This window comes from Rhinoderma darwinii, chromosome 1 (genome assembly GCF_050947455.1).
Source record: "Rhinoderma darwinii isolate aRhiDar2 chromosome 1, aRhiDar2.hap1, whole genome shotgun sequence".
NCBI lineage: Eukaryota > Metazoa > Chordata > Amphibia > Anura > Rhinodermatidae > Rhinoderma > Rhinoderma darwinii.
Genome location: NC_134687.1, coordinates 461,991,124 through 462,279,481, shown reverse-complemented (window position 1 = coordinate 462,279,481; position 288,358 = coordinate 461,991,124). Strand labels below are relative to the sequence as shown.

The window sequence follows — 288,358 nt, the reverse complement described above, 5'->3', positions numbered from 1 at the left end:
GTGGCAAAGAAACACGTGGGTCAATACTGCCAAGAGGTGTAGACTGAGGATCCACATTGCCAGGAGGTGTAGTAGGAGGAACGGCAGCTTGTGCCTCCTGCCGACGTGCAAGAATGTTCAACGCCTGGAGGAGTTGGTCCTGTTGGGACCGGAGGTCCAGCATATCTGCTCGCATCTCCTGTGTCGTCGTCATAGTTTTGAACCGACCAGCGGGGTCCATGGCCTGAGCGTACTGTCACGAAGGGTCTGTGGACCCACTGGGCCGTACCGCCTTGGCGGTAAGGCATCTGGCCAACAGGGCGCAGGTCTGAGTCTATAGGATATAGGGTACCTGTGGCAGCACGGACAGTAGCTTGTCAGGAACTAGGAAGCAGGTGGACGTCAGGCGTGGAGAAGCAGACAAGCGTGGTATCCAGCACAGCACGACTATAGCAAGCACGGCACTAGATCGGGATACAGGTACAGGAACAGGAAACACTGGTAGCAGGAAACACTAAGGGACCATTTGCATAGACAGACTAAGGAAACCCAACAACGCTCAGGTGTAGAACTACCCCTCTTATAGTCCAGGGTACTCACGGGTCAAAGTTCGTCCATGAGATCCGGTGCGCACGCTGCCCCTTTAAGAGCGGGCACGAGCGTGCGCACGCACCCTACGGGATCCGGCAGAGGTGAGTGGACGCGAGCGCTGGCGTCTCCTGTGGAGGAAGCTGGGGCCAGGGCTTGCCGACTCGTGGTTGCGGCTGTCAGGGGGAGGTTGGAGCTGACAGCCCGCAGCCACGGACATTACACAGTGTCAAACACTTCTCTTTACAATGCCCAGTTGGTAAAAAGGTAAAAAACGCCCAGTAGTCTATTAAGAAACGAATTAGCATAAATCTAAAATTGTTCATAACTTGCTCAAAAATTATAGTTTTTCAAAATAAAAACCACTATATTACAGCGCCGATCAGATTATGTAGGAGATAGGGCACTTATAATCTGGTGACAGAGCTTCTTTAAACTCAATTACCCTTGAGATAGAGGATTTTGTTCTCCCATCTGGGATAATGGGATTGGATTCCGGAATAAGGAACAATGGAAACCATTCCCAAGAGAAATGTTTGGCAATGTTAATTTTATGTGAGGGTTGAACATTAAACACTATAAGGGCGGATTTACACGAGCAAGTGCGTTTTTGCGCACGCAAAATACTCTGCGTTTTGCGTGCGCAAAAGGCACTTAACAGCTCCGTGTGGCATCCCATAGGATGTGCGGCTGCGTGATTTTCGCCATCATTATGACACTCCGTTTGGATGTTTGTAAACAGAAAAGCACGTGGTGCTTTTCTGTTTGCAAACATACTTTTGACTGCTGTTGCGCGAATAACGCACGTCCCACGGAAGTGCTTCCGCGTGGTGCGCGTGATTTTCACGCACCCATTGAGTTCAATGGGTGCGTGATACGCGAAAAACGTAGAAACATAGGACCTGTCGTGAGTTTTACGCAGCGCACTCACGCTCTGCAAAAATCACGGACAGTCATCACGGCAAGCCCCATAGACTTGCATAGGTCCGTGCGACACGCGTGAAAAACACGCGGGTGGCACGGACATATATCGCGTTCGTGTAAATCCGCCCTAAAGCAAATAGGAATGAATGTGTCTCTTTCCAAGCACACATCTTCCTGGTATAATGCATTAAACTAGCAATAAAAGTTTTATGGTTATGATGTTCCAGGGTCAAACAATAGCAGTCAGACAGTTTCATTATTCACTGTCATTTAAAAGAAAAGGAACTTTAACTAATAGCTGTCAGCACATTCAGTTTTCAGTTATTCTAATCAGGAAGATATAGTAGTTATTTAAAATAGCCTGATCTCCACATTAGAATAGAAATATTAAAAACCCAGATAATAGACACTAAACTGAAAAAATTTATGTGTCTTTAATCGCTTGACATTTTAATTGAAATATATTCCCCTACGCCAGCCATTATTAGAATAGCCATCACTACAGCTTGTGATGAGGACAGTCCCATCACATCAATATCCGACCATGCCCCGACCCTTTTATTGTTAAAAGAACACTGGTTCCTGGAGGAGGGGCGTAGCTATAGGGAATGTAGAGGTTGCACTCGGGTCCTGGCATCTGAAGGAGTCTAAAAAAGGTTCTTCTGTGCTATATGAGGAAAACAGTTCTATAAATAAAGCATGGTAGTTGGGAGGCCCTAATAGATTTTACATGGGGGCCCATGAACTTCAACTTATTCTTTTATGGACAAGTAGTTAAGTTTAAACCAACATTGTCAGGGGGGAAAATATGGAGCGGGCTCAGGAGCTAAGCCTGCTCAATACGCAGCGGGTATCAACTGTATTTGAATGCTGACACCCATCTCTAATGGCGATAACTCAGATCCTGGCCATTTAACCACTTAGATGCGATCTAGAGGACCCTTCTGTCACTAGATCTCCTCTGCGACATGATTGTGGGGTGTTGATGAGTTGCCATATCAGCCTGGGAGGCTCAAATGTGAGGGCCGATACCTTGTCCAGGTCTTTTGATACAGAAGACACCATGGAAATTCCACAGAACATTATTGATCCGTTTTGCATTGTCTCTGTCAACCCCCTGCAAGTTGGGGACACTCCTCCAGGGAGGACTTTTGTGCGTCCGGCTGACAAAGGGAGAATCCTCTGCTGGGGACACTCCTCTAGACTGGCAGGTCACGCGGGGACCCGTAAGACCTGGGATCTGATTGCTCGTCATTTCTATTGGCCCACGCTGCCCAAGGACATATGGACTTTGTTTCATCCTGCTCAGTGTGTGCAGCTAACAAGGTCGCTCACTCCAGACCTGCTGGCCTGCTCCAGCCATTGACTGTGCCTGATGCTCCCTGGCAGCATATAGCTATGGACATTGACACTGACCTGCCTCTCTCTGCTTGATGCAGTACTGTCTGGGTGGTGGTGGATCGATTTTCGAAGATAGCCCACTTCATTCCTCTGACCAGTCTTCCTTCTGCTCCTCAACTGGCCAAACTGTTCATCCAACATATCTTCCGCCTGCTCGGCTTGCCGCAGCATATTGTGTCTGATGGGGGGGGTTCAGTTCACCTCAAAGTTCTGGAGAGCCCTCTGCGGACTCCTAGGTGTAAAGTTTGACTATTCCTCGGCCTACCATCCTCAGTCCAATGGTTAGGTCGAGAGGATCAATCAGATCTTGGAGAACTGCTTACGCCACTTCATCTCCAAGCAGCACGATGATTGCCTGCAGTTGCTCCCATGGGTTCTCTTACAATAATCACACCAGCGAGTCCACACAGAAGACACTGTTCTTTATTGTCTATGGCCAGCACCCACGAGTTCCTCTCCCGGTGCTGGATACGTCCGAGGTACCAGCTGCTGACACGGCTTTTAGGGATTTTCTGCAGATCTGGCAGCAGACTCGATCCTCCATCCTGCTGGTGGTCGACTGCATAAAACGGAAGGTGGACACAAGGAGAAGAGAACCTCCTCAGTTTCTTCCCTGCACGAAGGTCTGGCTGTCCTCCAGGAATATTCTACTGAGGGTGCCGTCGTACAAATTTGCTCCCTAGTTCCTCGGACCCTTCGGGATCCTGCAGCGGATCAACCCTGTTGCCTACAAGCTTCGGCTGCCTCCTACCCTCAGGATCCTCAACTCCTTCCATGTCTCTCTCTTGAAACCAGTGGTGCTGAACTGCTTTACCAAGACTCCTAGACCTACGGTTGCCTCCAGCGGCCCTTCAGACACCTTCGAGGTTAAGGAGATCTTGGACACCAAGAGAGTGAGAGGAAATACTTTTTATTTGGTGGATTGGAGGGGGTTTGGTCCTGAAGAGAGGTCCTGGGAGTCAGAGGATAACCTCAATGCTCCTACCCTTCTGAAGAAGTTTCTCTCTCGCTCTGGCCCCAAGAAGAGGGTGCGTAAGAGGGGGGATACTGTCATGTCAGTGGCTGTGGGCCATCAGCTTCACTCACCTCCTGACGGCCACAGCCATGGGTCTGCAAGCGCTGGCCCCAGTATCCTCCTCAGGCCAGTGCTCATGTCCACTCACCTCGGCCGGGTCCCGTAGGGTGCGTGCGCACGCTCGTGCCCGCTCTTAAAGGTGCAGTGCGCGCACCTGACTGTCATATGTAATCAGCCCATGAGTGCCCTGGATTATAAGAAGGACCCAGCCCCTTGCTTCGTTGCCTGAGCGTTGTTGTCATATCCTAGTTTGTTTTGAATATGGTCCCCTATTGTTTCCTGCTCCCAGTGTTCCCTGTTCCTGTATCCTGTAACCCATATCCTGTGCTATGCTGATCTAGTGTCGTGCTGAGCTGTAGTCGTGCTGGGCTGTATACCACGCCTGTCCTGCTACTCCACGCCTGTCGTCTACCTGCTGCCTAGTCCCAGCCGAGCCTGCCTTGCTACTGTCCGAGCTGCCACAGGTACCCTATATGAACTATAGACTCTGACCTGCGCCCTGTTGGCCAGCTGCCATACCGCCAAGGCGGTACGGCCCAGTGGGTCCACGAACCCTACGTGATAACAGCCCCCACTTCTATTTCTAAGGCATTAACCTCAACAATAAAGGGGCTAGAAAGGTCAGGTTGAAGAAGTACAGGCGCTTCCATAAAACACTTTTAAGGTTTAATAGGCGGAGGCCGCACTAGGTTTCCAATTTACAAGATCAGAACCCACTTTTGTAAGATCCGTCAAAGGTTTGGCAATGGAGGAAAAATAAATATCGGTAATAATTAGCAAAACCCAAGAACCTCTGCAGAGCTTGTAGTGAAGTGGGTTGAAGCAAATCAAGAATTGCCTGAACCTTAGCGGAGTCCATATGAAAATCATGAGGAGACAGCACATATCCCAAGAAGTTAACTTCCTGAACTCCGAAAATAAATTTTTCAAATTTTGCGTAAAGACAATTTTCCCTCAGTACTTGTAGGACAGACCTTAAATGTTGAACATGAGAGGACCAATCGGAAGAAAACACAAGAATATCGCCCAGATACACCACCATAAAGCGTCCAATAACATTTCTGAAAATATCATTAACAAGGTTTTGAGAAACCGCTGGAGCATTACTTAAACCAAAAGGCATGACCAAATACTCATAATAACCATCTGGAATATTAAATGCTTTCTTCCACTCGTCCCCTTTGCGGATACAAACCAAATTGTAGGCCCCGCATAAATCTAGTTTAGGGAGCCACTTGGCTCCTGAGATCTGATTAAACAGGTCCGAGTTGAGTGGAAGAGGATATTGATTCTTAACGGTAATCTTATTCACGATAGTCGATACAGGGTCTTAATCCGCCATCTTTTTTTTTAAAAAAAAGAAAAAACCTGCACCTACCGGAGAAGTAGATTGACAAATATGACCGTTACGGAGACTGTCTTTAATATAATCTTTCATGGCCTGTCTCTCCGGAGTAGAAAGATTATAAATCCGTCCCTTAGGCAGCTTAGCATTAGGGAGAAGTATAATGGGACATTCGTACGACCTATGAGGAGGGAGAGATTCACAACCGATTTCAGAAAAGACATCCTCAAAATCTTAATGATGGTGCATTGCAAGATACATTAGTAGTAGACAAAGATATGCAAGAATCATAACATTTAGAATTCCACTTAGTCAAATCTGCTTTTACCCAATCAATAACTGGATTATGTGTTTGCAACCATGGAAACCCAATATTACTTCAGAGGGCAAATTTTCCAGAATAAAGTAAGTGATTTGTTCAGTATACAAAGTACCCACTTCCAAAGTAACAGGCGGAGTAGAGAACTTGACCGACCCCTGAGCGAGAGGAGTATTATCATTAGCAGAGACTTTGACTGGGGTACTCAACTGAACTAGGGGGATAGCCAATCTTTTTGCAACCTGAAAATCCAAGAAATTGGCCGCAGAACCACAATCTACAAAAGGTTCACCAGAAATACAAACATTATTAAACCGTGCATTAACAGGCAAAAGGATTTTTTTAGAAAATGTGGGAAAAACCTGACTGCCCAGATGGCATTCCCGGAGACCATTTAGGCTCTGACGTTTTCCGTAGCTGGGCGTTCTGGACGCTTGGAACAGTTCTTGAGTGTATGACCAGCGTCCCTGCAATAGAAACACAGTCCCTTGCATTGTCGAAAAAGTCTCCGTCCCTGAGAAGACATAGTTGAGCCCAAATGCATGAGCTCTTGTTCATCAGATGAAGGTCTCTCAGCGCAGGGAAGGGGTGATCTTTCATTTCTGCGCTCACATAGATCCAAACGCACAACAAGGGTTATGGTATTCGCTAGAGTCAAGGGCGAAGGGTAATTTTTAAAAGATCTTACGAAGTCTCAGAAAGGCTACTGCAGTGATATCTGGTTCTCCGTAAATTAAACCTAGTGCCGCAAAGAAGGTCTCCACAGAAAAAAGTTCAGGGGCAACAGGTCCCAATGAAAAGGCCCAGGTTTGAGGATCACCCTGCAAAAGTGAAATACAGTTGCTCAGTACTCGAGGAGATAGGTCTTAGTCGAAAATATAATTTACAACTCTCCCGAAAATTAATAAATGACTTACGATCACCAGAGAAACGATCAGGTAAGTTCACCTTAGGTTCCACCGGAGTTGTGACTGGAACGACTACTTGGTCACGATCACTGCGTTGGTCATGATTGCTGCAGTTTCATGCTGTTGGACCCTCACGGCCACACCTTGTACAAGTCAGATTGTCCATCTGTTCCAACAGGGCTTGCATAGGTTCCATCGTTAAAGGATATTGTAAAGGATCTGCCAGACACAACTTCTGTGTCGACGCCCATAGTTAATCAGTCTGCACCTGCTTCTATGTCTGTGAGACTGACTCCATCTTCCACCACCCAGGATGGCAGGCTTAGGAGTGGGAGAGCCTATCACAGCCTGGCCAGACGGAGCTAGCTCCCGCCCTCTGTCTATTTATACCTGCCTTTGCTGTTTCTCCTTTGCTTGTGATTCTTCTCTGCTGGTTTCCTGGCCCTGCTGCAGCTTCTTGAACTACTAATCCTCTGCTTGTGATTGACCTTGGCTTTACTGACCACTCTTCTGCTCTGCGTTTTTGTACCTCGCTCATCTCCTGGTTTGACTCGGCTCGTTCACTTGTTGCTTGTTGCTCACGGTGTCTCCGTGGGCAGCTTCCCCATTTCCCTGCTTCTTTGTACCCTTGTCTGTTTGTCTGTCGTGCACCTATTGAGTGTAGGGACCGTCGCCCAGTTGTACCCCGTCGCCTAGGGCAGGTCGTTGCAAGTAGGCAGGGACTGAGTGGCGGGTAGATTAGGGCTCACCTGTCTGTCTCCCTACCCTGACATTACAGATATCATATAAATCGGCCTGTTATTCTGTTATGGAATTGCAAGTTGGGCAATTCCCCAAAGGCTGCTGGCGACTGCCGGAAGAAAGCGTGCAAATAAATCCGCAACCTCAAATCATCACAACTCTGATCGACAGAGTCTGAGGCTTTTCTACTGTTTTCGCCAGAGCCGACCGCAAAGCTAGATGGTTTTTGCTGCTTAGAACCCAGGTTGTCTTAGCAGAGTTCAGTGTTTTATAAGGGGTGCAATTCAGGCAAACCTGAACAGGAACCAGACAGCCAGAGAGTAAACAGAATGTCCAAAACACTAAGCAAGTGGATATCAGAAAAAGTAGAGGTCAGAACAAGCCGGGAGCAGATAATCAAAAGCGGTAAACAAAGGTTTATCCAAATACACGCCGAGGTCAAATTTCAAGAAGTCCAGAAGTCAGAGGTAATGGGTGTAGGTAAGTAGCTTGATCAAAACACATGTAGACAGGAAAATCACAACCAAAGAACAGGTGGAGGAAGCCAGGTATTATTACTAACCCTACACCTGATAGGAAGAAGGACAGAGTAAAGAGATAGGCTCAAAGTAAAACCAGAATCGCCCAGAAGCTAGAACAGTAGTCATGTTGATCTTAAGGGAACAGGCCTTTTCCTAACAAATAGTCTTTCACAATAGTGTAAAGTCCAGCTTCAAGGTGTAATTCAATATAACAACACCTTTGGTATGGTCAATCTGATATGGAAAAGAACATTGAAATGTGAAACAGGCAGACCCCTTGTATTTGCCCAAAAATTGTACAGGGAGAAGACAAAGAACCATATGTTTATTAGCACTTTAGTAAATATACAATTTGTGAGGTTAGCGTCTGTATGGGGTCACTATTGGAATGAAAATTTCTTGAGGTTATGAGATAGATATACTTTGAACTATGGACATCTGTAAGATATCCTTTAGCAATTAAAACAAGTCCATTCACTATATAAGGTATTGGACTACAGTTTGGTGAGTAGTACAGAGCTGTAGTTTGGCATTTCTTCACCCATTGGAAAAATTCAGTGTGATACTTCCCACCCACATACCCAAACACAATTTTAATTTGTCCCTGCCCCTGTAAAATGTAACATAACATTCATAGCACTTTATCGCACACATACATGGTACCTCTATACCACACACAGTCATACCTCTATACCGCACATAAAACATAATACAGCTAAACTGCAGAAATATATAGCAATGCTCTATGATACACACATACATGCATTGCTTACACACACATGCATACACACATTACGTACATATACAGTATATACGTACACATATTACACATACATTACAAAACATATGTACACAATACACACATATATACGCATTACACACACATATAGGGCCAGGTTTACTTATACTGTTTTTAGACAGTGTAATCTTAGACAAGCCAGTCAGAAAATGGCCCAAATTTATCAAAATGGTGCACACGGTGTGATAAATTTGGCGCATCTAGCTGGACATGTTAGACACTTTTCCTAATTCCACTTCTTGGATGACTAAGTTTATGACAGTTTTTGCACCAAAATGATGGCACAATTTTGGCGCACGGTGTAGCAAACTTTCTGTTAGACCACGCCCACTTTCTTGCAAGCTAGTCTAGCGTGTTAAAAAAAAGTGTCAGTAAGCAGAGTAGCCAGGTGGGCTGGGTGCACGTGCATATATGTACTTTATTTCACTGACATTCCTGTGTATTTAACTCCTTAGTTCCTTAGTGTCTGCCGACACCGTACTCTGCTTAGCACTTGCAAATGTTTGTGGGGACATATACATTTATATTTTAATGTATTGCTATTAACTATTCCTGCACTGGTGTGTAATAGTGTCACCCTTCTATGGATTCTTTTATAGATTGCCTAATTTGGCGTCTTTCCTTTTTACCCAACAATTTTAAAAGATTTGTGATTTTTGTATACAATGAAGTTGTGGCATTTTGTATATTGTAGCCTTGTGTGCTCATGATTCTTGTAGGTTATGTATTTCATTGCCTAGCTTGACTGTTGTTATTATTATACTTGTCAGGAGTTTTTACAGTTAGTTTCTTTAGCTGCATATTTTTTCCCCATTTAGGACAGAAGGTTGCCTTATTGGTATCTCAATTTAGGAATCTTTTCTATGGCGTAAAAGGAGAGCACCATATATTATCACTACATTTTGTCTGCTGATCATGTTTTTTATAGACACAACATGCAAGCTCCCATCCTCTTTACTTGTTACTACATTTTAAGGCTCTTACGAGATCACTAGCTTAACATTGAGATTCTTCCACACAGAAATTGACAAATTTTTCACTCCAAACTTAGCACAACATAAGTGCTGTGTATAATTATTGCAGATGTATCTTATTGTGCAAAGAGGCGGAGGGCAGTGAAGGACTAAGGGCAATGTGACAAAACAAAGACAGTCCTGTGTTGTTACCATTGCACACAAAACACACAATGACACATTTCTACAGTAGAACTACAGCACAAAGCAGAAGATAATGAAGGGTCATACTTTTCTGAGAATACAATAAAAGAAAGCGACACTCAGATAGTTTTACAGGAAATAAAGTAATCAACTCTCTATTGTAATGTTGATTTTGCTCACTATGTTAGGGTAAGGCCGCACGGAGCGGCACGGACCCGGCCGCGATGCGACCAAACACTGCACTGACACCATTTTGGCGCGGATGTCAAATAGCCTGTTAATTGCCGTGCATTGCTGCAGGTAAAATGTCCCTTTACCTGCAAAATAGTGCGGCCATAAAGGGTGTATTAATTAATAAGAAATTTTGGGAAGAGTCCTCCAGCTCACTGTTCGTAGATTTCACTCACAGGCTGCGCCAGGATCACCGCGACGGCACACGGCAGTGAAGCAGGAAACAGGGTAGAAGACCAGTGATCCAGCGCAAAGGTAATTAAAATGAAAACGTGTTTCAATTTTATTGAAGAATCTTAAAAGTACATATAGGTAGCTTCCAGATGCAAAGGATAAACACTGGCTGTTGCCTACGTGTTTCAGATGTGTACCACGTCCTTCCTCATGGCTTGTTAGTAGAGGCATAATGTTTGCTACAGGCTTATATCCGGTGAACATAGGTGAACCAAATTGCGGTCCAGCTGAATTCTGCTGGAACGCAAGAGGTAAATACAATTGATGCCAGACCTTGGCGAAACAAATACGATGATCATTGATGATATTAAGTAAGTAAATTCGTTAGTTTTTGGAAGCAAGGTAACTGGTGATCTATATTGGCTATACAAAATGATGTAAAACCTCAAAAATATGCAATTGTTGGGTAAACGGATATAAACCTCTATGTAGGTGCATACTCAAGTGTTGATGATATAAATAAACGTCTGTGTGTTGTGAAGTTTTTACGTGTGCATTACAATTGTATGCAACGTTTAAAATGTCAAAGTTAAAAACAATTCGATGGTTGGAATAATCTAAATTCTATGAAGAAATGACTTGACACAGGTACAAATAGAGGTATATTTCGACATGGCAGATGTATAATATCGCTCTTGTCTAAGTAATAAAAACTGGAACAGATATGTGTAGCCTAGTATAGGCTATAGGGTATAGGTTACATTTTGTAATAAGCCTCGGAAACTTCGGTTTTTGCGTATATTTTGAGCAAAAAACCATTATCCTTTCCAAGAATTGTCTAGTTTCATGTAATATATAGGCCAGTATGGAACTTGGATTAATAGTGGAACATAAATTCCTTTCTAAGATTAAGGCCCTTGGGAAATCGGGTTTTTAATGTAAAGATCCAAAAGGCTTCTCTTGCTAGAATTTTATGTTTGATGTCACCTCCACATATTGGGGTGGTAACTGCCTCTATTGCATAACATTTAAACGAAGAGACTGACCTGTCGTGTTGTGTTATAAAGTGTCTGGCAGCATTAGAGATATTAGTAAGATGTTGGTTTCTAATGTAACCAAGATGCTCTAAAATTCTAGTTTTGAATTTCCTACTGCTGCATCCTATATATCGTAGATTGCAGATGGTACATTCGATTATGTAAATCACTGCAACACTATTACAATTGATGTACGATCGTATTGAAAATGTTTTAGTGTCATCTGAGTCTCGGTAAACTTTGGTAGGTTTGTCATACAGGCAAATCTTGCATGGGTTGGAACCACATCTATAGAAGCCCCTGTGGTGAAGCCATGTTAATTTTGTTTCTTTGGAAGAAAATAAAGAAGGAGACAATGAGTCGCCCAATGATGTTGCTTTACGTGGAACCACTAGACAACCATTCCTAAGAATATGTTCAAGTGCATCATCCTCCATTAGGATGGGCAAATATTTTAGGATGATCTTCTTGATCTTATAAAACTGATTACTGTATTGTAAAGTCAGAACTGGTTTTTGTTGTAAGGCTTGACTAATTGGGGGTTTGGTTTTGAAGAGAAGGGAATCACAAGGTTTTTTCGAGACTATTGTAGTCGCTCTTTTTAGAGACCAATCGGGATAGCCCCTCTTGCGGAGCCTATTACAAATGAGCTTTTGCTCTGCTTGATAACTCTCCTCAGTGCTACAGTTTCTTCTGGCCCTATGCATTTCACCAACCGGAATAGAGGAAATTGTTTGCCTAGAATGGCTGCTTGTGGCGTGTAAAATCGTATTGCCCGAGATAGGTTTACGGTACGTTTTGGAGCAAATGCATTTGCCCTCTGTACCCGTAAATTCCAAATCCAGGAACCGAATAGAGTTTTTGTCATAAGACTGAGTAAATCTGAGATTCAATGTGTTGTTGTCGATATAATCAATGAACTGCGGAATGGTAGACACATCTCCCTCCCAGATAAATAGGAGATCATCATTGTATTTATAATACCCATAGTGTCAGGAATAGGATCTCTTATGGAGAGGTTATCAGAATGGCTTGATTCCCTTCTGCAGCCTCTTGTATTAAGAACTCCCGGCCATCTGAGTGACACCAAAGATGTTCTATGTTCCTTCCATGATAAGATTTGGCATGCAGGCAAATATTCTTGGTTAAGTTGTGATGTCGTTTCTCTTTATACGTGCATCCCCATGATGTTGCAATACAAGCTCTGCAATACCATCTATTGACATACAGTATATATAGTCCACAACTGCAATTATACAACCTGGAAGTTCTAACATTCCTTATGTCACACAATTACTTCCAATTTGATAGCCAATTCTATCTGCAAGTCAAAGGTGTCTCAATGGGTGCTAAATTCTCACCCTCATTAGCTAACCTGGTGATGTCATGGTGGGAGGAGTTCACAATTTTTTCAATGGACAATATATTTGGCACTTCAATCAACTGGTATGGCAGATACATTGATGATCTCCTATTTATCTGGGAGGGAGATGTGTCTACCATTCCGCAGTTCATTGATTACATCAACAACAACACATTGAATCTCAGATTTACTCATTCTTATGACAAAAACACTATTCGGTTCCTGGATTTGGAACTTATGCGTAGGCAACAGCCAGTGTTAATCCTTTGCATCTGGAAGCTACCTATATGTTCTTTTAAGATACTTCAATAAAATTGAAACAAGTTTTCATTTTAATTACCTTTGCGCTCCCTGTTTCCTGTATTAATTAATAACCACATGATTTTGCAGGTAAAGGATTGTTTTACCCGCAAAAACGCGCAGCCCTTAACAAGCTATTTAAAAGCTGCGCCGAACATGGTGATGACGGGGTTATTGGCCGCACGGCGGCCGGTTCAGTGCCGCACAGTGTTGCTTTTCTGTTAGGCCTCTTCGGTAGAGTACAGGAGGCTATAGGATGGTACACAGAGTCCAGGGTTGCCAACTGTCCGTAAATTTATGGACAGTCCTCAAAAACAGGTGCTTTCTTCTGCTGTCTGTAGTGTCCAGCAGAAAAAAGCAACGTCCGGGATTTAGCCTTATTCGACCAGGATATTGCACTGTGCATGTGCCAAAAAAAGGCATGCGCAATGCAAAGGGAAGAATAGGCCGCAGGCATATTTTCAATCTGAAAATATGCAGGTCACGGCCAAGTGCGTAAGCGGTCTGAGTGAGGTCGGTGCCGGAAGTGGACCATTCAAGTCACCTGACCTGAGTCAACTGTCTCAGGTCAGGCGATTGGACTTGTCCACTCCGTGGCTGGCACGGACCTCACTCAGACCGCCGCAGCGTGACCTGTTCCTAAATGTGAGTCACGCCAGGCAGAGCAGAGAGCGGTAGCGATCCTGGCATCATCAGAAGAGAAGGCCCCCTCGCGTCTCCGTCATAGCGAGGGGGTAGCGGCAGGAAGCTTAGGGAATCGGCACTGGTACAGACAGGAGGTGTAGCAGGAGGAACAGTAGGAATAGGTGCGGTGATGACTGTGGCTTGAGCAACCAGCCGATGTGCAATGGCGTTCACCAACAGGAGGAGTTGGTCTTGCCATGACTGAAGGTCTTGCATCTCGGCCAACATGGCTTGTGTCGTCAAAGTCTCAGGTTGACCAGCGGGGTCCATGGCCTGAGCGTACTGTTACGGTCTGTGGGTATGTGGACCCACTAGGCCGCACCGCTGCAGCGGGGAGGCAACTGGCCAAACAACAGAGCATCCAAGTAATGCAAAGTCCCGCACTAGGGTACCTGAATAGTCCAGACAGTGGCGAGGCTTAGCATGGATGGAGGTGGGTGCAGCAGGTTACGCCAGACGTAGCGGATGACAGCAGGTGCAGCAGGTTGCACCAGACGTGGCGGATAACACTGGGCGTGGCAGAAAACACTGGACGTGGCAGAAGACACTGGACGTGGAAGAAGACACTGGACGTGGCAGAAGACGCTGGACGTGGCAGATGACAGCAGGTACAGTAGGACACGACTCCAACACTAACAAGCTCAGAAACAACACAGCACGGGATACAGGATACAGGTAAGGGTATGTTCACACGGCGGGGGTCCGTAACGGCTGAAATTACGGGGATGTTTCAGCCTGAAAACATCCCCGTAATTTCAGCCGTACCGGCATGTGCAGGCGCTTGAACGCCGCGTCAATTACGGCCGTAATTAGCGCTGCTATTCATTGGAGTCAATGAATAGCGGCTCCAATTACGGCCAAAGAAGTGACAGGTCACTTCTTCTACGCGGGCGTCTATTTATGCGCCGTCATTTGACAGCGGCGCGTAAATATACGCCTCGTGTGAACAGACAAACGTCTGCCCATTGCTTTCAATGGGCAGATGTTTGTCAGCGCTATTGAGGCGCTATTTTCGGGCGTAATTCGGGGCAAAAACGCCCGAATTACGTCCGTAAATAGGCAGTGTAAACATACCCTAACAGGGCATGGGTATCAACAGGAACAGGATGACACTAAGGGATCATTTGCAAGACTGACATGGGAATACTAACAATGCTCAGGCAATGAGCAAAGGGGCAGGGCCCTTCTTATAGTCCAGGGAAATCATGGACTAATTGATGATGATGATTCCCATGTGCACCCTACGGAACACAAAGGACCTGAGCGGAAGTGAACGTTGGCGTCCCCTGGGAAGGAGATGCGAGCCAGCGCTCACAGATCCATGCCTGCGGCCACCGGGGGTAAGTAATTCTGACGCTGCGTGGCCATGGATGCTACACAGGTAATATTTAATCTGGTATAGTGGTATCATATAATAACAGTATATGTGTGTAGATCTTTTTTTGTGAGATGGGGCATATGCTTTGGGGCTTACAACACTCCTGTATGCACTATAAATCAGAAATGCAGTTCTCTGCACACCTCCTGAATATATACAAAAATTCAGCATTTAGGGCCCCGCTTTTAACTTTGCCCAGGGCCACAGTTTGTCTAAAACAGGCTCTGGCAGTAGCGGTGGTGGGGGTGAGGGGGTGGAATGAGTAGTGAGTGTATCGGACTCACCAATCACAGCCCCAATTGCAGCTTTCCTACGCTAAGTTAGCGTGGGAAAGCTACAAGTGGAGCTGTGATTGGTGTGTAAATCCTAGCACACTGCACAGTGCAAAGTCAACGATTTGGTAATGTGTCCGTAAAAATTTTGGTCTGTCCGTGATTTTTAGCTCAGTTGTCGAGAAATCACTGAAGTGGAGGTTGACAACCCTGACAGAGTCCCCTGAGGCCCTGTAGCAGGAAACCAAAGGGACTCTGTGTTCTGTTGTATGGTGCTCCATTCGTCACCCTATTACACTGGGTTATTCTCCCCTAGAAACAATCCAATGACCACTCTATCTGATGGACCATGCCACATTTATTTATTCTTTTGGCCAAATAACATGGCTTTGACAGAAAATAAGACCTCTACATGCTCCATATAAAATTTGAGGCATACGCAGGTACTGTAAAGAGGGGCTATATAAAAGTCTATGGGTGCCCTATTATCACTCCATACAACTCGGACGTTAAACAGAGCCTTAATACGGCCTTGTGCAGGAGCCGCGTGTCATATTCAGTAGCAAAATTTGAAATTCGTCTATTGATATTTCTCTAGGTACATATATTTGGAATAAATAACAATAGAGCTTTCCCAATACAAGCTTTCATAGAATGTTAATTATACAGCGGAGGTCTGACTACTGGGATTCACGCTGATCCAAATAGCAAGGGGGCATTTTCTTATGATTGTAAACATTAGTTGCATGTATCACATATGAGCTTTTGAGCAAAATTAAGTCAACTAGCAGAGTAATTTTTCCAGCCTCTTAGTGTATAATGAAAACAAATGTGTTGTCAAATTCTTCTACACCAAAGTAATAGTCATTATGTGAGTGGTTTAAAATATTGTTCAGTCTACTAATTCACTTATAAAAATCATTCACTACAAACAGTTTATGCCAATAGATTAAAAAAGACCATCTGACAAATTAATACTTAGACATAATTTATTTCTTGCTACGGAAAATGATCAATGTTAATGCTTAAAGGTGTTCTACAGGATTAGGAAATATCTGTTATTTGTTTAAGCATTGGAAATGTTGAATCTTTTTCATTTACAAGCAGCTAAAATGCAGTTCATGAGTTAAGTTCTCAAGTACCTGAGCCACATTGCAGTGTGGATTTGTTCACACACGCAGGTCCATGCATTCTGTGGCTGCACTGTCTACATTAAAGTCTATCTACAAAAAAAATTAAAATCACAGCTCATCCTGCTTTATACTCTACATTTGGGTGTTATTATTTACAGAGTGACATTTAAAAAAAAAATAGAGAAAAAAGTGGCCATGCTGTTAAAATTGTCTACATATCAGCAAAGTATGTTCATGGCAGAGGCGTATCTAGGTTCCCCAGCACCCGGGGAAAAGATTCAGTTTGGCGCCCCCCCACCTCTTTTCCGACATCTCCTTCCCCCTCGCCATGTTTGTTATCTCTACCAATCAATGACGTGTTATTTCTTTTCCACATTTCTTTTTATGTAACTCGAGCATAAAAACATTTGTACATTTTACAAGCAATATAGTTCTATACACAACACCAGAACCAAGCTCAGTACATATATACAGCACCAGAACAAAGCTCAGTTGTAATGGCAGGAAGGAGGTGAAGGGAAAGTGAGCCCTAATCTACCCACCGCCCTGTCCCTGCCTACTTGCAACGACCCGCCCTAGGCGACGGGGTACAACTGGGCGGCGGTCCCTACGCTGTCTAAGTGCACGGGAGAACAAACAGGGAACACGCAAGGGAAGGGGCAGTAGCCCACGGAACGCCGTGAGGAAACGGAGCGGTGAATGAGTAGTCCGGACCAGGATGAAGTCGAGTATACCCAAGTGAGCACGGAGGAGGAAGCAAGCCAGAGGCAAAGCAAAGCAGGTTAAGCGGAACTGCAGCAAGGCAGAAGCACGGCAGAAGCAGGCTGGAGCAAGCAGCAGCGGGGCCAGGAATCCAGAAGAATTACAAGCACTGAGGAGGAGAACACGGCAGGTAATAAAGGACAGGGGGCGGAGCTAACTCCGACTGACCAGGCCGCGATAGGCTCTCCCACTCCTGAGCCTGCCACCCTGGTTGGTGGGAGATGGTGTCAGTCGAACAGGTCTGGCCTCAGGTGTGGATTGATTAATCCTAGGAGTATACCTAGACGTAGTACCTGGCAGATCCCTAACAGTACTCCCCCTTTTATGAGGGGCCACCGGACCCTTACTAAGAGGACCCGGTTTAGTAGGGAAGAGAAGGTGGAACCTCCTGATCAATACCCCAGCGTGAACATCACGGGCAGGTACCCAAGTCCTCTCCTCCGGCCCGTATCCTCTCCAATGGACGAGGTACTGGAGGGAGCCCTGGACCATCCTACTGTCCATAATCTTGGCCACCTCGAATTCCACCCCCTCAGGGGTGAGAACGGGAACAGGAGGTTTCCTCGAGGGGGACCAGGACGGGGAGCAGCGTTTAAGGAGGGAGGCATGGAAGAAGTCATGTATGCGAAAGGATGGGGGCAGCTCCAGACGGAAGGATACAGGGTTGAGGACTTCAATGATCTTATAAGGTCCAATAAATCGGGGAGCAAACTTCCTGGACGGGACCTTAAGGCGCAAGTTCCTGGACGACAACCAGACCAAATCCCAGACGACAAACCGGGGGTTAGCAGAACGTCTACTATCCGCCTGAATCTTTTGTGCGCTCTGGGACGCCTCTAGGTTCTTATGAACCTGGGCCCAGGCAGTGCACAGTTCCCGATGAACATCCTCTACCTCAGGATTATTGGAACAACCAGGGGAAACGGAGGAGGAAGCAAGCCAGAGGCAAAGCAAAGCAGGTTAAGCGGAACTGCAGCAAGGCAGAAGCACGGCAGAAGCAGGCTGGAGCAAGCAGCAGTGGGGCCAGGAATCCAGAAGAATTACAAGCACTGAGGAGGAGAACAAGGCAGGTAATAAAGGACAGGGGGCGGAGCTAACTCCGACTGACCAGGCCGCGATAGGCTCTCCCACTCCTGAGCCTGCCACCCTGGTTGGTGGGAGATGGTGTCAGTCGAACAGGTCTGGCCTCAGGTGTGGATTGATTAATCCCAGGAGTATACCTAGACGTAGTACCTGGCAGATCCCTAACATCAGTACATAAATACAACACCAGCACAAATACAGCTCAATTTAGTGCAACCCCTGCTGTATAGGTTTGCACTAATTTGTTTCCAGCTCCCAGCATGGCCCGAACAATAGTAAGGATATGCTGGGAGATGCTGTTTCACAAAAAATAAATCATATCATAATCATACCACCCATCATCTCGCTGCAGATCATACAGTGACTACATTACTGATTAAAGGCAGAATAAACATTTACATTAAGTGACTCACTGGTAACGTCTCAGATGCTAGTTCTTTTTCTCCATCCGGTCCAGACCTCTATGATGACTTCTCCCGGTCACAGCCCATTTCTGCAGTTTGCTGCTCAGATGTCTTCAGCTTCTGACTTTTCCAACATTTCTACACCTATAAACAAAGATAAAGTTCTCATTATACCACACACTACGCCCCTAAATATAATAGCGTACCATACACCATACACTGTGTCCCACACACACACACACCCACACCCACACACACACCATGCCCCCTGTAGATAGTGCCTGCCATAGAGCCCCCTGTAGATAGTGCCCCCCCATAGAGCCCCCTGTAGATAGTGCCCCCATATAGCCCACCCCTGTATATAGTGTCCCACAAATAGCTCCCCCTATAGTGTTCCACTGATAGCCCACCCTTGTATATAGCCCCCCTGTAGATATAGCCCACCCCTGTATATAGTGCTCCACATATAGTCCACCCCTGCCTACAGTGCTCCACAGATAGCCCACCCCTGTATATAGCCCCCCTGTAGATATAGCCCACCCCTGTATATAGTGCTCCACAGATAGCCCACCTCTGTATATAGCCCCCCTGTAGGTATAGCCCACTCCTGTATATAGTGCTCCACAGATAGCCCACCCCAGTATATAGCCCCCCTGTAGATAGAGCCCCCCATAGATAAAGCCCCTCCTGTAAATAAAGCCCCCCCGGTAGAGAAAGCCCCCCCATAGATAAAGCCCCCCTGTAGATAAAGCCACCCCCATAGATAAAGCCACACACTTTTTTTATTACAATAAAATAACAAACTATTCAAACTCATCTTAATCCCGTTCCCACGCCGTCCGGCAGCAATGGAGACCTGCTCTCTTCTGCGCAGGTCTCCTGGGGTTGAACGAAGCGTCTATGAAAGGCGCTGATGCCAGGGCAGAGTGACTTTCCCTGTCATTCAGCGCCTTTCAATGACGCAAGCGTACACGGAACATACCCGGCCATTCATTGCTTCTAATTGTACCTGTGTCCTATAGACAGAGGTACAATTATAGTGCAGGAGGGGGTGGTTCTGGCGCCCAGCTGTAAATTGCGCCCGGGGCACATACCCTGCCTGCCCCCCCCCCTAGCTACGCCCCTGTTCATGGTAATTCCAAGCAAAAATATTTCATTATTTTAGTAAGCATTATGGGGTCATTTATGTATCTGTTCAGGGCCGTATTTAGTGTTGATGCTGCCTTAGGCACTTTTAGTGCTGACAGCCCCCATAACTACCAAAGTTATGGAAACAGCGTAGCTCGCTGACATTGCAGCTCCAGCGATGGACCCAGGAAAGGTAAGTATGATAATTACTTTGCTTTTTTATGTGTTAATGTTTTTTTTTGTGTTGGTTTGTGTTTGTTACAGGTTCAGTTCTTGGACTACTTCGGATTCGAGGACTACTTAGATTACGGCGTCTTTTATTTTCAATAAAATGGTAACGTGGGTTGTGTCTTTTTTTATTTCAGTAAAATATTTTTTATGGGTTTCTTTTGGCCACACACTGACAGCGTCCATTACTCTGTACCCACTGCCACCAGGGGTATTGGGAAGAGCTGGGTACAATCCAGTACCTGACCATCTGGAGTGACGGTCTGGTACTCGGGCGGCCGCAGGCTGGTATTACCAGACTGGGAAAGCCCAAAAAATGTGTCCCTTTCACCCTGATAATGCTAGGCTGCTGCTATGGTCTATCTGAGTGGCTATAAAAAATGGGGGGACCCCATGTTTTAAAAAAAAAAAAATATTTAAACAATGTTCGATCGCCCCTCCCCCTGCCTTTATCATAACCGGCCAGATAAAACATAGCAGCTGCAGCCAAGCATATCAGACAGTGGCAGTAGTAATATTTTTTTTAAAAAAAAGCACCAACACATAAAAATAGTTTATTTAAATAAAACCCCCACACAACCGTCGTTAACCATTTTATTGAAAATAAAAACACTGTCATCTAAGTAGTCTTCGAATCTGAAGTAGTACAACAACCGAACCTGTAAAAAAAAAACAGCAAAACAATTATCATACGTACTTACCTTCCTGTGTCCGTGAAAGTTAAAGGGGTTATCCGGGGGACCAAAAATAGTTTTGGGTTTATATTTTATTGTGAAAAGAAATCACTTACTAATGTACTTTCATTTTTATTTCCGTACAGAATCGTTCAGTTCAAACCCGGTGAATTGGTGCCGAAATTCCTGTAGTTTTCCTAATATTGATGACGCGCTGACATGGGCCTAAGGGCTTGCTTCTTGTGCTGTTCGTGTCGGCGTGTTATCAAACCATGACCGAAAGGGGCTGTCACATTACATTGCCTATCGCTGTAGTCCCCGAGCAGAGCATCAGCCGACGTCACTGTCCAAATATGGACAGTGACAGTGACGTTGAGAGCAGTGCTGAAGTCCCTGGGCAGAGTAAGGGTATGTTCACACGCTAGCTGTCATTTACGGCTGAAATGACAGCCTGTTTTCAGAAGAAAACAGCTGCGTCGTTTCAGCCGTAAATGCTCCTCCTCGTAATATACGAGGCGTCTGTGACGCTCGTATATCTTGAGCTGCTCTTCATTGAGTTCAATGAAGAACGGCTCAAATTACGTGGCAAAGAAGTGTCCTGCACTTCTTTGCCGAGGCAGTCAATTTACGCGTCGTCGTTTGACAGCTGTCAAACGACGACGCGTAAATGACAGGTCGTCGGCACAGTACGTCGGCAAACCCATTCATATGAATGGGCAGATGTTTGCCGACGTATTGGAGCCCTATTTTTTAGATGTAAAACGAGACATAATACGCCTCGTTTACGTCTGAAAATAGGTCGTGTGAACCCAGCCTAACAGCTGATGCTCTGCTCGGGGACTCCAGTGATATGTAACTCCTGGTCTCACTGTCCATATATGAACAGTGACGTCAGGAGCAGTGCGGGAGTCCCAGGCAGAATGCTAGCCGATGGTCTGCTCGGGGACTCCTGCGATAGGCAATGTGCCAGCCCCTTGCGGTCATGCGCTTGATAACATGCCAACACAAACAGCACAGGAAGCAAGCCCTCAATCACATGGGGCCGTGTCAGCACGTCATCAATATTAGCAAAACGGCAGGACTTCCAGCACCAATTACCGGGTTTGAACTGAACGATTCAGTACAGAATTAAAAATGAAAGTACATTAGTAAGTGACTTCTTTTCACAATAAAATATAAATCCAAAGCAATTTTTGATCCTCGGATAACCCCTTTAACTAAGCAGTTATTGGTTAGTTTACATCAGGTTATCCCCGGGTCATTGGCCTACTATTAAAAGTAGGCCAATGAACTTAGGTAACTGGCCATCACGGGATGTAAACTAACCAATGACAGCTTAGAGCTGTCACTTCTTAGTTTACTGAGCCTTGTAAGTGGCGCAGGATCACCCGTGATGCACCAGAATCTAAGGTGCGTGTGCCACTATAAAACTAGTGCTGGACTCCTTCAGATGCAAAGGAATCCCCGCACTAGGAGTTACTAGTGTCGGCTCAGGATCACCATTTACGTTTGCTGCTGATGTAGGCCTGGTCTTTTCTGATCATGCCTGCTCCTGTGGAACGATGACAGATGGCGTGATCACGCATCGCGCCGCCCGAGCCACAAAAAAAGTGCCTATTGGCGAGGAATGGAACCGATGGTTTCCTTGTCTGCGCTTTCAATTGTATTCGCGTACTAAGGACGCGGATACAATTGAAGCGACCCTTTGGTCCCGGGGACTGTAACATACAACATTGTAAAATAATACATACCTTACCTGGTGCCCTCCAGTTGTGCTGTGGATCCGCCATTCCCCTCAGCTCTGTCCAGAAACGACTACTTAAACTATGGAGTCTGAGTTGGATGGCGCCCTGTGCGGGACTCTATTGCTACCCTCCACAAACCAAAAACGAACCACATACATACTGTACATATATACAGGCACAGAGACACATGTATACATACAGACCAATATATACCCACACAGGCACACATATGCACAGTACAGATAATGTAGTAGATGTTACCTGCAGTCCTATGTAACATCACAGATAGTTTTGGTAGGGGGGTTGATCAAGGGAATAATGAAGTATATGTTTGCCTGCATCCAAACTGAATGAACAAACTAAAAACGAAAAAAGATGCAAAATGCAATAGTAAAGTATCAAATATAAAATATATCCATTTTATTGAAGAATATTAAAATGTAACATATAAAAAGGTCCACAGACACACTAAAGAAAGGACGCACATCAAAAAAGTCCTGCACATAGAGTAATGAACAATGTCTGCAAGGGTAAAAAAAAAATAGGATGTAACATACAAATGCAGACAAAAATGATACATAACAATATATGAGTACATATTCAATATAGATCTACATTAGAAGATAATGCAAGAGGAAAAGTAACCATACTGACCCATGAGGTGCTGGAGTAATTGATAAGCGTCCACCCCAATACGCGTTTCGGCGCACTTGCCTTCACACTTGCAAAAATTTGCATTTTTATAAATTTAAATGTATCTGCTTTTAAGGCTAGATTTACATGAATGTGTCCACTTTGCATCCGCAAAAAATGCACCGTTTTTACGGTGATGCAGCTCCGTGTGCCATCAGTGTTTGTTCCGTGTGGCATCAGTTTTTAATGTCGTGTTGATGCACATGTTTTTATTTATTTTTCTCTGCATTTCTTTAGCAACTGGTGCATGAATCACGGACAGCACACAGAAGACGTCCGTGTGCCGTCCATTATTTTCATGCACCCATATAGGACATGCAGTGAGTGTCACGCAACAGACACATGCTGCATGAAAAACAACGCATGTCTGGATAGCCCCATTGAATTTCATAGGTCTGTGTGGTGTCCGTGAAAAAAACGGATAGCACACAGACGTGAAATCCGCTCGTCTGAATCAGGCCTAAGACAGATCGTAATACCACACAAAGTAGTTGCTAATTAACATTTCCCATATGTCTACTTTAGATTAGCATCGTGTTTTGAACATCCTTTTATTTTTCTAGGACGTTACAAGGCTTATAAGTTTAGCAGCAATTCCTCATATTTTCAAGAAAATTTCAAAAGCCTATTTTTTCATGAACCAGTTCAATTCTGAACTGGCTTTGAGTGGCCCATATTTTTCAAACCCCCATAAATCACCCCATTTTAAAAACTGCACACCTCAAAGTATTCAAAACAGCATTTAGAATGTTTCTTAACCCTTTGGGCGAATCACAGGAATTAATGCAAATTAGAGATGAAATTTACATATTTCATTTTTTTGCAGAAATTCATTTTTTATCCATTTTTTTTCTGTAACACAGACGGTTTTACTAGAGAAATACAACTAAAAATGTATTACCCAGATTATGCAGTTTTTAGAAATATCCCACATGTGGCCCTAGTGTGGTAATGGAGTTAAGCGCAGGCCTTAGAAGCAAAGGATCACCTAGTGGATTTTAGGGCCTTCTTTTTATTACATTATATTTTAAGCACGATGTTAGGTTTGAAGAGGTCTTGTGGTACTAAAACAAAGGAAACACCACAAAAAATACCCCTTTTTGGAAACTACATCCCATAAGGAATTTACCTAGTTGTGTAGTGGGAATTTTGACCCCAAAGGTGTTTCATAGATTTTATTAGAATTGGGCTGTGAAAATGAAACAGAATTTTTTTTCCAATAACACGAAGAATTTTTTCATTTCCACAAGGACTAAATGAGAAAAAGCACCCCTATATTTGTAAAACAATTTCTCTTGAGTACAGCAATACCCCATATGTGGTCATAAACTGCTGTTTGGACACAGGGCAGGGCTCTGAATGGAAGGAGCGCTTGGCTTTTGGAGCTCAAATTTTGCTGGAATGGTTTGTGGAGGCCATGTCACATTTGCAAAGCCCCTGAGGGGACAAAACAGTGGAAACACTTCACAAGTGACCCCATTTAAGAACCTACACCCCTCAACAAAATTATCTAGGGGTATAGTGACCGTTTTTAACCCACAAGTTTTTTTCAGAAATTATTGTAATTAGGCTGTGAAAATGAAAATCTAATTTTTTTCCAATAAAATGTAGGTTTAACTAACTTTTTTTTCCTTTCCACAAAAACTAAAGGAGAAAAATGCACCACAACATTTGTAAAGCAATTTCTCCCGAGTACGGGAATACCCCATATGCAGTTATAAACTGCTGTTTGGACACACGGTAGGGCTCAGAATGGAAGGAGTGCCAATTGTGCTTTTGCAATGGTTTATGGGCGCCGTGTCGCATTTACTGAGCCCCTGTAGTACTAGTACACTGGTAACACAGTAAAAGTGACTCCATTTGGGACACTACACCCCTTAAGGAATCATCTAGGGGTATAGTGGGAACTTTGACCCCAAAAGGGTTTTTGCTGAATTAATTAGAATTAAGCCGTGAAAAATGAAATGTATTTTTCCAATAAGATGTATAAGATGTAGTTTTAGATCAATATTTTTCTTTTTTGCAAGGAATAAAGAAAAAAAAAAGCCCCCCCCCAACATCTGTAAAGCAATGTCTCCCAAGTATGGTATTACCCCATATGTGGTTATAAACTGCTGTTTGGACATATGGCAGAGTTCAGAAGAAAAGGAGTAGTATTTGAGCGTAGATTTTGCTGGAATAGTTTGCTTAAGCCATGTCGTATTTGCAAAGCCCCTGATGTACCAAAAAAAAGAAAAGTGACCCCATTTTAGAACTACACCCCTAAATGCATTTATCAAGGGGTGTAGTGAGAATTTAGACCCTACAGGTGTTTTTTAGAAATTAGTATGCAATGGATGATGCAAAGTGAAAATTGCTCATTTTTCCACTGATATGCCGTTTCACCGCAAAATATCTTGTGCCCAGCTTGTGCCACTGGAGAAACTTACACCATAAATTGTTAATTGTTCTCCTGGGTATGGCAATGCCTTACATGTGGATGTAAACTGCTGTTTGGGCACACTGTAGGGCTTAGAAGGGAAGGAGCGCTAATTGGAGAGTGGCTTTTGCTTGGTAGTCGATTTGTTTTACTGCTATTTTAGTTTATAATGTGTGGGCATATGTAATCTGTGCGGAATACATCAAGGCATAATAAGAGGGTATAATAATGGGGTAAATAATACAATTATCCATAGAAGTGGGGTACGCTGTAAAGAAATCCGTTATGCACAGGCCAGTGTCGCACTGATAAACAGTATTCTTTCTTATGCCTCTTCTGCACCTTTTAGGGACGTTTCCTCCTTTGTAGTTTAGGAGTGTTGCGCTGGTATAATACGGGTTCACTCGCTTCCAGCAGATGATGTGCTATGTCCCTTCCTAGTTCCTAAATACTAGGGCCCTGAAACTGAAGGAATGTTCCCCTCCGTTCTGCACGTGCGATGTTTTTTCAATATCGCATTACTAGTGCCATAACTTTTTTATTTGTCAGTTGATGGAGCTGTGTCAAGGCTTGGAATTTGCAAGACAAGCTGTAGATTTTATTGGGACACATATGACTTTGTCATCACTTTTTATTTTATTTTTTGGAAGAGGCAATTACCAAAAACAAGCAATTCTGGAATTGGTTTTTATTGGGGGTTTTTTCGGCATTCAGCTTGCGCCATAAATTACATGTTAACTTTATTCTGCAGGTCAATACGATTACGTCAATACCAAATTTATATAGTTTTTTTCATATATTGCAGAATTAAATCACTTTTAAAAAAAAATTATTTGTTTTCTGTGTCGCCATATTCTAAGACCCATAATATTTTTATTTTTGCGTGGACAAAGCTGTATCAGGGGTTTGTTTTTTGTGGGATGGTCTGTAGGTTTTATTGGTACTATTTTGAGGTAAATGTATCTTTTTGAACACTTTTTGTTCCATTATTTTGGAGGAATGTGACCTAAAAACAGCGTTTCTGGCGCTGGTTTTTCATTTTTTTACAGCGTTCACCGTACTGGATACATTACATAATACTTTTATAGTTTGGGTCAATACGGATGCGGCGATATCAATTATGTTTTTTTGTTTTTTTTAAATTTCCAATAATAAAAGACTTATTATGGGAAAAATAAGGAATTATACTTACGCTATTCTTCTTTCCTGTAGTCCAAGCAGCAGCACAGAAACAAATGGGTTAACTTCCCACTGCTGGTAGGACAAGTGACAAGAAACAATAAAATTCTTAATTAGGCAGACTATATCCTGGAACCTAAATCCCACCTCCTTGTGTCCTTTAAAAGAATACTAGAACATAAGTAAACCAAAAGAATTTAATGGGAGGGCACAAAAAAGCTGTGCTGCTTGGACTACAGGAAAGAAGAATAGCCTAAGTATAATTCCTACTTTCCTGGTCGTCCTACGCAGCAGCACAGAAACAAATGGGATATAGCAAGATCATACAGGTGGGTAAGATAAAGTCAAAACTCTGCGCCCAAAGGCTGCTTCCTCTGAAGCCCAATGTCCAGTCTATAATGCTTCATGAAGGTGTTCAGTTGAGACCACGAGGCTGCTGAACAGATCCTCTCTAAAGGAAATCTTCCTCTCTCCACCCATGAAGCTGCCATAGCCTGAGTTGAATGAGCACTAATTCTGTCTAGCTGTGTCGTCTATAGCAAAGGCTTTAGGTCTTTTCTGAGTTTCCTGCTCCTCTCAGGGTATCTCCGGTTTATCTGCCCTGACTGCCCGAATAAGTCTGTTTATCTTTTCTAGAAGGAACAGAGCCTCCATCGGATCTTCCTCTCTTTCTGAGGCTGACGTGTACACCTCATCCAATACCTGTAGGTCCCCATAGGATAACACAGACTCGTCTTCTCTAGGAGTTCTACGGTTGAACATCCGATTAGATGACGATTGAGATTGTGAGGCTCCCAGCTCTCTCAAAGACTCGGCCACACATTCTTTTATGAAAGCTTTCATCTCTCGCGACATCGCAGTTGTAGTCCAGCCTTCCCTCTGTAGTCAGTTTCTACATAATTTCTCCGGGCATCCATCAGGTAATGGAGTATTACAGTCGCTGCAGATTAAGTTCCTTCTCTTAGAAGATGATTTTCCTTTTCTTTGCTTATATCTCCTTGAGTCTTCCGAACCTCGACTGGACATCTGATAAAAAAGAATTTAATGTAATACTAGACTACAACACAGATAATGGGACCACTCCTCCTTGGCAAACTTACTTTAGAAGGGCAAGCAGACAACCCTGCAGCCTATGAGGAAAAAAGCTCTTCACAGGAAGCAAAAGACCTCAAACTGAAGCCATAAATACTCCAGGGGAAAAAAACCCTCCCAGTGGGAAGATCCCCCTGGAAGGTAACTCCTCTCTCCAGAAACCGATCACAATAAGGAAAATGTAATCCTATTCCAAGGAATAGAGGAGCTACCAACCTCCTCTAATATCTGGGAGAATAGAAAACTTTTAAATTATAGTCTATTTCTATAGTCTATAGAACATATACTGTCCATAGCTCTGCCCCCTTGCTGACAGGAATGGAGCAGCAGCAAATCCGGGCACCGACACCAAAAAGATGGCGGTGCCGAAGACGCTACCGAATGAAGTCAGAGGCGGGACGCCCGATGTCACACACGGCTCTGCCCCTTGGACAGAGCTGAACAATCACGCGGCAGCTAGCGGAACTGGAAGATTAGCCTGGGCTGAGAGCGCGGCTGCAAATCTCTCACAAATCTCTTTCTCTCTCTCGCTACAATCGTGCTACAAAAAAACAGAAGCTGGGGCCCAGAAGTGTCAGAAAGCTAGAGGGAAAAACAACCCAGACGTTGTTGCTGACAGGAAGCCAGCAATACATATAAACCTTACTTATTCAGAGAAAAAGGGACCTGGGAAGGAAAAAAATACCTTCAAAAAAGTAAAAGACAACATCACCTGCCAGTACCAACGGTAGAAGAAAAAAAAAGACACAAGGAGTTGGAATTTAGGTTCCAGGATATAGTCTGCCTAATTAAGAATGTTATTGTTTCTTGTCACCTGTCCTACCAGCAGTGGGGAGTTAACCCATTTGTTTCTGGGATGCTGCGTAGGACGACCAGGAAAAAGCCATTTTGAACTTGAAACTTTTATTTTTTACAACATTTTTATTTACTTTTTTTTTATCCCACTAGGGGACTTGAAGGCCTGCACCTCTGATCGCTATTCTAATACACTGCACTATATGTATAGTGCAGTGTATTAGAGCTGTCAGTCATACACTGACAGCAAGCCTATGACGACCCGCCTGAGCGCTATTGAGCGGAAAATCTGAGGGGTTAATCTGCTGAATTGAAGACTAGCTCCGGTCCTGGCCATTACAGCAGGGTGTCAACTTTAATATACATCTGACACCCAGCGGTGATGATGCGGACTCAGCGGATGGTGCTGAGCCGCGAGGGGAGAGTGCCGCCGACGGGGAAAGTGTTGTGATCATTGTGACAGGTTGTCACAATGATCACATGCCTAAAGACCACGCTGATTTGTCTTTGGGCAGAGCTCTGTGATGTCAGCTGTCTAGAGACAGCTTTGTCACTAACCTAAATTCCGCTACAGAGCGCCAAAGAGTCTAAATCTGCAGGACGTTCTGGAACGTCCCTGCAGAATTAAATGTGGACCGCCAGGACCTTTGTAGTCTATGGGTGGTCCGCAACTGGTTAAATACTTAGCAAAAAAACTGAATTAAAAAGAAAAAAAATATCTGTCAACAGAAGCTAACATGCATGGATGCTCAAGGTTTCCTGGCACAAAAGACAACAAAACAGGGGCATAACTAGAGTCAAGTTCCAAACCCAGACACCCCCCCCCCTCCTGCTTGTTGCTCGGATGCGTGGATCCCCATGGAGTTGCTAGTCTCAAAGACCGAAGGAAAATGTGGGCAGCAAAGTAGAACAAAAAACCTCCAGGCATCCGACTTGTAAATCCCCAAATGTAGACAAAAAAAGGAAAGAGAGGCAGCACTCCACACCCATCAGTGAAAAAGGTACAATGTTTCAGCTGCTCGATGCAGCCTTTGTCAGGCAATATAAAACAGACAATTCAGTGTTTTTATACAGCTCACAATGGGAGGAGCCATAATCAAATTTAAACATCTTAATAAAAGATTTAAAGTTATATAGGTGCATAATCAATCGATCATACAAAATCCATTGTGTTGGTGTCATAACATTTGTAAAAATACATATATGTCAACATATAAACAACAATGTTCTACTTAGAAAAAGTGACATAATAAGAGCAACCTCGCAATTCCCTAAATTGTAACCAAAAATTCGACAGCTGTAAAGTTTCAAGTGTATGGAAGTAATACATGTGGCTATATATAGGTATATAAACGCTGGCACTATTGGATGCTTTCATCTCTTCCGTTAAAAAAGATATTTGTACATTAAAGACAAACGTGTTGTGTCATGGTGAACCTTTGATTTGCCCTAACCTAACGCGTGAGCAGATTGTGGCATTGCAAGAGTTGGTCCATAACGACGATCTCATGATTAAACCCGCTGATAAAGGCGGTGGGATCGTCGTTATGGACCGCCAGCTTTATGTTGATGAATTGGAGAAACAACTGTATGATCCTAATGTTTATAGGAAAGTTAATGGAGACCCCAAATTTTAGTTTATGAGGAAACTTAAATATTTGGTCGATAATGCGTATGCACTTGATCTGGTAGATAAAGAGTTGCATGAGTTCTTATTGCCTAAACATCCATTCACTCCCCTTATAAATTGTCTCCCGAAAATTCATAAGGATTTACCTAATCCACCAGGGCGTCCGATTGTATCAGGGAGAAATTCTATATTCAGACCTTCAGCTATCTTCTTGGATAAACTATTAATGAATTCAGCCACATCAGCTAGGTCCTATGTCAGGGACACAACTGACTTTCTATCTAAGATTCATGACATATAACAAAGGGGGCCATTTTGGTCTCATTTGATGTGGTTTCATTATATACTATATTATATTATATATATTATATATTAGTCATGAGAGGGGGCTGTTTAGTGTTAAAAAAGCCTTGGATACTACAGATTATTCTCCCGATTGTAAGGAGTTTGCCTTGGGCTTATTAGAGATGTGCAAGGGAGATTCCTTTACACATCCAATGACCGGTAAGACCTATAGAATTAGACGCTATTTGACCTGTAGATCGAATTATGTTATCTATATCCTTATGTGCCCATGTAAACTTCTGTACGTGGGGAAGATGACTACTGACTGTAGAATTAGGCTCAATACACATAAATCTATCATCAATACAAATAAGACTGAATTACCTATTCACAGACATTTCTGCGAAGCCCAGCAAAGGGTTAATCAGCTTCGCTTCTGGATCATTGATCATATACCCTCTGTTAGAAGAGGTGGCGATAGGGAAAAACTACTCAAGAGAAAAGAGGTAGAGTAGATTAGTAAACTCGGTACGTTACAACCAAATGGACTCAATTTTGAGTATAATTTAAAAGCGTTTTCATAGGATCTCTTGTTCTGGATGATAGGGGATGTGGTTATTCTCCCATATTACCATTCAATGATATTATCCCCTTATGTAGTAAGATGTATTATTATTTTTTATTAGGTTTATATATATTTATTTTCACTTTTTATATGGTATTCTCACAAAATCGCATATCCCTTTTTGATTCATTCATTATTATTTATTTTTATATTTAATTTTGTTATTATTATTTATATTTATCTTTATTTTTCTATTTCTTTTTCAGGTTTGTTTGTAACATACTGGATATGAATTACTTCGCTGGATGCTGGCCCAAGCCGAGGGATACATTTGTGCTGAGGGTTTTTATTTTTGTGGACCTAGATATTGATCAGTATTTATTAGATCTAGTTATTACAGATTTGGCCTCTTGATATTGTTACATCTGATGAAATATGTCTATTTTTCCCTTTTGGATCACCAGAACCCTATATTATATTAGCATTATGGTGTCTCTCATAGCCACATCTTGCTGGGACACGAGACTTTATTACCTGTTGTGGGTGAAATAAGTTAGGTCAATGAAATCCACTGCATATCATAGACTTACATTGCGGTCTTTTTTAGGTGCTTTTCTTGTTCTTTTTTCTTTTTCCCCTCCGGGGAACGCAGCATGTTACACTTTGGTTGCTAGACGCAAACACAGGGCTGCTTGACAGCCATTCACGTGACTTGTTAGTCACTTGTGAGTGTTAGGCATGCGCTGTTGTGTTTCATGGACGCCGCGGATGGAATAGTGTGATGCATTATACCCGTTGCTATGTTCCTTCGTTTTGGGTGATTGCCAGCGTTTATATACCTATATATACCCACATGTATTACTTCCATACACCTGAATCTTTATAGTTGTTGAATTTTTTATTCCAATTTAGGGAATTGCAAAGTTGCTCTTACTTTGTCACTTTTTCTAAGTAGAACATTGTTGTTTATATGTTGACATATATGTATTTTTACAAATGTTATGACACTGACACGATGGATTTCGTGTGATTGATTGATTATGCACCTATAAAACTTTAAATCTTTAATTAAGATGTTTAAATTTGATTATGGCTCCTCCTATTGTGGGTTGTATAAAAGCACTGAATTGTCTGTTTTATATTGCTTGACAAAGGTTGCAGGATGAGGCTAATTCTCGATCGCAGAGTGTTTTTCTGGGGCCATCAGAAGACCCTGATCAGAAACTATGTACCCCAGGAAAGGCAGAGAAGACTTTTCAAATATATACTTCTCACTCTAGGTATAACGATTATTCTCCCGTAGCTGAGACAGGGCATGGCGCACGTGTCTTCGATGGGTAGTCAAATCCGGTGAATGTATGAAGATGTCATCAAGATACAAAACAGCACAGACATAGAGCAGGTTCCGAAAGATTTAATTGATAAATTCCTGGAAGACTGCGGGAGCGTTTCAGAGTCTGATGGGCATTGCAAGGTACTCATAGTCACTGTCCCAGGTGTAGAATACAGTCTTCCATTTGTCACCCTCCCGGATTCGGGATCAGATTATAGTATCCATGTAGGTCCAATTTCGTAAAGACCTTGGATCCATGGATCCTATCGAATAGTTTTGAATTCAGAGGCAGAGGATACTTATTTTTTACAGTTATCCTATTAAGTCCCCAGTAATCTATACATGGATGGATGGAACCATCCTTTCTCTGTATGAATAAGAAGCCTGTACCCGCTGGTGAGGAAGACTTCTGGATGAACCCCCTCTCAAGGTTTTCCTTGATGTAGTCTGACATTGCTTGTGTCTCCGGCAGAGACAATGAATAAACATCCATGAGGAGGGAAAGTCCCAGAAATCAACAATGGGGCAGTTGTAAGGCCAATTGGGTGGTAAGGTCTCAGCTTGCTACAGAAAACATCTGCAAAGGAGGCATATGGTGGCAAGAAACTGGTTTTACTCTGAGGAACTGAGGAGCGAGTCCTAGGGAGAAACTTGTAGAGACAGTTTAAACGTCAGGTCCTCATCATAGAGCTTGTACGGAATCCCATTCTAAAACCAAAGCATGTACTCATAACCAGGGCAGGCCCAGCAGTATTGGATTCACTTAGTCTAGTAGAACGTAAAATTAGATTCCTTTAGAGTGCAGGGCCCCCAAACAGTTTCAGGGGTTCCATGACAAACAAGAACGGTTCTGGGAGTGGTTGTTGTTGACTGAAGCCACTTGCAAAGGCCTTTCCAGACAGATAGTTAGTAGTTGAAGTTGAGTAACCAGAGCCTGGTAGTTGAAATTAGCCTCTGAACCGCAATCTCCATATGCTGACACAGGTATATTGCATTTACCTCAGAAAAGAGACACTGAAATCGAGAGTTTTGGAGAGTAGTATAAATAGGGTAGTCTCTCCTATTAACTGTAATGGTACGGTGAGGAGACGACAGGTGAGCCCTAATCTACTCAGTCTCTGCATACTTGCACGGCCCGTCCTAAGTGACGGCGTACAACTGGGCGACGGTCCCTACGCTCAGTAAGTGCAAAGACAGACAACGCAAGACAAGGGCACGCAGAAGCAAAGGGGAGTAAGGGCAGTTGCCCACAGAAAACCGTGAGCAACAGGCAGTGGTGAACGAGCCAAATCAAACCAGGAGAGTACGTAGTACCAAAACAGAGCAGGAGAATAGTCAGGCAAGCCAGGGTCAAAAAGTTACAGCGGTCAATCAGGTAAATAGTAGGAATAGCAGAGCCAGGAAACAAGAGAATCACAGGTAAGGAACATGCTGCAAGTGAGGGTATACATAGACCAAGGGCGGGAGCTAGAATCGTCAGGCCAGGCTGTGATTGGTTCTCCCTCTCCTCAGCCTGCAAGCCTGAGTGGTAACAGATCGTGTCACTCTAGCAGACCTTGGAGCTGATGAAGGCTGATTAACCCCGGGCGTCGACACAGAACCTGTGTCAGGCAAACCCTTTACACTAACCCTGGGAATTGAAGTTTTCTGGATTCAGAGGACAGTTTCGTACAAAATGAGTCTTGCCCCCACAATACAAACACAGGTTGTTTGCATGTCCGCGCTCTTGCTCCTGGTCAGATAGTCTGACCCGTTCAATCTGCATTGGCTCTTCTGTAGTAGTGGTTGCTGGAGTGAGCAGCAGTCGTTGAAATGTAGAAAAACACCTGGGTGTCATTCTTTCACGAGCAACCTTCTGTGAGCGTTCCCAGAACCATAAATCAATTCGAGTAACAATGGAGATGAGGGCATCCAAGGAAGATTACAACCCACTAGTTCAGAATTTATCCAACTGGCCAAGTCCTACCAGAAAGTAACTACGAAGGCTTTATTACTCCAGGTCAGTTCTGTGGCAAGGGTATGGAACTGAATGGTACATGGTCCCACAGTGAAGTTGTCCTGGTGGGGACTCAGAAGAGCAGTAGCAGATGAGGTATGACCTGGTTCCATGAAGACTGTGTGAAAAGTTTCCAGGAAGATTTACATGTGTGTAGTCTCCAGACCACCACGTTCCCAGAGGGGATTTGCCCAGGACAATGCTTTAATGGACAGCAAAGAAACCCTAAAGGCAATATTGGTCTGATCTGAATGAAAGTAATGAGTGCGCTGAGAGCTGCAGAAATTTCTGCCTGTGGCGCGACTGATGTCGCCAAAGAAAGAGGAGAAATGGCATGCAGACAAGCATTAATTGAATACATAAATTGCAGCATCTGATCTTGGCGGTCACGCTGCTATTCCAACTCCCTGTAGAAATCCTGGACTAAGCTTAGGGTTGCCAGCGGGATTCATGGACTGATCAAACTGTAACATGCAACGGGGTGTGGATCCACTGTGCCACTTAACGGGTTTGGCTTTGGTACACTCCTATGTGCGTTGTCTAAGTGATCTCCCCGATTTTCACCCTTTAACGCCCATACTGGGATCTGGAATTTGCTGCAGGGAGACCCGCAGGTCGCTACCTCTCTGAATGGTGCCAGTGTAGGTGACGGCTGGCCAGGGGTCAAAAGACACCATGCAAAGCAACAGCGGGCAGGCAGACAGAGTGGTCAGGTATGGGCAAAGGTTGGTGCTGGCAGAGTTTATGCGAGTTCGTGATATGGGCAAAGATCGAGGCAGGAAGAATACGTGTAGTCAAGAAAACAAGCAAAGATTACGATCCAGGAAATACAGATAGACAGGAGCAGCAAACACCTTTTTTCGGAACTTGACAAGCTAGGAAACTAGAGCACAGTGCCCATGGCTTAGGAGAATAGTGCGGCGTACAGAGAGGGGACATTGGCGGCCGTAGGTAGGTGGCGCTTGTAGTCACCTGTTGTGCCGCGCTACAACCATACTTTTGCTGATTAATATCGACAGACCATGACCACATATTACTGCCACATAGTATCTAATTCATACCACCATACTATTGCTGAATAAAATCACTATACTAAGACTGATATTACCACCATAAAGTCACCATATAGTGGTAGATACCAGTTTTATACAGGTGCTCTGCAGACCGTATAAGTGAATACCATACAGTCAATCCAGTGACTCACAGGTGACGTCTTCTCTGTTTGTAGTTGTTCACTTTTCCTTTTCTTCTTCATCTAGCCCAGACAGCCTTGAATATGTCTTCCAGACATAACATTTCTCTGCAGAATTCCACACACAATCTTTGACTGTTTGATTTTCCAGAACACTCCTCACCTTTTCAAAACCCTTATCACAAACTCCACATCCTTAGTTCCCCAGACGGTAATAATGCCACCTTTAGGCCACTAACAGAAAAAGTACCCCTCATTTGTACTCCACACAGTAATAGTGCCCCACAAACAGTGATAGTGCTCCCTTTAAGCCATAAACAGTAAGTTCCCAAGGGGACAATGGTAGTTTCCACTCGCCGTAGGCGCAGGCGAGACAGTGACATCATTGAGCTGTTTGCGCAGTCACGTCATGATGACGCCCTCAGCATCTAGCCAAGCTCTAGTAGACCACAGGCCCAAATCAGCCTGTGGCTTACCAGAGTAAGTGGTGGGGTAGAGAATCATTGGCTCTATGCCGTGCCACAGTAAGTAGTCGTGGTGTTGTGTGCCGTAAAGAAATGGCCACCCTGAGAATGCGAGCCCTGTGGTAGCTGCTAAAGCAGTAGTTCTACCACTAACAACAAACACAAGTGAAAATAGCAAAAATATAAGAAGATATGCTATCAATTATAGCAGATATTATATATTGACTGCAATATAGCTAATGCTACATAATGAAGACATGTAATTTTATTGGCTTACTAGCTTAACATTTGTTCTCCATAACAACAAACCATCAAATTGGGTACACTATTATTAGACATGTTGGTTTCTGCACTCAAAGGATGATTGCAGACTGAATATTTCAGACTGTACTGTATGTGTAATCCTCTTCAAACAGGCTTAGAAGTAGCCTGCTGCTTGTGTAAGTGCTTGTGTTTTTGTGGGTCGAGTCGTGCCATTTTTCGCTACATATACATTAGCGTTTCATTTATAGAAATTTTTATTTTGTCAAAAATGCTGAAAAAGGCAGTTCTGCTGCAGATTCTATTTATTTATTTTTTTACAGCATATACAGTTCATCAAAAATTACGCAACAAATTTATTGTGAATGTTGTTATGTTCGTGACGATACCAAATATGTAAGTATTATTTTGTTTTAGGATTGACTTTTATTTAATTTAGTTTATTTAATGTAAATATAAATGTGCATTTTTTTTTTTTACAGTTTTTTTTTTCTTATTTAACTTAATTTTTATTAACTTAACTTTTTTTTCTCCCATAGGGGGATTTTTAATTTCGATATAGGCCTCTATTGGTAGGGATTCAAAGGTTTAACTGCGGAGATCAAAGGTTTCTATGATGTCCGTCGTTAGAGCGGAGCTTTGGCTGTGTAATACAGCCATTGCCCAGCTCCTGATTGCACAGGCACTCTTGCTGTGCCCATGTTATCAGCAGGACTAGTATGCTCGTCCTGATGCGGCATCGTCCTATCACTCATGATGAGCAGACTCGTCTTTTGTCGCCAGCCAGTTAAAATTAATGTAGAGTGCTATCGGGAGCAGAATGCCTCCAAACATCTGCTTCTGTTCCGATGAGCTATTTTTTTACGTGCCCATTTTGAAAAACGGCCGAGAAAAAGAAGCACGTGGCACTTCTTGAGACGTTTTTGGCCGTAAAAAACGCAGCGAAAAAAGCAGCGAAAATCGCGAATGGCTTAAAAAAGTCTGAAAATCAGGAGCTGTTTTCCCTTGAAAACAGCTCCATATTTTCAGACGTTTTTGAGTTTGTGTGTGAACATACCCTCAGGGAACACAATCTGTTAGGGTCAGTTCACACAGAGTTTTTTGACACGGAAACCGCATAGGAAAACGCGCCAAAAAACTACCGAAAATGCCTCCCATTGATTTCAATGGGAGGCGGAGGCGTTTTTTCTCATGAACGGAAAAAACGGCTCGCGGGAAAAAGAAGGGACATGCCCTATCTTCGGCCGTTTACGCCTCTGACCTCCCATTGACATCAATGGGAGGCAGAGAAAGCGTATTTGACTGCGTCTTTTGCCTGCTGCGCTCAATGGCGGTGGGCCAAAAACGCAGCGAAAAACTGCATTTTCCAAACGGAATTTTGATGCAGATTTTCCGCCTGCAAAAAACTCGGTGTGAACCCAGTCTTACTCCACTTTAGATCCACTTTAACCTCATCCCGTTGTATCACATACATTTATGTGTGTCTGTTGGGGGAGATTGCCCATACCCACATACATGTATGTGATAGTGCCACTCTCCTGCGGGAATAACCAGGATTGAAGATATCTCTGATCCTGGCCAGTTAACCCTCTCAGCACCATGATTTCTGCAATGCATTCCAATCGTACACTTTCAAATGGGTGCCCCCAAATCTGTCCTGCTTGCTAGAGCATACCTAGATATACTCTAGCAGATTGCCTGTCTATTGTATATGGACAGGTAGTAATGTAATGTAATGTAATGTCATACAATAGTCTTTTCACATCATTTAAGGTGAACTACATAATAAAAAATCATATATATGAAACTAATCTATAAAAAGGCCTATAAAATCTACACCTCATCCCACAAAAAAAAAAGAAAGAAACAGCGACATAGTCCTAAAAATAAATATTTCCTAGATGGATCTCTTTATGAGTAGGATGGAGTATAAGTAAGGTGGTATAGAGGAAAGCAGAAGGAAGGAAAATACATTTCCTGGGGCTATACATTAGTAACTGTATTCTGCTCATAGCATCAGGTGGACTTTACTTGTGCTACTTTCCTCTATTACCCAAACTGCTCCTTCTTGTAAAATTTGCATATAGAAATATATCATAACATATAATACAATATAACATAATACACTATAATATTAATATGTGGCTACAAACATAGAGCATCACTTTAATACAGTCTTATTTAGTCAATGCTTGCACTAATTATAACTTATAAATGACTGAAAAGTAATTGCTCTGGGAGTATGGGGCATTTTGGGAATGCCAGATAAAAATTTAAAGGAACTACAAAATAGCCCAATAAAGCAATTTCGGATTTTGTATGTAAGTGTTAATTTACTAACATTAATATGTACATTCTGTGTGCTGTATACAGTCCCATAGTTTATTCGCTGTCATGCCAATGTATTTCACTTTATATGTGTATATAAACCTATCTAAATGAACTGCTATAACAGGCTAATCACATAAACAGCTACTCAAGAACAATCAGTCATTGACAGCGATGGTTCGTAAAAGTCATTTGATGGATGGATTGGATTAAATTAATCTGACTGACTGATCCAGGGTCTTAAAATAGAAGAAATAAAACAGGTAATTGCTAAGTAACTATTAGAATCCTAACCGGCAGCGAATCACAACCCAATTTACAAATAGGAAAACCACTTATCAGGCTAAATAATTTGCTCATTTCTACTTAAAACAGATAGAAAAAACATTTATTCGCCTTCCATCTCTTACTGCAGCACAATGATGGGAAATTCTCCGCTGTGCAGGCTGATAGGGAAAGTTTAGTCATATAATTCTATAACAGGGGCCCCTGAACTCCCCCGTTGTGTTTTTTTTCTGTCCTCCTGTTGATAGGACTGCTGGCATCAACGGACTATCTCTCTTTTATTTTGTTGGCTAGATTCTGTTATCCTGATGTTTCTCCAGGATTAAGGAAGTATCCCTAACCTTTAGGCTGGGTTCACACGACCTATTTTCAGATGTATTGGAGGCGTTTTTCGCCTCGAATTACGTCTGAAAAAACGCCTCCAATACGTCGGCAAACATCTGCCCATTACTTTCAATGGGTCTTACCATGTACTGTGCCGACGACCTGTAATTTTACGCGTCGCTGTCAAAATACGGCGCTTAAATTAACAGCCTCGTCAAAGAAGTGCAGGACACTTCTTGGGACGTAATTGGAGCCGTTTTTCATTGACTTCAATGAAGAACAACTCCAAATTACGTCCGTAAAAGACGCGTCGAAAAACGCCAGTACATGCATTTACGTTTGAAATTCAGGAGCTGTTTTCTCCTGAAAACAGCTCCGTAATTTCAGACGTAATTGCAGTTATCGTGTGCACATACCCTTAGATTACTGTTTTCTGTGTCTTTTGTGCCCATCTTTTGCTTTTGGAGCTTGGTGTCTTCCTAGTGCTTCTGCACATGTGCTTCCATATTGCATATGGGCAGTGGAGTGATGAAGTTGAGGGCACCATTTTTGTTATGGGAGGCTGTCTTTTTTTTTTTTAGCCGCCTACAGCTCTATCCTACAACTCATCCAGATGAATGTTGTGGTAGAGGTCCCTCCTCAATAAAAGAGGGTTAGGAATTTATTCAAATATGCTCCTTATTCCCAAACCATCAGGAGATTGGAGTATGATCATAGATCTGAGGTATCTAAACACATTTCTTGCAAGAAAGCACTTTAGAATGGAGACCATTTTTTCCGTAGTTCTCTTTTACAGGTGAGAGTTATAATGGTATCCTTCAACCTCAAGGAAACCTACCTTCATGTGCCCATTGCTCCCCATCTCCAGGTACCGCTGTGTGTTTGTTTTTGTCGAAGAGCCAATAAGACACTTCCAGTTTACCACCCATCTCTTTAGCACCTCATCAGCCCCATTTGTATTTACAAAGATCATAGCATCGGTGCTAGCAGCCCTAATGTTAAGAGGGATCCCTGTAGTCCTTTATCTAGACAAATGGCTGCCTTTCCTAGCCAGGTCAGAAGAAATCCTCCAAAGTGATATACATAAGGCACCTGAGGGATTTAGGGTGAATAATAAATTGGGAGAAATCCATAATAATTCCATCTACGCCCATTCAGTACCTGGGCTTTACAATAAATTCCAAGGAGTCTAATACTTCTCATTACCTCTCTCCGAAGCAGAGGATCCAGCAGGGGATTACCTTTCTCCAGACGACCAAGAAGGTTTTTGTAAGATCAATATGCAGGATGCTGGGGTTGATGAGTTCCTCTAGAGAGGCAATTCCATGGTTTCGTTATGACATGAGACTAAACAGGACTTGTCGCTAGAGTTGAGCAATCAAAATGGCTGTCCGATTTAAATCGGTCTGAATAAATTTTTCTGCGAATGGCAAGTGCCTTGATTGGCATGAGAAATTTGTGCCTGAATTTCTGATGTCTTCTAGGACTATATCCAACCCCTTTCAAGTTTTCTAATGCTAAGCCAGCATTTGTAATGTCAACCACCTATACCCCTTATGAGCAACTGTGCTAGAAGTTGGGATAACTCATGTGCATTTTGGGAAGGCTTCCTGCAAGGTATTATGCCTGAGGTCATGTGATCCTTTTTCTAATCTGTAAAATGGCAGCCTCCACAGTACACGCAGTAACAACATATGTCTCCCAGCTAGGCTTGAGAGCCTATCTGAACAACCTAACAGTACAAGCTTCCCTGGTCTTCCCTGGAGAGCTCAGGGCCCTACAATCTCAGGGAGCTCTGGGCAGTCTGGCAGACTCTTGAAAAAGACTACCACCACTGCATCTGATATAAACAGACAAGGGGTACAAGATCTTCTCTAATGTAGGAGGCCAGACTAATTATTTGTCTGGCAGAGTCTCATCTGAGTAACCTGAGTATCTGCAGTCCACATACCAGGAAACGTGAACATTTTTTTCTGACAGATTAAGCAGAGATTTAACAGTACCATGTAAATGGTCTCTGAATACTGAAATCTTTCATGAGATCAAGGAAAAGCGGGGAATACCTCATGGCAGCATGGAATCTCATGGCAACTAGAAGTAATGTCAAGCTTCCATTCTTTTGCTCCCTCTATAGAGAAGACAATCCTCTAGCAGTGGATTCTATGTGAATTCCACAGGATTTTCCTCTAGCTAATGTCTTTCCTCTGAAAGCAATGATTCAGAAGGTGCTGTCCAAAGCACAGATCAGACATCTGTCATTGCAATAATTCCTTTTTAGCCCAAGAGAGTTTAGTTCTCTCAGCTCGTGCGCAAGAGTCAGGGTCAATTTTGGGTATTCCCCCTAGGCTCGACCTGGTGTCACAGGGCAGCCAGAAGTGTCACAACCTCCTCAGTATGAAGCGGACAGCATGGAGGTTTATAGCCCCCTTTTGAGATCCCAGGGATCTGTTATTAGTAGCAGACCCTACTATTTATAGGATCTGCTACCAATGAGATCTACTACAGGATTAGATCTATCTTCATATATTGGTGTAGAGCTCGGGATCTATTCACCACCTCTCCATCTGCCAGTATACTTCTGGAATTCATTTATCAGGGCTTTGAAATTGGTCTTGGTTCATCTAACCTCAAAGTCCAGAATGCAGCATTGTCCACCTCCTTTGGCATCTGTTATGCCCAGGATCTTAAAAGAAGGTCTATTAGAGCAGTCTCCAGACTTAGAAACAAAGTTCTACAGCCAGTCTCTTATTGGGATCTTGGTCTATACCACTTTTTGAGACTTAGGAGAAGTGTTCTCTGACTTATCTCTCTTTGAAGATAACTTTCCTTTTAGCAGTCACAACTGCAAATGAAGTGAGTGAACTTCAGGCCCTTGACTCTTCAGAACCTTACATTGTGTTCCACCCTGATAAAAGTTATATTTAGGTTCCTTCCATCTTTTAGGCCCAAAGTACCATCCTTTGCTAATATTAACCAGGTGATATCTTGCAGATATTGGAACAGATTCATTGGGACTCCCTGTCCTTGGCCCATTGTCTTCTCATAAATCTGGGTAAGACAGCTGTGTTTTAGAAAAAACAAAATCTTTTCGTTTTATTTTCATGTCCCAACAAGGGGTATAAGGCCTTCAAGAACTCGATCTTTCACTGGACCAAGTAATCAATCTTTATTTCTTACTTAGCATCAGGATTGGATTCTTCTTCATACTTAAGAGCTCATTCTACTAGGGCTCTCTCAACCTCAATAGATGAAGTCTCCAAAGTATCTGTGGAGCAGATTTGTAGTGTAGTTTCGTGGTCCACTCCAAACACTTTTATAGCGCACTGTAAACTTTTTTGAGAGAATTTCAGAGGAGACTTCTTTTGGCAGCTCAACTTTAAGATCAGTGCAGGTGGTCCCCATTATACTTGCTACATTCCCTTTATTGTTCTGCTGTAAGGGACGGAAGGGAAGTTTTCATTTTGGAATGTGAATCTATTTTCCCTTAGTCCCATCAGCAGCACAAGGCTCTCTTTCTATCTTTTGACAGTCTGTTGAAAATATACATAGGGAAGGGGGTGGAATTTAGGGGTCCTTTTTATAGCAGACTGTCAATAAATATTCCATCTATTCTATCAGTAAACAGATTTACATTCCAAATGTAAAACTTTTAAGTGATTATCAGATACCAGTTATTCTTACAGTTTCTCTTTTGAGATGGATGTTACAAATGAACCCGAAAATTTCTTCAAGTTATGAAGTATACATATAAAGATATCCATTACTCCTGAATTTGCAAGTAATGGGAAGCAATGATCTAACAAAAAAAAAACGATGAAAGTGAGCTTCAGGGCCTATAACCAGTGTGGAAGTTTCTGTAAATGGAATAGTCTCTGTAGCACATACTACGCAGTACTGACATTCTGGACATTGATGTCAGGGGCTTCCCTTGAACCGGAATCCCCGTGCTGATAATTAACCGGTGCTCTTTCCAGGGACTTCGACCCTGAGGTATACTTTTTACGTATACCTTTGACAAATTCCATACAGTGGCATCCATCACACATAGGCTCCCATGTTTAAAAACGTATACTGCGCGGACACCCTCAGGATGCAATAGCATACTCTACTACATTATTTCATCCTCAAAAAAAAGATATACCGACATATACAAGCTCGACGGAGGCCAAATGGACACTCTATTGCCATATGTCAGGCTAATGGAGCCCTATGGACATTTTTAGCGTGAACATCGGGACCTTCCTGTTGTAGATGCTAAATGTAGGGCTAAAATGTCAGGTATGTCTGACTCTTTCAGCCTGCAATGGTAAGACATTTGATGCATATCTTACAAAGTCAGTTAAAAACCCTTCAATATACAGATGGTTAGAGCTTCACTAGATGGCTGACAGTTTTCCGTTCTACAAAATGTAATACACAGTTTATGCAAGAGGCACAAGAATGCAGCTGTTTTACACCACACCTACAATAAAAAAAAACATATTTGCTATATGTGATAACTTTTACATATATATGTCATATGTGCATGTGAATTTTTTCTAACACATACAGTATCTATGCCATAAAATTGAGACATAAAAACTACCAAAGTTTCCAGTTAAAGGGGTTGCTTCAGAAAGCACAAGCGATTAGCTTTTATCGCCAGGTTAAACATTTCTCCTGCAGTGGCTGCTGCAAGAGATATATCGTTTTACATGCCAGCCATTCAAATGAATGGCCAACCATATAATACAGGAATGGGCTGGGTCTATAAAAACAAGTGCTCCTAGTTAGATGCTCATAGAATTTAACAGGATCCCGACCGCTGGCTGTGTTTTTACGGTCAGCGGTCAGGGTTTCTGAAGTCCGCCGTATAGACTAATTACGGCGGCACTTCAGAGAGTGTGCACCCGAGATTACGTGCATACAGCCTTGTGCCCTGGCTATTGCTAACAGCCCTGGGCACTGGGTAGAGTATCAATTTGTTGGTCCCTGAACATGTGCTTGCTGTGAAAACCCATCACAGCGATCACATTTGTTTTTATTTTGATATTTCTGGCAGCAAATCTCCTGCCTCTTTTCTTCTCTTTTTGCTGCCAGAAGAATTGTTACAAAAAAAATACACAGTGTTACACACCAATACATTCTCTGTATAGATAGATTTCTATCTATCTATACAATCTATCCATCTATCTACCTCTATATCTAAACTACAATATTAGAATAGGCAGGTAGGGAATATATATATATCTCCACATATTTATATAACATATATATCAATAGCGCTTTATTTTTTTTGTTAGCGGAAGTGTAGATAGTCTGTTCGATCATATATAATTATATAAATAAATATATATTATATATATATCAGTTAGTTTGTGCATATGGATATAGATACATCTATCTATCTATATATATATCTATATATATAGATATATATATATATAATCTGTTCTAAAAAATTATTGTTGGTTTAGTTAGTGTTAGTTACATTATAGCAGGAAAGTTGTTTATCACTGAGGAGTCATACGCCATGCTGTGGTCTGAGTCTGAGACCGCATCAGATATGGTGTCAGAAATGGAACCTGTTTTAGGCAGTGACAATGTTAGCGTCATTTCAGGTTCCACTTCAGGGGACGTTAACCCTGATGCAGTTGAAACTGCAGTACATGGAAGCGCAGGGCCTAATAACGCTGTAGCAAAGTACAGCCCGGTCCCTCCAGTTCAAGCTCTCATATGGGCACCTGCTCCATATTTTGGGCCTAGAATTCACGGATTTACTGCAACTCTTGGCATAACTGTGGACAATGCAAATTTTGTCCAAATTGATTACTTCAGTTTATTTATTACTGAAGACCTACTAAATATGATCGTCCACGATACCAATTTATATGTCACTCAGTATATAAGGCAGAAACCTTCATCCCCCCATGCCAGAGATTGGAAGTCCACCTATTTGCCAGAATTAAAAAAATTCTGGGGCTTACCCTCAATATGGGTATTGTAAAAAAGCCCTCCATTAAGTCTTACTGGTCAACAAGACCCGCCCAAGTCACCCCAGTGTATTTTGCAGTAATGCCCAGGTCTTGTTATGAAACAATAATGAGGTTCCTCCACTTCAATGACAACGCACAGGCCCCCCCAAGTACCGATGCAAACCGTGATCGGTTGTTCAAAATAAGACCGCTAATAAATTTCCTCTTTCATTTATTTCTGCAACTTTACACCACTGTGCAGAATGTAAGCGTGGACAAATCCCTCCTCAACTTCCATGGAAGACTTAGCTTTCGCCAATATCTACCTTCCAAAAGGGCAAGATATGGCATTAAGCTTTATAAATTGTGTGAAAGCGGGTCAGGATATACCACCACCTTCAGAATTTATGAAGGGCGGGACCGCTCAATAAATGTTCCTGGATACCCCCCTGATCTTTCCACCAGCAGTAAGATCGAGAGGGAGATAATGCAGCCTCTGATTCCCAATATTTCTGTCCCTCATGTCCCTCACAACCAGGCCTGTGCATTCACCCATGTTTTAAAAAATACCACACTGTTCTGAATTATTAGATTTTAGTTAATTAGTTGAAAATATTTTTGCCCTATATTACATTTTTAGTTTCCCCCGGATTTTACTCCAAGCGTGAGGGAGGGAATGGGTGGGGGGGGGGTGGATGTCATGTTTGCATATTTTCTAAAGTTCATCTGCTGGAGAGCTCCATTTGCATAAACCTGCAATTTCTTATTTTAGGAAACAAAAATAAATAAATTCCCATTATAACCCTAGATGAATATTTGGGGATCTCTGCTTCAAGAGCAGATATTTTGGAAGTGTTATAGAAACTCTGTTGAGTTTTGTAAAACCAGCTTTGAAAAAAGGCGATTTGTGAAATAAGCTTCTTCTATCGTAAGCCCTCCTACATCTCTATGTGATAAATAAGGCACACATATTTGGTATCCCCATGCACGGCAGAAGTGGCAGGACGTAAAAGGAGATACATTTTGTCCGTGGTCTATACCGTGTGTGAAAAATGCTCATGTAAACGAATGCATTTGCCACAAAAATACTAATTTTATTTTGTTCCATCTTATTCAAGAAACTTTCAGAAGAAAACTGGACTGTCTAAAAATATGATAAACCCCTTGAAGAAAACCTTGTGGGGTCTACTTGTGTGAATGAAGTAATTTATTGGGTGTTTCTAATATTTCAGCAGCACTAGGCCCCCCCAGAAAACAGTATGCTGCTATAAAACCAAGTGCAGAATTCCTGGACCGAAAAGGCCTAAAATGCCACCCTTTATGCCAAGCCCTGGCATATGCCTACACAGTGAATAAAGCACACATATTTGGTATCCCCATGCACGGGAGAAGTGTCAGAACACTAAAGGAGATTCATTTTGTCTGTGGTCTATACTGTGTATGAAAAATGCTGGCATAAACTGACGCATTTGCTAAATTCTTGCATTTCTTTCCAATTTTGCCCACTTTAGAAAAAAAAAAAACAACTGATGTATACTGACAAATGCCATTAAAACAAAGCCCTACCTGTCCTTTAATAAGAGTGTAGAATTCAAAGATGAACTTTATTCGCCTGCAGAGTTATAATCATCTAAAGAAGCGCATAGCAAAATTGTGACATTTTCTCTGGTCATTTAGCTGTAAAACAGCCTGGTCCTTAACCGGTTAAGGAAGATTTTCATCCAAAAATTGTGTATATTAGTAAATCATAAGCCAAAGTTTGGTAATTATGGTTTATTACTTACATAATTACAGAGATATTGTAATTTTTATTGTGGCGGCCAAGAAATGCAGCCATAGTTGTTGTTGTCACCTGAATTAATTTCTCAGAAATTTGCAAGCAACATTTTGTCAGCATATTGAATCTTTTTTGACAGTTTTTACATCATTGCTGAAAAGCTCATTCAAAAGTAACAACCAATAATTCTGTACTTCCTGTCATTTTCGTGAAAACACAAAAATGTTTAATTCTCTGTAAATTAAAACCATAGTTACTAAACTTTGGCTATCACAACAACTTCTGATTTACTAATAAATGCATTTGTATTGGAAATGATCTTTAAAAGAACACTGAGCAAAACTGATATTCTGTTTTATTGCCTACTGCAGGCATGAAGGGGCAGTGCATGACATAGGGAAAGAACATCTAAGAGAGAACTCCTATGTTATGAATTACCCCCCTCAGACCCTGCACTGGACATTACAAAATGAATCAGTTTTGCCTCCTAACATGATATAAAAGAAAGCACACAGCAATACTAAGATATATATTCTTACATTTTATAATATGAAATGATATAAATGCATATAAATTAAGTGATATTTGACATAAATTTTTTTAATAAAGTGTGTGATTTGTATATTATTTCCACTGGACCAAATGCCACATGCCACACTATTTGTCATATTAAAAGGAGAATAAAAACTGATTCTCTGGGCAAGTGTTTTATTTTGAAAGGATGTCTTAATCCTAGCCTTCCCTGAACGAAAAAAAATATTTTAAAGAGAAACACTCATCTAAGTATGAAAATTGTTCCTTTAATCTACTAGGGTTTTCTTGGAAACATAAAAAGTCGGCTATTGAACTGGGAGTTAAAGCAACAAAGGGAATAATTATATAAAGAAATGTTCAGGTTAATTGAACTCGTAGATATTAATTTATTATGTATTATGGTGAAGCCATAAAAGAGTTCAAAGCTTTATGTGACTGTCAATTGTGATATATAGGAGGGCTGCACATAGATATATAACACTTATTTCAAATGCAGTCCATTTTGTTCCTAATGTATGGACTCCTATAATGAAAATAAAATTAGACGCCTCATCTTATTAACAAATGTGACCTGTTATCTGCAAAAATACATTTTAAAGAGAAATTTCTGTATAGACAAATTTAGGGGCAATTATTATTATACAGTATTCATTCTATAAAACTAAGAAAAGAAACATAATAAGTGTACAGAAGGAAGAATTTATCATGCAGTTAAGCAAGCTCAAGGGTAGCAAAATATATAATACAAACAATGCTGAAATGTAGCCATTAATTTTTGCATTTGTACCTAACATTTAAGGGTAGATCTGTGTAACTAAACACATATACAGAGACAACATCTAAGGCGGGATTCACACGACCGGGTCGTTCCCGAGCCCGAGTGTCGGCCGGTAAAATCGGCCATTTTGCCCGGCCGGTTTGCATTAAGTTTTGCATCCGTGCCGGGCCGGGCAGATCTGGACAGTGACATCAGCGGCAACTCCTGAAGGGAGTTTCCCCTGATGTCACTGCCCAGATATGGACAGAGACATCAAGCGCTCTTTCCAGGAGCGGAATCCCCGAAAACACGGGGATTCCGCTCCTTCAAGGAGCTAAAGTGCGGCTAGCATATAGCAGAGCGGGGAGATACCTCCATGCTCTGCTATAGTGGCGTCGCTGCAATAGTAGCAGCCGCAGCAGCAGCAGCTGCTAGCGGCGCCATCGAAGGTGTCGCCGGGCTAGGACGCTTTTAAAACAAGCAGGGGAAGGGAGGCAGCGCAGCGCTCCCTTCCACCTGCTGTACACCCCGGCCCTGCCACACAGTGTACAGCAATGCCATTCGTCCGAATGGCATCAACTCCTCCTCCTCACATGCACTCTGCGCTGTGAGGAGGAGGAGATAGAGCGCAAGCGCCGGAAAACCCGGCCATCACTCGAGACACATCCCGGTGATGGCCGTGTATTACCCGGCCCCATAGACTTCTATGGGAGCCGGGCGGCCGGGCACCCGGCCGAAGATAGAGCATGCCCTATTTTTTGACCGCCGGTTTCCGTGTGAATAGCCCCATTAGGGGTCTATTATTCCTAATGCAGCCGGGTGCCGGCCGATTTATGAACGGCCAGCACCCGGCCGGGAAAACCTGCCGTGTGAATGAGGCCTAATTAAAGAGGATCTGTCACTAGTTTAGTAATGCCCTATCTCCCAGCTAATCTAATGGGCGCTGTTACATTGATAATGCTAGTGAAAATTGTGTCCCAAAACGTTTAAAAGTTTCAAATATGTAAATGAGCCTTTATTTAACAAGTGGGTGTCAGCACCAACGACTCTCCTGAGGTGAAGCTATCCCACAGCCTCTGACGCTGTCCTATCAGCATGAAGCTGCTTCACACAGTGTGAAAGACTGAGGCTGGAAGGAAGGGGGATCACTTCAAATAGCCATATCTTGGGCTGTGGACGACCTAGAACAGCGGTTCCGATCTAATCTTTCATATGACACCAGGATCGCAGTTCTAGCTGTGACACAACCGAAGATATCGCCAGTTGAATACACAGTCGGGAATGGAAGCTGTATACTATATGATCGCACTGTGTTACTGGGCAGGGAAGGGGGAGAAGCTGTATGCTGATTGGATAGCGTGATACAAAAAACATTACACAGCCCAGAGTGAAAAGAAAGAGTCACCTCCTATTTGGCTGTTATAGCCACATTAGCATATTTAGGAAAATGAACATAACTTTGCAAATAATAAACATTTTCGAAAAACAACTCACACTGTAGTTATCAGCAGCAAAGCGCCTATAAGATTAGTTAGGAGATAGGGAATTAATAAACTGGTGACAGATCCTCTTCAAGATGTTTGCAATCCTAATACCACGAGTGTAACTGCCAGTGTAGTCATCATTGCAACTGCTGCGTGGCCCAGGGGGGCACCACCTTCACTCAGAGATGAAGTGGAAAGGGAGAGTGGAGAATTGAATTCAGTTCACTGTAAGACAAAGTAAAGATGGGAACAATGCAGCAGACAAAATAAAAATAATCATAAGCCTTTTGTGTACTTTTTCACTGACTGATGATGGTCAAGCTGGATTGGGGCCCTTTTACTTCAGATTGATAAAAAAGGAGGTTGTTCTTAAGAAAAAAAAAAAAAAAAAAGGATGGGTCAAAAAAATGCTATAGGGAAAAACACACTGACCCTGTTAAATCCTACCAGGTCACGCTGCCTAAACAGAGCAACTCTACCCTTTTTTTTTTTTTTAAAGGACTACCTCCTTTTTTTATCAATACTGTTAGGCTGGGTTCACACGAGCACATTAACGTCCGTAATGGACGGACGTATTTCGGCCGGAAGTCCCGGACCGAACTAGTTATGTACGACGCTAGGAGTCCCTGCCTCTCCGTGGAACTACTGTCCCGTACTGAAAACATGATTACAGTACGGGACAGTTGTCCTGCAGAGAGGCAGGGACTCCTAGCATCGTACATAACTATGATGCTAGGAGCCCAGCTCCCTGCACTGAGTTCGGTCCGGGACTTCCGGCCGAAATACGTCCGTCCATTACGGACGTTAATGTGCTCGTGTGAACCCAGCCTAGAGGATCTGCCAGACACAACTTCTGTGTCGACGCCCATTGGTAATCAGTCTGCACCTGCTTCTATGACTGTGAGACTGACTCCATCTTCCACCACCCAGGATGGCAGGCTTAGGAGTGGGAGAGCCTATCACAGCCTGGCCAGACGGAGCTAGCTCCCGCCCTCTGTCTATTTATACCTGCCTTTCCTGTTACTACTTTGCTTGTGATTCTTCTCTGCTGGTTTCCTGGCCCTGCTGCAGCTTCTTGAACTACTGATCCTCTGCTTGTGATTGACCTTGGCTTTACTGACCACTCTTCTGCTCTGCGCTTTTGTACCTCGCTCATCTCCTGGTTTGACTCGGCTCGTTCACTTCGCTTGTTGCTCACGGTGTCCCCGTCGGCAACTTCCACATTTCCCTGGCTTCTTTTTACCCTTGTCTGTCGTGCACCTATTGAGTGTAGGGACCGTCGCCCAGTTGTACCCCGTCGCCTAGGGCGGGTCGTTGCAAGTAGGCAGGGACTGAGTGGCGGGTAGATTAGGGCTCACTTGTCTGTTTCCCTACCCCGACATTACAAATATGAAGTAAAGTTACATTTAATATGTAGTTTTTTTTTAACAGTCGTTTTTTTCTGTGACTTTACATTTTTTTTTTATATAACCGCTGGCTATTATCTAGCCTACTACTGTTACATTTGTTTGGCTCTGTGAAAACTTTTTGACTCCATTGCTTGAAGAGAAGCCTCGTGCTATTCTACAATATTCTTTTAGGGCCTCTGTTTGTTGATTATGGCAAGCTTTTTAACTACAACTATTGATGTAGAAAAATGGTCGGAGGAGGCAAGGGACGTTTTTTCTGACAAAGAATTCATGCAGGTGAACAAAGACATCCCCTCCCTTACACAGAAACTGAAAAAAAAAGTACAAAGACAATATAAAATCATGGTGGGAAACTAAGTCCCTTAAAAATTATATTAACAACAATATACTGTAGTTCCAAAAGGCTTGAGGATTGGGATTTCGCCTGCAAATATGTCCAGAACCCCACAACTTATGCAAAAGTGGGAACAGGATGCGACATCTAGCTCCATTTGCTTTATGTGCATTTTACTGGAGTAGGAACAAAAAACTCTAGAATCTTCCACCAAAAACCTACAGGGGACCATTGATGTCGCCCCAAAAATTAAAAAGCAAGGCTGAGTTTGGTATAAAAAAAAGAACTAGAATTGCAAAGTAATATGGAGAAATTCAAGTATAATTTGAAGGACAGGAAACATAAACAATTTGTTAGTAAAAGTTACATTTTATTGTGTAGTTTTTTTGATCAGTTCTTTTTTTGACGTGACTTTACGTTTTTCTTTAGGTTTTAGTAAAATAGACATATCCAGAGTAGTTGTAGTGTGTACTGTTACCAGTGACATATGTAAAGAGGAAATCTAAAGAACTATAATATCCAGTCAATAATGTGCTGCATACAAGATAACAATTACATAACAGACTAATTCAAAAGATAAAAGTGGATCTTTGTTATAATGTACACGAGGAGAGAGGATGTGATTATAAGGATATAATAAACTAACATATAAAATCAGGGTTAATTGAATGCTTACTTTGTGCTAGGTGCATGTGAAGAATTATACTCCATCCTCCAGGGCTGAATGAATTACTCGCTCTATTATTGAAATGTGTGCATTTGCTTTTATGCGTGTGAGTGGAGATGTGTGTGTGATATGTGATACATGACTGCACTTAGTGCACATGCTGATGACGATCTGACGACTGGATAATGGTGATGGAAATATTCTAAATGACAGAACTTCCACTACTTAAACATCTGGACTGAGAAAGAATTTACATTCAATAATTTGCCATCTGTCTGAACGTTCTTTGTTATGTTTGTTTTGTTTTTTTCTTGATGTTGTTGTATAGACTTTTTTTTCCATCTTTTATATTTTTTTTCCATCTTACGGGTTTGATTTGCACGTATTTTAATGTATAGACCTCAAGATGTTCTGTCACAGTGAGATTTAACACTATGTGTGATTCCTATGCATTGTGAGCTGACCATTTCAAACAAGTTTGTATCGGAAACCAACATTACAGAGAACGATTTACACAATCCAACATATTGATTTTTTACTTGATTTTTCAGATCACAACTTTGTAAAGGGTATTTTTGTGGCTCTTAATGGGTACCCACAAAATAGTCACCCACTTTGCCTCAGTCAGGAACACCACATATGATAAAAAGACAAACTAGAAAAAATATATTTTTTTATGTTAAAAGCAACACTGTAGGCAAGTTTAGAGTGGAAATCCAGTGACTAAGAAAAAAATCAGGATACGTGCCAAAAGGTATATAGTAAAAATAAATATGTTTGCTTGTTTGGATGTTTAAAATTATACATAAAACCTGTGTTTTTGTAACAGCATCTGAATAAATCTGCTTAAAGGCTGTGTAAACATTTGAACCACTATTTTTTTTTACATAAACCAATGTTTTTTTGTGATTTAATGCAACTTTTAAATCAACTTTAATTAAAATGTAAATTTATTTTAACTTTTTAAGATACAGCTTCTATGTATCCTGTATACATAAAAGCTGTATCATTTCTTCAAAGTTGATTTCGCCAGTTCACATGAACTGACGGTTTGGCTGAAAGCTGGTCCTGCGTTTCTCTGACATGCAGGATCCAGCTAATAATGATCAGCTGTATCTTAAAAAGTTTTAAAAAAAACAATTTAAAAATTGCTTGAAATCACTAAAAACATTGACTTATTAAAAAAAATGGTTCAAAGGTGTACATAGCCTTTAAGGCAGTGATTTATTTGTTTCTGAAGATATTGTTAAAAGAGGATCTTCACTACAGCCCTTCCAGGGCCTTTCACAGTATTGTCACAGTTTACTGTTCATTGGTCCTAGCAGGAAGAAGAGTGGAGGGTGGATGGGGAAGAATAGCAAGGTCCAGAACAGGGCACCAGGGAACCAAGCAGCCCCTTCATTAAGATCTTCTAAATTTATCTGTACAGCAAACTACACATTTTATGCACATGAGGATTTATAAGCACTGAAAATAATTACATTTTTGCTTTAAGAAAGTAAACGTTTGCTAATGACATGGTTTTCTGACATGGTTTATGGCTCCAGAAGTGGCCTTAGGTAGGATGGTGTACTCTGCAGTACCTTCAATGACCCCCACACACACTTAAGGCACAAAGTATGAGATCAGGGCTGCAAGCTCCGGGTACCCAGACCATTAGGGCCAGTGGAGCCCCATTCAGTGATGACAGGCTTTGTGACCTTTGTAACCACACAGCTTTTCTATTATCATTGAAAGAGTTTAGATTTATCCAGATTCGAAATTTCTGCACACTGCACAGGATAATGGCGCACCTTTTGCTTTCTGTGCCAAAATTTATAAATATCCCCATTGTGTTTTAGTCTTATTTGTAAGAACAGATAGAGTCAGTTTTAGCCTTTGAGGGTATTCTGGTGTCACTTAATCAGATTGAGCCTTACTTCTAACCACTCTCTTACTGAAGACACTCTATTACTATGAGTTTACAGAAAATCAATTCAGACAATAAACACTGGAGCTTTGTGTCTTTGCTTATGCATCTTGTGAGATGCCAACTGGGTGTCAAATAGTAAGTGAACCTTCTTCATTCCAGGAAGTAATATATGTGACAGTTAATTCAAGCTACGTATAGGTAGAATGATCTCTTACCTGATAGCTGGAAGGTATATGAACATTCTCTACCGAGCCTCGTTGCTTTTTTCCAAATGTGCTAAGTATATAAATTCTGGACTCAAACTTTTTTTTTAACTCTCTCAAGACTTTCACTTATTAGCACTGTATAATAAATTGTAATTCACATGCATTGTACTATTCAATTAAGTTACTTCTACTGGCCTTAGTAGCTCTAATACTATACACAGTGATGAGGGGATGTATCCAACAGCCTCTTGGGATGCAGTTGAATTTACTGTACTTGAGGGAGGGCATCACTCGGCTCCACCGAAATCAGACCTGGCAGGAGTGCTTATACAAGGTTGTGCATTCCTGTGGATCATAGGGAACAAAGATGCTGTCATCTGAAAGCCGCTCAGAAGACTTATTCTGTCAAAGACCGGGGAATTGAACCTTAACATGATCAGCCTGTGACTGACTGATTGCATTTAGGTTTTTTTAATAGTACAGGAGGTAATAGTAGAAAATCCACAAGTCAATAAAAATGACCCTGGACTGAGAAGAGAATATGACACTAAATCCAGTCTTTGCCACTAAATTAAAGACTAATAAAGAAATTTACAACTGGGTCACTAGGTAGTGGTCTCAGTATACTCAATTGAAACAATAGCTTATACAATGTACAGTCCAATAGAATAGATACCTTATACAGTATAATACAGTAATGTATATTAGTACTAATTATCAAATGTAAAGACTATGAAGAGGCTTAAATGTATACATAAATTTTAATGTTTTGAACACTTGCTGGGGAGGGTGCACTTTGTCTTTTGCACCCAAATGACTTGTACTACCACTGAGTACTGAAGTTCAAATTTGGAATTTGGATCTCATTTAAGAAGATAGCACTTCTTAAAGCATCCACCAATGAGATAATGTTGTTGGAGATGGCAAGATGTTACAACTATGAGACTGACTGTATAACCTTTCTGAAAGACTTCACATACAGCAAGGACGACTTCCACCGAGCACGGTTACAAGTAGAATTTATTCGCTAGAAGAATTTAGCTCTTATTATAAATATTATATCTGTACATTATAAGGTTGGAAAACATAAAATCCAGTTGAAAAAAACAATCCGGCTTACAAATCCAATCTAAAGAAGGACCCCCAGTTTGCAAATGTAGTGGAATACATTGTAGTCATGTGTATCGGCCCAGTGGGTCCACATACCCACAGATCGTGACACCACCTCTATGACACAGAATGTAGAACCACTCTGGCGGACCTGGCATGAACTGCATGGCAAGAGCGCTTTCCCAGCTGATAATAGCTGATCGCTGGGGGTCAAAGAGGCCAGACCTGCATTACTCAACTAATATCTCTGCTGAATTTTATTTAACAAGGTGTTGTATCCCTTCATTTTCTGTACATTAAATACTTATGGGATTACTGGTCCTTTTTCACAGCTGTTAAAAACCTTTACTCGTTCTCAACGGCTACAATTAAAGTTCCCTACACCTCCACTCGGCCTATCCCCCCCCCCCCCAAAAAGGCACTAGAAAGGGATGCCCCCTGGTTCCCCCCTTTATTTATTCTATTATTGTATAGAACAGTTAACAGCTGCTATTCGTTCTAACCCGGGGTGATGGTTAGAGATAAGGACTTTAAATGTTTATTATTTACTAATGATGTTTTATTCACACTCCCTCATCTACATATCTTCCTTCCTAATCTGCATGCCCTTCTATGGGAATTTGGCATGCTTTCTTGCTATATGGTGAATACGATTGAGACAGAAGCGCTTCCATTGAATTTTCCGCCTGACTACCGAGAGAGCCTTAAATACTTCTCGTATCGATGGCAGACCCCTTCCCTCTGGTATTTAGGAGTCAACCTGAATTCTACGTTCACGTCCTTATAATCATGTTTTTTTTCTCTATATAGAGAAATGGAAAACCCTTCCTCTTTCTCTCCTTGGTCACATCTCAGTGATTAAAAGGACTGTCCTCCCCAAACTACTTCAGCTTTTTGAGACATTACCTGTTCTGATACCCCTAAAAGTAGACAATCGAAGAAGACGGACCAGTTTAAATTAACGTGGAACTTGTGGCAGATTTACTGGATTATCATCATCCGTAAACCTTTGCTTTGATCAAGCTTTCTGTAACTCCAGTCAGAATCAAACCTTTCCTCCTGTTACCCTGTCCGTTAGGGCCCATTTACACGAACGTGAATAACGTCCGTCTGCTGCGCATGGAAATCACGCGCAGCACACGGACCCATTGGTTTCAATGGGGCCGTTCACAAATGCGTGAGTTTTCACACAGAGAGAGTTCGCTGCATGAAACTCACTGCATGTCCTATATTGGTGCATTTTCACGCAGCTACGCGCCCATTGGAGTAAATTGGTGCGTGAAAACCACACACCGCACACGGATGCATATCCGTTTGCGGTGCGTGATTTGCGCATCAATTCTATTGAAAATAATTGAAAAACAAAATAGATGTGCTTTGCGAGTGCGTGAATAACGCATGCCACTTGCAAAGCACACGGATGCATAACGCCACACACACGGACCAGGTTCACATGCGTTTTTCACACGCGTGAATCTGATACACTCGTGTGAATGTAGCCTTAGTCTCTTGCATAATCTTGTTGTGTTTCTTTGATTGATTTGTCCTTCAAATTTTGTAAAATAATGTTCTATTTAGGCAACTTTGCGAGCTTGTATAAATGATAATATTCTGGTAATGTACTGTATTATTACCAACATTTTATGGCTATTCTCTGATTGTTCTTTCTATTTCCCTGGAATCCTGAAATACTGACAAAGGCATGTCTCTTTTGTTAATATCTGCTCTTATTGTCCTATCACTGAGGAATAGGTACTCAAAATAGTAATCTTTAATAGTTACAAATAAACAATAATAATTATATATTACGCAAATCCTAAAAGCACTATAAATGCTCAACAGAATGGAGGTCTATATAATGGAATTTTATACGGGTGATTTTGTTAGAAAAAAAAACAACCTATGTATAGTTCTAGGTGCCAACTACCGATATGAACCAGCCCTGGAAAGGGAAACAGCAAAGTACCGGTATATTTAGATTATATTATGTATACCAGCCCTAAAAATGGCAATAGTTTTCAATAACCTTTTCTAACCTGGCTGACCCTGCCACATTTCAAATTGCTACCCAAGTATACCAGTCCTCAAAAGGGCCTATGATTGCGATCACCCTCTTGATACATAATCCTACCTATGGTGTCAGGCCCTGAACAGTAGCTAGTGATTTGTCCCTACGGTTTTATCACGAAATTAGCCTGTAGCAGCAAGGATTTATCAAGGGAGAATTAGATTAATTTAGAGATTTCTGCAAATGGCGGGATCACAGCTTGGTGTGATGTGATCATAGCCCACAGAGCTGGGCCTTCAGGACTGAGCAATTTGTTTTAGCATTCCAAGAGTCATAACTTTTTATTTTCCCATCACCATCTTATCGATGTATCAACGTTTTTCCTAATTCCATTTTGAGGTACATATAATTTATTGATTAGCTTTTAGGGTGCCTACATACACAGTGCTTTTAGGAAACATGCCACAATTGTTGTGCCATTTTTCTTTGTGTTTTTTGCAGCGTTTTGTTAGCAAAATATGCTGCGGCCAGATGTTAGCTGGCAGTCAATAGGGAAATATTGAACACACTACAGTGTGTTTATTTTGTGCAATGTTTTCTCTTTTGTCTTTTTTGCCTTTTTTTGGGGCTAAGTGGCATTTTTTTTTTTTTTAAATTGCAGCAAGGGGTTGGTTTGGCATTTCTTTCAGGTGCTTTTCCATAGGCTTCCCTATAGAAAAAAATATTCCTTGAGACGTATGTCAAAAATGTGTGACTATAAAAAACACCACCCAAAATAAGGTCGTAAAAAACATATGAAAGTCATGGCGTTTTTAAAAGCCCCCCCAAAAATGACACAAAAACAGTGTGCGTGAAGGAAGCCTCAAACATTTTTTTTAGAGGGGTAGGATGATCTTTTGTGTTTTGTTTTACACTGTTTATTCTACAGAATAAATATTGTGATAACTTTATTGTACGGGTTGTTACGATTGTCACTACAAAATTCAACGTTATATAAGGGCTTGTTTTTTGCGTGATGAGTTGTAGTTTTTATTGGCACCATTTTGGGGTACTTTTTTATTAATTGATAGAGCGCCCAACAGATATGTAAATAATATCTTTATTATATATATATCATCAAATAACAATAGTATCAAAAGTACATTTAAAAATGTATAAGAGGGACTAGATGGGAACAGTTTGCCCAAAGGCACAGAAAAGTAGTACACCTCAACATCCATATTGTGCATATTATTCTTAGGAATATTTTTTGTCAAACTACTTGTGTCCAGATATGTTATAACTGGTATTATCTGGTATGTACGCATATGCCCTAGGACATGATTCTGGTTATGGATGTTGAGGTGTTCTACTTTTCTGTGTCTTTGGACAATCTGTTTCCATCTTGACCCTTTTGCTCTCTCATACATTTTTAACTGTGCTTTTGATAGTATTGTTATCTGATAATATATAAAATAAAGATATTATTTATATATCTGTTAGGCGCTCTATCCTTCTTTTGAGTACATATGTAAGTTTTGCTGTCTGTTCATGAAGGGCCCTTTATTGTTTAGTTGGAGGTAATTTGTATGTTGTGCATGCCTCATACCTATGGCAAATCTTTGTTAGGCCCCTGAGCTGCAGTGACACCCTGGGATTGCATCAAAGAGTGATGGTGCGCTGACAGAGGGAGCCCTATTCCTTCAAACTCCTTAGAGCCCGCAGTCACTATTGACATGAGGATCTGAGATTTCTCTCATCCCTGCCATTACAGGGGAAGCGTGACTGTCAATGACAGCCAAGCTACCACGGTGAGTGCGGGCACAGTTTCTGCGCCAGCATAATCACCAGGATATAAAATAACATCCTAAAGAGGTTAGATGAGCGCATATGGATGTAATAGCATGTTCTTTTGTGGTAAGGGGTTAATCAGGGCCGGCCCTAGGATAGATGGCGCCCTGTGCGAAATGATCTTTCGGCGCCCCACCGCATCATTAAAAAAAAATGCCCCATAAAAAAATTATAATGCCCCTTTAGTGCCCCCATACAGTATAATAATAATATTTAATAATATAATATATTACAACCCCTTCAAGGACACATTATTTTGTCCTCTAATTGTTCCCACAGTATTATGCCATCTGTAGTACCCCTACACAGTATAATGTCCGCTTAGTGGCCCCCACACAGTATAGTGCCCCCTGTAGATTTTGCCATACAGCCTCCCTGTAGACAGTGCCATAATCCCCCACCTCCTTTTTGTAGATCGTGCCATACAGCCCCCCACTCCTCCCCTTTGTAGACAGTGCCATACACTCCCCCACCTCCCCCTTGTAGACAGTGCCATACAGTCCCCCACCTCCCCCTTGTAGATCGTGCCATACAGTCCCCGCACCTCCCCCTTGTAGACAGTGCCCCCAAACAAAAACAAAAATTGTACTCACCTAGGCCCCGTTCCCACGACGAACTGAGCTGCTCCATGATGGGACCCTGTAGCCTAGTACAGAGTTTCCTAACCTTTTCGGACTCGAGGCAGCACTGGAAAAACAAAATTTCCTCAGGGCCCCCCTACCAATTTTTTTTGGAGAAAGACAGAAAACGGCTAAGAACAAGCACTCCACTCATAGGGCATGTTCACACACGTTTTGTAAGGCAAAAAAAATCTGCTTCAAAATTCCTTCAGCAGCTGACAGCGTTGTGTGACCTTTTTTTGTGTTTTTTCTTAAGCTGTTGAAGCGAATGCAAAAGACGCAGGAAAAAAAGCTCCAAACGAGCGCTGCAGGTATTTTCTGCCTCCTATTAATTTCAATTGGAGGTCAGAGGTGGAAACCACTTGAAGACCATCAGCCCCCCACTTACAGTAAAATGACAATCTGCCCCCCACTCACAGTAAAATTACCATCTGCCCCCCACTCACAGTAAAATGACCATCAGCCCACCGCTCACAGTAAAATGACCATCAGCCCCACACTCACAGATTCCCCCTGTAGGTAGCACCGCACAGCCCCTTGTAGGTAGCGCCACACAGCCCCTTGTAGGTAGCGCCACACAGTCCCTTGTGGGTAGCACCACACAGCCCCTTGTAGGTAGCGCCAGACAGCCCCCTTGTAGGTAGCGCCATACAGCCCCTTGTAGGTAGCGCCGCACAGCGCCACACAGCCCCCTTGTGGGTAGCACCACACAGCCCCTTGTAGGTAGAACCACACAGCCCCCTTGTGGGTAGCGCCTGGCAGCCCCCTTGTAGGTAGCGCCAGACAGCCCCCTTGTAGGTAGCGCCACACAGCCCCCTTGTAGATAGCGCCACACAGCCCCTTGTAGATAGCGCCACAAAGCCCCCTTGTAGATAGCGCCACACAGCCCCCTGTAGAGTGCGCCACACAGCCCCCTGTAGGGAGTGCCACAAAGCCCCCTGTAGGGAGTGCCGCACAGCTCCATGTAGGGAGTCCCGCACAGCCCCCTATAGGGAGTGCTGCACAGCCGCCTGTAGGGAGTGCCGCACAGCCCCCTGGTAGGAAGTGTCGCAAAGACCCCTGGTAGGGAGTGCCACACAGCCCACAGCCCCCTGGTAATGAGTGGCACACAGCCCCCTGGTTGGTAGTGCCCAACAGCCCCCTGGTTGGTAGTGCCACACAGCTCACTGGTTGGTAGTGCCCCACAGCCCCCTGGTTGGTAGTGCCCAAAAGCCCCCTGGTTGGTAGTGCCACACAGCCCCCTGGTTGGTAGTGCCACACAGCCCCCTGGTTGGTAGTGCCACACAGCCAGAGCCCCCTGGTTGGTAGAGCCACACAGCTCACAGCCACCTGGTAGGTAGTGCCACACAGCCCCCTGGTTGGTAGTGCCACAAAGCCCACAGCCCCCTGGTTGGTAGTGCCACACAGCCCACAGCCCCCTGGTTGGTAGTGCCACACAGCCCACAGCCCCCTGGTTGGTAGTGAAACACAGCCACAGCCCCCTGTTTGGTAGAGCCACACAGCCCACAGCCCCCTGGTAGGTAGTGCCACACAGCCCCCTGGTTGGTAGGGCCACAAAGCCCACAGTCCCCTGGTTGGTAGTGCCACACAGCCCACAGCCCCATGGTTAGTAGTGCCACACAGCCCACAGCCCCCTGGTTGGTAGTGCCACACAGCCCCCTGGTAGGTAGTGCCACACTGCCCACAGCCCCCTTGTAGGTAGTGCAAGGACTACGAAATGACCCTGATAGCTGGCGGGCAATAGACATTCAAAAAAGGACAACTTTACAGGAGCACACAAAATACCCAGCATTCCCAGCTATCAAATAAATGTGTGGAAATAAACTAAGATATAACTTTTATTTAGTCTGAGTAAAGGATTAATCCTTTTAGCTAGATTAAATAAAAGTTATATCTTAGTTTATTTCCACACTTTTTTTTATACCCGGGAAAGCTGGGTATTTTGTGTGCTTCTGCACAGTTGTCCTTTTTTGTAGGTAGTGCCACACAGCCTACAGCCCCCCTGTAGATAGCACCCCCCCCCCCTTCCAGTATAGATAGCACCACTGTAGCTCCCTGAAGGAGCGGAATCCCCGTGTGGCCGGGGATTCCGCTCCTGGAGCGCTGCTTGATGTCTCTGTCCATATATGGACAGTGACATCAGGGGAAACTCCTGAAGCGGAATCTCCGGTCACAGTGTTGCAGACGCTATGACCGTCGCTTCCACTCCAGGAGAAGCTCCTGTAGTCTGTGTCCATGACGTCATTGGCTTGTCCTGGAGTGGAATCCCCGGTCATAGAGTCTGCAACACTGTGACCGGGGATTCCGCTTCAGGAGTTTCCCCTGATGTCACTGTCCATATATGGACAGAAACATCAAGCAGCACTCCAGGAGCGGAATCCTCGGCCACACGGGGATTCCGCTCCTTCAGGGAGCTACAGTAGCGCTAGTAGACAGCAGAGCAATGCCGTCGCTACCGCTATAGCAGCCGCAGCCGCTATAGCAGCCACAGCCGCTGCTAGCGGCGCCACCGCCCTCATGTCTGGTGTCACGCTATGGCTGCTACAGTGGTAGCAATGGCCACTAAGTTAAGAAGCGCCCGGTTGGAAAGGCGACTGCAGTTAGTGTGTGTATTCCCGCTGGTAGTTTCAACGGCGCGGGGATACACACACTCGCTGGCGCCCCTCTTGCAGTGTGGCGGCTGGCGCCCTGTGCGACCGCACTGGTCGAACATATCTAAGGCCGGCCATGGGGTTAATGTATGTCTTATATCAGAAAGGCAGAAACAGAAGTGACAGGGAGACAGTAATGCCTTCACATACATCATTTTATAAAAGGATATACTGCTCCACCTACCAAGGTGACTATCACATTACATTGAAACCTAAGCACAGAGATGATGGTTATTCTGTTTTCTATGGGACTCAACCTGATGGAAAAGTGCATCCTGATCAGTTTTTTACAGGGTCTATTATGGTCATCTATTCTTTATCATTGAGGGCAATGGGTGATGGATTGAAAAAAAATCAGTTTCCAAGATTTTTCTACATCAGATCACAGTCTAATGGCATATAAAGACACTCAAACAGCAACCTCTATATAGACACTGTTCAAGCAGGGGGTGGTGACACATAAGAGCTATAAGCCTCACATATTGTGGATGTAGCATGAGAATGTGATATACGGAAAATCATAACTTGTTATGACCAGTACATGATATTTCCAGAGGGAGATTGGAACCTACTGTACATCTCAGCCTTTTCCTTTATATTCTCTGGTGGATGCTTTTTGCACTGTGTTTAGTTGTGATTTCCTTCTATTTGTCTGTTTGTGTATTTAGCCCTAGCTAAAGATCAGTACCAGCATCCTCCTTGAATGATGCTGGAGCAATACACAGATTTGTTGTTGCATGATAGCGGCAATAGTGACTTTTATGAATCTGTATCAGTGAAAAGGAATACATTACATGTACATGCAACTTTCATGTGATTTTCATGGGAATTACAGTACAAGCAATGAAAAATCAATATAAGAGATGGAGAGAAAATGAGGTCGTACGAATCCAATTCAAGAAAAATCTGTATGTGTAGACTGAGCATAAGGTATGTCCCATTAACCAACCCTGTTTTGTAACTGTGATCTCTTTTAATTCCGTTCACTACTCTCTTTCTGGTATCTTGGTTCAAGTGGCATCCAAGTTCAATTCTCGGAAACCTATTTGTTTATTTTTTGCTACTGACCCACTGTGACCTATGTCTTATGCTGCTTATATCCCTGGCTCTCTTTTGCTAACCTTTGTCCTGGACTTGACATTCTGTTTGGTTTCTCATTGCCCCGCTGCATCAAATTATAAGTAACTTCTAGGCCTAAGGCATGGCTTACCACAGTCTCCAATGCACGGCTCTGCAGCTGTTGATAAACTACCATTCCCAGGGCATGCTAGGAGCTGTAGGTTCTCAACAGTTGAAAGGCCACAGCTTAAATGCTACTTCATTAGAATATAATGTGGCTGGTTCCAAACCGTGTATCCCTAAATTCAGACCCCTTAACCTTTCCAGTCCTTGTTTCTGGAATCCTGTGCCAAGTGTCATCCCTGTTCTGTTCCTGCGCTGTATACACAGTATACAACAAGCACAGCAGGAAGCTAGTGACAAGAGTGGATCTCCTTCCTCAAATAACGAATAATGTCTACACTTTCCAGTCAACAGATTTGCTGGTGGAGTGTAATGGCGATGCCACAAGCACTTGCAATACCCTGTATCTTAGAGGGCAGATGGTCACATGCCAAAAGCTCTAAAAAGTGGAATAACAACTATAAAAAAAAATGTTTTTAATGTATTGCACAGGTGAGTATGCAGGGGTTTGAAAGGATGCATTTTTTCTCACACTAGATTGTTTTATTATTTATTTAGATATATATGCACAGCATTTTAGAAATCTATAGTTATTACGTTTGTCAAGAATAGCACCATTATCTTGGTGCTAAAATAGAATTACATTGTCCCACAGCAGCCAGGCGTTGATTTATCCTCAGCTGTCATGGCTAGAAAGACTGTCAGGCTGTGCACATGCAGTGATACCTAGGCGCTGTCAATCAATCTTGTCTTTATTGGGCATAAGGAAATTGTACATTGGTACATTTATGATGACCTTTTTTTGCAATGTGAATGTGTGGGTTTTTTCTGTACCTCTGTTCTTCCCCATTTATTCATGTCCTTTTGCCTCCAACTTGTTCTATATCCCTGCAATGTCACTGCTATAGTTTACTTGCCTTGCTGATTGTATCCTGAGCCATTTTAATTTGACTTATTTTATAGTATAACAAGCGTGGACCCTTGGCTGCCTTCTGATTCTAAATCTGTGACCCAGCCACTACTACAGCTATATTGCCAACTAATTCAAATTGATTCTGACCTCAATATTGCTGACCTGGATAGCTGAACCTGCTAAACTGTCTACAGTATGCACAAGGCCGTTGACTGTTTCCACTAGACACCAAATCTGAGCTATAACAAAGGCTGTAACACCTTTTTGTGACAACACAAAGTTGCAGTTTTTTTTTTAATAAGACAGTGCATCAGTGGGTTTAGTGCAGCTTTCTAATTACTTTTTATTAAAAATTATTTTAATTTTTTGAATAACCGCTGCTTTGTACCCTGTATACAGAGCAGCAGTATCTAGCGTTGAAACATGTATCCTTCAGGTCAGCGGCACTGACGGGTTCAGTGTCAGCGGGTCCTACGTGTATCTGACATGCAGGAGCCACCTGTTTTCGATCATATCTAAGTTCACAACTTAGATAACTTAGATGTGATCGATTACAGGTGGATCCACGCAGGACCTGCTGACTCTGAACCCGTCAGTCCCGCTGACATGACTGATACAGATTTTTAATGCTAGATACAGCTGCTCTCTATACAGGATGCAAAGCAGCTATATCTCAAAAAGTTAAAATAATTTTTAATAAAATGTATTTAGAAAGTTGCACTAAAGACACTGACAGACATTTTTATTTAAAAAAAAACTATTTCAAAGGTGTACATAGCCTTTAATATATAATAGATTAGCACTGAAATGACAACAAAAAGAAAAAGTTTAATTAAGTTGATAAGTATTATTACAATACCGTATAGTATTTCTATTCCCTATAATAGCAGCCTGTTATGGCAAACCAAGATGGCAAAATTCTTTTGAAGGTAAAGACACCCTTATTGGTCATATTTGCAGGTGTAACATCAGATTGTATCAGATTATGTCTGCATTTCTTTTGCGTCAGCTTGGCTTCTGCTAACTTGTTCTGTAAGACAAGAACATTCTTCTCAGCTCTGCAAGTAATAGGAAGAAATGATTCCTTTACAAGCGACTTACAAAGCTAAAGTTTCACTTTAAGAATTTATTTTTTAAATCACAGGGGGGAAAAACGAAATATTTCTAAAAATGTTTCATGCTAGAGATTAACTCTTTAGAAGGTAGATACGGACAGTGGAAGCCTTGAGATCTCGTTATTGACTAGAAAAGATATGATGTTATCTTACCATAGAGAACAGTAAAACGCCTCCCAGGCAATGCCCAACGATCTCACCTCAGTTTTGTCAGGAAATTTTTCTGCAGGGCTCAACTCAGCCCTCTATCGTTCACTTAGATGGTAGCAGCTTATCAGCTACTTGCTTGCTTTGAATCCACACAAAATATGAATTAGGACCCCCTCCCTTTCTATAAGCCTCTCCCAGCTGCACTTATAGGTTGCTGAGATTCCCTTCCCACACACTACTCCTCCCTCACCATCTCCAACTCAGGCAGCACAGATTCCTCTCTGAACCTCAGAGCGGAGAAGACTTGGATGCCTCTGAGTCCCCTGTTGAGGACATTCATCTGACCCCAGCAGTTATTTGGGCAGTCAGGCTCTCCTTGATACTTGGCCTCATCCTTTCAGTTCTTCTCCTCAGCATCAGCAAGTGTTTGGAGCTGTCCCAGGTGCTGAAATCTCCCACTTTGACCTGTTGTGCTGAATCTTGCAAACTTCCCTGGATGTGGCCAGAGGTGACAATGGATATGTTGTGGCACAGCAGCCATGCAGCAGCCTGGAATGTGGATGTGAGCTGCTGATGGTGCAGTGGAGATGTGAAGGGGTGCACATATGAATGTCTTCTTCATTCACTCAGGGCTGAGGAGGAAGGCAAGGGATGTGCTGGATTTCCTCCAAAGAGTGTTCTTGGCCTCGGGAGATGTTTCTGATCGCTCTTTTGATTGCTTTGAGGGAATCTATGGCAGCACCGACCTCTACAGCTGAGGATATAAACCGCGGAGTTGTAAGTGACCAGTAATGACAGTAACTGGCATATGGCACAGGTGTATGGGCTAGCTGGAGTATGAGGGGTGATTGGGGTGTGTGAGTACAGAATACTATTGTATATAAAGTATATAGTGAAAGTGTTTCATGTTTAACCTCGTGTTTGCTGGAAACTGTGAGAAACACAACTGAAAAGAACAGAAAGAAAAATCCAAGTTCGTAATCCCTTATGAGAAATCACCTCAGATACTCTGTACCTGCCGCTGCCTGGTCACACAGAGATCATGCTGCATGAGGTAGAGGGGAGATAGCAAATGGAAGCTGAGGGACAAGGGGTAAAGACATACAGCCTGCTAACAGGAATAGTCCAAAAAAGCCAAGATAAATCTAAATGAAGGCTAAACATTATCTATCTATCTATCTATCTATCTATCTATCTATCTATCTATCTATCTATCTATCTATCTATCTATCTATCTATCTATCTATCTATCTATCTATCTATCTATCTATCTCATATATATCTCTCTCTCTCTATCTATCTATCTATCTATCTATCTATCTATCTATCTATCTTTCTCTCTCCTATCTATCTATCTATCTATCTATCTATCTATCTATCTATCTATCTATCTATCTATCTATCTATCTATCTATCTATCTATCTATCTATCTATCTATCTATCTATCTATCTATCTCTCATATCTATCTATCTATCTATCTATCTATCTATCTATCTATCTATCTATCTATCTATCTATCTATCTATCTCTCTCCTATCTATCTATCTATCTATCTATCTATCTATCTATCTATCTATCTATCTATCTATCTATCTATCTCCTATCTATCCTATCTATCTATCTCCTATCTATCTATCTATCTATCTATCTATCTATCTATCTATCTATCTATCTATCTATCTATCTATCTATCTATCTATCTATCTATCTATCTATCTATCTATCCATCCATCCATCCATCCATCTATCTATCTAACATGCATATGACCAGTTGTAGTTTTTGTATTTGCATATGAGTCACATTCCCAGGAACAATTTGATTGTGATTGTATGTCCCTCCAGAACACATAGGGTTAACACTAGACGTTCAGTATTGTATGAGATGCTGGGAAACATAAGTTACAGTGTTAACCCTATCAAGCCTAAGCTGTTGTTCTCCCAATGGTTACTGTGTCGGTGATTCGCTGCTCCCACGCGTCCCTCTGATTATATGAAGTTTTTTCATGCGGATGATGTAACGGTGCAGTCATTGTCGATCTACATGATGAGAATACCACCGTGCAGACACTACTGGTGATAGGATGCTTTGTCAATAAAAACTACTAGAGGACACTTTGAATTTAGGTTATGTTCCTGCATCGCCTACTTTTTATTAACCTCAAAATGCCCTGAAATATTTCCAAGCCATTGATCTACAGCACATCACAGAGACAATTTCATTGACAAAAGGGGACACATTGAAAGGTCAGAGATAGGATCACATCCCTGAATTGAGCTGCTTCCCTCAGATCTCTTACTAAGATTTGTTTGGAGGATAACACCTTCACTTTCAGCCTGTCATTTTTATTTAGAACCATTGACTGATTGTTTTTTAATACTTTGTTTCTATATCCTACAACCTCTTTCAAAATATTTATAAAAGCCATTTATGTGAAAAATCTGTTTAATGGAACAGACAAATACCTTATATCATTACTAGTAAAACGTTCAATTTGGGCTTAGTGCACCATGCTTGCATAGTTATGTGCGCAGATCTGCATGTGAGTATATGTCTGTACTATGCAGGTGGATATATGCTTATAGTCTCTCCGGCCATGGCATTGTTTTTATGGTGAATTAGATTAAATTCAGAATGTATTGTCACCCTTATGGGCAGAGGTTAAAGTGTGGTTTTAGATTAGCACCCTTGTAGTGAGGCTGCCCTAAGTTCTAATTGATTATCCCTCCGTGTCTGGCCACAGCCATGTAATGTAGGTCACAACAAATGTCACTCAGGCTGTGGACATATTCAAAGACCTGGTGTTCATTAATCTTTTATCACCTAAGGGACCTACAGCATGTCAAAGAATACTCTAGACTAGGCAATGAGTGGCTCCCTGGTTATTGTGAAACTAAAAGACGCAACGTGCCCAAACAGCTTTTAGTGAATTGGGGATAATGTGACATTTTTGTTCGACCCCATCCTGAAAACCTCAACCGATCTCACCCAGAGTAACCCTGCTGTAAAAATCCCAATGACATGACACATGCTGTTCTGTTACAATTGTCTGCGCTGGAAACAAATCATAGCCCTCTATGGTGTTTATCACTCCCCAATTGATTCTTGACAACTAAGAGTTAATGTGTTGTTGCCTATCTTCAATTGTACATTACATGTTAGAAGGACAATGCAGTTTATAAAACATAAAATAGTTGCCTGCCCTTTCCACGGCATGGAGTTTTCTAAAGAATGTCATAAGTCATGCTAGATCTTTATGAGAGTACTTCACAAAAAATATTTAAAGCTACAGATGTAGCCATCTTTAACTTGATTCTAATAACTTGCTGCAGCGTGATATCACACAATAAAAGCCATTGAAAGGTCATTGAAAAAGTCAAGATAAGAGAGCTAGCCATTGTTTATTTATTGCGTTAAAAGTCAAGGTAAAGACGGCTACATCTGTAAAAGCCTGAAAAATGGATGGATTATTTCATGTAAGCAGAGTGACAAAGAGAAGGAGCACAAAATCATATAAGTTTATGTAGTGAGCTAAACATTTATATATTCTTGACAGGATTTCGAATTTTCCTTGTTAATATGGTAAAGTCACTGCTGGGAAAAATCGGATGACCAACAAACAAGATATTGAGAAATTGTTCTAACAGATTTTTGTGACCGCATGTTGCTGGAGTCACCTCTGCAAATGGAAAAAGGACACCATGACACACATGTTCTGTCTATATTGTACTGAATTGCTTCCTTTGGACCTTCTATGTCAAGCTGACTCTATCAGTGCCATGCAGAGTTTCCATGATTTGCTGTTGAGTAACAGATGGAAGTTCATTTTCACACTGATCTTAGGCAGACTAGACCTGGTGGGTTATTTGATCTAAAAGGAACCGGAGAAAAGAACAACTAAGTAAATGCTCCAGTTTCCTAAATAAAACGCGGCCCCTTGCCGGTCAGCATTCTGTTTACACGTAAAAGAAGAAGATCATCCATACTGACTCAACATATAGTTGTGTTATCGATGTCAGAGAGGCTAAAGTGAATAAACAAGACAGTGGTGATATTCATACCTATGGTAAGGAGCGGGTACATGTAGTACAAATCCTATTGATGGGAACATCTGACTGGGTATGTAAGACTATCTGTCCTCTACTTTTTTGGAGTGTTTCCGAACCTGAGATGAGGAAGCTGTCAGGGAATTTCTTAGATGTGTTTTTGTTTTCAAAGAAAATCCTGTCTTTCAGTCAGTTCAGAAATTGGTTGTTTTATGTTGAGACACACAGGGCATACATTATGAGCTGCCTGAACCCACCACTTTACCCATTCACCTTCAGATGTGACTGGATTAAGCTTTTGTTGCTAATTGGCTAGCTATACTTGCCAATGATTGGTAGGTGCCCTGCAGTTTTCTTCAGAGACATGTTATAAAATTGGAGGCAAAATCAAGCATTGCACAGTCCTTTTCTAATCAGTATCCCATCATGTGCCTGGTAACAGCTGGTTAAAACCTCACAGCAGTCCTTCAGTCATCTCCTAGCTCCTTCAGATATCAATCACAGTTCATTAAACTCCATCGAAGCCCAAGGGAATGGTGACACATTGGTAACTATTGAAATGATGGTACTTTCAGCTGCAAAGGGGTTAAATCATTATAATCCTGCAGCTGGAATAATGAAAAAGAAGTCACCCACGCAGTCCATTCTTTAACGCGTAATAAGGCAATAATGAAAAAAACAAAACAAGTTTCAGACATTTTCTAAAAGGCATGAGAAATGACCTTAAAAATTAAATATCGTTGATAATATTTGTGTACAACCATGAGTTCAAAGAGTAAAAATCACTATAGTTATAGTTGAACATGTAGAGAATAAGCATACGGATGAGGTGGTAAATCAAGTAAGATATTGCACGGGGAGAGATATGGCACAAGAATGGCATGTTCGATACTGGATGGTAATTCCAAGATCAGAGCATTGTAGCAGAGAGCTCTTCAAGACGGAATGGGCTAGGCTGTGTTTAGTTGTTTATTGAAAAACATCAGGCGATTGAGTCTAGTCTCTGCTCAGAATATTGCAATGGGCAATTCAGACCTTGGGTCTACCTAGAAATGACTGGGGATAGGTAAGACTTTGCTTTTAGTGATGGTTTGAGTGAAACTATGAAGATGGAAATCTTCCAGCTCTGCTGCTCTGTGTAGGGTAAACGCTGCATGTCGTAGCTGCCTAATTCTCACAATCAGACTTGGAAAACACAAAACAGCAGCATGTCCTGTCTCCCATATCTGTTCCAGGGCTGCAAATCCTAGAAGGAAACCTGGCCTCCTCCAATGACATGAACCGGGCCCTTTATACAGATACTGATTCAGTAAATGTGGGAAGATTACTTCTCCACGCTTCACTTCATGTCGCTCAATTTTTATAACAAGTCTGTGGCCTGGAAACAGTAGAAACAATGGTGGTTATCAGGTAAAAAATGAGATATATAATGCTCTTTGTAGGACTATAAAGTGTGCCGTGTGATGTACTAAAAGGACACACAGGTTTTTGTTTTTTTATTAAGCGACACTCATGTCATTATGTGAAACATGTTGCAAAATGCATCTGTAGTTGGAGTATATTTAGAAACATGGACTGAAGGCTGCTCCGATTTCTATTTTAGTTTACATCAAACACCAGCTTTATATGTAGCTACTGTATAACATGCAAGGTACATATAGATTTATGCTGTCGTAGTGTTTACAATATCAGCATAGTTTAATATTAATCATCCCGTAAGGACAACTGCGCTGTGAATCTTGCCTCCGGTCACCTCCACTGGGATTTTAATTATGATTTATTATAGTTTGAGTATATACCCCATATTACCACTTGTGTACTGGTATTCCTTTGCATTCTTATTCCCCATTATCAACTATACTGACTTATGCCCCATTATTAAATGCCTCTGTTTATATAGAATAAGGTGAGTGATTAAATTCAGATTAAACTAAGGCTCTATTCACATCACGTTTTTATTTACGTTTAGTGAATACGCTGGGAAAAGCTCCCTACGTATACATTAAACTGAGGTTTTAACGGATGAGTAACAGTGGCATCTGTCACCATTCGTTTAAGATATACATAATGAAATGCCATTGAAAAGTTAATGATTTGTACATTTAATGGAGTGACATACTTCACCAATATGCTCCCATGTTAAAAAAAAAAAAAAACATACACTGTACCGTATAGATTTTTTGCAGGATCCCATTGTATGGAATAGCGTAGTATACTGAGCCTTTACATACCTAAACAAAAAAGGTATACCGATGTGTACCAGCCGGACGAAGGCCAAAAGGACACTCTTTCGGCTTAATTTTGGCTAATAGAGCCCTATGGACTCATTTGTCGTGTACGTCGGGAGCTGTCCTGATTGTGCCATGACTAAGGACAGGTGATCTGTCAGAAACGCGTAGACTTATTGCTGATGCAACCAACATTACCTCCATCGGATTTTACCATTTGTACGAATAAAGTTGGAACATCGTTTCCTTTTAAATCAACCAGCACTGGATCAAATTTCTTCTGTTCTGTTTATCCACATCGTGTGCCGCCACGCAGGATCCAAGCGCAGTCTATACCTGGACCCACATAACGGTGAGCTGGAGGAGTCCTCCTATTGTTTCCTGTCCTGGGGTAGCTTAGGTAGTGCAAAAATGAGATGTGAACAGGGCCTAACATCTCTATTTTTATTTATTCCTACTATATGGCCTTTTGGATATTAGATTTTTTTAAATGAAAAGTACAACCTTGAGTGCAGTGCCAAGTTACAGTTTTTAGTTGGATATGCCTTTGATTAATATTTGCAGGATTCTACGGTATATCAGTGTTTTATAAACCTGGAACTCTGCAGTTCCCTGGCACTTGATCAGGGGATCCCCAGAACATAGCACCAGCAAGACCTGCCACTTTTACAGTAGGAATGACAAACTGATTTCAGCCTCTTAAAGAAAACAGCCCACAAATCTCAGACAGAATATAGTGGTAGGTAAGTATGATGGATTACTTGCCCCTACACCAAGCCTTTTTGATGTAGGAATGGGAGTAAAGGTTCTCCTGAGTAGAAATATTATGGGCTTCCCCCACGATAATAAGGTTGGGAATCATTGTTCTGTAGTCTATGTTACAAGCCAAGCCTGGATAAAGTATTGGAGATAAGGGTATCATTTACAAAGCCAACATTTTATAAGGCTAAATGGCTGTTGTGATGTCAGGAAGGAATAAATATGGATGACCCCCACGTTCTTTCACACTGGAGCAGTTCATCTCATATCACATTGTGTGCTGAATTTTCTCATAATATTAGCTTCTATGTGACAGGAGATAATTCACCCTACATTTCCATGTCAACATAAGGCCGGGTTCACACGGCCTATTTTCAGCCGTGTTGGAGGCGTTTTACGCCTCGAATTACGTCTGAAAAAACGCCTCCAATACGTTGGCAAACATCTGCCCATTACTTTCAATGGGTTTGCTGATGTACTGTGCCGACGACCTGTCATTTTACGCGTCGCTGTCAAAAGACGGCGCGTAAAATAACAGCCTCGTCAAAGAAGTGCAGGACACTTCTTGGGACGTAATTGGAGCCATTTTTCATTGACTTCAATGAAGAACAGCTCCAAATTACATCCGTAAAAGATGCGGCGAAAAACGCCAGTACATGCATTTACATCTGAAATTCAGGAGCTCTTTTCTCCTGAAAACAGCTCCGTAATTTCAGATGTAATTGCAGTTATCGTGTGCACATACCCTAAGTGGTATAGTGACTCAGGGGTTAATACTGCTGTCTTGCAGCACTAAGGCCATAGGTCTATAGGACCAGGATATTATTTTCAAAAAGTTTACATGTAGTCTCTATATTTACCTGGTCTCCTCCAGTACTCCGACTTCTTCCCACACTATGAATATGAGTATAGGGTAATTGGTTTTGCATTCAATTGGCCTTGTGTATATGAGATAGATCAATTAAATTGTAAGCCCCAGTGAATGCATTCTTGTACAGTAATGCAGAGTATATCGACACTAAATAATAGGTAAAAGCAAGAGCTTTTATGACTAGAAAAGCGCTAATGCACATAGTATCTGTCTGCTACAATAAGTTGGACATCATTGTCTTCTCATACAGTTTTTTCCCTGTATTAGCTAAGATCCAGCATCCAAAACAATTTTGAAAATGTGGAATAGTCCAGTTTTTTTGTCATGTGGTGAGATCACACTGGATGCTGTGCGGGATTCAGGATTACAGGACTACAGAAAGGATTGTAGTGCACTTAAGATATGTGAACATGATGTTGCTGCTGCTAAGCACAAGATATTGAATATGAGCTTTGCCATGAGATGACCAGTCAGTCGGCCTCTTGGTTGAGTAATGAAGACACATAGCAGGTTAAATGTAGGGAGGTTTTATGTGTGGAAGATGCATTGGTTTGTCATTTAACATAACACAAAAGGACAAGTCCTTATGGCGCATCTGGTAGCCTTTAAGTAACACCAGCGTCTCTGACCTATGTTATCTATGGTGAGATGCGCTCATTTATTATGCAGTCATGCTTGCTTAGCTAAACTCCCATTGTCCATCTGGGAGAAGATGCTCTTTCCAAACAGGTGCCAGATGTATTGGCTTGCTCTTTGTGTAATTAAATTCATCTGTCAGGCGTTAGTGATGTCTCCTACAGGAGCCACTTCCAATGCAGAAAATGTAGGCTTGAATTTTTATTGTCTCCAACAGCCAAGGTTGATTGCTCTCTTGTTGGCAACATGCCCCAGGCAGGAAAAAAGGGCAGAACCCAGAGAGTGGTGGGCTTAACTAGCCTGTGGCTTGCCAAGCGATCTGTTCTGTGCAGAAGGTGCTTGTTCAAACACTGCTAATGGAAAACCACAAAACATTAGCATGTTTCAACAGCAGTGTGTTGGCATGCATAGAGCCCTGTCCAGTCAAAGCTTTAACACGTTCCAAGATTGACAGGAAATGAGTTTCTAAACAAAATCCTGCATTACCAGTAAATAGGGACCACTGGGCTATGGGCTTTCCTAAGCAGTATTATTACTGTATAATCTAAGCACGCTAGGTATATCCAGTTCATGTCTGATTTATCAAGCCATTTATTTTCTGAAAGAAAAATCACTGTAATACTAGAAACAGCAGATGGCTAAACCCAATAGCAATGCCAGCTCTGTCATTGACCCTTTTATGCCCTGAATAAAGATTTCTTGTGCTAAGAATTTAGAAATACAGTCAACATATATTATGACTGTCTGTTGCATGTGCAGATTCACTCTGGTAAAGAACTACATTGTAATAAAATTGTGGGAAATCTGGTGTGCACTTATTAAGAAAGCTTCGATTACAGAACAGAAAATACCTTAGTATCAGTCAAAAGTCTGTTTTGACAACAAAAGTCTGTTCTTAAAACGGTTAACTGGTTTAGAAAAACCCAGTTTCATAAACCCTATTAGAAAATTCAGAGTTAATAGAGGTGGGTCCTCTGTTTAGGATTCTCATCTCTTGGCCAATATGGAGAGAAGTCACAAAGAGCGAATCTCGCTCTGCAGGACCTGTCCTGCATTGCACAGATGACCCAGTGATTTCTATTGGCCCTGTGTAATACTTAATTCTCCCTGTGGTGGCACTGCAGGGAAATTGAAGACTTACCGCCAGGTTTCCCTACAGATTACAGCTGATCGAAGAGGATCCAGCAGAACACTTTATGATCAGCTTTTTGTCAAGACAAGTAGACAATATCAAAAGTGCAGAGCCTCTTTAATGCAACAAGAGACAAGTCTCAAGTAGTCCAAGTATGAACTGTTGTTACTTAAATGTTGTGATTCACAGCAATAAACAGTAGGTCAGGGTGAAGCACAATGGTTGATAGATAACTATAGTCCAGGAAAGGTTAGATGGATAGAGTCCAAGGTCCTTGTTGTGAATGCATGTTCATATGCAATACTACATATAATGTTATGAATTTCTAACATAAAAGATAATATCTTAAATACTTGAATAGATTATGACCCTCATTAAATACTTGAATAGATTTTGACCCTCAAGGAGGGACACGCTTCCTGTAACTGTGCACATAGAATTGAAAAGCAATTTGACTGATTTGCTTTGGAGAAATTCACCATTGCGTGTCCTGGAGCACTTACTTACTGTGTTCATGTTTTTCTCTGATGAGATCTGTTCTGTTTTGATAACAAATACACAGATGGAACAGAACGAACATATGGCTCTGTGAATGAACCCTTACCATTATCAATTAATGAAATATTAGCAAAAGTAATGAAGACAGTGTATGGCGGATTCTGTAACTAAACGAAAGCACACTAGTATGGCAGCCAAATCCTGGCTGAAATAGGAGCATTAGGACCTGTTATCACACTGGGTAGATGACTACATACAAGATTATAAAATGGCTCTTCCTATTTTCACAGAATGAGAAACTGTGATCAGTGCTGGTTTGGTTGGTTGTGGGCTTACAAACACTGCTCATTTGCCCTATTTTATGCCATATAGTCGTTAATGCAGTTGGAATATGACTGGACCGGACCATGCCTCTTTGGAAACATATGTGATTGCGACAAGACAGGTAACATCGTCTTCTTGTCTTTTATTATTAGAATTACATCAACTTTAACTTGCTACAAATGAAGTCTTCAACCACCATGTCTCATGGATCGTTGTAATACTGTCTTTTGGCATCTCTTTGATACTGTCTGATCTCTTATAACACTGTCTGTAGCTATTGAGCTGCGCCATTGTATGATTGGAGCTGTGATTGACATATACAGTCATGAGGAATAATTAGTATACTGTTCTGTAGTTCTGAATCTCATTACATGTATTACGTGTAATGAAGCCAGGAGTTCCCAGAAATAGCAGGCTTATGAAAGAACGATTGTGACAGTACTTTTAATGGGTGGTGCGAAATAGTATTTGCCGATTACTACATATCTATGAATCACCAGTATCTTAGAGACAAACATCCTTGTACTGAATGCAGAAAGTTACAGAGACCTCCTACATCCCACTAATTCCTCTATAGTGACCGCATTAGCTCATTCTCCCTGACCCCTTTGCTGAGTTTGGACAGCTGTATCCAAAGAAACACACAATAGGCAATGCGAGTGTATGAATAGAAGAACATTACGGATGGTGGGTCATAGGTTGGCTTGGTCATTCTTACTGAAACCTTCTATTATTAGAGAAAGGTCTAACCTATTTATACATTTGAATATAAAAAAGAAAATCCTGTGTAAGGAATCCTAGTGTCTGGATTTAGCATCAGTTCTATAAAACCTAAATTGATTCTTGCAGAAATTGGCACTCCAATTTTTTTTATATTTTTATTATTTTATATTGTATTTATTTTTCTAATTCCCTGAAAGTCTCTCTAAAATTCTTTACGTCTGAAACAGACTGTTTTCTATGTTGTCCCAATGTATGGCTGTCACATATCTTCAGTGATTAGTATTCAGCTATAATTCACAGTTAAGCTGTTACTTACTAGAAACATATTGTAATTATGTGGAATAATATCTTTATCCATATGTAGCAATTTTCTTAGCACTAATGTTCAGCACCAGAAGGATATTTCAATTTTGATGTGCCTAAAGGGTAACTAACAACATGTCTTTGATTTTTAGTGACTTCGTCACTTGTGCTTGGATATTTTTGTTAGAATTGTCCCTGGGTTTTATTGAGACCAACTGCATAACATCATGTTTCTTGTTCTGTCGGATTCAATTCTCGCTATCTGGTTTTGCAATGTCTGATTTATACGTTAAGATTTATGGAGTACGATTATTTAAAGTTCAATCATGATCATGTCATGATGTGAAACGCAAAATTATATGTCTCTATGCAGTGCACTTCTAGGCTGGCAGTAAATTGCCCTGCGAAGTTGTTTTCAAACGTTATCCATCTAAGAATGAAGAAAGTCTCGATAAAGAGCTCTTTTGTGGGAAATCTTGCAGTCAGAATGCCAATGTCCTATCCGCCCCTTTACAGTTCACACTTCCACTGTTGTACAATAGTAGACTGCATAAAATGCAGATCAATGCTGCAGCTTGAACTGGCTCCAAATCAGCCATGCAGATGTATTAAACTAAGCTGTGTCCTGAGCTGTATAGACTTACTGCCACCTATACGGACTAGAATGAAGCTGGTCTTGAAAATTCAGCAAAACACAGTGTATGTACGCATATTTATAATTACCACTAAGAATATGTATCATAGAAATGTTATGAGATGGCTGCACATTAATATGATATAACACTAACAAGAAAAAATACTATATATGAACCCCAAGCTGTATCCGGTCCAATGCAGCATCATATTATCTGTAAAGTGTTGTGACGGAGACGACAGAGGATGTTGTGAACCCGCTCTGTTGCCAACGGATTTGTCTTGGGGCTAATCCAGGTAGTGGAGTCTAAAAGATTGGGAGCACTGCTGAGAGTCCCCAGGAGCCGCTACCCCCGGAGTATTCTTCAATGGCAATTTCTGACGTAAACAGGACAGGATGACACGATAATAAGTACCTTGGCAGCAGGCCATGTACAAGGTCAGGCAGGCAGAAGTCATGGCAGGCAGAGTACGATCACCACGGAAAGACTGGCAGATGGTCAGGGCATGTAGAGTTCGGTCACTATGGTAGACTGGCAGAAAGTCAGTGCAGCCAGGGTTCGGTCACTATGGTAGACTGGCAGAAAGTCAGTGCACCCAGGGTTCGGTCACTATGGTAGACTGGCAGAAAGTCAGTGCAGCCAGGGTTCGGTCACTATGGTAGACTGGCAGAAGGTCAGGAAAGGTAGCAGACAAAAACATAGTCAAAGACAAGATGGGTCGGTATTAGAAAGTCAAGAGAAGCAGAGTACAAGAATAAGAACCTAATTGCTCAGGTCCAGAGTGATGGGGTAGGGAACGTTAAGCACCCTGGGAAAGCTTGCGGTAGAGCAAGGTTTAACTATTACTTGACTGAATAAGGTGCGGTCACATGCCCAAGAAATACCAAAAAAGCTTTGCATTTATAAAGGATGTCAAATGTTGTTTTGTTAATGATTCCAGTGGCGCGCAGCGGTCACCTAGTGACATGGTGCAACCGCTGCAAGAAAGCAAGAAAAGGATGCTGGAGTGTGGAGAGGTGAGTAAGAGCGCAGTCAGCGCTGTTTGTGACAAGTATACTTTTATTTACCCGTAAAAGGACCATTGTCTTACAAATATCAGCAGTGACCTAAGTAACATTGTGTGGTATCTCTTTCCCATAATCCTGATGAACTGTTTAAATCTCCTCACTAATTCATCTTAAATGGGTTATCTCATAAAGACACCCATATCTATATGCCCTGTTAGGACATATGGATGTAATCATAGGGGGGGGGGGGGGGTAGCGCAGGCCGTCCATGCATTACCTTTGATGGCCAGCATGTAATGTTACATTTTCGAGACTTAGCTTCCCCCATTTATAACAGCTGATCGCTCAGTATTATAGAGTAATTTAAGTTATCTTGGTTAGACAACTCCTTTAAGGCTGGATTTACACACAGCGTTAAGGTCAAATTTTCTTGGCGTTCTCAATGACTTTACTACTTATACATTACAGGACTATTGCTATTACTGATCATGATATGCTGATCGGTGGTCTGCTAACTGGATTTATACAACTAAGCCTGCCAGTTGAAGGTCCATAGTGATAAAAAACAAACAGTTTCATACTTCTCAATCTTGCATTCGACTATGCTCACATACAGAAGGCAAAGCAATGACAAGATTAAGAAATGCTTCAATGAGCCCAGACACCATAATTCCATCTCAGCTGAGCAATTCGGTAATTCCTGTGTTATAAAGCTCGCAAGGGACAACATTCAGATTGTAAAGACTCTGCGATGGTACAGAGTGTTCAAAAGATTGACCTTTAACTCTTTCCAATCTGGATTACTCTACTTGTGCAGAATTTTACCATCCACTATCAAAATCCAACAATCCATTATTTTGTAAGGCAAAACACAAAACTAGGGATATATTGTGTACACATTTAAGGGTATGTTCACACATCATGATTTGTTGCAGATTTTGCTACAGACGTTGATGCAGATTTTTGAGCCAAAGCCAGAAGTGGTTTCAAAAGGAATGGGAAATATAACCTCCATGTTAATTCGGGGTAAAATGGGGTTTCTAAACTGAACAACCCCATCCATGTGTGGCAGCTATGGACACATTGCCCAAAAAATTCTGCCTTTTATTTGGAGCTGCCAAGGAGCAGCCCCTTACCAACTAGTCTGTGTCCAATTACTCATGTCTATAGTTCCATGCTAATTTGGTATTAAGCCGAAGACAGAGAAAAGTTAAGGGGATTTGCCAGTTGTCCCGATGATGATCTGGCCCCTGATATCGCTGGGGAAATCTATGGGGCTTTGAACCCTGGCTAATAGAGGGAGCTGTTGAGCAGACACTAGACCTCCCTCTATGTTGTCTAAATGCCCTAATAATGCATGTAGAAAGGGGTTATCCAGATGTTGGTGGAGGAGCTAGTTTATCAGAGTAAAGCAATTGTGTATTTCTGCAAACAAAAAGCCTGTCCGTGAGTGATATGAGCTTGTGTCACGTTTATCATAGGCAAGGAAAATGTGCTTGTCCATCACTAAATGTGGCCCATCACTAAATTCATTGTAATGGGAATTAGGCATGCCAGCATTCATTGAGAGTGCACGTTGTTTTAATTCAGCATTAATAGCAACACAATATGCAGATTTTTATTGTCATTTACAATTACACCTACAGTCTACATCTTTACATAAGTGTTTTATTCTTCTCCATTTTTTTTAAATTATCTTTTGATCCAATAATTTGTGACCTTCACTGACTAAACAATAGCAGTCAGATTCAGCTTAATAAATATTACCACAGCTCCCTCTAGTGGATCTAAAAGGATGGTATCATTAAAGTAATTTTCTAGCATCAACCTGCTCCATTTTAGATTATATTCCCAACACATCTGCCTTGAAGCCGGGATCTTTTATTTTTGTCTCTTGAGCTGTCACTGTTATTCAGGGTGTTAAGCACAGGAAGCACTTTGTATAATCAGTGTTTTGCCTTTTGTTCGTTGAATTTTAAGTAGGTTTTTCCTAAAAAAAAACCTAGAAGCGTGACATTCAGATGTACGATGTACGCCATCTGTGTCATTCAAGCATATGATCATCATTTTTTTTTTTTTTTTTACATTGTAATATTATTCCCAATACAGACTGCATATTAAATCATAGCCTTAGAAACATAGAAGATTGACGGCAGAAAAAGACCACATGGTCCATCTACGTTGCCCTCATATTATTTCCTTTTTATTTTTATCTTAGGATAGACATATGTTTATCCCAGGCATGTTTAAATTAATTTACTATTCATTTTCCAACCACATCTGCTGGAAGTCAGTTCCAAGCATCTACTACTCTTTCAGTAATATAATATTTTGTGACATTGCTTCTGATCTTCCACTTCAGATCTTCTACTAAGTTCAGATTGTGTCTCATTGTTCTTGTCTTTAGTTTCTTATTAAAGTCACTTCTCTCCTCAACCTTATTTAATCCTTTAACACATAAAGATTTTGATCATGTCTCCCCTTTCTCTTCTTTTCTCAACGCTAAGTAAAGTAAGTTCTTTAAAGGGGGTGATTAACGTGCAGACAAGTGTACATATAACGCTCGTTGCTGATAATTGCCCTGTGTAAACAAGGCAGCGATCAGTAGATGAACGAGCAAGCGCCCGTTTTAAAAAAAGTGAAATATTATAGTTATTGGCAGCACATCTCCCTGTGTAAACAGGGTGATGCGCTGCCGACATGATAATAATGTATGGGAATGAGCGATAGGAGTAACGAGCGCTCGTCCCCATACATATCTACTTGTGACAGGAGCAAACGAGCGCCGATCAACGATGTCTCGTTGATCGGCGCTCGCTACACCGGCTGATTATCGGCTGGTGTAAAAGGCCCTTTAGTCTCTCCTGATAATTTTTAGGCTTAAGACTTTTTATCATTTTTGTAGCCTGTCATTGGACCTCTTCTATTTTATCAATGTCTTTTTTGTAGGTAATGAACACAATTTTCCAAATGTGGTCTCTCTAGATCTCTATACTATTGTATCACAATCTCCCTTTCTCCACTGGTTATACTTCTACCACTGCAGCCAAGCTTTCTTCTAGTTTCCCTACTGCCTGGACTCACTGTGACTCATTCTGAAGATGTCTGAAATCAGTACCCCTTAATTCTTCTCTTCCGAAGTCCTAGGAAACACAGTACTGCCAATACCATACTCCAACAGAAAACTCTTTCTTTCCGAATGCGTTATTTTACATTTGGAAACATTGAACTGCAGTTTCCATTGTTTTGACAATATTTTCCAGTAAATCTAAATCATTTTTCATGTTACAGACACTTACAGAAATATCAACCCTATTACACACTTTTGTGTAATCGGCAAACAAGAATACCTTGCCCATCAAATCTTCTCCTCTATCACTTACAAACATGTTAAAAAGAATAGGCCCAGAACAGAACCCGTGGTACACCACTTTCAACCAGTCTCTCTTCAGAATGTACACCATGAACAACAACACTGCCATTTTAAATAACTTGTCTATGAGCTTTTTGTTTGGAACTGTATCAAAAGCTTTGCTGAAATCCAGATAGGCGATATGCACGGCACTACCTCCATCCAACAGTTTTGTGATATAGTCATAGAAATCAATGAGATTACTTATACATGATCCGCCCTCAGTAAAACTGTTCTGTTTTGGGTCCAATGAGTTGTTTGTATTTAGGTGGTGAATTATCATCTATTTCGGGGAAGCTCCTTCTATTTTACTACTACAGATGTTAAGATAATTGGTTTGTAGTTACCGACTTCTTCTCTACTACCATTTTTATGGATGGGCACAACATTGGAAATTCTAGATTCATTGGAAAAAACACTTCTTAGAAGAGACTAGTTTAATAACTCAGATAGATGTTCAACAGTCACAAATTGTAGTTCTTTATTAAATCTGGATGGATGCCATCTGGACTTATTGCCTTATTTAGCTTTAAACACACAAGTTCAGTTAAAACATCAGCCTCCAGAAACACTGAAGCTAACACCTTACCACTAGAGGCAATACCATTCCCAAACATATTATGATTTTGAATGTCACCTTCTGAAAATACTGGAAAAAAAGGTAGCTATTCAAATGGTCAGCAACAGTCTTATCCCCATCAATATATTTATTTTCCCAATTTCTAATTTTTGAATTGCCATAGTTTTCTGAAAAAAAGTTTTATCTCCCTCCACAGGACATTTCTTCCTCCTTTTGTGCTTTAGCAGCATTATTAAAGTGGATTTCCCATAATCAATACTTAACACCCACTCACAGATTAGGTGATAAATATCTGATCGGTTGGCGCCCAATTGCTGGGACCCTCACCGATCATGAGAACGGGCTTACCTTACCATTCCTGGGAGTCCCATAGGAATGGAGCGGTAGTGCGTATGCTCAATAACCGCTCCATTCATTTTTATGGGGCTGCCGAGGGTTATCATTGGCAGCCCCAAACTATTACTATGGGACTCCCAGGAACGGTAAGGTAAGCCTGTTCCCATGATCGGTGGATAGGTGATAAAGATTGGTTATGGGAATATCCCTTTAATATGTTTTGCCTCCTTCTGTCTAGTTTTATGCAACTCTCTCTCAGCTACAGTTGCTATAAATTGCTCTGTAGCCTCCTCAGACGTCAGCTGCCTTGATGCAACAATAGACTATCTCTATGCCCTGCTGGTCTCACTTGTGCAAGATCTCTAAAATATTCCATTACCTGTCTCACCTAACTTAATCCTAAACCTGAATCGGATTACTGTATAGTACATGGTTTAAATAAACCCCCCAGTATGTAAATCACCTGAGCAGTCTCTCTACAGACATAGAGCCAGCATAGAATGCTGGAAGATTTGAAGTGTTCCTGTCATTTCAGACGACTTTTTATAATAAGCTGTGATATGTGTGCACATGAGGAATAACACTATTTCTGGCCATTATATAACTTGTAAATGCAATTTTTCACCAGTTGTCTTCCCTGTGTGTTTTATCTCTAATTGTCTGTTTTCCCTGAGCTCAGCTGCAGAAAGGTCGGAGACTAGCTGCTATAATGTCTCCCATACACTGCACACAGAGAAAAGAGGAGATATCGCTCTCCTATTTCTCTGTAGCACACCCTCAGATGCAGCAGCATTGAGGACGTTATACAGCAGAACTGAGCAGTGTAGCTGTGAATCCAGCACATTGGTGACATAGAACATTTACTAGAAGCTAAAGTAGCATCTCTGTCTCCCTCCAGCAGCTCCCTCCCCCTTCCCTCTACATAAACTTATATGAGTAACATGTAACCTAATTTGTTAGTGATCTTATAATGCATCTCATCTCTCAAAACAAATTTATGCAGAGATTTGAGACTGAATGATCAGTGCAGGAGGCCGGGGAGAGGAGAAGAAGTGGCTCATGTGGAGAAAGAGGCAATTTTCTCTAATAACATATTACAAAGTTTCTAAAATTCATTTGTACTATTGATTTATGCAAAGTTTGTGACCATTTAAGTTCTAAAATCTGGAGAATTGTGAGTTCAGCTTAAAGTAAAGTCAGTATTTTTTACACCTCAATTGTTGGCTACGTCAGAAGAATATGTTTGGATATTATGCAATGTAGTATTACATGCCGGCCATTTAAATAAATGTCTGACCATGTAAAACATGGACAGGCTGAGTCTGCCAGAGAGAGAGCCCTCTTTGTTAGCGGCTCTCCAATTTTGCTCATAGAGGAGGGGTCCCCGGACGGGGAACCACTCTCTATGATGCTTTTTTCAGACAAAGAAGTCCCAAAATTGCCATTTAAGATTAATTGGAATTCCGATTGCGAGCCGAAACTTCTCATCCAACATTAGTACTCGACTTCATAAATATCATTTTGGCTAAGTGGGCACAAATTCCCACAGACACACTCTAAAATCTTGAGGAAAGCCTGTAGCGTCCATGGCCGCGGGCCGTCGGGTTTACTCACCTCCCGACGCCCGCAGCCATGTATCCGTGAGCGCTGGCCTCCATCTCCTTCCTAGGAGACGCCAGCGCTCACTTCCGCTCCGGTCTGCTGTGTCCCGTAGGGTGCGTGCGCACGCTCGTGTCCGGCCTTAAAGGGCCAGCGCGCACACAAAGGAAATCGTCATCATCATCAGCTTTCTGATCCTTGCCTGAGCGTTGTTAGTTTTCCCAGTCTGTCTTGCAAATGGTCCCTTAGTATTTTCCGTTCCAGTTGTTACCCGTGCCTTGTTACCTGTTCCTGTTTCCAGTGCTGTGCCTTTAGTATTGAGTCTGCCACATCCAGAGGAATCCGCCACGTCCTGTGTCATCTGCCACGTCCGGAGGAATCCGCCACGTCTGGCGCAACCTGTGGCACCTGTGTCATCCGCCACGTTTGGTGTTATCTTCTGCACCCATCTCAATCAGTGCCAGAGCTGCGGCCACCGTCTGGACTATCCAGGTACCCTTGTGCGGGACATTGTACTACTGGGGTTTCCTGTTGTTTGGCCAGCTGCCTCCCCGCTACGGCGGTACGGCCTAGTGGTTCCACTAACCCGCTTTGTGACAGTATGCTCAGGCCATGGACCCCACTGGTCAACCTGAGACTTTGACGTCACAAGCCATGCTGGCCGAGATGGAGGATCTCCAGTCACGACGAGACCAACTCCTCCTGTCGGTGAACGCCATTGCCCATCGTCTGCTTGCTCCAACCACAGTCGTCACCGCACCCATTCCTGCTGTTCCTCCTGCTACACTTCCTTCTGTACCAGTACCAATCCCCTGTGTTTCTTGCCGCTACCTCCACGCTATGACGGAGACCCAAGGACCTGCAGGGGATTTTTAAATCAGTGCCTGATCCACTTCAGACTACATGCCAGGTCCTTCTCTTCGGATGACGTCAGGATCGCCTTCATCATCTCTCTCCTTACTGGCAAAGCCCTGGCATGGGCTAACCCTCTGTGGGAACATCAGGGACCAGAGGATCCGATGCAGAGTAACTATGTCAAATTGTCTACCCAGGAGAAACAACGCAGATGCACTTCTGGACTTTGTTTGTGTTGCGGCCTCGGAGGCCATATTGTGCGTCTGTGTCCCCAGAGGCCAGAGAAACCCCATTGCCTAGGACTGACTGGAGAGACAACCCTAGATGGAGCGGTACCTAATAAAGCATTCAGTTCCAAGCTGACTATTCCTGTGACCCTAGTATCCGGTGACAGGACGCATCAAGTTTCTGCCGATCTTGACCCTGGTTCTGCGGCAAATTTCATCCAGAAAGAGCTCATGGATCATCTTCAGCTGCCCACTGTCCCCCTAGAGACGTCTTTGGCTGTTGCCTCAGTTAATAGACTGCCTCTGCCTGATCCCATCGTTTCTAAAACCAAGCTATTGAAGCTCCAGGTTTGAGTCCTTCATTTTGAATTAATTTCTTTCCTTGTTTTGCCCAAGGCCATCAATCCTGTTCTTCTGGGCCTGCCTTGGCTTCGACTACATGGACTGTAATTCTGGAAAGGTTCTCCAATGGGGCTCCAAGTGCCATGGTCGTTGTCTGTTGCAGATCCATCCTGTTAAGCCTCCTCTGCCACAGTCATTGGCGGAACTGCCTCCACAGTTTGCTCAGTATGCAGATGTTTTCAGCAAAATGGAGGCTGAAACACTGCCTCCTCATCGGACTTATGACTGCCCCATTGAACTGGTTCCTAATGCCTCTCTCCCCCGTGCTTGAGTATATCCTCTCTCCTTGCCTGAGTCTCTATCCATGTCGGCCTATATCAAGGAGAATCTGGAGAGGGGTTTCATACGAAAGTCTTCCTCCCCGGCTGGGGCTGGATTCTTCTTCGTTTAAAAGAAGGACGGATCCCTTTGACCCTGCATTGACTACCATGGTCTCAACCAGATTACGGTCAAGAACAAATGCACGTTGCCACTTATATCTGAGCTGTTTGATCACATACGAGGAGCCAACATTTTTTCTAAGCTAGACCTGCGGGGGGCTTATAATCTAGTCCGGATTCGCCGGGGTGATGAATGGAAGACGGCATTTAACACCCGGGACCGGCACTACGAATACCTAGTGATGCCCTTCGGACTGTGTAACGCTCCCGCAGTGTTTCAGGAGTTCATTAATGATATCTTCCGAGATCTCCTCTATGTCTGTGTTGTTGTTTATCTTGATGATATTTTGATTTTCTTCCCAGATCCGACGACTTATCGGAGGCATGTCCGTCAGGTTCTACTACGATTAAGGGAGAATCATTTATACGCCAAGCTGGAGAAGTGCGTCTTTGAGAAGAGTTCTCTGCCCTTCCTGGGCTACATCATCTAAGATCAATGTCTCAAGATGGATCCTGAGAAAGTGAAAGCTGTCCTGGAGTGGCCACATCCAGTGGCGTAACTACCGCGGTAGCAGCAGTAGCGGCTGCTACGGGGCCCGGGGCTTGAGGGGGCCCGGTGGCGCCGCTAGCAGCCGTTATGGCTACTACAGCGGTAGCGTCGCTACTGTGGGGCCCGCGACGCCGAGCCTTACACAGGCCCTCTCATGCCTGTAGGTGTCGCTAGCACCGGAGGGGGCCCCAGTGCTAGCGGCAGCCAAATACATGTATTAGCACTGAATGGCCGGGCATGTTCCGTGCCTGACCATCCAGTGCCTTACAATGACACTGATTGGCTAGCGGCGCGATGACATCATCGCGCCGCTTCCATGCTTAGAAGGTGCTGATTGGCGGGGCAAGTCATTCTGCCCCGCCAATCAGCGTCATTGGAGGACGCTCGTTCAGCTCCTGCAGACATGCTCAGAAGAGAGCATGTCTGCATCGCCAGTGAACAGCGTGGGAACCGGAGAATGTGAGTATGTCAAGTTTTTGTTTTTTTCCCCTCATAAAAATGTGAATGGCATTATCTATAGTGGGGGGGGGGTCATCTTTATGTGGGCTATTATATATAGGGTTCTATATGTGGGGCAGTAGCTACAGGGGGGTCTATATGTGGGGGTGTGGGCCACTATATACAGGGGGCTCTATATGTGGGCCATTATATACAGGGGGCTCTATATGTGGGCCACTATATACAGGGGGGGTCTATATGTTTGCCACTATATACAGGGGGCTCTATATGTGAGCCATTATATACAGGGGGCTCTATATGTGGGCCACTATATACAGGGGGGTCTATATGTGGGCCACTATATACAGGGGGGGGTTACCTGTGGGGCACTAGCAACAGGGTGGCTATATGTAGTGCACAGTCTACAGGGGTGGGCTATATGTGGGACACTATATACAGGGGGAGCTATATGTGAGACACTATGTACAGAGGTGGGCTATACGTGGAGCAAGAACTATAGGGGAAGCTATATGTAGGGCAGCACCGTGGCTCAGTGGTTAGCACTATTGCCTTGCAGCTCTGGAGTCCATATGTGGGCACTATCTATAGGGGCTTCTATGTAGGTCACTATCTACAGGGGCCACGTTGTGTGTTTGTGACAGTTATATTTAGATGTGTTGAGAATTTTAACTTTGTTTACAGGTGCAGAAATGTTTTAAAAGTGAGAAGCTGAAGACATCTGAACGGAAAACTGCAGAAATGGGTCATGGCCGGTAGAAATCCATCATAGATGTCTGAACCGGAGGGAGAAGAAAAGAACTAGAATCTGAGACGTCACCGGTGAGTCACTTAATGTAAATGTTTATTCTGCCTCTAATCAGTATTGTAGTCACTGTATGATCTGCAGCGAGATGATGGTGGTATGATTTTTTTTGTGAAACCGCATCTCCCAGCATATCCTTATCATTGTTCAGGCCATGCTGGGAGCTGTAGTTTTACGCCGTACAAACCTATACGCAGTGGCGTAACTACCGCTATAGCAGCCGTAGCGACTTCTACAGGGCCTGCAGCATGAGGGGGCCCGTGCCACCCGCCGGCACGGCCCCCTCCCATGGCAGCAGGCTCCGCTAGCAGCCGCAATGGCTGCTACAGCACGACGCCACTGAAGGGGTTGTTCCTACATAAGACATGTATCCCCTAATCACAGGATAGGGGATACATGTGTGATCGCTGGCAGCGATGAGGAGAACGGGGGAGCGAAAGTCCCCCCTAAGTTCTCCATGACAAACCTCGGACTTCCGGGGTCTGTGTCGGCAGCTCCGTAGAAATGAATGGAGCGCCGGTCGCGCTTGTGCGCATGCGTGACTAGCGCTCCTTTCATTTTTATTGAGCTGCGCAGACGCCGGAAGTCCGAAGTTAGTCATGGAGAACTTCGGGGGACTTTCGGTCCCCCATTCTCCTTATCGCTGCCAGCGATCACACATGTATCCCCTATCCTGTGGATAGGGGATGCATGTCTTTTGTAGGACAAACTATAGGCCGTTTTTTTTGGGGGGGGGGGGTACATTGCGTTATCTACAGAGGGGTTCTGTATGGCATTATCTACAGGGGGGGCTGTATGGCATTCTCTACAGGGGGGACTGTATGGCGTTATCTACAGGGGGGCTGTATGGCGTTATCTACAGAGGGGGTCTGTATGGCGTTATCTACAGGGGGGCTGTATGGCGTTATCTGCAGGGGGCTGTGTATGGTGCTATCTATAGGGGGGCGCTGTGTGGTGGAATCTATAGGGAGGCACTATCTACAAAGGGGGGGGGGGTTGCGTGATACCCAGCAGAGGGGGGGCCCTAGTCAAAAGTTTGCTATGGGGCCCAGTCTTTCCTAGTTACGCCCCTGGCCACATCCTCAAAGCTTAAGGGCCATACAGCGGTTCCTGGGATTCGCCAATTTCTACCAGCAGTTTATTCCTAACTTCTCTTCTCTGACGGCTCCCATCTCTACCCTTACCTAGAAGGGTGTGAACGCCAAGGTGTGGACTCCAGAGGCAGAGTCCGCATTCATTAGCCTCAAGAAAGCCTTCACTTCAACTTCGATCCTCCATCATCCTGACGTATCTCAGCAGTTCTCACTGGAAGTGGACGCTTCCTCTGTTGGTGCAGGGGCACTTCAGTTCCAGAGGAGCTCCAAAGGAAAGGCGGTAGTATGTGGCTACTACTCAAGACTTTTTACTTCTGCTCAGTGCAATTACTCTATTGGAGATCGGGAGCTGCTGGCCATCAAATTGGCTCTGGAGGAGTGGAGACATCTTCTAGAGGGCACTGTTCACCACATCCTGATCTTCACCGACCACAAAAACCTTACCTACCTTCAGTCTGCACAACGACTGAATCCAGTGGTGTAACTACTGCTATAGCAGCCGTAGCGGCTGCTACGGGGCCCGCAGCATGAGGGACCCGTGCCACCCGCCGGCACGGGCCCCCCCATGGCCGGAGGCTCCGCTAGCAGCCGCTATGTCTGCTACAGCGCGACGCCACTGAAGGGGTTTGTTCCTACAAAAGACATGCATCCCCTATCAACAGGATAGGGGATGCATGTGTGATCGCTGGGACGCCCAGCAATAAGGAGAACGGGGGACCAAAAGTCCCCCTAAGTTCTCCATGACAAACCTCGGACTTCCGGGGTCTGTCTGCAGCTCCATAGAAATGAATTGTGCACTGGTTGCGCTTGTGCGCATGTGTAACCAGCGTATCTTTCCGGGGTCTGTCTGCAGCTCCATAGAAATGAATTGTGCACTGGTTGCGCTTGTGCGCATGTGTAACCAGCGTATCTTTCATTTTTATTGAACTCTGCAGACTCCGGAAGTCCAAGGTTAGTCATGGAGAACTTGGGGGGACTTTCGGTCCCCAGTTCTCCTTATCGCTGCCAGCAATCACACATGTATCCCCTATCCTGTGGATAGGGGATACATCTCTTTTGTAGGACAAACTAGAGGCCGTTTTTTTTGGGGGGAGGCTATATGACGTTATCTACAGGGGGTCTGTATGGCGTTATCTACAGGGGGGAGTTCTGTATGGTGTTATCCACAGGGGGGGTCTGTATGGCATTATCTACAGGGGGGTCTGTATGGCGTTATCTTCAGGGGGGGTCTGTATGGCGTTATCTACAGGGGGTTCTGTGTGGTGTTATCTACAGGGGGGTCTGTATGGCGTTATCTACAGGGGGGTCTGTATGGCGTTATCTACAGGGGATTCTGTATGGTGTTATCTACAGGGGGGTCTGTATGACGTTATCTACAGGGGGGGTCTGTATGGCGCTATCTACAGGGGGGTCTGTATGGCGTTATCTACAGGGGGGTCTGTATGGCGTTATCTACAGGAGGGTGTGTATGGCGTTATCTACAGGGGGTCGGTATGGCGTTATCTACAGGGGGGTCTGTATGGCGTTATCGACAGGGGGTTCTGTATGGCGTTATCTACAGGGAGGTTTGTATGGCGTTATCTACAGGGGGGTTGTCTGTATGGCATTATCTACAGGGGGCTGTATGGCGTTATCTACAGGGGGGTCTGTATGGTGTTAGCTACAGGGGGTGTCTGTATGGCGTTATTTACAGGGGGGTCTGTATGCCATTATCTACAGGGGGGACTCTGTATGGCGTTATCTACAGGGGGGGTTCTGTATGGTGTTATCTACAGGGGGGTCTGTATGGTGTTATCTACAGGGGGTGTCTGTATGGCGTTATCTACAAGGGGGTCTGTATGGCGTTATCTACAGGAGGGGTCTGTATGGCGTTATCTACACGGGGGACTCTGTATGGCGTTATATACAGGTGGGACTCTGTATGGCGCTATCTACAGGGAGGACTCTGTATGGCGTTATCTACAGGGGGGGGCCCTGTATGGCATTATCTACAGGGGGGGTCTGTATAGCGTTCTCTACAGGGGGGACTCTGTATGGCGTTATCTACAGGGGGGACTCTGTATGGCGTTATCTATAGGGGGGACTCTGTATGGCGTTATCTACAGGGTGGACTCTGTATGGCGTTATCTACAGGGGGGACTCTGTATGGCGTTATCTACAGGGGGGGTCTGTATGGCGTTATCTACAGGGGGTCTGTATGGCGTTATCTACAGGGGGGCTGTATGGCGTTATCTGCAGGGGGCTGTAGGGCATTATCTACAGGGGACAGGGGCTGTAAGACATTATCTACAGGGGACTGTGTATAGTGCTATCTATAGGGGGGCGCTGTGTGGTGGAATCTATAGGGAGGCACTATCTACAAGGGGGGGGTTGTGTGATACCCAGCGGAGTGGGGGCCCCAGTCAAAAGTTTGCTATGGGGCCCAGTCTTTCCTAGATACGCCCCTGACTGAATCCCCGTCAAGCCAGGTGGTCGCTGTTCTTCACCCGTTTCCAGTTTGTGCTCCACTACCGTCCCGCGGACAAGAATGTGAGGGCCGATGCCCTGTCCAGATCGTTTGAGATGGAAGACACGGTGGAGTCCCTTCAGACTATCATAGACCCGTCCTGCATTGTCACTGCTAATCCTCTGCAGGTTAGAGACATCCCTCCTGGGAGGACTTTTGTTCGGTTGGCAGACAGGAGAAGAATTCTCCGCTGGGGACACAATTCTAAACTGGCTGGGCACGCTGGTGTCCGTAAAACCCGAGACCTGATTGCTTGTCACTTCTGGTAGCCCACGCTACCTAAGATATTCTGGACTTTGTCTCTTCTTGCACGGTGTGTGCCTCTAACTAAGTTACTCACTCCAAGCCTGCCGGCCTGCTTCAACCTCTGCCTGTACCCAATGCACACTGGCAGCACATTGCGATTAACTTTGTCACAGACCTTCCCCCCTCAGCAGGATGCAACACTGTCTGGTTGGTGGTGGACCGGTTCTCTAAGATGGTACATTTTATCCCGCTGACCGGCCTACCTTCTGCTCCTCGTCTGGCGAGTCTCTTCATTCTACACATTCGCTTGCATGGCCTGCCTCTTCACATCGTGTCAGATCGGGGTGTTCAATTTACCTCAAAGATCTGGAGAGCCCTCTGTAAACTCCTGAATGTGAGATTGGACTTTTCCTCAGCTTATCACCCCCAGTCCAATGGGCAAGTCAAGATGATCAACCAGATCATGGAGAATTATCTCCGCCACTTCATCTCTTCACAGCACGATAACTGGATACAGCTTCTTCCATGGGCCGAGTTCTCATACAACAACCACACAAGTGAGTCCACCACTTCCACTCCATTTCACATTGTGTACAGTCAACATCCTAGAGTCCCTCTTCCAGTGTCGACCACATCTCAAGTACCCGCTGCTGACTCTGCTTATGGAGACTTTTTGCAAATCTGGCAACAGACCCGGTCCTCTATTTTACTGGCAGTCGATCGCATGAAGCGAAAAGCAGATACTAGGAGAAGAGAGCCGCCTAAGTATCTTCCGGGCACTAAAGTCTGGCTGTCCTCTCGGAATATTCGCTTGAAGGTGCCTTCATACAAGTTTGCTCCTAGGTTCCTTGGTCCTTTCGAGATTCTGCAACAGATAAACCCTGTCTCCTATAAGCTGTGGCTGCCTCCTACCCTCAGAATCCCCAACTCCTTTCATGTGTCCCTCCTGAAGCCAGTGGTCCTGAACTGCTAAAGCAAGACTTCTAGTTCCACAGTTGCTCCCAGCGGTTCTTCTGATATATTCGAGTTGAGGGAGATCCTGGACTGCAAGAGGGTAGGAGGAAGGACTTTCTATTTGGTGGACTGGAGAGGGTTTGGTCCTGAGGAGAGGGCCTGGGAGCCAGAAGAGAACCTCAGTGCCCCTGCGCTTATTAAGAAATTCCTCTCTCGCTCTGGCCCCAAGACGAGGGGGCGTAAGAGGGGGGATACTGTAGCGTCCATGGCCACGGGCCACCGGGTTTACTCACCTCCCGACGCCCGCAGCCATGGATCCGTGAGCACTGGCCTCCATCTCCTTCCTAGGAGACGCAAGCGCTCACTCGTGCCCGGCCTTAAAGGGCCAACGTGCGCATAAAGGAAATCGTCATCATCATCAACTGCCACGATTTCCTGGTCTATAAGAAGGCCCCAGGCCTTCTGATCCTTGCCTGAGCGTTGTTCGTTTTCCCAGTCTGTCTTGCAAATGGTCTCTTAGTGTTTCCAGTTCCAGTTGTTACCCGTGCCTTGTTACCTGTTCCTGTTTCCCGTGCTTTGCCTTTAGTATTGAGTCTGCCACGTCCAGAGGAATCCGCCACGTCCTGTGTCATTTGCCACGTCCGGAGGAATCCGCCATGTTCGGAGGAATCCACCACTTTCGGAGGAATCCACCACGTCTTGTGTCATCTGCCACGTCCGGAGGAATCCACCACGTCTGACGCAACCTGCGGCACCTGTGTCATCCGCAACGTTTGGCGTTATCTGCTGCACCCATCTCCATCAGTGCCAGAGCTGTGGCCACCGTCTGGACTATCCAGGTACCCTTGTGCGGGACATTGTATTACTGGTGTTTCATGTTGTTTGGCCAGCTGCCTCTCCGCTACGGCGGTACGGTCTAGTGGGTCCACAAACCCGCTTGTGACAAAGCCTTCTCAAAACAATGTAAGCTATGGGCTGCAAAAAGGGGCCAACTCCATATTAACGCTTATATATATATATACTGTGCAAAGCCTGTAATAAATTACATCAGAGATTTGATTGTAGTCTCAATGGGATTTGCAGATGTTAGAATTTCCAGTTCACTGAGTGTACCAGCTGCTTAAGCATTACCTACTCTCCTGGGTACTCCACCAAGGCTTTCAGATTCCTTGAACAGTAGGCTCAGCCAACCTATTTAGAGCTTGGCAGTAGAACAAACTATAATGCTGATTCCCAGTAGTAGAAGGAATCCCAACTGTACTCCTACACTGCTTTTGCAACTGCAGAACACTTAATGTATAATAATGAATTACTTAAAGCATCATCATGAATAAAATCAAGGCTGCATTTAGCTTCTCTTACCCTTGAAATCCTAAAATTAACTTTTTAACTTTGTATATTGTTATATTGTATTTATCTATAGTATATTGTTGTACACTTATGGTGATAAAAGCCATATTTACTTGAAAATGTCAGTATCTAAGCCTCATGTATAGCCACAAATGTCCTGAATTAAGTTTTCCTCAACAGTTTATCAATGCATTTAAATTAATACTTACAGGTTCAAGGATAACTATATCTAAGAACCGGTGAATGTTTTTTTCATATTTGATTGCTAAAACAATTACTGTAGCGGCAGGGGGCATGACTGCTAAGAGGTTTGTCTGTGTTGGTGGTTCCTGTTCATTGCGCTACTGCTGCAGTTCTGAGACATGATACCACTATGTAAAATTTTATATTCTAAATTCAGATGTCAATTGAAAAAAAACAAAAAACGAATTCTCATCATTTAAGAATCATATTATATAACCAGCTATAGCCAGAAGTATAGGCAAAGTGGCTCTATTTCTTTTCAGTCTCATGTACGCGGCAAAACCATGTGCATGGACCCTATATTCTTTTCCCACATATTCTGTATCAACCCATCAGGCAAAACTACTATATGGCTACGTATAAAACCAAGTCATGCACACTTAGGTACAGTATGGACCCCCAGCAGTCTATTCTAGCTGTATTGTGGATCTGTACAAATTCGTAATACAACCGTGTGAGGCTTTAATGAAAGTGACATACACTCCTCCTATGTATATAAATACACAAGTATCCAATGCACAGGTATGTATTTATCTGTTGCTGCAAAGTAATGAATAATGAACGCATCTGCCTAAATTTTCTAATGGTGGAATTTGTCTTTCATTTTTTTGCGTTAAAAAAATAAATAAGAAAGCTGTTTTCATACCTGAATTAAAACAGCTTAATTCCTTCCACTCCACTGATATCATCTTCTAATTTGTAATGTTTAGAAATGTGTGACACAAGTTAATGATTTCTGTAGAGACTTGAGCTGTGTATTAAGAAAAGAGGCTTCCTTCTTACCTCAGAGTCCCACCCATCCTGCTAGAAAGTCTTTAAAGTGTGAGTATTAGTGAATATTTTCATTGCCTGCAGCATAGACCATACTGCGGCTGTGAGCTTTCAACCATTGGACAACAAAGTCATGAGCCATCACATCTGGTAAAAAGATTGCATTGGCCAATAAGTTGATTCATTATCAAAATAAACTATTTTCTTAATAAATAGGTTCAGATACTACAACATTCCGACTGGGTGGATACAGACAGGGCCAGCCTTAGGGGTATATGAGCGCACATAGCGCTGCCCCCTCCAAGCATCTAGGGGCGGCACTGGGCTCTGCCTCTACTCTGTGCTCTGCTTTTAGCTACACACACGGAGTAAATAAGAGCAGAGGAACAGAGGAGGAAGCTCCGCCCACAGCCTGTCCTGCACGAAGTCTGTGATCCTGTCGAGAGAGAGAGAGAGAGAGAGCGAGAGAGAGAGAATACAGTATGTGTCTCTGTGTGTATACAGTATGAGTCTCTGTGTGTATACAGAATGTGTCTCTCTGTGTATACAGTATGTGTTTCTGTGTGTATACAGTATGTGTGCTCTGTGTGTATACAGTATGTGTCTCTGTCTGTATACAGTATGTGTGTATGTGTGTTTGTATGTGTATAAGTTACAGTGTGTGTGTATGACTCTGTGTCTCTGTGTGTGACTCTGCATATGTTTATGTCTCTTTGTAAAAGTGTGTGTTCAATATTAAAGTAGAACAGAAAAAACAAAGATATCTGTGCTGCCTCCTATATACTCTGCTGCCCCCTGTATACCCTGCTGCCCCTATATACCATGCTGCCCCCTATATATCCTGCTACCCTATATACCCTGCTACCCCCTATATATCCTGGTTCCCCCTATATACCCTTCTGCCCGCTATATATCCTGCTGCCCCCTATATATCCTGCTGCCCCTTATAAAACCTGCTGCCTCCTATATATCCTGCTGCCCCTTATATACCTTGCTGCCCCATATATATCCTGCTGCACCCTATATATCCTGCTCACCCTTATATACTCTGCTTCCTATATACCCTGCTGCCCCCTATATATCCTGCTGCCCCTATATGTCCTGCTGCCCCCTATATATCCTGCTGCCACTTATATACTCTTCTGCCTCCTATATACCCTGTTGCCCCTATATACCCTGCTGCTCCTATATACCCTGTTGCCCCTATATATCCTGCTGCACCCTATATATATCTATATATATTGCTTCCCCTTACATGACCTGCTGCCTCCTATATACCCTGCTGCCCCTTATATACCCTGCTGCCCCTTATATACCCTGCTGCCCTTATATACCCTGCTGCCCCTTATATACCCTGCTGCCCTTTATATACCCTGCTGCCCCTATATACCCTGCTGCCCCTTATATACCCTGCTGCCCCTTATAATACCTGCTGTTCCTTATATACTCTGCTGCCCCTTATAAACTCTGCTGCCCCTTATAAACCCTGCTGTCCCTTATATACACTACTGCCCTTATATGTATGCCTGTGTGTGTGTGTGTGTGTGTGTGTGTGTGTGTGTGTGTGTGTGTGTGTGTGTGTGTGTGTGTGTGTGTTCATATGTGTCTGTGGGTGTAGTTATCTTCTATTACATTATCTGTACTTAGAGAGTTATCACTGTGTTAGCTGTGGTGTTACATAGGACTGCAGGTAACATCTGTGACATTATCTATACTTAGAGAGTTATCACTGTGTTATCAGCGTTGTTACATAGGACTGCAGGTAACACTACTACATTATCTGTACTCAGAAAGTTATCACTCTGTGTTATCTGTGGTGTTACAAAGGACTGCAGATAACATCCACTACATTATCTGTACTCAGAGAGTTACCACTGTGTTATCTGTGGTGTTACATATTACTGCAGGTAACATCTACTACATCTGTACTCAGAGAGTTATCACTGTGTATTATCTGTGGTGTTACATAGGACTGCAGGTAACGTCTACTACATTATCTGTACTTAGAGAGTTATCACTGTGTTATCTGGTTGTTACATAGGACTGCAGTTAACACTACATTATCTATACTCAGAGAGTTATCACTGTGTGTTATCTGTGGTGTTACATAGGACTGCAGGCAACATCTACTACATTATCTGTACTCAGTTATTACTGTGTGTTATTTGTGGTGTTACACAGGACTGCAGGTAACATCTACTACATTATCTGTACTCAGTTATTACTGTGTGTTATTTGTGGTGTTACATAGGGCTGCACATGAAATCTACAACATTATCTGCACTGTGTATATATGGGTCTGTTTGTGAATGTGTCTTTGTGCTTGTATATATGTGCCTTTTGTGTATTTGTATATGTTCCTGTCTGTGTATTTATCTGCCGGTGTGTGTGTGTGTGTGTGTGTATGTGTCTGTACATCTATATATTTACCTGTATGTATATATTCCAGATGTGTGTATCTATATTTGCCTGTATGTCTAAATATCTGTCTTTATGTATGTACAACATATATGTTCCAGCGTGTCTATATATGTGGTCAATTTTTGGTTTGTGTAGGGGGCAGCAATCACAGGGCGCCATCCAACCTAAGGCCGGCCCTGGATACAGAGATGAGAGGAGGAGTCTGAATGACTTAAATTACATTTCTTCTAGAAAGTAAAAATGATGAGATATAATGCATTAAGAGGCATTCACTCCCTTTAACTCCTTAGTGACCAGCCTATTTTAGGCCCCAATGACCAAGCTATTTTATTTTGTTTTTTCGCATTCAAAGAGCTATAACTTTTTTATTCTTCCGACGACATAGCTGTATGATGACTTGTTTATTGCGGGATTAGTTGTACTTTTTTGGGGTACATATAATTTTTTGATTAACTTTTATTAACTTTTTTGGGGGGGAATAGAAAAAAACCCTGAAATTCTGCTATTGTTCTATGCGTTTTAAATTCACGCCGTTCACTGTGCGGTGTAAATAACACATTAACTATATTCTATGGGTCAGTACGATTACGACGATACCACATATGTAGAGGTTTTTTATGTTTTACTACTTTTGCACAATAAAAACTCTTTTTGAACTAAAATTATTTGTTTTTGCATCGTCGCATTCCAAAAGCCGTAATTTTTTTATTTTTCTGTCAATATAGTGATATGAGGGCTTGTTTTTTGTGGGACGAGACGTAGTTTTGATTGGTACTATTTTGGGGTACATGGCACTTATTGATTAACTTTTATTATGACTTATTTTGGGGGCAATGGAAAAAAATAGCAATTTCGCCATTGTTATTTGCGTTTTTGTTTTTTTTTTGTACGGTGTTCACCTTGCAGTTTAAATTACATATTTAAATCTTTTTTTACTGTCATTTTTATTAATAATTTTTATTTCACATTTATTACTTATTTTTTAGTCCGTCTAGGGGACTTTACTATGCGATCTTTAGATCGCTGCTATAATGCTTTGGTATATTTGGTATACCAAAGCATCCTAATAGGCATATGCCAAGGGCAGGCCCCTGGCTGCCATGGCACCCCATCAGAGGCCCAGGATTGCATTTATGGGCCACCGATGGGTGAGAGAGGGAGCTCCCTCCCTTTGCAAATTATTGAAATGCCACGGTCGCTATTGACCGCAGCATTTAACGGGTTAAACGGCCGCGATCTAAGTAAACTTTGATTGTGGCTGTTGGAGCAGGAGCTCGGCTGCCATCAGACAGCCGAGCCCTGGCTCCAGCCTGCACGGGACACCCGTGCAGGGCTTAGACTTGGCCGCCGTGAAAAGGCAACGCCCTAGCCTTTTAGACCGCCGTGAAAAGGCGTATTGGTGGTCACTAAGGGGTTAAATGGCTTCAATCAGAAGAATGTTACATGGGCTTGTGTCATCTTCTGGCCTAAGCCTTGTGCAGAATTTATAAGTGAGGTTTACCACTTCTCATGCTGGCATACCAGCCTAAATTAGACTTCTATCTTCAGCTTCTTTTTTTTTTCTTAGTTAAAAGCAAAATCTGTCAAGGTACACTGTTGCTTAAAATTAATTGTAATGCAATTTAGAAATCTATTTCAGAACATAAAATATAGTCTTGTATAATAATTTGAATCTTTAAGCTAAAACACTTTAATCTTACATGTAGTAGCAGGTTATCAGTTATGTGTTTAAAGAGAAACCACAGTAAATACAGAGTTTCCCATTGTAATGTTTCATTAGGGAGACCTTCAGACTGCCTAATGAGTATTTTTTTAATGCTGGCTGATCTCCCTAAATCTGCCAAAATTCAGTCATGTCACTCTTACCTAGAGAATGGCTGGTGTGTGATATTGCTTATAGATATGGTTGCCAACCTCAAGTACTTGAATGTATAAAAGATTAAATGAACCCCTTAAAGTGTAGCTGAACGTTTGACAAACTTCTGACATGTCATAGTGAACGTTTGACAAACTTCTGACATGTCATAGTGACATGTCAGAAGTTTGGATTGGTGGGGTTCTGAGCACTGAGACTCCCACCAATCGCTAGAACGAAGCAGCTGAAGCTTCGTGTCTGTTCGGCTTTTTCTGGAAATAAATGTATCGGTGTACGGACTCAATAGAAAGTCTATGAGCCCGTACTCCGATACATCGGCTTTCCGGAAAAAGACGAACAGACACGAAGCAGCTCATCGCTCACACAAGTGCTTCAGCTACTTCGTTCTAGCGATTGGTGGGGGGGTCTCAGTGCTCGGACCCCCACCAATCCAAACTTGTCAGAAGTATGTCAAACGTTTAGCTACACTTTAATGGCTTTGTTGGCAAGGTAAGTTGTTACTTAACAAGAGGTCTTCTTCAACTTTGTCCCTACGTTTAGTCATCAAAAAAATAATCTTTATTTATATAGTGACAACATATTCCGCAGAGCTTTATAATTTGGGAAATAAGAAACAATTAAATTGACAATTAATCACAACAAATGAACAAGGAGACAAAAGGAGAACGCCTATATGAGTTTACAATCTAAATGGAAGGGAAGAAGTGACACAATAGGTACATGGTGCTAATTTTGTCCAAGGGACTAGCACCTTGTTTTGACAAGGGGAATATATATAAAGCTGTATGAACCTGTTAGTCAGCCAATATTTGAGCCAACATGGGATATAAAGTTAAAAGTGACAAAGGTGAATAGTCAAGGACGTAATGTGGAGTGGAGATATTTGTGACCAGGGCAGGTTGTGTATGGGCCATGGACTGTGGTTATGTAACATAAGTCTCCTTGAAGAGGTGAGTTTACAAAGCACGCTTAAAATTTGGACTGTTAGGAGCAAGTCTTGGACAGTGAGTTCCACAAATTGGGTGCAGCACAGGAAAAGTCCTGTAGACGAAGTGAGAGGATGTAATAGGGAACAATAACAGTACCAGGTCATTCACTGAGTAATATATTATATATGTGTTATGTGTTCTTACTAGAACGATGTGCAGCCACATACACAAGTGTCCTGATAATGAATACACATGACCTCCAGCCTGGACGTCATGTGTATTCAGAATCCTGACACTTCTGAATCTTTTCTGTGAGATTCCAGCAAGCCACGCGTAATCTCACGAGATTACGAGGTAAACAAGATTTCGTTTCCCTTGCTGGAAATCTCACAGAAAAGATTCAGAAGTGTCAGGATTCTGAATACACATGACGTCCAGGCTGGAGGTCATGTGTATTCATTATCAGGACACTTGTGTATGTGGCTGCACATCGTTCTAGTAAGAACACTATGTGCTGTGTAAATGAATGGAGAGGAGTGCATGATGCTGATTGGTCACTGATTCGTCAGCATCATACACTTCTATTCACAACGCCCAGTTAGTAAAACAAGTAAACACGCCCACTTAAAAACACAATACACGCACAGTTGGACATACGAAAAAAAACACGCCCAGTTGTCCATTTCAAAGCTCATTTGCATATATATAAAATAGCTCATAACTTGGCCAAAAATGAAAGTTTTAAAAAAAAAAAAAAACGTTACTGTTATCTACATTGCAGCGCCAATCACATGCAATAGGAGATAGGGATTTGAGAATCTGGTGACAGACCCTCTTTAAGCTTCACAGGAACTAAGGGGCGAAGGCCAACCCCTGAAAAACAACCCCATAGCATTATCCCTCCTCCACCAAACTTTACAGTTGGCACAATGCAGTCAGGCAGGTAACGTTCTCCTGGCATTCGCTAAACACAGACTTGTCCATCAGACTGGCAGATAGAGAAGAGTGAGTCATCACTCCACAGAACACGTTTCCACTGCTCCAGAGACCAGTGGCCGCATGCTTTACACTTCTCCATCCAATGCTTGGCATTGTGCTTGGTGATGTAAGGCTTGCATGCAGCTGCTCGGCCATTGAAACCCATGGCATCAAGCTCCAAGCGCACAGTTTTTGTGCGGATGTTAATGTCAGAGGAGGCTTGGATCTCCACAGTTATTGAGTCAGCAGAGCTTTGGCGACTTTTATGTACCATGCTCCTCAGCACTCGGCGACCCTTCTCTGTAACTTTAAGTGGTCTGCCACTTCAAGTCTGAGTTGCTGTGGTTCCTAAACGCTTCCACTTTACAATGATACCACACACAGTTGATCATGGAATATCTATAAGGGGATATATTACAAACTGACTTGCTGCAACGGTAGCATCCTATTATCGTCCCACGCTGGGACGATAATTCAGGGACTGAATGGAACAACTGAATTATTATTATATATATATACACTATCACGGGAAGGAATGTAGAGGTAGGTATAAATGAAAGGTACTTGTACATGAGCAGAGGTAGCCTTGGCTACATTTCTTCAGATATGAAGTAAAGAGCAGTAAAATATCATGCCCTGCTTATGTCTAGTGTTTTCTTAAAGCTGGAAAACTAGAAAGTAAACCGTTAATTGGTCAATATAATGAAGACCTAACAAATGAGATTAGAGTAATTTCTCCTAGAAAAATATATTTTCAACTAGACTGGATTTTTCTCTGCATTTTAAGACATGCAGATTTCTTTGTATGATAGTTTATTTTTGAATAGAAAGCATCTGTATGTACGTGTTCCCCAAGAGGATTCACATAATTATTTTAAAAGTATGCCTGTCTTTTTTTCCTTTTATCTCTGGAGAAATTGTGTGAATTGCACTCTAGTTAAGCCACTACAAGATGGGGAAATCAAGAATAATAATGCACCAAATGTTTTTCACATATATGAAAGGAAATAAGAGGGAGAGAAGTTAGACTTCAGGTGATGGAGAAAACTTATTTTCTTAAGTCATCATTTTCATCTAAAGCACCTGGTTTGTGGGAAAATCAAGTATAAAGTATGGGAAATTCGACAAATTTGGACTTTCTATTTTGCAGTAGATGTATAAAAATCAGGCAGCTGGAGGATTATATATATATATTATATAATATATTTATAATATATTTATATATATATATAGCCTGGTTAACATAGTGAGACTGGATGAATATTAAATACAACTTGATTCCTTCAAAACACATTATAATACACAATGGGGCAGATTGCTAATGTTATCTAAGATGTAGGCAGTGCTTACTTACTCCAGGCAGTCAGAAGATGTGCCAAATTTATCAAGTGGCGCATGCTGTATGATAAATTTGGCGCATCTTGCTAGTTGTGCTAGACACTTTGGTTGACTTAGTTTACATCTGGCACAATTTTTGCTCACGTCGGTACATTTTAAGCTATGCCCTCTTCCCACTAATCTGCGCAAACAACTTTTCTGTTTCGCGCATTTGCTTTGTAAATAGGCTCTAAATCTTCATTCGACATTATGCACCAGAAATGCACCTTATTTGGCCCGTTCTTCGATAAGGTCTCGGCACAATCACATTAGTATTTCTACCCAAATTACTCCTGTTGCTGAAATAAAATTTCCCTGAACCATAAAGTGCCTGCATTTGCTGAAGATGTACAACACCATGAATCAATGAAAGAAGCCTTTTTAAATACCAGTATATATGTAAACTGACAATCACTAGACAATCCAACACTTATCTTGGCAATGAAGGTGATGTTAACCTATAGTAGTTGTGTTTGGGTGTGGTTTAGCCATGATTTTACCAAGAGCTCATCTAATTGGCCCTTTCTTAATGTTTTTATTTATTACTCTTTTTTTCATTGTTTTATTTGTGTTTTGTATCATCTTCTTTGTAATATGATAGATTTGGATAACTTGCTGTTCATTTTTGGATAGACCTCCATCTGAAGGTTATATAAACCGTTTACATATATAAAGGTTTTTTATCATATTCCCCCGTTCTCATCTTTCCTCATGGCTCCAGGTGCCTTCATTTCCTGCGACTACCACGATACAACAGTTAGAGAAAATCTATGTTCTGAAATCCAGCCGTTTACTAGCCAATTTTCAGAGAGTTTTTCAATTTTGCAAGCGTTTTTGAAGCCTAATTTGAAGCATATTTTCAGAGTGTTTTTTGAAACATCAATGGGAAAGACTTCAATGGGAAAAAATTAGCTCGTAATCCACTTCAAGAAGTGACGTAGGAACTATGCTCCGAAATACGCATGAAAATAAGCCATGTAAAAATAGCCTATGTCTATGTAAAAATTTAGTAGCTTTGGAGATTGTTTGCATTACTTTATCGTGTACCAGTTTTTAATTAGACAATGTTCATTGGCTGTTCAGACAGAACACACTCTAAAATTCGAATTCTGTTGGACTCTGTTTCCAGATAGCAGTTCATTGTGGGAGCACAGATGAAAGTTAGGGTATGTTTACACTACCTATTTTGAGACATTTTTTGAGCCATAAACGCCCCGAAAAATGGTTAAAAATCCGGGGGCTGAACGCCTACAAACATCTGCCCATTGATTTCAATGGGAAAAACGGCGTTCCGTTCCCACTGGGCGTTTTTTACACGGCCGTTTAAAAACCGGCAACGTAAACAAACGCCTCGTAAAAACAAGTGCATGTCACTTCTTGAGACGTTTTTGGAGCCATTTTTTAATTGACTCAATAGACAAACAGCTCCAAAAACGTACGTATAAATACCGTAAAAAATTCTAGTTGCTTAAAAAAACGGCTGAAATTCAGGAGCTCTATTCCCTTGAAAACAGCTCCGTATTTTCAGCCGTATTTTGTTAAGTGTGTGAACATACCCTAGCACACGCTGTTAGATCACATGCTCGAAAGGAGCTAAACTACTGCCCGATCAAAGAGAGACCAGCAGAATTTTTAACACAACATGAAATAACTTGACATCAATACAAAAACAGCAAAACAAATTATCTACATAGTTTCTTTTTTATCTATATTTCAGCTTTAAAACTTATTAAAAGGTAGAATTGTGCTTTAACTCACTTTTTTGAAATTATATATATGTATACAATTTTAAGTCGAAGGGAAATTAGAATGTAGAATGTAAGTTGCACTAAGCTTATGTGATAAAGCCTAAAGGACCTTTTACACGGGCCAATGATGTTGAGTTTGAATGAGCGCTCGAACGAACGCTCGTCCCCGATCATTGCCCGAGCAAACGCACACTGACTGATTGCATCTTTTATGTGAACCAAAAAATGATCGCTAGTTGACAGCATATCTCCCTAAGGCAAATGCATGGGAACGAACGATCGTAGTAACAATCGTTAGTCACCAGACATTACCAATGATTGCTCCTTGTGAATGGAGTTAATGTGCGCGGATCGACGTATCATCGATAGTCCCTTGTTTTCACCACCAGCATCCGTCCGTCTAAAAGAGCCTTAAAGAGGATCTGTCACTAGTTTATTAATGCCCTATCTCCTAACTAATCTAATAGGCGCTATGATGCTGATAACTACAGTATAATGTTTTTCAAAAACGTTTATTATTTGCAGTTATGTGCATTTTTCTAAATATGCTAATTTGGCTACACTTGCCAAATGGGAGGTTAATCTTTCTTTTCACTGTGGGCGGTGTAATGTTCTCTGTATAACGCTGTCCAATCAGCATCATACAGTTCTTCTCTTCCCATCCCAGCAACACAGTGTAATTATATAGTATACAGCTTCCATTCCTGTGTTTTTAACTGGTGATACCTCTGGTTGTTTTATAGTTAGAATTGTGATTAGATTAGAATCTCCCCTTTCATATGCCATCGGAACCGCTGTTCTAGGTCGTCCACAGCTGGAGATATGGCTATTTGAAGTGATCCCCCTTCCCTCCAGCCTCAGTCTCTCACACAGTGTGAAGCAGTTTCATGCTGATAGGACAGCGTCAGAGACTGTGGGGTAGCTCCACCTCGGAGAATCGCTGGTGTTGTCTCCCATTTGTCTAGTATAGCCTCATTTGCATTTTTAGAAAAAAGCTCATAACTTTGTAACAGCGCCTATTAGATTAGCTAGGAGATTGGGCATTACTAAACTAGTGACAAATTCTCTTTAACTAGACTCGCAAAAATACTTTACTGTAATCCAACAATAAAACATAATGTACCATGTGTGACAGTGATTAAAATGTTTAAATGATTACATCTTGCATAGACTTCATCTTGTATGGTGGTGACCATTTTGGATAGTTGGAATCCATCTTGTGGCCTGAAGGAGCCATTTTAAGATTAATAAGTTATGATTGCTTTAAAAAGCTAAAATATCTATGTCAGCAGTTGTCTTGAAAAATTCTATGTCATGTGTTCTCGAGTTGAATGCTTTTATTATTTTTGTGTGATAAGGAGCCGATTATCCGAGAGAGTCGGGAGAAAGACCATGTTTACCATAAGGGAGGGGTCAGTCTGACTCTTATCCTTGGAGAAGAGTTTCATTTACTATAAGGGAGGGGGTAGTCTGACTCCTAGCATCTATGACACAGTATATTTTGGGAACCCATAGTTTCAAACTTCAGACATCATATAAGCGTATGATTGGTTCAGTACAAAACATATTGTCATTATATGCTATTGGCTAAATTAAATCCACATTAATGTCATATTGTAAACATTGTGAATGATTGGCTGGAATCAAGCTGCTCCTACTTCAAAAGATATTATTGTAATGGTTTGATGAATAAACGGCAGAGAAGTATTTTGAGCATACAAAGCATGGTCTATAATGTAATCTTTTCTCTCTATATATCGATTACCTATGATTTGGAACTGGATAAATCACTGGAGGGCGGGTATCGGTTGACATACCCATTACAAATTTCAGTCTAATATATTTTGGCCCATGATTGCGATAACACCATGCATGTTTCAATAACCTACTGTATTAGTGTGATAGATACATGACATTTATCAGGGGCGTAGCTAAAGGCTCATGGGCCCCGATGCAAAAGTTCTTATTGGGCCCCCCCCCCCCTCGCAAACTTCTCATGGCCGACGGTCCGCAGCTTTCAGCTGCATTGCTGGGTCTAGGATTAGATACAGTGGCTGAGCAGACAGTATCACACATGATAGGATCACACATGATAGGATTAGATACAATGACTCAGTAGATAGTATCACACATGATAGGATTAGATACAGTGGCTCAGCAGACAGTATCACACATGATAGGATTAGATACAGTGGCTCAGCAGACAGTATCACACATGATAGGATTAGATACAGTGGCTCAGCAGACAGTATCACACATGATAGGATTAGATACAGTGGCTCAGCAGAGAGTATCACACATGATAGGATTAGATACAGTGGCTCAGCAGACAGTATCACACATGATAGGATTAGATACAGTGGCTGAGCAGACAGTATCACACATGATAGGATTAGATACAGTGGCTCAACAAACAGTATCACACATGATATGATTAGATACAGTGGCTCAGCAGACAGTATCACACATGATAGGAGTAGATGCAGTGGCCCAGCAGACAATATCACACATGATAGGATTAGATACAGTGGCTCAGCAGACAGTATCACACATTCTAGGATTAGATACAGTGGCTCAGAAGGCAGTATCACACATGATAGGATTAGATACAGTGGCTCAGCAGACAGTATCACACATGATTGGATTAGATACAGTGGCTCAGAAGGCAGTATCACACATGATAGGATTAGATACAGGGCCCAGCTCGCTGACATTGCGGGTCCAGCGCTGGACCCAGGATAGGTAAGAATAATAATTTTGCTTCTTTATGTGTTACAGATTATTTTTGTGTGTTTGTGTTTTTTTTACAGGTTCGGTTGTTGGACTTCGGATTCGAGGACTTCAATGACGGCGTTTTTTTATTCTCAATAAAATGGTTAACGGGGGTTGTGTTTTTTTATTTCAATAAAATATTTTTTCTATGTGCTTGTATCTTTTTAAACTTTATTATCACCGCCTTAGTAATGGCCGCTGGCTGATTGACAACCTCCATTACTAAGGCGGGGCTTAATGTTAGCAGGTGCAGAGGCTACACTAACCCCCATTATTACCCCGGTACCCACCGCCACCAGGGGTACTGGGAAGAGCCGGGTACAAACCAGTACCCGACCATCTGTAGTGACGGGCAGGCACCGGGGTGGCCGCAGGCTGGTAGTTTTAGGCTGGGGAAGGCCAAAAACAGTGGCACCTACCACCCTGGTAATGCTGCCTGCTGCTGCTGTGTTGTATCTGGCTGGTTATGAAAATTGGGTGGGACCCCACATCGTTCTTTCCAATTATTTTTTTTTAAATGACGTGGGGTCCCCCCCATTTTTCATAACCAGCCAGATACAATAAAGCAGCAGCAGCCTAGCATTACCAGGGTGGGAAGGGCCACTGTTTTTGGCCTTTCCCCTCCTGATAATACCAGCCTGCGGCCACCCCAGTGGCCGACCATCACTACAGATGGTCAAGTACTGGATGGTACCCGGCTCTTCCCAGCACCCCTGGTGGCGGTGGGTACCGGGGTAATAAAGGGGGTTAGTGTTAGCCGCTGCACCGGCTAACACTAAGCCCCGCCTTAGCAATGGACGCTGTCAATCAGCCGGCGGCCATTACTAAGGCGGTAGTAATATAGTTTAAAAAAACACAGACATAGAAAAAATATTTTATTGAAATAAAAAAAAAACACACAACCCTCATTAACCATTTTATTGATAATAAAAGAAAGCCGTCATCGAAGTAGTCCTGGAATCCGCCGAACCTGTAAGAAAACACACAAAAAAAACGATTAGTAACACATGTGTTAGGCTTATATTCAGGGCCCATGTGTGATACTGTGTGTGGGACCCTGTATCTGAGCCTATCACAAGGTAGGCTTAGATACATGGTCCAGCGGACAGTAATCTTATATAGTATAAGATTACTGTGTGCTGGGGCCCTGTATCTAAACGTACAGTGTGGTAGGCTTATATACAGGGCCCATCAGACAGGATCACACATGGGCCAATTTATCTAAGCCTACCATGTGATTGGCTTAGATATAGGGCCCAGCAGACAGCATCACACAATCTGTGATCCTGTCTCATGGGTCCTCTACGCCTGCTACATCGTAGGCTTAAAGAGGTTGTCCAGTCCCTAAACATTGATTGCCTATCCTTAGGGTAGGCCATCAATAGCTGATGTGTCGGGGTCCGTCTCCCGGGACCCGCCAATCAGCTGTTTTGAAGGGGCCGCAGCACTCGTACGAGAGCTGCTTCCCCTTCATTTCACTACTCGCTCACACTGTGAATCGCCGACACGGATTCACAGTGTGACCAGAATGAAGGGGAAGCAGCTCTCGTGCGAGCGCTGCGGCCCCTTCAAAACAGCTGATTGGCGGGTCCCGGGAGTCGGACCCCGCCAGTCAGGGCTAATCTTACCTTCCTCTTCAGCCGTGGCGGTAGGTCTGTCCTCTCGATGCTGTGCGCAGCGCATAGCGCTGTGACGTCATGCGCTGCGCACAGTGATTGACGTCAGGACCTCCGCTGCCATCCGGAACCAGGAAGGTAAGTACAGTCTGTTACTATAGTAACAGGGGCCTGCGGCCCGAGTTACTATAGTAACTTTTTATTGACGTGGTGTGTGGGGCTGTGGGCCCCCCTGGCTTCGGGGCTCGGTCGCAATTGCCACCGCTGCGACCCCTATAGCTACGCCAGTGGATAGATAGATAGATAGATAGATAGATAGATAGATAGATAGATATGAGATAGATAGATAGATAGATAGATAGATAGATAGATAGATAGATAGATAGATAGATAGATAGATAGATAGATAGATATGAGATAGATAGATAGATAGATAGATATTAGATAGATAGATAGATAGATAGATAGATAGATAGATAGATAGATAGATAGATAGATAGATAGATAGATAGATAGATAGATAGATAGATAGATAGATAGAGATAGATTAGATAGATAGAAGATGGATGGATGGATGGATGGATGGATATACTTTTTCTGTTATGCTAAACAGTCAGCCCTGAAGTGTGACTGCTCAGCATGACAGACATACACAATAAAGGGGTTAATAGCTGCATTACTAGCAGTTACTTACATACATCGGGTGTGGGGTCAGGGAGCAGCAGGAGTCAGGATTCCTGGGAGGAGCCGGCATACACACGATCTTCTTGCTGTAGCCATTCCTCTGCACAGGAAGAGGGAAACAGCTAGAAGCGAGCTGATTGGCTGGACAGCACAGTGGGCGGGTAAGAGTCTTCCCCCTCCGTGCAATGACTATTTCACTGCCGAGCTGCCACCAATGCTTTAAAATGCATTGCTGGGTCTCTTTTGTACCCCAGCAGGGACCCAGCAATGCAGAGTAATCATTGTAGCACTACTGTGCTACTGTGGTGAGGGGGGCCTGCGGGCCCCCCCTAGCTGGGGGCCCGGTCGCAGTTGCGACCGCTGCGACCCCTATAGCTACGCCACTGACATTTATCAACAGTGTTGTAGGGTGCACATTGCCCACATTTGTTAAAATGATGTGTGCTTACTAACAATGTTAGACACATTTCACTTCCTTTTCCCACTTTGGGGCTGGCATAAGGATACACCAATATTTTACTCCAAATAATTGCACACATCCGTAACAAATGTGTTGCAGTTTATGACTCTTTGTTATGCAACTGTTTTGCAGACTTTTTAAAACAATCTAGGTAGATGTAAAAAGTGTCTTAACCCCTATTTGCACGAGTAAGTAACTGTACGTCGTTGCGGGAGGTTACTTCCTGCACGAGGACGTACAGTTACTGAGTTTTTTCCGGTGCACACTGTCGGCGACAGTGTGCATCGGGAACCTCGAGGTCAGCTGTCGCCGACAGCTGACACTCCACTCTTGCCGGCCAGCGGTCCTTTGCCGCTGATTTCGGTGAATTAACCCATTAAATTCGGCAATCGGTTGCAATCGCCGAATTTGAGGGGTTTCCAGCATTACGGCAGACCCTGGTCCGAAATCGTGGTGTTTTGCCGATAGTTAGTATGGAAAACGGAAGCCAAACAATGGCTTTCGTGTCTGCCATGGACGGAAGCCCATCAGGACCAACCTTCGGCTGGTCATGATAGGCTTCCTGTCAGAGTGACAGGAAGTCACTGTGTCGTTCCCGATGCACACTGTCGGCGACAAGGTGTGCATCGGGAACTTGGAGATCAGCTGTCCCCGACAGCTGACACTCCAGTGTTGCCGATCAGCGGCTCATCGCCGCTGATTTTGGCAATTAACCCGTTACATGCGGGGCTCAATTGCGATCTCCGCATGTAGGGGGTTTGTAGCACATCAGGAGCCGCCATGCAATTGTGGGGGCTGCTGATGCTTGTGATAGCATCCGGAGACCAGGCAACGGCCTCCGGGTCTGCCATGTATGGAAGCCTATGAGGATCAGCCTCTGGCTGATCCTCGTAGACTAACTGTCAGAGTGACTGTGACGTCACACTGACAGTTGGAATACGTTACACTACCTAGGTAGTTTAATGTATTCTAGCAGCGATCAGAGCTGCAGGTCCAAAAAATAAAGTGTAAAAAGTTAAAAAAAAGTTAATAAACAAAAAAATAAAGTGTAAAAAGTAAAAAAAAAGTTAATAAAAATGTTTTATAAAAGTGTAAAAATAAAAGTTTTTGTTTTCCTATAATAAGTCATTTATTATAGGGAAAAAAATGAAAACGTAAAAAAAAAGTACACATATTTGGTATCACCGTGTTCATAACGACCCAAACTATGAAACTATAATGTTAATTTTTCCACACGGTGAACGTCGCAAACAAAATAAACAGAAAACTGTCAGCATCGCTATTTTTTGGTCACCACCCCTCTCAAGATATAGAATAAAAAGTGATCAAAAAGTCGCATTTACCCCAAAATAGTACCAATAAAAACTACAAACCGTCCCGCAAAAACCAAGACCTCCCACAGCTTTTTTGACGAAAAAATTAAAAAGTTACGGCTCAGAATATCGTGTCTCAGAAAATAAATTATTTTATAGAAACTTAATTTTATTGTGCAAACGCTGCAAAACGTAAAAAAAACTATACACATATGGTATCGGCGTAATCGTACCGACCGGTTGAATAAAGTAAAACGTAATTTATTGCGCACGGTGAACGCTGTAAGAAATAAAGAATTTAAAGTGCCAAAATCGCTGTTTTTTTGGTCACCTTAGCTCTAAAAAAGATCCTGTGGGGTCAAAATGCTCACTATACCCCTAAAAAAAATCCTTGAGGGGTGTAGTTTCCAAAATAGTCACTTTTGGGGGGTTTCCACTGTTCTGGTCCCTCCGGGGCATTGCAAACCCGACATGGCACTGAAAACCAATCCAGCAAAATCTGCGCTCCAGAATCCAAAAGCCCTCCTTCCCTTCTGAGCCCTGCTGTGGGTCCAAACATCAGTTTATGACTACATATGTGGTATTGCCGTAATTGGGAGAAATTGCTTTGCAAATACATTTAAATTTAGAAAAATGCAAATTTTTGCTAAAATTTTACGTTTTTCACAAATATTTAATTTATCGACCAAATTTTTTCACTAACATAAAGTACAATATGTCACGAGAAAACAATCTCAGAATGGCTTGGATAGGTAAAAGCATTCTGGAGTTAAAGGGACACATGTCAGATTTGAAAAAAACATCTATGTCCACAAGGCCAAAACAGGCTGTGTCCTAAAGGGGTTAAACGCATACGTATACACATGTACTCCAATTTTCGACCAGAATTCTGGTTTGCTTTGCTTATTAAATCTTTCTCATTATCTTTGCTCACTGGTAGTGGTAGGTAAAGTATTTCCTAATCCTACTGTTGGGTGGCTCATGATCATGCAGCGTGGTTGTCATGTTGACATGGTCAGCACAGGCTATGGCAAGGACAGCTGTAACGTCTATGGCCGTGGACCGTCGTCCTGAATTACCCTCTGACGGCCGTGGTCATGGATGAGCGAGTTCCCGGCGGCATCTCCCTCCTGGGAGACGCCGGCACTCACTTCCTGGTCCAGACACGGTCTCCCGCAGGGCGCGCGTGCCCGGCCTTAAAGAACCAGTACGCGCACAGTTGCAGAATACTGAAATTAGCCCAGAATGCTTCAGGACTATAATAGGGGCTCTGCCCTCTCGATCCTTGCCTGAGCATTGTTGTGTATCCTTAAGTTTGTCCTTGCAAATGGTCTCCTAGTGTTTTCCAGTTCCCAGTGTTACCCGTTCCTGCTGCCTGTACCCTGTGTCCCGTGCTACCGTGCCTCTGTGCCTTCAAGAGTTGGAGTCGTATTGTGTCCTCCGCTGCATCCATTGTGTCGTACCCCATCGGGTGTCTGTCTACTTTCAGATCCTCATCTTAGCCTGATTCCACCGCTACTGTCTACATTGCATCAGGTATCCTTTCTGAACTATAGACATTGCATTGTACCTGTTTGGCTAGCTGCTGTCCCAGTACGCGGTATGGCCCAGTGGGTCCACACCCCGTGCCGTGACAGTACGCTCAGGCCATGGACCCCCCACTGGTCAATTCAAATGCCTGCCACCTTCCCAAGTCATGCAAGCGGACCTGCAGGACCTGCAAACACGACAGGATCAACTCCTTGTGGGATTAAACTCCATGGCACTACAGCTGGGGGCGCTAGCAGCTTCTCCGACTATCCTCCTGCTACACCTCCTGTCAGCACCATTGCTGATCCTCGGTTCTCGCTGCCATTACCACCTCGTTTCTACGGAGACGTAAGCGCGTGCAGGGGATTTCTCAACCAGTGTCATATCCATTTCACCATGCACACCACAGCATTTCCCTCAGACGGCGCCAGGATCACCTTCATTGTTTCTCTGCTTGCCGGCAAGGCCCTGGTGTGGGCGAACCCAATTTGGGAAAGACAGGGACCCGAAACCCAAGACTTCCAGGGGTTCCTGCGGTTATTCCGTACTGTGTTTGAGGAGCATGGACGAGTTTCATCGGCAGCTACTTCTATACTGAACCTTCGCCAGGAGGACACCTCCATGGGAAAGTACACCATTCAGTTCTGGCAGGAGAGCTGTCCTGGAACAACGAGATGTTAGTAGTTTCCTTCTGGCATGGTCTGTCATGCGAGATCAAGAACGAACTAGATGCTCGTGATCTACCACCTACCTTGGACGACCTAATTTTTCTTGCCACCCAGGTTGACATGAGGCTCAGAGAAAGATCCCAAGAGGTTCGTTGAGAGAGGAGGCTCCCTAGGTTGCCTCCCAACTTTCAGCAACCCCTCTTGTCCTCATCTGTTGCTCCACCCGAGGTCCCGATGCAAGTAGATCGGCTTAGACTATCTGTCCAGGAGAAACAGCGCAGGCGCACTTCTTGACTTTGTCTATATTGCGGCCTCGCTGACCATGTCGTGCGTCTGTGTCCCCAGAAGCCAAAATACTCCAACGTCTAGGATTGGTTGGAGAGACAACCCTGGATGACATAGCATTTGACAGAGAACTCTCCTCCAAGCTGTCCATTCCTGTGACTATTGTTGCTGGCGAGAGGTCCCATCTGGTCTCTGCCTATCTGGACTCTTTACACGGAGACCTTGTGGAACTTCTTCACTTGCCCACTACCCTTCTGGAGAAGCCATTGATCGTTGCCTCAGTAGATGGACTGCTGCTGCCTGACTCAATATTGTCTGTGAGGCTTCAAGTGGGAGCCCTTCATTCTGAGCTCATCTCCCTGTTTGTCCTGCCCAAGGCCATCAACCCCGTTTTGCTGGGTTTGCCTTGGCTCCGTCTACATGCCCCAGTCCTGGATTGGAACTCCGGAGAGGTTCTCCAATGGGGCCCCAAGTGCCTCAACCGCTGTCTGGGGCATATCCATCCCCTACAGTCTCCTCCGCATCGGTCATTGGCAGGGTTGCCCTCTTGCTACTCTCAGTTCTCGGATGTCTTCGACAAGAAGGAGGCAGAGACGTTGCCACCACATCGAGCGTATGATTGTCCTATTGACTTGGTCCCTGATTTGTCTCCTCCTCGCGGTAGAGTATACCCTCTCTCCTTACCTGAAACCCAGTCGATGTCTGCCTATATTAAGGAGAATTTAGAGAGGGACTTCATATGCAAATCCTCATCCCCGACCGGGGCCGGGTTTTTCTTTGTTAAAAAGAAAGACGGATCCCTCCGACCCTGCATTGACTACCGGGGTCGCAACCAGATCACGGTAAAGAACAGATACCCATTGCCTTTAATCTCTGAACTGTTTGATCGCATACGCGGGGCAAAAAATATTTTCCAAACTAGACCTGCGGGGGGGCCTACAATCTAATCCGGAATCATCAGGGTGACGAGTGGAAGACGGTATTTAATACATGTGATGGGCATCTACGAATACCTGGTTATGCCCTTCGGTCTGTGTAACGCCCCTGCTGTCTTTCAAGAATTCGTCAATGACATTTTCTGTGATCTCCTCTATGTCTGTGTTGTGGTGTATCTCGATGACATTTTGATATTTTCCCCAGATCCAGTAACCATCAGAGACATGTCCGCCAAGTTTTGCTTCGATTAAGGGAGAATCACCTATATACCAAGCTGGAGAAGTGAGAGAAAGCGAAACACGGCGCCACATGGTGCAGATTACCCAAGTGGGAATGGATAATTTGAGAAGAGTGATGCTTACCTTGAAGCAATGAAAATCGAGCGATGGAGAGAAAGGTGCTGCTGCTGCCAGGACTCGAGGCCGGTGATTCAAGATGAACGACCGCAGATACTATGCTGGGTGAGCTGGAGAAAAAGAGTCTGCAAGGGCGCTGCTGCACACGGATGAGACCGAAGTGAAAACTTCGGAATGATGATAATAATATTCGATGAAAATATTCAATGATATTCAATGATAATTGAAGGTAATAAATAATAAAATTTAATGGTAATATGACTACGCGTTTCAATGCCGTACCGGCATCTTCATCAGGTCATGAAAAAAGAACACAGACATCTCAGTTTAAATAGAATCTCAAAGTTCGAAAAAACCCGCCAATGTGAACAAGGGCAGGGCGTTCAAGTGACGTCAGAGTTCAGAGGTTAAAAAATGACAGATAACGATGACCGGCACATAAAAAATGATCAAAAAATAAAATGTTAAACAAGGAAAGATAAAGTCCATGTGCTGGGAAACAATATAGGAACAATGAAACAAATGGTACAGAATGAATCGCAGGGGATGCAGAACAAAAACAAAACAAAACAAAATAAGGGGTAATCCGTGAAATAAACGGATAAATAGGTGATGGTGTCAATATAAGATATAAAACAATTATAAACAGTATAAGAACATAATAAAATATGTAAAATAAATAAACAACAAAGTCAGAAAGACAAATGGACATTAATCCTTACACATTCAAAAGAATGGAGTCGGCACTTGCCGTTAAAACATTAATAAATAGCGGCTCAACGAATGTAGAGAGAAGCGATGACATATGTATAAATTTAGAATGCCAAAACATAAATGTGAGCATTGGTGAGAGAATAGGGGTATCAATACTGCATATGAATAATTTATATGAAAAATGTGAACAGTTGAAACTGGTAAGGTATAATAATAAGCTATAAAGCCGATATTTGAGCCGGCAGCCGGTAAATGCCGGTAAAACAGAAATAGCGGCTCAACGAATGTAGAAAAAAGGGATGTCAATTGTATAAATTTCGGCTTTATAGCATATCACTATACCGTACCAGATTCATTTGTTCATAAATTTCATATAAATTATTGATATACAGTAGTGGTACCCCTATTCTCTAAGTAAGGCTCACATTTATGTTTTTGTATTCTAAATTTATACAATTGACATCCCTTTTTTCTACATTCGTTGAGCCGCTATTTCTGTTTTACCGGCATTTACCGGCTGCCGGCTCAAATATCGGCTTTATAGCTTATTATTATACCTTACCAGTTTCAACTGTTCACATTTTTCATATAAATTATTCATATGCAGTATTGATACCCCTATTCTCTCACCAATGCTCACATTTATGTTTTGGCATTCTAAATTTATACATATGTCATCGCTTCTCTCTACATTCGTTGAGCCGCTATTTATTAATGTTTTAACGGCAAGTGCCGACTCCATTCTTTTGAATGTGTAAGGATTAATGTCCATTTGTCTTTCTGACTTTGTTGTTTATTTATTTTACATATTTTATTATGTTCTTATACTGTTTATAATTGTTTTATATCTTATATTGACACCATCACCTATTTATCCGTTTATTTCACGGATTACCCCTTATTTTGTTTTGTTTTGTTTTTGTTCTGCATCCCCTGCGATTCATTCTGTACCATTTGTTTCATTGTTCCTATATTGTTTCCCAGCACATGGACTTTATCTTTCCTTGTTTAACATTTTATTTTTTGATCATTTTTTATGTGCCGGTCATCGTTATCTGTCATTTTTTAACCTCTGAACTCTGACGTCACTTGAACGCCCTGCCCTTGTTCACATTGGCGGGTTTTTTCGAACTTTGAGATTCTATTTAAACTGAGATGTCTGTGTTCTTTTTTCATGACCTGATGAAGATGCCGGTACGGCATTGAAACGCGTAGTCATATTACCATTAAATTTTATTATTTATTACCTTCAATTATCATTGAATATCATTGAATATTTTCATCGAATATTATTATCATCATTCCGAAGTTTTCACTTCGGTCTCATCCGTGTGCAGCAGCGCCCTTGCAGACTCTTTTTCTCCAGCTCACCCAGCAAAGCTGGAGAAGTGTGTGTTCGAGAGAAAGTCTCTACCCTTCCTGGACTATATCATCTCCGATCAGGGCCTCAAAATGGATCCTGAGAAGGTAAAGGCTGTCTTGGAATGGCCACGCCATCAAGGCTTAAGGGCCATACATCGCTTCCTGGGATTCGCCAACTTCTACCGGCTGTTCATTCCCAACTTCTCCTCACTGACATCTCCCATCTCTACCCTCACCAAAAAGGGCATGAATGCCAAGGTGTGGACTCCAGAAGCAGAGACCGCGTTCAAGAACTTAAAGAAGGCATTCAAGTCAGCCTCAATCCTTCATCATCCTGATGTGTCCCTATAGTTTTCGTTGGAGGTGGACGCCTCCTCTGTTGGTGCTGGCGCACTTCTGTTCCAGAGAGGTTCCAAAGGCAAGACTGTGGTATGTGGCTACTACTCTACGCTTTTTTCTTCCGCAGAGCGCAACTACTCGATTTGGGATCGGGAGTTACTGGCCATCAAGCTGGCTCTGCAGGAGCGGAGACACCTACTAGAGGGCACAGCTCATCCAATCCTGGTCTTCACGGACCACAAGATCCTAACCTATCTCCAGACGGCCCAATGGCTGAACCCTCGTCAGGCCAGGCTGTCGCTGTTCTTCGCTCGGTTCCAGTTTGAGCTCCACTACCGCCCTGCCGACAACAATGTGACGGCCGATGCCTTGACTAGGTCGTTCGAGACAGTAGACAAAGTGAAGTCCCCACAGAATATCATTGACCCTTCCTGTATCATCTCTGTCAACCCTCTGCAAGTTAGATATATTCCTACGGGAAGGACATTTGTATGTCTGGCAGACAGTGGAAGAATCCTTCGCTGGGGTCACAGTCCCAAGCTGGCAGGTCACGCGGGTGCCCATAAGACCCAAGACCTAATTGCCCGTCAGTTCTGCTGGCCCACACTGGCCAAAGACGTCACATATTTTGTCTCTTCCTGTACGGAGTGCGCAGCAAATAAAGTTGCCCACTCCAGACCAGCTGGTCTGTTACAGCCACTGCCTGTGCCCGATGCCCCCTGGCAACATATTGCAATGGACTTTGTCACAGATCTGCCTCTCTCTGCTGGATGCAGTGTGGTCTGGGTGGTGGTGGATCGATTTTCCAAAATGTTTCATTTTGTTCCACTGACTGGTCTGCCTTCTGCTTCCCAACTGGCCGGCCTCTTCGTCCAACACATCTTCCATCTGCGCGGTTTGCCTCTGCATATTGTCTCGGATCGAGGGGTTCAGTTCACCTCAAAGTTCTAGAGAGCACTCTGCGGTCTCCTCGGTGTAAAGTTGGACTTCTCCTCGGCCTTGCATCCCCAGTCAAATGGTCAAGTCGAAAGGGTTAATGAGATTATGGAGAACTATCTGCGGCACTTTATCTCCAGGCAGTATGATGACTGGGTGCAGCTTCTTCCTTGGGCTGAGTTCTCTTATAACAACCATACTAGTGAGTCCACCACCTCCAGCCCGTTCTTCATTGTCTACGGCCAACATCCACGAATACCTCTTCCTGTTTCCACTATGTCCCAGGTGCCTGCAACTGACTCTACTTTCAGGGACTTTCTGCAGATATGGCAGCAGAGCCGATCTTCTATTCTGCTGGCAGTCGACCGCATGAGGAAAAAGGCAGACACTAGAAGACGAGAAGCTCCCCAGTTTCTTCCAGGTCTGGCTGTCTTCCGAGAATATCCTGCTGAGGGTGCCATCTTGCAAGTTTGCCCTTAGGTTCCTCGGACCCTTCGAGATTCTGCTGCAGATAAACCCTGTCTCTTACAAGCTTCGGTTGCCTCCCACCCTCAAGATCCCAAACTCCTTCCATGTCTCCCTGCTGAAGCCTGTGATCCTGAACCGCTACTCCAGGACTCCTAGTAACGCAGTGGCCCCTGGCGGCTTGTCAGGGACATTCGAGGAGAGGGAGATCTTGACCTTAAAGGGCCAGTATGCGCACAGTTCCAGAATACTGCAATTAGCCTAGAATGCTTCAGGACTATAAAAGGGTCTCTGCCCTCTCGATCCTTGCCTGAGCTTTGTTGTGTTTCCTTAAGTTTGTCCTTGCAAATGGTCTCCTAGTGTTTTCCAGTTCCCAGTGTTACCCATTCCTACTGCCTGTACCCTGTATCCCATGCCTCTGTGCCTTCAAGAGTTGGAGTCGTGTTGTACCCTCCGCTGCATCTATTGTGTTGCACCCCGCCGGGTGTCTTTCTACTGTTGGAGCCTCATCTTAGCCTGATTCCACCACTATTGTCTACACTGCCTCAGGTACCCTTCCTGAACTATAGACATTGCATTGTACCTCTTTGGCCAGCTGCTATCCCGCTACGCAGTACAGCCCAGTGGGTCCACAACCCGCGCCGTGACAAAAGGAAAGGATCTCAAAATGGTGTTGTTCATGTAAGTGAACCTTTGGGGGCAAGTAGAGCTTCAAATTTTCAGTTTTTGCCAAATCAACATGTTTAGAGCAATGTGGAATAAAATGTAATGAAGAGTGTTAAATTAGAAATGGCCAAGAGTTGTGATGTGTGAAGATATGTGATGTATGAAGATTTGTGATGTTCGAAAATATATCTGATGTATCAAGATGTTATATCTACTCTTCAAAAATGCACTGTGTGTGCCACCTACCTAGAGTTTTCATATTGATCTTTCTTTTCACCCTTCTTTAATGTGCCTTCTATCACATTTTTTGTTGCTCTGGCTTTTTTCTTGCTTGTCATTTGCATTTCTCTCTTATGTCTCTTTCTTTTGACCAATAATTTTTCATCAGTCACATAGAATTCCCTTTTGTATTGTAATAATGAGATTTAATAGAATTTCTTTATGTCACTTGTTTCCATCCTTCTCCGGTATAATCCTGATTTTGTTCTTGGTCTTGGCCTCTTCCGTTCATCATTCATACCCCGCAATTTTCTCACCTCTGATATCCTATGTCCTTTCCCAGTCACTCTGGACTTTAGTCAGGGACACTTACCATGTTGGCTGGATTTTATTCTATTTGAGGTGATCAAAGAAATAAGACAATGCTGAGAAACAAGGGAAAGACTTTAATACTAGCAAGTGAGTAATCCCCTACCGTCTGTACATGGCAGACTGTATTATGGGCAGATATTTAAATCCAGATAATACTTTCGTTTCCTGACTGATATGGATAATCCAGATCTGACAGCAATACCAAAGATGAAAATCGGAAAGCGTGATCCTGGGTGATAACCGGCTGTTAAATCATCCTCTCACAGCCGGACACCAACTGCTTTCATCTTGGCCACTGATCATTGACAATTAGAATCCTTTGTTATTATCTTAAAGTTCCAGCAGTATTCTCTTGTCTACTTTTTGTGCACTGCGACCTATTGCAGCAAGCAATGTGACATAAACAGAGGTGATCAGTTTTAAAATAAAAAAAGATATGTAAAATAAAAAAAAAATGCAATAAAAGATTAAAGGATTAACATAACATTAAAGGTTGCAGACAGAGGTTTAATGAAGGAACATATCCGTCTTTCTAAGCGGTGTTAGAGATGGACAGTTGGTTAAATAAATGCAATCAGTTGTATTCTCATGACTGGATTACATCCTTTTTTTTCAATTGTATTTACTATTGATAGATAGATAGATAGATAGATAGATAGATAGATAGATAGATAGATAGATAGATAGATAGATAGATAGATAGATAGATAGAGAGAGAGAGAGAGAGAGAGAGAGAGAGAGAGAGAGAGAGAGATAGATGGATAGATAGATAGATAGATAGATAGATAGATAGATAGATAGATAGATAGATAGATAGATACACAAAAAAATGTCAACCGCACAGTCCAGGTCTTATAAAAATGATACGGCCACAGTCTCCCAAGGTATATATTTTTCCAAAAAACAGGCAGCACTCAAAAGGTTGTAGCAAAATTAGAAAAGGTGCTTTATTTCATCAATCCAGTACAGCAACGTTTCAGCTCTTCAATACAACCTTGTCTTCCTACATGTTATAATTATATATATGTATTGAACATTGGAGGTAGTGGCACTACTAATTTAGTTTAATTAGTGGACTCTTGCATTTAAGGTGCTGTACACACTATATACCTTGTGCCACAGTTTTGCCTGCTGTTTCTTTGGGGCTCTCCTCCATCCTAATATCTAACGATATGGATGGGTAGCGTCTTTTCCCACAATGAAAATGGCGATCCTGACGTAGTCGGTGCGACTGCGCATGCGCGGACATGCGCAATGTAATAGTACACTCCTGACATACTTTACTTCCCGGACATGCGCAGTAGCGCACGAGGGGTGCTGCGATTAGCGCGGCAGCATTTGAAACACTATGGCCGATTACATCATGGTGAGTGTTTTTCCTCATATTATTATATATTATTTTCACAGGTGATTTCTGTAACCGATTATGTACAATCACGAAGATTCACAGAATTTTCTTGTGTCACTTATGAATTGGAACCTGCACACTGGGGGTCATTACATTGCATGTGTTGTTGTTAACTCTTTTTATGATTGCTCATTCATTATTTACTGCATGTGTGGTCACATGGTGGATTGCCATGTGATGCAAGTACCTCCCACTTGATTGTATTTCCCCTATATATATGCTGTTTGAGTGTGCATTCACTAGCTTGAAAAAGGCTCTATTGAAGAGCTGAAACGTTGCTGTATTGGATTGATTAATTTTGCTACAACTTTTTGAGTGCTGCCTGTTTTGGAAAAATAGACAGACAGACAGACAGAGACAGACAGACAGATAGACAGACAGACACAGACACACACAGACAGACAGAGACAGACACAGACAGACAGACAGATAGATAGATAGACAGACAGACAGAGACAGACACAGACACAGACAGACAGACAGACAGACAGACAGATAGACAGACAGACAGACAGATAGATAGATAGATAGATAGATAGATAGATAGATAGATAGATAGATAGATAGATAGATAGATAGATAAAACTTTATTTATCCCCAAGGGGAAACTCGTTTGTCGTCACAACTCCCCCATTTACAACACATATGGGCAGTTCTATAGTAAAGGGATATCACAAAAAGATGTTCTTTATTTTAGAGTTTTTTATGTAATAGATGTAAAGGGGTCCAAATTCATACTCCCTCTGCTATAATATGAGACACGTTTTTCTTCCTTTATTCCTGAGATAAGTAAAAATGAACATTATTCTGTTTAATCATTGAGGTAGAAGAAAAAACGAGCGGCACTCACCCAGATGTAGTTAAAAGTCCTTTATTTCGACAACAAATGTGGATCACAGAGGAAGAACGGACAAATAAAGGTAACAGACTGTTTCGCGCTCAGAGGCGCTTCTTCTGACCTAAAATCATGGAAGTTTTGAGGGCTTTAAATATTCCCTCAAGTGACAAGAATCAAAACCACAGCTGTGGCAGAGGACTGACAGTGCCAGTCTTTGTTTAGCCCAGGGACGCATTATATATTGCTTTTTGTATGTTGGACATTGCTAGGGATGCTTTCCTGGGGGTGGGGGTTCTAGCCTCCGGATGCGTCATTCGACGCGGCCAGGGGCTGGCACCCGCGCCCCCAAGGCTGCCCCTTCTTGCATACCATATTGCTATCTACCGCTAGCTTAAGGCAAACGATAACTAGACGAGACCTGTATCCTTTTGCATTATCGCCTCCTTCAAGTTGTGGCCGTGATTGGCAGCAGCGCGCATTGGAGCAGCACAGGATCCTACTGTGCAAGCGCGCCCAGTGGCCATTCACGTTTGAGGACTGACACCACATGTTGATTCTTGTGATGCAAGAGAACTCTGAGTTCTCCAATTGGCCCACAGAGTGGGCACTGTCAGTCCTCTGCCACAGCTGTGGTTTTGATTCTTGGCACTTGAGGGGATTTTTAAAGCCCTCAAAACTGCCATGATTGTAGAATCAATCCATATTGTCAGAAGAAGCACCTCTGAGCACGAAACATTCTGTTACCTTTATTTGTCTGTCCTTCCTCCGTGATCCACATTTGTTGCCGAAATAAAGGACTTTTAACTACACCTGGGTGAGTGTCGCTCGTTTTCTCTTCTACCTCAATGTTTGATGACTTGATTTTGTGTCTGATTGCTGAGCACCACCCGAAGATATTTAAGGAATAACTGATGTTACAGTGTTACATAATGCATGTTCAAACTCAAGTTCAGTTAGTGCCCACTCCTTCTACTCTTGATTTAAATTATTCTGTTTAATGCCAAATCTATAATTGGAAATATATAAAACAGTGGAGTTATTCTTTTCCACAAACCAAAAAGGAAGGAACAATAGCATAACATAAAATTACTAAAAAACAAGTGCAATGTTTTTAAAACCAGGTTTTAGCTATGAAAGAGATTCTTGGTAAATGTGAAGGCCTCACTCACATGGCCGAAATGTGGCCGCATTTTACTGTCTGTATTACCGCAAGACCCGTACTTCCCACAATTCAACTGAAATAAATTTAGATTACCATAGGGTTGTTGACGCAACCATGGCCAAAATATATATTTAACTACGGTTTTAGATGGGTATGTCATCAGATACCCTCCGAGGAAAGTTATCCAGATCCAAATCATAGGTTATGTCGATATATCGGAGAGAAGTAAGAGACACAGAGACAATGCTTGTACACTCAAATATCCTTTTCTGACTTTATTGACAAAAGCAATTACAATAATATCTTTTGAAAAAGTAGCTTGATTCCAGCCAATCGTTTACAATGTGACATTGACTCTGGTTTAGCCAATAGCATACACTCAGAAAATGTTTGTCCTAAGCCAATCATAGGTGTAAAAGACTTTTTAATTGCAAAACTATAATTTCCGAAAATATACCACGTCACCTTGGCTAAAAAGTCAAACTGCCCCCACCGTTGCAGTAAACAAGCTGTTCCCCCAGATAGTAGACTCCTTTTCTCATAATAAAACATGTAAATATTTATCAATATTCTTCATAACAAGAAAGACTAAGGCTATGTTCACACGGGGTCTTTTGCCGAGTTTTTTGACGCGGAAACTGCGTCGCAAAACTCGGCAGAAACGGCCCGAGAACGCCTCCCATTGATTTCAATGGGAGGCGTCGGCGTCTTTTTCCCGCGAGCAGTAAAACTGCCTCGCGAGAAAAAGAAGCGACATGCCCTATCTTCGGGAGCTTCCGCCTCCGACCTCCCATTGAATTCAATGGGAGGCAGGAGAAAGCGTATATCTCGCTGTTTTATGCCCGCGGCGCTCAATGGCCGCGGGCGAAAAACGGCGCGATAATTGCCGCGAAAATCGGCGTGCAGGGAGAGGAATATCTGCCTCAAAGTTCCAAACGGAATCTTGAGGCAGATATTCCTCCCCCAAAATACTCCGTGTGAACATAGCCTAAACATGCAGTTCAGGAACAAAAACATAGAATTGTTTCAGACAATGCTGACATAGATGTATTAGCTTAAAGCAACACGACTTCTTGATCACAAAATGAATTCTTTAGACTATAAGATGGATGCCAGATATACAAGATGGAGTCTACACAAAATGGAATCACTTAAACATATTTTAATCACTTTCACAGGGTTCTTGTGGCTAAATGTGTCCGCCTTATGGCCGTCTTAATATGGCCTAATTCTGATGCCTGTCAAGCGGTCCACAAGTATTTATTTTCTATGTAATAGAAATCAACATAGTGCTTGCCACGTCGGTAAATATATAGCACAACTACTGAGCTACGACAGGGTCTTCTCAGATGAAAAGTAGCTCTATTTTGTTGTATACTAGTCACACTGTATGCGACTTTAAAGCCATGGACCTTTTTTTTTTGTCACTTTCACAAATTTTGGAAAAAAGGGAAGAGTTCTTAGTAAATGTCGAAATTTGTGCAATTGCATTGATACATACACCCCATTGTGTGTTTTATTTTGGTGGTTGTCCCTTTAAAGAGCACTTTACTGCCTGTAGTTATACAATGATATTAATTAGTAGTTATGTCTTTTCACCCTATCAGCAAAAGGAAAACATCAGTCCTAACAAGAATACAGAGAGTGTTCATATCTGAAACCAAAGGTGATTTATTGCCTCCGTCTCTGTAACTGGGCCTGTGTTCATGAGAGAAAAAAAATGAACTGTCCCATTTGTCAATGACAGCAGCTGAATGTTAAAAGAGTACTAGAAAGTATACAAAACATTTGTCTGGAATATAAAGCCTCCATGAATTAGAAAATACTATCACAGCCTGGCCTGTCTCTGTAAGCTGGTGATATTGTGAAGAAGTCAATTCTTTGCATTGTTATGCCACTAATGATATCTATGAGGATCAATGACACCTTAGGACTGCTTGCAATGCAATTCAAAGTCCCGTCTCTGTTTTCTGACCAGTTCACGGCTGCAGCTGACATGCTCTTCATAGCAATGTCTATTATTTTCTCCCCTACAGAGATCGCCCACCTGCACATGGAACAAAGCTGTCACTCAAACAACTTCTGCCTTAGGCCTGCGCTCTTTTTCCTTTGTATCAACATGGCAGTGCCTGGAGCCAATAGTTAAAAAAAAGGATCCAGAGGGTAGATTATTGAGAAGCTTGCTGACAAAGGTGGGCACGCAAGGTTAAACGCTTCTCATCTTCTCACCTGCTTCCATCCACTATAAGCTACTTGGCCCCAGAGTTCTTATATCTACAGAATATTAACTATATGTTTGCACCTCGTAGTACTTGATTTTGGGTAGGATTTCATTGCAGACTGCACAAGTCATATGGAATATCTATTTATGAAAGGCGATTCTTTCATTCAGAGCATAGTGCGTTTAATATGTCAATTACTATTGTCTTAGTTACTTTGCACATCCTGTCAAGCGTGTCATTTTCTTATCATTAACACCCAGTTCACACCGGATTCTCTATTACAGCATAATACTTCAAAAATTTTCATTTGCCTTTCAAAGATAAGCCTGCTTATAAATTCATGAAAGTAGAAGCAATCTCATTTTATTATGAACTCATATTGTGTACATAAATTACACTAAATGTCAATACTAGATTATAGGGGATTATTTAATTGCATAAGAAATTAATCTGATTTTCTCATTCACTTGGTTACTTTCTCTTTGATCATAGAAGAAATAGAGTTTGGCATCCACACCGGGCAGAACAAAATGCCACTAAACAATTGTGTCCCATAGGCGAAGGCCTACAGTGACTGGCGCTAAATCCAATCATCAATCTACTTGCTAATGAAATATTCAAGCATTATATTCATTTTACTGATCTCTTTATGTTATAAAACATTTTAATATAAAGGGATCAGAAAAAACTATACCACATTCTATTAAAAGGGTTTTCCTAAATCATAAATTATCACCTATTCACAGGATAGGTGATTATTTCCTAATTGTTGTGGATCCCACCGCTGGGACTAAACTGCTCAAATGCATTGAGGAGGACACTGAATGGAGAGGAGGTCGAGCTTGGGCGCTGCCGCTTCATTCAAGGTATATGGGATGACGGAAACAGCCGAGCACACCGCTCGGCCGTTTCTGTCGTTCTCTTAAACAGTGCTTGGAGCGGTGGGCGTAGTGAGGAAGATCTGGGGGTTTGGGACCCACGTTCTCACAATCTGAAGGGTTTCCAGCAGTGGTACCCCCTGCAGTCAGAAAATTATTACATATCCTGTGGATAGGTGACAATTTATGATTTTGGGAATACCCTTTTAATTTACTACCAGACTGTGCATTTACCGTACTTCTCTAACAAAAATAAATATAGTACATATATTTGAATATGTTGGTAAGAACTAGTACAGTATTGAATGAACACTCCAGGGGACAACTCTTTGTTATCGCCCCTAAGGTCCTACATTAGGCATAGCAAAATCTATCAGTTTTGCCCAGGGTGTTCAAATAAACATTTTCATTATTGGGTGCTCCTTTTATCCCCCTAACATATGACCCAATTCTCGACCAGTCCATTGGGAAGAACTAACGTCAAATAATGGTACAAATGATAAATGGGAGATTTTAAAATCGACTTTGGGTAATTATAGTGCAAAATTTATTCCTATAGGTAAGTATAAACGACTAAACTTAAACCTTCTGTAAAAAGGGCATTTGAGAAATACAAATCTGAGGGTACAGCTCTAACCTTTGGTAATTATAAAGAGCTTAATAAAATCTGTAAAAAGGTAATAAAATCAGCAAAAATACAAAATGAAAGGCAGATGGCCAATGATAGTAAAGCAAATCCCCCAAAAATTATTCAAGTATATAAATGCAAAAAAGCCACGGTCTGAACATGTAGGACCCCTAGATAGTGGTAATGGGGAGTTGGTCAAAGGGGATCAAGAGAAGGCAGAGTTACTAAATGGGTTCTTTAGCTCTGTATATGCAACAGAAGAAAGGGCAGCTGATATAGCCGGTGCCAGTGCTGTTAATATATCAATTAATATACTGAATTGGCTGGATGTAGATATGGTCCAAGCTAAGTTAAATAAAATAAATGTACACAAGGCCCCGGGACCAGATGGGTTACACCCTAGAGTTCTGAAAGAGCTTAGTTCAGTTATTTCTGTCCTCCTCTTCATAATATTTACAGATTCTCTAGTGACTGGTATAGTGCCAAGAGACTGACGCAGGACAAATGTGGTGCCTATTTTCAAAAAGGGCTTTAGGTCTTCCCGGGGTAATTATAGCCCAGCAAGCTTAACATCCATTGTGGGGAAAGTGTTTGAGGGGCTATTGAGGGACTGTATACAGGATTATGTGACAAAAAATAGTATTAAATGTGACAGCCAGCACCGTTTTACTAAGGACAGAAGTTGTCAAACTAACCTGATTTGTTTTTGTGAAGAAGTGAGCAAAAGCCTAGACAGAGGGGCCGCTGTGGATATAGTATTTTTGGACTTTGCAAAGGCATTAGACGTCTAATGGGTAAATTAAGGTTTAGAATGTAGAGTTTGTAATTGGATTGAGAATTGGCTCAAGGACCGTATCCAGAGTTGTGGTCAATGATTCCTACTCTTAATGGTCCCTGGTTATAAGTGGTGTACCCCAGGGTTCCGTTCTGGGACCACTATTATTCAACTTATTTATTAATGATATAGAGCAGGGGTCTCAAGCAAGCGGCCTGCGGGGCAGTCATCTGTGGCCCGCAGCACACAGAGCCGCTAGTACAGGCTCTGCTCCGGGACTCTGTGGAATTCCCTGACATCGCTGTCCACATATGGACAGTGATGTCAGGGGCTTCCCCAGAGCAGGAGTCCCAGTGATGTCAGGAGCACAGCTGGAGTCCCAGGAAGAGCCTACTAGTGCTCTGCCCGGGACTCCAGCTCTGGGGTTGCCCCTGATATCACATTGCCGTCCAGGAGGATACCCTGACGTCACAGTGTATGGACAGTGACGTCAGGGGCTCCAACAGCAGAGGAATCCCCAGTTGGCAATGCTCTGGCTGGGTATTCTACTCCTAGGGGGAGCCCCAATGGAGCTATCTACTTGGGGTGTGTGTGGCATTATCTGCAGAGGGCATTGTGGCATTATCTGCAGAGGGCACTGTGGCAGCATCTGGGGAGGGCACTGTGACAGCATCTGGGGAGGGTAATGTGGCAGCATCTGGGGAGGGCAAAGTGGCAGCATCTGTGGTAGCATTTACAGAGGGCACTGTGGCAGCATCTACGGAGGGCACTGTGGCAGCATCTATGGAGGGCACTCCGGCAGCATCTACAGAGGGCACTGTGGCATTATCTACAAGTGGGTGTGTGGCAGTATCTGCAGAGGACACTGTGGCATTATCTAGGGGTGTGTTGCATTATCAACAGAGGGCACTGTGGCATTATCTACAGAGGGCACTGTGGCATTATCTACAGAGGGCACTGTGGCATTATCTAAAAAGGGGCTGCCCAATCTTGACATGTGTGTCTGCCAAACGCTGCCAACTGAGCCGCTGATACTGATTGTATCAAATTTGAAAGTAATGCGGCCCGTCAACTTCCCATTTTTTCTATATTTGACCCACTTACCCAGCCGAGTTTGAGACCCCTGATATAGAGGATGAGATTAATAGCACTATATCTATTTTTGCAGATGACACCAAGCTATGTAGTATTATTCAGTCTATGGAAGATGTTCGTAAATTACAAGCTGATTTAAACAAACTAAGTGTTTGGGCGTCCACTATGCAAATGAAGTTTAATGTATACAAATGTAAAGCTGCTTCAAAGGCCAGTAAGATATCATGTATTAAAAGGGTCATGGACTTGCAGGACAGGGATGTAATATTACAACTTTACAAAGCATTAGTGAGGCCTCATCTAGAATATGCAGTTCAGTTCTAGGCTCCAGTTCATAGAAAGGATGCCCTGGAGTTGGAAAAAATACAAAGAAGAGCAACGAAGCTAATAAGGTGAATGGAGAATCTAAGTTATGAGGAAAGATTAAAAGAATTAAACCTATTTAGCCTTGAAAAAAGACGACTAAAGGGGGGACATGATTAACTTATATAAATATATTAATGCCACATACAAAAAATATAGTGAAATCTTGTTCCATGTAAAACCCCTCAAAAAACAAGTAGCACTCCCTCCGTCTGGAGAAAAAAAGGTTCAACCTGCAGAGGCGACAAGCCTTCTTTACTGTGAGAACTGTGAATCTATGGAATAGCCTACCGCAGGAGCTGGTCACAGCAGGGACAGTAGATGGCTTTACAAAAGGCTTTGATAATTTCCTAGAACAAAAAAATATTAGCTCCTATGTGTAGAAATTTTTACCTTCCCTTCTCCCATCCCTTGCTTGGACTTCATGGACATGTGTCTTTTTTCAACCGTACTATGTAACTATGTATCATACAGTAAAACGATTCTTTGTAGGACAGTTTACTCCCCCATACTCAAATATTTCAGGGATGATGTCCTATTAGGATGTATTTATGAATATGATGACTTTAACAAAACGGTTTATTTTCGTATATTTGTTTAATTAAAATACCAAATGCCATTCTTCATGATTTTCCTGTCATTTTGACAGATGGTTGTTTGAGACAGATGTTATAAATGCACAGACGTTCTATGTAAAGCACAATGGGGGGATCTACTAAACAAAATGCTATAGAATTCTTGCTCAAATTGCACCAAAAAACTAGCAAACATAGTTGCACCCAGTGGCGTAGCTATGGGGTCGTAACGGTCAAAACTGCGACCGGGCCCCTAAGCCTGGGGGGCCCACAGGGCCCCTGTTGCCACACAGCTCTCACCGCGCTGATCCCGCTTTCAACTGGTCCCATTCAGTTGGGTTTGCATTCACTGTGCCGCGGATGGCTTGGTGCAGGCAGGTGCGATGTAATGACGTCATCGCGCCTGTCTGCGCCAAATAACTCACAGCACAATGCAGAGGAGGAGAAGGCTCTCCTTCACCCGTTGTGGGAACAGGGATAGGTAAGTCAATATGTTATTATTTTTTTATTAGGTACATACATATGGGGGCATTATACTGAGTATGGGAGGGGGGCTCATATGGTAGCCTCTGAGGGGCATTATACTGTATGTGGGGCATTATACTGTATGGGGCAGCTATGGGGTGCATTATACTGTATGTGGCTGGTATGGAGGGCATTATACTGTATGGGGGGAATTATACTGTATGGGGCAGCTTTGGGGGGTATCATACAGTATGGGGGGCAGCTATGGAGAGAATTATACTGTATGGGGGCATTATACTGTATGGGGCAGCTTTGGGGGGTATCATACTGTATGGGGGGCATTATACTGTATGTGACAGCTATGGAATGCATTATACTGTATGGGGGGCATTATACTGTATGGGTCAGCTATGGGGCATTATACTGTATGTGGCAGCTATGGAGGGCATTATACTGTATGGGGCAGCTTTGAGCACCATTACACAGTATGGGGAATTATAGTGTATGGGGCAGCTATGGGGGCATTATACTGTATGGTGGCATTATACTGTATGTGGCAGCTCTGGGTGGCAATATACTGTGGGGCAGCTAAAGCGGCATTATACTGTGGGGGCAGCTATGGGGGGCCTTATAATGTGGGAGCAGATGTGGGGGCATTATACTGTGGTGGTCAGCTATGGGGGGGCATTATACTGTGTCGGGCAGCTTTGGGGAGCATTATACTGTTGTGGTCAGCTATGGGGGGCATTATACTGTGTGGTGACATTATACTGTGGGGGCAGCTATGGGGGGCATTATATTGTGGGGTCATTCATGGGGTCTGTCGGGGAAGGCAGCTGGGCATAGGCGTGTGCAGGAGTCTAATGGTGTTGGGAGGGGTAGGGGGGCCCAAGCTGAATTCTTGCACCAGGGCTCATGAGCCTTTAGCTACGCCCCTGATTGCACCAGATTTATTATGCGTTTTAGAGTCTTTGGACCTTAGTTTTTTATTTGATTTGCCCCACGGCATTGCTGTTTTGCACAAAAATGTTTGATTTTTTCCAGTTATATGCAGCACCCATAACTTTTTAAAAAGGGGTGTGACTTTGCAAAAGGTAGAAGGCCACCACAGCCTGACACATTTACTATAATTGATGCCAGTATCTAGTGTAAATTATAGCAACAGTCTATAGCAGCTCAGGGCTGCCAAAGACTTCACTTTTAGTCACACGGATAGTGCAAGATGCAACTATTTTATTAAGAGGCATGCTTCTCTTAATAAATTAGTTGGATCTTACTGCTACGGCTTCTGATTAAAACTGGCAAATGAAACGCTAGTCTTAGTACATCTGGCCCTTTTTGCGCCTCACTAGAGAATTTTGAAATGTGTCTAGAAAAGGGAAACATGGCTAAGAGGATTCGTAAAATGCACAAGATTTATTATTGATATGTGTTATTTATTTTTTTGCGCTAAATATTGGTCTAAAGTAAGCCGACATAGAGGTAATGTAAGCCAACATAGAGGTAAAGTAAGCCAACATAGAGGTGTACAAGAAAAGATGCTGTATTTTGAGTCAGCACTTGATTTCAGGAATTGGCAGGAGGAAGATGTCCTATGTGAGCTAAGGATGCTATACACAGTGATTTAACTATAGGGGGTACAGAGGCCTGTACTAGGGCATGAAGGGACCAGTCTGCTACATAAAAGCGAGCATAAACCTATTGGTACATGCAGGAAAGAGGTCTAAATGGTATACATATAAATATATATGCTATACTGCTGCCTATATATAAAGGCTAGACCTCAATGAAGCCAAGTAACCCTTGGTGTGTTGCCCTAAACAACTAATATAAACCTAAAAAAGTGTAGGGCACAATTAACACAAATAAATTGGAAAAACATATAGATCTTTATTGAATGTTACAACGTTAAAAGATAGGTCATACTAAGCAAAAACACAAAGACGTCTGACAGATGCAGAGAACATACAGAGAACGGGTAAGTAGCGATGTCAAAGATACAAATGTAAATCCATTACTGGGTAAATTTAGCCTGATCAATAGGCATTCCGCCGAAACGCGCGTCAGGACTGATGTTCTCTCCATGCAGAGGACTACTATGGGTATGTCACACACTCCATTTCTTGGGTACTTCTTCACCTTATTTGCCTCATCATAGACTGCTGGCACGCCATGTCCTTCATATTGGACCTTAGTCTTAAACTCACTGTTTGCTGATAAACGCTGTACTGGGTACAACTATCTGTCGTGCTAGCTTTCTCTTACTTGTACATATACATATATATATATATCTCTCACTTCGCCAAACTACATGTTTTGACACATATATAGAGGCTTCAACTACTATTTGATCAGGCTAAATTTACCCAGTAATGGATTTACATTTGTATCTTTGACATCGCTACTTACCCGTTCTCTGTATGTTCTCTGCATCTGTCAGACGTCTTTGTGTTTTTGCTTAGTATGACCTATCTTTTAACGTTGTAACATTCAATAAAGATCTATATATTTTTCCAATTTATTTGTGTTAATTGTGCCCTACACTTTTTTAGGTTTACATAAAAGCGAGACTGACTGGTTCAGTGATAGCGGGTCTCTGACACACAGGATCGAGCTGTTACCGATCACACCTGGATTCCGGCGCTCCAGGAGGAGTGAATGGCAGAGCAGGAAGCGGATAGTTTCCTGCTCTGCCATAGTATTCAATTGTATCTGTGTCCTGAGGCATGTATACATATACACACACACACACACACACACACACACACACACACACACAGGAGGCATGTATACATATACACACACAGGAGGCATGTATACATATACACAGGAGGCATATATACATATACACACACACACGCACGCACAGGATGCATTTATACACACACACACACACACATAGGAGGCATGTAAACACACACACACACACACACACACACACACACAGGAGGCATGTATACATACACACACAGGAGGCAGGTATACACACCCACACAGGAGGCATGTATACACACACAGGAGGCATGTATACATATACACACACACACACACACACACAAACACACACAAACAGGAGGCCTGTGCACCACCACATGTCGCACACCCCTAAAGGTGGCCCTGTTTACATGGCCCAGGACGGGCCGCGTAAGGGTATGTTCACACGCTTAATAAAAACCGTCTGAAAATACGGAGCTGTTTTCAAGGGAAAAAAGCTCCTGATCTTCAGTCGTTTTTTAAGCAACTCGCTGCGTTTTTTATGGCCGTTTTTGGAGCTGTTTTTCTATCGAGTCAATGAAAAATGGCTCCAAAAATGTCTCAAGAAGTGATATGCACTTCTTTTTTGTGGGCATTTTTTAACGCGGATGTTTTTCAAAACGGCCGCGTAAAAAAAATGCCCCGTCGGAACAGAACACAGTTTTTCCCATTGAAATCAATGGTCAGATGTTTGGAGGCTTTCTGCTTTTGATTTTTCGGCCGTTTACGACCCGAAAAAACAGCCGAAAATAAGCTGTGTGAACATACCCTAAGAGAATCCTTAAGATTCAATTTACACTAAAATGAACTAGATTGAACTCAATAAATCTTCCCATGAATAGATATAATTTGCTATCATAAGTTTCTGACATGTACATATGGCTTAGGGTATATCATATATCAGTTGCATCAGCATCAGTTTTTTTGTCTCTCAAGTGACAACTGATGCATCAGGCTTTTCACAATTTTTACTACAAAACCATCAGTTGTCATTAGTTGTCGTTCGTTTTTTACCACAATGGTCCACCAAAAAGGTGATCTAGGGTCTGAAAATGTGCTAATTTTATAAGAGTGGTGCATAGTTTGTGATAGATTGGATACATGATAGATTAGATACGTGTTGTGTACCATGTCAGGGCTCTCCTTCTCTGCCCCGGCCTTGGCGCTGCACTGAAGTCTGACACACACAATGTAATGTCACGTGTGTCATATTCAGCGCAGCGCCATGTCCGGCGCCAAGAGAGAGAGCCCAGAAGGCAGCTGCTGTCCACTGATCTCAGATCAAATCTTTGAAGGAGCCATGGGAGCCTGAAAAGACGCCAAACACTAGCCATAACTTCAGGGAGTAGATAGTTTTTGCCGCCTTTACAGCTACCCAATACCACCCTGCCTCTCCTACCCACCCCAAACCATGCAGGGATTCACACAACAGGGTTCGGGTGCCGGCTGTTAAAAACAGCCATCTAGGTTCGTTTATGACGGCAATTTTGCATCCGTTTTGTATCCGTTCCGTGTTTTCCGTTTTTGACAAATTTGTAAAAACAGCTGAATTTCATGTGTAGATAATGAAACACTGCCCTCTGTATATAATGCAGCAGTGCAATCTGTATATAGTGCCACACACCCCTGTAGATAATGCCAAAGTTCCCTCTGTAGATAGTGCCACACCCCCCCCCTGTATATAGTGCCACACACCCCCTGTAGATAATACCGCAGTGCCCTCTGTAGATAGTGCCACATACCCCCTGTAGCTAATGCCACTGTGCCCTCTGTATATAGTGCCACACACCCCTGTATATAGTGCCCCACATGCCCCTGTATATAGTGCCAGACATGCCCCTGTAGATAATGCCGCAGTGCCCTCTATATACAGGGGTACTGTGGCATTATATACAATGCCACAGTACCCCCTGTAGATGTCACACAGCCCCCCTGTAGATAGCGCCACACAGCGCCCCCAGTAGATGGTGCCACACACACGCCCCTGTAGATAATACCGCAGCGCCCTCTGTATATAATGCCACAGTACCCCCTGTGTATAATGCCACAGTAACCCCTGTAGATGGCGCCACACAGCTCCCCATTTAGATGGTGCCACATAGCGCCCCATGTTAACTGTGCCACATAGTGCCCCCCTGTAGATAGCGCCACCCCCACTGTATATAGTGCTATCCCCCTTCCCCTGTAGATAGCGCCACTGAAGTTCCCTCTAGCAGAGGAATCCCCGGCCAGAGCATTGCCGACGCTGTGGCTGGGTGTTCCCTCTCGGAGGACCCCCTGACGCCACTGTCCATATATGGACAGTGATGTCACGGGTTACTCCCTGAATGGAATCCCCGGCCACAGCATCACCAACGCTGTGTCCTGGGATTCCCTCATGAAGGACCCCCTAATGCCACTGTCCATATATGGACAGTGACGTCAGTGGCTACTCCTTGAGCGGAATCCCCGTTGCCGACTCTGGCCGGGAATTCCACTCCAGGAGTAGCCCCTGACGTCAATGTCCATATATGGACAGTAACCTCAGGGGTTTCCTCTAGGAGCGGAATCCCCGGCAATGCTATTACCGGGGATTCCGCTCCTAGCTCACATCCACCTTCCGTCGGGTGTTGCCGGAAGGTGGATGCGGCAGCACCCGGCGTTCTTTTGGCCACAATTAAAATAGATAGGATATGGCGCCGGACCTCCCTGGGAGCCAGAACCAAAAACGCTGCAGGTAACATTTTTGGATCCGGCTCCCAGGGAGATCCGGCACCACAACTAATGTCCCCTGTGCCAGCACAGAACCCATAGAAATCTATGGGATTAGTTCTAGCATCAGTTTGCCTCTGGCTTTTCTTCAACATGCCAGACATATGCAAACGGCCCTTTAGCTGCTTATTTTTGCACAAATAAACGTAAATTAAAAAATATATCTTGATAACTCTTCAGTTTGTGTCTACTCCTTAGAAAACGGCAAGTATCTAATGAAAATACACAGGACAAAAAGAAATCACTAATCAAAGTGACATTACTTCCTGAAAGCCTTATTGAAGCCAGAACATTGAGAAGGATTTGTATCCACTTTACAGCCTGATGGCCAGTTTTCAGGTTTTGGAGATGTGCCCACTTTGCATTAACATCTAGTACACAAAAAAAATCTATTTGATCTATTGGGTAGATTGGTGAAAATGAACCTATTTTTAATTTATGTGCATTATACAGGATACAATATACAAGACAACATGCTTTTAGCAGTTACTTATTTGCCACCCCTCACTCCCACCTCTAGTAATGGCATAAGTTTTGTTAAAGCTTTTTACTTGTATTAAAGGGCACAATATATAGTTATTATTTAACACAGTCCATCCCAGTTTAACATTAACTAGTAATAGGCACAAGGCATTTGTGCCACTGCTATTATGTAACAGGTGATGTATAATTGTTAAATTATACAATAAATAAGCTTGTTCGTAGTTCCTTTAGTAAAAAGGTTCCCCGAAAAAAAAGCTGATCACAGGAAGTCCCTCTATGATAAGCTGTAGTGCGCATGGTAACCTGACAGAAGCTTCCAGTTACTTGCTGCTGGGTTCTTTCACCACAAGTAAACTATTAGTCCTTATTGAAGATATGACATTTGTTTAAGAGAGGGGCGTCGCTAGCACCTGGCCTCCAAGGCCCAAGCCCCGGATCTTTGGCCCGATGCACAGGATCCCCGGCGACTGCGGCTACAGGGGTCGCAGCGGTCTCAATTGCGACCGGGCCACGGCCCCCCACACCGCGTCTGTAACAATTTACTATAGTAACTGGGGCCTACGTCATAAAATACATGGGCCCCTGTTACTATAGTAATACCACTATACTTACTCTCCTCCTCAAGCGCAGTGGAAGTCCTGACATCAGTCATGACGACACAACGCTGTGCGCCGCTCATGATGTCACGACGCTGGATGGTCGGGACATCTGCTGCACCCAGAGGCAAAGAGGAGGGTAAGTGTAACATTACTGTCTTCTGGGGGCCTGTATCTAAGCCTGCCTTGTGGTAGGCTTAGATACAGGGTATAACTGACAGTATCACACATGGACTCTGTATGGTAGGCTTTGATACATGGCCCATGTGTAACCCTGTCTGATGGGCCCTGTATCTAAGCCCACCACAGAGTAGGCTAAGATTCAGGGCCCCAGCAGACAGTAATCTTATACAGTATAAGATTACTGTCTGCTGGGGTCCTGTATCTAAGTCTGCCTTGACATCAAAAATGAGGGGGACCCCACGTAATTATTATTTTTTTAAATGGAAAAAATTTTGTGCGGTGCCCCCCAATTTTTGATAACCAGCCAGATAAAACATAGCAACAGCCCAGTATTACCAGGGTGGGAAGGGCCACTGTTTTTGGCCTTTGACAGCCTAATACCAGCCTGTGGCCGCCCCAGTGCCTGACCATCACTACAGATGGTCGGGTACTGGATCGTACTCCCCACTTCCCGGTACCCCTGGTGGCGGTGGGTACTGGAGTAATAATGGGGGGTCAATGCTAGCCTTTTTCACCAGCTAATATTAAGCCCTGCCTTAGTAATGGATGTTGTCAATCAGTCAGCGGACATTACTAAGGCGGTAATAAAGTTTAAAAACATACAAGGACATAGAAAACATATTTTATTGAAATAAAACAAACACACAACCCTCGTTAACAAATCTATTGAGAACAAAAAAGCCATAATCAAAGTAGTCCTTGAATCAAACGTAGTCCAACAATCGAACCTTTAAAAAAACACAAACACATCAAAAAAATTAGTAACACATAAAAAAGCAAAGCAATTCTTCTTCTTACCTTTCCTCGGTCCATCGCTGGAGCCGCAATGTCAGCGAGCTGGGCCCTATATCTAATCCTATCATGTGTGATACTGTCTGCTGAGCCGTGTATCTAATCCTATCCATAGCTATAGGGTCGTAATGCTATAGATATGCTGCATATACATATACACACACACAGTTTTTTTGGGGGGTGAACATATGTTAGTACAAGGATACTTACTGCTGAGGCCCTATCTAAATCTATCATGTGTGATACTGCCTGCTGGGGCCATATATCTGAGCCTATCATGTGTGATACTGTCTGCTGAGCATACGTATTCTAACCTATCCATAGCTACAGGCTCGTAGTGCTATAGATATGCTGTCTCATATATATATATACATATATATATATATATATATATATATATATATATACATACATACACGCATGCACATTTTTTCTGGGTGGTGAACATATATTAGTACAAGGATACTTACTGCTGAGGCCCTGTATCTGAATCTATCATGTGTGATACTGTCTGTCAGACCATCATGTGTGATATTGTCTGCCTGGACATGTATCTAAGCCTATCATGTGTGATACTGTCTGCTGGGACATGTATCTAAGCCTATCATGTATAATACTGTCTGCTGAGACAAGGTGGGTATGTGGGACTACCTACAGGGGACTGCATGGTACTGTCTATAAGTGGGATCTATGGCAGGTTGACTGTGTGTGGAACCATACAGGGTGGTTGTGACACTATATACAGGGGGCATTGTGTGGGGAACTCTCTACAGGTGTCTTTGATTAGAGCGCCAAGACAACTTTGTTTGGGGCCCCAGAAATTGTACATTTGCCCCAGAGGTTTAGTACAAGGATACTCACTGCTGTGGCCCTGTATCTAAGGCTACATTCACACGAGCGTGACAGATTTACGTGCGTAAAAAAACGTGCATAAATCGGCCCGTGTGCGTTGCGTTTTTGCATCAGTGTGCTTTGCGTGTGACATGTGTTTTTCACGCACTTGCAAGCACTTTTTTTTCCAGTGTAATTGATGCGTGAAACACGGACAGCACAGGGATGTCGTCCGTGTGCTGTCCGTGGTTTTCACGCATCCATTGACTTCAATCGGCGGCTAGGTGCGTGAAAATGCACCAATATAGGACATGCCTGTAATTTGCACCTTTTCTAACCTTTGCCTTTGATAAATGACTCTAAAAGCACATTTACATCTTGACACCTCAATTTTTCTAGCCTGTTTTCTTCTTTGGAGTGAGAATACAAATGTCACAAATTTGTGCACAACTTTAATGCAATTTTGAGTCAATTTTAGATATAAATACATAACTTGTGCTACTTCTGCTTAAACAGGAGTAAACTAGGGCCCCATGCACACAAACTTATTTTTGCAGCCGCAATTTACCCGCAAATCTGTGGGTGAATTGCAGACCCCATTCATTTCAATGGGCCCAAGCACACGACCGTGGTTTCCACGGTCCTTGCATTGCCCAGGAGCCTGGACCGCAAAAAGATGGGACATGTCTTATTACGCCACATCTTGTGGTCCAGGCTAGTTAAAATTAATGCACACGGCAATGTGCACGGCCCGTGATTTGCGGGCGGCCGTGGATGACACTTTGCGGCCGTCCGAGCCGCAAGTCACGGCCCGCGCACACCATTACGGTCGTGTGCATGAGGCCTAAAAAGAAATGTGGCCCAATATGTTTTTCATTATTAAATAAACAAAAAAAAGAAACAAAAAAAAGAAAACAACACTAACTGTGAATTCTATACAAATTACCTCTAAACCCTTCAACCAAGGAAGAACTGCTCATGTGTTATCACATTTTGAACCCGGTGCTCACTGACTGCTGTTTATCACTGTGATGGCTATGAATCCAATTAGTCGGCTCCTGTCATTTCTAGTATTTCTAGTGCGTTCCTGAAATCTGCAAATTATGATAATATTTGTAAAAAGAAGAGGTTTTCTGTGATTTACGTAGCAAATGGTTAAGACGTTGGGCTCTTAAAAAAAATCATCTATGTAGATGTTACCAACTACCTGACCACTGAGATTAGATATGTAATATTTCTATACATTTATTTCAGGTGCAATGTCATTCAGTAACTTGCAGCACTTTTTATACATGACCCCCACTGTGTGGAGTAACATAAATTTCAAGACACTTTTAAGTGGAAACAGTTTATGTTCTTATAGAAAAAATGCCGTAGCATGCTGAGTAAGTGAATAAATAAGGTACAAACGAACCTGCTAGTGATCAGTCTGTCAGTCTTCTGCCATGGAAATCAGATTGCCTGCATTGCCTTTAATAGACCTCTTCAGTTCATTAGGCTGATTTCATGGACATTTTCCTGTCCTTGCCAAAGGTGAAACTAATTCTAATGTTTGTGCTAGTAACACAGATGTTTCACAAATGTTATCAGGCAAATGATTATTTTTTGTTTTGTTTTTTATTATATTTTTATTAAGGATTTTAGCAATGTCAAAGGATTATTATTGAAGGCTATGTACACTTTTGAAAGGCATTTTTTTTTTATTAAAAGGTCAATCAGTGTGATTGGTGCAACGTTATAATTAGTTTTTAATCAAATTATTTTTACTTTTTGAGATACAGCTGCTCTGTATTCCCTATACAGCTGTATCTTTCGCTAAGAGCTGAATCCGTCAGTCCCGCGGACCTGACGGGTTCAGTTTCAGTGGGTTCTGCTTGTCTCTGACATGCAGGATCCACCTGTAATCGATCACATCTAAGTTCATAAATTAAATGTGATAGATTACAGGTGGATCCTGCGTGTCAGAGACACACAGGACCCACTGACACTGAACCCAATGGCATAACTATAGGGGTCACAACTGCGACTGGGCCCCGTTGCCACACAGCGCTGACCGCGCTGGTCCCGCTTCAGCATTCACTGTGCCGCGAGCAGCTCGGCGCAGGCAAGTGCGTTGAAGTGACGTCAACGCGCCTGTCTGCGTCGAGTCACTTACAGCACAGTGCAGAGGAGGAAAAGGATCTCCTCCAACCGTCGTGGGAACAGGGATAGGTAAGTAATTATGTTATTATTTTTCTATTAGGTACATACATATGGGGGCATTATACTGGGTATGGGAGGGGGGGCATTATACTGGGTATGGGAGGGGGGGCTCATATGGTAGCTGCTGAGGGGGCATTATACTGTTTGGGGGCATTATACTGTACGGGACTGCTAAGGGGGCATTATACTATATGGGGGGCATTATACTGTATGGGGCAGCTATGGGGGGCATTATACTGTGTGGGGCATTATACTGTATATGGCAGCTATGGAGGACATTATACTGTATGGGGGGCATTATACTGTATGTGGCAGCTATGGAGGGCATTATACTGTATGGAGGCATTATACTTTATGGGGCAGTTATGTGGGGCATTATATTGTATGTGGCAGCTATGGGTGGCAATATACTGTGGGGGCAGCTATGGGGGGGCATTATACTGTGGGTGGCAGCTATGTGGGCATTATACTGTGGGGGCAGCTATGGGGGCATTATACTGTGTGGGGGGCAGCTATGGGGGCATTATACTGTTGGGGGCAGCTATGGGTGGCATTATACTGTGGGGGCATTCATTGCGTCTGTCGGGCAAGGCAGCTGGGCATAGGCGTGCGCAGGGGTCTGGTGGTGTTGGGGAGGGGTAGGGGGCCCAAGCTGAATTCTTGCACCAGGGCCGATGAGCCTTTAGCTACGCCCCTGACCCATCAATGCCGCGGACATGACGGGAACAGGATTTAGCACACGATACAGCTGCTGTGTATAGAAAATACAGAGCAGCTGTATCTCAAAAAGTAAGAGTAATTTTTAATAAAAACAAATTATAAAGTTGCACCAATCACACTGACCATTTTATTTGAAAAAAAAATGGCTTTCAAATGTTTAGATAGGATTTAATGGAGTAAGGTGAAGAAAAATATACTGCAAACTATAAAAAAAATAATAATTTAGATTGACAGAGAAATATATTTTGTCAATAATTCTTACGCTCCACGCTGCTCTAAACAAAGAGTATACAGAGAGGAGGAATGAACCCATAATCTGTACCGTCCTCCTTCCTCCCAGTTTCAGCAAGGACTTTTGCAGCACAGAAGCACCTAGTACACTTACACAGCAAGATTTAAATCAATAGTCCATGAGAGGTCGAAAAGCACAAGTTACGGTTTTGATGAAGTGGTGGCTCAAAACAGTGTCAGATTTCTATTGCTTCAATTTATAGCATTCAATCTTTTATTGGGTTATACAAACATCATCATAACATCATAATGAAAAAGTAGCCCATGGGAACAATGATGCCAAAATTATAATATCCAAAATTTTAATTTCTCTGATATCCCTTTATAAAAATCAAAAATTTTAAGCAAAGTCTGGGACATCTATTAAAATGCCTTTATTGTAGTAGAGTATAATGTCTTCCTGACATCCTATAGGACTTCTGCATTTTGTAGAAATAAAAGCCAAGCATCATTGGCTTTACACAGCCATTTTTCTTTCCACATATAGTGTCTTCTGGGGGCTAGAATTTGTGTTATGTTGCATTAATATGTATAGCAGGAGCGCTATATGAAACTAAATTATGATTAGAATGTTAATGGCGACATCAAAAGCTTAGTGTCTGAAGGCGGATAAATGTAGCAAAGATTCAGCAAACCTAATGTCCCTGCTGGTCCATTGAGAAAGATCATATTGTTCTGTGAACAACCCACTGGGACAAATTTACCTTTAGCTAGAGGTTCTGAATGCGGTCTTCATTGATATGAATGTGTTAGGTACCAGGCACACTTGTCATATTTAGTGCATTTGTGAAACAGGTTATAAAATTCATTAGTTACAGAGTTCAACTCTTGGTTATATTACACAGTGCTATAAAGCACGCAGGAATCCTCAAGTCAATCAATAAGCTGCATGTCTCATACTTGGCTCTGCTTATATCTCCAAGTGTCAGCATGAAGTACTCATTTCATAAATAATAATAGCAGATTCCCTAGAGATGGTCCCACGCTGTTTACTGTCATTTCATAGCTATGATGTGCAGATGAAACATGCTAATTCACATTGATCTCCCAATATCGTTTTTTTTAATCTGTCTTGAAATGCGTATTGTTCACGGTGGCACAGCAGGGGTTACTACCCCAGTTATGTGTCACTTGGAATCCTTTTAGTCAAGGTTACTTAAGTAGATACACTCGGATTCTGTCATATAGTCTTCCATTGGCGTCTTAAGAATCAATTTGCCATCTGGCTGGGGATTCTTTAGCTATATATGTTCAATAAAGAATGTTGGTATTACAACTTAAAGAGGTAATAACAGCTTGAACTGAAAATCTAGTGCAGATATTCCATTTACAGAACTGTTTTCAGGAGGCTTTTATGCATTACTTATGGTGGATTTTTTGCTTGTCGATGATTCATTAAAGCACTTTCTGTCATTAACATGTCAAACACTTTTATAAAGACTATTATAAAGACCATTTAACATATTAGACTAAATCTGCTTGACTATTCCTCAGGAAGCATGTATACGTGAATCTGTAGACATTTCCAGAAGCAGAAAAGTTTGTTTGCTGTATAAATTATGGTTTTGTAGCATTCGGTTATTTTTACATGTTAGAAGCATACTATTAGTTTTATCATTATAATTAATATTATTATTATTATTATTATTATTATTATTATTACTGTTATTATTATTATTACTAGACATTAAGACCGTTCCGTGAAAAATTAGAACGGGCTCTAGAAATATCTGCCCTGCAATATGCCATCATTCTGACATTGGTATGCCCCCCCCTGTATACCATCACTGTCCCCTGTATGTTATCACTGTCCCCTGTATGCTACCACTCTATGCCATCACTGTCCCCTGTATGCCATCACTTTCCCCTGTATGCCATCACTGTCCCCTGGGTATGCCAATACTCTGTCCCCTGGGTATGCCCTCACTGTCCCCTGAGTATCCCACCACTCTGTTGCCTGTATGCTATCTCGGTCTCCTGTGTGTCACCACTCTACCCCCTGTATGCCCATTGTGCAAAAAAAATACAATGGTCTCTAGAAAACTCTTGCTGGACAGTTCTTTCATTTTTCATGAAACATATGCGGAAACATTTGTAGGATGATAATTCTTCCAGTAAAGAAGACGTGGATCCCTTCCATGTGTTGCTTCCTTTTTTTTAATGGTTTTATATATTTTTTGCTCTCCCCATATTTATTATACTGACTGTATCCACGCACTGACATCCAGATAGTGATAGACCGCCCTAGTCAACACCCTTCTCCTGACGCATTGTAACCCGGTTCACACCCATGCTGGGAGAGTCCACTACTTAATACGCCTCTTCTTGTAGTGGAGGGGTGAAGTGGGAAGATGGCTATTGAGTAGTGGATTCTCCCAGCGTGGTTGAAGAGTGGGATGCCTTGTGCCTCCTTTAAAAAGTGAGTCGCTAGCAACATGGCTTGCCTTTGATATATTGGTATTTTAATGATGTTGATGCTGATTCTTTACAAATCAGTCATCAATGTTGGAAGATTTCTTTGTGTGCAATATTTTTTGTAAAGATTTTTTCAGAATATTGACATTACAGCATGTGCTGAGATTCAGCTTCAATTTGTTGTGGTGTCATTTCATTATGACGGTCACGCAACTGCTGAAGCTCAGCATTTCCTTCATCTGCAGTTTGTTGTTGCCGCCTTGTTCTGTTATAATTGGCTTTGCGGCGTTAAGCAGCAGCTTGTTCTTCTGACGTTAACTGCCTTTTTGGACATGGAATTGTTTATAGAAGTAAAGTAATGTTGTTGTTTGTCTGCAGTGCGTTCACACACCCCCACACCCACACACCCCCACACCATGTGGTATTCAGTTAGCAGTTACATGACATCCATTGGCTAACTGAATAGGAATAATGGTGGAATTATTGTTATTATTACAACAGCTCATTCCCTGTGTGTGTATGTACTTTTATTACATTGTTGTCTGTCTCCAATTGATGTTGTCATACCCATAGCAACCAATCAGAGCTCACCTTTCTTTCAATTAAACTGCTCCGGTAAAAGGAAAGCTGTGCTGTAATTGGTTCTTATGGGCAACAAACAGTTTCTCTTTTAGATAGTTTGGATAAATCTGCTCACTAAAACAACACATTTCTTTATGGAACATGTCACCAGTATTTCACCACTCAACCCACAGCATGGTGGGTTTAGTGGTGAAAATGCAGATGACAGGTTCCCTTTAGAATAGTCCATGCAGGGATGTGAGAGGCAGGCTGAGAAGCCGAGCACCGGCAATTACAGTTAGCACTATGTATGTCTGCTTCAACCTGCCACTGATTGGCTGAAGTGGTTACACCATGTGACCACTGTAGCCAATCAGAAAATAAGTGAGTTGTTAGCAACATGGCTCGCCTATTATATATTAGTATGATGATTATTATTATATTTATTTTCTTCTTCAATAGAAATCCAGAAAATGACATTCACTTCTTTCAATCTGACCTATTAGCCTAAATAGCCATTGAAATACATTACATAAATATACAGGAAGCCTAAACAAATACATTACATAAATATACAGGAAGCCTAAACAAATACATTACAAAAATATACAGGAAGCCTAAACAATTTGGGTCATGCTTTGAAGAGTTAAGTTCTTTCCATCCCTGACTTATTCAGAGCTATATTTTCAGTGACAGCTATTGTACATAAATGCTCAGTATGCTGCCAAAAATGTTCAGCCAATACATTATGTGCTAAGCACAAAATACATTTATCATAATCCATTTCTCCACAGTTAAACTCTAAAGGCATTAACAAAAGGTAGGGCCCACATGACAATACAAAGATAAGTCTGTCTCCAGTGACAAGTCAGAATCGGGTGCATCGTCTGGGGCTGCACACACAGTTTTGGCACTCAATCAGACAAGTATAAATCAAAAATGGGTTGTAAATGGACAATGGATCTAAATGAAAGCTATCTAATCTTGTCTGACCTTCACCGTTGTCTCTATGATCATAGCGTGGAAATAGTAATCATAGCGTGGTAATAGTAACCTGAATTGGATAGTTCCAATACTAACAAATATCTCCTTGTATCAATGGAGTGCTCAGACTTCCATCCCTAGGTTATGTATTGTACTACTGTAGTCACAGAAAGGGCTGTAGTAATGTTGCAATAAAGTTTAGAATTAAAAAAATAAAAAAACATAACGCACCAATGAACAATTAGTGATTTAAAAGAACCTCTGCAGTAGCTTTGCAGTATAGCTGAGGAGACTACCGTACTTCTCAATTTTTTAGGACTGTAAAGCACTGAAAATTTGACAGCTGACATGATTTCTGAAAATGCACACTCAGTCTTTATTGTTTTATTTCATTCTATTTTCATTGGTTTCTAAGGGAGTGCATACTGTTGAAGTCACACAATATATATCTTCACTTCTCTGGATCTCATGTTACCTATCTGCAGGGAAACTAAAGGTAGTATTCCCCGGCCCAACGTGGGCCGTGTAAACGAGCGCCGATCAACAACACAGCTCGTTGATCGGCACTCGTTTGCTCCTTTCACAAGGAGCTATGTATGGGCATGAGTGCTCGTTACTTCGATCGTTCATCCCCATACACTTCTATCGTGTCGGCAGCACCTCTCCCTGTTTATACAGGGAGATGTGCTGCCGACAATGATAAAACTTTATGCATTTAAAACTATGCAATCAGCCAATGAACGAGCGTTTGACATTCATCAGCTGATCGTTGCCCTGTTTATTCAGGGAAATTATTGGGATAATTGGTGTAACAGGGCCTTAAGAAGAAATTATTGTCAGCTACCACAGCAGGAAAGAGACTGATTCTGCTCAGAACCCGTCCCCAGCAGCACATATTAACAGCAGCACCAAGGGGGACACAGGGAAGCAAAAAGAGATGAAAAATTTATTTTTATATGTTAGAAACACAGAAAATTACTTTAAAACAGCTATTAACATTTCTGGACTTGGTATGAAAATGATTCATGGGAAAAAACCCTTTAAGCGGTACGCCAGCCTTAATAAAATGTACCCCCACTGTAGGGCTAAAACTCAAGCCAAATGAAGCAGCAGTTAGTAAACGGCTCTTCTGCTTTTTCCCTCATTCTGGATGTTAGAAGGAAAGTAAGTTTAACTTGGATGTCAGAGGCAACTAGGATAGCTCAGAGAGTGTAGTTGAGGATTGGCACTTACACGACAAGGGTGCGGAACCTGAGCAAAACTCTGGTATTCACCTTTGACCCTACAAGGAGGTATAGACTATGCTTCCTGGGATGAGTAGCTTGCAGTGTCTCCAATATGCAATGTCCAATTGAATTACTGAATTTTTCCTGTATTGCTGGATGGTTCACTTGGTTTCTTGGTTTGAGAGATTTGCAGGTTGGAGCAGTGGCTACATGCACCAGAAGAGACATCCCTTAGTCTACACATTCCAGAGTTGTGTCTGTTCTTTGTTTAAAAAAAAAACTCTGGTGAGCATATACTTACATTGTGCTAAAAATAAATACCAAATCTACTGTACTATGGAGCGCTTTCTGTTCTATTTGTTTTCTAATATGCAATGGGAATGCAATAGGTGAACAAGACAAACAGGGCATGATGCAGTACATATGGTCAGAAAGACAGAGCCAGCAACAGCAAGACAATCAGCCATTACTACACAGTAACTGTGGTTAGGCAAGTCAGGTCAGTAATAGAGAATTCAGATCAAACAGCAAAGGACCAAAAAGAAGCGGGTTCAACAACAGGGAGTCAATCAGAGAACAGGAACATCAGATTCCACTGCAGACCTCTTCCTGTTTGACTAGCCCAACTCCCCATGCAATGGAGTGATGTCACATGAATATTCTTGCACATCTTCATGTGAACAGGAATATTCATGTTGCTCATTTTGCAGGACCTGGACAGGCAATGTATAAGCCGGGCGACAGTGAGTCCTGTGACAGGTGGGGGTTGAATGTTTGGGAGTAACTCTACATAAAATGGAATTTTTAGGGCACATTCAGACGTGGCAGAATTTTTCCGCTGCAAATGTTGGTGCAGATTTGGGACAATTACGCAATGAATCTGCACCAACATTTGCATATTTGACAGGTAATTCAGACGTTGCAGATATCACAGCGGACTTGCCACAGATTTCAGTTTTTGCATTGCAAAGGCTGAAATACGCAGTGAAATTCCGCTTCTTCTCCGCAACAGACAGTGAATGCTGCGGACTGAAAATTCGCACCGCAGCCTATGGTCCGCAGCGGAGTTTTCCGCAACGTCTGAACTAACTTGCCTAAAAATGTATTGAAACAAATGTAAAAAAACGTCCGCTGGAGAATTCCACTGCGGACTGTCCACAGCGGAATTCCACAGCAATTCCGCCACGTCTGAATGTGCCCTTACAGTTGAACCCAGCAGCTGACACCACCTTTGTAAATATAATATAAATGTCATTTCAGAGAACGGTCCTTTAGGCCAGATTCACACGAACGTTGCGTTTTTGCGCGCGCAAACAACGCAGCGTTTTGCGAGCGCAAAAACCATTTGACAGCTGCGTGTGTCATGCGTGTCTGATGCGCGGCTGCGTGATTTTCGCGCAGCCGGCATCATAGAGATGAGGCTTGTCAACGCCCGTCACTGTCCAAGGTGCTGAAAGAGCTAAATCTTTCAGCACCCTCGACAGTGAATGCCGAACACAACAGCGAAAAACCTGTAAAAAAAAAAGATAAAGTTCCTACTTACCGAGAACTTCCCGGCCGTTGCCTTGGTGACGCGTCCTTGGTGACGCGCCTCTCTTGACATCGGGCCCCACCTCCCTGGATGACGCAGCAGTCCAAGTGACCGCTGCAGCCTGTGATTGGCTGCAGCCTGTGCTTGGCCTGTGATTGGCTGCAGCCTGTGCTTGGCCTGTGATTGGCTGCAGCCTGTGCTTGGCCTGTGATTGGCTGGAGCTGTCACTTGAACTGAAGTGTCATCCCGGGAGGTCGGACTGCAGGAAGGAGACAGGAGTAATCGGTAAGTTAGAACTTCGGTTTTTTTTACAGGTTAATGTATTTTGGGATCGCAAGTCACTGTCCATGGTGCTGAAACAGTTTAACTCTTTCAGCACCATGGACAGTGACTATCTCCTGACGTCGCGTACCGATAATTTTTTTGCCGGGATCGGCCAAAACGACTTTGGCCGAACCCGGTGAAGTTCGGTACGCTTGTCCGGCTTCGCTAATCGCAAAGACACTCCGTTTGGATGTTCGGAAACAGAAAAGCACGTGGTGCTTTTTGGTTTTCATTCATCCTTTTCACTGCTGTTGCGCGAATCACGCTCGTCCCACGGAAGTGCTTCCGTGTGGTGCGCGTGATTTTCACGCACCCATTGACTTCAATGGGTGCGTGATGCGCGAAATACGCAGAGTTATTGAACCTGTCGCGCTTTTTGCGCAGCAGACAAACGCTGCGCAAAAAGCACGGACTGTCTGTACTGCCCCATAGACTTGTATTGGTCCATGCGTGCCGCGTGAAAACCACGCGGCCCGCACGGACCGAATACACGCTCGTGTGAATCCCCCCTTAGGGGGGATTCACACGAGCGTGTATTCGGTCCATGCGGGCCTTAGGGGGGATTCACACGAGCGTGTATTCGGTCCGTGCGGGCCGCGTGGTTTTCACGCGGCACGCATGGACCAATACAAGTCTATGGGGCAGTACAGACAGTCCGTGCTTTTTGCGCAGCGTTTGTCTGCTGCGCAAAAAGCGCGACAGGTTCAATAACTCTGCGTATTTCGCGCATCACGCACCCATTGAAGTCAATGGGTGCGTGAAAATCACGCGCACCACACGGAAGCACTTCCGTGGGACGAGCGTGATTCGCGCAACAGCAGTGAAAAGGATGAATGAAAACAGAAAAGCACCACGTGCTTTTCTGTTTCCAAGCATCCAAACGGAGTGTCTTTGCGAGGAGCGAACCCCGACAACCGAGGCAAACTTCACCGGGTTCGGCCAAACTCGTTTTGGCCGAACCCGGCAAAAAAATTTCCGGTCCGCGACGTCGGGAGAGATTCACTGTGCATGGTGCTGAAAGAGTTAAACTGTTTCAGCACCATAGACAGTGACTTGCGATCCCAAAATACATGAACCTGTAAAAAAACCGAAGTTCTAACTTACCGATTACTCCTGTCTCCTTCCTGCAGTCCGACCTCCCGGGATGACACTTCAGTTCAAGTGACAGCTCCAGCCAATCACAGGCCAAGCACAGGCTGCAGCCAATCACAGGCTGCAGCGGTCACTTGGACTGCCGCGTCATCCAGGGAGGTGGGGCCCGATGTCAAGAGAGGCGCGTCACCAAGGACGCGTCACCAAGGCAACGGCCGGGAAGTTCTCGGTAAGTAGGAACTTTATCTTTTTTTTTTACAGGTTTTTCGCTGTTGTGTTCGGCATTCACTGTCGAGGGTGCTGAAAGAGTTAGCTCTTTCAGCACCTTGGACAGTGACGGGCGTCGACAAGCCTCATCTCTATGATGCCGGCTGCGCGAAAATCACGCACCCGCGCATCAGACACGCATGACACACGCAGCTGTCAAATGGTTTTTGCGCTCGCAAAACGCCGCGTTGTTTGCGCGCGCAAAAACGCAACGCTCGTGTGAATCTCGCCTTATGCTTATATTTTGCTTTTCATTTTTTAGAGGTAAAAAACACAAACTATAGTAGTTTTTCTGTAAAACGTAAGTACGCTAAATGATTACATGTCAGCTCCTTCTGACATTGAGCTCATGCAGATTCTGAAAATTGTTGGGTTTAGAATGTACAGATTGTACAGTAGTTTCTTAGCCAGATTTAAAGGCTATGTACACCTTTGAAATCGTTTTTGTTTTTTTTAATAAAAAAATGTGTATCAGTGTGATTGGTGCTACTTTTAAAATACTTTTTATTAAATATTATTTTTGCTTTTTGAGAGACAGCTGCTTTGTATACTGTATACAGAGCAGCTGTATCTAGCTCAAACCTGTATCTGTCAGGTCCGCGGGACTGATGGGTTCAGAGACAGCGGATCCTGCGTGTGGTCGAGCTGCTATCAATCAGATCTAAGTTCATAACTTAGATGTGATTGATTACAGGTGGATCCTGTGTATCAGACACACGTAGGACCCGCTATCACTGAACCCGTAAACCCGTCAGCCCTGCGGACATGACAAGTTCAGCGCATGATACAGCTGCTCTGTATACAGAATACAAAGCAGCTGTATCTCAAAAAAAAAAAAAAATTATTGTTAATAAAATGTATTTTGAACGTTGCACCAATCATCCTGATATATACAGTATACATATACACATACTAGTCCTTCTCAATGTATTAGAATATCATCAGAAAGTAAATTTATTTCAGTAATTCAATTCAAAAAGTGAAACTCATATATTATATAGATTCATTACACACAGAGTGATCTATTTCCAGCATTTTTTTCTTTTAATGTTGATGATTATGGTAACCGTTAATGAAAACCCAAAATTTTATGTCTCAGAAAATTAGAATATTATATAAGCCAAATTTCAAAGATTATTTTCAATACTGAAATGTTGGCCTACTGAAAAGTATGTACAGTATATGCCCCCAATACTTGATCTGGGCTTCTTTTGCATGAATTACTGCATCAATGTGGCGTGGCATGGAGGCGATCAGCCTGTGGCACTTCTGAGATGTTATGGAAGCCCAGGTTGCTTTGATAGCGGCCTTCAGCTCATCTGCATTGTTGGGTCCGGTGTCTCTCATCTCCCTCTTCACAATACCCCATAGATTCTCTGGGGTCAGGCGAGTTTGCTGACACTTCTGACTCTTTTTTGTGAGATTCCAGCAACGGAAACGAAATCTCGCGAGATCACGGAGCTAAACGAGATTTGGTTTCAATTGCCGGAAGAGTCAGAAGTGTCAGGATTCTGAGTACACATGACGTCCAGGCTGGATGGTCATGTGTATTCATTATCAGGACACTGTAGTAATGTTAGGGCTTGTGTATGAGGCTGCACATAGTGATATATCTATATCACTAGTGCAGTGTAAATGAATGGAGAGGAGTGCATGATGCCGATTGGTCAGCGTCATGCACTCCTCTGTACAATGCCTACTTGGTCGAAAGTAAAAGTACGCCCACTTGGGCATTAAGAAAGCTCATTAGCATAAACCAAAATCGCTCCTAACGTTGTGAAAAAAGATCGTTTTTTTAAATAAAAAGCATTACTGTCACCTACATTACAGAGCCCATCTCCTTATATAGGAGATAGGGCACTTATAATGTGGTGACAGAGTCTCTTTAAGGCTCAGAGCCTATTTTTCAAAACTGACATGTGTTACTTTATGTGGTAATAACTCTGGACTACTTATACCTATCCCAGCGATTCTGAGATTGTTTTCTCGTAACACATTGGACTTTATGTCAGTGGTAAAATTTGGTTGATATATTCAGTGTTTATTTGTGAAAAATAGCAAAATTTAGAGAAAATCTTGAAAAAATAGAATTTTTCTGATTTTAAATGTATCTGATCATAGGACAGACAGTAAGGGTATGTTCACACGCACTCTTTTCAGACATAATTCGGGCGTTTTACGCCTCGAGTTACGCCTGAAAAAACGGCTCCATTGCGCCTACAAACATCTGCCCATTGCTTTCAATGGGTTTTACGATGTTCTGTTCCCACGAGGTGTTGTTTTAGGCGTCACTGTCAAAATACGGCACGTAAAAAGACGCCCGCGAAAAAGAAGTGCATGTCACTTCTTGGGACATTTTTGGAGCCGTTTTTCATTAACTCCATTGAAAAACATCTCCAATAACGTCCGTAAAATACGCCGCGAAAAACGCGAGTTGCTACAAAAAACGTCTGAAAATCAGGAGCGGTTTTCGCCTGAAAACAGCTCCGTATTTTCAGACGTATTTTGCTAAGCCGTGTGAACATACCCTCATACGACACAAAAAAGTTAATGGTTCACATTTCCCATATGTCTACTTTAAGTTTGGCATCATTTCTTTGAACATTTTATTTTTATAGGACGTTACAAGGCTTAGAACATAAGCAGCAATTTCTCATATTTTGAAATAAATTTCAAAAGCCTTTTTTTTAGGTACAAGTTCAGTTCTGAGGTGGCTTTGAGTGGCCTATATACTAGAAACCCCCATAAAACACCCCATTTTTAAAACTAGACCCCTCAAAGTATTCAAACCAGCATTTAGAAAATGTCTTAACCCTTTAGGAGTTTCACAGGAATTTAAAGCAAAGTAGAGCTGAAATTGATAAATTTGTGTTTTTTTATGCAGAAAATCCTTTTTGTTCCATTTTTTTCTGTAACACAGAAGGTTTTACCAGAGAAACGCAACTCAATACTTATTGCCCAGATTCTGCAGTTTTTAGAAATATCCCACATGTGGCCCTAGTGTGCAGAAACAAAGGAGCACCTAGAGGATTTTGAGGCCTCCTTTTTATTATAATATATTTTAGTCACCATGTCAGGTTTGAAGAGGTCTTGTGGTGCCAAAACAGTGGAAACCCCTTTTGTCAAACTATACCCCTCAAAGAATTTATCGAAGTGTATAGTGAGCATTTAGGCCCCTCAGGTTTTTTGCTGCATTTTGTGGAATTCCACATTTTTCAGATAAAAGGTACAAATTTTTAAGGAGAAAAAGAACCACAACATTTGAAAAGCAATTTCTCCCGATTACGGCAATACCCCATATGTGGTTATAAACTGCTGGTTGGACAAACAGCAGAGCTCAGAAAGGCAGGAGCACTATTTGGCATGTAGATTTTGCTGGCTTGGTTACTGCGCACCATGTCCCATTTGCAGAGCTTCTGAGGTATCAGAACAGGGGAAACCCCTTAAAAGTAACCCTATTTTGGAAACTAGATCCCTTGAGGAATTCATTGTAGTTTTCATGGGGTGCATGCAACTTTTTGATCAGTTTTTATTCTATTTTTTAAGAGGTGTGGTGACTAAAGGAAAAGCAATTCTACTATTGTTTTTTATTCCTTTTTTTTACAGCGTTCACTATGACATATTCACTTTATTTTGCGGGTCAATACGATTACGGCGGTACCATATGTTTATAGTTTTTTTATGTCTTATGGCGTTTGCACAATAAAATACTTGTTATAAAAAATAATTTACTTTTTGTGTTGCCATATTGTAAGAGCCATAACTTTTTTTATTTTTCCATCAAGACAGCCGTGCGAGGACTTATTTTTTGCGTAACAAAGTTTAGATGTAGTTTCGATCAGTGCCATTTTTGGGTACATGTGGCTTTTTGATCTCTTTTTCTTACATTTTTTGGGAGGTGAAGTGACCAAAAAATAGTGATTTTGGTATGATTTATTATTATTTTCTTTTACGGCGTTCACTGTGCGGGATAAATAACAAAATACTTTTGTAGATCAGGTCGTTACAGACGCAGTGATACCAATTATGTATAGTTTATTTACTTACTTATTATTATTTTTAATAATAAAGGCCTGGTAAGGGAAAAAGTGTGTTTTTTTGTTTTTTTTTACTTTTATTGCTTATAAACTTTTTTTTTTATACAACTTTTTTGTTTAACTTTTTTTTTTTGTCCCACTAGGGGATTTGAAGGCAGGAGGCCCTTATCACAATTCTTTTTTTTTTTATTGACTACAGCAACTAAGAGGTTAAACGGCCAGGATCAGAGCTAGCTTCATTCTAGGCTATTGTAGCAAGGTGTCTGCAGTATGTTACCGCTGGCACCTGCTGTGGATGGCGCGGTCACAACTCCTGAGGCCGCACCATGCACGCGACTTAACTTTACTAACTGAACCTAAAAAGAAAATGGTGCCAATGGTGATATTAATATATTGGAACGTAAGCTGGTAAAATTATATAAGCATTGCAACTGTGACTATTATATGGAGACTATGGCTGGCTCCCTTATATGCAAACCATTGCTAACAGTGTTATGTTATATTGATATTTCCGTTTTGGACTACTCGCCGTGTTTCTGTATGGGGTTTAATCTCTTTTGACACCAAGAATAGCACAGCATGCACCAATATTCTTGTCATTTGAACTCTGGACCCCAATGGACCCTTTTTAGACTGCTGCAATTTTGAATCCGTCATATAACGGATTCAGCACAGAGTCATGCCTCCAGGCCAGTACAAAGAGAACCTGAGATTTGCGAGTAGTATGAGGCAAAATTAAGGGGCACAAAATAATAAAATTCCAATTTGTAGGTAAATATTGAAAATTTAACCTACTGGTATTTCACCTCCCAAACTGGTACTTTTCTGGGAATATGTTATGTCTGTAATACTCTTAATGCCGGGTTCCTTTGGCGAGCGACACTGGATGGGAACCACGACTATAAAGTCTACATGATTATTTCAGTCAGCAAATTGTTTTCTTGGTTCAGGGCAACATTTCACTTTTTTGTAAAGGCAGCATATAGAATGGAATGTGCCTTGCAGTGTGTCCCTGCAGTACAAAATGATATCCATATCCACAATTTATTATGTTTAGAATGAATGTATTTAACATATTTTTCATTTAGTACTCTCAACAGGTACTCGTATTTGGGTAAAAAGGAGGGTCAATTGGAAATTTGTTAACAATAAGGGCAGGTTCAGACATGGCGGAATTGCTGTGGAATTCCCAGCGGCCGTTTTTTACATTTGTTTCTATACATTTTTAGGAAAGTTAGTTCAGAAGTTGCGGAAAACTCCGCTGCGGACCATAGGCTGCGGTGCAGAATTTTCCCACTGTCTGTTGCGGAGAAGAAACAGAATTTCACTGCGTATTTCAGCCTTTGCAATGCAGAAACTGAAATCTGTTGCAAGTCCGCTGTGGTTTCTGCAACGTCTGAATTACCTGTCAAATATGCAAATGTTGGTGCAGATTCGTTGCCTAATTGACCCAAATCTGCACCAACTTTTGCAGCGGAAAAACTCCACCACGTCGGAACGTGCCCTAAGTATGAACTAGCTTAATAGTCTAGAGGAAAGTTATTCTGAAAACCACTGCACTGGGCATGAAATTATAGGTAAAAAACTGAGCATAGTAAAAATTTAAGCAGTAGTATGTACTAATGACTTAAGTAAACCTGTAGTCCTTTCTCCTTTTTACTATGTAAAATATTGAATAAGCCTGTACATACCATAGAGGAGGATCAGGTTACTGCTATGGGGCCCTTTAAGGGAGAGGACCCAACATTGCTTGGTCCCAGAGGAACTGAATTGTTAGTAAGAAAGGGTTTGGAAATTGTCCCAAGGGTCATGGAAGGGGTGTAGAGGGTAAGACATACACCAGGCCCTCCTGTCCTGGGTGGCTAGACCTGGCACCAGAATGGGACCCCCTCTCTTTTATGTATGCCACTGGCAAGTAGCCAGTGAGTAAATATTATCACTTTATTTTTAATATAGGTTAATACTACCTAATATAAAACTTCGTTTGAAAATATGAGAATCACATTGACAAGAAAAACTTCACCCTTCTGGCTCTATAGATATTAAAATGTATCTTCCCAGTATGCAATATAAAATACTGTAGTGGGAAATTCTTAGCAATAAACAGGTTAAGAGCTTTGCAGAATACTGAAATGCTGAACACCAGATGCGCTATGCTTGCTAATGATTTTATTTACGGATTCATTTGTCCTCATGAAAGTAATGGAAGGAAAGGAGTATGCTGCTAATATAGAAACTAATGTCTTTCGATTTACTTACAATTCAAAAACATTTACTTTGAAATTAATGAGAACCAATAAATATGAATATTATTTCTGTCTCGAGCATGACTTACATTCACTATTATGAAATGAATGGTGCCAAACACTCAGGTTAGCATTATCCCGTGCAATAAAGGGCTTCCTACCTGCTTGTTGTAAGGGAGAAGATGAATTGGACATTATACACAGAATCACTTGAAAGGTTGACTGTCTGGTGAGCTGCCTGGCTATGTCAGCTTCATTCCCTGGGCAATGAGTCTTGTGAAAATGAATAAGTAGTTACCGTGTGTAAGGATATGATCTTCTACATGTCTCTTCTATGAGTCCACTGAGCAATGGCATTAACAACCTGCACTAATTATACGGCTTTCCTTAGTTCTTCTTGCGTCACTATTTCTTTGTTCTATAGATGGGAGTACTGGATATGGTTAGGCACTCGCTTCTTAAACACCCATCATAGATATCCCATAAATAGGTCCGCTACCCATCCCAAACTCTAGACTGCCTTAATGGATGTAGTGAGGGCTTATCCTTGTTGTCCTACTACTTACAACCGGACCCTATTTCAGGCTTTCCACAAAACAAATGATGGAGAAAGTACCATTTCCCTGCCAAAACATCATGGTTACTTTATATATCACACTTGTGTGACATAAACCTGCCTTTTAGTTGCTGTACTGCTATAATATATACATCTTTCTTAGGCACGGTGCTTACCAAATACACTGAATACGTTTCTAGGAGGTATGCTGGTCTTGCACAAAAGCATACTAAGATTGATAGACAGGAAACTAAGAGTATTACATATTCAATGTCAATGGCACGCCACCTAGAAGACAGTCTGTAGTCTGGATTTAAAGAATTTATGGCAGTACCATAGGCTACAATGAAATTACCATAAATCTCCTATCCAATTTTTGTTAGATTGAATGCTGACCTGGAGCAGAAGTAGCATTATCTAATCCCATGGGTTATTATGAAGTCATCCAATCAAAGTAATAGAAATAATATTTTGAGCTTGGTCTGAAAAAGATTGGAATGGACATAATTAAATAATGTTATCCGAGTGCTGGACTTACTAATGTAGAATTCAGGAGCCAGACAGTCAGACCTAGGAAACCGCAGGATTACATTTCATTCAATAGCATCAGAATTACTGCTAAACATTAGATTATAGTAGTCATGTTTAGACACAAAATCGTCTATTTGGGCTAGTAGGATTTGTTCAGGCCTGTTTTACGTCAACAGGGCAGTCAGCTGTTTACAGGTCTACTACTGCTATGAGGTATTGAAGATGATCTACTCCGCTACAGGAGAATCTTCTCAAGAATAGGTTTACATTACACAGAGATAAGACTTGCCAACATGCAACATGATGTTTGGGCTATGAGGAATTGTGGTTAAATATACGTGTTCCTGCTGCTTTAGGGGTTTGCATATGCCACACTTTTTGTTGACTTCATGCTTTCTTCCTCTATTTTTGTTCCTGTCTACTTTTTCTTCAATGATTTTTATTTCTCTTTTGTTTTTTTTAGGACTTATGCACATGACCATACAGCATTAAAGCTCTGTGACCCTACGATTTGTACAAAGCTGTAATAAAGCGCCCATAGAAATGTATGAGGCCTTAGTGTACCTCCGTATACCTCCAATTTCATACAACAGAAAAAAGCGCCACGTTCCATTACAGTAGATGGCGTATTACAGAAGTGTTCTCCTCTACGAATATTATTCAGTATGGAAAACCATATGGTGGCACATAGAGTTTTTACAGCTCACTAGAGGGGCTCCATATAGCCACCTAAACACAGCTCTGATGTGTGCATGAGGCGTTATTGGATGTTTTACTGCTACCCCCCCCCCCCCCCATAACATTAAAAAACAGGTTGAAAACTTGTATGTTCCTTTCATGATATTTGGAGAGAACGACGGTTTTTATAAGGCACAGTTGGTCCAACCTATTGTATGTAGGTAACTGTACTGTATATATAGAAAGATTCACATCCAAAACAGCACAAGGATCTGGTCTTATGCTTATGTGTGCTTATAATTTCCTTCATCTTGCATAGTACTGATACCTGCATTAAATGAGGCCTTTAAATTTACCAAGAAATAGCACGTACCAATTTCATGTGGTACGGATCTGTAATAAACCTAATGTTTTCCTATGGCGGCATATAGCTGAATGGATGGCGAATTACCTGCATAGGAGGTAATGGACTAAAATATATGTTTTTTGAGAAACCATTTCTTATCCCAAAACTACAGGTCCATCAGTGGTAAATACAGCTTGAAAAAATAGATTTTCTCTTTTTTGAATACTGCATCCATATGGAACTCATACAGAAAAAATATAGTAACCCGAATTGAAGACCACATGGAAACATGAAAAAAAATATGTTACCACACAAACCTTCAGTGGTGCAGAGTGCTGTATTGTACCATGTTTTTCATACAGTCATGTGCATGAAGCCTTTTTTGCAGGAGGAAAATTCTGCCTCAAAATTCAGTTTGGGATCTTGAGGCAGATTTTGACCTTCCTGCATGCCGTTTGCTGTGATTTTTGCTGCGTTTTTCACATCGTTTTTCGCTCGCGCCTATTGAGTGCTACGGGCAAAAAACTCAGCGAAATACGCTTTCTCTGCCTCCCATTGATGTCAATGGGAGGTCAGAGGCGTTACCGCGTGAAGATAGGGCATGTCCCTTCTTTCTCCCGCGAGGCGGTTTTACCGCTCACGGGAGAAAACCGCCTCCGCCTCCCATTGAAATCAATGGGAGGCATTTTCGGCTGTTTTTTGACGAGTTTTGCAGAGCGGTTTCCGCGCCAAAAAACTCGTCAAAATACTCTGTGTGAACAGGGCCTTAGGAACTTATGCGATCCATCCATCTAAGTCTGGTAGAATGATTCCATACTAGTTATGTAGAAGGTCTGCATTGTTCCTGAAATCTTTTATGACTTTATAATAGAATTTTATCTCTTCATAACCAAATTTTTGTGACTAATATGCGATGATGCACATGATCTAATCAGAAAGTATGACTTCTTTAAGTTGGTATATCTTAATGTGGAATTACATGTATTTTCTAAATACATTGCTAGAATTTATCATACAATAGTAGACATTTGTTTGTTTCCATTTTACAAACTTAAAATTATTTGCTAAAGTAATTTCCATGCTAATAACTGTTACAATAAATTGCATATCACAGATAATTAGGATATTATTTGAAGATTATAGTGATATGATTATTTAAACAGAATTTCTCAGCTGTCATTGTGTCTGTTCACTAATGTCGTACTTCAATTTAAAGTACAACTGAACTTATTTTATTTGAACGCATTGGATTATTGAAGATCATAGAGTGCATTGTGTGGAAAGGGCTTTCAGCCAAGTCCATTCATCTATAATGAGGTGATCCCACAGGCTAACTGTCTATTCAGAGTAGAGTAGGTCCTTATCATCATTGTTGCATATTATGTCCTTATGTTCGTTGTTGCATATAAGAAAAGTACAGAAATTATTTTCTAGAATGAAAAAAAAAGAACCTGTCACTGAAAATTCAGAATGTAAAACATGGTATCCCACACTTGTTAATATGCTTACCCAACATGAGAATGACATTACATAGTTTTCTATTCTATCTCCACATACACTATATGGACAAAAGTATTGGAACACATTACACCTACAGTAGCTTTTATGACATCCCATTCTAAATACAAAGTCATTAATATGGAGTTGGTTTCCTTCTTTGCAGCTTAAACAGCTTCCACTCTTCGGGGAAGGCTTTTTACAAGATGTTGAAGTGTGTCTGAGGGGATTTTTGCCCATACATTCAGAAGAGCAAAATTGATGTTGGATGAGAGGTCCTGGCTCACAATCTCAATTGTAGTTCATGCCCAAGGTGTTCGATAGGGTTAAGGTCATGGATCGTCACGTTCTACCACACCAAACTCACCCAACCATGCCTTTATGGACCTTGCTTTGTGCACTGGGGCAGAGTTATACTGGAACAGAAAAGAGCCTTTTCCAAGCTATTCCCACAAATTTGGAAGCATACAATTGTCCAAAATGTCTTGGTATGTTAAAGCAACAAGATTTCTTTGGAATTAGGGGACTAGGCCAACCCCTGAAAAACAACCCGATATCAAAATCCCTTCTCCACCAAACTATACAGTTGGCACAATGCAGTCAGGCAGGTAACGTTCTTCTGGCATTTGCCAAAACCAGACTCGTCCATCAGACTGCCAGATAGAAAAGCGTGGTTCGTCCCTCCACAGAAAACGTTCCCACTGCTCTCGTGGCGGCACGCTTTACAACACTCCATCCGATGCTTGGCATTGTTCCTGCTGATGTAAGGCTTGCATGCAGCTGCTTGCCCATGGAACCCCTTGCCATGAATCTCATGGAGCACAATTTTTTGCAGCTGCTAATGTCAGAGGAGGTTTGCAACTCCACAGTTCTTGAGTCAGCAAAGCGTTTGCGACTTTTATGCGCTATACACCTCAGCACTCGGCGACCCTTCTCTGTAACTTTACATGGTCTGCCACTTTGTGGCTGAGTTGCTGTGGTTCCTAAATGTGTCCACTTTACAATAAATCCACTCACAGCTAATTGTGGAATATCTAAGAGGGAAGAAATTTCACAAACTGACTTGTTACACTGGTGGAATCCTATTACAGCTCCACGCTGGAATTCAGTGAGCTCTTTAGAACGACACATTTTTTCACAAATGTTTGTAAAGGTGACTGCATGGCTAAGTGCTGGATATTATATACCTGTGGAAATGGGACTGAATAACACACCTGAATTCAATGATTAAGCAGTTTGTCCCAATACTTTTGTCCATATAGTGAATCAAGGAAGTTGTCAGTGGAGATGACAGCTGTTTGAATGTGAGCAGGACATTAATATAGGTGATTCAAACATTTGATGACTATTTCTTATATACTGTATACTTTTTTTCTACAATTCTGAGTACCCCCATTCACTACAGAAGATTCACGTTGCCCTGTTAAAAACGAAAAAAAAAAAATAGCACAATCCTGGAGCTAAATAGGCAGAATTCTGAATTCATTAAAAGTCAAAATTCTGAATAAATTAAATCAGTCAAAATTCAAAATTTAACCCCTTCCCGACATTTGACATATGGCTACGTCATAGCCAGGTAGGGGAAGTATGGATACAATGCGGGTGTCGGCTGATTGTTGCACACTTAACAGTAACGAGCGGGATCACGCTCGAGCGCGATCCCCCTTGTTTAACCTATTAAAATCCGCGGTCAATAGTGACCTCAGCGTTTAAATTGTTAGAAAGAGGGGGCGACCCCATCTAACAGCTCATCGCGCTCCTTGCAATGCAATCGCGGGGTGGCGATGGTTGCTATGGCAGCTTGTGGGCCTAATAAATGCCCCCAGCTCTGCCATCTTTGTGTCTCTGGCTGCTATGGCAGCCTGTGGGCCTAATAAATGCCCCCAGCTCTGCCATCTTTGTGTCTCTGGCTTAATAGAAGCCTGTCAGAAAGACGATATATAGTCCAAGTAAACCAACAATCGCTCGTTGAAGTCCCCTAGGGGAACTAATAAAAAAAGTAAAAATTCGAAAAATTAAATTGTTGTTTTTTATGTAAAAAAAAATTATATAAAGCATCCCCCTAAAGCATTGTAAAATATAAAATAAACATAATTGGTATCGCCGCACCCGTAAAAGTCTGAGCTATTACAACAGTGTACACCGTAAAAAAATAAAATAAATTAAATGCCAGAATAGCTATTTTTTTGGTCACCTCATCTCCCACAAAATTTTTTATAAAAAGTGATCAAAACCTTGCATGTACCCAAAAATGGTAGCATTAAAAACTACAGCTTATCCCGCAACCCTCATACCACTTAATCGACTGAAAAATAAAAAAAGTTATGGCTCTCAGAATTTAGCGACACAAAATAAATTTTATTTTTTACACTTTGTTTTTACCTTGTAAAAGTAGTAAAACATAGAAAAAACTATATATATTTGATATCGCCGTCATTGTATTGACCCGCAAAGTTAACAGGTTGTTTTAATTGCACAGTGAATTCAGTAAAAACCACGCTCAAAAAACAATGGATTAATCCCTGTTTTTTTCATTTTCTACCCCACAAATAATTTTTTCCCCATAACGGGAAGGGGTTAACTTAAGCAGGCCATAAACATGAGTTCGGCCATTAGCCATTGATCTCATGTGTATAGGGCCTCCCGACTGTCCCCTGACTTATCAGGGAAAAAGAGGGATCAGGCATGTTTGATATCAACATGCTCGATCCTTTATTTCCTCTCCACATAGAAATAAACATGCTTGCTCAGCCAGGGAGTACTCCCCTCATGAATACAACAGACTCATAATTATAAGTCCTCTATATTGTTTGATCGTTCCTATTACCCAAACTACAATATCTTTTTTGTGCCATTTGAGCTAATAGGAGAGGTGGACCTGTCCTCACACAATGCTGCTTTAATAGTAATTAACTAACATTCTTCTGATCCCTTTATGCTTTGCACTCAGATTATGATGTTATAGAGGTACATCATTGTAGTTCATAGAATTCATAGAGATGTTACTGTAGTAACATCGGCTTGTGTAATTTACTACATTGGCCCCAGTTACTACAGTAATTGTGAACAGATGTGGGGCAGGGGGCCATGGTCCCCCCTGGCATTGGACCCTTATAGCTACGCCACTAAGCAACTTCAGCGAATGGGGGCAAGTGCAGGGTACGGGACGCGGGGCACAGGCCGAGCTTTACCTGCCTAAAGGACGTCCCTGTCATTGAGTATATGAACAGTCTGTGTGAGAACCGTATATTTTAAGCCAAAGACAAAGTCAGAGGAAAGAAAAGAAAACCTTCACAAATTAAGGGTTTGGGAAAAGTTTCCCTGCTTTCCTCTGATGAGATCCATTCCTACTTTTGGCATAGACTAGATGACATTCACACACAATGTTCAAATACATTTTCTGATTTACCTGGATTTTTTAAACTGGTACTGGTCCAGGCACTATTTTGCTCTATCAGCTTTCATCATACTGTATAGGATCTATATACAACATATTTATTTATATAGTGATATATCAGCTCCTCATGCCAGAATTACATGATTAATAAGGATAGGTCTTTTGCCCGCTTGTAGTGCTGTTGTACCCTTACTGTATGTAGCATCAAAGCCTTCTGTGCCAACCAAAATAGCGACTTCTATGTCCACATCCGCTGCGGCACAGCTTGACGTCTTTTTTATATCGAAGTTGAAATACGTACTGATGGTTTTCGGACTATAAATGTGACCTTAGTGTTTGTGCTTTTGTACTCTTGAGATTGTGCATTTGCACTCTTGAGAAAATTCAATTGTGAGCCCTCCTTGGAACAGGGACTGATGCAAAGGAACACTTTTTGAACATTACCGTAGAAGCTGTCTAAAAAAATGTGAAACAAATATATACATATATAAAACTGAGGTTCTATGACTGGTGTAACAACGTGTTGGGGGACACTTTAGTCCTAAGAAGACAATGAACCAGGGAAATGTGTGTATTTAGCATCATGGGACACTAGAGCCAGCCGAGCCTGGAAATGGGTAGAAAGCCTTGTCACAGATGATTATTCTTATCGCCAAACAGAATAACTCCATAAATTGTTTCCTTATGTAAAATAAAGAAATAGGAGACAGCAGGGAGTAAGACAATATCTTGGACCCACATCCATCATATTCGCCTGTCTCATACAACTTAATCTACCAATGTTTTTATATATAGTCTTGATGTCGATTTTTTTGTGACTTTGGCAATTTAAAACAAGAACTATGCTTCATAACCTTGAGGTGAAAAAAAGTTCTTTGTAAAGATTAGCAGATATAGGTTATGGCCAGGAAAATTATTAATGTGCCCACTTTTTGAAGGAAATGAATTATTTTAGGAATTTTTGCTGAAGCCCATCTATTGTTTATTAGTTAGGAGGGTTGGAAAAGAGAAACCAATTAAATATTTACAGTCAGTCCATCGCCGTCTTTAGGTCCCATTAGACCACTGGATGCTAGTGCCAGGTTACTTACTTATTCTAGATGTTTAAATTCTTCACACATTTCATTCTTTTTCTTAGAGACAAACTCTGGCCTTCAGTTCTCTGTACTTAAATGATATACTTATTTCTTATAGTCCACTGACCAGCATTGAAGACTGACAGTTGTCTTCCCTGGAGAAATCCCAGGAGATGAAGTGCTGTTGGCCATTGTTAATATACACCACCAACTCTTCGATAGACTAGTGGGTGACTACAGTGGTTCACAAAGGAGCATGAAGAACAAGTACAGACACTGACTAGGCAACAGCCCAAACAAGTAAATATTCATTAGGAATTCTGAAAGACTTCTCAATGAAAAATTCCAATGGCAAATTCAGGTTTTATGCTATAAAACATGACATTAGTTCAATGCAATTCAGCATAAATCATACACATCAGATATTTTTAGACATTTTGTAGCTCCACTCCTGAAATACATTGAAAAACTGTATATGTGTGTGTGTGTGTGTGTGTGTGTGTGTGTGTGTGTGTGTGTGTGTGTGTGTATATATATATATATATATATATATATATATACACTATGTAGCTCCTTTCCTTTGCTTATACAAAATCAGAAAACTTGTTTAACATGACATTTTTACATGTCAAATATATGACCGTTGCTAGCTGATGAATTATCTCTCGTCATGACAGCGGTATGATAATCTACTAGTATATGCCCAATGGAAACATAAAAAAATATTATTATTAAAAGCACATGCAATATATTTCTCATTGTGTGCAAGAATATATCGCACATCTGTAGCCTTTGTGCTCCTTTCATAGTTATTGAAGCAAGAATATTTTTATTGGGGGCAAATGCATGGGTTCATTTGTAGGAATAAGGTGTCAAGATCTTTTTGTTTTGGACAGAAAACTTTTTTTTCATGCTTAAACTGCTGTATGCCTGAGTAAAGGCCCTTTTACACTGGCCAATTATCGGGCAAACGGGTGTTCATAGAATGCTCGTTGATGATTATTGCCCTGTGTAAACAGGGCAGTGATCAGCAGATAAACGAGAAAATGCTAATTTTTCTGATGATCGTATCGTTTTAAAAAAGTAAAATATTATCGCTGTCGGCAGCACATCTCCCTGTAAACACTGAGACGCGCTGCCGACATGATAATAATGCATGGGGACGAGCGATCGGAGTAACGAGCGATAATCCTCATACTTAGTTCCTTGTGACATGAGCAGACGAGCGCCGATCAACGAGCTGTCGGTGTAAGAGGCTCTGTCACCAGATTATCAAATCCCTATCTCCTATTGCATGTGATCTGCGCTGCAATGTAGATAACAGTAACGTTTTGTTTTGTTTTTTTAAAACGATCATTTTTGGCTAAGATATGAGCAATTTTATATTTATGCAAATGAGCCTTTCTAATTGACAACTGGGCGTGTTTTCTCTTATTTCCAACTGGGCGTGTATTGTGCTTTTAGCAACTGGGCGTGTTTACTTCTTTCACTGCACAATCACACTGTGCTGTGGATCATGCTGGGCTGGAACAATGAGAAGTGTAGGACACTGATTAGTCACTGATTGGTCAGCGTCATACACTCCTCTGTACAACACCCAGTTGTCGTCGGCACAGTACATCGGCAAACCCATTGAAATGAATGGGCAGATTTTTTTTCCCGACGTATTCGAGGCTTGTTTTCAGACGTATTTCGAGGCGTAAAATGCCTCCAATACGTCTGAAAATAGGTCGTGTGAACCCAGCCTAAACCTTTGAATGGCATTTTTTTTAATAACAATAATAATAAAAAGGTCAGACAGTGTGATTGGTGCAACTTTGTAAATAGTTTCTATTAAAAATTATTTTTACTTTTTGAGATACAGTACATCTCCTCTGTATTCGTATTCTCTATATAGAGCAGCTGTATCTTTCACTATGACCTGAATCCGTCAGTCCGCGGATCTGGCGGGTTCCGTGTCAGCGGCTCCTGTGATAGATTATAGGTAGATTCTGCGTGTAAGGTTATTTTCACACGGCTTATTTTCGGCCGTTTCCTCAGGCCAAAAACGGCCGAAAAATTGGAAGCAGAACACCTCCAAACATCTGCCGGAACAACAGCGTTTTGTGCCGACGGGGCGTTTTTTTACGCGGACGTTTAGAAAAACGGGCACGTAAAAAAACGCCCGCAGAAAAAAATGCGTGTCACTTCTTGAGCCGTTTTTCATTGACTCTATAGAAAAACAGCTCCAAAAATTGCCGCGAAAAACGCAAGTTTGCTTAAAAAACTTCTGAAAATCAGGAGATGTTCTCCGTATTTTCACAGGTTTTTTGCTAAGCGTGTGAACATACCCTTAGAGACACACAGGACCCGCTGTCACTGAACCCGTCAGTCCCACGGACCTGACGGGAGCAGGATTTAGGGAACTATACAGCTGCTCTGTATAGAGAATATAGAGCAGCTGTATCTCAAAAAGTGAAAATAATTTCTAATAAAAACGATTTATAATGTGGCACCAATCACACTAACTGACCTTTTTATAAAAAAAATATACACTACCGTTCAAAAGTTTGGGGTCACCCAGACAATTTTGTGTTTTCCATGAAAACTCACACTTATATTTATCAAATGAGTTGCAAAATGACTAGAAAATATAGTCAAGACATTGACAAGGTTAGAAATAATGATTTTTATTTCAAATGATAATTTTCTCCTTCAAACTTTGCTTTCATCAAAGAATGCTCCATTTGCAGCAATTACAGCATTGCAGACCTTTGGCATTCTAGCTGTTAATTTGCTGAGGTAATCGGGAGGAATTTAACCCCATGCTTCCAGAAGCCCCTCCCACAAGTTGGATTGGCTTGATGGGCACTTCTTGCGTACCATACGGTCAAGCTGCTCCCACAACAGCTCTATGGGGTCGAGATCTGGTGACTGCGCTGGCCACTCCATTATAGGTAGAATACCAGCTACCTGCTTCTTCCCTAAATAGTTCTTGCATAATTTGGAGGTGTGCTTTGGGTCATTGTCCTGTTGTAGGATGAAATTGGCTCCAATCAAGCGCTGTCCACAGGGTATGGCATGGCGTTGCAAAATGGAGTGATAGCCTTCCTTATTCAAAATCCCTTTTACCTTGTACAAATCTCCCACTTTACCAGCACCAAAGCAACCCCAGACCATCACATTACCTCCACCATGCTTGACAGATGGCGTCAGGCACTCTTCCAGCATCTTTTCAGTCTTTCTGTGTCTCACAAATGTTCTTCTGTGTGATCCAAACACCTCAAACTTCGATTCGTCTGTCCATAACACTTTTTTCCAATCTTCCACTGTCCAATATCTGTGTGCTTTTGCCCATATTAATCTTTTCCTTTTATTAGCCAGTCTCAGATATGGCTTTTTCTTTGCCACTCTGCCCTGAAGGCCAGCATCCCGGAGTCACCTCTTCACTGTAGACGTTGACACTGGCGTTTTGCGGGTACTATTTAATGAAGCTGCCAGTTGAGGACCTGTGAGGCGTCTATTTCTCAAACTAGAGACTCTAATGTACTTGTCTTGTTGCTCAGTTGTGCAGCGGGGCCTCCCACTTCTCTTTCTACTCTGGTTAGAGCCTGTTTGTGCTGTCCTCTGAAGGGAGTAGTAGGAAATCTTCAGTTACTTGGCAATTTCTTGCATGGAATAGGCTACATTTCTAAGAACAACAATAGACTGTCGAGTTTCACATGAAAGTTCTCTTTTTCTAGCCATTTGGAGAGTTTAATCGAACCCACAAATGTAATGCTGCAGATTCTCAACTAGCTCAAAGGAAGGTCAGTTTTATAGCTCCTCTAAACAGCAAAACTGTTTACAGCGGTGCTAACATAATTGCAGAAGGGTTTTCAAGTGTTTTTTAATCATCCATTAGCCTTCTAACACAGTTAGCAAACATTAGAACACTGGAGTGATGGTTGCTGGAAATGGGCCTCTATACACCTATGTAGATATTGCATTAAAAAACAGACATTTGCAGCTAGAATAGTCATTTTTTTCACATTAACAATGTATAGAGTGTATTTCTGATTAATTTAATGTTATCTTCATTGAAAAAAACTGTGCTTTTCTTTCAAAAATAAGGACATTTGTAAGTGACCCTAAACTTTTGAACGGTAGTTTATATATATGCCATTTAAAGGTTTACATAACCTTTAATGAAAGTTGAGTTCCAAGCAAAGAGCTTTTAAAGGAGTTATCCAAGATAAAAAAAAGGCTCTTCTATTATCTAGAAGCAGCGCCACTTCCGGCCATGGTTATTTTTCTGGTATTGCAGCTCAGCCCTTTAAAGTAAATGGAGCTGAGCTGCAATACCAGGCACAATCCACGGCCTATAGTGGCACTGTTTCTGGGGAAAAAACATACCATTTATGCTAATCCAGGATAACTCCTTTAAATGCACAGATCAATGTTGGGGAATAATTTTAGTCAAACATTGCCTGCATACTTCACCTCATTACTTGGGCTTGATCACAGCCCTGTTGAGGTTACCCCTCTATCATATAAATCGACATATTAATTGATTTGACTTTTAAATGAAGCTTTATTGTCAATCCTTCTTGCTGTCAGTAAGATAAACAGTGTGTTACAGAACTATTTTTCGTTAAATGATTCCTATGAGATCTCTACAACAACATTACGGGAAATTATTAGCATTGCTCTAAGAGGAAACATGACTGTCTCCAGCAAAAAGACGAAGCTTTCATCCAAATTAGTTGCTTCATAGAAACCGCAGTAGCAAACTGTTTTCAGTTATTTAGTGGCTAGCAAATGTTAACTGCATACACAACTACTACATGCTAAAAAGCTCAGTAGGTGGTTACCTAAATTGCAGGTGGGTAAGATGTTGTACTCCTCTGCAGTCCAGTTAGTTTTCTATTATATTATATTATATTATAGGTCCCATAATAGTGCTCAAATGGTCTACTCAGAGGGATAGTTCATAAATCACCATTTTAGTTAAAAGATATGAAGATATGACTGAGTCTGTTATTGAGGTCACTCGAGGACTGTATCAGTTCAGAAAATCTTTCAGATCATCATACTGGTTTAACTCCTTAACGACATCCATTGTATGGGTACGTCGTTGTCGATAAGGACTTAACGCAACTCAACGTATCAGAAGCTGAACCCGCAACATCGCCAGCAGGTGTCGGGTGTATATTACACCTGACACCCTGCTGCATGGCCAGCACTAGAGCTAGCCTCCGATTTGGCCGATTAACCCCTTAGATGCGGTGCTCAAAAGCGAGCGCCGCATCTATGGTGTTTCCGAGCAGATCGGAATCCTGCAATGCAAATCGTGGGGTTCCAATGGCTGTTCTGGCAGACCGGAGGCCTAACAATGGCTTCCTGTCTGCCAAGTATCGAAGCCTGCTGGTCCCGCCCGGCGGCAGGGCCTAAAAGGCTTCTGGTCGCCAAAGCAAGATGGCGCAGGCTCAGCAGCTGAGCCTGCGACATCTGCTGCCGGTGTCAGCTGTATGTTACAGTTGACACCGTGCTGTAACAGCAGGGAACAGAGCTAGCTCCGATCCCTGCCATTAACCCCTCAGATGCCGCGATCAAAAGCGATCACGGCATCTTATTGGTTTGTAGCGATCGACATCGACACGATGTCAACGTCAAGCTGCCGATCGTTACTATGGCAACCGGAGGCCTAATAATGGCCTCCTGGTCTGCCATGTATGATAGCCTATTAGGCCCCGCCCACAGAAGGACCTAATAGGCTTGCTGTCGGTGAATAACTGACAGCTCTAATGCATTGCACTACGTGGGTAGTGCAATGCATTAGAGTGAAGATCAGAGGTGAAGGACCTCAAGTCCCCAAGTGGGACAAAAGAAAAAGTTGAATAAAAGTGTAGAAATAAAAGTTTCAAGGTAATATAAACAAACACTGCCTTTTTCCCTATAATAAGTCTTATTATAGGAAAAAAATGAACACGTTAAAAAAAAGTACACATACTTGGTATCGCCGCATCTGTAATGACCCAAACTATATAAACTCGAATGTTATTTTTCACGCACGGTGAACACCGCAAAAAAATAAAATAAAAAAGAATGCCAGAAACTCAATTTTTTTTATCCCCACCCCTTCAAAACATGGAATAAAAAGTGATCAAAAAGTCACATGTACCCCAAAATGGTACCAATAAAAACTACAATGCGTCCTGCAAAAAAACAAGCCCTTACACAGCTTTTTTGACTGAAAAATAAAAAAGTTATGGCTCTCAGAATATGGTGACACAAAAAATAATTTAATTTTTTTTTATTTTATTGCGCAAATGCTGCAAAACGTAAAAATAAACTTTACATTTGGTATCGCCGTAATCGTACCGACCCGCAGCATAAAATAAAATTGCCATTTATAGCCCACGGTGAACTCTGTAAAAAAAATTATAAAAAACATTGTCAGAATTGCTGGTTTTTGGTCACCATGCTTGCCAAAAAAATGGAATAAAAAGTGATCAACGTGTACCCCAAAATGGTGCCAATGAAGACTACAGATTGTCCCGCAACAAATAAGCCCTCACACAGCTCCGGTGGAGAAAAAATAAAGAGTGTTCCAAAAGCGGATAAGATCGGGCACCATTTATCAGTGCGACGCTGGCCACATATCTGCAGATTATTATTTATTTACTCCAATATTATACCCTCTTATTATACCCTGATGTACTCCGCACAGATTACATATGCCCCCACATTATAAACTGAAATACCAGCAATTCCCCATACAGAACAACTACCAAGCTAAATCTGCATGCTGAAAGCCAAATGGCGCTCCCTCTCTTCTGAGCCCTACAGCGTGCCCTAACACTAGTTTAAGTCCAGATATATGGCATCGCCATACCCGGGAGAACACGCTTAAAATTTTATGAGGTATTTGTCTTCGGTGTCACAAACTGGGCACAACATATTGTGCGCTAAAATGGCATATCAGTGGAAAAGTGCAATTTTCACTTTGCACCATCCGCTGTGCATTAATTTCTCATTAACCCCTTCCCTCTTTAGCCACTTTTGACCTTCCTGACAGAGCCTCATTTTTCAAATCTGACATGTGTCACTTTATGTGGTAATAACACCAGAATGCTTTCACCTATCCAAGCGATTCTGAGATTGTTTTCTCGAGACACATTGGACTTTATGTTACTGGCAAAATTTGCTCGATAAGTTCAGTATTTAATTGTGAAAAACACCAAAAATTTGCGAAAAATTGCAAAAATTAGCATTTTTCTCAATTTAAATGTATCTGCTTGTAAGACAGGCAGTTATACCACACAAAATTGTTGCTAATTAACATCACCCATATGTCTACTTTAGATTGGCATCGTTTTTTGAACATCCTTTTATTTTTCTATGACCTCACAAGGCTTAGAACTTTAGCAGCAATTTCTCACATTTTCAAGAAAATTTCAAAAGGCTATTTTTACAGGGGCCAGTTCAGTTGTGAAGTGGTTTTGAGGGCCTTATATATTAGAAACCCCCAAAAAGTCACCCCATTTTAAAAACTTCACCCCTCAAAGTATTCAAAACAGCATTTAGAAAATGTCTTAACCCTTTACACATTTCACAGGAATTAAAGCAAAGTAGAGGTGAAATTTACAAATGTCATATTTTTTTGCAGAAATAAATTTTTAATACAATTTTTTTTATAACACAGAAGGTTTTACCAGAGAAATGCAACTCAATATTTGTTGCCCAGTTTCTGCAGTTTTAGGAAATATCCCACATGTGGCCGTAGCGTGCTACTGGAATAAAGCACCGGCCTCAGAAGCAAAGGAGCACCTAGTGGATTTTGGGGCCTTATTTTTGTTAGAATATATTTTAGGCACCATGTCAGGTTTGAAGGGCTCTTGCAGTGACAAAACAGTAAATATCCCCCAAAAGTGACCCCATTTGGGAAACTAGACACCTCAAGGAAATTATCTAGGGGTGTAGTGAGCATTTTGACCGCTCAGGTTTTTTACAGAAATTATTGGAAGTAGGCCGTGAAAATTAAAATCAACATTTCTTCAAAGAAAATGTAGGTTTAGCGATTTTTTTTCTCATTTCCACAAGGACTAAAGGAGAAAAAGCACCGCAAAATTTGTAAAGCAATTTCTTCCGAGTAAAACAATACCTCACATGTGGTAATAAACGGTTGTTTGGAGACACGGCGTGGCTGAGAAGGAAAGAGCGCTATTTGGCTTTTGGAGTTCACATTTAGCAGGAATGGTTTGCGGAGGCCATGTCACATTTACAAAGCCCCTGAGGTGACAAAACAGTGGAAACCCCCAACAAGTGACCCCATTTTGAAAACTATACCCCTTGAGGAAATTATCTAGGGGTATAGTGAGCATTTTGACCCCACAGGTTTTTTGCAGAAATTTTTGCAAGTAGGCTGTGAAAATGAAAATCTACATTTTTTCAAATAAAATGTAGGTTTAGCTAATTTTTTTTCATTTCCACAAGGACTAAAGGAGAAAAAGCACCATAAAATTTGTAAATAAATTTCTCCCGAGTAAAACAATACCCCACATGTGGTAATAAATGGCTGTTTGGACACACGGTGAGGCTGAGAAGGGAAAGAGCGCCATTTGGCTTTTGGAACTCAAATTTAGCAGGAATGGTTTGCGGAGGCCATGTCACATTTACGAAGCCCCTGAGGGGATAAAACAGTGGAAACCCCCCACAAGTGACCCCATTTTGGAAACTACACCCATTGAGGAAATTATCTAGGGGTATAGTGAGCGTTTTGACGCAACAGGTTTTTTGCATAAATTATTGGAAGTAGGCCCTGAAAATGACAATCTAAATTTTTTCAAAGAAAATGTAGGTTTAGCTAATTTTTTATAATTTCCACAAGGACTGAAGGAGAAAAAGCACCGCAAAATTTGTAAAGCAATTTCTCCCAAGTAAGGGCAGATTCAGACGAACGTTGCGTTTTTGCGCGCGCAAAAAACGCAGCGTTTTGCGCGCACAAAAACCACTTGACAGCTGCGTGTGTCATCCGTGTATGATGCGCGGCTGCGTGATTTTCGCGCAGCCGCCATCATAGAGATGAGGCTAGTCGACACCCGTCACTGTCCAAGGTGCTGAAAGAGCTAACTGATCGGCAGTAACTCTTTCAGCACCCTCGACAGTGAATGCCGAACACAATATCGAGAAACCTGTTAAAAAAAAAGTTCGTACTTACCGAGAACTTCCCTCCCGACCGTTGCCTTGGTGACGCGTCCTTGGTGACGCGCCTCTCTTGACATCGGGCCCCACCTCCCTGGATGACGCGGCAGTCCATGTGACCGCTGCAGCCTGTGCTTGGCCTGTGATTGGCTGGAGCTGTCACTTGGACTGAATTGTCATCCCGGGAGGTCAGACTGGAGGAAGAAGCCGGGAGTTATCGGTAAGTCAGAACTTCTTTTTTTTTTTAAAGGTTCATGTATATTGGGATCGGAAGTCACTGTCCATGGTGATGAAACAGTTTAACTCTTTCAGCACCCTGGACAGTGACTATCTCCTGACGTCGCGTACCGGAAATTTTTTTGCCGGGTTCGGCCGAACCCGGTGAAGTTCGGTTCGGTTGTCCGGGTTCGCTCATCTCAAAGACACTCCGTTTGGATGTTTGGAAACAGAAAAGCACGTGGTGCTTTTCTGTTTACATTCATCCTTTTGACAGCTGGTGCGCTGTTTCAGTCGGTTCGCACGGAAGTTCTTTCTGTGCGACCTGCGTGGTTTTCACGCACCCATTGACTTCAATGGGTGCGTGATGCGCGAAATACGCGAGATATTGAGCATGTCGCGCTTTTTGCGCAGCTGACAAACGCTGCGCAAAAAGCACGGACTGTCTGTACTGCCCCATAGACTTGTATTGGTCTGTGCGTGGCGCGTGAAAACCACGCGGCCCGCACGGACCCAATACACGCTCGTGTGAATCCCCCCTAAAACAATACCCCACATGTGGTAATAAACGGTTGTTTGGAGACACGGCGTGGCTGAGAAGGAAAAGAGCGCTATTTGGCTTTTGGAGTTCACATTTAGCAGGAATGGTTTGCGGAGGCCATGTCACATTTACAAAGCCCCTGAGGGGACAAAACTGTGGAAACCCCCCACAAGTGACCCCAGTTTAGAGACTACACCCATTGAGGAAATTATCTAGGGGTATAGTGAGCGATTTGACCCCACAGTTTTTTTGCAGAAATTATTGGAATTAGGCCCTGAAAATAATAATCTACATTTTTTCAAAAAAAATCTAGGTTTAGCTAATTTTTTCTCATTTCCAGAAGGACTGAAGGAGAAAAAGCACCACAAAATTTGTAAAGCTATTTCTCCCGAGTAAAACAATACCCCACATGTGGTAATAAACGGCTGTTTGAACACACGGCAGGGCTTAGAAGGGAAAGAGCACTATTTGGCTTTTTGAGATCACATTTAGCAGGAATGATTTGCGGAGGCCAGGTGACATTTGCAAAGCCCCTGAGGGGACAAAACAATGAAAACGCCCAAAAAGGGACTCCGTTTAGGAAACTACACCTCTTGAGGAATTCATCTAGGGGTGTAGTGAGCATTTTGACCCCACAGATGTTTCATAGAATTTATTAGAATTAGGCAGTGAAAATAAAAACAGTCCTTTTTCTTCAATAAGACGTAGCTTTAGCGCAAATTTTTTCATTTTCTCAACAAATAAAGGAAAAAAAGAACCCAACATTTGTAAAGCAATTTCTCCCGAGTACGGCAATACCCCATATGTGGTCATAAACTGCTGTTTGGGCAAACGGCAGGGCTCAGAAGGGAAGGCCCGCCATTTGGAGTGCAGATGTTGCTGGATTGGTTTCTGGGCGCCTGTGGGCCCAAAACAGTGGAAACCCCCCAGAAGTGACCCCATTTTGGAAACTACACCCCCCAATGCATTTACCAAGGGGTGTAGTAAGCATTTTAACCCTGCAGGTGTTTTGTAGAAATTAGTGTTCACTCGATGTTGCAGAGTGAAAATGGGATTTTTTTTCCATAGATATGCCAATATGTGGTGCCTGGCTTGTGCCACCATAACAAGACAGCTCTCTAATTATTATGCGGTGTTTCCCGGTTTTAGAAACACCCTACATGTGGCCCTAATCTTTTGTCTGGACATATGACAGGGCTCAGAAGTGAAGAGTACCATGCGGAGTGGAGGCCTAATTTGGCGATTTACAAAGTATTGGTTCACAACTGCAGAGGCTCAGATGTGAAATAATAAAAAGAAACCCCTGATAAATGACCCCCACTATGGAAACTGCACCCCTCAAGGCATTTATTAAGGGGTGTAGTAAGCATTTTCACCCCACAGGTCTTTTCCATAAATGAATGCGCTGCGGATGGTGCAAATTAAAAATTTATATTTTTCCCTAGATATGCCATTCAGTGGCAAATATGTCATGCCCAGCTTATGACGCTGGAGACACACACCCCAAAAATTGTTAAAAGGGTTCTCCCGGGTATGACGATGCCATATATGTTGAAGGAAACTGCTGTTTGGGGACGCTGTAGGGTTCAGAGCCGAGGGAGCACCATTTGGCTTTTGGAGAGCGGATTTTGCTTGGTACTATATATTTGTTTGAGTATTGCTGGTGTTTTATAATGTGGGGGTACATGTAAGCGGGGCGGAGTATATAAGGAGCATAGTCAGGTGGTAAAAAAAAAAAAAATAATCCATAGATGTGTGTTACGCTGTGAAGCAATCCTTTCCGCACAGGCCAGTGTCGCACTGATAAATGGTGTCATTTCTTATCCCCCTTTTGGTCCACACTCCGCACCTTTTGTAGTTTGGGGAATTTTGCTGGGAAAGTGTTGTCCTGGTATAATACGGGCACCGTCGCTTCCAGCGGATATGTTTGGGCTCTCCCCTTCCTGGTTCCCTAATTTTAGGTCCTTGATAAATCGCCTTTTGAAACAGAAGAAATGTTCCCCTCGGGCACAACTGCATATTTTTCTTTCCTGACTTATTGGAGCCATAACTAATTTTATTTTTCATAGACGTAGCGGTATGAGGGCTGGTTTGTTGCGGGATGAGCTGTAGTTATTATTGGTACCATTTTGGGGTACATGCAACTTTTTGATCACCTTTTATCCTATTTTTTGGGATGCCAGGTAAACAAAAAAACGCAATTCTGGCACAGCTTTTTTCGTTTTTTTTATACAGCGTTTATACAGCGTTCACCATGCGCTATTAACTTTATTCTGCGGGTCAGTACGATTCCGGTGATACCTATTTTATAGGACTTTTTTATGTTTTACAACTTTTTGCACAATAAAATTACTTTTGTAAAAAGAATGTATTTTTTCTGTCGCCAAGTTGTGAGAGCCATAACTTTTTAATTTTTTTGTCGACAGAGGTGTATGAGGGCTTGATTTTTGCGGGACGAGCTATAGTTTTTATAGGTACCATTTTTGGATACGTGCGACTTTTTGATCACTTTTTATTCTAATATTTGTAGGGCAAAGTGACCAAAAAACAGAAACTCTGGTAACGTTTTTTAGATTTTTTTTTTACGCTGTTCACCGCGTGCAATAAATAATATAATATTTTGATACCTCAGGTCGTTACGGTCGTGGCAATACCAAATACATATTGTTTATTATTATTTTTCAATAATAAAGGACTTGATAAGAGTAAAAGGGGGATTGTGTTTTATTTGATTACTTGAAACTTTTATTGTTTTCAAACTTTTATTTTTTGCACTTTTTTTAAATCTTTTTTATACTTTTTTTACACTTTTCTTCAAGTCCCACTAGGGGACTTGAAGGTCCAACGGTCAGATTTTTTTTTTTCTAATACATTGCACTACCTATGTAGTGCAATGTATTAGATCTGTCAGTCATTCACTGACAGCAAGCCGATTAGGCTTCGCCTCCCGGCGGGGCCTAAATCAGCTTCCGTAATGGCAGAGCAGGAGACCATTGTGTCTCCTGTTGCCATAACAGCAGTCGCCAGTCCCGATTGCCTCTCAGGGCTGGCGATCTGCTAGTAACCGCTACGATGCAGCAATCACTTTCGATTGCTGCATCGAAGGGGTTAATGGCAGGGATCGGAGCTAGCTCTGGTTCCTGCAGTTACAGGTGGATGTCAGCTGTACAGTACAGCTGACTTCCACCGCTGATGACGCCGGATCAGCTCCTGACCCGGCGCCATCTTGCCGGCAGCTACGGAAGCCGATCAGGCTCCGCCGCCGGGCGGATCTTGACCGGCTTCGGTGCTAGGCAGACCGGGAGGCCAGTATTAGGCCTCTGGTTGCCATTGCAGCCACCGGAACCCCGGCAATTTCATTGCTGGGGCTCCGATGAGCTGCAAACACCTTAAGTGCAGCGATCGCGTTTGAGCGCTGCACTTAAGGGGTTAATGGCGGGGATCGAAGCTAATTTTGGTCCCCGCCGTTACAGTCGGATGTCAGCTGTAAGATACAGCTGAGATCCGACGATGATGGCACCGACTCAGCTTCTGAGCCGGTGCCAAACATTTGACGTAAATGTACGGCATTTTGCGGGAAGTCAATGCTTTCCATGACGTACATTTACGTCAAATGTCGGGAAGGGGTTAAAAAACACCTGTGGGGTCAAAATGCTCACTATACCCCTTAAAATGCCTTAAGAGGTGTAGTTTCCAAAAAAGGTGTCACTACTTTGGGGTTTGTTTTACTATTTGACCTCAGAGCACTGCAATTGTGGACCAATGGTGGGAAAATCACCAAAATAAACCTCAAATGTGCATGGCGCTCTTCACTTGTAAGCCCTGTCATATGTCCAGGCAAATGATAAATGTCTTGAGGGGTGTAGTTTCAAAAATTGGGTCACTTCTTGGAGGCTACCACTGTACTTTATGGTTTTGCAAATGCAACATGGCGCCCAAAAACCAAACCAGCAAAATCGACATGCCAAATAGCTCTCCTGCCTTTCTGAGCCCTGACGCGTGTCCAAACAGCAGTTTATGACCCCATATGTGGTATTGCCGTAAATCGTGAGAAATTGCTTTTCAAATGTTGGGGGTGCTTTTTCTCCTTTATTCCTTGTAAAAATTTAAAATGTACACGTTTTATCAGAAGGAAAGTTATTTTTAATTTCACAGAATAATTCCACTAAATTCAGCAAAAAAACTGTGGGGTCAAAATGCTCACTATACCCCTCGATAAATTCCTTCAGGGGTGTAGTTTCCCAAATGGGGTCACTTTTGGTGGTTTCCACTGTTTTGTCCCCTCAGGGGCTTTGCAAATGTGAAATGGCCTCCGCAAACCAGTCCTACTAAATTTGAGCTCCAAAAGTCAAATAGTGCTCTTTCCCTTCTGAGCCCTGCCGTGTGTCCAAACATCCGTTTATGACCACATGTGGTGTATTGTTTTAATCAGGAGAAACTGTTTTACAAATGTTGGGGTGCTTATTCTGCTTTAGTTCTTGTGGAAATGAAAAAAAAATTAGCTAAACCTACATTTTAATAAAAAAAATAAAAAAAATTAGATTTTCATCTTCACGGCCTATTTCCAATAATTTCTGCAAAAAACCTATGGGGTCAAAATGCTAACTATACCCTTAGATAAGTTTGTTGTTGGCCACACCCAGCTTCCTAAATGGGGTCACTTTTTGGGGTTTTCTACTGTTTTGGCACCACAAGACCTCGTCAAACCTGACATGGTGCCTAAAATATATTCTAATAAAAAGGAGGCCCCAAAATCCACTAAGTACTCCTTTGCTTCTGAGGTCTGTGTTTCAGTCCATTACCACTCTAGGGCCACATGTGAGATATTTCTAAAAACTGCAGTCCCTGGGCAATAAATATTGAGTAACGTTTCTCTGGTAAAACCTTCTGTGTTACAGAAAAAAAATGGATTAAAACTGATTTTCTGCACAAAAAATGAAATTTGTAAATTTCACCTCCACTTTGCTGTAATTCCTGTGAAACACCTAAGGGGTTAAGAAACTTTCTAAAAGCTGTTTTTAATACTTTGAGGGGTGCAGTTTTTAAAATGGGGTGATTTATGGGGATTTCTAATATATAGTGCCCTCAAAGTCACTTTAGAACTGAACTTCTCCCTAAAAAAATAGCCTTTTGAAATTTTCTTGAAATTGTGAGGAATTGCTGCTAAATTTCTAAGCCTTGTAACGTCCTAGAAAAATAAATGAATGTTCAAAAACGATGCCAACATTAAATAGACATATGGGATATGTGAACTAGTAATTATTTTGTGTGGTATTACTATCTGTCTTACAAGCAGATGCATTCAAATTTAGAAAAAAGCAAATATTTACACATTTTCTTTAAATTTTGGTGTTTTTTACAAATAAACACTGAATTTATCGACCAAATTTTACCACTAACTTAAAGTCCAATGTGTCATGAGAAAACTATCTCAGAATCGCTTGGATAGGTGAAAGCATTCCGAAGTTATTACCACATAAATTGACACATGTCAGTTTTGAAAAAAATGGCCTGGTCTATAAGGCGAAAACAGGCTGTGTCCTTAAAGGGAATGTGTTGATAGCAAAAAATGTATTTTTTTTTTTTAGTTAAACAATTAGTGTGTGGGTGATTAAACATTGTTCTAATTTTTTTTATTTTTTTCACGAGTCAGGAAATATTATAAATTGGATTCAATTGGATTCTAATTTATAATATTTTCCATTGCTGGTCACTAGAAGGAGCAATTCCCAAAATTGCAGCATTGCATGTGGTAAAGCAACCACATTGCTTTATGCTGCAAAATTGGGAAAAAATCCCTCGCTCTAGTGAGCTCTCAGAATCCCCCCCTCCTTTATCCTGGCTAGTGCCGGGAGAAACGAGGGGATTGAACGGTCTAACCTCCTACACTGTGTGTCACCATTTTTTGAGCTAACACACAGTGTAGTAGGTTAACATACACTAGTAAACACACACTGAAACACGCACATACATAGAAATCACTTACCTGCTCCAGTCGCCGCCGCTCCCTCCGGTCCGTCCGCTCCGTCTGCTGCCGCTGCTCCATGTGCACAAGTCCGGAAGCCGCGACCGGAAGTAGTAATCTTACTGTCCGGCCGCGACTTCCGGTCCACAGGAAAATGGCGCCGGACGGCGAGCATTTCAAATTGTACTGTGTGGGAGCGGCGCGTGCGCCGTTCCCACACAGACGGCGTACACCATAGTGGATGGAACGGGCCCCGTTCGCATTCCCTATGGGACTGGAGCTGCCGTATTCCATGTCTGTATGTGTCGTTAATCGACACATACAGAAATGGAAAAAAAAATGGCAGCCTCCATAGGGAAGAAAAAGTGTAAAAATAAAAAAAAGTAACACACAAACGCACAAATTAATACAAACATTTTTAATAAAACACTAACATCAAACTGATATTAAAAAAAAAATTTGGTGACACTGTTCCTTTAAGGGGTTAAAGGAAACTTTTGTCAGGGAAAATGATTTACATTCCCACCAAACTGACATGCAACTGAAGGGAAATCCAAGCAAAGGGGTTGTCTGAGATTAAAAAAGGGTCTGCATTTCCACTCTTGTTTATTGGCATTGTCTGGTATTGCTTCTTAGCCCTATACCAGTGAATGGGTCTCAACTGTAATGACAGACACAGTCCATGGCCAACAGTGGGACTGTGTCTGCAAATAATCTCATACAGCCCCTTTAATATAGCTCATAGATTCAAAAGCCTCCAAGATACAAGGCACTCAGAAGAGAACCACCAGTCACTTTGCTCTAGCGATATTTGAAAGTCCCAACTTACTGCCACCCCTGAAGATATCTTCTGACATGTCTCAATGACATTGCACAGAAGATTATAGACTATAACATCCAATGTAGCTTCATTCATTTAGTCCACATCCTTTACAGACAGATGACTTTTCAACCCTCACAAAAAGGGTCTTTCTCCAGCTGGAGGCTGATATGACATTTGTTTGTTGTGAATGTGGCTTAAATAAAGAAAGCTATAATGGAGGCTTTGTATTATCTCCTGTGAAGTTTAGTAAGCGGAGTCTGCACCGTCCTTAGGAAAAGAGAACCCAGAATCACATTTTGATCCTGTTCTACATACATCTTTTTATATGATGTATATGTTGAGATGCTTTTTAAAGAGGCTCTGTCACCACATTATAAGTGCCCTATCTCCTACATAATCTGATCGGCGCTGTAATGTAGAAAACAGCAGTGGTTTTTATTTTGAAAATCGATCATTTTTGAGCAAGTTATGAGCAATTTTAGATTTATGTTAATTTGTTCCTTAATGACCAACTGGGAGTGTTTTTACTTTTTACCACCTGGGCGTTGTAAAGAGAAGTGTATGACGCTGACCAATCAGCGTCATACACTTCTCATTGGTCCAGCCCTGCTTCTTTCACTGCACAATCACACTATGGAACAATGAGAAGTGTATGACGCTGATTGGTCACTGATTGGTCTGATTGGTCACATACAACGCCCAAGTGGTAAAAAGTAAAAAAAAACCCAGTTGGTCATTAAGGAACAAATGAGCATAAATCTAAAATTGCTCATAACTTGCTAAAAAATGATTGTTTTTCTAAATAAAAACCACTGCTGTTATCTACATTCCAGCGCCGATCACATTATGTAGGAGATAGGGCACTTATAATCTGGTGACAGAGTCTCTTTAAAGTCTATAAATGAAAGTCAACCAAAGGTGAACATGCACCAGTCCCTCCCTAGCTATAGCCCTCTCCGATGACATCATTCTCAGGAGTTTTTGACTAACAACATTAATATGATAATTGTTCACCAAGATAGTATTCACAGAAAGCTTGCAATGACATATGAACCGTCCAAAATGTAAAAGAAAATGGAATAAGACTTGGGTGTTAGAAATAAAAAGTTGAAGTTAATTGGAAAAGAGTAACTCCAGTCTCTTCTCCGTCTAGATCTAAGCTATGCGCTACCTCTAGCATTGTCAGATTTATCTCAATTCTAATTTTGAAACTAAACTAAAAAGGAAAATCAGCTCTAAGTTATTCTGACATTTCTGTATTCTGAAAATTGAGTTTGACCATATTCTGTAATACTTACACATTGTCCTAAAATGTTAGGTGAGATAATGAACATCAAACACTCCGGTTCTTAACACTTTCACATATGCTAAGTGACTTAAAGAAGCTCTCCACTTTATTCTTTTATTGTACCCTCCATTTGTACATTGGTGTTTCAGTGGTGTGCTGTGTGTAGAAATACTTACCGATCCCCGCATCTTGTTGTTTTTCGGGTCCAGCACCGCTCACGTGATCTTCATTCTGACCTGGTCTGGAGTCACTGTGCTTTTCAGAAAACCAGAAGTCGGGCTCTCAATGCATTGTTATGGAGTCTCGTACTGGCTCCCATAGGAATGCATTGACGGCCTGAGTTCCGGTTTATTTAAAAGCACAGTGACTCCAGACAGGTCAGAGGGAAGATCACGTGAGCGGCGCTGGACCCGAAAAAGACAAGATGCGGGGATCGGTAAGTATTTTTGCACACAGCACCCCACTGAAACACCAATGTACAAATGTAGGGTGCAATAAAAATCAAAAGTGGAGTCAATGTAAGGCTCAAGACCTGTGCCTCACAACAAATAATATTATTTTAGGCTGCAAATAAACTAAAACTACTAAATTGATTAACATTCTTTACTGCATTTGTCAATCTAGATCACCATGGAAACTGTCAAAGACCGGTTTATAACAGAGACTAAGTGAAAATGACAACAGCGGGAACATTAGAGACATGCTGCACACATACCACTGGAAGTCAGTGGAAGGATCCAATTGTATTAAAATTATAAAATATAATGACATAACATCAAAAATAAATATTCTTAATGCAAAAAGCAAGGAAATCTGCGCTAATCACTGAATACACCAGAATAATTCTGCACAAGAAACATAAAATGGAATATAGTTAACAGCTGGGGACAGTCACAAGGGTTACATTTGACATTTCTCTGAGTAACTCAGTAAGCATTTGCCTTACTGTGAAATTAGAAAATAGCGAGAAAAATTGTTATGCGTTAAATAAAACAAAGCCAGTGATTAGAAGGAACAATTATATTAAGATGAGAATGAGCGAGAAGGAAGAGAAATTATTTGTTTGAAATAAATTCTATATGAAAATAAAATAAAAAAAGGTTCAGAAAAATAAATAGGAATGAAGAATGGAGGGGACAGTCACTGACAAAGCTGGAATGTCTATCCCCTAGGGTAAGCATTAAGTTGGGTGCCCCTCCCCCACAAAATAATACACACAAATCCTTGTATAATGATGTGCACATATGTATTTGTGTTTTAAGGGCCCAATCATTAGACTACCCTGTACCGGCACTGCTACTACTGGGCGGCAGAACAGCTCCCCTTCACCATGAACCGGCTACCCCTGTTTTTATTAATACTTTATTATTAATTTTTGCGGCAGGTGGCAGGGTAGACCCCTTAATCAGATGCCCCGGAATTCCCCCATGCAGTTACACCTGGGCCCTGGAACCCCAGAGGGCCACTATATAATTGACGGTGACAATTGGGGGCCCTGTTACAGATTTTGCATTAAGCCCAGGAGCGTCAAATTATGCGGTGGATCCTGGTGACACTAACAAAAACATGAGCCATCTTTAAAGGGAATCTGTCACCCTCACTAAGGCCCTATGCACACGACCGTAAAATCGCCCGTAATTACAGGCCCATTCATTTCTATGGCCGACGGACACCTTCCCGTATGTCTACGGGAGGGTGTCCGCGCCGTAGAAACTGACCGAAAAAAATAGGACATGTCCTATTTTTTAATTTTATGGACCGTGCTCCTATACTTTATAATGGGAGCTCGGCCCGTAAAAAAGGCCGGCTGCACGTGGCCGGCCATGCCCATAATTACGGGTCGTAATTACGGGCACGGTCGTGTGCATGGAGCCTTACCGCTACAAACTGCTGTGATACTTAGATATTATTAAAGACGTTAAATCCAAATATGTAATTTTTATATTGTAACTCACCCGCATTCCCCCGCAATTAGCCTGAAAAGTATCTTCTCGCTCTATGCAAATGGAGTCAAATCTACACCTACTCCTACCCTTCTGTCAATCAAAGCAAATAGGCGTAAATCGGTGCTGAAAATGTACATACCGAGGATTCCAAAGGGCATGCATATCATTGAGAGGACTCCTAGGGACTGCAGCGTGAACAGATGCGGAATTGCAGTGGGAGATAGTGTGTGAGTATAAACAAAAGATATACATAATCTGACTCTGGGTCTGGATTCTTATATACTGGTCAGGGCCGGCCTTTGGGATGTGCGACCTGTGCCATCACACAGGGTGCATCACTGCAGCAGGTGGAAGGGGGCGCTGCGCTGACTCCTTTCCCCTACTTGTGTTTCTGAAGCTGTAGTTACGCCAAGAGCAGAGAAGGACGCCCGGGCAGAAAGGCATCTTCAGAATCGCTGAGCCCAGACGCTCCTTCTATGCTCTCGGCGTAGCTACCGTTGTAGCAGCCATAGCGGCTGCTGTCGGCACAGGCTCCCCCATACCCGGTGGCACCGCTAGCAGCCGCTATGGCTGCTACAGTGGTAGCGATGCCACATTCAGTAGTATCTGCGTCCTAAGGACGCAGAAACTATTGAACACTATAGCAGAGATGGGACGTGTCTCCCCGCTCTGCCATTTACTAGGCTACAGGCCACTCGGCCTGCAGCCAATCAGGCGCAGGGACAGGATCCCTGCGCAGGCCGGGTGATGACGTTACTAGATCACGCCAGTCTACGCAAGGATCCCGTCGACATTGTAAAGCAGCTCTGTTCGTCACGGGAACGGGGCCTAGGTGAGTATAAAGTTTTTGTTTTACAAGGGGGAGGTGGGGGGCTTTAGGACGCTGTCTACAAAGGGGAGGTGGGGGGCTGTATTGCACTGTCTACAAGTGGGAGATGGGGGGCTGTATGGCACTGTCTACAAGGGAGGTGGGGGCTGCATGGTGCTGTCTACAAAGAGAGGTGGGGGCTGTATGGTGCTGTCTATAAGAGGGAGGTGGGGGCTGTATGGTGCTGTCTACAAAGGGGAGGTGCGGGGCTGTATGTCACTGTCTACATAGGGGGAGGTGGGCTGTATGGCACTATCTACAAAGGGGGAGGTGGGGGCTGTATGGCACTATCTACAAGGGGGAGGTAGGGGCTGTATGGCACTATAGGGTGGCTGTATGGCAGAATCTACAGGGGGTTGTATGGCACAATCTACAGGGGGCACTATCTACAAGGGGCTGTGTGTCGTACCCAGGAGAAGGGAGGGGGGACATTATACTGTGGCGGGGAGCTCTAAGGGGGCATTATACTGTGTGGGGGACAGTAAGGGGACATTATACCATGTAGGGGCACAACAAGGGGCAATATACTGTGTGTGGCACTTAGGGGGCATTATATTGTGTGGGCACACTTAGAGGACAAAATACTGTTTTCTTAAAGGGGTTATAATATATTATATTATTAAATATTATTATACTGTATGGCGCAGCTATGAGGCATTATACTGTATGTGGGCACTAAAGGTGCATTATACTGTGTGGGAGGCACTAAAGGGGCATTATACTGTGGGGGCAATATACTGTGTGGGGTCACTTAGGAGACATTATACTGTGTGGGGGACACTAAAGGGAGCATTATAATGTGTGGGGGCACTATAAATGGCATTACACTGTGTGTGGCACTAAAAAGGACATTCAACTGTGGGGAGGCATTATACTTTTTTATGGGGCATCTTTTTTATGATGGGGTGGGGCGCCGAAAGAAAATTTTGCACGGGGCGCCATCTATCCTAAGGCCAGCCCTGATACTGGTTATAGTAGTTTAGGGTAGTTAAAGTCGGTGATAGATTCTCTATAAATGTAATTTTGACTGTAAAAAGTGGAGTGCTTGAAATAATAAAGAAAATAGTTATATTCCATAGAGAGAGAGAGACAGCATTACCACTGGAACAGACAAATGCTGTGCAGACCTCTGAAAATGCTATATTACAAATGTGGTAATAACTATTACAGCGATTTTAAGAAATGTTTCAAATGGACATAACATTATGCTAAACATGGATTTAGTGATTTCTAGATTGCAAAGTGGCTAGGTAAAAATAGGCAGCGAGAATGGGTCATTAGATTCTTATCTGGCATCAAAAGCAATGTTCCTGTGATATGCATTCGCAATTGGCTATGCATCAGTCCTTTCACCAGAGTCCTTTGAAGCAGACATACTATGCAAATGTCAAAAATCATTGTGATGTATCATACTTTACATTCAGCTTATCCCAGGAGCAAGCAGTACAGAGACTTCTCAAAATAAAATATCTTGTTTTAAATTGTTTCTTTACTAACTTTAATTATTTACTGTACATGCTTATTACTATGAAACAATACAAAATTCATCCAAATTCTTACAAACTTTAGCCTGTCGTCATCCATCAGCCAATCTGAACACTTTACACTTTACTCAAACATGTGTTCTGTATATGATAGATACATGGAAGTTATAGTAATCCATAATTCATAAAGCATACAGTAGGGGGTAATTATATTTCTTCTTTCCTTCTCATGAAATATTTTCATTTTTATGCATATGATTTATATTTAAAATTCTAGTATCGTAGTAGACTACGCTATTGATTCTGTCAAAATGACGGAACCCCTGCACAACGGAGACAACCGAAAACCATTGGCACCGGATCGGTCACCATTGAAATCAATGGTGATGGAAATGGAAACCTCTGGTTTTCATTTGTGTCAATCAAAGCTTCGTTCCAACGGAAATTTTAGACGGAACGTCGGAACGGAGCCCTGACGCAGATGTGAACGCAGCCTTATCTATTTTCAGTCTCTGTGAAAGATTTCATAATACAACAAATTTACAACCAGGAAAAAACAAAGAGATGGATCCATCTCTTTGTTTTTTCCTGTATTCCATACGTGTGCCGACACGAGGACCCGCGCGCAAGTCTACACATGCGATAAGGTGAGCTGGAGGAATCCTCCCAAACTTTTTTTCTAAATTTACAACCACTACTCTACCCTGCCCCTCTGTAACACTTTTGTGCCCCCTGAAGTACTAGGGCCAAGCTGTGACTGCAAGCTTCGCGCTACCAATAGACCAATGATAAAGAAGAGACTCCTTGACAGTGGCAGGACAAGCTCTATTGGTGACACGGGGTACCAAAACATGCATGTATGTCTGAGTGTTACCTTTATGTATTGACATTTATGTATGAACAGTTGTCATACAGCATAATCACTTCCCACCTCAATAGCACCTTAGGAGGCCACCTACTGTGCCTACTCTTCGTCTCGTCCATGCAACCTGTTTCACTTGTATGATTTTTTCTACCAGCCATACAATGTTTAGTCTTCTTGTCATGCCCTGCCACTATCCTGACATTGTTCTATCTACCAGAATCCCTTAAATCCTGCAGGTATTATAATAAATCCAGTCCTAGTAAGGCACTGTTCACATCTGCGTCGTTATTTCCGTTTTTCTGTTCCGTCATAGAAACAGAAAAACAAAAGTAACTGCAGGATCCATCACTTGACAGACACCAACGGAGCCCGATGGAACCCATTGACATTCATGGGTTCTGTCGAGTTTCTGCCATGGTTTTTGTAATTTTACCAAACAGGATAGCACTGAATACTGCGCTATTTTGTCCAGGATTTTTTAACAAATTTGCAATGGAGGCTCCTAAAAGGACCTTCAACACAGAAGTGAACATCCTAAATGCTTCTCTTCTGCTTCATGCTACTTCAGTCCTTCCTATTCTACAATTTTACCATTACATTCATCTAGACTACATCATACATCAACTAAATTGACATAAAATGAAAAGACCATTCCCCTGGCCCATGATATAATCCAGCAGTCTAAATATGTGCTCATGTTTTACATGTTTTTTTAAATTCAGATATGAGATGACAGATATGAGTTAAAGGTGACCTTCTCATGAGACATGAAGGAAAGCGCCTGCCCCGAATTCTGGAAGTCCTCTCAGGGCAGAAGCTCAGTGTTTACAGTGCTTACATTTGATCCCATGCAGCCACTTCTCTGCACGTCCCTGAAGTGGAAGCCGCTCTCTGTTTAGAAGATAGAGATCTTCTAAAGACAAATTGTTCTTTCCCCTAGGTTTTTTTTTATATTTTGTAGGTGTCTAATGCCCTTTATACAAAGCAAATGATATACCGCAAGGAGCCAGCTAAAAAACACAATGACTGGATGATGAATGATTTACTTCATCCAATTCATATATTGTACACAGAAACCACTGCAGATACCAGCACTATTGTGCCAACTTTCTGCAGCTATAGGGCTACATTTTCCCCGTCGATTTTGTTTTTAGAGAATTTGAAAATCTCAGTTGCGTGAAACCTTAAAGGAGTTGTCCAGGGCTAGAAAAAAAGGCTTGCTGTTTTTACAGAAACAGCGCCACGTCTATCCATAGGCTGTGTCTGGGATTGCAGTTCAGTTCCATTCATTTAAATGGGGATGAGCCGCAGTACCAGATACATGGAACTCAAGTAGATGAACATATTTCTTGTACAAGTGAGCAAAAGAAATCCAGGAGATTTAGGTTGAATTCAGACGACCGTAGTATATGTCCGTGTGACAGCGGTTAAAACAATAGCCGTCACACGGACGCATGTATTTTAATGGGGCCGTACACACGGCCGTTGTTTCAACGGAACATGTGAAGGGTCCGTTGAAAAATAGAACATGTCCTATTTTCTTCTGTTTTCATGGATCCCTCGATAGATTCAAGTCTATGGGGATCCGTGAAAACAGAACCCGCATGCGTGCAACTCGGATGTGAAAAACTGTAGTTTTTCACGTCCAAGTTTGCACTCGTTCGTGTGAATCTGGCTTTATAGGAAATCCTGGATAATATTACTGAATATGGTTTCCAAACACACTGTGCTACATTGTCCCTATGAATACACATAAATGATATCTAGTGAAAATGTAAAGTGCTGTCCACAAATTACAATTTTAGCTCTATGCCTCTATATATATCTATGAAAATAAAGAACTGTACAAGATTTATTTTTTATTTTTTAAAAACACGTTTTGTTTTTTTCAGAAACAGCACCACTCTTGTCTATGGGTTGTGTGTGGTATTACAGTAAGACGTTTAGTACTAGTTACTAGCTACAGGTTTTACAGGCTAATAATGTGAATGACAAAATATTTATTATCATAAGAAAATATATATATTTAAAAGGCATTAGTCATTGGATCTCTACTCTTTATATAAGAACCACACATTCAGCAGTACTATATCAAGACCCCTATAGTCATTGCCCCAATACAGTACACTGGTATCAGATTGTGTATATATCGTGAGCCGGTGCAATGCCCTTGGAAAGCATTTATCATTTATCTTTATTTTCACGATAAAGCCAAAAAGCAAAGGCATAAATACTTCAAAATAAATCTTAATTGTAAGAATCTTTGAGTAGAAGGACAAACACAAGTATAAAGAGAACGGGATATTTTATGTGAGATGAAAGATTATTCAAAAGCTTTCTGTAATACAAATTTATGGTGAATTTATTATGGAAATTGAAGAATTAAAGAAGCTCCAGGGATTGCAATGTCCCCCATGTCAGTTGTACTAAAAATAAAACTGAGATTTGCGGTCTAACTGCAATTACATAAAATCTGATGTGTATGATAACTGGCATTACGTTGTAGGGTCTGCAGTGTCGCCTGTGTACCAACATCTTAACCAGATTCAGCCATTAACATTGCAGCTATCTTACACATTCATTGGCAGTTCTTCCTTTATTTTCATGGCAGCAATAGTGCCTGTCTTCTCAATGCACCCATGCTTCTGCTTGCCTCCCTCTGATCATGCTTCCTTGCATCTACACTTCCCTTTCAATGTTCTCCTGTAACCTGCACAATATGCAGACTTCTCTCATCTCATCATAACTCCATGATCTTTCTCCCTTTTCTTCATAATATTCTCCTTGTTTTTTAATCCATATAAATCACGGGACCATCCATCCATCTGATTCTTCTTCTGAATTCTTCACTCCAGTCCATCTAAAGCTAAGTTGGCAGGAAAGTGGTACTACCAAGGGAAACAACCATGGGTTGGATAAGTGTTAGGCAAATACCTAAGGCGCCATTGATGGGGGAGCGCTTCAATGGAATAAAAAAAAATATATATGATTCTCTGGCTTCGAATTTCTTCGTATAAATAACAGGACGCTGCGTCCTAGCATTTGATAATGCTGTAATTCCCAAGCTAGGATAAGTGCTTCCCTGTTGTACAATTAAATGAATGACCGACAGTTATCCAGCTGAATTTTAGCGAACAAGGGTGGTGAGGTATATTCGGGACTCTCCCTTGAGAACCAAGAGAGCTTGTCCTGTGCTTGGAGACAATATTTAATATAGGCCTTTTTTTCTCTTAACTAGTAAACTGCTAACTGTTAAGGCTTCATTCACATCTGCGTTGGAGGCTCCGTTAGGGGCCTCTATCGCAGATCCGGCAAGGATTACTGGAGATTACCAGAGATTATAGTCTCCAGTAAAACGACAGACACCATGACAGAAAGCCGACGGAACCCACTAAAGTCAGTGGCTGCCGGTGGTGTCCGTCGTGCAACAGAACCGTTGCCTCCGTTTTTACCTTGTTCTGCTCCTCTGACGGAACACACAGACGCAGGTGTGTACCAAGCCTTAACCAGTTAAGAATAATAATCTTTATATAGTGGCAACATATTCCACAGCACTTTACACTTCACAGGGAACATGTCAAGACAATATCAGACATTACATAGTGGCAAAACTAATTTACAATTAGTGAGGACCCTGCTGAGGAAATAGCGGTGACACAAGAGGTTTAAGTGCTTTATTTGTACAAAGGTCCAGACAACTTTTGTAGAAAATTGGGGAAGGCACATAAAGCTGCATGAGCGAGCCACGCAGTCAGTGTAAAGGATCTGCCAGACACAGCTTCTGTGTCGACGCCCATGGTTAATCAGTCTGCATCTGCTCCTAGGTCTGATAGAGTGACTCGATCTGCTACCACTCAGGCTGGTAGGCTGAGGAGTGGGAGAACCTATCACAGTCTGGCCAGATGGAGCTAGCTCCCGCCCTCTGTCTTTTTATACCTTCATTTCCTGCTCTTCCTTGCCTGTGATTCTGTCTGGTTTCCTGGCTCTGCTGTTCCTGCTTGTACTATTGACCTCTGCTTCAAATTGACCCTGGCTTTACTGACTACTCTCCTGCTCTGCGTTTGGTACCTCGTACACTCCTGGTTTGACTCGGCTCGTTCACTACTCTTGTTGCTCACGGTGTTGCCGTGGGCAACTGCTCCATTTCCCGTAGCTTCTGTGTACCCTTGTCTGTTTGTCTCTCGTGCACGTATTGTGCGTAGGGACCGTCGCTCAGTTGTACGCCATCGCCTAGGATGGGTCGTGCAAGTAGGCAGGGACTGAGTGGCGGGTAGATTAGGGCTCACCTGTCTGTCTCCTTACCCCGTCATTACAGCCAGGACCTGAATTTTAGGTTGCATGGAGTGGGAGAGATATTGCTGAATGAAGTGATCTGGTTTGGAGGAATAAAGATGGGGGATATTAAAAGGGAGAGTAGTCAAATTAGTGAATGTGATAGGCCTCCCTAAAAAGATGTGTTTTCAGGGTATGCTTAAAACTGGATTTTGGGAACAATGGGCGAAGATAAATCCTGGAGACGGGAGTGAGAGGTTCAGATCATCGAGGATGTTAGTCCTAAATTGTATGCAGAGCGTAAATCACTGGTAGGTCGGTAAATAGAGATGTAGGGAGGTTCAACACTGTGGAGAGCATCAAGGAAGCCACAGAATTCATTACATAATTTTACTAGACTCAATGTTTTCCTGGTTAAGGTTTCTGACTGTGGGTCTTGTACGACAAGTGATTCTAATAAAATATTTACACATAAAAATAATAGACTGCTAGAACCAGTACCTCATTTCCGTAACCAGAGTCGCATGCTGGAAAAGGCTAAGGCCCCATGCACACCAACGTGCTTTTGCGGCCGCAATTCCCCCCAAAATCCATGGGAGAATTGCGGCCCCATTCATTCCTATGGGGCCATGCACACGACCGTGGTTTTCACGATCCGTGCATGGCCCCGGAGCCCGGAAAATAATGGCCGCGGCCACGTGCACAGCCCGGAAATCACGGCCGTGCACATGGCTACGGTCGTGTGCATGAGGCCTAAGACTGCAGGTCTTATATAAAAAGGTTTCTATTTTCACAGGCATGACTGTTTCTATCATATATTGTTGTTTCATCATTATAAGGGTATGTTCACACGCAGTGTTTTCAGATGTAATTTGGGTGTTTTACGACTCGAATTACGCCTAAAAAACCGCCCCTAATACGCCTACAAACATCTGCCCATTGCTTTCAACAGGTTTTACGGTGTTCTGTTCCCACGAGGTGTTATTTACGAGTCGCTGTCAAAATGCGGAGCGCAAAAAGACGCCTGCGAAAGAGAAGTGCATGTTACTTCTTGGGACGTTTTAGGAGGCGTTTTTCATTGACTCCATTGAAAAACAGCTCCAATAACTGCCGTAAAATACGCCGCGAAAAACGTGAGTTGCTACAAAAACGTCTGAAAATCAGGAGCTGTTTTTTTAAAAACAGCTCCGTATATTCAGACGTTTTTGGTCACTGCATGTGAACATACCCTCAATTTGGAGCTTCTTTTGAGGCTTCTTTTCAGGCGTTTTTGGAGGCGTTTTTTGAGGCGTTTTTCATAGTGTTCAATGGAAAATCAGCTCCAAAAAACACCTCAAGAAGTGACATGCTACTTCTTTTTTTTACGGAGCGTCTTTTAACGCTCTGTTTTTTAAGACAGAGGCGTAGAAAGACCCCCTGTATGAACTAACTGCTGTTTTTCCCATTGATTTCAATGGGCAGATGTTTGTAGGCGTTCAGCTTCCGTTTTTTCAGGCATTTGTCGAGGGGTAAACGCCCCAAAATACGCCTGAAAACACTGCGTGTGAACATACCCTTATGTTCTACACTTGCAGCCTGACAATGCATTTTACATTTTATGGTGAATTCTCAAATTAATTAATATTATTAGACATAAAAATGAAAAGCTTTTAAATAGATTTAATAGCACATTTTAGTCTGGTTAATGACCTAAAGTAAAAGGGTAACACATTAATGACAGATTCCTGCTTTAAGTGAGGTTTGGAAATGCAGGACTAAGGCCTCATTTACACGAGCGTAATATACGCGCGTGCTTTTCACGCGTGTCGTACGCACCTATATTACTCTATGGGGCAGTTTAGACAATGCGTGAATTTTGCGCAGCGTGAGTGCGTTGCGTAAAACTCACGACATGTTCTATAATCGTGCGTTTTTCACGCATCACGCACCCATTGAAGTCAATGGGTGCGTGAAAACCACGCATGCCGCACGGAAGCACTTCCGTGCGAACTGCGTGATTCGCGCAAGAGCTGTCAAAAGGATGAATGTAAACAGAAAAGCACCACGTGCTTTTCTGTTTACAAACATCCAAACGGAGTGTCAAATTAGAGATGAGCGCACCGAACTTCACCGGGTTCGGCCGAACTCGTTTTGACCGAACCCGGCAAAAAATGTTCGGGTACGCGACGGCAGGAGACAGTCACTGTCCACGGTGCTGAAAGAGTTAAACTGGTTCAGCACCATGGACAGTGACTTCCGATCACAATATACATGAACGTGTAAAAAAAAAAAGAAGTTCTGACACCGAGAACTCCCGGCTTCTTCCTCCAGTCTGACCTCCTGGGATGACAATTCTGTCCAAGTGACAGCTGCAGCCAATCACAGGCCAAGCACAGCCTGCAGCCAATCACAGGCTGCAGCGGTCTCATGGACTGCCGCGTCATCCTGGGAGGTGGGGCCGGAGGAAGCAGGAAGTTCATGGTAAGTATGAACGTCTTTTTTTAATTCACAGGTTGGTGTATATTGTGAACCCGAACTCACTGTCGCGGGTGCTGAAAGAGTTACTGCTGATCAGTTAGCTCTTTCAGCACCTTGGACAGTGACGGGCGTCGACTAGCCTCATCTCTATGATGGCGGCTGCGCGAAAATCACGCAGCCGCGCATCATACACGGATGACACACGGAGCTGTCAAATGCCTTTTGCGCGCGCTGAGCTGAGGAAAATGTAGAAGTTATTTAAAGACATTTTATAGTCCAAGAAATTGTAGATTTCTAATTTTACTACTATGCAATCAATGCATTTATTTACAAACATTTCTTATACATATCAAATAAAGATTGCATAGCTTGTTGTGGCGGGGCAATGACTCTTTTGTAAGGGTATGTTCACACGCAGTGTTTTCAGACGTAATTCGGGCGTTTTACGCCTCGAATTATGCCTGAAAAAACGCCCCTAATACGCCTACAAACATCTGCCCATTGCTTGCAATGGGTTTTACGTTGTTCTGTTCCCACGAGGTGTTATTTTACGAGTCGCTGTCAAAATACGGCGCGTAAAAAGACGCCCGCGAAAAAGAAGTGCATGTCACTTCTTGGGACGTTTTTGGAGCCGTTTTTCATTGACTCCATTGAAAAACAGGTCCAATATCGGCCGTAAAATACGCCGCGAAAAACGCGAGTTGCTACAAAAACATCTGAAAATCTGCAGCTGTTTTCGCCTGAAAACAGCTCCGTATTTTCAGATGTTTCTGGTCACTGCATGTGAACATACCCTATGGGTATGTTCACACGACAACGCAAAATACGTCTGAAATTAGGGAGCTGTTTTCAGGAGAAAACAGCTCCTGAATTTCAGACGTTTTTGCATGTACTCGCGTTTTTTGCGGCTTCTTTTACGGACGTAATTGGAGCTGTTTTTCATTGGAGTCCATGAAAAACGGCTCCAATTACGTTCCAAGAAGTGACATGCACTTCTTTGAAGCGGGCATAATTTTACGCGCCGTCTTTTGACAGCGTAGCGTAAAATTACAGCTCGTCTGCACAGAACATCGTAAGACCTATTGCAAGCAATGGGCAAATGTTTGTAGGCGTATTAGGGGCGTTTTTTCAGGCATAATTCGAGGCGTAAAACGCCTCCATTACGTCTGAAAATAGGTCGTGTGCACGTACCCTAAGGGTATATTCACACACACTAATTTTTTGCCCCGAATTACCTCCAAAAAATGCACCTCAATAGCGTTGACAAACATCTGCCCATTGAAAGCAATGGGCTGACGTAAGTCTGTTCACACGAGGCGTATATTTATGCGCCGCTGTCAAATGACGGCTGCGTCAAAGAAGTGACCTGTCACTTCTTGGGGCGTAATTGGAGCCGTTATTCATTGACTCCAATGAAAAGCAGCGCCAATTACGTCCGTAATGGATGCAGCGTTCAAGCGCCTGCACATGCCGTTACGGCTGAAATTACGGGGATGTTTTCTCCTGAAAACATCCCCGTAATTTCAGCCGTTACGGACGCTGCCGTGTGAACATACCCTTACAGTAGTCCTTGAAATCAGGGTTCAAGGGTGTACATATCATGGAGGCCGCCCATAAGGCTGGGTTCACACGACCTATTTTCAGACGTAAACGAGGCGTATTATGCCGACGACCTTTAATTTACGCGCCATCGTTTGACAGCTGTCAAATGACGACGCGTAAAATGACTGCCTCGTCAAAGAAGTGAAGGACACTTCTTTGGATGTTTTTGGAGCCGTTTTCTCATAGACTCCAATGAAAACAGCTCCAAAAATGGACGTAAAAAACACAGCGAAAAACGCCACGAAAAACGCGAGTTGCTCAAAAAACGTCTGAAAATCAGGGGCTGTTTTCCCTTGAAAACAGCTCTGTATTTTCAGACGTTTTTGGTCACTACGTGTGCACATACCCTTAGGGTATGTTCACACGACAGCGTCCGCAACGGCTGAAATTACGGGGATGTTTTCAGGAGAAAACATCCCTGTAATTTCAGCCGTAACGGCATGTGCAGGCGCTTGAACGCCGCGTCCATTACGGACGTGATTGGCGCTGCTTTTCATTGGAGTCAATGAATAACGGCTCCAATTACGTCCCAAGAAGTGACAGGACACTTCTTTGGCGCGGGCGTCTATTTACGCGCCGTCTTTTGACAGCAACGCGTAAATATACGCCTCGTGTGAACAGACAAACGTCAGCCCATTGCTTTCAATGGGCAGATGTTTGTCAACGCATTCAAGCCGTAATTTCGGACGTAATTCGGAGGTTAATACGCCCGATTTACGTCCGTAATTAGTGTGTGTGAACATACCCTTAGGGGGGATTCACACGAACGTGTATTGGGTCCGTGCGGGCCGCGTGGTTTTCACGCGCCACGCACAGACCAATACAAGTCTATGGGGCAGTACAGACAGTCCGTGCTTTTTGCGCAGCGTTTGTCCGCTGCGCAAAAAGCGTGACATGTTCAATATCTCTGCGTATTTCGTGCATCACGCACCCATTGAAGTCAATGGGTGCGTGAAAACCACGCAGGTCGCACGGAAGCACTTCCGTGCGAACTGCCTGTTTCGCGCACCAGCTGTCAAAAGGATGAATGTAAACAAACATCCAAACGGAGTGTCTTTGAGATGAGCGAACCCGGACAACCGAACCGAACTTCACCGGGTTCGGCCGAACTACTTTTGGCCGAACCCGGCAAAAAAATTTCCGGTACGCGACGTCAGGAGATAGTCACTGTCCACGGTGCTGAAAGAGTTAAACTGTTTCAGCACCCTGGACAGTGACTTCCGATCCCAATATACATGAACGTGTAAACAAAAAAAGAAGTTCTGACTTACCGATAACTCCCGGCTTCTTCCTCCAGTCTGATCTCCCGGGATGACAATTCAGTCCAAGTGACAGCTCCAGCCAATCACAGGCCAAGCACAGGCTGCAGCGGTCACATGGACTGCGGCGTCATGCAGGGAGGTAGGGCCCGATGTCAAGAGAGGCGCGTCACCAAGGACGCGTCACCAAGGCAACGGCCGGAAGGGAAGTTCTCGGTAAGTACGAACTTTTTCTTTTTTTTTAACAGGTTTCTCGATATTGTGATCGGCATTCACTGTCGAGGGTGCTGAAAGAGTTAACTGCCGATCAGTTAACTCTTTCAGCACCCTGGACAGTGACTGACGTAGACTAGACTCATCTCTATGATGGCGGCTGCGCGAAAATCACGCAGCCGCGCATCATACACGGATGACACACGGAGCTGTCAAGTGTTTTTTGCGCGCGCAAAACGCCACGTTTTTTGCGCGCGCAAAAACGCAACGTTCGTCTGAATAAGCCCTTAGGTGGTTGTTAAAGGGTAATTTGGAGTGAGGGCTCAGCACAGGTTGACTGGATCTTAATGGGTGGTGAGAACCTGGGCAGGGTTTCCATCTCCACAGACCTTACAAGGGGCACACAATGTTCACACGCTTAGCAAAAAACTTATGAAAATACGGAGCTGTTTTCAAAGAAAAAAGCCTCTGATTTTCAGGCGTTTTTGAAGCTGAAAATTAAGCTTCTTTTAATTTGGAGCTTCTTTTCAGGCATTTTTTGAGGCGTATTTCTATGTTCACACTGAGTTTTTTGCAGGCGGAATTTCTGCACGCCGATGTCAATGGGAGGTCAGAGGCGTAAACGACCGAAGATAGGGCATGTCCCTTCTTTCTCCCGCGAGACGGATTTACCGCTTGCGGGAAAAAGACGCCTCCGCCTCCCATTAAAATCAATGGGAGGCATTTTCGGGCCATTTTTGACGGGTGACATGCTACTTCTTTTTACGGAGCGTCTTTTATGCTCCGTTTTTTAAGACAAAGGCGTAAAAAGACGCCCCGTATGACCTAAATACTGTTTTTCAGATTGATTTCAATGGGCAGATGTTTGTAGGCATTCAGCTTCCGTTTTTTCAGGCATTTTTCGAGGCGTAAATGCCCCAAAATACGCATGAAGAAACTGCGTGTGAACATACCCTAAGGGTATGTTCACACGCAAACTCAAAAACTTCTGAAAATACGGAGCTGTTTTCAAGCGAAAACAGCTCCTGATTTTCATACGTTTTTGTAGCAACTCGCGTTTTTCAATGGAGTCAATGAAAAACGGCTCCAAAAACGGCCCAAGAAATGACCTGCACTTCTTTTGATGCGGCGTCTTTTTACGCGCTGCATTTTGAAAACGACACGTAAAATTATGCGTCGTGGGAACAGAACACCGTAAATCCCATTGCAAGCAATGGGCAGATGTTTGGAGGCGTAATGCTGCCGTTTTTTTAGGCGTAATTCGAGTTGTAAACAGCCCGAATTACGTCTGAAACCACTGCATGTGAACATACCCTTATAGAGTGTGGTAGTGTTAACCAGCGCCTGAAAGCGGGACCCATTTTATTTATTTATGATGGGGCACCTTCATTGCTATGTACATACCTGTCAGGGATCATGTCATGTGTTGCTCACTGGTGGTGTACCCCAGCATCAAAAAAGATCCGATAGTATTGTCTATATTGCTCTGGGGATCCCGCCAGGTAATCAATACAAAACATACAAGTAGAAAAAGACAATTAAAATGTAACTTTTAATGAAATTATTTAATAATAAAAACGTCAAAAACACAGATACACAGACCAATTTTTGTCTCAATGGGCCTGGTATCAGTACATTATACAAACCAAAGCAATCACAGTGTAATGACAGGGATAGGGAAACAGACAAGTGAGCCCTAATCTACCCGCCACTCAGCCCCTGCCTACTTGCAACGACCCACCCTAGGCGACGGGGTACAACTGGGCGACGGTCCCTACACTCAATAAGTGCACGACAGACAACAGACAAGGAAACACAGAACAAAGGGAAACGGGGCAGTTGCCCACGGCAACACCGAGAGCAACAAGAGTGGTAAACGAGCCGAGTCAAACCAGGAGAGTACGAGGTGCCAAACGTAGAGCAGGAGAGTAGTGAACAAGCCGAGTCAAACCAGGAGTGTACGAGGTACCAAACGCAGAGCAGGAGAGTAGTCAGTAAGCCAGGGTCAATACGAAGCAGGGACAAGTAGTTCAAGAAGCTGCAGCAGGGCCAGGAAACCAACAGAGAAGAATCACAAGCAAGGAGGAACAGGAAAGGCAGGTATAAATAGACAGAGGGCGGGAGCTAGCTCCGTCTGGCCAGGCTGTGATAGGCTCTCCCACTCCTAAGCCTGCCATCCTGAGTGGTGGAAGATGGAGTCAGTCTCACAGACATAGAAGCAGGTGCAGACTGATTACCTATGGGCGTGGATACAGAAGCTGTGCCTGGCAGATCCTTAACACACAGGCTATATATACTATCTTATTCAAGTAAAAGTGTAGTATAATGTGTGTCAGTACGTATTGAGCCGATGGAGAGACACAATAACAATACACCTGCTACCCAAAAGTTACTTGTGTAGTCTGTTGATGTGACTACTTTATTTCTAACACATAAACATACTGTGTGTCTCAATAGAAACGTTGGACAATATTACCCCTTAACATCTGAAAACTGGAACAGTCTTACCCAAGCAGATACAATTCAGGAGAGTACTCCAATTTACAAAGGGTTATACCGTAGGTCCGGAGGAAAGAGGCCACTTGGGACGGTTTCTGTCATTAGTATGCTCTGATGTGGATCATAACGTCCCTACCAGCTGGCCGAAAAAAGGTCTTAAAGAGGCTCTGTCACCAGATTTTGCAACCCCTATCTGCTATTGCAGCAGATAGGCGCTGCAATGTAGATTACAGTAACGTTTTTATTTTTAAAAAACGAGCATTTTTGGCCAAGTTATGACCATTTTTGTAGTTATGCAAATGAGGCTTGCAAAAGTCCAAGTGGGTGTGTTTAAAAGTAAAAGTCCAACTGGGCGTGTATTATGTGCGTACATCGGGGCGTTTTTAATACTTTCACTAGCTGGGCGCTCTGATGAGAAGTAACATCCTCTTCTCTTCAGAACGCCCAGCTTGTGACAGTGCAGATCTGTGACGTCACTCACAGGTCCTGCATCGTGACGGCCACATCGGCACCAGAGGCTACAGTTGATTCTGCAGCAGCATCAGCGTTTGCAGGTAAGTCGATCTTACCTGCAAACGCTGATGCTGCTGCAGAATCAACTGTAGCCTCTGCTGCCGATGTGGCCGTCACGATGCAGGACCTGTGAGTGACGTCACAGATCTGCACTGTCACAAGCTGGGCGTTCTGAAGAGAAGAGGATGTTACTTCTCTTCACAGCGCCCAGCTAGTAAAAGTATTAAAAACGCCCCGATGTACGCACATAATACACACCCACTTGGACTTTTACTTTTAAACACGCCCACTTGGACTTTTGCAAGCCTCATTTGCATAACTACAAAAATGGTCATAACTTGGCCAAAAATGCTCGTTTTTTTAAAATAAAAACGTTACTGTAATCTACATTGCAGCGCCGATCTGCTGCAATAGCAGATAGGGGTTGCAAAATCTGGTGACAGAGCCTCTTTAAGTAACAAGATCCTTAATATTCCCCTAATGATAGAAGAGGACAACATCCCGACATGCCTTGTTTCTGTCCAACATGTTGTGGACTTCTCAGGGGACCAAAAATCTAATAGTCAAGACATCATGTACATAGTTTTGTCTCAAAAAGAATGGGCAAAAACAAAATATGATGGAGATTGCCACTGGGAATTTCTCCTATCATGGACTGATAAATGGCTGTGTAATCTCTGTATAAAAGAGCCCGTGCTCGTTAATGTGTCCATCCCCTTCACCAAGGTGTGAATGTCCGGTGTGTGAAGTAATCACGCTCGGGTGTGCCATATCCTGAGTGTAAGATCAGGTGCGTTACGGTGTTCAGACGCTTTCCCGTTTCAATACGCAAGTCCCTTGGGACGTACAGCACAATTACATACATGATATTAAAGGGGGCAGGTTAATGTGTAGCATTGCTTGAAGACCACCCTGTGTACCTCAAAGTGTTGCCTGCAGAACGCCCATAGTGTCGCCAATTGATGCAAATTGATTGAAGAGCAATCAGCACCTTCAAGTTTAATATGCAGGGTTTCTTTGGCGAAATGTAGGAGAAGAGTTCCTGTGTTATCAATATGAAGAACGCCGCATCCACTGTTCAATGGGTTGTTCACATTCTAGTTACCACAGTAATAGTGCCTATTTAGGGGGAAAAAGCAGCAGAGGCCCAATTAAATTTGCTCTAGGGAAACCAAAAAAGGGGTTATCCATAATTTATATTGTTTGTTTATGATTTACTATTTGGAAAAAGTTTTTCTTTATTCCATTAGTCATTATTGAATACACCAATTTTCTATATATATCCAGAGACTGATATGCATATCACAGAGGCGTAGCTAGGTTCTCCTGCACCCAGGGCAAAGATTCAGATTAGCGCCTCCCCCCCCAACTTATTTCCCGACATCTCCTTCCCCTTCGCCATTTTTGCTTTCTTTACGAATCAATGAGGTGTAAACTTTTTTCACAATTTTTTTAATGTAACTCGAGCATAAAAGAATTTCTACATTTTACAAGCGATATCGTTATATAACGTCGTTAACATAAAAATTAATTAAAAGAAAATAAATTAAACAGGCCACACACAGCCCCCTGTAGATAGTGCCAGTCACAGCCCCCCCCCTTGTAGTTAACGCCACACAGCCCCCTTGTTGTAGATAGCTCCACACAGCCCCTCTTGTAGATAGTGCAACACACAGCCCCCCTTGTAGATAGTGCCACACACATCCGCCTTGTAAATAGCGCCACACACAGCCCCTCTCTTGTAGATAGTGCCACACACATCCCCACTTGTAGATAGCACCACACACAGTCCCCTTTGTAAATAGCACCACACAGCCCCCCTCGTAGATAGCGGCACACTCCACCCCTTGCAAATAGTGGCACACTCCCCCCCTTGTCGATAGTGCCACACACAGCCTGCTGCCCCTTGTAAATAGCACCACACTCCCCCCTTGTACTTAGCGACACACTGTAAACAGAGCGGCGAGCGGTAGCCTACCGCTACCACTCTCCGCTCTGCCTGACGTGACTTACCGAAGGAGCCGAGGAGGTCATGTGGCGCAGGCAGCGGCGGAGTTCCTTCTGACTAGGGTCGGTGACAGCCAGGGCTGGCCTTAGGTTGGATGGCGCACTGTGCGGGACACTCTATTGCCGCCCCCTACACAAACCAAAAATTAACCACATATATAGACACGCACATACTGGAACATATATACTGTACATATATAAAGAAAGATATTTAGACATACAGGCAAATATAGATACACACATCTGGAATATATATATACAGGTAAATATATAGACGTACAGACACATATACACACACACAAACACACACACACAGGCAGATAAATACACAGACAGGAACATATACAAATACATAAAAGGCACGTGTATATACAAGCACAAAGACACAGTCACAAACAGTCCCATATATACCCAGTACAGATAATGTCGTAGATTTCACATGCAGCACTATGTAACACCACAGATAACACACAGTGATAACTCTCTGAGTACAGATAATGTAGTAGTGTTACCTGCAGTCCTATGTAACCCCACAGATAACACACAGTGATAACTCTGAGTACAGATAATGTCGTAGATGATAACTATACCCACAGACACATATAAACACACACACACAGAGGCATATATATAAGGGCAGCAGAGTATATAAGGGGCTGCAGAGTATGTAGGTGTCAGCAGGGTATAAAAGGGGTCAGCATGGTATATAAGGGGAAGCAGCGGATATAGGGGCAGCAGGGTATATAGGGGAAGCAGGGTATATAGGGGAAGCAGGGTATATAAGGGGCAGCAGCGTATATAAGGGGCAGCAGCGTATATATGGGCAGCAGCGTATATAAAGGGCAGCATATTATATAAGGGGCAGCAGGATATATAGGGGACAGAAGGGTATATAGGGGGAAGCAGGGTATATAGGGGCAGCAGGGTATATAGGAGGAAGCAGGGTATATAGGAGGCAGCACAGATAGCTGCATTTTATCTATTCTACTTTAATATTGAACACACACTTTTACAAAGAGGCATAAACACATGCAGAGACAGACCCACACACACACACACACACTGTAACATATACACATACAAACACAGAGACACATACTGTATACCCACTACAAACACATATACACACACAGACACACATAGACACTCACCATATCTCCTTGTTGACAGGATCACAGGTTTTTGTAGGATGGGCTGTGGGCGGAGCTTGCTCCTAAGCTGTTATTTGCTCCATGTGTGTAACAGCAGAGCACAGAGTAGAGGCAGAGCCCAGTGGTGCCCCCCTACATGATGGAAGGCTGCAGCGCCCTGGTGACAGCCCGGGAGTGGACCAGTCCAGTCACCTGACCTGAGTCATCTGACCTCATGTCACTGACGTGAGGTCAGGTGACAGGTTAGGCGACTGGACTGGTCCACTGCCTGGCCGTCACAGACCCCAGTCAGAATGCCGCTGCGTGAACTCCTGGCTCTTCCTAAAACTGATCGCTGCTGCAGGTGTCCGGCATACAGGGCGCCTATCTGCAGCAATCAGCTGCTCTGCGGCGCCCCCCCTTCCATACCACCTAGTTGCACCTGGGGCACGTGCCCCGCCTGCAGCCCCCCTAGCTACGCCCCTGCATATCAACAGATAGTGGAAATTCAGAATGAGCATGTTTCCAATAAGTCTTAACTAGTTTTGGATCTGAATAACTATCGGTGTATGTCTGTCTTGTTGGATGAATAAATCTTCTCAAGAAATGGCAACATATTTCCTGAAAGCTTCTTTAAAGGAACACTAACCCAACTGTTAAATTGTTTACTTTCTCTGTATTTGCTATATATAAATATTAAAGGATGAATCTAAAAATTATACTTATTTTTGTCTTTGTTTTATCTCTATGAAGACCTTTTAGTTCTGCTTGCAAAAATCACTATTGACTAAATCCCATCTCTCCATTGACAGACTACAGACGCCATAAATAATACCTAATTCTGTTAAGGCTGCTGGCATCAGCTGTGGGGAATTAAATTTTCCTGCGCCCGCTCACCACTATTACCCAAATTGGTTCACTTTTATACGGAGTGATCAGTTAATAAATATAGAAGAGAAAGCTGTAAATGCAGTTTGCTAATGTATCCATTTTCAAAATGGTGAATCAAAAATGACAACTTGTTTTGTCCCTTTCGGAGTGGTAATTACTAATGCACTGCACGATTCAGCAAGGTTTGGGCAATAAATATCAGATCTCATAAACATATAGAAATATCCTGTATAGTGAAAAAAATTTGGGGGATATCCTACTAATTTTTTTCTGTTATCCACTTTTTACAGGATTGGCTAACTAGATTTGGCTATCTGCCCCCGCCGGATCCAGTTACAGGACAGTTGCAGACACAGGAGGAGTTGTCCAAAGCAATCAAGGCAATGCAAGAGTTTGGTGGGCTAAAACCTACAGGAATATTAGGTGAGACTGTACGACCATATATATATATATATATATATATATATATATATATATATATATATATAGATTCAAAAGTCTCCAAACATAGGGAAAATGGTCATGTTGTTACTTTATTCACAAAATATGCTCTACATGGTTGCCAGTTTTTTTGAAGACACATGGATTAATTTCTTCCAAACATAAGGAATATGCGTTAACATATACGATTTTATTTAATCGATTCATCATGTTATTGGTACACTGGCCTTCTAGTGCCACCACAAGGAAAATAAATTGAGAGGGCTAATGCATTGGGACCATTACAAGCCACTCCACGGGATGACAACCTGAGAAGCCCATTATTCCCTAAGTATGGAATCTCTCTCTCATAGAGTCTTTGTTCTCTATAGTTGATTATTTTGTTTATTAATATTTTATCGTGAACACATAGTTGATGCATTGATGGGAGGATAAATGGATTGCTTAAAATATCACAATATCGGCAGACATATGTTGGGAGGTGGACAATACTGTTGTTTTAACTACTTTATATTATACAAGCTAAATAGACACGGCAGTAGTTCTATTTCATACCCTACGCCTTCCCCATGTACCTGTATAGTGCCGCATTTTTTGCATTATTATTAGCATTTTTTATCATTATTATTAATAATAATAATAATAATAATATTATATACATTTTTAATAAGTATATCTCTGACAATGGCAGGAGCCAGCAGTCCTGACTGCAAGGTGACCACCTGCACTGTGCTTTGCTTTCAGTCTAATATGGTGGTCAGCTGGCTAGCGGGAGCATCACTTCCTTTTTCCTACAAAACGTTTCGGCAAATTTGTTCCCGAAAATTCAGCAATTATCCCATACATCAAAATGGGATATCAATAGCTGATGGGTCGGGGTCCGACTCCCGGGACCCCCGCCGATCAGCTGTTTTGAAGGGGTGTAGCATTCGTACGAGTGCTGCTTCCCCTTCATTTCTTCTTGCTCACTGTGAACCATCGACAAACATGTAGCAGCAATTTACAGTATTACAGCCGCCTTCTCCCATTGAAGTGAATGAGAGAAGAAGACTGCAATACCTGTGAATCACCACCAAATCTGTGATTCACAATCGGCGATTCACAGTGAGCAAGAAGAAGTGAAGGGGAAGCAGCGCTCGTATGAACACTGCACCCACTTCAAAACAGCTGATCGGCGGGGGTTCCGGGAGTCGGACCCCGAACTATTAGCTATTGATGGCCTATCCTGAGGATAGGCCATCAATTTTTGGGGACTGGACAACACCTTTAAAGAGGCTCTGTCACCACATTACAAGTGCCCTATCTCCTACATAAGGAGATGGGCGCTATAATGTAGGTGACAGTAATGCTTTTTATTTTAAAAAAACGATCTATTTTTACCACTTTATTAGCGTTTTTAGATTTATGCTAATGAGTTGCTTAATGCCCAAGTGGGCGTATTTTTACTTTAGACCAAGTGGGCAAAGTACAGACCAATCAGCGTCATTCACGCCTCTCCATTCATTTACTCAGCGCATAGGGATCCTGTTAGATCCTTATGTGCTGTCTTATACTAACACATTAACAATACTGAAGTGTTTAGACAGTGAATAGACATTCCACGGAATGTTTATTCACAATCTCTGCACTTCGTTACTCTGTCTGTGGTAGTTACAGCAGAGGACGCGTAATCTCGCGAGATTACGAGTAAATGACAGGTTACTACGAGATCACGCTTCCTCTGCTGTAACTACCATAGAAACAGTAACGAAGTGCAGAGATTGTGAATAGACATTCCGTGGAATGTCTATTCACTGTCTAAACACTTCAGTATTGTTAATGTGTAAGTATAAAACAGCACATAAGGATCTAGCAGGATCCCTATGCGCTGTGAAATGAATGGAGAGGAGTGTATGATGCTGATTGGTCAGCGTCATACACTCCTCTGTACAACGCCCACTTGGTCTAAAGTAAAAATACGCCCACTTGGGCATTAAGCAACTCATTAGCATAAATCTAAAAACGCTAATAAAGTGGTAAAAATAGATAGTTTTTTTAAATAAAAAGCATTACTGTCACCTACATTATAGCGCCGATCTCCTTATGTAGGAGATAGGGCACTTATAATGTGGTGACAGAGCCTCTTTAACTACCTTTATGGAGGCTTATTGTCTGGAAGTGATAGGGTCTGTGGGGACTGTCATTGTGGGACTGGGACACTTTAATCCGCTCGTGCAAATTGGTGTACCATTACAAACGAATTGCGGTCTATTGACCGCAATAGCGCGTAATGGTACGCCCAGTAAATGGCACATGCACAGGAGCTGTAATATACAGCTGATATTCTGTATAAAACAATGGCGGAATTGCTTTTCTTCTTCCATTTCCCCCTCAAAAAATGGATAAAAGTTAATCAATTAATTATATGTACCCTAAAATGGTTCTATTAAAAAAATATAACTTGTCTCTCAAAAAAACAAGCCCTCAAGGCAATACGTTATTTATGCATCATGGTGAACACGAAAACTCAAAGAACTATGGTGGAATTGCAATTTTGAGTGCCATTCAAAAATACAACTTGTCCCGCATAAAACAAGAACTCTTACAGCTCCATTGATGATAAGACAAGAAGTTATAGATCTCAGAATATAGAGACTCAAAAGCAAATACATTTAAAAATATTTTTAATGTGCAAAAGTAGCAAAACATTAAAAAAAACTATATAAATTTGGTATCGCAGTAATCATAACGACCCGCAGAATAAAGTCAACATTTTTACTGCATGGTGAACGCCGTAAAAGTGAACTCCCCCAAAAAAAGCTAATAAAAGTTTTTTAATACATTAAATGAATCAATTAAAAAGTTATATCCGTTGCAACACAGTTATGAGAAAAATAGCTACATCCTCAAGTTCCAAAATAGCTGCGTTCTTAAGGTGTTTTGCCTCATGCACATGACCGTAATTTTGCGGCAAGAATTTATGCACATTTTTGCAGATAAATTGTGGACCCATTCTTTTCTATGGCCAAATGCACACAACCGTGATTTACATGGATCAGGTTGGGGGCCGCAAATCTGGACTGAAAAAACGAAGGACAAGTAATTTTACGGTCCGGATTTCCGGATTCACCAGTACTGGTAAATTGTTGTGGATCCGTGAGTCCAGATGACACACGGATACACAACAAGTGTTTTTTGCGGTCCGACAGAGTGCAATGGACCCGTGGTTTTGAGGACCGCAAAACCAATATGGTCATGAGCATGAGGCCTAAATTATTGCCAACTGGATCTCTTCTCTATCTGCTCCTGCCGCCAAGCTGCCTTTACTGCAGTCAGCAGGATGTGGGCGGAAAGTGATCTGCGAATGCTGCCCTGCGTGACAAGCTCACCCAGGGCAGCAGGAACATTGGTGAGGAGATCGGAGGGTGTTTGTGGCGATATGGAGGAGATGGGGTGGAAGGGGAGCCCACCAGCGCTTATAGCTGCTCAAACACTGATTTACAGTGACTGTCATATCAGCCAGCTATGCAGCCATATAATAAACTACTCAGTTTATTATATAGCCACATAAGTGACTGACATAGCAGTAAGTGCCAGACAGTGTCTGAGCAGCTGTAAGCATGGTGGTCTTCTCCTCCAACCCACCTCTTCCATATCTGCTAGGGGCAGTTTATGTAGTGACACGGGTGCAGCTACATCCCTTTGGCGGCCACAGGCGGGGCTAATAACAATCAATGTGACGTGTCTAAAGGTGATGGATGGTTTGGGTAGCCATGGGCTCTAATAACCATAGTAAATGCTACACATACCACAATTTGGTAAAAGGTATATGGATCCTGGAGTTGGCATACACCATTATGTAAATATAATAGCTGTTCCAACATCATGTCTTTGTCGAGAGCCAATTTAGGGAAACAAGGCTGGAAAAAGTGAAAAAGGGATGGAAGAAATATATAAACAGGGTTATAGTGGACCATGGACCCTTATGTTATTGTTATGTTGTAAGAACCATGCTCAACAAAAATACAATTATAAACCAGAGTTTACAGGGAACCTGTCACCAGCATTTCACCTATTGAACTCTGCTCACCCCTCGCTGGACGCTTCTATCAAAAGTTTATTGGCGTTATCCCCTCTCCTAAACTCCTCCGACTGTAAATAACGGTCTGCAAACATTTTGCGCCTTTTATGGTAATAATCTGTCAGTAATTTTCCTCTTCTTATGCCCATCCAGTGCCAAAAACTGGCCCGCCTTGAATGCCAAAATCTCAACTGAGCGCGCATGTGCCCATCATGTATGGTCTGATATCCTTCCCTGCTTCGTCCAGGCCTCAAATCTAGTTACTGCGCATGTGCCACTATGGTGTCCCGTTGTTTGCACGCACCAGAACCGGACATCGATGCGCAAGCGCAGGATTTTGTGTGTGCTGGGTGAGGCGGCGAGCTGTCAATCAAAAGTAAGGAGGCGGAGTAAACTCAGAAAGGCTTGAGGAATGAATATATGACTATTTTCGAATGCAGATATGACTCTTTTATGCCTCATTAGCATACGGCACAGGAACACTAAAAATTGGAATACTAAAAGTACAGAGCCTACTTAGAAGATAATTATAGGTTACATAAAAATAATTTTTCACCCACTTCCACCAGGCATTGCTCGTTTAATAGGTGAAATGCTGGTGACAGGTTCCCTCTAAAAAACCTGATCAATATATGCAAAAGCTGGACTAGTAAACCAATGGAAAACTAACGTTAAAAGTAAGAAGTCATTTTAAGGACATAACTTTCCCTAAAACAAGCTCTGGCTCTGCAATGTGTCAAACTTCAGAAAGTATAATCCTATATGTAATGGGAATATATGGACAAGACGATGTTGGACCCAGCGCTATCAATATCACAAAAGATATTTCCTTTTCTTCAATACTTTGTAGAAGGATTAGGCAGCAGCTGTACCACAAAGTTCCCTTTCTGCACAATTCCCTACAGAGTAAAACTCTCTCAATTATTAATGACAAATTTACAATGGTGTAGTCGTTCGTCTTTGATGTTTGTTGGAAAATACAGCAGCTGTCTGACTTCTATTGCCATTCTTAAGCAGAAACAGCATGAGACAGTACAGCGCATCTACTATATTATATGTCTGCCAGTTTGTCTAAACCACAATGTAGCCAGGGCCCCGGACCATTCAGAGGTAGCTGCTACCTTCATTATAGACCTAAACAGGAACCAAACCTATTTTGTATTGAAATATATAGTGAATGGCTGACTTATAAATTAGAAATAGCTGATGACCATTTGTTAATGTATTTGTTTTTTCAAAACAGACTTTTGATGCACGGACTCTGAGCCATGATCATTCCAATATGTAGTTTAGTGGTTACAAGTGAGTTGGGGGGTTGCTTTATTGGATAAATATTTTAGCAGCCCGTATTTCACTGCCGTGATTTAGAACTATTCTAGTCTCCTGGCATTGTGCATGCCTATTTGCTGATGTGACTGCTGCCATAATCAAATATTTTATAAGTGAAAGCTGCAGATGATGCTTAGTTCAAGATCATGATATATACGTGATAAGTGTATCCCTAGAGAACACCTCCACCACCAGGCTGTGGAGTCAGCATTTTGTTCTACACAATTTTTGTGCCCAATGGATTGATTGGGCCTCACAGGATCATGTGTAACTGAATTCTATTTGGGTGGTAGGATCTGGTGCCACCGATACACTAGTTGTTGTTTGGGTGGTATGATATGGTGTCACAGATACCACAGGACCACCTGTAACTAATTGTTGTTTGGGTGGTAGGTGCTGGTGTTACAGATATCACAGGACCACATATAACTAATTGATGTTTCAGTGGTAGGATCTGGTGTTACAGATACCACAGGGCCACCTGTAACTAATTGTTGTTTCGGTGGTAGGATCTGGTGTTACAGATAGTACAAGACCACCTATAACTAATTGTTGTTTGGGTGGCAGGAGCTGGTGTTACAAATAGTACAGGACCACCTATAACTAGTTGTTGTTTAGAAAGCCAGTAATATGTTGTATTTTATGCACAAGTTCATTCTTTTCCATATTTTTCCTAAAATGCAGCAGATCTTTCCATTCCTTTCCCTTTAAAATAAAAGCAACTGACACTAGTTACAAGTCTAACATTGTCTAATATATATCTCATCTATATAAAAACTATAAATTATGCAACATGTTCTTGCTTTTAGATGGGCCGTATAATACGGTGTCAAAGGATGTATCCCTATAGGCTTCAGCAGTGTAAATCTAGCTTTTCTCAGACATTTATTCCAAACTCCGGGAGGAAGTCTCCTATAACAGTTATCAACAATCCAGAGATGAGTTCTGGCAGCCACCTTTCTCTCTCTGTCAGCCAGGACTGAGGTGTTGAATGCATGTGTGAATATTCTTCCATAGCTTTTCTTCCCTGTATGTGTAGCATGGCCAGATCTACACAACGGTATTCCGATCTGGCTTTTTAACATGTGGGTCCCATTTATTGGTAACCTATAATACCACCGTTTAGCAAAGAAGGCAGCCAAGAAAGTATTCATTAGTGTGTGTGCATGTGTGTGTGTGTGTGTGTGTGTGTGTGTGTGTGTGTGTGTGTGCGTGCGTGTGTGTGTGTGTGTGAATTCAGTAGCATTGGTTGTGCATAGGATATTGCCATTGAGGGAAGCATCAATTTATACAAAAAAACACATTCTTGGTTCCAAATATTCTATTGTATTCTTTATTCTATTGTAAGTCTCTGAATATGTTACTAAAGCACTAGAATTATACAAAACCTAAAACGAGCCTTCATGTAAGCAAATAATTCCTTAAGTTACCATATCCCATTGTGTATTGCTGTAATTATATGTACTCCATGCTAATACAATTCAAAATAGATGTCTTACAGCCCGAATTCATTGACTCAAATGTTTTTTATACCCATGAATAATGTTAACAAGCTTTTATTGTTTATAAATCAATACCCTATGTAAAATCAGCCGCTTCTATAATTCCGCTAAAAGCATTACTATTTGAATCATTCACTCTAAAACCGTGTAGGAGTCTACAAATCCCACAGGAAGTCCATTCATTTCTTCTAAACTTGAGTGCTGTTCAATAAGTACTCTGTCTAACAAAAGGATTAACAATGAATAATGAAGGACAATTACTTTACTAAAGGCCAGCTTTGTCCTCTAACAAACAGATGAGGCCACCTTGGAATTAATGAAAACCCCTCGCTGTTCTCTGCCTGACCTGTCCCAATCGGAGGCTACGAGGAGGAAGCGGAATGTCCAGGTGGTGACAAAGTGGAGCAAGAGGAATTTATCTTGGAGGTAAGCGTTACACTCAATTCTATTGTGTCACGTCATTCAATGTACGGAACAGCAACACTAGGGGGAATTTCTTACAGCAGTCTTAATAGTAAGAAAAGTTGAGTAAATTGTGACACATTTATTAAGAGGTGGAAACTTCTTCATAAATGTGTTGCATGTTTTGGCTGGGATCGTGCTCCACTATTGTGGTGCAACGACTGCGGCCATGCACCATACATCTCCCTTCCCTCCATCGGACATCAAATTTAAAAAAAACATACTCATATCAGCGCTCCTCTTCTCGTCCTCCGGCTCTCTCATCACTACAGCAACCCTCATACAAGGTCCTAACGAGATGCAGCACTTCAACGTCATCAGTAACTGCCCGGCGTTATGACGTATAAGCAGCGCTGTAGTGATGAGGAAGCTGAAGTGGAGCACTGAGTGAGTATAATTTATTTATTTAATTTAAAAAAATAAATGTCCACTGGGGGAGAGCAGGGTGGTAGTCTAATTGGGGAGGGGCAAGGTAGGGCATAGATTGACGGTTTTCTCGTGTAAATTGTAATAAATTTGTCGGGTCTCGGTGGCCATGGCCGCTTTCGCCGAGGCTACGCCCTCTTCCCACAAGAGTGGCGAGGGTGGTGGAAAAGAACAAAAGTCGCAAATTGCATCTTTTAGGCCCTTTTGTGACTTTTCAATGCCAGAAAACAGGTGTAAAAATGTTGATAAATTACCCCCTAAGGCCCTATACACAAGTTGAGGTGCGGTTAGAATCACATAAAGAAAACAGCATCCAAAAAAGTATGTATTTTTACCACGGTTTAGCACATTTTCGATGCGGTTATGTTTTTTACTGCAACCATATCGAAAATGCATCAAATCGTGGTAAAAACGCATGCAGTCTTTGGATGCATTTTTTTTATACGGTTCTAATCGCATCTCAACCGCAACGTATGAATGGACCCTGAGGGTCGCTAAGTCTTAAAAAACTGAATGTACTTGTTGGAATTTCTTGACAAGCAAATTGTGTTTGGAATAATGTACACAAGGAGTTGTCCAGGATTAGAAAATAGGGTGGAAGCAGCGCCATTGATAAAAGAGCAGACCCTATTTTGTAATCCTGGACAACCCCTTTTTGACGCTCAGACTTTATTATCTCAATTTGTGTTACAGTAAAAAGATAAAAAATATTGCAATGAGCATTTTCTAGGGATAAAGCTGTACAAGAAATGCAGCTATACATACCCCTGACAAGCGGGAAGAGGCGATATTGCACGTGGAATTCTCCAGGCATAATGTATGATGATAAACATGTTATTTAAGCATTTATCACATGTCAACTGAACCTGGTTGACTGCAAAATGTATATATGCCCTCTCATTGTACACTGGATTCTGCATTCTCTACTAGTTTTAGCTATATACACAATTTATCTTTATCTGCAATAGATTTTTTTTAATAACAGAATTTATAGCTCAATTAAACTAAAATAATAGGGTTTTAATTAGATTCCTTGCGATGCAGTTGATGACAGATCCCAATTTTGCATTTACTGCTTTATAGCCAAAAGTAGTTTGCCGTTTAATACATAGTAAGTATCCTTTGTCTTTAACGTTTATTCATGTAAACTACACGAAGTCCTTAACCTTAATAATCCTCTTGCATTTCACATAGATCTTCACAGTGTCTTCTTTTTATTTTCAAATTGTATTTTTCATCTGTCAAATAAAGCATCCCTTTAAATTGTGCTTAGGACTAGTTTGTAAAGGAATTTATATAGCAAGAGAGCCCCCTAGTGGCATTTGTCCAATACTTTGTCCAGTATTGCACGTGTAAACTGGAATTCCAACCTTGCACTGCTTGCTAAATTAGATATTTTTAACAGACACAATGGAAGAAGTGTACAAAAAAATGGGGTAGTATTTGCAGCCTTGTACCCACAACACCCTTGTTGCACATTGGCACTTAAGCTTTCAGTAGCAATATTTAAATCTTCTGAGGGGTCTATAAATAACTGATTTGTTTTCTGGTCAACAGCACATTGCAGTGTATGACAGGGTGTTATGATAACATTAAATCAATATCGGGATTTCCGTGTTGAGGTTACATGCTTTCTGTAACAGAAATTCCAATGTGGTAACATACCCATTTTCGCATGTCTGCTATTGTTGTTTAGTCTAATATATACTGTCATATTATATACAGTGCATTTGGAAAGTCTTTAGACTTTTACTTTATTCACATTTTATTATGTTGAGGCCTTGTGCTAAAATAAAAATAAAAAATTCACGTTTTTTTCCCCATTATTCTGCACTCAATACCCCATAATGACAAAGTGAAAACAGAATGTTAGAAATCTTTGCTAATTTGTTGAAAAGGAAAAACTGACATTTCACATGGACATAAGTATTCAGACCCTTTGCTTTGACACTTGAAATTTAGCTCTGGGGGCCTCCCATTTCTCTAGATCATCTTTGAAATGTTTCTACACCTTGATTGGAGTCCACCTGTGGTAAATTCATTTGATTGGAAAGACACACCCCTGTCTATATAAGGTATCACAGCTGACAATGCATATCAGAGCAAAAACCAAGTCATGAGAAGGAAATAACTGCATGTAGAGCTCAGAAACAGGATTGTGTGGAGGCACAGATCTGGAGAAGGGTACAAAAAAGTTTCTGCTGCACTGAAAGTTCCCAAGAGCACAGTGGACTCCTTAATTCTTGAATGGAAGAATTTGGAACAACCAGGACTCTTCCTAGTGCTGGTAGCCCCACCAAACTAAGTAATCAGGGGAGAAGGGCCTTGGTAAGAGATGTGACCAATAATTGTGTGCAGATGGGAGAAACTTCCAGAAGACTTTTCCAAATACATTGTATTGACTTGTGCATTATATCAGTGCGCAATGCACGCAACTCACGTAAATGGCATCCATTAGGAATGTATGGAAGGTTAAGACCACAGAAGTGCATTGTTAACAGCAATAGATCTGGTGCCACATCTAAATGCTGCTTGCATATGAACCTGTGTAAGACCCAGATGTAACACATCTATCAGTGTTAATATGCAGGAATGATTACTTATCTGGACAAAAATCCTATGTTCATGTAAGGCCTTATTCACATTAGTGCGTCCGTAAAAAACTGGCCTTTTTTCATGCATATGAATGTCTGTGTTGCGTTAGTGTGGTTTCTGTGTGTCATCCATATTTCTTGTCTGTATTTCTCCTCTACAAGCACTTCCTCGTTTCACTTTACCTTTTTTACTGCATTTCTTTACCAACTGATGCGTGAAATACAGACCGCACACTGATGTCATTTGTGTGCTGCCAGTTTTGTTTTTTTAACTCACCCATGGACTTTAGTGGGCAAATCTGGTCTACAAAAGCGGACATGCAGTGAGTTTCTCGCAACGGACGCACGCTCTGTTAAAAAAAACAGATGTGTGAATAGCCCCATTGAATTGCATGGGTCATTGTGCTGTGTTAATAAAGACACTGACTAGAAACATGTTTGTCTGAATAAGGCCTCATTAGGAAATGTGTTTTTTCAATGAAAATTGTTTTTCATTCTTTACCCAAGTTGTCTCCTCTCCTTGCTTCTTGCAGGGTTAGAACATTCCCTAAAGAGTCATCGCTGGGTCATGACACTGTGCGGGCCCTTATGTACTATGCCCTTAAGGTGTGGAGTGATATCACACCGCTGAACTTCCATGAAGTGGCAGGGAATAATGCAGACATTCAAATCGACTTCTCCCGAGCTGACCACAATGATGGCTACCCATTTGATGGACCAGGTGGCACCGTAGCTCATGCTTTTTTCCCCGGTGAACAGCACACATCTGGTGACACTCATTTTGATGATGAAGAGTCTTGGACATTCAGATCATCAGGTATGTCAGGGTAAGAGAAACCATCAGTCCATAGTTTTGCATTTGAATGGAAGACCATTTTCTATTACCAGCATGTTGCTGTGATTATTCAACTTCCCTCTAAATGGAATTTCTTTAACTCCTTGTACTGAACCACTACTTAACACCACAACTATATCAAAAATGCAGGTATGACTACAGTTAGCCCCAATAACCCATTCAAGGAGAGAGCTCAGATAGGTACAATGCCAGCTAAAACAGATTTCCAGCGTATGGACCCCACCAAACGACTCCCTACATCTCAGCTTCATGGACTCCTCTGCACAAGACATGGATGAGTGGGATATTGCTGAACTATAGTCAGTCCTTTTAAGTGGACATAGCTTTAAAATGATACATTTTACCAGTAGTTTCCACTATTTATTTATTTTTATTTTTTTACAAAAAACGCTCTTTAAAACATTGTTTGTGACTCTTCTGACTTAAAAAAAAAATCTGCTTGTCTGAGTCCATATTAAAAAGGAAAGGAAAAATAAAATAAACCAAAGCATTTACATAGAAGCCCATGTCCTTTCATTTACAAGTTAATATATTATAAATCTCTTTCCAGACGTGCATGGCATGGACCTGTTTGCTGTGGCAGTACATGAGTTTGGTCATGCAATTGGACTGACTCACATTTCTGATATGGAATCTATAATGAGACCATATTATCAAGGGCCAGTGGGTGACCCCCTGAAATATAACCTGCCTTATGATGATAAAGTCAGGATCTGGCAGCTATATGGTGAGTTTGTGTGAATGTTCATTCATAAAAATATACTTTATTTTAAAAGCGGCAGTAAGGTGAAATCATTTTGTAATAACAAGTCACGTATCATTAACTTAAAGTTGATCTGTCAGCTGAATAGGCTTCCCTATGTAAGGGCATCATATTACAGCTACAGGTCCGTACTCCTGGTAGCCAAATTGGCACAAAAATGTTGTTTTTGGCTTATAGGAACTCTGAAAGAATACAGCAGGTTAATAGTTATGTATTCTGGAGCGGAGCCCTCCCCCCACTTTGACTGACATACTATTGTGTATATGCATATACCATGCAGCCTGTTAGTCACTTTAGGGAGGGGCAGGGGGAGGCAGGAAGAAGTGTGGGGGGGTGCACCCCTCATTAATCCAGCAGACTATATGAGGATTCTTTCAGCGCTCCTATTACCCAAACTGCACAAAACATGGGCAGAACATGGTTAACTAAACCTCTTTTGTTTTTTGTATACTCACATAATGCCTAGTATAAAAACCAAATCCAATACATTAGGGGACTTGTTGTCAGTGCATAGTGAATACAGGACAGGGCTCTATTAACCATAAGATTTGGTCTATAAATAAAATGAAGGGGTATTGGTAAAAGAACATACTAATGCTTGGGGCTTAATTGAGGATTTACGGTATATTTACACATAGTAGCTATGACAAAATCATCAATACATTTGGATTCTTCCAATAGTTATCCATTTTGCTTGTTGTTCCCATTGTATCAGGTGTCCATTTTATATTTGGCACATGCTTTATTGAAAAGATTCAGGGTTAATAAAACATTTACATACCTTATATGGTGCAATAGATATAAAAATCGTACATAACAACAAATATAAATAGGCTGATTCACCCTGCCGCAAATTGTGTGAACGGTAAAATCAGATGCATATAGGGTTAGCACTATAGGGCATGGATCTAGGAAATCCATTATTATGCAGCGTTATCAGCTTATCATTTGATGTCTGGGTGCACTGTTTGTGAAATTAGTTTATGAGGAAGATGCTATGTCTTATTTTCTGTTCCAGTGTCCCACATGGCCTCTAATCCTTCACCCTCTCTCACCCCAGGAGTCCGTGAGTCTGTGTCCCCAACAGCAAAGCCTGAAGTGTCCGGAACAGAAGAACATCCTTTTCTGCCTGATCTGCCAGAGAACCGTTCTACCATCCAGTAAGACGTCACTAGTTCCAGACAGATGGCCATGTATTTTCTATCTACTTACAAAGCATTTGAATATTCAGTCAACTGTGTTGCTTTATTTTTGGCAAACTACTATACTTTGTTTTCCATGTAAATCACAGTTCACACTCAGCGGTTTGAATTGGGAGCCTTAAGTTCATAAAGAAGTTGTCCATAGGTGAACATCCCCATTAATCTGCTGCAATTTTGTTTTATATTATTAGAACTGAAAAGATACCAAAGCCATTTAAAAATAATAATATAGTAATGGCACATGATTGCTGGAAGACTAAAGGAGTTATCCATTTTGGATAATAAGTGTCCCGTGACAATAAACTGAACACTAAGTGTCCACCCACTGGGACCTCTAGCGATCAGCTGTTATCTGTGGGAAAACCTGGCAGGAAGTGTTCCGTTTCCCTGCAGCGCCCCCACAGGGAAAATTAAGCATTACACAGTGCCCATTCAAATCAATGGGCTGTCTGTGTAATGCAGGACAGGTCCTCCATGGTGGGAGATGCTCTTTGTAACTGCTCTCCATTCTAGCCAAGACATAAGTATCCTGAACAGAGGACCCCCCTATATTAACTCTGAATTCCCTAATAGGGTATATGAAATATATAAACTGGACAACCCCTACAAGCCTGACTGTTTCCACGACATGGCTGTAACTACCAGGATAGCAGACTGAATTAATGTGCCTGTAGTGTAAAAATTAGATGTGAGAGATAGTGAGTGATCAATGATCATGATGGAGATTGATATAGAATTGACTGTACAATAAAAGGAGGAGAAGGCAGTGGATAATACAGTATAGAACACAGAGGCCTAACAAGGGACGGAAAAAAGTACCAAGATGATTGTAATAACTTCCATTTCTTGAGCTCACTTGCTGTTTTTGGTCATGGGGAGCCCTATTCCTGTTTTTTTTTGTTCTTCTTGCTATGGGGCTCCATCATTTCTAGTTACACCCCTGTTCTAGGACACTGGTAGGGTCTTATATCAACCAATCTGTTCATTGCAAGCAGACAACCATAATTCCACAGTTCTTGCATGCTAAAAATCTGCTAATCTGTATATAATCATTGAATTATCAATGACCGACTTTAATCTTATTATAGAGTACCACAGAGAATGCATGCTAGACTATAAAACAAACAAACTTTATGAAGCTTGATTCTACTTAAAGGGAATGTGTCGCTAGAAATTATTATTTTTTTTTTCAGTTAAACAATTAGTATTTGAGTGATTACACATTGTTTTAATTTTTTTAATTATTTCAGAAGTCAGGAAATATTATAAATTAGATTCTAATTTATAACATTTCCATGTGCTGGGAACTAGAGGGAGCAGTTCCCAAAATTGCAGCATGGTCACTGTGGTAAAGCAACCTCATTGATTTATGCTGCAAATTTGTGGTGGACACACTCTCCTCTAGGGTCCTCACACAGTCCCCCCTCCCTTCTTCTGGCTAGTGCCAGGAGAAGGAAGGATTTGAATCTTCAAACCTCCTACACTGTGTGCCGCTTATTACACTGGCCAATAGTCAGGCAAACCAGCGTTCATATGAACGCTCATTCTTGATCATTGCCCTGTATAAACGCTCGTTCATCGACTGATCTGCTCTTTTATGCAGAATTAAAAATCATCGCTGTCGGCAGCACATCTTCCTGTGTAATGAGGGAGATTCGCTGCCGACATGATGAAAATGTAAAGGGATGAGCGATCGGAGTAACCAGCACTTGTCCCCATACATAACCAATCATTGCTCCGTGTGATAGAAGGAAACAGGCGCCGATCAATGCGCTACCTCGTTGATCGGCGCTTATTTACACGGTCCACGTCGGGCCGTGTAATAGTACCCTAACAGATCTATCAGAGAAGGCCATTGTTTTACAATATTCACAATCGGAATCCTTTGTAAAGTGTGTCACTAGCATTCCACCTACACCAATCTGACCTACATTAATCTGCTAACGGGAAAGTCAAAAAGGAGTATTTATGGGAAAAAAAAGAATGAACTTTTGAGAAAATTGTAATGCAATTGTAATGCAATCTGGAAAATTTGCCAGAATTCTGGTGATAATTGTGCTAAAAAAGTTCCTTCTAGGAGCAGAATCCCCGGCCAGAGTGACGGCAACGCTCTGACAGGGGATTCCGCTCCCAGAGTAGCCCCTGACTATATATAGATAGTGATGCCAGGGTCTTCCCTAGGAGCGAAATCCCTGTCCAGAGTGTCGGCAATGCTCTGACTGGAAATTCTGCTCCTGGAGGAGATACTGACATCACTGTCCATATATGGACAATGACGTCAAGGACTTTCCAAAGACAGGAGTCCCCTGGCCAGAGAGCTTTGGTTTCTCTGGCTGGGAGGGGACTCCATAGTTGAAAGCCCGACATCACTGCCCATATTTGGACAGTGATGTCAAGGTCTTCCCCGGGCACAGCACTTAAAGTAGCGCTGTGCCTGGGAGTTCTCGATGAGTGGAGGCGCTCCCTCTTCTCCTCCGCTCTGCACTAATCTTGAAACAGGGAGCTAACAGTTCCTTGCTTCAGAATTGGATTCAACTGTTTCTGTGTTCTGAGGACACAGATACAGTTGACACCGGGACATACCACCGGCCGCCCAGGTCAGCGTGACAGCGCCCGGAGTCCGGGACTGTCCCACTGAATCCGGTTCGGAGGTATGGCAGAGAGCAAAACATATCTAGCGACTTTTGCGTAATTTCTAATTCAGCATATGCCAAAATGATAAATATGGCGCAGTATTGATAAAACTGTCCCATTGTATCTATTTGATACCATTATCCAGTTCTCTGAGTGTCTCCAACAATGTAAACAAAGGATGTTTTCATTCTGGAACACATAGAAGTAGTCTTTCTGCTCTAGCCTAAACTAGATATACTGATATACAGATACATCCGATTACATTTGTGGCATATAGTGAGCATGCACATATTTTTCTTCCCTAATAAACATAAAAATAAAAGAAACACAGTTACAATAGAAATAAAGACTTCTCTATAGATGTAGTCATAGCAACCAGAATAAAAACATCTATTGTTTACTCGGTTGGCTACATTTAGAGATGTGAATAATGTTGCTAAATAGTAAGTCCATGATATTAGGTATATCATGATATGATGTTTCAAGTAAATGCATAAACTACTGTTTATCAAATATTATTAAAGTGTGCATTACTATAATGGTAGAATAGAATACAATAGATGGTGTATATATAAAAGGTTCTATCTGGAAGGAACCACAATGAAACCTCTGAGGCAACCAAACAAAATTGCAATGAAAATAGTCCACTGAAAGAATCTAATATATTACATTGGACATAATATATTATATAATATACATACGATATAAGGGGACTTTTTAGAATCCATCACTAAAATATCTGGTCTAGGTCTTCCGTAGGAGCTTTTGGGGGAAGTTTCACTGTATTTCAGTATCTAGAAACAGCAAGGACAATGACTAGCAATCTGTGCTTTCTGTAAGCAAGTAGGCTTTAGAATCATTTTCAGATATAAGCTTTACATGTTTAATGACACAACTTATAAAACTAGCTATAGGCATTAGATGGAAATCTGCTCTCACATGTAGGACTGTTCGTCATATAACATATTTTTGGTCATTTATTTTTTTGGGTTACTATCCACATAAAACGATCTCAAAATATTCCAGTTTAATAGTCACAATAGGCTGATATTTCCTATCTGTAGCTCACTTGTCAGCTTTTTTTTTATAATTATCTCATTATCATTAGAGGGTGGGGGATTTAAAGCGTAACTAAATGTTCGCTTCGTTTTAGAGATTGGTGGGGGTCTAAACTTCTGACATGTCACTATGACATGTCAGAAGTTTGTTGAACGTTTAGTTACCCTTTAATGACGGTTCTATTGCACTGCTGGAGGCGTAGATAAGGCAGGAGGCTGTAATGTCTATAAAGACAGTAAGTGTATGCCTCCAATATGGCCTCTCCTAAGAAAGTAGCTACAACACAGAAAAAAAACACCACAGGGGAAATTTTTATATCTTTCTGTGGTGTAGAAACGTTGCAAAAGGCCTAAAAGTCGCAACTTGTAAAATTTTGACTTTTAGGCAGTTTACACTGTTGACTAAACTTTTAGCAGAAAGGGCTGGGACCAACGCAGCCTGACAAATTTACTATAATTTCCATCAAAGTGGCGTAAATTATAGCAGAAATCTACACCAGCTCCTAGCTGGCATAGATTTCATTCTGTGGAGTGTAACAAGGTAGAAGCCACTGCCGGGCCCTGTACCTTTACCCACAATCAGATTACCTGCCCTCCAATTAGACAATAAAAATATAAATATGTACTTACCTCACCGCTGTGTTTCTCCCTCCTCAGGGACTCACAGCAGACCATGGCACAAACAAGGTACTGACGCCGGGCAGCATCAGGGTGTTGCATATGACCTGGGCATTCAGGACATTGAGTGCTGTGCCGCATATAAGGCCCTGATGCTGCTCGGTATCAAGACCATGTATGCCCTGCGGCCTGCTGTGAAATCCTGAAGGGATCTGTGGAGGAGAAGCCGAGCGGTGAGGCGAGTACTTTTTTTACCTTGTGTTCGATAGGGCCAGGGGTAGAGGGATGGGGCTTGACCGCAGTCACGCTCTCTACGACCGCAGTTGTTACACCACAATTGTGGCGCACGGCCAGCCAAAGTATGTGACGCATTTATTAAGAGTCTTAATAAATCTCACCCGTTATTTCTCTTCTACATACTTAAAAACAGTAATCAACGACATAAGACATTCCCTTTAAAAGAGTTTTATGCTTTTTACAAATAGGTCCCATGTAATTGAGCATTAAATGTGATCTAAGTTTGTTGTATCCCCTTTTGAGTCTGCAGAATGTAGCTTGATGCCACTTTGCTATTCCCTGAACTAAGGTGTCATTGTGACAACTTGATCCTACTAATGTCACAAAGAACTGAAATAATGATGTCCTTGTCACTAAAATGGCCATGTACCTGATTTCAAAAGTAATGACTTTTCTCCTTTCTGTAAAAATAAAAACAATAAAATAAAAAATTCTCATAGCTCCACACTTTCCAGTCTATGCATACTTTTTCATAAATCCTTCATAAAATGGATTCCCTGTTCACACAATGCCATTGTCCCGTGCCATAATATGCCAACATCATACAAAATGTAGCTTGGCAAACCATAATCCTTTCCCTCTATTTTTGCATGTTGCTGCCTTTTTGCTATCTGCTTTAAAATAAATATATATATATATATATATATATACATATACATCTGGCTGCTTTACACCAATGTACACATCCCACATGCATGCCAAGTGAGGGGCACTGTAATGTTCGTGGCTGCGGGCTGTCAGTTCCAACCTCCCGCTGACAGCCGTAGCCACGAGTCGGCAAGTGCTGGCCCCAGCCTCCTCCTCAGGAGACGCCAGCGCTTGCATCCACTCACCTCTGCCGGATCCCGTAGGGTGCGCGCGCACGCTCATCCCCGCTCTTAAAGGGGCAGCGCAGGCTCCGGACATCATGGATGACCTTTGACCCGTGAGTACCCTGGACTATAAGAGGGGTCCAGCCCCCTAGTTCGATGCCTGAGCGTTGTTGTGTATCCCTTATTCTGTCTATGCAAATTGGTCCCCTAGTGTTTCCTGCTCCCAGTGTTTCCTGTTCCTGCTCCTGTTCCTATATCCCGATCTAGTGCCGTGCTTGCTATTGCCGTGCCGTGCTGGATACCACGCTTGACTGCCTACCAACCCCTGTCGTCCACCCGCTGCCTAGTTCCTGCCAAGCTACTGTCCGTGCTGCGACAGGTATCCTATATACCATAGACTGTGACCTGCCAGGCGGTACGGCCAAGTGGGTCCACAGACCCTTCGTGACAGGCACATTCTTAAAGAGGACCTGTAAGCTCTCCCTAAATACTGTAAATACTTGCATCCCCACTCTGCATTGTCCTGTTCCTCTGTTATTCTTCCTGGAAATGTATGAATACATTAACAACTTTGTGTTACCTTGTCAATGAAGTGTGCCTGTACAAATACTGGCAATGTCAGCACTGATTGGGCAGTGTTAGTGTATGGACATGCCCCTTCAACAACCAGTGGTCAATTCATTTACACATTTCTAGGAGGAATAACAGAGGAACAACACAACACAGAGTTCACAGAAAAGATGCTCCAGCATTTGTATTTTATGGGAAATGCAAGCATTTATGATATATGTGATGCAACAAATAATGTGTACATAATTATGATTATTATGTTCAAGAGAATTAGGGGATCATTTTATAATGAATTTCATTGGTTTTACCCCCTATATTAGAGTATAAAGTGACAGTAAATATAATTTTTCCAACAAACTGAATAGATAGTGGTTCCATCTTGGTATATAAAAAGCCTGTAAAAACCTAATCTTTTGAAGAATATGAAAGAAAACATTTATGTAAACTAAAATAAAAAAAAGTATTTACCTTTTAGAAAGCATTATACTGAAACACATCAATGCCCCTTGGCCTCTTTCTGCTAAGTTTTGGGCCTCAAGAGATCAAATTGGGAAGAGTATTCATAAATCCATATACTAGTGGCACGCCAGCTGTTGTGAAAGTACAACTCCTTGTCAGAGAGTGCTGGGAGTTGTAGTTTCACAAGAGCTGAAGTGCTGCTGGTTGTACTATAGTATGTAGTTGCAGTGTATATATGTATGTCTATGTAGATACCATAGCAAAAAAAAATGCGTTGCAGACTTTAGCTGTCATCCCCTAGGAACAATATTTAAGCATATACCACAATACACATTCAGCTCCTTTAAGATTACAGTTCACTACTTTATCAACCTGGCAAATATTTTCATTTTCCCTGTGAAATGTTACGTGGATGATGCTCTGCTCTTCTGAACTTATCAGGACGCCAATGAAATAATAAACAGAGACTGCTCGATGCTTGCCATTGAAAATAAGAGTCTGCATTGAGCGTCTCTTATAAAGTGTCATAAGTGGTCCATTCCATTATATGTATGATTACACCCAGATACTCACCTGTCACAGATGAAAAAAATCATTGCAATGCTTTTATGGAAATGTTCCAACTCTGTAATAAATGTAATTTCATATATACAGAGCAGTTGTACAGTATTTGCTCTCTTCCAGATAACCCCTATTATTGCATATTTGTCAGATGAAAAGGTTTCTGATGTTGAAACAAAATGCAAAGTGGTTCAACCAGTTATTTAGTATAAAGCCTTTGTTCACCTTTCAGCATAATTTTGCAGTTTGTATATGTGATAAGGGTGCCCCTGTAAATTTTAGGAATAGTAGAAGTCTCTGGCCATAGGTCAAGTGCTTTTATATATGTCACAGAACTCCAAGGTGACTTCTAATATTCTAAATAACATAGTAAGGGATATATAATTTCTGATAATACACACCTATGTTGCTGCAGTCCCTATTTTCTAAGAGGAAAGGCAAGCTTCATGTCAGTAATTTATTAAGTAACACAAATTACCCTCCTTCTTCTTCAAAACCAGGTCCGCAGCAGCTGAGGTGTGTATAATAAAGTCTTAGTGCCCTAATAATAGTAATAGCCACATTGCCCCCTATACAGTGCCAGATACAATAATCCCCCAATGCAGTTTCCTCAATGAACGCCAGCCATGGAACCCCCGAACAATGTCAGCCACAGTTACCCCTATAACTGTATCAGCCACAGATGCCCCAAGCAGTGCCCCAAACAAAGTCCGCTACAAATGGCTTCCATAACAGAGCCACCCACAAATGCCCCAGTAACTGTGTCAGCCACAACACCAACCCTGCAGTGCCTGCCACAGTGCCCCCAAAAAATGCCAGCCACAGTGCCCCATAAAGAACCAGTCACATATACCGACTATATGTTCCCAGCCACTGTGCCCCCAAAAATGGCAGCCACAGTGCCAAAAAAGTCACAAATGGATCTCATACAGAGCCAGCCAGAATTCTTCCACACTCCCTTAGAACAGTTCTCCTCCATGTGAGCGGTCCCTCACGTGAAACTTCTGTAGCACCGCAAATTTCTGAATAATTGCTGTATCCTGATTACCAATGTAATTTACAATCAGTGGACATACTCTTTTACCATGTATTATGTATATACATATATAGGTGCAATCTTTATAAAAAAATTGAAATACTTGTTAGTACATTATCTTGCACTGGTCCTGAGCCACAACCTGTATTGTAGCTCTGTATAGATATTGAGGGTATGTTCACACGGCAGCCTCCGTTACGGCTGAAATTACGGAGCTGTTTTCAGGAGAAAACCGCTCCGGAATTTCAGACGTAATAAAGTGCAGGCACTTTTCGCTGCGTCCATTACGGACGTAATTGGAGCTGTTTTTCCATTGTGTCAATGGAAAACGGCTCCAATTACGTCTCAAGAAGTGACAGGCACCTCTTTGACGCGGGCGTCTTTTTTACGTGCCGTCTTTTGACAGCGGCGCGTAAAAAAAATGACCGTCGGCACAGTACATCGTAAAACCCATTCAAATGAATGGGCAGATGTTTGGCGACGCTTTGGAGACTTATTTTCGGACGTAATTCGGGGATAAAACGCCCGAATTACGTCCGTAAATAGGCCGTGTGAACCCAGCCTAAAAGAGCAAGCAATAATGGAAGATTTCTGAACTAAAGCCTACAAATTTGTGAATTCAACTCTGGACTATAAGGGCATGACCACACATGGCGGAATTCCTCCGCAACTGTCCGCATCAATGCCGCACCTAATCCGGGTTGCGGATTACGGCTGCGGATCTGCACAAAATGTGCAGAAAATTGATGCGGACTAGCTGCTGCGGACTGCGGGAAAAGTGCTTCCCTTCTCCCTATCAGTGCAGGATAGAGAGAAGGGACAGCACTTTCCCTAGTGAAAGTAAAAGAAATTCATACTTACCGCCCGTTGTCTTTATGACGCGTCCCTCCTTCGGCATCCAGCCCGACCTCCCTGGATGACGCGCCAGTCCATGTGACCGCTGCAGCCTGTGCTTGGCCTGTGATTGGCTGCAGCCGTCACTTACACTGAAACGTCATCCTGGGAGGCCGGACTGGAGACAGAAACAGGGAGTTCTCGGTAAGTACGAACTTCATTTTTTTTTACAGATACATGTATATTGAGATCGGTAGTCACTGTCCCGGGTGCAGAAACAGTTACTGCCGATCGCTTAACTCTTTCAGCACCCTGGACAGTGACTATTTACAGACGTCTCCTAGCAACGCTCCCGTCATTACGGGAGCCCCATTGACTTCCTCAGTCTGGCTGTAGACCTAGAAATACATAGGTCCAGCCAGAATGAAGAAATGTCAAGTAAAAAAAGCAAGACGCATCCGCAGCACACATGACATGTGCATGACAGCTGCGGACTTCATTGCGGAACTTTGAATCTCCATTGAAGTCAATGGAGAAATTCCGCCATGAGTCCGCCACTGCTCCGCAACAGACAGAGCATGCTGCGGACACCAAATTCCGCTCCGCAGCCTATGCTCCGCAGCGGAATTGTACGCATCGTGTAAACGAACACTGCGAAATTAAAGTGAAAGTCAATGTAGAAACGGCTCCGCTGCGGATTAACGCTGCGGAGTGTCCGCAGCGGAATTTAAGTGCAATTCCGCCATGTGTGAACCCGCCCTAATACAGGCTGTAACTACGGATTAGTAGAAGTTATGGAATCTAGAAGTCTATAGATTTATTCTACATGAGAACAGTAAATGCAGTTTAAAGATGGGCTTGTCCTTTAAAAGGGTAGTTATTATTTCCCCATGGGTGATATTGGTGTTGGCTAATATATGTATTTTTTTTCATTTAGGCCAAGAAAGGATGAGCCTGACAGATGTAACACACACTTTGACGCAGTAGCTCAGATACGTGGAGAAGCATTCTTCTTTAAAGGTAGGAAATATTCGATGCTGGCAAATACATGACATATACCGTTTATACGGATATCACAGCTCATCGAGGTAAATATGATGTTAACCCCATCAGGACTAAGCCATTTGTTTGCTTTTTTGTTTTTCACTCCCCGCCTACCAAGAGCCATAACTTTTTTTACTTTTCTGTTAATAGAGCGGTGTGAGGGCATATTTTTTGCGGGAGGAATTGTAGTTTCTATTGTCAATATTTAAAGTACCATATAATGTACTGAGAAACTGAAAAAAAATTCTATTTGTGGGGCGGAATTGGAAAAAACTGCATTTCCACCACTGTTTTTTGCGTTTAGTTTAAAAAAAAAAAAAGACTATTTAAAGGGGTTTTCCCATCAGATACATTTGACAGATCCTGTGGATATGTCATAAATGTCTCTGATGGGAAAACCCCTTTAACTTTATTCTGCTGGTCAATACGATTACGGTGATACCAAATTTATATAGGTTTTTTTAAAATATTTTACTACTTTTACAAGGAAAAAACCTATTTGTTAAAAAAATAATAATTTTGATACACCACATCGATTGCGCGGTGTGAGCAGTGGCGACTGCTATGGGGCCCGCGGGATGAGGGGGCCCGTGTCGCCCGCCGGCACGGGCCCCCACCATGGCCGCAGGCTCCGCTAGCAGCCGCTATGGCTGCTACAGCGAGACGCCACTGAACACTACGGCAGAGCAGGGAGGTATCTCCCCGCTCTGCCATTAAACAAAAGACATGTATCCCCTATCCACAGGATAGGGGATACATGTGTGATCGCTGGCAGCGATAGGGAGAACGGGGAACTGAAAGTCCCCTGAAGTTCTCCATCACAAACCTCGGACTTCCGGGGTCTGTGTCGGCAGCTCCGTAGAAATGAATGGAGTGTCGGTCGCGCTTGTGCGCATGCGTGACCAGCGCTCCTTTCATTTTTATTGAGCTGCCAACACAGACGCCGGAAGTCAGAGGTTAGTCATGGAGAACTTCAGGGGACTTTCAGTCCCCCGTTCTCCCTATCAATGCCAGCGATCACACATGTATCCCCTATCCTGTGGATAGGGGATGCATGTTATTTGTAGGACACACTATAGGTCGCATTTTTTTTGGGGGGGGGGGCTGTATGGCGTTCCCTACAGGGGGGGGCGCTGTATGGCGTTCCCTGCATGGGGGGGGTGCTGTATGCCGTTCCTTGCAGGGGGGGCTCTGTATAGCGTTCCCTGCAGGGGGGGGGGCGCTGTATGGCGTTCCCTGCAGGGGGGGCGCTGTATGGCGTTCCCTGCATGGGGGGGGGCGCTGTATGCCGTTCCCTGCAGGGGGTGGCGCTGTATGGCGTTCCCTGCAGGGGGCGCTGTATGGCGTTCCCTGCAGGGGGGGGCGCTGTATGGCGTTCCTTGCAGGGGGGGCACTGTATGGCGTTCCCTGCAGGGGGGGGCGCTGTATGGCGTTCCCTGCAGGGGGGGCACTGTATGGCGTTCCCTGCAGGGGGGGCGCTGTATGGCGTTCCCTGCAGGGGGGGGCGCTGTATGGCATTCCCTGCAGGGGGGGCGCTGTATGGCGTTCCCTGCAGGGGGAGGCGCTGCATGGCGTTCCCTGCAGGGGGGGGCGCTGTATGGCATTCCCTGCAGGGGGGGCGCTGTATGGCGTTCCCTGCAGGGGGAGGCGCTGCATGGCGTTCCCTGCAGGGGGGGGCGCTGTATGGCGTTCCCTGCAGGGGGGGTGCTGTATGGCGTTCCCTACAGGGGGAGCGCTGTATGGCGTTCCCTACTGGGGGGCTGTATGGCGTTCCCTACAGGGGGGGGGCTGTATGGCGTTCCCTACAGGGGGGGCTGTATGGTGTTCCCTACAGGGGGGGCTGTATGGCGTTCTCTACAGTGGGGGCTGTATGGCGTTAGCGCCATACAGCCCCCTCTGTAGATAACGCCATACATTCCCCCTGTAGATAACGCCATACAGTCCCCCTGTAGATAACGCCACACAGCCCCCCTTGTAGATAACGCCACACAGTCCCCCCTGTAGATAACGCCACACAGTCCCCCCTGTAGATAACGCCACACAGTCCCCCCTGTAGATAACGCCACACAGTCCCCCCTGTAGATAACGCCACACAGTCCCCCCTGTAGATAACGCCACACAGTCCCCCCTGTAGATAACGCCACACAGTCCCCCCTGTAGATAACGCCACACAGTCCCCCCTGTAGATAACGCCACACAGTCCCCCCTGTAGATAACGCCACACAGTCCCCCCTGTAGATAATGCCATACAGTCCCCCTCTGTAGATAACGCCATACAGTCCCCCCTGTAGATAACGCCATACAGTCCCTCTGTAGATAACGCCACACAGTCCCCCCTGTAGATAACGCCACACAGTCCCCCCTGTAGATAACGCCACACAGTCCCCCTCTGTAGATAACGCCATACAGTCCCCCCTGTAGATAATGCCATACAGTCCCCCCTGTAGATAACGCCATAGAGTCTATAGGGGGGGCTGTATGGCGTTACCTACAGGGGGGCGCTGTATGGCGTTATCTACAGGGGGGACTGTATGGCGTTATCTACAGGGGGGGCTGTAAAAAAGGCACTATCTACAAGAGGGGGGGATGTGTGACACCCAGGGGAGGGGGGGGGCCCAGTCAAAAGTTTGCTATGGGGCCCAGTCTTTCCTAGCTACGCCCCTGGGTGTGAGGGCTTACTTTTTGTGGCCACATCGATTGAGCGGTGTGAGGGCTTACTTTTTGTGGCACGAGCTGTAGTTTTTATTAAAACTTATCGATCACTTTTTATTACATTTTGTTTGAGAGCTTAGGTGACCAAAAAACAGCGATTTTGTCGGTTTCAATTTATTTTTTATTTTTTTTACTGCGTTCACCGTGCGAGTAAAATAATGTTATATTGTAATAGTTCGGGACTTTTATAGATGCGACTATACCAATTTTGTTTATTCTTTTATTTTTTTCAATGCTGAAAACTTTATTCAACTTTTACACTTTTTAAAAGTCCCCCTGGGGGATTTAGATCGCTGGTACAATACACTGCAATACTAATTTATTGCAGTATATTATCATTTTTACAGGCTTCTGTTAAATGCAGGGCATAACAGGCAGAAAAAAGGCAGACCTGGGGGCCATCATTAGGCCCCCAGGCTGCCATGACAACAATCTGCACCCCGCAATTGCATCACGGGGGGTCTGATGGACTACCTGAGGGGACCGCCCCTCTGTTTCTAACGGCTTATATGCCGCGGTCGCTATTGACCGTGGCATCTAAGTGGTTAAACGGCCAGGAACAGAGCGATCGCTGTTCCTGGCCGTTAGTCCAGTGTGTCAGTTGTAATACAGATCTGACACCCACAGCATATGGAGCAGGCTCAGCACGTGAGCCCGCACCATACTTCACCCCCGCACCTGAAGGTGCAGTTACGTCCAGGTGCGCGGAGGGGTTAAGCAAAGTAACGCTATTGGTGCATATGATACTAAATATGGTTATTTGGTTTATGGATTTAATCTGATAATAACATGGCTACCCAACAAGATATTTATAGTACTGGTAACATCATGGAACCATTGGTATTGCAATACAGAGATAATAAACAGTGATATCTATGCACAGGTTTAATAAATATAGGGATGTCACGGCACAGGGTTAATGGCTAAAGTGAGGTTACAGCTAATAGTCACAGTGATATCACATTGCAGGGATTATATGCATAGTGATCATGGTCACGATGTATCACAATACAAGGATAATCCACAAAGTGATGTCAGAAAACAGGAATAACAAATACAGCAATGTCACAGTACATAGATAATATACACATTGAAGTCACAGGAATAGGCCAATACATCCAGTGATGTCACAGAATGGGAATAATGCACATGTGATGAGACAAAACAAGAATAATAGTCTTTGATGTCACAGATACCGATAATTGTTAAGGACCACAATGATGTCACAGTACAGTGATAGCAAACGCACCATCTTATCACATGTAATAAATGCAATGATTTCACAGTACAGGAATAACAAACAGTGATGTCACAGTCGAATATATACTGCTATTGTAATGACGGGGTAGGAAGACAGACAGGTGAGCCCTAATCTACCCGCCACTCAGTCCCTGCCTACTTGCAACGGCCCGTCCTAGGCGACGGCGTACAACTGGGCGACGGTCCCTACGCTCAATAAGTGCACGACAGACAAACAGACAAGGTTACACAGAAGCTAAGGGAAATGGGGCAGTTGCCCACGGCAACACAGTGAGCAACAAGAGTAGTGAACGAGCCGAGTCAAACCAGGAGTGCACGAGGTACAAATCGCAGAGCAGGAGCGTAGTCAGTAAAGCCAGGGTCAAAAATGAAGCAAGGTCAATAATCATAGCAGGAGCAGCAGAGCCAGGAAACAGAAAAGAATCACAGGCAAAGGAGGATCAGGAAATGCAGGTATAAATAGACAGAGGGCGGATGCTAGCTCCGTCTGGCCAGGCTGTGATAGGCTCTCCCACTCCTTAGCCTCCCAGCCTGACTGGTAGAAGATCGTGTCACTCTCTCAGACATGGCGGGCGTCGACACAGAACCTGTGTCTGGCAGATCCTTTACAGTACCCCCCCTTTTAAGAGGGGCCACTGGACCCTTTCTAGGTGGACCTGGCTTAATGGGGAAGCGAAGATGGAACCTCCTGAGCAATACCCCAACGTGAACATCTTGGGCGGGTACCCAAGTCCTCTCCTCAGGCCCGTATCCTCTCCAATGGACCAGGTACTGGAGGGAGCCTTGGACCATCCTGCTGTCCACAATCTTGGCCACCTCGAATTCTACCCCTTCAGGGGTGAGAACAGGGACCGGAGGTTTCCTCGAGGGAGCCAAGGACGGGGAGCAGCGTTTAAGGAGGGAGGCATGAAACACGTTGTGTACTCGAAAAGACGGGGGTAACTCCAGTTGGAAGGAGACAGGGATAGGGACTTCAATGACCTTGTACGGCCCTATATATCGGAGAGCAAATTTTTTGGACGGGACTTTAAGGCGCAAATTTTTAGAAGATAGCCACACCAGATCCCCGACCACAAACAAAGGGTTAGCAGAACGTCTTCTATCTGCCTTCGTCTTTTGTATGCTCTGGGACACCTCTAGGTTCTTCTGAACCTGGGCCCAGACTGTGCACAGTTCCTGATGAACGACATCTACCTCGGGATTGTTGGAACTACCAGGTGAAACGGAGGAGGATTAAACCCAAAATTACAGAAAAAGGGGGAGACCCCTGACTAGTTACTGACCCGGTTATTAAGGGAAAATTCGGCGAGGGAAATGAAGGAGACCCAATCATATTGACAGTCAGAGATAAAACACCTTAAATATTGTTCTAGAGACTGATTAGTCCTCTCAGTTTGGCCATTAGTTTCAGGATTGAAGGCCGAGGAGAAGGACAGATCAATCTCCAACTTTTTACAGAAGGCTCTCCAAAACAATGAAACAAATTGTACCCCTCTGTCAGAAACAATATTGACAGGAACCCCATGGAGACGCAGGATGTGTTTGAAAATCAAGGTAGCTAACGTCTTAGCATTGGGTAGTTTCTTGAGGGGCACAAAGTGGCACATCTTACTGAAACGGTCTACTACAACCCACACCACCGACTTGCCTTGAGATGGAGGCAAATCGGTGATAAAATCCATGGAGATCCGGGTCCAAGGTCTCTGGGGAATGGGCAAAGAACATAGTAAGCCTGCTGGTCGGGACCTGGGAGTCTTGGACCTAGCACAAATTTCACAAGCGGCGACGTAGGCCTTAACGTCTTTAAGCAACCCAGGCCACCAATAGTTTCTGGCAATGAGATGCTTGGTACCCAGGATGCCTGGATGACCAGATAGTGCAGAGTCATGATTTTCCCTGAGTACCCTTAGCCGGAATTGCAGGGGAACAAATCGCTTGTTCTCAGGAAGGTTCCCGGGAGCTGAACCTTGATCAGCCGCAATTTCGGAGACTAAGTCAGAATCAACAGAGGAAATGATTATACCTGGAGGCAAAACGCATGCAGGATCTTCCTCCGAAGGAGGACTGGCCATGAAGCTACGCGACAGTGCATCAGCCTTAATATTTTTAGACCCAGCCCTATAGGTGACCAAAAAGTTGAATCTAGTAAAAAATAACGCCCATCGAGCTTGTCTCTGGTTTAGCCTCTGGGCAGATTCTAAGAAAACCAGATTCTTGTGGTCGGTAAGGACCGTTACCTGGTGCCTAGCCCCCTCCAGGAAGTGGCGCCACTCTTCAAATGCCCATTTAATGGCTAAGAGTTTGCGGTTGCCAATATCATAGTTACTCTCAGTGGGCGAGAACTTCCTGGAAAAGTAGGCACAGGGACGGAGATGGGTGAGGGACCTGGTACCCTGGGACAAGACAGCACCCACTCCCACCTTGGAGGCGTCAACCTCCACGATGAATGGCTCCATTTGGTTAGGCTGAATCAGCACAGGGGCCGAGATAAAGTACTTCTTAAGGACCTCAAAAGCCTGGACCGCCTCTGGAGGCCAGTGGAGGAGGTCAGCACCTTTGCGAGTAAGATACGTAAGAGGCTTAGCGATGACCGAGAAGTTAGCAATAAATCTCCTGTAATAATTAGCAAACCCCAGGAAGCACTGTAACGCCTTCAGGGAGGCAGGTTGGACCCATTCAGCCACAGCCTGAACCTTGGCAGGGTCCATGCGGAATTCATGAGGAGTGAGGATTTGACCCAAAAATGGTATCTCCTGCACCCCAAACACACATTTTTCGATTTTAGCAAACAGTTTGTTTTCCCGAAGGGCCTGGAGCACCTTCCTGACATACTCCATGTGGGAGAACCAGTCCTTGGAAAACACAAGTATGTCATCAAGGTACACTACAAGAAATACCCCCAGGTAGTCTCTTAAAATCTCATTTGTGAAATTCTGGAAGACTGCGGGAGCATTACACAACCCAAAGGGCATGACGAGGTATTCGAAATGACCTTGGGGCGTGTTAAACGCAGTCTTCCACTCATCCCCCTCTTTGATGCGGATAAGGTTATACGCCCCCCATATCAAACTTAGAGAACCATTGGGCCCCCAGAACCTCATTAAAGAGATCAGGAATCAAAGGAAGGGGATACTGGTTCCTTACAGTGACCTTATTCAAGTTACGGTAGTCAATGCACGGCCTAAGACCACCATCCTTCTTCCCTACGAAGTAGAAGCCAGCACCTACCGGAGAAGTAGAGGGGCGAATGTAACCCTTGGCCAGGCATTCCTGGACATACTCTCTCATGGCTTCACGTTCGGGACAAGAGAGATTAAATATCCTACCCTTACGGAGCTTAGCTCCTAGTACCAAATCGATTGCGCAATCAAATTCTCTATGAGGAGGTAACACTTCGGAGGCCTTTTTAGAAAAAACATCAGCGAAGTCCTGAATAAACTCAGGTAGAGTGTTCACCTCCTCAGGGAGAGAGATAAAATTAACAGAAAAACATGACGTCATGCATTCATTACCCCATTTGGTAAGATCCCCAGTATTCCAGTTAAACGTGGGATTATGCATCTGCAACCAGGGAAGGCCTAAAACCAAATCGGACGATAATCCCTGCATCACCAGTACAGAGCACTGCTCCAAATGCATGGAGCCAACAAGGAGTTCAAAAACAGGGGTATGCTGTGTAAAATAACCATTAGCAAGAGGAGTGGAGTCGATACCCACTACCGGGACAGGTTTAGGCAAGTCAATCAATGGCATAGCTAGAGACATAGCAAATTCCACAGACATAATATTAGCAGAAGACCCTGAATCCACGAAGACCTGAAAGGGAAGCAAGATCTTATTAGGTTTCATATATACGGGAAATACCTGTGCGCCCAAATGACCTCCCCGATGGTCACTTAGGCGCGGAAGTTCTTCCGGCTGCTTATTCTCACGCCTAGGACAGTTGTTCACTTGATGCTTGTCATCCCCACAGTAGAAGCAGAGACCATTCTTCCTGCGGAACTCTCTACGTTGTTGGGGAGAGTCGGAGGCCCCGAGTTGCATAGGTTCATCCTAGTTTTCCGTGGAAGAATGAAGCAACGGAACCTCGGGAGCCATCATGGGGGGGTCAGAGGGGAAGGCACAAAAACGTTCCAGTCGTCGTTCCCTGAGACGTCGGTCAAGACATACCGCTAAAGCCATAACCTGATCTAGGGAGTCAGAAGAGGGATAGCTAACTAACAGGTCTTTCAGGGCGTTCGACAGACTCAATCTAAACTGGCACCTCAAGGCAGGGTCATTCCACCGAGAAGCTACACACCACTTCCTAAAGTCAGAACAGTACTCCTCAATGGGTCTCTTACCCTGACGTAAGGTCACCAGCTGACTCTCGGCAAAGGCAGTCTTGTCAGTCTCGTAATATATGAGCACGAGAGCGGAAAAAAAAAGATCAACAGAGGAAAGTTCAGGGGCGTCAGGAGCCAAGGAGAAGGCCCATTCTTGGGGCCCGTCCTGGAGCCGGGACATAATTATACCCACTCGCTGGCTCTCAGAACCTGAGGAGTGGGGCTTTAAACGGAAATAGAGCCTACAACTCTCCCGAAAGGAGAAAAAAGTCTTCCGGTCCCCTGAGAACCGGTCAGGCAACTTGAGGTGGGGTTCAAGAGGTGAGGTGGGGGGCACTACCAGGGTAGCATCATGCTGGTTGCCCTTCTGAGCCAGGGCTTGGACCTGTAGGGAGAGGCCCTGCATTTGCTGAGCCAGGGTCTCAAGGGGGTCCATAGTTGTGTAAGGGACCAGGGTAGAAAAGGTATATGGCCTGTGATTATGTAATGACGGGGTAGGGAGACAGACAGATGAGCCCTAATCTACCCGCCACTCAGTCCCTGCCGACTTGCAACGGCCCGTCCTAGGCGACGGCGTACAACTGGGCGACGGTCCCTACGCTCAATAAGTGCACGACAGACAAACAGACAAGGGTACACAGAAGCTAAGGGAAATGGGGCAGTTGCCCACGGCAACACAGTGAGCAACAAGAGTAGTGAACGAGCCGAGTCAAACCGGGAGTGCACGAGGTAGAAATCGCAGAGCAGGAGCGTAGTACGTAAACCCAGAGTCAAAAATGAAGCAAGGTCAATAATCATAGCAGGAGCAGCAGAGCCAGGAAACAGAAAAGAATCACAAGCAAAGGAGGATCAGGAAATGCAGGTTTAAATAGACAGAGAGCGGAAGCTAGCTCCGTCTGGCCAGGCTGTGATAGGCTCTCCCACTCCTCAGCCTCCCAGCCTGACTGGTAGAAGATTGTGTCACTCTCTCAGACTTAGGAGCAGGTGCAGACTGATTACCCACGGGCGTCGACACAGAAGCTGTGTCTGGCAGATCCTTTACAGCTATATCCTTATGTAGCACAGTGACTATTAAGTTACTCAGGCACAAAGGCCATACGGGACAGTCCCAGATTCCGGGCGGTGTCCCGGGCGGCTGGGGGTATGTCCCGCAGATACAGTTGAAGCCAACTCTGGCCGGGGATTCTGCTCCAGGAGGAGCCCCTGACGTCAATGTCCATATATGGAAAGTTACGTCAAGAGCTTCCCTGAGCACAGAGCTTAAAGTAGCGCCGTGTCCGGGGAGACCTCAGCGAGCAGAAGAGCTCCCTCTGCTCCTCCGCTCTGAACTAATTCTGAAGCAGGGAGCTGATGGTTTCCTGCTTCAGAATTAGTGGCTACTCCTTGAGCGGAATCCCCGTTGCAGATCTGGCCGGGGATTCCGCTCCTAGAGGAAACCCCTGAGCTCACTGTCCATATATGGACATTGACGTCAGGGGCTCCTCCTGGAGCAGAATCCCCGGCTAGAGTCGGCAACGGGGATTCCCAGGGAGTGGGGCTGTGTGGAACTACCTGGGAGGGGGATGTGTGGCACTACCTGGGAGGGGTGCTGTGTCGCCCTACCTGGGAGGGGGGGCTGTATGGCACTATCCACAGAGGATGCTATCCTCAAGGGGGGTGTGGCACTATCTACATGGTCACTGTGGCACTATATAGGGGCACTATCTGCAGGGGACACTGGCGCTATGTACATGGGCACTATCTACAAGGGCAATGGTACTAGGGGCAGCTAAGGGGGCATTATGTGGGAATTTGTTTGGCCATTATAGTGCATGGGGCATTTGTATGGGCATTACACTGCATGGTGTCATCTGTGTTGGCTTTATACTGTATGCGTGAATCTATGGGGCAGTATACTATATGGTTGCAGCTATGGGGGTATTATACTGTATAGTGGCAGCTATGGGGGAATTATACTGTGTGGGGGCAGCTATTTGGTATTATACTGTGCGGGAGGCACTATGGGTGCATGATACTGTGTGGGCTGAACCGGGTGTGTATGGGCGGGGATTGGGTGGGATTAGAGGCGTGTCTTAAAATAAAAAACAATTGCCTCTTTGTGATACTTGAAAGTTGGGAGGTATGCCAAAGGCACAGGGGTGCCACTTGATGGTCTTTTTCATCCTTTATTATTTTGTTTGCAATTTTATCGGACTAACCACCTTCCCTAAGTTGCTAAAAAAAATTGTAAAGGACAATGGGTTGGAAGGGCATAATTATTCTGGCACAATAATGTTCAGTATGCTAACAATATAAAGTGCCTAAAATAAAGCAACTACCGAGAGATCAAAGTGTTTTCTTTCTACCTACATTCTTCCCTTTGTACTATAGTAAACAGTTCAAAATCTATCTATTCAAGTCGCACTTGAAGAGCTGAGCTGCAATACCAGACTTGCAAATGTGATGGGTTTTTAAAAAAACAGACAAACAAAAAAAGAGACCTTTTTTTGTAATATCATAACTTCTAACTTTTTTTTCTGCCTTGGTTTTCACCATGTGAACATGTGCTTTCATTTCAAGCCTTATGAAACTGTACACTTAAAATAGAATTAGTTTTGAAAATATATTATTGATTTATTACGGTTTTAATCACTCTGCTTCAAGTGACATGCACTTCTTTTTCGCGGCCGTTTTTTTACACGTAAATGCAGTTATCGTGTGCACATACCCTTACTGTTGAAAAATACAGTAAGACTAAGGCTCTATTTGGGTATGTGCACACGATAACTGCATTTACGTCTGAAATTACGGAGCTGTTTTCAGGAGAAAACCGCTCCGTAATTTCAGATGTAATTGCATGTACTCGCGTTTTGTGAGGCGTCAATTACGGCCGTAATATGGAGCTGTTCTTCATTGGAATCAATGAAAAATGGCTCAAATTACGTCTCAAGAAGTGTCCTGCACTTCTTTTGACGAGCCGTCTTTTTTACGCGTCGTCGTTTGACAGCGACGCGTAAATGACAGGTCGTCAGCACAGTACGTCGGCAAACCCATTCAAATGAATGGGCAGATGTTTGCCGACATATTGGAGCCGTATTTTCAGACGTAAATCGAGGCATAAAACGCCTCGTTTACGTCTGAAAATAGGTCGTGTGAACCCAGCCTTTACAGTGACATTTTCCCTTTCCATCGGATTTCTGTTGCTTTTGGACTTTTTCCATTGCTTTTTGGGCTCCATTTGAAGTAAATCTGCCATAACTGTCATGGCTCTGTTATGAAGTCATCATCAGGGTTGTAGTGAACACTGAAAAAACGGAAGCTGAACGCCTCCAAACTTCTGCCCATTGATTTCAATAGGAAAAACTGTGTTTCGTTCAGATACAGTGCTTTTTCTACACGGCCGTTTGAAAAAACGGCGCGTAAAAAAAAGCCCTGTAAAAAGAAGTGCATGTCACTTCTTGAGCCGTTTTTGGAGCCGTTTCTTATTGTGTCAATAGAAAAACTGCTCCAAAAACTCATAAAAAAAAGTTTGATGCTTTAACCCCGTCCCGCTTTTGGGCGTGACTGTATGTCCAAATTCATTGTGCGTTCCCGCAATAGGGCGTAAAGTCACGCCCTGTAGAGCTATGCACGCTTCATCTTCAGCGGCTGTCAGCTGTAATACACAGCTGACATCCTGCTGCAAAGGTGGCAATGGCAGTTACCGCTGATCGCAGCCATTCAACCCCTTCAATGCGGCTGTCAATGGCTTCTGTCGCATTGAAGTGATTGACAGAGGGAGGGAGCTCCCTCTGTGCGCCCCCCCCCCCCGCAATGGATCGCGGGTGGAGATGGTTGATATGGCAACCAGGAAGCCGTTGCTAGGCTTCCTGGTTGCCCAGGTACGGAAACCTATTAGGTCCTGCCCGAGGCAGGACATAATACGCTAACTGTCAGATGAAGAATGACAGTTACAATACACTGCACTACATAAGTAGTGCAGTCTATTGTACCGGGGATCAGAAGACCAGATCTTCAAGTCCCCAGGTAAGTGTAAAAAAAAGAAGTGAAAAAAGTAAAAAAAAATGTTAAAGAAAAAAAAATTAAGAAAAAAAAATAAGATAAAAGTTTTAACGAATAAAAACAACAGTCGCCCTGTTTCCCTGATCAACTCCTTTTATTAAAAAAAAAATGAAAACATGAAAAAAAACTATACATAATAGGTATCGCCGCGTTCGGAATGGCCTATCACATTATTTTTACCGCACGATGAACACCATAAATTTTTTTTTATAAAAAACAATGACAGCATTTTATTTCTTGGTCATCTTGTCTTAAAAAAAATGTAATAAAAAGTGATCAAAAAGTAATGCAAGTAACGCAAAATGGTACCAATAGAAACTACAGTTCGTCACGCATAAAACAAGTCCTCCCGCAGCGATATCAACTAAAAAATAAAAAAGTTATGGCTGTCAGAAAATGGAAACACTAAAACATGATTTTTTTTTAGAAAAGAGTATTTTTATTGTGGGAACGTAGTGAATCGTAAAAAAAACGATATAAATTTGGTGTCGCTGTAAGGCTGGGTTCACACTACCTATTTTCAGGCGTAAACGAGGCGTATTATGCCTCGATTTACGCCTGAAAATAGGGCTACAATACGTCGGCAAACATCTGCCCATTCATTTGAATGGGTTTGCCGACGTACTGTGCAGACGACCGGTAATTTACGCGTCGTCGTTTGACAGCTGTCAAACGACGACGTGTAAATTGAATGCCTCAGCAAAGAAGTGCAGGGCACTTCTTTGCAACGTAATTTGAGCCGTTCTTCATTGAACACAATGAAGAGCAGCTCAAGATTTACGAGCGTCTTAGACGCCTCGCATAATACGAGGAGGAGCTTTTACGGCTGAAACGAGGCAGCTGTTTTCTCCTGAAAACAGTCTGTCATTTCAGCCGTAAAAGCCTCTCACCGTGTGCACATACCCTAATCGTATCGACCCACAGAATGAAGTTAACATGTTGTTTATACTGCACGGTGAACACTGTAAAAAATAAAAAAAACAAAACCGTGCTTGAATTGCTGTTTTTTGGTTTCCTCATCTCCGAAAAAATTGAATAAATAGTGATAAAAAAATCGCAAGTACCCCAAAATGGAACCAATAAAAATTACAGCGAGTTCCACAAAAAACAAGCCCTCACACAGCTCCGTCAATGGAATAATAACACGTTGTGACTCTCAAAATGCAATGATGCAAAATGATGCTAAATGACGGCCCAGACTCATTTTTTAGGTCCAGTAGAATTTCACTAAATACCCCACATCATTTGCTGGACCCCACAGGTGGACCCTGTAGATGCAGCGGAGATGAGGAAACTTTAGGGCCTTGTGCCGCTTATAGGGCTAGTGAAGAAGTCAAAGATTAGGCAATACTGGAGCGCAGATATTTTGTATAATGCCCAATAAACCCGGCCTGTGCATAAAGGATTGGTTCAAAGCGTACCACACCAATCCATGGATTATTCATTCATCCCATTATTACATCATCCTATTATGCCCTGTTGCACTCCGCACATTTTACATATGCCCTGATACACTCCGCCCAGCTTACATATACACTGATGTACTCCGCTCATCTTAAAAATACCCTGATGTACTCCGCCCGGTTTACATACACCCTGATGTACTCCGCTCAGTTTACATATACCCTGATGTACTCCGCCCAGATTACATATACCCTGATGTACTCCGCCCAGCTTACATATGCCCCCACATTATAAACTGAAATACCAGTAAAACACCAAGCAAAATCTGCGCTTCAAAAGCCAAATGGTGGTCCAGCAGAGCCTGGCAGTGTGCCCAAACGGCAATTTATGACTACATATGGGATATTACTGTATTCTGGAGAACCTGCTTAACAATTTATGGGATGTGTGCCTACGGTGGTACAAGCTGGGCACAACACATTGGGCCCTGAAATGGCATATCTGTGGAAAACGGCAATTTTCAATCTGCAACATCTATTGTTTACTAATTTTTGCAAAACACTTGTGCGGTCAAAAGGCTCACTAAACCCCTAGATAAATTCTTTGAGGGATCTAGTTTCCAAAATGATGTAATTTTTCGGGGGTACCACTGTACTGGTACTATAGCTCAATGCAACATGGTGTCAAAAAACGAATCTTGTAAAATCTCCACTCCAAATACTAAATGGCGCTCCTTCCCTTTAGAGCCTTGCTGTGTGTCCAAATAGCAGTTTATGACCATGTGTGGGGTATTTCCCTACTCTGAAGAAGTTGCTTTACAAATATTATGGTGCTTTTTCTCCTTTATTTGCTGAGAAAATGAAACATTTTGACCTAAAGCTACGTCTTAGTGGAAAAAAATGTAATTTTTCATTTTTACTGCCCAGTTCTAATGAAATCTAGGAAACACCTGGGGGGTCAAAATGCTCACTACACCCCTAGTTGAATTCCTCTAGGGGTGTAGCTTCCCAAATGGAGTCACTTTTGTGGGGTTTCCACTGTACTGGTACCTTAGGAGCTTTACAAATGCGACATGGTGCCGAGAAATCAAACCAGTAAAATCTGTACTCCAAAAGCTTAATGGCGTGCCTTCCCTTCTGAGTCCTGCCGCTTGCCCAAACAGCAATTTATGACCACATGTTTGGTATTTCCGTACTCTGGAGAAGTTGCTTTACAAATGTTGGGGTGCTTTTCCTCATTTATTTGTTGAAAAAAATACAAATTCTGAGGTAAAGCTACATCTTATTGGAAAATAATGCAATTTTTCATTTTCACTGCCCAATTCTAATGAAATGGGGTCTTTTTTGGGGTGTTTCCTTTGTTTTTGCACCACAAGACCTCTTCTAACCTGACATGGTGCCTGAAATATAATTTAAGAAAACGAAGGCCGAAAAATACACTAGGTGCTCATTTGCTTCTGGGGCCTTTGTTTCAGGCCTGTAGCACACTAGGGCCACATGTGGGATATTTCTAAAAACTGCAGAATCAGGGCAATAAATATTCAGTGCAAATTTCCCTTCCACTTTGCTTTAATTCCTGTGAAGCACATAAAGGGTTAAGAAACTTTCTAAATGATGTTTTGAATACTTTAAGGGCTGCCGTTTTTAAAATGGGGTGATTTGTGGGGGTTCCTAATATATAAGGCCCTCAAAGCTACTTCAGATCTGAACTGTTCCCTAAAAAAATAGGCTTTTGAAATTTTCTTGGAATTGTGAGAAATTGCTGCTAAAGTTATAAGCCTTGTAACATCCTAAAAAAATGAAAGGATGTTTAAAAATTATGCAAACATAAAGTAGACATATGGGAAATGTTAACTAGTCACTATTTTGTGTGGTATAACTATTTGTCTTACAAGCAGATACATTTGAATTTAGAAAAATGCTAATTTTTGCACATTTTCTCAATTTTGGTGTTTTTCACAAAAAATATTGCATTTATCGACCAAATTTTTTCACTAACATAAAGTACAATATGTCACGAGAAAACAGTCTCAGAATCGCTTGGATAGGTAAAAGCATTCCGGAGTTATTACCACATAAAGTGACACCTGGCAGATTTAAAAAATGAGGCTGTGTCATTTGGTCCAAAAGTGGCTGCGTCTTTAAGGGGTTAAAAACTGCTAAAAATCAGAGGTTGTTTTCCCTTGAAAACAGCTCCGTATTTTACAGCCGTTTTTACTTTAGCGTGTGAACATAGCCTAAGTGGTGCAGAGGTAGCAGTCGTACCCACCTCTGGTACCTGAGAGGTTTGAAAATGCCCCACTACCACATAAAAGACAGTATTATAAATGGTACGTGGTAAGCAAGGGGGGCCCTGTTACAAATTTTTAATTGGGGCACCTCTAGTCATGACGCTGTGTTTTCTTTTGTTTGTTTTTTGTTTAACTTAGGTTATTTAGATATTTATTTAAACTTTGTTTTATTCATTTTTTTTATACTTATATATACTTATAACAAGCCTCTTGTCATTTGTGCATTGTGTATTTTTTAATTTTTATAGGAAAATATTTCTGGAGGCTTACTCGCAATAAGCATTTAGTTTCTCTCCAGCCTGCTCAAATCCATCGATTCTGGAAAGGTTTGCCATTAAACATGGATAGTGTGGATGCAGTTTATGAGCGAACCACTGACCACAAAATTTTCTTCTTTAAGGGTAAGTATAGAAGTTCTATTTAAAATGGAACAATCAATACATGATATAGCGTGATTTAAAAGTCAGGAATTGCTTAAATATCTGATAGATGCTTTAGTGAGTTGTGTCGGACTTTCAAATAATGGCGTATCATTAGGATAGGCCATAAATGTAGGCCATCCCCCGGGAAACCTGATAAGCAGCAGAACTAAGGCCTAATTCACATGAACGTGTTATACGTCCGTGTGACGGCCGTTAAAACAACGGCCGTCACATGGACCTATGTAATTCAATGGGGCAGTTCACACAGTCGATGTTTCAACGAACCATGTGAAGGGTCCGTAAGAAAATAGGACATGTCCTATTTTTGCACTTCACGCATCCCTTCATAGACTCTAGTCTATGGGGTGATGCGTGATAACGTTGTCACAATTTGTGGGTACGTGGACCCACTGGGCCGTACCACTATAGCGGGATAGCATCTGGCCAAACAGTGTACCAAGTCAATGTCTATATAGTCCAAGCACAAGAGTACCTGTAGAAGTTCAGACAGCAGTAACGGCTAGGCTCGGATGGGACCTTGGCAGTAGACACCAGGGGTGGTGTAACACAGCAGGCGTGACCAATGGCACAACACGACTCCAACTTTCTAAGGCACAGGAACAACGGTAGCACGGGATACAGGTAGCAGGTACGAGAAGCCTGGGAACAGGATAACACTAAGGGACCATTTTCAAGACTAACACGGGTAAACACAACGCTCAGGCAATGAGTGAAAGGGCAGAGCCCTTTTTATAGTCCAGGGTGATCATGGGTTAATTGATTATTTTCATGTGCGCGCGCTGGCCCTTTAAGGTCAAGCACGACCATGCGCGTGCACCCTACGTGACACAGCAGAACGGAGCGGAAGTGAGCGCTGGCATCTCCTAGGGAGGAGATGCTGCAGGCCAGCGCTCACAGATCCATGGCTGCGGCCGTCAGGGTGTGAGTAATCCCGACGGTCCACGGACGTGGACGCTACAAACGTGACTGCCAGCGTACAGCACGGATGCACCTCCGATAGGAAAAACAGCAGTTTTTCACGTCCGAGGTTCGTAACGTTCATGTGAATCCGGCCTAAGAGGCTCACTGAGCTGCAGTACAGGCCCTTTTGTTCTGCCTATCTGTGGAGGTATTAAGGTCAGACGACCACCAAGGATAGACCATCAGTAGAAAGTTCAGTAAAACCCCTTTAATGTTAGATTTATTTGAAATGTTTTTAGTTGTATGCGAGACATCATGGCAGCTGTCATTTATGTCATAGGCATATCTAATGGCCTCATACATAATAGTAGTGATAAGATCAATTCAGCATTAAAGGGGTTTTACAGCCCCTAAAAATTTATGGCCTGCAGCCTTATTGCAGCCTTCAATGGGAGAAGAAGGCTGCTACATCCGTGTCGACAATACAGTGAGCAAGTAGAAATGAAGGGGAAGCAGCGCTCGTACGAGCGCTGCACCCCCTACAAAACAGCTGATCGGCGGGGGTCCCGGGAGTCGGAACCCGACCCATCAGATATTGATGGCCTATCCTGAGGATTGGTCATACATCTTTAGGGACTGGAAAACCCCTTTAGGCTTACAGATATTTTAGTAGTTCCTGACTTTTGACTCATCCTTATTTAAATCAGTTTGGAACACAAAGATGTACCATATTTGAATTATCAGATATATCTCAAGCATATTACTTATTCATTCCAAATGGCCTACACTTTGTCCTGTACCAACAAAATATGACATATCTGCTTAGTCAAGGACTCAAGGTTAATGTTTTCATTGCTAGCCATGTCCCACCAGTACTTTTTCTGTTGTCTAGTCAATTGCAATTTGCACCTTATTTTGTGTACTACCGCCTCCCATTCCTGTTCTTTTCTGCATTGCTGAGACTGTTATTTATATATTTTTTTTTATTGTGAAAATTCTATAAATCGGACAATTAAAAAAAAAAAGGTACCATAGGGCACCTCTCAAACTGAACTAATCAATGACTTTAATAAAAAATAAAAAATAAAGATATATAGCATTCCCCTTTGTTAATATCCCAACAAAATAATGCAAAACTTCTTAAGGCAAGAAAGTTGCTTCCCATTGTCATATACAGGTGGGTAGTAAAATGAGAAAATGAGGTGGGGTGTTTTGTGATCATTGAAATTTCTATTTTTCTAAGGCAGACAAATCCGTTTGTACGAAGTACATATCCAATTTCCTGCCTCCTCTCCCTCACTCTTTTAGGAGATCGTTACTGGGTTTTCAGAGATAATAACGTGGAAGAAGGATACCCTCGACCCATCACAGACTTTGGATTGCCCCTGGGGGGAGTGGATGCTGCCTTCCCTTGGTACCACAATGATAAGACGTATTTCTTTAAGGACAGCCTTTTCTGGTGTTACAACGAGCGGGAGCACAGAATGGATGATGGCTTCCCTATGGAGACTACCTTCTGGAAAGGGATCCCTGCTACCCTGGATGATGCAATGGGATGGTCAGATGGTAAGTACAAGCCTCTGTAATACTCTAGTTAAACACCGATCAATATAAAAATATACAATTGTGTGAAAGAGGCAAACCATTTCTACTTAATAGCATTTAACACTGCATGCAATAAAATTCCTTTAAGGTTGTAATCACGCAACTTTTGTGGAAGTTTTTGATGCAATTTTTTAACCAGACACAGGCATGGATAGAAAGAGTCTTTCTTTTATACTTATTTTCTGTTCCACTCCTGGCTGTGGCACAAAAATTGCATCAAAAACTGCCACAAAAAACAGCATATGTGATATCAGTCGAAGGCCCTACTCACATCTGTGTCAGATGCTCTGTTAGTAGTTTTTACCAGACAAAAAAGCGCAGCATGCAGAGCTATTTTGTCCGGTAAAACAACGGACACTTTGGTGGAAACCCCACGGAAATCATTAATATCAATGGGCTGTGCTGATTTCTGTCATGCGACTGATCCAAAGCTTCCATGATTCTTGTTGTTCTGCTCCTATGACAGAGCAGAGCAACGGAGAGACCGAATGCAGATGTGAACAAAGCCTTGGGCTCTGTCTACATCTGCGTTGGAGGCTCCGCTAGGGGCATGTAGTGCTGTTTTGTCTGGCAAAATGACGGAAGCCCAACGGAACCCATTAAAGTCAATGGGTTTCATTGGACACTATTGGTTCCCATCATGCCACATATCGGCACTTCCGTTTTTCTACTTGTCCTGCTCCTATGACTGAGCAGAACAATGGAAAACAGAACGCTGATGTTAATATAACCTAAAGGCTTATTCAAACAACCGTGTCCGATTTTGCATCCGGAAAAAATGCAATAAACCGTTATTCGTGTCAGTGTTGCATCCGTGTCTGTCCACTTTTCTCGCCTGGGTGACATCAGATTTTCTTGTCTGTTAAAAATATGTAATGAGGCCCGTTATGTCACTTTTGGCACAATTTTAGTCCCAACCCTCACAATACCCAAGGAAGGTCATATGATCGCACAGATGCCATTGGCTACTGCTTTACAGCATATAGAGAGCTTTGTCTCATTCCACTACTTTGTTGGATCAGTTTTAGGCTATGGAAAGCGTTCTGTTGGCCTGGCTCATGGCTCATCTCTCGTTGCTTTGGCCAGACACGTGGCATTATGTGGAAAGTGACTCCAAAAGGTGTTTAAGTTGCTCCAGCAGTGTTCCTGAAGATGCAGGCATCTGTACCAAGATTGGTTTGGAAGAAACTTTCTGGTTTTACTTTCTGTTGCTTGGCGATGAATCAATTAAAAAATAATCGCACATAGATGGCTTCCATATGCAATCCTTTTTTTTCACTACCATAGACAAAGTCACCCATAGAGAAAAACAGTTACGTAAATAAGGCCTTGCTTAAAGGGGTTGGCCGCTTTAGGTTTACTATCCCTAAATGAGAGTCAAACATTACTAATGCATTCTTTTTAGTTCTTTTAAGTGTGAAGCCATGCTCCCTCGTTCCCATATCATTCTTCCCCAACAGCACGCCGCTCAGTACATAATATGGCTGCCGATGGAGGGACAAATGACAAGAGACATCAGTCCGCAATCTTCGATTAAACCAACTGTGCATGCGCAAGTTTTCTCTACGCTTACGTAGGTCCTGGCTCCATAGCAGCTGCTATGGTCGCGACGGCTATAGTTACGCCCAAGGGCAAAATTGGTCGGGAGCATAACTGGTTAACATAAAAAGAAAAGCACAGCCTGTAGCGATAGAAAAACCAGTTCCCAGCACTGCTATGTTTTCATATTTACCATAGATTTTATACTCTAGGTTTCCTATTAAGTATGGCTGCAGAAGGAAACTCAGAAATTATAATGTAAATTAAGTTAATTCTTTAACCAATCTTTCAAGTTATAAGATGCTTGACAAATCTGTACTAAACATTCAAAGCAATGATACACACAACTTGTGCGACTAGACGTATGCCTTGAGCCAGTAGTGCATATAAAGACTATAAAGATTTGGTAAGAATTGTCAGCTCTCTTTCTAATTTTCACTAATGCTCCAGTGAAGTACGCTTTGTATTGCCTGCTGACTTTCACGTCGCAGGGTGTGGACCCACTGGGCCGTACCGCGTAGCGGAGTAGCAGCTGGCCAACAAGGTACAAAACAATGTCTAAAGGTCCTGCTGGACTGAAACGTTGCACAGGTGATTAAAAAGCTGACATATGTTGGAAGTGCTGTCTCCTCGTCTATTCTGTCTATAGTTCAGAACGGGTACCTGAGGAAATGTAGACAGTAGCGGGAGCACGACTTGACTTTCACAGCAGGTGACACCGCGGATGCAGCGTGAAGGCACGACTTGACTTTAACTTGTAGATACGATAGCTAGGGATACAGGGTACAGGCAGTAGGAATGGGTAACACTGGGAACTGGAAAACACTGGGAGACCATTTGCAAGACAAACTTAGGTATACAACAACGCTCAGGCAAGGAACCAGTGGGCAGAGCCCCTAATTATAGTCCAGCAGCCATTTGGGCTGATAATTGATGGGTGACAGCTGGAAACATACTGGCCCTTTAAGGCCGTGCACGCGCTGGCGCACGCCCTTCGAAAATCAGTCCGAGGAACCGGAAGACAGTGCCGGCATCTCCCTGGAGTGAGCTAATGCCGTGAAGAGGGATGTCCATGGCCGAGATCGTCAAGAGGTAAGTCTGAACGACGACCCCCGGCCATAGACGTTACAGTATCCCCCCTCTTCTTGGGACCAGAGCGGGAAAGAAATTTCTTCACGAGGGCAGGAGCATCGATGTTCTCATCTGGCTCCCAAGACCTCTCCTCTGGGCCAAATACCCTCCAATCCACCAAATAAAACGTCCTGCCTCCTACTTTCTTGGTAGCCAGGATCTCCCTCACTTCGAAAGTTCCGGATGAACCGCCAGGAGCCACTGCGGAACTAGGAGTCCTGGAGTAGCGGTTGAAGACCACAGGTTTCAGCAAGGAGACATGGAAGGAGTTAGGGATCTTGAGGGTAGGAGGCAGTCGAAGCTTGTACGACACAGGATTGATCTGTAGTAGAATCTCGAAGGGTCCAAGGAACCTGGGAGCAAACTTGCAGGATGGCACCCTCAGCCGGATATTCCTGGAAGACAGGCAGACCTTTGTACCTGGAAGAAACTGGGGAGGTTCTCGTCTTATAGTGTCTGCCTTTCTCCATGAAGTCAACCGCCAGCAGAATAGAAGATCGTGTCTGCTGCCATATCTGCAGAAAGTTCCTGAAGGTAGAGTGCGGCTGCAGGCACCTGAGACATAGTAGAGCCGGGCAGGGGTATTCGAGGATGTTGGCCGTAGACTATGAAGAACGGACTGGAGGTGGTGGACTCACTGGTATGGTTATTATAAGAGAACTCCGCCCACGGGAGCAGCTGCACCCAGCCATCATGTCGTCTAGAGACAAAGTGCCGCAGATAGTTCTCCATAATTTGGTTAATCCTCTCAACTTGTCCATTGGACTGAGGGTGGTAAGCTGAGGAGAAGTCCAACTTTACACCGAGTAGGCCGCAGAGTGCTCTCCAGAACATTGAAGTGAACTGGAACGCTTGATCCGAGACAATATGCATGGGTAATCTGTGCAGACGGAAGATGTGTTACATGAAGAGATCAGCCAGTCGAGTGGCAGAAGGCAGGCCAGTCAGAGGAACAAAATGAGCCATTTTACAAAAACGATCCACCACCACCCAGATCACACTGCATCCCGCAGAGAGAGGCAAATCAGTGATGAAGTCCATAGCAATATGCCGCTAGAGGGCATTGGGCACGGGCAGTGGTTGGAGCAGACCGGCTGGTCTGGAGTTGGCAACTTTGTTTGCTGCACACACCGTACAGGAGGATACAAAGTCCAAGACGTCTTTGGGCAGCGTGGGCCAACAGAACTGACGAGCAATTAGGTCTCGGGTCTTACGGGCACCCGCGTGACCTGCCAGCTTGGAACTGTGACCCCAGCGAAGGATTCCTCTTCTGTCTGCCAGCCGTACAAAAGTTTTTTCCGGAGGAATGTCTCTAACCTGCAGAGGGTTAACAGAGTAGATGCAGGAAGGATCGATATTATTCTGTGGGGACTCCACAGTGTCCTCTGTCTCAAATGACCTAGACAAGGCATCGGCCCTCACATTCTTGTCGGCATGTCGGTAGTGGAGTTCGAACCGGAACCATGCAAAAAACAATAACCACCTGGCTTGACGAGGATTCAGCCGTTGAGCCATCTGTAGGTAGGTCAAATTCTTTTCGTCCGTGAAGACCAGGATAGGGTGAGCTGCGCCCTCCAGTAGGTGTCTCCACTCCTGCAGGGCCAGCTTGATGGCCAGTAACTCCCGATCTCCAATCGAGTAGTTGCTCTCTGCAGAAGAAAACAGCTTGGGGTAGTAACCACATACCACCGTCCTGCCTTTCGAACCTCTCTGGAACAATAGTGCACTGGCACCAACAGAGGAGGCGTCTACCTCTAATGAAAACTGTAAGGATACATCAGGGTGGTGAAGTATAGAAGCTGACGTGAAGGCCTTTTTTTTAAGGTTAATATTCGTAGTGTCCATCACGTGTGTTAAATGCAGTTTTCCACTCGTCTCCCTGACGGATCCAGATTAGATTGTAAGCACCCCGCAGGTCAAGGTTGGAAAAAATGTTCGCCCACCGTATACGATCAAAGAGCTCTGAAATCAACGGCAAAGGGTACCTGTTCTTCACCGTGATGTGAGTGAGGCCTCGGTAGTCAATGCAGGGTCGAAGGGATCCATCCTTCTTTTTGACAAAGAAAAACCCGGCTCCGGCCGGGGATGAAGACTTTCGTATGAAGCCCCTCTCCAGATTCTCTTTAATGTAGGCTGACGGTTGACATAGACTGGGTCTCTGGCAAGGAGAGAGGGTATACTCTAATCTACGAATAAGGAACCAAGTCGATAGGACAGTCGTATTCTCGATGTGGTGGTAATATCTCTGCCTCCTTTTTGTCGAAGACATCAGCGAACTGAGAGTAACAAGGAGGCAACCCTGTCAATGAATGATGTGGAGAACGCTGGGATGGATGGACATGACCCAGACAGCGGTCTAGAAACTTGGGGCCCCACTGGAGAACCTCTCTGGAGTTCCAATCCAGGACTGTGGCGTGAAGACGGAGCCAAGGCAAACCCAGCAGCACAGGGTTGACGATCTTGGACAGGACATACAGGGAGATGAGCTCAGAATGAAGAGCTCCCACTTGGAGTCTCAAAGGCTTGGTCACAGACAATACTGGGTCAGGCAAAGGCAGTCCATCTCCCGAGGCAACGATCAATGGTCTCTCCAGCAAAACAGTAGGCAATTGAAGAAGATCCACGAGGTCTTGACAGATTAAATTGGCTGCAGAGCCAGAGTGCAGGTAGGCAGAGACTGGATCAGGTCTCTCGCCAGCGACGATCATCACAGGAGAAAAAACAGCTTGGAAGAGAGTTCTCTATTAAGTGCCGTAGCGCCCAGGGTGGTCTTTCCAACCAATCCCAGGCATTGGGGTTTCTTTGACCTCGGGGAACACGAACGCAATACATGGCCAGCGAGGCTGCAATATAGGCAAAGGTGTCCAAAGGTGCACCTGCGCTGTTTTTCTTGATCGGACAGTTTAAGCTGATCCACCTGCATCGGAACCTCGGGTGCAGCAGAAGAACAAGGCAATAGGGGTTGCTGGAAGTTGGGCGCCAGTCTAGGAAGCAGTTTCTTCTGTAGAATCTCTTGGGATCTCTCTCTGAGCCTTATGTCCACACGGGTAGCCAGTAGAATCAGGTCATCCAGGGCAGCTGGGAGATCTTGAGCAGCCAGTTCGTCTTTGATCTCAGGCGATAGGCCATGCCAGAAGGATGCTACCAAGGCCTCATTGTTCCAGGACAATTCTTCTGCCAGAGTCCGGAACTGGATGGTGTATTCGCCCACGGAGGCGCCCTCCTGACGCAGGTTAAAGATAGCAGTGGCTGCCGATGAGGCTCGTCCAGGCTCCTCAAATACGAAACGGAACAACCGCACAAACCCCTGGAAGTCTCGGGTCCCTGTCGTTCCCAGATTGGATTCGCCGACGCCAGGGCCTTGCTTTCGAGTAGGGATATAATGAAGGCGATCCTGGCTCCGTCCGAAGGAAATACTCAGGCGTGCAGAGTGAAGTGGATTTGGCATTGATTCAGAAACCCCCTGCACGAACTTGCGTCTCCATTAAACCGAGGTGGCAATGGCAGTGAGAACTGAGAGTCTGAACTGGGGCTGCCAGGAGGTGTAGCAGGAGGGTCGATCGGAGGAGCTTGAATAGGAGTGGTGACGGAAGTAACTAGCGCACCTAGATGCTGTGCCATGGCGTCTACTGCCACAAAGAGTTGATCAAGTCGTGCTTGCAGATCCTGCAAGTCCGCCTGCACAGCTTGGGTGGATGACAGGCTCTTGACTTGGCCAGCGGGGTCCATGGCCTGAGCAAACTGTCACGGCGCGGGGTTTGGACCCTCTGGGCCGTACCGCGTAGTGGAGTAGCAGCTGGCCAACAAGGTACAAAACAATGTCTATAGTTCAGAACGGGTACCTGAGGCAATGTAGACAGTAACTGGGAACTGGAAAACACTGGGAGACCATTTGCAAGACAAACTTAGGTATACAACAACGCTCAGGCAAGGAACCAGTGGGCAGAGCCCCTAAATATAGTCCAGCAGCCATTTGGGCTGATAATTGATGGGTGACAGCTGGACGCATACTGGCCCTTTAAGGCCGTGCACGCGTGGGAGCGCGCGGCCTGCGGGAATCAGTCCGAGGACCCGGAAGACAGTGCCGGCGTCTCCCTGGAGGGAGCTGACGCCGTAAAGAGGGATGTCCATGGCCGGGATCGTCAAGAGGTAAGTCTGAACGACGACCCCCGGCCAAAGACGTTACACTGACATCATTTGATAAAACTGCCTATTGTAATTGAAATAGCTAGTAAATAATGCAAGTATGTGACTTGATATTGAACTATGTTAAAGTGATGAGTGAGCAGTTTTAGGTACCGTAAACATAATAAAAATGCTAAACAAACATTAAAGCCATGAAAGTATGTGTATACATAACAATAACTGTACGTCTCATTACATTTGTGCCATTTGTTTTTCTTCTTAGGTGCAACATATTTTTTCAAAGGAAAAGAATACTGGAAAGCGCTTGAAAATCAGATGGAGGCAGAACAAGGATACCCACAATCCACTGCACGAGACTGGCTAGTATGCAGTGATATGCAGTCAGATGGACCAAGTTCAGAAACCAGTCGGACTGGTGCCCATTCCAGCCAGGGTCATCAAGATGAGAACAGGTCAGAGAATGGTTACGAGGTCTGTTCTTGTACATCTTCAGCAGAGTCTTTCTGTACCAGCTTACCTACTGACATTTCATTGGTCCTGGTACACCTCTTCACAGCAGCCTTGATCTCATTCTTATGATGCGCCCATCGAATGGATTCTACCATTACATAAAAAGGACTTGGGGGTCAATCATTGAGACCCTCACAGTGCTATGCCGCACTACAAGCCAAACATGCCGAGAAGCTTGGAAGTGAAACATACCAAATTCTCCGTGAGAAATGAACTTTTTGGGATAATGCCCTGTAAAGTGGTGCTCGAATTATTGTAAAGTGTAGGACATAAAACAACAATAGGAAGGCTGGGCAATGTGGGAAGGAGCAGGTTTAGTTTCCGCAGTAAGAGAAATTCTTTCATGTGAAAACTCCATATTTTCACATAACTGACAGAGAAGAGTGGATCAGGACGTAGAATTTCTATAACGTCTGTAAAAAGTTAGTTCAGATGCTTGTAGTAACCGACTGAAAGAGAGTAAATCTGGTGTCTCTTACATTATGTTCTTGCATCCGTTGTGCTGTACAAAACAACTTAAAGGGAAACTATCATCCAAATATATACATATATATATTTTTTATGTTATTTAAAAATAATAAGATATCATTTAATATTTTGTTTTCAGCCACTAATGTTAACTTTCTGTAGGGTAGTGTCATATTCATTGCCAGCAAGCATCACAGCTGCTATTGCTGAATATATTTGTTTGCTGAACTAGAGCTCTGTGTCAATCACATAGCAACAGTCTGTATGAATGTATCGCAATCCTTCACATTAAATATTTACCGCTGTCTACATAACGTTTGAATGATATATCACTGAGCAGTAGAATAATAAGACATGTAGAATAATCTGGAGACTGATAGTTTCCCCTCTTTAAGTTTTTCACAATTGCGGAGGAGTCACTTTTTCACTTACAGTTTTGTTAGCCGGCCTGAAAAGAGCCAGTAATTGAGCACTGCCACAAATGAATTCTATAATTCTGCTTCTTTGGATTTCTGACAAGCAGTTGTACAATAAAGAGGCACATCTTGTTTACACCATGACGAGATAATGATTGTATTATGTTTCCACTACAATTGAAGTATGGGTTGACAGGAATGGGTACGCCTGCACAGGTTGCCCTATAGGCATGGGGCCCCTGCCAACGTAACAACATGTAAACCCTTCCTACTGTCAACTATATTGCATACAAGGGACTGTCAATGATTTCCCTGGCTCACAATTACTGGTGGATTCGCACCAGATAGCCTTGAGTGAGTTGCTCTATAAGAAGAAAGGTCTAAAGACCCAAACTAACAGCATCATGGATCCCTGTTTGCGTCTGTAATACGAAATGTCCTCTTATTATACTTGTGGGAGCCCCCTTCTTCTCTAAAACCACTTCAATGCCTCCGTCGCTACTGAACACAGCGCCTAAGTAGTTAAACAATTAAACGGTGTTAGCTCTGATCCCAGCTGTTACATCTGCCATCCACTGCTGATGGCGCAGGCTTAGCTCCTGAGCCTGTGCCATCCCCACATCATACATTTATTGCACTGTGTAGGAACTACCTCCCATCAGCGCTATTAATGTACGGTTTGCTGAAGTAAAGCGTTAAACATACTAACAATCAGCATCGAACTGGAGTTCCTTGGGAAATGATTCGAAGGCCAACGCTCCATCTATACAGAATATGTGCACATCCACTCTTAATCGTATCATAATCTTTAATGTTATCATTGTACACACATGATAGATGATCAATAAGACCTAAGAGGTTACTTGTGGATCAACCAACAAGAAATAAACCCTAGTGACAAGTGATTGTCCCTAATGTCACCTCCAAATGGGATTGTCCTCTGCTAAACCTTTAGAGCCCATTATTGTTGTCAGAGTCTGGGCCCACCAGAGGATCCTCTATTGGGCCAGTCTCACCCTGCTTACAATATATGTATACCACACAGGAAGTCTTATCGTGCAGACGAGCGTTCATAGAACGCTCATTGCCGATAATTACCCTGTATAAACAGGGGAATGATCAGCAGATAAACGAGCTTGATCATATGCTGGTCATATTGTTTAAAAAAACGAAAATATTATAGTTGTCGGCAGCACACCTCCCTGTGTAAACAGGGAGACGCGCTGCAGACATGATAATGTATGGGGATGAGCGATCGGCGTAACGACCGCTCGTCCCCATCCATAGCTCCGTGTGACAGGAGCAAACGAGCGCCGATCAACTATGTCACGTTAATTGGTGCTCGCTGCACCGGCCTATTGTCGGCCGGTGTAAAAGGCCTTTTAGGGTTCCATAAGCAAACACAATTCATTGGAGAACGAAGAAGTCTGGAATGTGTACAAGAACACCTCTCAGGCTGCAAGACTTTCTGCATGTTACAGAAACAAATGTCTTTCAGAGAAAACAAAGAGACAGGACTAAGCTTGTGTGCTCTTCCACTGCAGACAGTGCAGTGGGGGAAGGTTTCTTCTGTAGCAAGCTGCCTCCCTGCCAGAGATGTCAGGTCTATGAGGAGGAGAAGACAAAATGAATGGACACAGAAAGAAGGCTTATTTTGTACTAGTGTAATGAACGGGGGTAGGGAAACAGACAAGTGAGCCCTAATCTACCCGCCCCTCAGTCCCTGCCTACTTGCAACGGCCCGCCCTAGGCGACGGGGTACAACTGGGCGACGGTCCCTACGCTCAATAAGTGCACGACAGACAAACAGACAAGGGTACACAGAAGCTAAGGGAAATGTGGCAGTTGCCCACGGCAACACCGTGAGCAACAAGAGTGGTGAAAGAGCCGAGTCAAACCAGGAGTGTACGAGGTACCAAACGCAGAGCAGGAGAGTAGTGAACAAGCCGAGTCAAACCAGGAGAGTACGAGATACCAAACGCAGAGCAGGAGAGTAGTCAGTAAGCCAGGGTCAATAGGGACAAATAGTTCAAGAAGCTGCAGCAGGGCCAGGAAACCAACAGAGAAGAATCACAAGCAAGGAGGAACAGGAAAGGCAGGTATAAATAGACAGAGGGCGGGAGCTAGCTCCGTCTGGCCAGGCTGTTATAGGCTCTCCCACTCCTAAGCCTGCCATCCTGAGTGGTGGAAGATGGAGTCAGTCTCACAGACAAAGTAGCAGGTGCAGACTGATTACCCATGGGCGTTGACACAGAAGCTGTGTCTGGCAGATCCTTTACAACTAGGTTTTATTTGACTTTTTTATTATTTGGGAGCAATATAGGACAAATTAGCATCACAAAAGAGGTGGATATCATTTTAATTGTGACAATTTTTTTAATTATTTTTTTAAATCTCAGTTTTTATTGAAATTCTCAAAGAAATTATTACAACATAAAACAAGTACGGAACCATCCCTGAGAAGAAACATGTAATACAAGTAACATGCCATACAGATAACACAAGAAATTGCATAAAGTAATAAAATTATTATATCCACAATGTATGCCAGAGCAAAAGGCATGAAACCAAGCCTTTAGAATACAAAAATTGAGATTATATCATGTGGCCCTTCTACGGCAAGAATTTCAAGTGTAACTAGTTTTTTATTTATTTTTTATATTTAATATCCTATTAAGTAACGTCAATAACATTGACGACCTATATATTCTTGATAAAAAATTATCAATTGTGTCGAAATGTACAGCTTAAAGGGGTTTTCCCATGAGAGACATTTATGAGATATCCACAGGATATTGCAAACAAAAAGAGTTAGTCAGCTCCTCCTAACACATGAAATAGATATGCAGGTACTAATCTGCCGTGACTAATGTATTACCAGTAACAAGAAAATGCAGATGCACACCCCAGGCGCTAAGATATATATATATATATATATATATATATACACACTTATTGTTTATTATGCATTGTTATTGCATTACTGCTATAGTTGTTATGTTAATAAATGTGAGTTTTCTTAGCTCTCAGTTTGATCAAAATGTGCGAGCCCACCTGCCACGACAAGGCGATCTCTATCAGGGGGTCCCTACACTGAACATTGTATCCCTATTGTGGAGACTATAGGGATACAATATTCAGTGTAGGGACCCCCTGATAGAGGTCGACTTGTCGTGGCAGGTGTTCTCTCACATTTTTATCAAACTGAACGCTAAGAACCTCACATTTCTTAACATAACAACTATAGCAGTAATGCAATAAAAATGCATAATAAACAATAAGTGTGTGTGTGTGTGTATATGTGTATATATATATATAATCTTAGCGCCTGCGGTGTGCATCTGCATTTTCTTGTTCCTGATATCCACAGGATATGTCAGATAGATGTGGGACCCGCCCCTATCTCTAGAACGGGGAGCCCTAAACCCTGTTCTGCCGCTGTGTTGCGGATGAATTCCGACCATGAAAAGGTTACATGGTCAGGGCTTATGAAAACAGCGTATTTCGTGGAGCAACGCTGTTTTCGTAAGTCCCATAGAACTGAATGGTAGTTACAGAAACTTAAGTAACTGCCATTCACTGCTATGGGAGTTACGGAAACAGCGTTGCTCAGCGAGATACGCTGTTTTTGAGACTCCCAACCATATTACCGGGAAGTGGCCGGGAGGCAGCGAGAACAGACAAAGGTAGAGTCATTGTAGGTCATTGTATGCTGCTAGAAAAAAAAATACTTTAAAGAGGAAATACCAACAATTTCACAATGGTTATCTTGTCTCTCTCTGTTACTATTAAAATTGATCAATTGTATTCTGTTTTCTCAAACAAAGAAGAAAAATTGAACTATCTGGAACATATCAATTGGATTCAATATTATACATACATACTTGAAGGGAGGAAATAATGCATATGGTCTATTTTGAATTTTGCAAAAAAATCCTAAATATGTAAATTAAAAAAGGAAAGCATTGCCTTGTTAAAACATAATGTATATATCATCATTTATATCACAAATCTCAAAAACAAGAGGTTCATAACTCAGATAGTCGTGCCATGCAATTCATTCCTTTTCACCCCTAAGTCCAACTATGCATCGATAACTGCTGCTATATATTTCTGCTCTATAGCACAGCTAAAATCTAAAATTATAGTTTATTTAATGTGCACACAGCAGTTTCTTTTTGTTCCTCAAGCCCTACTTCATGGAGCCATGCTTATTTTGCAGTGATGGGGGTTCTTAAGATCCATACAGCTATATATAAATTGGAATAAATGGTGCTAATATTTTCCATCAGCGGATAGAACTAATCACATACAAATGCCTTCTGTTTTAGGGGGAACTAATGTTATACTGTACTTTAAATTAGTTTGAGCACCTACAGAGCTGTGTCAATATATACATTTTCTTACAGCCTTCAGGGAGCAGTGGCTGAAGTGAAATGTAAGGGGAGATACAGACGGACGAGCAGTGGCTGAAGTGAAATGTAAGGGGAGATACAGACGGACGTTGCGTTTTTGCGCGTGCAAACAACGCTGCATTTTGCGCGCGCAAACAACGCTGCGTTTTGCGCGCGCAAAAACCATTTGACAGCTGCGTGTGTCATCCGTGTCTGATGCGCGGCTGCGTGATTTTCGCGCAGCCACCATCATAGAGATGAGGCTAGTCGACGCCCGTCACTGTCCAAGGTGCTGAAAGAGCTAACTCTTTCAGCACCCTCGACAGTGAATGCCGAACACAATATCGAAAAACCTGTTGAAAAAAAAGAAAAAGTTCGTACTTACCGAGAACTTCCTGGCCGTTGCCTTGGTGACGCGTCCTCGGTGACGCGTCCTTGGTGACGCGCCTCTCGACATCGGGCCCCACCTCCCTGGATGACGCGCCAGTCCATGTGACCCCTGCAGCCTGTGCTTGGCCTGTGATTGGCTGGAGCTGTCACTTGGACTGAATTGTCATCCCGGGAGGTCAGACTGGAGGAAGACGCCGGGAGTTATCGGTAAGTCAGAACTTCGTTTTTTTTACAGGTTCATGTTTATTGGGATCGGTAGTCACTGTCCATGGTGCTGAAACCGTTTAACTCTTTCAGCACCATGGACAGTGACTATCTCCTGACGTCGCGTACCGATAAGTTTTTTTGCCGGGTTCGGCCGAACCCGGTGAAGTTCGGTTCGCTTGTCCGGCTTCGCTCATCGCAAAGACACTCCGTTTGGATGTTCGGAAACAGAAAAGCACGTGGTGCTTTTCTGTTTACATTCATCCTTTTGACAGCTGGTGCGCTGTTTCAGTCGGTTCGCACGGAAGTGCTTCGGTGCAACCTGCGTGGTTTTCACGCACCCATTGACTTCAATGGGTGCGTGATGTGCGAAATACGCAGAGTTATTGAACCTGTCGCGCTTTTTGCGTGCCGCGTGAAAACCACACGGCCCGCACGGACCGAATACACGCTCGTGTGAATCCCCCCTAACACTCATCGCAGCTGTAAGGACAGCAAATGTCTTCAGATTATTCGTTTTTTATTCATTGTCATATCTCAATTTTCATAGTTTCAAAAGATAGAACTAAGATTCCTATATCACCAGCAGAGGGAGTACTTGTTTATACAAATTACTGTACATTATGGTCATGAACTGCATGCAGCATGCAGAGAATAGATGGGAGATTTCTTCAACATATCCCAAGTAGGTAATATTTTGGGGGGACGGACAATAGAATTTTTAAATTTCTGCCACTGAACTACAGCATCTCTAAGGGCTTATTCACACGAACGTGTTTTACGTCCGTGCTACGCGCGTGATTTTCACACGCGTCGCACGGACCTATGTTAATGAATGGGGCCGTTCAGACTGTCAGTGAATTTCATGCAGCTTATGTGTGCTGCGTGAAACTCATGGCATGTCCTATATTTGCCCGTGTTTCGTGCTGCACGCACCCATTGAAGTCAATGGGTGCGTGCAAATCTCGCTCGGCACACGGAAGCACTTCCGGGAGCTGCGCGTGATTCGCACAACAGCAGGAAAATAAATGAATGAAAACAGAAAAGCAGCAGGTGCTTTTCTGTTTGTAAACAGAAAATCAGAGTGTCATCATGATGCCGGATGTGCGAAAATCACGCAGCCGCGCACCACATGCTGATGACACAATGAGACGTGTATGTCACTGATTGGTCACTGATTGGTCAGCCTCATACACTTCTTTACAACACCCACTTGGTCAAAAGTAAAAACACGTCCAGTTGGGCATTAAGAAACTAAATCTAAAATTGCTCATAACTTGCTCAAAAATGATCGTTTTTCAAAATAAAAACCACTGCTGTTATCTACATTCCAGCGCCGATCAGATTATGTAGGAGATAGGGCATTTATAATCTGGTGACAGAGCCTCTTTAAGTTGTAGGCTGATCAATGGTGTCTGTGAGACGCCGATTGTATCAGTCGTATGACAGATCTGGAACCGTGTTATGGTTTCTGTTATAAACTAAAGCCATGAGGCACCCTGGGCTTTATTGTTCGGCTTCAGGCTGAAACTTCACCAAACTGAAGCAGTGCTGGTGGAAAAAAGCTCAGCAGTGGCAGAACATCTCACTCTCCCTTCCCAATCTCCCACATACTCACAGGTTTCATATATCAACAATTCTCAACCACTGTCATGACATGAACCAAAGAGAGTAGTAGTGCACAAAACCAGTTCTTGGTCATTTTCTTTAATACTATTTTTCTCTAAATACGGTTTTAAAACAGTAACAACAAAAACACACAAACATTTTAGAAACACAAATTCTTTCTGGTGGGGGTGATAAGAACAGCAAGTCATTTAGGCCTGTGAGCATGGTCAGAATGGAGTGATGCAGCCAGCCATCTGCACTGAATTTAAAGCCTAAGGCTATGTTCACACGGCAACGCCAAATACGTCTGAAATTACGGAGCTGTTTTCAGTGCACGCGGTTTTTGCAGCGTCTTTTACGGACGTAATTGGAGCTGGTTTTCATTGGAGTCAATGGAAAACTGCTTTAATTACGTCCCAAGAAGTGTCCTGCACTTCTTTGACGCGGGCGTAATTTTACGCGCCGTCTTTTGACAGCGACGCGTAAAATGACATCTCGTCTGCACGGAACATAGTAAGACCCATTGCAAGCAATGGGCAGATGTTTGCCAACGTTTTGGAGCCGTCTTCTCAGGCGTAATTCAAGGCGTAAAACGCCTCCATTACGCCTGAAAATAGGTCGTGTGCACATATTTTCAGCCGTTTTTCGGGCCGTAAACGCCCCGAAAAATGCCTAAAGATGCAGGGACTGAACGCCTCCAGACATCTGCCCATTGATTTCAAAGGGAAAAGCGGCGTTCCGTTCCCATGGGGCATTTTTAAATTGGCCGCGTAAAAAAACGCTTCGTAAACAGAAGTGCATGTCACTTTATGAGCCGTTTTTGGAGCTGTTTTTCATTGACTCAATAGAAAAACAGTTCCAAAAACGGCCATAAAAAACGCAAGTTGCTTAAAAAACGGCTGAAAATCAGAGGCTGTTTTCCCTTGAAAACAGCTCTGAATTTTCAGCCGTTTTTTGTTAAGCATGTGAACATACCCATACTGCACTCAAAACCTGAAAATACAAGTGTGACTGGTCTGTGGGCATTCCCAATATTCCTTGTCCATATTTGGCCTTGTTCACACTGTGCAGATTTGCTGCAGATTTTGCATGTATTTTCAAAGCCAAAACCAGGAACAGAAATGCATGCAAAATCTGCAAAAATAAAAAAGAACTGCACTGTGTGAACAAGGCCATATGTTGTAGTTAACAGGGATCCTGCCCTATTGTTTAGTGGAGTCCCCACACTGTAAGGCCAGGATCACAGACACAGTTTTGATGTAGTTTTTGGTGCAGTTTTTTGAGCCAAAGCTAAAAAAGGTTCCAAAAGGAAGGAAAGGTATAAAGCATACCTCCCACCTTTCAAATATCACAAAGAGGGACAACCAGTGCGGCGTGCATAACGCAGCAATTTTTTCCCTTTTAAGCCATGCCTCTAATCCCGCCCAATACACACCCGGTTCAGCACTCACAGTATCATGCTCCCATAGTGCCTCCCCACAGTATAATGCCCCCATAGAGCCTCCCCCAAACAGTATAATACCCCTATAGCTGCCCCCCACACAGTATAATGCCCCATAGCTGCCCCCACAAAGTATAATGCTAAATAGCTGCTCCCACACAGTATAATGCCCAGGGCCAGCCTTAGGGGTGTGTGACCTGTGCCAATGACTCCAGCAGGTGGAAGGGGGCACTGCAGCCGACTCAGCAGCCGCCTTTCCGCCCGGGCGCTTCTTCACTCAGTGGCGTCACTACCACTGTAGCAGCCATAGCAGCTGCTAGCGGCGACACCGGGCTTTGCGCCCTCCCCATGGCCGGCGGCGCTACTAGCAGCCGCTGCGGCTGCTACAGCGGTAGCGACGCCACTATAGCAGAGCAGGGAGGTGTCTCCCTACTCTATCTACTAGTGTCACTGTAGCTCCCCGAAGGAGTGGAATCCCCCTGTGGCTGGGGATTCTGCTCCTGAAGCGCTCCGCTTGATGTCTCTGTCCATATATGGACAGTGACATCAGGGGCTGCTCCTGAAGCGAAATCCCTCTCCACAGCGTTGCCGACGCTGTGACCAGGGATTCCACTCCGAGAGAAGCCCTTGATGTCACTGTCCATAAATGGACAGAGATGTCAGGGGCTTCTCCTTGAGTGGAATCCTCGATGCTGTGACCAGGGATTTCACTCCAGGAGAAGCCAGTGACGTCACTGTCCATAAATGGACACAGACGACAGGGGCTTCTCCTGGAGTGGAATGTGTGGATGGGGATTTCACTTCAGGAGTTGCCCTTAAGCACTGGCGTAGCTATAGGCGCCGCGCACAACATCGAGAGGACAGAACTTCCGCCGCAGCTGAAGAGGAAGGTAAGATTAGTTGCCCTGACTGGCGGGGTCCGACTCCCGGGACCCGCCAATCAGCTGTTTTGAAGGGGCCGCAGCACTCGTACGAGAGCTGCTTTCCCTTCATTTCGGTCACACTTTGAATCGGTGTCGGCGATTCACAGTGTGAGCGAGTAGTGAAATGATGGGGAAGCGGCTCTCGTACGAGTGCTGCGGCCCCTTCAAAACAGCTGATTGGCGGGTCCCGGGAGACGGACCTCGACACATCAGCTATTGATGGCCTACCCCGAGGATAGGCCATCAATGTTTAAGGACTGCACAACCCCTTTAAGCCTACGATGTAGCAGGCTTAGAGGGCCCATGAGACAGGATCACAGATCGTCTGATGTTGTCTGCTGGGCCCTGTATCTAAGCCAATCACATGGTAGGCTTAGATACATGGCCCATGTGTGATCCTGTCTGATGGGCCCTGGATATAAGCCTACCACACTGTAGGTTTAGATACAGGGCCCCAGCACACAGTAATCTTATACTGTATAAGATTACTGTCTGCTGGACCCTGTATCTAAGCCTACCTTGTGGTAGGCTTATATACAGGGCCCATCTAGCAGGATCACACATGGGCCCTGTATCTAAGCCTAACACATGTGTTAATAATCGTTTTTTTTATGTGTTTTCTTACAGGTTCGGTCGTTGGACTACGTCGGATTCCAGGACTACTTCGATGACGGCTTTTTTTTTTATTATCAATAAAATGGTTAATGAGGGTTGTGTGTTTTTTCTTATTTCAATAAAATATTTTTTCTATATCTTTGTGTTTTTTTTTAAACTATATTACTACCGCCTTAGTAATGGCCGCCTGCTGATTGACAGCATCCATTGCTAAGGCGGGGCTTAGTGTTAGCCGGTGCAGAGGCTAACACTAACCCCCTTTATTACCCCGGTACCCACCGCCACCAAGGTTGCTGGGAAGAGCCGGGTACCATCCAGTACTTGACCATCTGTAGTGACGGTCGGCCAATAGGGTGGCCGCAGGCTGGTATTATCAGGAGGGGAAAGGCCAAAAACAGTGGCCCTTCCCACCCTGGTAATGCTAGCCTGCTGCTGCTTTATTGTATCTGGCTGGTTATGAAAAATGGGTGGGACCCCACGTCATTTAAAAAAAATTAAATAAAAAATAATTGGAAAGAACGATGTCGGGTCCCCCCCCAATTTTCATAACCAGCCAGAAACAACACAGCAGCAGCAGGCAGCATTACCAGGGTGGTAGGTGCCACTGTTTTTGGCCTTCCCCAGTCTAATACTACCAGCCTGCGGCCGCCCCGGTGCCTGCCCGTCACTACAGATTGTCGGGTACTGGATCGTACCTGGCTCTTCCCAGTACCCCTGGTGGTGGTGGGTACCGGGGTAATAATGGGGGTTAGTGTTGGCCTTTGCACCGGCTAACATTAAGCCCCGCCTTAGTAATGGAGGTTGTCAATCAGCCAGCGGCCATTACTAAGGCGGTGGTAATAAAGTTTAAAAAGATACAAGCACATAGAAAAAATATTTTATTGAAATAAAAACACAACCCCCATTAACCATTTTATTGAGAATAAAAAAACGCCGTCATTGAAGTCCTCGTATCGGAAGTCCAACAACCGAACCTGTAAAAAAACACAAACACACAAAAATAATCAGTAACACATAAAGAAGCAAAATTATTATTCTTACCTTTCCTGGGTCCAGCGCTGGAGCCGCAATGTCAGCGAGCTGAGTCCTGTATCTAATCCGATCATGTGTGATACTGTCTGCTGGGCCCTATATCTAATCCTATCATGTGTGATACTGTCTGCTGAGCCACTGTATTTAATCCTATCATGTGTGATACTGTCTGCTGAGCCAATGTATCTAATCCAATCATGTGTGATACTGTCTGCTGAGCCACTGTATCTAATCCTATCATGTGTGATACTGCCTTCTGAGCCACTGTATCTAATCCTATCATGTGTAATACTGTCTGCTGAGCCACTGTATCTAATCCTATCATGTGTGATACTGTCTGCTGAGATGTGTATCTAATCCTATCATGTGTGATACTGTATGCTGAGCTGTGTATCTAATCCGATCATGTATGATACTGTCTGCTGAGTCATTGTATCTAATCCTATCATGTGTGATACTGTCTGCTGAGCTGTGTATCTAATCCTATCATGTGTGATACTGTCTGCTGAGCCATGTATCTAATCCTATCATGTATGATACTGTCTGCTGAGTCATTGTATCTAATTCTATCATGTGTGATACTGTCTGCTGAGCTGTGTATCTAATCCTATCATGTGTGATACTGTCTGCTGGGCCACTGCATCTAATCCTATCATGTGTGATACTGTCTTCTCAGCCACTGTATCTAATCCTATCATGTGTGATACTGTCTGCTCAGCCACTGTACCTAATCCTATCATGTGTGATACTGTCTGCTGAGCCAATGTATCTAATCCTACCCATAGTTTATAGGGTCGTAGTGCTATAGATATGCTATGCTGTCTCCTATACACACATTTTTTTGGGGGCGGACACATATGTATTGGGGCTATTTCCCCTGACATTTTAAGTCCTTAGTGACGCCCCCGGCTGCTAGTGCTGCATTGTTGGGTCACTTAAGAGACCCAGGGATGCAGCTGAAAGCTGCGGAACATCGGCCATGAGAAGTTTCTATGGCTCTTAGAATATGGCAAAACAAAAAGTAAATTATTTTTTACAAAAAGTATTTTATTGTGCAAACGCCATAAGACATAAAAAAAACTATTAACATATGGAATCGCCGTAATCGTATCGCCCAGCAGAATAAAATGAATATGTCATTTATAGCGCAATGTGAACGCTGTCAAAAAAATAGAATAAAAAACAATAGTAGAATTGCTATTTTCGAGTCACCACGCCTCTTAAAAATAGAATAAAAACTGATCAAAAGTCGCATGCACTCCATGAAAATTACAATGAATTCCTCAAGGGGTCTAGTTTCCAAAATAGGGCCACATTTAGGGGGTTTCCACTGTTTTGGCACCACAAGACCTCTTCAAACCGGACATGGTGCCTAATAAATTAAATTTAATTTATTTATTAAATTTCACCTCTACTTTGCTCTAAATTCCTGTGAAACACCTAAAGGGTTCATAAACTTTCTAAATGCTGTTGTGAATACTTTGAGGGGTCTAGTTTCTAAAATGGGATGTTTGATAGGGGTGTCTAATATATAGGCTCCTCAAAGCAACTTCAGAACTGAGCTGGAACCTAAAAAATAAATAAAAACGAGGCAATACTTCGCTTCTTACATTATACTGATAATGAGCCGTGCCCACCCCGAGATGACCCCAGTTTTGACCGTTTGTATAAACTGAGACCCCTATTAGACCATTTGAGTGCCCGGTTTGCCCAAGCATACACCCCCGAGAATTGTATTTCTATTGATGAGTCCTTGATACATTTTAAAGGGAGGCTTCAATTCCGCCAGTACCTGCCGAGTAAGGCTGGGTTCACACGTGGCGGAATTTCACTTAAATTCCGCTGCGGACACTCCGCAGCGTTAATCCGCAGCGGAGCCGTTTCTCCATTGACTTCCACTTTAATTTAGCAGTGTTCGTTTAGACGATGCGTAAAATTCCGCTGCGGAGCATAGGCTGCGGAGCGGAATTTGGTGTCCGCAGCATGCTCTGTCTGTTGCGGAGCAGTGGCGGACTCATGGCGGAATTTCTCCATTGACTTCAATGGAGATTCTAATTTCCGCAATGAAGTCTGCAGCTGTCATGCACATGTTATGTGTGCTGCGGATGCGTCTTGCTTTTTTAACTTGACATTTCTTCATTCTGGCTGGACCTATGTATTTCTAGGTCTACAGCCAGACTGAGGAAGTCAATGGGGCTCCCGTAATGACGGGAGCGTTGCTAGGAGACGTCTGTAAATAGTCACTGTCCAGGGTGCTGAAAGAGTTAAGCGATCGGCAGTAACTGTTTCTGCACCCGGGACAGTGACTACCGATCCCAATATACAGCAACCTGTAAAAAAATAGAAGTTCATACTTACCGAGAACTCCCTGCTTCTGTCTCCAGTCCGGCCTCCCAGGATGACGTTTCAGTCTAAATGACGGCTGCAGCCAATCACAGGCCAAGCACAGGCTGCAGCGGTCACATGGACTGCCGCGTCATCCAGGGAGGTCGGGCTGGATGCCGAAAGAGGGACGCGTCACCAAGACAACGGCCGGTAAGTATGAAATTCGTTTACTTTCACTAGGGAAAGTGCTGTCCCTTCTCTCTATCCTGCACTGATAGGGAGAAGGGAAGTACTTTTCCCGCAGTCCGCAGCAGCTAGTCCGCATCAATTTACTGCACATTTTGGGCAGATCCGCAGCAGAATCTGCAACGCAGATTCTGTGCGGCATTGATGCGGACAGTTGCGGAGGAAATCCGCCACGTGTGGTCATGCCCTAAGAGGGCAAAGTATGGTGTGAAGATGTATAAGCTGTGCGAGAGTGCATCAGTGTATACCTACAAATTTAGGATATATGAAGGGAAGGACACCAGTATTCAGCCCCTAGAATGCCCCCCCCCCCTTACTGGGAGTTAATGCAAAAATTGTGTGGGATTTGGGGCACCCACTGCTGGACCAGGGTTACCAACTCTACCTGGATAATTTTTATACCAGCGTCCCGCTCTTCAAGTGTCTCGCTTCCAGAAGTACTGCGGCATGCGGCACTGCTAGAAGAAATCTGAGAAGAGTCCCTAAGACACTGCTTGGACAAACACTAAGAAGGGGTGAGAGCAGGGCACATTCTAGCAGCAAAATATTGTGTGTCAAGTACAAGGACAAGAGAGATGTACAATGCGTACGTGCTACATCGATGTACAGGCCAGAGGGGAACTTTCCTGGAATTTCAAGAGGTGGTTATCAAGAACCTAATCTTTATGGACCAAGAAGGGGGACACCCAGTACTTCTGGAAGCGAGGCCACATGCATCGTACCAGGGCAATATTTTCCAGAGGAAGTTCCCCAAACTGACAGGAAGGGAAAAAGTCAAAAGAGGTGCAAAGTCTGCTATAAGAGGGGGATAAGGAAGGACACAATATATCAATGTCACACGTGTCCCGAAAAACCAGGGCTCTGTATGAAAGTGTTTTAAAATTTATCATACATCCCTTGATTTTTAATCTACCCCAGTTTTATTTACCCTGATGCACTCTGCACAGCTTATCCCCCTCATTTTTCCCATCTGAGCCCTGCTGTGTGCCCAGGCAGCTGATCACTGTCCATATATGTGGCTGTTAAGTCAGGGATTGCTCCTAAAGCGAAATCCCCGGCAACAACAGCCAACGATGTGGCTGGGGATTCCGCTCCAGGAGAAGTCCCTGCCTTCACTGTCCATATATGGACACAGTGACGTCAGGGACTTCTGAATGGAATCCCCACCACTGTGGTCAGGAATTCCGATCCAGGAGAAAAACGCTTTTTCTGCCTCCCATTGATGTCAATGGGAGGTCAGATGAGTAAACGCCCGAAGATAGGGCATGTCGCTTCTTTTTCCCGCGAGCCGGTTGTACCGCTCGCTGGAAAAAACGCCTCCGCCTCCCTTTGAAATCTATGGGAGGCATTTTCGGCCATTTTTTGACACGTTTTGACGCGGAAACGCCTCCCATTGATTTCAATGGGAGGCGGAGGCATTTTTCCTGCGGGCAGTAAAACCGGCTTGCAGGAAAAAGAAGCAACATGCCCCATCTTCCGGCGTTTACGTCTCTGACCTCCCATTGACATCAATGGGAGGCAGAGAAAACATTTTTCGCTGCGTTTTTGCCTGCGGCGCTCAATGACTGTGGACAAAAAACGCGGCAAACGGCGTGCAGGCTGGTCAAAATCGGCCTCAAAATTCAAGACAGAATTTTGAAGCATAATTTTCTGCCAGCAAAAAACTCAGTGTGAACAGGGCCTAATACAGGATCTCTTGGAACAGATCCAGCAGCAGGTGAGGAAAATGTGCTGACTGGATTGTGTGTACCAAGGTTGTCTGACATAGGTGGAGTGGGCAGACTTACATTTATCAGGCTGTGAAAGGGGCGGGGGAGGGAGATGGGTGTCCGTACTTAGATCAGGGATAGATGTAGGCACAAAGAATAATGATGATTATTAGGCTGGGTTCACACGACCTATTTTCAGACGTATTGGAGGTGTTTTACGCCGCGAATTACGTCTGAAAAAACGCCTCCAATATGTCGGTAAACATCTGCCCATTACTTTCAATGGGTCTTAAGATGTACTGTGCCGACGACCTGTCATTTTACGCGTCGCTGTCAAAAGACGGCCCGTAAAATCACAGCCTCGACAAAGAAGTGCAGGACACTTCTTGGGACGTAATTGGAGCCATTTTTCATTGACTTCAATAAACAACAGCTCCAAATTACGTCCATAAAAGACGCGGCGAAAAACGCCAGTACATGCATTTACGTCTGAAATTCAGGAGCTGTTTTCTCCTGAAAACAGCTCCGTAATTTCAGACGTAAATGCAGTTATCGTGTGCACATACCCTTAGGCCTGATTTACACGAGCGTGTGCGTTTTGCGCACGCAAAAAACGCTGCGTTTTGCGTGCGCAAAAGGCACTTGTTATCAGTGTATGTGTTATCAGCGCATGTGTTATCAGTGTATGATGCGCGGCTGCCTGGTTTTCGCGCAGCCGCCATCATTATGACACTCCGTTTGGATGTTTGTAAACAGAAAAGTGGTGCTTTTCTGTTTACATTCAGAGTTTGACAGCTGTTGCGCGAATCACGCAGTTCGCACGGAAGTGCTTCCGTGCGGCATGCGTGGTTTTCACGCACCCATTGACTTCAATGGGTGCGTGATGCGCGAAAAACGGCGAAATATAGAACATGTCGTGAGTTTTACGCAGCGGACTCATGCTGCGCAAAACTCACGGACTGTCTGCACTGCCCCATAGCCTAACATAGGTGCGTACGACACGCGTGAAAAGCACGCGCGTCGCACCCGCATATATTACGCTCGTGTAAATGATGCCTAAGTGTGTAAGACCATGTGCAGGGAGGGAGCTGCCTGGAATTAGAGCAGGGAAGGACCTGTGAACATAGGGGGGCGTGGCAGTATGCAAATAACTGAGATGCTTTGGAGTAAGGGGGGGGATGCAAGCTGTCTCTTCAGATGCAGCAGGGGATCATGGGTATGGTGGGTTACAAGACAGGAAACAGCCAGTACCAGAAACAAGGGATGTAAACAAACAGAAACAGCAGAGGTGACGATGGAGATCAAACAGAAACTGGTTAGAAGTTTAATATGGGGTATTAGGGAAAGCAAACCAAGGCTGGGGGACACGTTTTAGAAAAAAAATAATTCCTGGACAACCCCTTTAAGGCCCAAACTAGGCTGCGTCCTTAAGGGGTTAGGCGGGATTCACACGACAGGGATTCCCGGCCGGGTGCCGGCCGTTCATAAATCGGCCGGCACCCCGCTGCATTAGGAATAATAGACCCCTAATGGGGCTATTCACACAACCGATTTTTTGACGGCCGGGAAAACCGGCCGTCAAAAAATAGGGCATGCTCTATTTTCGGCCGGGTGCCCGGCCGCCCGGCTCCCATAGAAGTCTATGGGGCCGGGTAATACACGGCCATCACCGGAATGTGTTCCGAGTGATGGCCGGGTCTACCGTCGCTCGCGAACACTCTCTCCTCCTCCTCACAGTGCAGAGTGCATGTGAGGAGGAGGAGGAGGGTCTTTTATTGCTCGCTGTAGGAGTCGGAATCCCCAATCCCCGGCCGGGGATTGGGGATTCCGCTACAGGAGAAGTGCGTGACTGCACTGTCCATATATGGACACAGCGAAGTCACGCACTTCTGCAGGGAATCCCCGACTCTATGGCCGGGGATGCCGCTACAGGAGAAGTGCATGACTGCACTGTCCATATATGGACACAGCGAAGTCACGCACTTCTGCAGCGGAATCCCCGACTCTATGGCCGGGGATGCCGCTACAGGAGAAGTGAGTGACTACACTGTCCATATATGGACACAGCGAAGTCACGCACTTCTGCAGCGGAATACCCGACTCTATGGCCGGGGATGCCGCTACAGGAGAAGTGCGTGACTACACTGTCCATATATGGACACAGCGAAGTCACTCACTTCTGCAGCGGAATTCCCGACTCTATGGCCGGGGATTCCGCTACAGGAGAAGTGAGTGACTACACTGTCCATATATCGACACTGCGAAGTGACTCACTTCTGCAGCGAAATCCCCGACTCTATGGCCGGGGATTCCGCTACAGGAGAAGTGAGTGACTACACTGTCCATATATGGACACAGTGACGTCACTCTCTTCTGAAGCGGAATTCCCGACCTGTGGCAGGGAATTCCTCTTCAGGAGAAGTCAGTGACTACACTGTCCATATATGGACATTGAAGTCAGTGACTTCTCCTGGAAGGGGGGGGGGGGTGCAACCTACAAGGGGCAGGGTGGGTGGCATCACCTACAGGGGGCAGGGTGGGTGGCATCACCTACAGGGGGCAGGGCGGGTGGCATCGCCTACAGGGGGCAGGGCGGGTGGCATCGCCTACAGGGGGCAGGGTGGCATCGCCTACAGGGGGCAGGGTGGCATCGCCTACAGGGGGCTGGGTGGCATCGCCTACAGGGGGCTGGGTGGCATTACCTACAGGGGACAGGGTGGTATTCCTACAGGCGGCTGGGTGGCATCGCCTACAGGGGGCAGGGTGGCATCGCCTGCAGGGGGCTGTGTGGCATCACCTACAGGGGGCTGTGTGGCATCACCTACAGGGGGCTGTATGGCATCACCTACAGGGGGCTGGGTGGCATCACCAACAGGGGGCTGGGTGGCATTACCAACAGGGGGCTGGGTGGCATTACCTACCAGGGGGGCTGCGGCATTATCTACAAAGGGCTGTGTGTGGCAACAAATTTAAATGAAATTCATCCGATTTTAAAACGGACAGGGAAAAAAACGGATGCAAATCGGGTCCAAATCGGCCGGTAAAAACGGCAACTCGGCCCGGAACGGAATCGGAACGGATGCAAACCGAATGCAAACCGGCCGGGAAAATCGGCCAAAAACGGCCGATTTTCCCGGCCGACACTCGGACCCTGTCGTGTGAATGAGGCCTTAATATACTAACACAGAAATAAAAGACGTTTGGACACATGAGGTATATCTGCAGTAGAAACCATAATATGGATGGTGCTGATATTCTTGCACTCCATTGTTCTGGGCACCTATTTATTTGTACAGGTTATGGTCTGAGGCAATGTGTTCATGTAAGTGCTATTTACTTGCTATGTGTGAAGGATGATGAAACATCTATTTGTTATCAATAAATATTCTGGACAGCTGGAGGTCACATGTGAGACCCTTTAGGGTGTCCATATATGCATCGGTTTTTACAGCAAATTGCCACGGTTTTGCGATGTGGTTTTTGGCTGCGTATACAGGCACCCTAATCTATTTTGTAGGCCACTACTGATGATACTTTATGAAAAGACACAGATTCTTTCCCATGAGATGCATCACACAGATTTATATTACAATATTTTAGTTGTGGACCGTTCGGCCCATTAGGGCAGTGCTGAGGTCCCATTCAGGAAGTGTTAAGTAAGTTTAAAGTGCAGGACCTGCAAAAATGTAAGTGATTAGTACTCCTCAAATGTAATTTATCTACCCAAACCAAGTGTATCATGGTTGAATGATTGGTAAGGACCCATGACCTTTACTGCCTGGAGGCCCAGATCACTCTCAGTCCGACCCTGCAATATTCAAGATGCTGTTTTCCTGCAAAACATTATAGAATTAGATAACTGTATTTGCACTATGTGGGCATTACTTTATTTTTTTAGTCCCTTTACATACATAACAATTTATTTAAAATTACATTCAGATGTAACGGGCTCAGCGGTGCATTAAGTAGACCATAGGCCCTGGGCTGTTACCCAAACTTGGGCCCCCCTTCTCCTCCACCGCCCTGCTGCGCCGTAACTATTGTTAACACTACCTTTTTGTGCAAGCATTAACAAATGGGTGTTACGATTCCCCTTGTCAAAGGGCTGTGTCCCTACATACTGAGAATCTCCAAACAGCGATGACAGTATCACACTGTGCAGGGACACATCCTCCTGACAAGGGGAATGGTAACACGCATCTGTCTATCACTCCTGGACTGCACAAAGACTTTTTGTGAAACACAAGGATTTCCTATAATAAATATGTCAGGAACGGTGACAGATTCTCTATAAATCTAGTGACTCACAGGTGACGACTTCTCAAATTCTAGTAACTTTTTTCCTCCTTCTTTCCTCCATCCGGCCCAGACTTCATAACGACTTCTCCCGGCTGTGACCCATTTCTGCAGAATTTGCCACTCAGAGGTCTTCTGCTCCTCACTTTTCCAACTTTTCCACACCTATAAACGAAGATAAAATTATCATGGTGCCACACAATGTGCCTCTAAATATAATAGCACCATACACTGCCCCACTGAATATAATTGTGTCAAACACTGTAAAGTAAAGCACCACATGCAAAAAGGCCCCTGTAGATAGTGCCGCACACAGCCCCCTGTAGATAGCATCACACACACAGCCCCTGTTGATAGTGTCACACACACAGCCCCTGTAGATAGCGTCACACACACAGCCCCCTGTAGATAGCGTCACACACACAGCCCCCTGTAGATAGCGTCACACACACAGCCCCTGTACCTAGCATCACACACACACAGCCCCTGTAGATCGCGTCACACACACAGCCCCCTGTAGATAGCATCACACACACAGCCCCTGTAGATAGCGCCACACACATCCCCCTGTAGATAGAATGCCACACACAGCCCCTGTAGATAGAATCACACACAGCTCCCTGTACATATCGTCACAAACACAGCCCGTATAGATAGCATCACACACACAGACCCTGTACATAGCGCCACACACGGCCCCCTGTAGATAGCGCCACACACGGCCCCTGTAGATAGCGCCACACACATCCCCCTGTAGATAGCGCCACACACAGCCCCCTGTACATAGCGCCACACACATCCCCCTGTAGATAGCATCACACACACAGCCCCTATAGAAAGCATCACACAAAGCCCCCTGTAGATAGCGCCACACACCCCCTATAGACAGCGCCACACACAAACCCCTATAGATAGCGCCACACACATCCCCCTGTAGATAGCGCCACACACATCCCCCTGTAGACAGCATCACACACACAGCCCTACCTATATATAGCACACACAGCCCCCTATAAATAGCGCCACACACCGCCCCCTGTAGATAGCCCCACACACTGCAGTGATGAAGGGAGGGAGTGAGTGATGGAGGGATGTAGGGAATGAGTGATGGAGGGAGGGAGGGAGTGATGGAGGCATGTAGTGAGTGAGTTATGGAGGGAGTGATGGAGAGTTGAAGGGAGGGAGCGATGGAGGGAGTGATGGAGGGATGAAGGGATGGAGTGAGTGATGGAGGGAGGGAGTGATGGCGGGAGGAAGGTAGTGATGAAGGGATGGAGGGATGAAGGGAGGGAGTGATGAAGGGAGGGGGTAATGGAGGGATGAATTGATGGAGAGAGGGATGAAGGGATGGGGGTTAGGAAAAGCACTCACCAGCCTGGGGCTCTGTGTAAAGACCTGACTGGTGGGCGGGTCTTCTCCCCTGTAGATATTCTGCTTCTTCACTGTAGTAGAAGGACCTGATTGGTGGGCGTGGTCACATGGGCATGAATATGTAACAGTATTCGGAGCACTTTTATGTAGAGAGGTGTGTCCTAAACACTAGCAGATGTGCTTAAAGGGAACCTGTCACCAGCATTTCACCTATTGAGCTTTACTTATCCCTCACTGGCTGCTGCTTTCAAAAGTTCATTGCTGTTATCCCCTCTCCTAAACTCCTCCTCCGACTGTAAATAATGGTCTGCAAAAATTGTGCGCCTTTTATCGTAATAATCCGGTGTCCCTTTGTGCGCACACACACACAAGAGGACATCAGTGCATAAGCGTGGGATTTTGTGTGCTGGGGGAAGGCGAGGAGCTGTCAATCAAAAGTAAGGAGGCGAGAAAAACTCGGGAAGACTTGAGGAATGAAGATTTGACTCTTTTCAAACGAAGATTTGACTCTTTTCAAATGAAGATCTGACTCTTTTATGCTCATTTGCATACAGTGTGGGAACACAAAAAAACTCAATACTAAAGCTACAGAGCCGACTAAGAAAACAATTATAGGCAGAGGCTGTAATGGCAGGAAGGAGGTGAAGGGAAAGTGAGCCCTAATCTACCCACCGCCCTGTCCCTGCCTACTTGCAACGACCCGCCCTAGGCGACGGGGTACAACTGGGCGGCGGTCCCTACGCTGTCTAAGTGCACGGGAAAACAAACAGGGAACACGCAAGGGAAGGGGCAGTAGCCCACGGAACGCCGCGAGGGAACGGAGCGGTGAATGAGTAGTCGGACCAGGATAAGGTGGAGTATACCCAAGTGAGCACGGAGGAGGAAGCAAGCCGGAGGCAAAGCAAAGCAGGTTAAGCAGAACAGCAGCAAGGCAGAAGCACGGCAGAAGCAGGCTGGAGCAAGCAGCAGTGGGGCCAGGAATCCAAAAGAATTACAAGCACTGAGGAGGAGAACACGGAAGGTAATAAAGGACAGGGGGCGGAGCTAACTCCGACTGACCAGGCCGCGATAGGCTCATCCACTCCTGAGCCTGCCACCCTGGTTGGTAGGAGATGGTGTCAGTCGAACAGGTCTGGCCTCAGGTGTGGATTGATTAATCCCAGGAGTATACCTAGACGTAGTACCTGGCAGATCCCTAACAGTACTCCCCCTTTTATGAGGGGCCACCGGACCCTTACTAAGAGGACCCGGTTTAGTAGGGAAGAGAAGGTGGAACCTCCTGATCAATACCCCAGCGTGAACATCACGGGCAGGTACCCAAGTCCTCTCCTCCGGCCCGTATCCTCTCCAATGGACCAGGTACTGGAGGGAGCCCTGGACCATCCTACTGTCCATAATCTTGGCCACCTCGAATTCCACCCCCTCAGGGGTGAGAACGGGAACAGGAGGTTTCCTCGAGGGGGACCAGGACGGGGAGCAGCGTTTAAGGAGGGAGGCATGGAAGACGTCATGTATGCGAAAGGATGGGGGCAGCTCCAGACGGAAGGATACAGGGTTGAGGACTTCAATGATCTTATAAGGTCCAATAAATCGGGGAGCAAACTTCCTGGACGGGACCTTAAGGTGCAAGTTCCTGGACGACAACCAGACCAAATCCCCGACGACAAACCGGGGGTTAGCAGAACGTCTACTATCCGCCTGAATCTTTTGTGAGCTCTGGGATGCCTCTAGGTTCTTCTGAACCTGGTCCCAGACATTGCACAGTTCCCGATGAACATCCTCTACCTCAGGATTATTGGAACAACCAGGGGAAGCGGAGGAGAACCTTGGGTTAAACCCGAAATTACAGAAAAACGGGGAGACCCCTGACGAGTTACTGACCCGGTTATTCAGGGAAATTTCAGCAAGGGGAAGGAATGAGACGCAATCGAATTGACAGTCAGAGATGAAACACCTTAAATATTGTTCCAGGGATTGGTTAGTCCTTTCCGTTTGGCCATTAGTTTCGGGATGGAAGGCGGAGGAGAAGGACAGATCAATCTCCAACTTTTTACAAAAGGCTCTCCAAAATAAGGAAACAAATTGTACCCCTCTGTCAGAAACGATATTGACTGGGGCCCCATGGAGACGCAGGATGTGTTTCACAAACAAAGAAGCTAACGTCTTGGCGTTAGGTAGCTTCTTAAGGGGCACAAAGTGGCACATCTTGCTGAAGCGGTCTACTACCACCCACACCACCGACTTGCCCTGAGATGGAGGCAAATCGGTGATAAAATCCATGGAGATATGGGTCCAAGGTCTCTGGGGAATGGGCAAGGAACGTAGTAGGCCCGCAGGTCGGGACCTAGGGGTTTTGGACCTAGCGCAAACCTCACAAGCGGCGACGTAAGCCCTAACATCTTTAGGCAACCCAGGCCACCAATAGTTTCTGGTAATGAGGTGTTTGGTGCCCAAGATGCCAGGATGACCAGATAGAGCGGAGTCATGGTTTTCCCTGAGTACCCTTAGCCGGTATTGCAGGGGAACAAACAATTTGTCCCCAGGGACGTTCCCGGGAGCTGCACCCTGATCAGCCGCGATATCAGAAGCTAAATCAGAATCCGTGGCAGAAACGATTATACCAGGGGGTAAAATACCAGCAGGATCCTTCTCGGAAGGAGGATTGGCCATGAAACTACGTGACAGGGCATCAGCCTTAATATTCTTGGACCCAGCCCTATAGGTAACCAAGAAATTAAATCTGGTAAAGAATAGTGCCCACCGAGCTTGTCTAGGATTAAGCCTCCGGGCCGATTCTAGGAAAACCAGATTCTTGTGATCCGTAAGGACCGTTACCTGGTGTCTGGCCCCCTCCAGGAAGTGCCGCCACTCTTCAAAAGCCCATTTAATGGCTAGAAGTTCGCGGTTGCCAATATCATAGTTACTCTCCGTGGGCGAAAACTTCCTAGAGGAGTAAGCACAGGGGCGGAGATGGGTGAGGGAGCTGGTACCCTGGGACAAGACGGCCCCCACTCCCACCTCGGATGCGTCAACCTCCACAATAAATGGCTCCTCTTGGTTGGGCTGAATCAGCACGGGGGCCGAGATAAAGCACTTCTTGAGGGTCTCAAAGGCCTGGACGGCCTCAGGGGGCCAATGGAGGACATCAGCACCCTTGCGAGTAAGGTCCGTAAGAGGCTTAGCGACGACCGAGAAGTTGGCAATAAATCTCCTGTAATAGTTGGCGAACCCTAAAAAACACTGTAACGCCTTAAGGGAGGCAGGTTGGACCCATTCCGCCACAGCCTGAACCTTGGCAGGGTCCATGCGGAATTCATGAGGAGTGAGGATTTGCCCTAAAAATTGTATCTCCTGTACCCCAAAGACACATTTTTCAGTCTTAGCAAACAGATTATTCTCCCGAAGGACCTGGAGCACCTTCCTGACATGCTCCACGTGGGAGGACCAGTCCTTGGAAAACACCAGTATGTCATCAAGGTACACAACAAGAAAATTACCCAGGTAATCTCTCAGGATTTCATTAATAAAATTCTGGAAGACAGCAGGGCATTACACAACCCAAAGGGCATGACCAGGTATTCGAAATGACCCTCGGGTGTGTTGAACGCAGTTTTCCACTCATCTCCCTCTTTGATGCGGATAAGGTTATATGCCCCCCGTAGATCGAACTTAGAAAACCATTGGGCTCCCTGAACCTGATTAAAAAGATCCGGAATCAAAGGAAGTGGGTACTGGTTCCTTACGGTGACCTTATTCAGATTACGATAATCAATGCACGGCCTAAGACCACCATCCTTCTTCCCCACTAAGAAGAAGCCAGCACCTACAGGAGAAGTCGAGGGGCGAATGAAACCCTTGGCCAGGCATTCTTGGATATACACCCTCATAGCTTCATGTTCAGGACATGAAAGATTAAATATCCTACCCTTAGGAAGCTTGGCACCAGGCACCAAATCGATGGCGCAATCGTAATCTCTATGGGGGGGCAACACCTCGGAGGCCTCCTTAGAAAACACATCGGCGAAGTCCTGAACAAACTCAGGAAGCGTGTTTACCTCCTCCCGGGGAGAAATAGAGTTAACAGAAAGACATGACATAAGACATTCACTACCCCATTTGGTGAGATCCCCAGTATTCCAATCAAACGTGGGATTATGCAACTGCAACCAGGGAAGACCTAATACCAGATCAGACGATAATCCTTGCATCACCAGTACAGAGCACTGCTCCAAATGCATGGAGCCAACCAGGAGTTCAAAAACAGGAGTATGCTGAGTAAAATAACCATTAGCAAGGGGAGTTGAGTCGATACCTACTACAGGGATAGGATAAGGTAAATCAATAAATGGCATCTTTAGAGACATAGCAAATTCCACAGACATGATATTAGCAGATGAGCCAGAATCCACGAAAGCACTGCCCGTGGCAGACCGGCCAGCAAACGAGACCTGAAAGGGAAGCAAAATTTTATTGCGTTTCACATTAGCGGGAAATACCTGTGCGCCCAAGTGACCTCCCCGATGATCACTTAGGCGCTGAAGTTTTCCGGCTTTTTATTCTTGCGCCTGGGACAGGTGTTCAGAAGATGCTTGTCGTCCCCACAGTAGAAGCAGAGACCATTCATTCTGCGAAACTCCCTACGTTGTCGAGGGGACATGGAGGCCCCGAGTTGCCTAGGTACCTCCGAGTCCTCCGTGGAGGGGCGAGGAGACGGGACCTCGGGGGGGGATCGCAGATAAGTCAGAGGGGAGCACATGGAAGCGTTCAAGCTGACGTTCCCTGAGACGTCGGTCAAGTCGTACTGCTAGGGCCATAACCTGGTCAAGGGAGTCAGAAGAGGGGTAGCTAACCAGCAGATCCTTCAGGGCGTCAGATAATCCTAACCTAAACTGGCACCTTAGGGCCGGATCGTTCCACCGAGAAGCTACGCACCACTTTCTAAAATCAGAGCAGTATTCCTCAACCGGTCTCCTACCCTGACGTAAGGTCACCAGCTGACTCTCGGCTAAAGCAGTCCTGTCAGTCTCGTCGTAAATGAGTCCGAGGGCAGAGAAAAAACGATCAACAGTGGAAAGTTCAGGGGCGTCAGCAGCCAAGGAGAAGGCCCACTCTTGGGGCCCTTCCTGGAGTCGGGATATGATGATACCCACCCGCTGGTTCTCGGAACCTGAGGAGTGGGGTTTTAGGCGGAAATACAGTCTGCAACTCTCCCGGAATGAGAGAAACGTCTTACGGTCCCCTGAGAACCGGTCAGGTAACTTGAGGTCGGGTTCTAGAGGTGAGGTGAGGTGAACTACAAAGGCAGCGTCACCCTGGTTGACCCTCTGGGCCAGGGCCTGGACCTGTAGGGAGAGGCCCTGCATCTGCTGGGTCAGGGTCTCAAGGGGGTCCATGATAGCGTCAGCGTAGGAGAAATGGTAGACTAGGTATGGGCTTGTAATTATGTAATGGCAGGAAGGAGGTGAAGGGAAAGTGAGCCCTAATCTACCCACCGCCCTGTCCCTGCCTACTTGCAACGACCCGCCCTAGGCGACAGGGTACAACTGGGCGGCGTCCCTACGCTGTCTAAGTGCACGGGAAAACAAACAGGGAACACGCAAGGGAAGGGGCAGTAGCCCACGGAACGCCGCGAGGGAACGGAGCGGTGAATGAGTAGTCGGACCAGGATAAGGTGGAGTATACCCAAGTGAGCACGGAGGAGGAAGCAAGCCGGAGGCAAAGCAAAGCAGGTTAAGCAGAACAGCAGCAAGGCAGAAGCACGGCAGAAGCAGGCTGGAGCAAGCAGCAGTGGGGCCAGGAATCCAAAAGAATTACAAGCACTGAGGAGGAGAACACGGCAGGTAATAAAGGACAGGGGGCGGAGCTAACTCCGACCGACCAGGTCGCGATAGGCTCTCCCACTCCTGAGCCTGCCACCCTGGTTGGTGGGAGATGGTGTCAGTCAAACAGGTCTGGCCTCAGGTGTGGATTGATTAATCCCAGGAGTATACCTAGACGTAGTACCTGGCAGATCCCTAACAGAGGCGTAGCTAGGTTCTCCAGCACCCGGGGCAAAGATTCAGTTTGGCGACCCCCCCCCCCCCCCCAACCTCTTTCCCGACATCTCCTTTCCCCTCGCCGTGTTTGTTTTCTCTACTAATCAATGACGTGTCATTTCTTTTCCACATTTCTTTTTATGTAATGCGAGCATAAAAACATTTGTACATTTTACAAGCAGTATAGTTCTATACACAACACCAGAATAGTGCTCAGTACATAAATACAGCCCCAGAACCAAGCACATTGCATATATACAGCACCAGCACAAATACAGCTCAATTTAGTGCAACCCCTGCTGTACAGGTTTGTACGGCGTAAAACTACAGCTCCCAGCATGGTCCGAACAATGGTAAGGATATGCTGGGAGTTGCTGTTTCACAAAAAATAAATCCTATCATAATCATACCACCCATCATCTCGCTGCAGATCATACAGTGACTACATTACTGATTAGATGCAGAATAAACATTTACATTAAGTGACTCACCGGTGACGTCTCAGATTCTAGTTCTTTTTCTCCATTCCAGACCTCTATGATGACTTCTCCCGGTCATAGACCATTTCTGCAGTTTGCCGCTCAGATGTCTTCAGCTTCTCACTTTTCCAACATTTCTACACCTATAAACAAATATAAAGTTATCATTATACCACGCATGATGCCCCTAAATATAATAGCGCCATACACTGCACCTTATAATTATAATATAATAGCACCATACACCGTGTCCCACACACACACACTGTGCCCCATGTAGATAGTGTCTGCCATAGAGCCCCCTGTAGATAGTGCCCCCATAGAGCCCCCTGTAGATTTGTGCCCCCATATAGCCCACCCCTGTATATAGTGTCCCACAAATAACTCCCCCTATAGTGCTCTACAGATAGCCCATCCCTGTATATAGCCCCCTGTAGATATAGCCCAGCCCTGTATATAGTGCTCCACGTATAGCCCAACCCCGTATATAGCCCCCTGTAGATATAGCCCACCCCTGTATATAGTGCTCCACAGATAGCCCACCCCTGTATATAGCCCCCCTGTAGATATAGCCCACCCCTGTATATAGTGCTCCACAGATAGCTCACCCCTGTATATAGCCCCCCTGTAGATATAGCCCACCCCTGTATATAGTGCTCCACAGATAGCCCACCCCTGCATATAGCCCCCCTGTAGATATAGCCCACCCCTGTATATAGTGCTCCACATATAGTCCACCCCTGTATATAGTGCTCCACATTTAGTCCACCCCTATAGCCCCCCTGTAGATATAGCCCACCCCTGTATATAGTGCTCCATAGATCGCCCACCCCTGTATATAGCACCGCTGTAGATAAAGCCCAACCCTGTATATAGCCCGCCGTAGATATAGCCCACCCCTGTATATAGTGCTCCACAGATAGCCCACCCCTGTATATAGCTCCCATGTAGATATAGCCCACCCCTGTATATAGTATCCCACAAATAGCTCCCCCTATAGTGCTCCACAGAAAGCCCACCCCTGTATATAGCCCCCCTGTAGATATAGCCCACCCCTGTATATAGTGCTCCACATATAGTCCACCCCTGTATATAGTGTTTCACAGATAGCCCACCCCTGTATATAGCCCCCCTGTACATATACTCCACCCCTGTATATAGTGCTCCACTAGATAGTCCACCCCTGTATATAGTGCTCCACAGATAGCCCACCCCTGTATATACTATATACAGGGGTGGGCTATCTGTGGAGCACTATATACAGGGGTGGACTATATGTACAGGGGGGCTATATACAGGGGTGGGCTTTCTGTGAAGCACTATAGGGGGAGCTATTTGTGGGATACTATATACAGGGGTGGGCTATATCTACAGGGGGACTATATAAAGGGGTGGGCTATATCTACAGGGGGGCTATATACAGGGGTGGGCGATCTATGGAGCACTATATACAGGGGTGAGCTATATCTACAGGGGGGCTATATACTATATAGCCCCTCTGTAGATATAGCCCACCCCTGTATATAGTGCTCCATAGATCGCCCACCCCTGTATAAAGCCCCCCTGTAGCTATAGCCCACCCCTGTACACCGCGTTCCAAATTATTATGCAAATGTTATTTTTCGCTGATTTTCCTAAATAGTCGATGCAAAATGACAGTCAGCATAATCTTCAAGCCATCAACCGTTGGAGTATAATGCAAATTTTATTGAACAAATCTCCTAATGAAAACAGATTTTTTTTTAGAAGTAAAAAACTAAAAATGCACTGTTTCAAATTATTATGCACATCAGAGATCAAAACATTTTAAAGGTTGTAAAGAGAACTAAAATGGTAATTTGTTGAATTTGCAGCATCAGGAGGTCATATTTACAGAAATCAAAAGCTCTTTCAATCAAAAAAAACTTAGCAGGCCAAGTTACATGTTAACATAGGACCCTTTCTTTGATATCACCATCACAATTCTTGCATCCATTGAATTTGTGAGTATTTGGACAGTTTCTGCTTGAATATCTTTGCAGGATGTCAGAATAGCCTCCCAGAGCTTCTGTTTTGATGTGAACTGCCTCCCACCTTCATAGATATTTTGCTTGAGGATGCTCCAAAAGTTCTCAATATGGTTGAGGTCACGGGAACATGGGGGCCACAACATGAGTTTCTCTCCTTTTATGCCCATAACAGCCAATGACACAGAGGTATTCTTTGCAGCATGAGATGGTGCATTGTCATGCATGAAGATAATTTTGCTACGGAAGGCACTGTTCTTCTTTTTGTACCACGGAAGAAAGTGGTCCGTCATAAACTCTACGTACTTTGCAGATGTCATTTTCACACCGTCAGGGACCCTAAAGGGGCCTACCAGCTCTCCCCATGATTGCAGCCCAAAACATGACTCCAACACCTCCTTGCTGACGTCGCAGTCTTGTTGGGACATGATGGCCATTCACCAACCATCCACTACTCCATCCATCTGGACCATCCAGGGTTGCACGGCACTCATCAGTAAACAACACAGTTTGAAAATTAGTCTTCATGTATTTCTGAGCCCACTGCAACCGTTTCTGCTTGTGAGCATTGTTTAGGGGTGGCCGAATAATAGCTTTATTCACACTTGCAAACCTCTGGAGGATCCTACACCTTGAGGTTCGCGGGACTCCAGAGGCACCAGCGGCTTCAAATACCTGTTTGCTGCTTTGCAATGGCATTTTAGCAGCTGCTCTCCTAATCCTATTAATTTGTCTGGCTGAAACCTTCCTCATTATGCCTTTATCTGAACGAACCCGTCTGTGCTCTGAATCAGCCACAAATCTTTTCACAGTACGATGATCACGCCTAAGTTTTCTTGAAATATCCAATGTTTTCATACCTTGTCCAAGGTATTGCACTATTTCACGCTTTTCGGCAGCAGAGAGATCCTTTTTCTTTCCCATATTGCTTGAAACCTGTGGCCTGCTTAATAATGTGGAATGTCCTTCTTAAGTAGTTTTACTTTGATTGGGCACACCTGGCAAACTAATTATCACAGGTGTCTGAAATTGATTACAATGATCCAAAGAGCCCTAAGACACAATACCAGCCATGAGTTTAATTGAAAAACTAATAATTAAATGTTTATGACACTTAAATCCAATGTGCATAATAATTTGGAACACGGTGTATATGGTGCTCCATAGATAGCCCACCCCCGTATATAGCCCCCCTGTAGACATCCTCCGTAGATAAAGCCCCCCGAGTGTAGATAAAGCCCCCCCCCCCCGTAGATAAAGTCCCCCCGTAGATAAAGTCCCCCATGTAGATAAAGGCCCCCCCATGTAGACAAAGTCCCCCCTCCGTAGATAAAGTCCCACACCCCGTAGATAAAGTCCCCCTTGTAGATAAAGCCCCCCCTGTAGATACAGCCACACTGTAATGACAGGGTAGGGAGACAGACAGGTGAGCCCTAATCTACCCGCCACTCAGTCCCTGCCTACTTGCAACGACCCGTCCGAAAGCGACGGGGTACAACTGGGCGACGGTCCCTACTCTCAGTAAGTGCATGACAGACAAAACAGACAAGGGTACACAGAAGCTAGGGAAACGGGGCAGCTGCCCACGGAGACACCGTGAGCAACAAGAGTAGTGAAAGAGCCGAGTCAAACCAGGAGAGAGCGAGGTACAAAACGCTGAGCAGGAGAGTGGTCAGAAAGCCAAGGTCAATAACAAGCAGAGGATGAGTAGTACAAGCAGCAGCAGCAAGCCAGGAAACAAGCATAGAAGAATCACAGGCAAAGGAGGAACAGGAATGGCAGGTATAAATAGACAGTGGGCGGGAACTAGCTCCGTCTGGCCAGGCTGTGATAGGCTCTCCCACTCCTAAGCCTGCCATCCTGAGTGGTGGAAGATGGAGTCAGTCTCACAGACATAGGAGCAGGTGCAGACTGATTGCCCACGGGCGTTGACACAGAAGCTGTGTCTGGCAAATCCTTTACACACACACTTTTTTATTACAATTAAAAAAAAAAAACTATTCAAACTCACTCACTCTCTTCTGCGCAGGTCTCCTGGGGGTTGAACGAAGCGTCTATGAAAGGCGCTGATTGGCTGGGCAAGATGACTTTCCCTGTCAATCAGGGCCTTTCATCGACGGAAGCTTCACTGGTACAAAAGGTACCAGTCGCTTCACTGGTACAAAAGCGCTGAATAGCCGGGCATTCATTGCTTCTAATTGTACCTGTGTCCTATAGACACAGGTACAATTATAGTGCAGGAGGAGGTGGCGCTGGCGCCCCCCTCTAAGTTGCGCCCGGGGCACATGCCCCGCCTGCCCCCCCCCCCTAGCTACGCCCCTAATTATAGGTTATATAGAAATTATTTTTCACCCACTACCACCTGGTATTGCTGGTTTAATAGGTGAAATGCTGGTGACAGGTTCCCTTTAACGTCTGCTAGCTTTCACTATCCCGGCTAAGCCTGCCCTGAATTGCTCTCCCTGCACCTTCTCCCCATCTCCGCAGCAACAGTTAGCATCGCAAGTGCACTGCATAGTTTTTAAGATTATGTGCAGTTCGCCCCATATGATGATCCTCTATTGAACAGGCTTATTAGTCCTCATGAGTGTAGGTTATGTAAACCATAGCTTCTTAAGTATAGGGCTAGGAAATACATAGTTGCCCACAGGGACATACAGTATAAAATTACATATTTCCATCAGTGATCTTGAACTGAATATTAGCTTACTTGTTCTTTAGATAGATGATGGAAGTAAGCTATGTGAATACCTCCTATTTTAAGAAGGCCTTGTTGGGTATTAAGTGCTGAGAAAAACATTTTTTTCTGTCTGTGATTGACTGTGATGTGTTTTTAGTGATGTCATTAGGTACTTTTTAATATTTTGAGTGCAGAAGTGTAATGAAAGAAAAAAAATGAATGAGCTGAACACAGCTGTCAAAACATTGTCTGCTAAATATCACTGCCAACCCAAAATTATTTGAAGCTAACAGCAAGTAATGCTGATGCTCTTCCTTAA

The 288,358-nt window shown here is 43.3% G+C and overlaps 1 protein-coding gene across 4 annotated transcripts; it reads left to right on the top strand.

The window, feature by feature from the left end:
• The first annotated feature begins 66,059 nt into the window (after positions 1-66,059).
• On the top strand, positions 66,060-256,419 carry MMP17 (matrix metallopeptidase 17). Of its 4 annotated transcripts, none has more exons than XM_075833083.1 (11): positions 66,503-66,584; positions 69,364-69,873; positions 205,828-205,960; positions 213,166-213,295; positions 216,885-217,168; positions 217,758-217,934; positions 218,989-219,130; positions 228,989-229,071; positions 245,376-245,528; positions 247,779-248,036; positions 255,154-256,419. In XM_075833083.1, exons 2-11 carry the CDS (start codon positions 69,871-69,873, stop codon positions 255,468-255,470), a joined length of 1,680 nt encoding a protein of 559 aa, XP_075689198.1. In that variant the 5' UTR covers positions 66,503-66,584; positions 69,364-69,870; the 3' UTR covers positions 255,471-256,419. The 4 variants fall into 4 exon arrangements, with proteins under 4 accessions (XP_075689180.1, XP_075689171.1, XP_075689198.1 ...); XM_075833073.1 differs by lacking the exon at positions 69,364-69,873 and adding an exon at positions 76,268-76,422 and having other exon boundaries at positions 66,522-66,584; XM_075833065.1 differs by lacking the exon at positions 69,364-69,873 and having other exon boundaries at positions 66,060-66,584; positions 219,031-219,130.
• The last annotated feature ends 31,939 nt before the right edge of the window (positions 256,420-288,358 follow it).

What these genes read in the sequence shown, in the direction of transcription:
- MMP17 (XM_075833056.1), top strand. Translation starts at nt 66,459, where the DNA reads ATGTGCTGGATTTCCTCCAAAGAGTGTTCTTGGCCTCGGGAGATGTTT. An exon ending in CAAAATTTTCTTCTTTAAGG is followed by an intron (nt 245,529 to 247,778) that starts GTAAGTATAGAA and finishes TCACTCTTTTAG; the next exon opens with GAGATCGTTACTGGGTTTTC. An exon ending in TGCAATGGGATGGTCAGATG is followed by an intron (nt 248,037 to 255,153) that starts GTAAGTACAAGC and finishes TTTTCTTCTTAG; the next exon opens with GTGCAACATATTTTTTCAAA.